The following is a 288358-nucleotide window of genomic DNA, read 5'->3' on the forward strand; positions in this document are numbered from 1 at the left end:
ACCACTGCTAGTGTTCTTTCCAATTAAAAAAAAAAAAATTAATCTTATGAAGTAATCATTCTTCTAAAGTGTAAATAATATAAAATACAAATGTGCAGGTTATAGGCCATGTTGTGAACCTTAACTGGTATATTTCTGCAGTCCTACTCTAGATGATATCTCAGTGAAAAGACAACCCTAACTCTCACACCAAAAGAACATGGAAAGAAAATTGTATCATATTCCAAGAGTATCAAACATCTCAAGTCTCATGCTGAAGGAATATGTAGAAACATTACACATTTTTGAACTGCACATTTCACAGACGAAAAAGTCAATATTCAGCTATTCACAGAGATAAATTATTTAATCCTACTCCAGTCAAGAAGATGTATTGATGTATTGTGTGTGCCTGGCCAGGTTTTGGTAGTGAGGGGTCTACAGGCATGGTTTCTGCGAGAAGCTGCCAGAAGCTTACTCTGTGTCCAACAGAGCCAATCCCAGACAATTCTAAGACAGACTCGATGCTGGCCAAGGCCAAGCACATCAGGAATTGTAGTAATGCTTCTGTGATATGTATTTAGAGAAGGTAAAAAAGCTATTGCACAGTTTTAACTGTGGCCAGAGATGAGAGGGATGAGAATATGAGAGAGGAACAGCTCTGCAGACACCCAGGTCAGTGGAGAAGGAGGGGCAGGAGATGCTTCAAGAACCAGAGCTGAGATTCCCATGCAGCTCCTGGTGCAGCCCAAGGTGAGGCAGCTGTGCCCCTGCAGCCCCTAGAGGAAACCCATACCGGAGCAGGGGGTGTCTGAGAGGAGGCTGTGAGCCCATGGGAAAACTCTGCTGGAGCAGGCTCCTGGCAGGGACCTGCAGACCCAGAGAGAGAAGCCCATGCTGGAGCAGGTTTCCTGGCAGGACCTGTGATCCCGTGGGGGACCCACACTGGAGCAGCCTGTCCTTGAAGGACTGCACCCCATGAAAGAGGGACCCATGTTGCAGCAATTTGTGGAGAGCTGCTACCTATGGGATGGACTCATGTTAAAGTTCATGGACAATTATCTCCCATGGGAGGGACCCATGCTGGAGCAGGGGGAACAACTCCTCTCCCTGAGCAGTGGCAGGAGCAATGTGTGATGAACTGACTATAACCCCCGTTCCTTGTCTCCCTGAGCTGCTGTGGGGGAGGAGGTAGAGCTGGGAAGGATGGAGGGGTGGGGGAGGTGTTTTTAAGGTTTATTTTGTTTCTCATTACCCTGCTCTGATTTTGTTAATAATAAATTCAATTAATATCCTGAAGATGAGTCTGTTTTGCCCATGACAGTATAAATCCCTATTCAAGACAATATTAACATAAAATTCAGAAAACATGAACTAGATGGTACTTTTACAGAGATTAAATACTTGCTGGGCAGCTGCAGGCAAATATTTCTACAAAAAAAGAGCAGAGAAGGTAGGTGTATTATGTCTATTCTCTTAGGAAAAACTGAGCACATCTCATTTTCCTTACTAATAATTGCCAAAGAAGGCATTGGCTTTTATGAAAGACCAATATAGTTTATCAGTAGTAGAAAACTCAGTTCTGTGATTTGCTTACTTAGATCGAGAAAATTATATTTCATATCTGCTCCACCAGGAAGAGCAGACCAGATTGTGAGGGACACTACTGTATCACCCTTTCTCTGACACGACTTGTTTTTTCCTGGCTTTGGGAAGTGTTTTGATATCCAGTTTCCTATATGAATTCCAGCAGCCAGTATTCTCAGTTTAGGATACTTACAAAGTTTAGAAGCAGGGCTAAAGAAAGTCCTATGAGAATGATTAATTTGAGTCAGTTTTAGGAGAAAAGGACAACAATAAAGATACCCCTGTTGTTTACGTGGAAAATGAGTGGGAATATAAAGTGGCACATACATTTTTCTACCTCCCAAACACTACCCAGAACCCACTCTCTCACTGGTATTTCTGGTACAAAACATTGCCCACACACTCACTTTTCTGCAGATCTTATTCTATAAAATTATGGTTTTACCTTTCACTGATTAACCTCCCTCTCTCCTGGACTCTTCTACTGACAGATGGTGTTCGCTGGGATTTTTAGTGATGAATCCACAGTAAGGGGCTGAAGAAATAAGTCCCCAGCATAGTGCTTGAGACAGATTTCCTCAGGAAATGTGTGCACTGTCAGTGTTGCTGAAGAAGTGCTTCCCTCTCTCTGCCCATGCAACCAATGACATAATCCAGAAAATATTTGCTTTTACTGTGCTAGTTTTATAAGCTGAAGAACACTTTGTATATTGTAAAAGACTTACTCTCTGTGCTTTCAGTTCTTTTTAGTGTCAATTACATGTGTTTTATGCCACTGTCCTCATCTTCTTTTGGAGCTGTGTGTTGGTTTTCCATTGGTTATGAATTGAGAACTACTGCCCTGCACCATAAGGAGGATAATGGGAAAGAGGTTCTTGAAACAGAAGGAAGAACCCAAATCCCACATCCTACTTAGGATAAATCACTACCATCTGTTCCTACATCTTCGACACAAGGTTTTTTCTTTCCTGTTCAGAAAGAAGTTTCTACCCTTACAGTTACAGAGTCTTAGCACTATTTCCTCTTAGGCATGGCACACTGTATGCATTTCTGCACTTTTTGAGACTGATCTCTCTCAGGACTGCTGTGTAAAAGACAGGCTCTGACTTAAGTTTAGCATGCCCATCCATATTTAATGGGACTGTTGAGGAAGGGGTATAGTGCATTCATCTCAAATTGCATTGATGAGAATCCAAATCTGATTATATTGAGGTGAGCAGAGAGTTTGACAAGCGTTTGAAAGATCAGGCTGTTACATTTTTGCTACTGCAACACTGATGTTAGATCTCAAAAGTATCACTCTGTAAGTCCATCAGGGAGTTCACACATTTCGTTTCATTTTTTCTACCAGCTGACCTCTTTTACACAGGAGAAGAATCATTTGAACAAAAGCATGTGTTTGGTGACTTCTCTGGTAACACAGCAAACCCAGATGGTAGAAAAGCCAGGTCTTCTGATGCTGGGCCAGGGCCCCAGTAGCATGGCCACTTTTCACGTGGAACTCCTGTAAGTGTATATAAGAAGAGACAGAGGCAATACTATCTAGCCAGTACTAGGAAAAGAGAGGTTTCCAGTCCTTAGAGATTGGCCAGGAAATAGGTGATTACTTTCTGGTAAATGTTCTCCACAAAATCATAGAATGGTTTGGGTTAGAGTGAATCTGTAAACACCATCTAGTTCAAACCCCTGCAATCAGCCTGGACATCCTCCACTAGATCAGGTTGCTCAGAGACCCATTCAGCCTTGAATGTTTCCAGGGATGGGGCATCCACTGCCTCCCTGGGCAACCTGTTCCAGTGTTTCAATGTCCTCATTGGAAAAAATAATTTCTTCCTTATATCTAGCCTGAATCAATCCTCCTTTATTTTAAAACCATTACTCCTTGTCGTATCACAGCAGGCCCAGGTAAAAAGCTTTTTCCTGTCTTCCTTTTAAGTCTTATACAGGTACTGGAAACCTGCAGTAAGATCTCCCTAGACCCTTCTCTTTTCCAGACAGAACAGTCCCAGCTCTCTTGGCCTGTCCTCATAGGAGAGGTCTTCCAGCCCCCTGATACTTTTTGTGGCAACAACAGAGTATAGTTCCAAGACAGCATTTATGCAAATGCTTAAAATGTGAGCACAGAACTAAGTGTTTCTTGAGCAAGAATACATGTTCTACTGTAAGTGACCCTTTGAAGCTGCTAGAGCTGAATTTAAAAAAATTAGTTCAGTTTGAACCTCCATGAGACAAGTAAAAAGCATCTGGGCAAGCTGGAGAAGGTGAAGGACCTCATGGCTCAGGTGTAACTGAAGATAGCTCAGTTCAGAGGGGATTTGCAGGAATGGCCAAATTTTAAGGCATGCTGCCTGGTGCACCCTGCAGAAAGCAAACTCTGCTGACCAAAAAACACGTTGGAAAGCCATTTCATTCCAGCAATTTGGTCTAGTATGGAGACGAAACAATCCTGTAAGCAAAATTACTTCCTCAGTTAATTAGCCCTTAGGTGGTTGGTCCAACATCCTGATCTAAAGAAATAAAATCAAAATTAGAGATGAGCTCAAACCACAAGAGAGAAAATAAATTTCACTCACTGCTGAAAGGGCTCTGTGAAACAAAAACCTCAAGCCCAACATTCCTCTTCAAAATACCTACCTACTATAGCCTGATTTTCATCAAGTGATCACATTATGTTGATTAATCACTGCAGGAAATGAGTACCTCAATTCAGGTTTTATGCAGACCAGCAAGAGGGTGCAAGGAAGTCTGCATTGTATATTGCTACTATACCTTTCAAGTTTTTATGACCCTCAAGAGAAATGAAGCATTCATAATGTGGGGAGAAAATAAAAATCATAGAGAGCACCATAAATCTAAGGGACTAACTTGTGGAAATCACATCCTTAAACTGCCATAGCTGTGATTAACTGGCAATGGCTTTTACAGTTAGAAAAGTTTTTGGATATAGTTATTTTCCCAGAGAAAGTTTCTGGTGGGGAGGAAAAAAAAAAAAGAGGGAAAAAAAAAGACCAAGTACAAGTATTTAATCAAATCCTTGTTTTGGGGCTAGATAGAATTGTTTTGGGTGGGATAGAGTATGTTGCACCACATGCCTTGCACCTCAAGAAGCTTGGTTCTGAATCTGTTCTGATCACAGAGAAGTAACTTTCCAGTAGATATTTGCTCACTTTTTTTTATAAAACCACCCACAGGATTCAGTAGTCTCTGTTTAGCAGAGCACTGAAATAAATCGTTGTTCCTAACTGAGCTCTACTTGCTCATCTTTCTCAGCAAGTCTAGACAATCTCTGTGTACATAAAACAATGGTGCCCACTTTCTTGTATTTAAAGACCTACTTAGCAATCAAAATATCAGAATTAAAGAGGATATATGCAAGTGTATATAAGTATCTAGTCAGAGAAAATTTAAGTTAATTGTCGTGGATGCTGAAGTGTATGTAGAGGCCTGAATGCTGTGGAATCACTTGTACTTACTCATGATGTAGGAATAATTCTACAAATCAAAATAATAGTATCCTTCATCCATTTTGCATCTGCTTTCGCCACAGGAAACTGTACGAAGTGAAAAGCAAGAACAACAGTGCCCTAAGAAATGTAATCTTCCACCAAGGAATACCTTTGTCACTTCAGAGCAAGGATCTTGATCAAGATAAACAAACAGACCAAATCTGACCAGGATGGCTGTGCCTATACAAGCAAAGCGAACAGGCCCAGGAACATTGCCGGGCATGAAAGACAACTGTTCAGCTCACAAAACTGCTAGAGCGACCACTTGTACAATTTTTACCCTACATGAACCCACACACAATTTCCAATCAGCAGGGACCATGAACCACGTCTTTATTGTACCTTTGTTTCTTTCTTTGCATTCATGCATAGTAGAGTTGGCAGGAATATATATGAATAGAGATTCACAGACCAGATAATGTAAAGGAACAGTTTACACAAGGTAACATAATTTACAGACAACAGAATTTGATCAGAATAGTCAGAATTTTTAGCTTTATCCAATGGGTCAATGATACCCTAAAAGCCAAAATCAAAATCAGTCCTCATTGGGACCAATTCATAAATTGTTGCACTACACCAAAGCATCTGCTGCCCAGGCCACTGAGACACAATTTACAAAGACAAAAGTAAAAATTTTCATAATAAATCTCATGCACACATACCATCAAGTCTTTCAATCCCCTTAAGAAAAGATTTGTTCAAGTAAAAAAACTCAAGACTTGAGGTTTACAAACATAAAAAATCTCCATGGAAAGGAAGCAAATGCCTATGGTAGCTTATTGATGAAAAAAACATTTCAAACCAATCTACGGAAATTGTACAAACAGATTAATTTAGGAGATCAATAACACTCTTCAAAGTAATTAAGAATCCAGTAAACTTTCCTCATAACAACACAGGAAAAGAAGAATCTGTGAAGGAAAGACCAGCAATTCAATCTGAACCCTGTTTAAAGACAGAGCCAGAACTACAGGTAGGGAGTATTTTGAACTTACACTGCCAAATTCGCTTAGATGAAAGAAAATTATGACAGGAAATTGTGTTTATAAAACTCTTTAGCTTTTAACAGCATCCTTTTTGGCATACCTATTTGGCCACACATTTTTGTTCTCATGTACAAGTTAATAGTTTGTACACATGCTTTTCATATTGGGACTATAATTTCAATACTTTTTTTACTATTCATGGCTTCACACTGTTGCATTTTAACTGAAATATACTCAGTATTGTATTTTAATGCTCATATCTGATGCTCTTCTAAAGGCTAGCTCTGTGAGCAGTAAGAGTGATAGGAAAGAGATTTGCAATGGATCAGAAATTCAGGTCACATTAGCACAGATATACAGAAAATGAAGTCATTGAACAACATAACAAACAGCAAAATTATCATCTTCCCAACAAGTCCTTAATTTTTTTGTAACTTTTTGGTGGTGGAAGAGACCACTGGAAACTTAAAAAAAAAAATATCTTGATAAAAAGGATAAATCAACACTCAGAGAGACAGAAGTGGCACCTCTCAGGTTTATCAAGTTGTTTAGCAACCTCCCAAAGACCTTTGTAATCACGGCATAAAATGGACCAAATGTTATTGGTACTGTTGAGAGATGCACCTCAAAAAAAGATGCTAAGTTCTTCAAAGCATAAAGTATCTGAAGGAATATGAAGTGAGATGGGTGCTAAAAGATCTTGAGATTTTTGATATTCGTGTCCTACTGATTAGCATGGCAAGCGTGAAACCAAAGTTTGCGTAAGATAATTAAAAGACAGAGTGGAATAATACAATTTCACACACATGGAATATCACATGAAGCACAACATGCCAGCTACGTGATAACACACACAGAGGAGGCGTGACTGAATTCTCCATAGGCAAAAATTTAAAACCCTCTTATGCCATTGACGAAAAGTCAGTAAGTCAGATCTACCAAAACCTATCACATTAGAGCAGTCTGTAATACATTGCATTTGTCAGAAGTATTATAAACAGTGATATCATGATCCTTAGTTTTGAGTCAAAAGTTCTGTTTCAACTTATGTTCCTATAAATATATGCAAAATTTTAAATATATACTTACATATTTTCATCTATATGCACTCAAATTGCACTTATACCTATTTCAATCAGTTTAGCCTCTGACTCCTCTCATCTTTGAACTTCTTCATACTGAATTAACCTTGGTAGATGGTTCTGAACAGAAATACACCCGAACTCCAAGCTGTTTGACTAGGAGAGATGGAAGGACCAGGAGAGATGAAGGTTTTTTTTAAACAGTCAGCAAAATTTTTTGTTTAGCAGCTCACATGGGGAGAACAGTCTGATCATACTTGAAAACCAGCAAGGAAAGTATCACCCACCTATTCCCTTTCTGGAATATTTTACCTGTACAGACTCCATTGGAATACGTATATGAAATAGAAGACCAGCTCCAAGGAACTGTCAGCTGAGACGTTCCTCATTCTGCCTGAGATCTGTAGGAAAGTTGCTAACTACTGCTGTAAGTAAACTGCTACATGCAAGTACAGTGGAACACTGCCCCAGACGTGCTACTAGACTGAACTACCAGCTACAGGACAGCAGGTTGAAGAAAACTACTTTTTTTTTTTCCTTCTCATTTCTCCCAAACAATGGAAAGCTTTCTAAGTTACAAATTAGAATTGCTTTGCTGATGATAAGCTCTGGCTTTTGTTGAGCAAACCATAAGCCAGGAGTTCCTGTATTTTTTTCCAGACACGATCCCTGGAGACTTGTGCTGCTCTTGCTTCTGCAGTCACTGTTCCTGCTGCTAGTGTAATTCCCACAGCTTCAGCATCTTGCAAAATGCCAGTTTTCTGGAACTGGCTGGAATCCAATAGCTGACGCCTTGCACATGGGTTTGCTACAAACAGTGCTGATGCTAAAAGGGTCTTATGCCCTGTTCAGAGGTTTCAGTTTCTGTGTGTTGAATTACACTTCTCTCCCTTAACTGTGAATGGAAAATATTTGCAACATTTAAGAAAATCAATCTGAGGGACCTACAATATTTTCTAATAAAAATGCCAATTTAATTTTTTTTCCAAATCCTGTTCCTGTTTCACCTGTTTTGACACTAGGCTTTTGCAAGGCACTGAGCCCTTTGTTTCATTCCCTACGTTTTCTTCTCTTAAAGTGTTTGCACTGTGCTGAGAGCTGGGGCATAGCAAAGTTGTGGCTCTCAGCTACTACTGGCTTCATTCGATGCAGCTCTATTTAAGTTGCTCCACAACATTTCAGGAGGACAAATCCCTCTTAGAGGGGACCAAGTCTGTGACCCCTGTGCAAAATTATTTGCTCCAATCTGCATTGCACACTAATTCCAAAAAAGCTGGTCAAATGTGCAAACATGACTTAATGAAAACAGTATGTACTTTTTGCCATGGTGGTATTTTCTTAGAAGATTTTCTGCTCTTCCTCCTGTTAAAAATGCGGTGTGTGCATTTGAAAGTAGCTCTTGTCCATTGCAGTAATTTTTTTACTGCTGTCAATTACTGTCTGGATTACTAATCTCTTGGGTCCCACATGGCACTGTTCAACAGGTGAATACAATATACCAAAGACATTCTCAACAGAAAACTTAATATTAGTGCACATTGAGTGAACTTGGGATGTAGCCACTTGGAAATGAAGTAAATTAAGCCAAAGCAAATACAAATTCTGTCCCTCCTGCTCTCTTTGGGTACCAATTCTACAGAGGTCTGGGATTTCCCCACTGATTCAGCTCTTCTTTTGTGAGTTTGGAAGTCAATGCTTCCAAATTTAAGATCCCCAAAATTTGGAATATCTCTCCCATTAGAGAATTCAAGCCCCAGCCTGTACACTTAAATTGAAGGCAAATTATCAATCATTTAGAGTAGCAGTAACGTATCTTTTTGTCTCTCTGATAGTCATATTTGTGTAATACACTTCACAGCAGTCAAAATAATATTAAGTACCACTTTGACTCTTTCAACCCAAAATCTGCAATCACAAATCAATAAATTTAACAAATAAAAGGTAAAACTTTGAAAAGTTGCAAGCTACATTCACCCATATAATTAAAATGACCTCACAGGCAGTGAAAAAAACAGTACACTCACTGAATTAATAACCAGTCCCACAAATGTCTGCATATTTTATGAGTTGCAGATGTGTATTTATACTTTAAACACAGCCGCATTAAAGTATGACATGGTTTGTCATATATTTGCTGTGTTTTCATGACAAAAACAGCTATACAGAAAAACAGAGGACTTCTTTAAAAGCAATTATAAAAAGCATCTTGAGACATCCTTACACATTTTATGATACTGTACATGCAAAATAATGCTTTTATGATAGTTGGGTAACCCAGTCAGATAAACACAGCAAGAAAAGCTGTTTTTATTGTTCATCTAAGTGTTTTTAAAAAGATAACTGCAAAAAAATTTTACTTCAAGAACATGTGTAAAAGCATGGCATAACTTTTAGATGTCATTGAGATTAGCAAAATTCAAGGAACTGCTTCAGAAGCAGTTTAATTCTTAGATGGCTGTATTAACAGAGTTCTCAAAATAGTGCCCAAATGCCCAGTGCTTGTTGAACAAATTCTGATTTATTGAAGGTAAACATTTACATTGGCTACAATGCTATAGCTGTTACAAAGCTGAATAAAAGAGGCTTAAATAGCAATAGAAAGCAAGTGCAGTAAAAAGTGAATAGAGAAAATATTTGGCCTTAGTGATCTTCTGGCAGTATTTACATTATCTCCATTTTGTTAAATATTTGAGTAACTCTAAGGCACCATAGGCTAAATAGCAGGCTGCAGTATGATTTTGTGCACAGAATTTAATAAATTTATTTGGAGAAAAAAAGGCTGAGGAGTTAAAAGAAACATTGGCATATTTTATGTTTACATAAAGGAGTGGCTGTTTGTTAAAATTCAAAGACACAATATATACTGGGTAAGTTCAAAAATTATTTTTAGAACATGAAATTAAATGTCTATGTATAAGGACTATTTTTACTGACTTTTTGATAAATGTTTAATGCAGTCTTTTCAACAGGTTTTCAACACAGTAGATATGTTCATCTAAAAACTATTTTTTTTTCCCTTTACAAAAGCCTTATGCCTATTACATATACAAAAACCCAATGCAAAGTGTAATGGGTAGTAATTTACATCATAGCTGTTCTGTGGCAGACTGAAACTTAGCAGGAGCATGCAATCAAAATGCTATGGAACAGCAGTTCAAGCTGTCTTATTCCCTCGGCTCTTGTCAGTGGCTGCTGCTGCAGCCAGTGAGCAGGAGTACAACACTGACATGCCAGGACAGACAGAGGAGGTCAGTGCTTTCAGACCAGTTTCCAAACACAGATCGGGAAATTCAAACTCCTGGCGACATCCTTGTGCAGTTCACACAACACGGTGCACACAGAATGACGCTCTGCTTGGAGCAAATTTTCCCATTTTTATTTATCCCCTTTTATTTATCCCCTTTTATTTATCCCCTTCTGAAGCACATGTCCCTCCGCTCCTGAGTGGAATTTATTTAAGGAATAAATTCTTCTGACTGGATTCAAGATCCTTCCTGAACAACTTCCAATGCTTCACAGAATCATAATCAGCAGCAGAATCTGCTGCTCTATGAACAGCAGAGCTTGCTCAGTTTAGTCAACAGGCTCATCCCTCACCTCGAGGTGGTGTTCATAATGAAGAAATTGCACAGACACATTAACACCTCAATTTTGCAAATAAAACACCACAGGATGCTGTGTGCCACAGGAGAGAAGAGAATGGGTGACCAGGGCCATTCCAGCTGCAGCAGCGCTGCCAGCAGAGGTGCACGTGGTGAGTCATGGCTCATATTCTTTGTATCTCACTTTCATTCCCCAAAGCCAAGAGAAAAATCTATCTAAATCAATATAATTCTTAATTAACTAGATATTACTTTTGCATTTGCTTAGGGTTTAGGGTTTTTTTAATGTTTCCTTTCAAACCATGAATCTCTTAATTCAGTTGTCCCTTTTCAGCTTTTTTTTTTTACTACTTTGTATTCATCCTTGTTGGAATTATGCTAATTGTTTCCACAGTCGTAAGTGATTTATAAGCAAAGTATAACTGATCTTTGCACAAAGTCCTCATTTCAAGTGACTTCATATTTGTATTAACAAATGTATAATCTTAGCATAATTCATCAGACACATTTTTAGTACCAACAGCTATTATGTTAAAATCATTCAGCATCATTAAGAGTTTTTCAAGGGCTGTAGAGGAAAAATTTAAGCCTATAAAATTCCAGTGTCATTGACTAGTTCCTGTAAAACATTAACCAAAATATTACACAACCTGGCCACTTTATGGTAAGTAATAGCAAGCCAAAGATTCAGGTTATCAAAACAGTGGACCACTGTTGAAGAAAACAGGGCCATATTGATTCATATCATAGAAAAAGGTACCTCAAATTGCTTCATTTAGCCCTTGAATGCTAAATACTTGCCTGAATCTCAATAAAGATTTAAAAGCGTCGTTCTGAATTCCTTTCTCAATGTTTAAGATACTCAGCAGAAATATGGAAATTCATAATTAGGGTGCAACATTAAAGGACTAACCTAATTTTTCTGTCACAACTTTTCACCATGAGGAGGGCCTGCATTTTGTTGTAGGGTGTAGCAAGAAGTTAGAAAGTTATTTACCAAGAACGCCCTTGGTTGCTGCATACTGGGTATGGCAAAAGCAATGACTTCATGGAAATTTCTACCAAGAGAGATGGCAGAGCCCAGGGCTCTTCTTCCTTTGATTAAAAGCCATCTGTGGAAAGCCTGCATCTTTACAGCAGGAGTTAACAATGATTGCTCTATCGCCCATATGCGTGCATGGTAACAGGAAGGGAAATGCAAGGGCTTTGGGCAAAACACAGGGTCTTGCCCAAATCACCCCGGTTTTTATTTTTCATCCCCTGGAATCCATGTCAATGTACGTCATTTGGAAGCACTTGGCAACATGCAACTTCCACCTTTGCATAAAACCCCGCAGGACAAATCCTTCAAAGAAAATCTCATCCTCAGGCTTTTTCATTCCAGTTCTTGGTGATAAAAGTCTTTGTTTCAGCTTTTAAGTTTGCTATATAAGGATTATTTATTTTTGAGTAACAGATGCCAAATGAACATCCCTCCTTCCCCTCACCTTTTAAAAATAATGAGAATACTTCGTTAAATATTCTGAAGATTCACATTCACCTGCAAATAACACAAAGCCATAGAAATTTCTCATTAATATACTGGCTAAAGAAAGTGACCGAGTTTCTGGTCAGACAATTTTGTTCTAGTTCAGCTGCTGTTTATGCGTGACACTGGGCTTGTGTCTTTGCACTGTACCCTAGAGAATGACACATTTCAGGTGGCCCAGTTGCCCTGGGCATGGTGCTGCCCCACAATGCCACGGGCTGTGTATCCCCATGCTGCAGCTTGGTTCTGGCCAGTCCCTTTTCCTGCCATGCACCACGTGGGACCTGAGCTGCTAATGCCATGTGGCCCCCTCTGAACTACCTTTCTTCCTGAAACGTTTTGCCCTCTTTCACTGGTTCATAACCCTCGTACTTGTCACATTCTACCTTTTACTTTTGACCACTATCCTTCTCCCCCATTAAATCAGTCATCCCAGCACTCCCTGAGACAGGCACCTTGTAATAGCAAGGCCTCCATACAACTTGGAGCCCTGCATTCCCCCACACTGTCCCTCACTGTGGCTCATCCATTTAAAAAAAACCTCTGAGCAGTCTTAAAATTCGGCAGTTATGTATTTTTTCCTTCCCTTTCCTGGGACTGTACTTATGATGGCACCATGCATGACCAGTATCAAACCCCACAATGCAAACACAGGTCGACTCATCAGCTACATTTCAGATTCCTTCCTTCAAAAGTTTAATTTGCGCCCCTGCTGTAGCTTGAAGGGACGGGGAAGATGACTGTTTACTTGGCTTCTCCAGCTCACTCATGTCATCTCTCTTTTCTCCTAGCTTTTCGGAAGAGGCATCCCAGAGTGGTGGACTATCAGCCCAGAAAGTAATCATAGAACATCTTTGTGGACTTGCTTCTCAGTTTCCTTTTGTTAGGCAAAACACAGTGAGTCAGACACATATGGCAGGACCATTATATGGAGATAGTCATGCCAGGGTCTCAGCTCCACTTCTGAATTATGTTGACTTTTTGCAGTCACACAACCTAAGGCAGTCCTTACATAGACAGACAACACAAAATACAACAAATTCAGAGTAGTGATTCTCAATTTAGAGGTCCACCAAATGAAGGTGCAAGTCAACAGAACAACAGAACTAATAGCAAGATGGGGATAATCAAACAGAATTGGCTTTACAAGTCTGGATATGAACCCAGAAAAACTAAAGTCTCCAGCAAATAAGTCTAGAATGCTAAAATACATCCCCAGATATATGCTCCTAGGCCAAATACGACTATTTTATTTGTAGGGCACTTCAGTTGCAGCAAGTAATATAGGAGTGTAGCTTGAACTAGAAAGAAGGAATCACCCATTACAGCGTATCTGCTTCAGTTCTGTTTGAAAGAAACAAACACACCTGTGCTCTGTTGTGCTATTATTTGGTGCTTTAGTATCTTTATTATGAAAGTAACATAAGAGAGGCTTCAATCTATTTTTGCTTTCTGAGGTGGCTTGTAGTAGTTGCACAGATGGGTAAGTTGAACTGCTCTCCATATTCAAGGGTGTGATTGATGCTTCAGGACAGCTACCATGAGGGCTGCCAAGGGCATTCATCAGGGCACAGGGTATTCTTTATGCCTTGGAGACTGGACCCTTCTCTATCTGTGTTGCCGTCCTACTCACTTGGAAAAAACAGTTGTAAATTTAAAAGACAGAGATATTTAAATTGATTTCTTATCGCTTAGAAATTAATTAATAAAACTATTTCACCAAGACAAAATCAGAATTTTGCATTTGTATATATTTTCTGATGCATCAACAACCAACTCAGCCATGTAAAAGCCTTAACTCAGCACATACTTTAAAATGTGAATGAATTTAATCACAGAGCAGTTTCACTGAAGTTAAGATGCAAACATTAAAAAACTTTGTTGATTTAATGAAATTGTAAAATCTAATATATAAAAACCAAAATTCTAAAAAGGAAATTAACAGCTTCAGGATTGCCAGGGTGTTTCCTAGGCTTGTACAATTAAAAAATGCAACTGAGCTCCTTAATGGGTAAGACAGTGTTTCCAGAGAAGATAAAGAAAGCTGAACATATACCATCACATTCATTTTGCTTTTTTTCAACCAGTAAATAAAAAATGCATTGTCATTTTCACCTTTGAGTCTAAATGCTAGCTGCATTTGTGTAAAATAAAAAGAATCAAAGATAGCTGCAGGTAACCAATCTCTTCAATTTTACATGTTCCAGACAGTATTTTATTGTGTTTTAATACGAGAATATTTTACTTATTGCAAAGTATCCTGCATAACACAGGTGCTCCGCTATAAAATCTTCTCTCTTACTTGTAATTCAGTCATTCTAAATTTAAAATACCAGTATACAGTACTAAAACTTCCAATTGAAGTTTAGTATAAAAATATCAGCACAAAAGTCCTTTTTAATGTCTGTTTATTGTGAGCAACCCAAATGCCTGTTTAATTATTAACTGTTTTAGTATAATAATAGACTTTGCACCCCTACAGTTGCTAATTGATACCATCTCAGGTATTTTGATGAGATACGAAATACTAAGTAAGAAAACAGTAAGTATTCAAATGGTTAATTTGCTAGTATAATAATAAATTAGTTTTTTGCATCTTCTTCAGTTCAAAATCCAGCTTTGAGACTGAGGAAGGCTTCACATCAATTAAATAAGAGTGGTCCTTTTAACCAGTAGCAGTTTGATTGCCAATGACTCGAAGAATCTCTTTATGAATGTTTGGTTCCTGTGTATTTATACTTGTATCACCCACTTGACCATCTTCATAACTAAAAAAAAAGGGTACAGAAAATAAAATCATATTAGTGTTTTACTAATCTACATAAAAACATCAAAAACTCTCATTCTCTAAGTGCTTATTCCATATGTTAACACAGTTCTATTGAAGTGCTCTGCTGTGCTTCATCTTTATATGCAGATCCTGAACTCTGGAGAGTGGGAGGTGGTAAGGCTGAAACCCTGAGGCTGAATAAGCCACTAGGACCCCAAGGGGACAAGCGTTAGGTGAAAGGGGGAAATGCTCACAGCACAGACAGGAAGCCTTTAATGAATTCCTCAGCTTAAATACACACAGCCAAACAGAAATTATGTTTCACAATACATGGATAGACTTAATATAACATGAAGTAATGCCACTGAATAGGAAAAATCATTAACTCTCTGTTCATTTATACTAGAACAAGACATCTACTAAACCTTTGTCACTAGCTTATCCATACATTTCTAGCACAAGTAAGCACAGTGAGAGATAAAAATGAAGCAAGTCTTAACAGAATTAGGAAGAAATGTATTTTATCTACTTTAATACAACTACTGGAGGGAACATGAGAAAAAGGTCTAGTATGAAGCTGAATGTTAAGAGAAGCTTTGTACTCACACAAAGAAAAATCTTGTACACACGTGATCCGTGTTGGGAACTACCCATATCTCCCCATGTTTGTGCAGATCAGGTGAGGTTATCACTATCAGAGAAAGAATAAATTTCACAGTGATGAAAACACACCTGGAAAACACTGCTCTAAAAGATTTTGGGTTTTATACATTTTAAATAGGCTTTTGGGAATGTGCAGCTTTCCCCTACATGTCTCTGGTGCGATGCAGATTTTGAGTTGGCTGCTAGTACAAACAGGAAGATAAACTTGATTCTTGTTTCCAAAATATACTTTTCCGAAAACACAGATGCTTGATGTATGGGAGCAAGTCGTTAAATGGAATGAAAACTTAAAAAATGCATTTATTAAAAACTGAATTTAAAAAGCCATAAGGCTGTTAAGGAGGATCTGAGACATCTAATCAGCATTTGGAACAGATATTTGTGTTTGATGATGGCTGACCCAAAACCAAGACAAAGTGTTTAAGACAAAGACTGAAACTGCTATATGGCGAATTTGGGATGTGCAATACTACCAAATATTTAAAACAAGTAACCATAGCAATTATGACTCAAGAGGTTCAAAAAGCTTGCTGAAACTTGCTCCATGTATTTGATGATAGGCTGTTCACCAGCAGAATGAGAACACAGGAAAGAAAGCTTTTTATTGCTACCTAGAAGCTATACTATCAATCTGCACTTGAAGCTATCTAAATGCATTTAAAGAGCATCCTTCTGTGTAAGTTGTCCAGCTGTGGGACGAGCAGGTTCGTGGTGTGGTGGGTGAAGAACTGGCTGAGGGACTGAGCCCAAGGGTTGTAGTGAATGGGGCTACATCTGGTTGGTCACACCAGTGGGGCTCCTCAGGGCTCCATTCCAGGCCCAGTTCTGTTCTGTGGATTTATCCACCATCTGGATGCAGCAGGTGAATACACAGTTACCAAGCGTGCTGATGCCAAACTCGGAGGTGTTGTTGAATCTCTGGAGGGACAAGAGGCCTTGCAGATTGGACTGAACAATCATTAATGGGATGAAATTTGACAAGTCCAAATGCTGGATTCTGCACCTGGGATGGAGTAACAGCAGGCACAGGCATGAAGTGGCAGAGGAGTGGCTGGACAGCTGCAGAGGGGGATGTGGGGCTGGCTGGTGCTGGGCTCAGTGTGGGTCAGCAGTGCCCGGGCAGCCCTGAGGGCAAACCCCCTCCCAGAGCACCGAGCACGGCACAGCTGGCACAGAGAGGGGATGGTCCTGCTGGGCTCAGCCCTGGGGCAGCCTCAGCGTGGGCCCTGCTGGGCTCTGCAGGTGGAGAAGGATGGGAAGGTCCTTCAGCACATCCTGAGGAGGGAAACAAAGCTGGTGGGAAGGCTGGAAAACGTCCTCGAGAGTGGTGGTGGGATCTGGGCTTGTCTAGTTTGGAGAAAAATAGTGAGGGGTGACCTTGCTGCTCTCTGCAGCTTCCTGAGGAGGGGAAGGGCACAGGGAGGTGCTGAGCACCTCTCCCTGGTATGCAGTTACAGGATGTGAGGGAATGATTCAAAGCTGTGCTGGAGGATGTTTAGACTGGACATTACGAAACATTTCTTTACTGAGAGGGTAGTGTGCTGGGTTAGACTGGGGTAGAGTTTACTTTCCTCCAAGTAGCTGGTATGGGTCAGTTTTTGGATTTGTGCTGAACAGTGTTGATAATACAGAGATGTTTTTGTTATTGCTGAGCAGGGCTCACACAGAGCCAAGGCCTTTTCTGATTCTTGTACTGCCACACTCCAAGGAAGTTGGGGATTCATGGGAGGTTGGGAGGAGACACAGGTGGGACAGGTGACCCCAACTGATCAAAGGGACATTCCAGACCATGTGACATCATGCTCAGCACATAAAGTGGGGGAAAGAAGGAGGAAAGGGGATACATTTGGAGTGATGGTGTTTTGCCTTCCCAAGTAACCTCTACACGTGATGGGGCCCTGCTCTCCCGGAGATAGCTGAACACCTGCCTGCCCATGGGAAGCAGTGAATTAATTTCTTTGTTTGTTTTTGCTTTGCCTATTGAACTGTCTTTATTTCAACCCATGAGCTTTCTGGCTTTTACCCTTTCGATTCTCTCTCCAGTCCTGCTGGGGGGGAGTGAGGGAGTGGCTGCGTGGGGCTTGGCTGCTGGCTGGGGTTGAACCATAACAAGTGGTCAAACCCTGGAATATTTAAAATTCACCCATATAAAACTGGTAATCCATTAGTAAGTACAAAGAAAGCAACAACATGTATGAAAAAGTCCTTGTGAAAGACATAATTTACATTTAAAAATTCAGGCATTAAAGGCCAAGTAATTGATTTTGTTCCTTATGGAAGTTTTAGAACTAAATTTCTATTTTTCTGTACAGTTCAAATTGCATTTTCATGTTGACTGACAGATCCTTAACCATGTACAGCTGAAAGCTTCTATTTTGAAATAACACATTTTCCACCTTCTGTCTTAATTTTCACTCTTTAAAACAAACAAATGCTCCAAATGAAGGGCAAATTGAGTTTAATATAATTTCCAAGACTAGTTCCTAACTACCAGTGCAATTCTTATTCAAATGTCACAATTTGTTCTCAAAACCTGCTGAGGTTTCACTAGTTATTAAAAGAACAGCCAATTCTTTCAAGAATGACTGTACTCAAGCATTAAACTTCCCAAAATTTCTGAAGGAAACAAAAAGAACATACTGGTTGCCAGATGATCAGTATGTTTGTCTGAACAGTAAAAGATTATTTGGAAATTCTATATGAAAGGTGTTTTTTTCTGACCTTTATGTGTTTAAAGCATTTTGCAAGAGCTTGAAAGAAGTCAGTGCTTCAAATAAAGGACATGACCTGGGTTTTCCTGATGGCTTAGGAATATGATCACATTTGAAACACAGATCAGATGAACAGTCACTATGTGTATATGACATTCCATGAAAATTCAGCATGTGCTACAGGTTTTGTTCAAAGAGGGGAAATGTTCTTACTGAAGTAAAAAGGTCAGCTGTTGAGCAGGTACTCCTACACCTGCCAGTAGTTTCTTGCCTAAACAACCAACTAAAGGTCTCACTGATTTGCACCCTGTAATTTGCGCACCCTGTGGCCATGACTAAAACAGTTCCACAAGGGCTTTCAGCTTACCTTCACATAAGGCTATGCATTTTAAGTTACGGCTTTGCAAGAATTGTGACTGCTGTCCTTTCTTCTGTGACTGAGATGTAAAAATGTGAGAAAACAGAATTAGTGCAGTAAAACAAACTGAGTGAAAAAGCAACAAAGGCAATAGCTGCTACTTTCAGTGGCTTATTAATGAACGAAGATAGAGGCAGTCTGTCTCTTATTTCTAAATGTAACAGAATTTATAAAAAAAACCCATTTATATTATTATTATAGGAGGGATTTGAACTCCTTCAAAAAATAGTATCTAAAATTCCTAATTATTACAGAACCAAAAATGTGATCAGAAATATCAGTGTTATCAATAAAAAAACTGGTATCAGAAAAAAAAAAAGAAAAGAAAGGTGAATTTAGTCACCAATTCCTTGGTCACTATCCTGATATTTTATTGGCCTTCCTACTTCTGAGAACTTCTGCTGGGATACGCCAATCTATCTTCAAAGCCAGATTATTCTGTAATTTTCTATGTGTTAATCATGGAGACAGATGCTAAGATTTCTTTCTTGAAATTTAGCCCTATGCATAGATGCTGTGTGCTTGCTTTAGATATAGCAGAATTTTAATGGTTCATGAATATCATGAAAAATAAAAAATAACTTGCTGTCAATTAAATGCTGCTCATTTCCCAGGAATAACCACTGTCAATTTATTTTGCATCATTTTTCTAGAAGTCTAAAACTCAGAAGGCAAGGGCTCGCTAAAGGTCATAACGCAACCTGTATTTCATTTTCATTCTCTTCCTAAATTCTTCTACTTGGAAAAGAACAGCACAAGATCTGCAATATGCCCCATAAATTTTTACTAAAGTAGTTGGGCTGTATTTAATATTTGCAGTCTCTGAAGTTGTTGATTTCATTCAGTGCAATAAAACTGGTAACTTGCACAAAGGGAATAATATTACCTTTTTTTCAGCTACTAAGTTCCCACTAATAAAATCCACAAATCTTCCAGAGATGGTTGATGTACCATACCTGTGACGTATTACTGCCCTTACTGCCTGAAGCTGGTTCATCTTTAGCTGACACCTTCTGCTGCTTCTTGTTCATCCCTAGGAATATTAAAATAATGTAAGATACCCTGGCCTATAAATATCATAAAAAGCAGAGTTAAGTACGAGAACGGAAGAGGCAGCACAGTGGGAATCACAGTCCTTTGCATGGCACTCAAAAAGCTAGTTAACTCTGTCACAGAGTATCACAATATAAAATCCTGTAAATTACAGGTACCTCTGCACATATTGCAAAGACGTTAGCAAAGTCAAGTTAGCATTAAGTAGCTGCAAAAGCAGATAAACCTGAGCTTAAATGCCACTGCATTCAGATCAGGAATGTTCTTATGTAGTGGCTTAACTGGGTTGTAGGTCAGCATGTCCTGAGTCTACTTGACCCTACTCACACTGAAGTAGAAGTCTGATTTACTGTGGGTGGGATAGCAAAAATCACAAGAGAAAGAACTTTGGATATTCATCTTAGGGACTTTATGGAATTTTATTAAAAGTCTAATTAATTTTTATGAGTAGGCAATTTAAGTTTTAAAATATACCTTGGTTTGATCCCTTTATCTACATGAAAAATATTAAATTATTTGTCAGTCACATTTGATCCAGTTTCCAGCTGAGAAATTGAAACATCTACGTTTGTGCCCTAGATCTCATTCATATCCCTCATGTTGGTTTATATAAAATTCCTGTGTTGTATGATACGATGGGCTTCCTTGCATTTCCAGCATCCTGTATTTCATAGAATCATGAAATGGTTTGGGTTGGAAGGGACCTTAAAGATCATCTCGTTCGAATCCCACTGCCATGGCTAAAGACACCTTCTGCTAGACCTGGTTGCTCTAAGCCCCATCTAACCTGACCTTGAACACTTCCATTTCTTGGCACTTTGCAAATACAGACTGAATTACGGGGAAGTCTAACTCTTTGAAGGAACAGGATGTGTAGGACTCTTCCATGGTTTTTAATGGCATCAAGGATTACCCATTTCAGTGGAACGTAAGTCTCCTTTCTGGAGGAGACAGGATGGAAGGGGCCAAGACAGGCAGAGAGAGGAGCAGTAACACATTGAAGTTGACAAAGCAATACTGTCCAAAAAGACAGCCAATTTGTTACATAATGATACTTCAAACAGCACTTTTAGTGAGTCCTAAGGAGCTTTCATACTCATGTAATCTCTGAAAAGCTAAAAGTGCATCTAGAGATAATTATGTTGAAGTTCCGCAAATAGTAGCTCAAAAGGCTGAGCTCCTAAACCATGACCTAGAAACACTGAGTACCAGAAAGCGTAACTAAAACTCTCAGCATCATCTACATGCACACAAACACAAATTAAACTATATACCTGCACTTTCATATGTGAGGAAGTAGTAAATACCACATACCTAAAGGAGAAAGTCACCATATTTTAAAATCCCTTTAATTTCTCAATATACACATTTATGTGTCTCATTTTTATTATGGTTCTGCTTATGATTTAATTCCTATATGGAAAACTCTGCACAACTCACTTTAGGATTCACTAGTGGGAGAAATTATGTTCTTTCTTGTCCTCAGGCTAAAATAAACACACTGAACTGCACTTTCTATGTAATCCTGACATGGTGATATTTGGGAATACTCTTAAATATACAGGGTTGAACATGTCTGTTGATGAATACTTGTTTTTTCAGATCAGGTCATAAAAGACCATGAATTCATAGGTGAAGTTAAATGGACTTAGGCAGGTATTGACAAAAATCACAATGTTGGATTTCAGCTGAATCATCAAGACCTGCTCTACTACACATAGCATTCACTATTAGCTAACATTTACTTCAAAAAAGAAGTATAAGAATTCTAAGCACCTTCAACAATATGGACAGTATGTAAAAAGGGAGTTTTTCTCTTTTTTGAATAAATTAAATCACGGTTGACAAAAATAAAACTGAATACAGTGTTTTAAACAGTAAGAAAAGCAGTAGAGTGAGATACACCCCTGTATTTCTCCAACTTTAGAGTGATTTATAAGTATCACCTGAGTAACCAAATGATATGCTTGACAATGGACTAAGGTAGATTCCACTTCCAAACATTGCACCATGGAGCTGAAAAAGAGCAGAGTGATTATTTAGCATTAATTTGGTTACCTGGAAAAAATGATAATAATTACAGGAACAGAAATACAGGAACAGAACCTGCCCACTGTACTAATTTATTGCCAGGTAATTAACAGTATTCAAAGAAGTCTTTTAAAAAATCATGCCCACATTTTAGTTATAAAACTAAAATATATGCATATATGTCCTGGAAACTATGTCTAGATTCCCAAACAGAATTTTACTTAAGGTTTATATATAAAATTGTGATTTCCGTTTTTAACTCTAATATTCCTATGGAGGATGCCTACAAAGAGTGCTTCTGTATGTGACCAAATACACCCTGGGATCCTCTTTCAAGGTACATGGACTCAGCTCTGGGGAGAGCTGTCAAAACCACAGTGTTAAAACACTCTGCATTAGAGCTCCCCAGTCACTCTGTAGTGCCTACTTTGCTCTGCAATAGTGGTCTCCTGATGGTTCAGTCTGAGAAGTTTGCAATAAATCCCTTGTGGCCAGCGCACTCATGCTTCCATTCCCAAAGAAACCAGAGGAGCAGAGAAAAGTGCTGCAAACCCCGTTCCTGTAAATCTAGTATGTTTCTGGATCCTTTGACACGGAGACACTTCAGGCCGCTCTAACTTGCACTTCCGACCACTTTTAAGCAGCACCGAGCAAAGCCTCCTGGAGGTGCTGCTCTGCAATGTAGAACTGAGACACTGATTCCAGCAAAGGGATTTTCTAGACGTTTTAGCAGACATATTACTTCATCTTATTTGCATCAGAAAAGTACTTTTTACAGGAAACAAGGTGGTATTTGAAATCATCCATTTTTCCACCTATATGGCTACCATATGAAACCCCTTGAAAACTTGCCAAAGCTAGTATGTAATCAAGCATGTACAGGGTAAGCTAAAGTCTGTTTTGTTTATTTACCTGCAGCCTCGTATTGGAAGCAACAACTAAGCCGTTCCTCAGGATGGAATGCCAATTTTCAATGTGTGAACCACTGAACAAAATAAAAAAGAAAGCGGTAAAATTCACAGTGTAAAATGCAAAATGACACCAGAAATCCTTTAAAACAGTAGACTCACAGCTTCACAGCTGCAAACCTCAAATGCCAGAACCAAAAAATAGCATGGCATTTCAATAACCTTTGGTTATTATGAATATATGTACTCACTGAAATGCAAAGGTACTCCCGTAGAGATTTTTAGCAGCTCGGAAATTGGATTCTTTGGCTGGTGGACTGCTGAGAAGAAGGAACTGGTGGGGAGTGTGCATAAACTTCAGTTGCTGGAAAATGTAAGAGTGCACATGTGAAGAGAAGTTGATTAATATGAAAGTATTGTATTTCCCTGATGGAAATCCTTAAGGATATCATGCTTTTCCACACAATACATGACTGCGTCTAAATATTACATGAACTAAGTTGAAACTGGTCTCACTTCCACAGTTTCCAGCTGAAATCAAAAAGTAAAATGTTTTTCAGTTTACGAAACATATGGAAATTTTTGAAAACAGACTTCACTTTATGAATGGCTCTAATAATTAAACTGAACAATTTCATCATGGTATTCTGATCAGAGCTGGCTTTGAATTAAGGTTATTTGTAAGGCTGCAGATTACTACACCCTTAATCAGGATTACTTATAAGTGAATCTCCTCGTACATCGTGTTTGTGTGCACTGCTTTCTGTACAATTTTGTATCTAATATTCTATACGGTAACAAAACAAAATGTGATGTACTTCTCACCTAATCTCAGATGACTACAAGGTAGACACCTGTATTTGAGCTACTCACATCAAATAGGCTTTTTATGAACATTATTCCCTTGACCTATTTTAGATATTCACATGATTCTAAAAATTGTGACCTGAAACTTTCTTGACTATTGGAGTCCACACAATCAGTTTGAATGCAGACACCTACGTTTTGCTAGTAAACTCCCACCTAAAATGCTAATATAAGCCATAAAACATCAGAAAATAATAGAGAACCCACAGACACTTACCCTATTCACCGGTAGCTTCACAATATGTGATCTATTACTAGAAATAACCCTAAAACAAGAAACAGACGTATTAGACACGGTAACCAAACTGAACTTCTTAAAAATGTGTTATGAATGTCTACCACAAAGCACCCCGCTGCAGGCCTTTAAACGTATCAGATGGAAGTAGGCACAACCTTAATTAGAAAATGAGATCAGAGGACCCAGATAAGGTCCAGAAACAGTCCAGAACAGCTGCAGTTGAAAATATCAACATTAATTATTAGGGTGACCTTACACCAAATTACACTGGTCAAGTGATTATTCATTACAAATGGTACTTTAATAATTATTATCTCAAATCTTTATACCATTGTAGAAGAGGATGTGCAAGAGGGTCTTGTTTATCCATCTGCTTCTTTATTTCCAAGTAGGGTGCCTAGAAAAGAGTAATTATGTTATTTATAGGTTGAATTTTTATCTTACATTGCCCATGATTTCACCTATTAAAATTAATTCATGGGACTCATTAGTAGGTTTAAATCACAGTTTTACTGATATACGACATAGTAGAGTTATAAATGTCTTTTGACAAAAAGAATTAATATAGCAACAATTTTCCCTGGAGTAAAATAATAAGCATATAATTAGCATCAAAATGACTATATTATAGCAAACATTGGTGATCTCAGGGAGAACAGAAGAAGACAACCATTTTTGTTTGGCTCTTGATTAAGAAATTGGACTGGAACTTCACAAAATTAAGTGTCAACAAAGAAACCCAAAATAATCCACTTTGGTATTTTTAACAGTTTCAAGGTATAAATACCATGTCATATTATAATTTCTTTGAAAACCTGTCCTGATTCCAATCACAGTGTGAAGCACCCCTTTAAAAAACTTACTAGTCCAAGAATTATTTTAACATTTAAAAAACCCAAAATAGTAATTACTTTTTATTTTTAAAAGACATGATAAGAAATCACAGAAACACCCAATTTTTTCAATTTTTATAAGATGTTATACAAATTAACAAAAAAATGTGAATTTTAGTTTTCAATTTATTTTATTCCTCTCCATACATTCTTCATTCAAGAATCCCAAAGTATTTTGTGAATACACACAGAACAAGAACTGAAAACTGTTGAGAGGATACATTTATATTGCACTTGGAAAAGCAAGATATATGGAACAGACTTAAACAACCAATTATAACCAGGTGTTTTTTTTGGGAAAGGAGTGTAACAATAACCAGAAATATGACCATCAGATATGCCGTGACAAATAATATGAGATTAAATCCAAGAGACCCAACCTTCCAAGTCCCCATCTATACTTAGTTGATTGAGAGTTTTGCTATAATAGAAATAAATATCATGTCATTCTGAATATCATTCAGAACACAGACACAAAATCAATTTCTTCTGCTCTGGAAGTAAAGGTCTTTGGCTTTGGTATTTCCAGAAATACAGCAGTTGGTGATTACCTCATTACAATGTCCCATTCTGCTGTTATTATCTCTTATTTAAACTTCAAAATACCTGAGTTCTACTTCATGACTTTTATTTAACTGCCATTATGGCTACTCTAGGTTTGTTATTTTGAATAAACATTTTAATATTATTAGAGTTATATAGGAAAGAGATGATACTATTGACTATTGACTTCCCAACCTGTCACAGGCAGGCAATATAAACAGCTTTCAAGTTGTAGAAACAGTGATTAAATTAGGTAAGTACTTTTAAATTCACCTGTGTCATCTCTCTGATGGAAGTGATACTGTCCAATGCTTTCATGACTCGGTCATAGTTCTTCTTCTGATGTAACACAAAACACACAAATAAGTTCAAAGAATGTTAGTCTTTGGCTCCACAAAAAACTGTATTCTTTGAGTGTGTATAAAACCAAAGCTACAAGGAATGTTGGGCAAATCAATTCTTTCAAACATTTCCAACCATCAGCTTTCTTCCACCTTGTACACCAACTCTCATTCATTGTCCAGGAAAATTCCTTGAAAAAATCCTGTTATGATCTTTTTTCTTTGACTTTCACTGGGATCTCCAAAACACTCCAAAAATCAGCTCATTTTTAAACAAACATTTGTAACTAAACACAGTTATTTGGACAACATGCTCTTGAGATAAAAAATGCAGTGCCCCAAATAGATTTTAAATGAAATGAGTATAAACAGATGTGTTTCCTTTGCTAACAGCTCTATAAAACTTCATAGGTGCTTCAGTGGTCCCTCTGCCTGACCCTGATCTTTGCTGACCTACTGCTTGGGAACCACTACCAGACAGGTCCACCTGTCCTGAGTGAACAGGCTTAACAGTCTGTGCTTCATCCACTCCACATGACGTGTCACCCCCCAGAGCTCCGCTTTTCCCCATCTTTAGGTCTTGCCAACACACTACGGAACACCTCAGCCTCTCCTAAGAAAGAACTCCTGGCTAGCTGGTCTTTGTTCAGAAAGAGTGAAATGCATCCCAGTGCAAGACATGCCAAGTTCTCATCTATGCCATGGGGAAATGGCTTAAAGGAGATGGAATATTCACAGCTTGAGGGCTTTCCTGAGAGGCAGCATTGGGAGCCCAAGGAGCAGGCAATGCAAGCACAGTTCTTTACTTCAAAATTGATGCTTGTACAAAACTCAACTGTCAACATCTGGTAAAATTACATATAAGGAAATGACTGCTTGCAGTGAGTAAATGAGATGACGGCAATGACACTTCTGAGAATGAAAAGATGGACTGGAAATCCCCTGGCTAACATGACCTGTATCTCTCAAAGTCCAGCTTTCCTTTTGCGTCCAACGTGCGCAATGAGTGAAAGACACTTAGAATATAAAATTTTGCATCTAGAATTTGTCCCTTAGAAAAGTTTCTTGGCTTTAACATAACCTACAGTTTTGCCATGGTTTAGGGATGGTATTCTCCAATTTAGTGTTCCCATTGAAACCAAGCACTGCTCACTCTCCACTTCCCCTTCCCCCTCCTCCTTCCCCTTTCCCCCTGCTGGGACAGAGAAGAGAATTGGGGGGCACAAAGGTAAAGATCAAGGGTTGAGGTAAGAACAATCAGCTGGAAACAGCAATGAGATAAGAAAACCAGCAACAAATAATATCCAACTGCTCCCTCTGCCAAGCAAAAGGGGAACCCTTTTCCCTGGAAGAGACTCCCTTCCCCCTGCTCCCAGCACTGATGTGAGGTATAGAATAATCTCCTGGTCTTAGCCATGCCCAATTCTGGCTACCGTAAAAATTAACCCTGTCCAGGCCAGAACCAGGACAAGTTTATATTCAAGTACCTTTTCAGCGACGATTAATAAAAGCCACAAAGTTTTGAAAACAGTCATGCTTCTGTTATATTCTAGAGCTGCATCTCGTAATAAAGGAGACTCCTCCATAAGAAGTCTTTGCTTTGGAACCTCATGTATGACTAAAACCAAGCAATGACATAATTAAAGGCAACTACTTACTCTGGGGTTAAAGGCCAGCATCTGAGGATCATTAGGATCAACTACAGAAGGATATGGCTCAAAAATGACAACTTTCCTAGGTGACTCTAATGCAGACCGACACATGGATACTAACAGATCAACCACCTGGTGATAAAGAAAGACATATTCAAAAAGTTTATTCAAAATATATACTTTTATATTGTATAATTATATTATACATATTTTTATGTTACACATATAATTATATATATTATATTCCAGTCTGCTTTTTTTTACACATTATAGATACATCATATTTCATTGTTACCTATACTGCCCAAACTGTATTATCCACAGGAGATAGTTTAGGACTAAATTTTTTCCACTGACCTCAACAAGGTTTGGGTTCAGCCATGACATATTATTCCAGGCGCATATAACTAGGACCAGTATCTAGTACTAAAAGTATTATAGTATCAAATTCATTGAAGTTCTGCTTTTTCTTGTGCATGTGTTAATTCCTTTAAAATTTATTCACTAAGGAAATGAGGTTGTGCTGGTTCTGTGTATCTCTGTATAGAGATGCCAGTAAAAATGTTGCTCAAAACCAAAGAATGGTCTGTCAAATTTGTACCACTTTCTGCTCTTCTCGTGAAGACTGTAATCACAGAAACACCTGAAAACATTGCTTCTGCTAAGGCCAGAATACTGCAATGATTTAACAGTCATTTGCACAGCTCACACCAGGGGATCTTCTTTTTCCCATCCTGTTGTACAAAATTACAGCACTTCTTTGAATATCTATGATTTTCATGATTTTTGCACAGGATTGTGCATGTAATGTGCACACAGATACATATTCATGTGTGTGCACATAAGCACATACACCACTTAGACACAGATTCCCATGTAATTGTTTCAAAATACGTAATTCAGAAGTTAAAAATAGAATACAGCAATAACAAACATGAGAGAATGCAGCTTTCTGGCAGCTGTGAAATATAAATCCAGCTCATAATGAAATTCAAAATTGCTACATTAAAAAGTAGCTGCAGATTAACTCATTTCCCCCTGTTTTTTCTGTGCTTCTGAAAACATTCCTGTGTGAAAATAGACTTTTCCATGAAAGAAAGAAAAAGCTGAGACAAGCTGTAGCTAGTAGATATCCCTGGTTCCTCCCACGACTCCACATGGATCAGATCTCATCTCACAGCTCACACTCTTCTAGAAGATTTTGTACATCTGCCACTGTATCTGATCATTTGGATGGAAAAAAATTATGGTCCTTTAGAGAAGCAGAATGAAAATAAGAACAATGATGAAAGGGAAAAAGAACTGCGCTGTGGTGAGTCATACAGTTGCCGTTTTCCTCCTCTGTTCCTTCATCATGAATGGACAATTTTCTCCATCAGTTTTAATATATTCTGTTAGTTCTAGTTACTAAATATCTCACATATATTGCAAAATGAAATTACTTAAATAATGATCGCTTCCCCATTGGTTCCCTAGTTACTTTCCAGTTTATACTATCTGTATGCATGATGAATGTTTCAAAATAGGGCATATGGACTAGCATTTACAAAGGAGACCAGCAACCAGATCAGGCAGCAGACCTACCCCTGTGTAAATGTATTACTGTGAAATTGAGCATTCACCCTGCTTCTGAGAAGCTCTTCTTAGTCTACAGTCACAAAACACTACTAGGGAAGAGCTGTTTGAGTCCCCAGATCTCTTAATGCAGAGACTCAAAGCTGTCTTGCTTTATGATTTGCATGATGGAATACTGCCTTAAAACTGGCACAATTCTACTCAGAACACAATCCCCAAGCCCTCCTTTAAACAAACGGTTGACTCCCAGATTGTTTCCAACTCTGCTTTTTTTTCACATCTGACTTCCTCTGATTTCACTGTTTTGAGTTGATGCAATGCAAAACAACTTAAACTGCACGGTGAATCTAATAGAAACCTTATAATACAGCCTTGCATACACATTTCTTGGGGGAAGTGCTGTGGATCTAGCAGATGTCCTTGAAACTGAGTGTGAACTCCTCCTCCTTAATTGGAGGTACAGAAGTAAGGATTAAAACAGTTTCATTAGGACAAGACAACATGTGGTGATGACAATTCCTCTTATGACATCAGTCCCTCAGACAGTGCCTCTCACTCTCAAGAGACTTTTCAAGTAGTGTGAACTATCAAGAAATCAGACATCTAATTTTCAGGCATTTTGACTACATGACTAATTCAAGGCAACTTGAGTTCAGGCTGGAAACTTTTAGAAAGTACCACCACTTATTATTAAGGAGAAGCCATCAGATTATTTGGAGTAGCAAAGTAGGGTTGTACACCTTAGGAAACTAGCTGAAATCACAGAAGGAAAAAACAGGATGTGATTTCTGATGACGGGAACCTGTATTTAGGCTTCTTCACTAGACAAAATGATTTGGAGGAGGATTAATCAGACAAAATGTGAATGCCTACCTTTTACTAGTCAGCCTAAGCTTGCTAGGCTGTTGGAGAAATAACTACTGTGCTGACAGTCTATGCTGTGATTCACACTGTCCTAAACTAACGACAAAAAGAGCTCAGATGGATCAAACTCTAGAACCGATGAACTGTTTCTGCAAACAGGAATGAGAGGCTAAGCCAGATCCAATAGAGTGAGCTGGTTGCAATGCTATCACTAAAGTGAAACTTAGCAGAATTTAGCCACCTAAATAACAAACTATAATAAATATTTTCCCCAATGGGACAATAGACAAAACCCCTCATCTCTTTTAAGCACTCTTAAGGTTGTAATCACTTCAGAACTCTACAGCAAAGCTCTGTAAATGTAGAAGTACCCCACAGATCTAAAGCAAGTTCTGCATATGCCTGCAACAATGATACCTACATAAAACACTGAGTGAGAGCTAACCAGGGCCACCTCTCCTCTACTTAAGTTAGCTCTACTTTAAAAAGCTTATACCTAATTCTTTCCTAATTTTAGGAAAGTGATCTTCCAGCTGTTCAAGGAGTTATTCAATAGGAGCCCCTGTGAAACTGCTTTCAGGGACGAGGGAACAGATCAGAGCTGGCAGATCTTTAAGGATGCCTTCCGCAGAGTGCAAGAGCTCTCAATCCCCATGTGTAGGAAATCAGGAAAGGAAGACAAGATGTTGGCATGGATGACTTCAGACCACCTGGTAAGACTAAGAGGGAAGAAGGAAATGCACAGGCCATGGATGCAGGGATAGATATTCTGGGAAGAATATAGGGATATTGCCCACTTGTGTCAGGATGGGGTGAGGGAGGCCAAGGTCCAACTGGAGAGGAACTTGACAAGAGATAAAAAGAATAATAAAAAGGCTTCTGAAGGTATGTGAGCCAGAAAGGGAAGGTCAAGGAAAGTGCACCCCTCTCTGAACACGACTGGCAAAATGGCAATGGCAGACAATGAGAAGGCCGAGGAACTTGACAGCTCTTTGCCTGTCTTCACTGGCAGTCTCTCCTTCACACACCTTCATCCTTGAGCGGATGAAGCTCAAGGCAGAAAGTAGGGGAAGCAAAGTGCTTCCCACTGTCAGCAAAGAATAGATTTGAGAGCCCCTGAGGAATGTGAACATAGAGAGGTCTATGGGACCTGATAAGATGCATCCCAGAATCCTGATGGAACTGGACAACAGAGTTGCCAAGCTACTCTCCATGCTAACTCAAAAGGCATGGCAGTCAGGTGAAGTCACAAATTACTGGAAAAAGGGAGACATTGCATATTAAAAAGGGGTAGAAAGGAGGGCCCTGGAAACTACCAACCTGTCAGCCTCACCTCTGTGCCCGGGAAGGGCATGCAACTGACCCCCCAGAAGCTGTGCTAAGGCACATGAAGAACTAGGAGGCAATTTGGGACAGCCAGCACAGCTTCACTGAGGGCAAGTCCTGCCTGACCAACCCAGTGGCCTTCTGTGATGGAGTGACCATACTGGTGGACAAGGGAAGGGCTACAGATGTCATTTATATTCTGTAAGGTCTTTAAAACAGCCCCCTCCAACATCCTTCTCTCTAAATCGGAGAGATACAAATTAGATGGATGGACAGTTCTGTGGATAAGGAATTGGTTGGACGGTTGCATCCAGATGGTAGAGGTCAATGTCTCAGTGTCCTGATGGACACTGGTGATGACTGGCGTTCCTCAGGGGGCAATATTGGGACCAGCACTATTTAATGACATAGAGAGTGAGATCAAGTGCTCTCTCAGCAAATCTGCAGATTACACAAGCTGAGTGGTGCAACTGATGTGCCCGAAGGATGGGATGCCATCCAGAGGGAGCTGTACAAGCTGGAGAAGTGGGCCCATGGGAATCTTGTGAAGTTCAACAAAGCCAAGTGCAAGGTGCTGCACCTGGGTCATGGTAACCACTGATACCAGCACAGGCTGGGCATGAACAGACTGAGAGCAGCTCTGCCAGAGGGACTTGGGGGTGCTGTGGGTGAGAGGCTGGACATGCCCCAGCCATGGCACTCACAGCCCAGAGAGCCAAATGTGTCCTGGGCTGTATCCAGAGCAATGCGGCCGGAAGGGGAGGGAGGGGATTCTGCCCCTCTGCCCTCATGAGAGCACCCCTGAGCACTGTGTCCAGCTCTGGGATCCCCAGCGTAAGGAAGACCTACACCTGCTGAAGCAAGTCCAGAGGAGGACCACAAAAATCATCAGAAGGCTGGAATGCCTTCCTGATGAAGACTGGCTGAGACAGCTGGGGTTCTTCAGCCTGTGGATGAGAAGGCTTTTGAGAGACCTTATTGCAGCCTTTGAGTACCTAAAGAGGGATGATAAGATGGGGAAAATCTTTCTAGCAGGACCTGCAGTGATAGGACCAGGGGTAAAGGTTTTAAACTAAAGGAGGGAGATACAGGCTAGATATAAAGAAGAAGATTTTTACAGTGAAGGTGGTGAAACACCAGCACATGGTAGATGCCCCATCCCTGGAAACATTCAAGGTCAAGTCAGACAGGGCTCTGAGCAACTTGATCTAGTTGAAGTTGTCCTGGCTCTTGGCAGGGTGTAGGACTACACAGGTCCCTTCCAACTCAAACTATTCTGTGATTCCACGATTCTAAATGTACATACAACATGTAAGTGCCTGAATTAAAAAAATAAAATTCTCACAGGACTCCAGGCTGAGGAAGAGGTAGGGCTTCATCTGCACACCTCTTTCCATTTCTTATAAGCCTAAACTGTCATCCCAATGTTTGGTATCAAGATGTAGCAAATACAGCCCTCCAATGGTCTTGAGATGTCAGATGAAGAGCTGCTGATCTGATTCCACAGTCACATACTCAGGTCAGGAAGCTGGTGTACACTGTTGCAACTTTCTTCCTTTGAGGATATGCTCGTGGTTGTATTCAGGCATCTACCTGAATAGTTTACTTCCAGTGGCCAGACTCACTAGTGCTAGTTAAAGTTAAAAAACCTGAAGGTTTGCTCTTCTAAAAAACCCATGTTGCTTACTGTGTAGAAGCACAATAACCAGAAAATTGGAGACAAGAGCACTTTTCCTTAAGATGTGCAAACTTTTAACATAAGATCTTAAGGGGACCTTAAACATAAGATCCTTTAACTTTCGTTTTTAATGAAACATTAGGTTAGTGATTTGGAAGCACAACTTAAAACATTTCAAGAAAACACTGATAGGGCTATAACTACATCAATAACTGAATTTAGAGTCAGGAAGCACACTTACATTAAATTCCTGATCCTTGAGAAGAAGAAAGAACCAACCCTATGTAGCAATATCAGTAAGGACTTTCCCACTGCTATTTGATGAACGAAACAACAGATGCTCAGTGGATCCCTGCATCCCAAGACCATGAACAGGAAGTAACTTACTAATTGCATGAGCATCGTAATGGCTCATTAGGTGAAAATAAATGTGAATTATCTCCAAATTACAATGGCTGCCTTTATTAACAACCCAGGTGACCTAATTGAATACAACAGGACATGAAAACACAGTTACTCTAATTACATGGAAGCAAAACAATGGAAACACCTCATTAGTACTGTTTGAATACACCACGCATAAACCAGTGCATTTACAGCTATAACAGAGGACAAATAAATAATACTTACCAAACACTACTCATATGGTAATACAAGTCAAAACACATACTGGAAGAGACTGAGAAGACTGAGTAAACTACAGAAAACCAACACGTATTAAACATTAGATAATCCTACCTGTGCCCCAGTTGCAATTTCATCTGCAGCTTCGTTCATCACTCCTAATGTTTGAAAAGCAAATACACAGAGCTCCCGTTCACAAACAGTGGGCTATACAAAGAAAGAAAGTTAATTTTGTTTTTTTTCTACTTTTGAGTTCTTGCTTTCAGCATGTCATACCTACAACAAAACCCCCACACAATTAATGCTAATTCTTCATATTTTAACTGCAACTTTAATTTTAAATAATTAATACGTATCAATTATTGAGGAAGATACATTAGAGAAACATATTAATAACCCGATGATCAAGAGTGAAGAACTCTAAAACTCCTAAGTACTCAGACAGGCCAAATTTAAAAGAAATCCCAGCACAGTCACAAAACCAAAATTACAGGCACAGTACCCAAACATTTTTAAGACTATCTATCAGAAAACTTCCTACATAATTAAACTTAATGGAGAACAAATCCAGAAGCTAATGGAAGCAGGTTTAGTCTTCATAGCTTCTTACGCTGTTCAGAACACACACAAAACTCTGATCTGAAAGACAAATTTCTTGAAGAGGCTATTTTTAATTTTTGACAATTTAACAAATTATTGATAAACTCTAAGAAAATGCATTATATTTTTACAGCATAAACACTGTATTTTGAAGGGTACTTATTTTAAGAAATAAAGGTACTTCCATTCTTTTTTCAGGTATTAAACAAATAAAAGCCCCTTGTTTTTGAACCAGGTTTTGCCTATTAAAAAAAAATAATTCACAATGTCATCACAAATAAAAAAGCTTTATCTAAACTACATATTGAGTGAGAACTGAACATTTTGCCTTCATAAAGCAAACAAAGCAGAAACAAAAAGGAACACAGCTTGACATAAAGAAAATAGGAATGTCTTCACGGGCTTCCAAACTGTTTACAACCCTCACAGCAACTCCATCTTATTTACTGAACGATAATTAGAGGACCAACTTTTTAAAGGCTCAAGTAATATCACACAATGAATTGTTATAAGCGTTCAAAATGAACACACAGTTGAAAGAAATACAAATTAAAACCTTCCTTAAAACTACCCAATAAACACAACCTTTTATGACAATGTTGAAAACAATCAAAAATACTTCCTGGATACTATTTATGTGAATGTATAGTATTAAATTCTAGCTCACTGAAACTTAAACTTATCTTTGCGATACTGAACTTTTGTAACTAGAAGTTCTGAGTCTAGCGATTACAACAATTACTAAAGCATTTGTTGTAGTAGGCTTTGAAGTTCAAGCCACTGCCTCTACAAAGCACTTGCAGAAATGAAAAAAAATTAAGTACACAAAAAATCCCCTAAGATTTAGCTGAATTCTGTTTCAGGCAAGAGCTTTGCCAGTAATAAGCTGTACTTGTAGTCACTTGTTTTGCAACACTTAAAACATTAATTTGCTGGGTTTCAAAGACTCAAGACCTGAATAAACATCTGAAATCTTCTGGATACAATCTCACTCCATTTGCTTTACAAAAGCTATCATCTTTCAAGTCTAATAATGTCACCCATTTGATTTAGTTTATCCGCCATGTTACCTTGCATTAGGCAGCAGATTAAGCCAAACATGATCAAACTCTCTGTGCCATGGCAAGCTGGACAAGAGGTATCTATTATTGTCATTATTCTTGGGTTTTCCACATTTAGAAGATGGTTAAATAATTTTTTCAGTTGGGGAAGCATGTCAGCACTACCACTTTAACTATAATAATCAACAGCATACACAGACTTCCTTTATTTCAGAGCAAGGAATAACTCTGGAATAGCAGAGCAATCTAAATCTGTCATGAAGAAAACTTTTAAGAAAACACTTATTTTTGATATTTACAGTCCAAGCAAAGTAAGTTATCCTGAGACTTAACGATGGCAAAGGGAACACAGGATTTGTCACCTTTACTCTTTTTCCTGCCCCTCTGTTATGATCCCAGAAGTGTCTGAGCATCTGGAAGAGCGAAGTCAGGAAAACAGCCATTGCACTTATGCTTGACATTTGAAAGGCCCTTTTTTTTTTGTCTCAGGCCGATACTAGAGAACTCTAGATAATGAGGAAAAGCAAGACAGCAGAATTTCAGCCCTGAAGTGGAACAGAAACTTCTGTTAGGGTCAATACAATTCTTCTCATTTTATGTATTTGATGAACCTTTCTGTCCCCTATATACTTTGCCAATACAGTACAATGGGGAAACTAATCCCAACCCTTCAGCTAGAGGGACATTTCAAGAGTCTGTCTTCATATATCTAGCCTGGATGCCTTTTAACCCACACTACAGTCATTCAAAAAGCACTTCTGAATACTGTTTCTGAAATTTGTCTCAATTTAACAAAATCAGATGTTTTTAACTTAAATTTCCCACATGTGTTAGCAGTGTTAGTGTTATTTAGCGTATTCCAAGAGATGTTGGTATGGCCATTTCTGTGTCCTCTACTCCAGTCACTAGTTAAGCTCAACAATTTAAACTGTATAAATCCCTACAAAATGAAAATATTAGCTTGGAATTAGGAAGCAAATGTTTGAGGGGGGTCTTGTTTGTCACACACTGTGACTTACCTATTCAGCTTTACATTTCCTTATTTTTGTTTTGCCTGCAATTCTGCCTGCTAGAACCAATGAAAGCATATGAAAACTAAGTTAATAAATCAGTTCTAGAAGGCAAGAAAACCACAAGCTTTGCCGGGAAACTGGGATTCAAGGCTGCTCTTAGTCTGCTGTTAATGTTTTGCATGTTGACAGTGTGTTTCCCTTTATGGTGTCCACTTTTCTCTTGCTATAGGATGTGAGCCCTTGGGACAGGAACAGTATTGTTCTGACTTCAGATCATAAATATGAGAAATGCCCCTAGCCACACTAGACAAACAAGAACACCGCCACTAACACATTTATACTACAAATTATATTCCCATGTCATCTTTGGATACTCTTACTTTGGTTCATGTATATGTAATATTCAACAAGCTGAACTTTCTAAGAATTTTTGTGTCTGAACATGAAATATAGATATGTTCTTACTGATGTGGAATTCACATCCACAAATGTACAGATTAACCACCTTTTCTTACATTACTATTTTCCATTGTTTTCGAAGGGAAAATAGATGACAAAATAGGGTTTAGACACTTAAACATGTATTTCTGAATATGAATTTCATCCTAGGTGCACACAGTGTCACAGATTACAACCACCACCTTGAGGACACAAGCGCTGACAGGCTGGGGGACTTTGTTGTTCACTTCCTGAAGAAGGCAACTGTAATTCCTCTCACCAACACCAACTGCCAGGGTCTCACACAGACTTTATTTTTTCCTCTTGAAAATAGAAAATTAACATAAAGCCATTAGTTTTCACCGAACTATTAGCTAAGTGAAGATCACTGGTGCTGAAATACTATTAGGAGGATCATTATTCCAGTGGGGAAAATCCAGAAAAAAGTAAGACATGGGCAGTTAACCTGAGACTCCAAATGCTTGGTGACAGAACGTAATGACAGAACCAGAAAGCATCTTCTGAATGTCTGAAGTTTTCAGACTTTTCCTTTAGCCACCCCCATTCTTTGCATGATCAGTAGCTCCCACCCAACTGCTGCTGTGGTGAAAAAAGCACAGAGTTCCCATGTGTTACAACGCAAATGTCACTTCTTTCTGCAGTGACTGAGACGGGCAGACACACAAACCACCTACACACTATGATATATCCTGGTTCCTGGACTAATACACTACCTAAAATATTTTGTAGACATTCTTTCTATTTGAAAAAGCTGAAACTTTCACAGTCTGTATCAATCTAGCAACTTTTTAATGTGGGCTGCAGCTGTGCTCAGAGCTTTCCTGTATCCTGAGGGATATCACACAGACACCAATGAGGCTAACATTTATCTGACAGGAGATGCTTCAGGGAAGGCTCATTGCCTCACGCACAGCAAATGTAATAAATGGTGAAGGTGAAACCATTAGTGACTATTCCACTTTTCCTAACGAAAGCAACAGACACGGAAACAAAATGGAACTTCAAATCTCTGTTCCATTTCCTACTTTCCACCATGCCAACTCTTAGTTTTACTGTAAGGTAAACTCTCTGAATGGTCTCTCATATTCATGTGTTACATGGAACACACTGCTCAAAGTCATGGGAGGTACCACAGCTGCAATCTGATACAACCTGAAGAAAGATGAGAGTAGACAGTGGCTGAGTAAGAAGTGTCACTTGTTCTGTTTGGTTTTGTTTTGCCTGGTTCAAATTTGATTTTCTGTGTTTCTTGGGGATTTTTTCTGCATCTTACACACTTTTAAAAATATATATTTTTACTTCACAGATATAGAAATAAATGCTGAACAAACAAACATTATAGAATGCTAGATGGGCAAGGTGCACTTTGGTAAGTTGTTGGCAACAGGAAAAGCTATACTGCAGTCATTTTACTCTGTCAGTAAAACATAAATTGTTTGAAATCTGTTCTATTAAAATACGGGTTGTAGCTGGAAAAGCTTTTTTCATAAAAAGAGATAAAACCAGCCTATATTGTGGAGTAAGGATTAGAAAGACCACAGTGTTATTCCACAAAAATCTTGGAATTACACAAGCATCTTGGCTTAACTCCAGTCTGACTAAACATATTTGTAAACCTAACACTTTCCTCCACAGTTCAGTGATGTTTTTTCTGTTCAAGAAATTTCCCAGGACTAAGCAGCACACTCATTTCTGAGACATCAATGCTTCTGTGTTTTCAGTGGTGTCTCAAGACTTGCATTCAAAGCACAGAGAAATCCAAGACCTCTTCAAGTCAAAAAGAACCCACTGAGGGCACGATTTCATTCATAGTAAATAAAACATAACTGGGCACTTTGGGATGAAAAACATTTAAAAAAATGTAGTCTTACTAATGGAAGAAATGTATCAGAATTACAAGACTGTGCTTATTTTTACAGCTAAATAACATTAAAAATTACAAATATTGCTTTACAGTATTTTACTGTTCATATTTTATGGGAAGAATATTAAACAGCAGAAATGTCTGCACCAGAGTACAAACTTCAAAGAAACTAGCTGTAATATTTAATTTTGTTGATTTTTCACTAATTCCTCCATTGTTCTATGGAGGGCTCAGTCTGAGGTTTCAACACAAGATGGCACTCTAAAGAGTGTTTCTTCTTTACTGGGAAAAAAATACTGATACACAGATGGTCTTTTAATTACCTTATTGAATATATTCTGAGATTTTTTTTTGTCCCATATAATTGTCTCACAGGTCTTTAAAACCCATTCAATCATGCTGTTCTATCAGCGGCTTTAGTATTTGCAAATGAGGAATTTGGGAAAGTACAGAACAGCAAGAAAGACATTAGCTTTACCAATTACACTACGTAAAAATTGAGTAAGATCGAAGAATTACAGAAAGGCTGAGGTTGGCAGGGTTCTCCAGAGGTCATCTAGTCTAACATCCTTGCTCAAGCACGGTCACCTGGAGTTAGCTGCCCTGAACAGACAGCTTTTGAATTTCTCCACAGATGTGGACTCCACAACCCCTCTGGGAAACTTATTTCCATGCTCAGTCATTTTCAAAAAGGTGAAAAAGGTAAAATGTGTTTCTTGTTTTTCCACTGAAACCTCCTGTGTTTCAGGTTGTATCCTCTGCCTCCTGTCATGTCACCGAACATCACCATAAAGGGCCTGGCCTCATCCTTTTTGCACCCTTCCTTCAAGCGTTTATAGACCTCAGTAAGATCCCACCTGTGCCTTCTTTTTTACAGGCTCTCAGCCTTTCCTCCTATATGATGTGCTCTAGCCCCTTTAATCATCTTAGTGACCCTTCAGTGGACTTTCTCCAGCAGCTCCATCCCTTTCTTCTGCTGAGGAGCCCAGAAAGGACACAGCGTGCCCTCACCAGGGCTGCGTGCAGGCAAGATCAGTCTCTCCACACACACACAGAGAATTCTATTGCTTAAAGTAGCCCAGGATACCATGAACCTTCCACACCACAAGCGCATATTGCTGGCTCATGTTCAAGCTGGTGCCCTTTTCTGCCCAAGCCAAGCTGCTTTCCAGCTGGATGGCCCCCAGCATAAACTGGTGCCTGGGTTTGTTCCTGCCCAGCTGCAGGACTTTACGTTTCTCATAGTTGAACTGCAGGAGGTACCTGGCAGCCCACTGCTCCAGCCTGTCAAGGTCGCTCTGAACAGCACAATCACTCTGGAGTACCACACACTTCTCCCATTTTTTTCATCATCTGCAAACTCTCTGAGAATACACCCTGAACCATCATCTAGGTGATTAATGAAGTCACTAAACAGGACCGGACGCACTACTGACCCCTGGGGTACACCGTAAGTTGCCAACCTCCGAGTAGATTTTACCCCACTGAACATCACACTCTGGGCCCAGACATCCAGCCAGTTTTCAGACTACCCGCCCCATCTCCTAAATCAGCCCACGCATCAACAGATTGTCTAAAAGGATCTCACAGCACACACTGCCAAAAGCCTTACTGAAGTCCAGGCAGACAATATCCACTGCTCTTCCCTCATCTACCAGACCAGTCTCTTCCTCACAGAAGTTTAATCAAGTCAGTCAAGTATGAATTCCCATTGGTAACTATTCATGATGATTTTCTTGTCCTTAATGTGCCTGGATATAGTTTTGAGGCTTAGCTGCTTCATCACCTTCCTACAGATCGAGGTGAGGGTGACCAGCACGGATTTATCTGGATCCTCTCCTTCTTGCCCTTCTTTAAGAGAGAACTGACATTTTCTTTCCTGCAGTCTTCAAATATGATATCACATTTTTATTACACTTCTTTTAATCAAATCCTTAAATATAATAACCACTTTTTTTAATGACTCATGATCTCATCACATAAAATGTTTGTAATAAAAGTACATGCTGAATTCCTAAAACAACTTATTTCTCTGCTATTACACCAGCAAAACTGTTGCATTATTAAAATGCAACTTAGTCCTTCCATAGAATATTCTAGTAATAATAAAAGGAAGAATTTTATACAACATTAAAAAAAGTTAATAGCCTTCTAACATTGAACCAAATAATGTTTAGGTTTCTATATTACATTCTTAGATCTGCTTTGGAAAATACATTTTTTAGCTAGATGAACCAAACCAGATGGTTCAAAAGGACCTTTAGAGGTCAGTCAGTACTTTTATTCTGTCATACAGTAGTAACTTTATCTAAACTTAATCCAAAATTTTAGATAAAGCTGAAGTAAGTTTTTCCTAAACCTTTATCAAACATCGTAACAGGTTGCTTAGAGAGGCTGTGCAGTCTCCGTCCTTGGAGATCTTCAAAACCCAGTGAAATGCAGTGAATGAAACAAATTCCAGTTTCAGGTATTTTTCACTTGAAACACATGCCCCATGTGAAAATATTTCTGTTCTTCAGAATGGGTTTTGTGGAAGTCATTCAACTTTCCTAATTTAATTTCTAATATTTAATCTAATATTGTAGACTGACAGAAATCAGGATGATCTATGTAACTATTTCAACAACAGAGATGTGAATGATATACCAAGTGATTGAAAATGTTAGGGGGAAAAAAAAAGCATTTCAGAATATGTTACTGAAACAGTCCAAGTCTAGCCATTAATTACAAACAAATAACAGCCAATTCTCACTCATCTAAACAACTTCTCTGTTGAAAACGAATTCAAGACAGTAAAACAAAGGCTAATAATTCCAATGACCAGATCCTCACTTTGTTCAGTAGATTTACCAAGTCTGCCTTCTGTGTGTCTCCTCCACAAAACCTGTGTTTGACCTCTCAACAACCCTTTTTCAAAACAGAGCAAGGAGCTACTTCAGAAGCTGGCAGAGATCCTGAGAGATGTGTAGCACAGGTTGCCTTGAAGGAGGATGCACTGTGATTCTTTATATGAGTTAAGGGAGCTGTTGGGATGTGCAGGCTGCAGTCCCAGCAGTTGATAATGATTTCAAAGCCTTTTTTTAATCTTTCTGTGAAAAGTGAAATATGCAGGATTCCGATAATCATTAGAAATGACTGCATGAAACAGTATTGGTCCATGTTATGTAAGAGGTTAAATAAATACTTTTATTCTTAGGATCCATGTATTAATTGCATTTTTCCTCTGCTTTGCAGAACAACTGCAAATCATTCCTCACAGTGATTTCAAGCAATTTTCTGATTTTTGTGGTACTCTATGTAAGTGTGTATCTCTAAATATCCAATTCGGCTTTTATAACTTCTGGTGCACTGCAAATAATCCTTAGACCTCACTGTGCTTTTGAAATAAATACAGAAGAACCATGCTATGATGAGAAGTTTCACTCATCCCCATCTTATCTAGGAAAGGTGTGAATACTCACAGGAAAACATTGCCTACTTTACTACTATGTTTTTTTCTAAAGGGGATGGAATGAAGCAATGGACTCTGGGTCCTTATAAAGAAGAGTGTTACAACTCCATGATACGTTATAGTAGTTTACCAAGACTCCTTCCATTCCAGCGAATCCTTGTTCTTCTCCTTCACAGCAATATAGATGCAGTTCAAATGTGAGGGCATTAGGTTTGGGCATGTTCTAAGGTCACCCACCCCATCTACCTAATGCGTTTTGTTTTCTACACCCACAAACTTCTAGTAAATACACAGGTTTTTTTTATTTTTATTTAACACAAACTGTGTTAAATACACAGTTCCTCTGTGTATTTAACTCTGGTCTTCTGTATTTCAGGGAATTTTGGAGCTCAAAAGACAAATGGCTATTCTCAAAGAATATTCACTTTGCTGTGTTAAGAAATTCCTAAGAGAAATCTGAGAATTTCTTACTTATTTATCTTCAGTAAGCCAATAAAGCAGCCCCTTTATTTATGCTCAATAAGGGACCAAGATGGCCTAACAACACCCAGAGATTTCAATGTACAAAAGGATCCCTGAACCAGCAGGGAACATTAGCATGATTAAATAATTACTGAAGCTCTGGAGTAAGGCAGATGTCCACTGTAAAAGCATGAAGTCAAACATATGCAATTGTGTCATGCAGCTGTTCTGCAACAGAACCTTCCATACAATGATACATCTGCTATGTGGATCTAGTGCTTAAATTAAGCCATACAAAATGAGATATCTTGTTGTCATCAAGTGGTTGTTATCTTATGGGAGAGAAAATGTCAAGATTTTTAAAAAGTAACTTAAATTGAAATAGATATTAGAGCCAGACTATTCCCACAGAAAAAATTTATTTAGGAAAATGAAACACAATACTGAGAAGAAAGCTTTCTGAGAGAGATTAAGACACTTTATAAAAGACAAAAATTATAAAAGATAAAATTATAGCCTGCAGAAAGAAAAAACTTTATCTCTCAGTTTCACATGGTTTCTTCAGCTGTTGTGAGCATGAGACATCTGAATTGAGCAAGTCAGTAATAACCAGCACAAAAAACTATGTACAGCATTAAGAGTTTGTAAGTAGGTATAGCACTTCACAGCATTAAAAGACTGTAATTGTTGTGTGATGGCAATTTTGAGGTTTTTAAACTGCATTTATGACAATTAATAAACGACACTATAGTTCAAGAAGGGCACCAGGCTAACATACAGGAGGATTAGAAAATCAAAGTTTTCTGTGGCTTGTTTATAACTGCATGAAACTCCATAAAATATCAGAAAATCAAGCCTACATAAATATTAAAGTATCTTTTCAAGCAATAATTTTATTATGCTTTTATAAATTCATAGGCCTTCTTTGCTGTTGGAAAAAAAGGTCAAAAATGTAGAAGGGAAAGTCACCACAAAGGAGACATGAGCCTGTGTGCATCTGTGTGGAGGAACAAAACTTTAAAGGGAGAAGCTGATGAATGGCCCAGAGCTATTTAGTCTGCGGCACCTCTGGTAGCACAGCCTGCTACAGAGAGAGCCTTTGGATGCAGGCATCTGTAGAAAAAGAGATCTGGACACTCTTGCTAAGCATACCATAGCAAGGCACCTACCGTTACAAAACACAGTGAAGTTACTGTGCTGTCAAAACAGAGAACTCTTTACAAAGGTCACGGATCCTCAGTAAGGCTACTCTGCATGTAGCCTTGTCTTAAATGAAAGCCTGCTGTATTCTTGTAATAAAAGTACTCTGTTTCTGAGATCTGCTCTTGCAGCAGTACTAAACGTAAAATGCTCTTTCTCTTCACGTACATTATATAACTAAACATGTATGCATGTATGTGTGTGTGCAGCTGAAGCATGTCAATAAAGCTCACAAACTGACTACTTTAAGCTTCCCCTGGCCACTCTCAGGAGAGTGAAGCATAGATTTCCTTAACACACTCTACAGCAAGCTAATGCTCAATTCAAACTGAGATCCTTCCTCACCTTCTACAGAACTGCAAACTCATTAATGGCTCTATATTGCTTATTGAGTCATTCAAGCATACACACAGCATGCTAGATTTCTTCCTGGTATCTAATTTTTCCTAGGTTACATAATGACACTCTTTCATTTTTCCCAAGCTTGTCAGGTTATGCTCCTTCAAAGGCACTGATGAATATATGTTCAGGGGCAAATATGGTTGCAGCTTCTTCCGTTGTGAAGTGCTGACAAACTCTTAAACAGACAGCTACAAAATGACCCTTCTTGAAATTGAAGACACAAAAGAGTAATTCTCGGACGTTTTAATCTTTATGGTGGAAAAAAAGAATTAAGACTTCTCTTATTTAGAGCAGATAACTTTCCATTCAGTTTTTTTTTTTAGTAGAATAAATCCTACCATTTGCTTTGACCTATGGATAATAGATAAACTCCAGTAAGCTAAATAATTATGTTTTTCAAACTTTACTCACTCTCCAAACACTACTGACTTTGATTTATCTCATTCTGTCACAGGTAATATACACAGCAGTGCATTCAAAGACAAATAATAAGGAACTCATGCCTTTTTTACAGGTTCTAATAAGTATTGGCTACTGAAAAGTATGTCAGAAAACCTTACTTTTAAAAGATAGATATGAGCTTGAAGAAGCAAAAATAACACCTGATTGGATATCCAAAAGTACAGGGGTTTAACCGTGACTTTAAACAGCGTTAACTGGATATATGTATGCTTTTTCAAATCCTCCTAGCAGCCTATTTGCACACCCTGCCTGCAGTCAGAATACCTGACCCTGGTGCCAGTCAGTGTCATGGGAAACCACACTGGAGTGATTTCTGCTACCAGGTAGAGCAATAATCCTCCTGAATATAGTTCCATGAAACTATCATAGATGAGGTCTGCTTCAGCTTACGTGCAGTTGCTTCCCACACTGTGCAGAAATTGTCAGGTGTCAGACCATTTGCACACTGGAGTTAAATTTTCCACAGCTTTAATCTTTTAAGGTTATTCATGCTTCCACTGGATGAAGGGCAGGTGAAACAAGAGGATTCTAAACTGCAAGACCAGCCCTAAAGCTAAGAATTGTATTCTGTTTCACAAAGCTGCACTGATCCAGCAGCTCCAGGCAGAATGTGTCTCTCATGACCCATCTTACTCTTTTCCACGGTACACATTCACCAACTGCATGAGAGAGGCTACAATGATCAGCAGGCAAAATTCTGTTCCCAGTCATATGGGAATGAAAGGAAGAGCTGCCTAACTGGCCAGACTTTGTGCATACTGAGCCACAACAGTGCCCCTAGACTAGGCCACTGCTAGATCAGGCACTTCACAGAGCATCTCATTCTACTGCCTTTTTTATCACATTTGAGGGTGGCTCATTTCAGCAGCCTGTGAGCAAAACAAGGTCAGAAAAACTTCACAGAGTGGTGGCATTAACACCAGTGTATGTAAATACCATAGTCATGGCTTGATAAAAGCTCAGGGATGAAGTGTCCTAAGCTTTCAGAAGAACACCAGTGCACTGGGAAAGCACCCCAATGCACTTCTCTGTGTTACCTGGCTGTGACTACTGCAGCACAAGAGTGTTCAGGGAAATACATGCCCACTTTATATTTCTGTGGTATGATACAAATCTGTTTTCTCTCTCCCTTGCTTCTAAGACCTTTTTTTTTTCAAATTTATAGCAAAATCTAATTCATATGCTTTACAATTTTGCATCTCAGAAGAATATTAGAATGAAACACATTTGAAATAATTCAACAGTTCTCCAACAGGTTTGTAAGGTCCACAGCTATTTAATGCACTATAAAATGTGTTGTTTACCAGCAGACCACTTACCCTCAGCATAGGGCCATTCTGGAACACATGAGGTTCATCACAAACTACACAGTATTCATTCAGCACTGGTATCCGCTGCTCAGCAAATTCAATAGTCTGAGAACAACGAAAATAAGAATAACAACATCTGCTTAAAAATAATTAACAGTCAGCTCATGCTCCACAGTGTTTCATAAATGAGTAAGATATGACATCCTACCTGCACAAGGAAGCCACGGTCTCGCACCGGAATGCATTTTGCACCATAATTTTGCTGCAAGGGAGAAGTTGAGACAACTTCAGTGTTGGCAGACTAATTATAAGGAAACAGTAAAGCATTTATAAATTTTTGCATGTAAATATGTCAACCAAACAATTTGCAGCTAAAAAGATCTCTCATTTGCATGAACCAGACATTAAAAATAATCAAATCTTTTGCTGTTTACTGGGTGTGGGGTAGGTTTTAAGTATTTCTTTTTAGTTCTTAAATCTGATGAAGTATCTCACCATCCCAAAAACTTCAGTCTCAAATGGAAACACCAGTGCCTCCACTCCATCCTAATAAACTATTGGTAACTTCCATTATGCTTTCACTGCGTATTGTCTATCCAAATATGGGCTATATGTTAAGGCTTGAAAGACTACTGTAATTCTCAGCAACGCTGAAAACCTTTTTATTTTGTATGTACTAAGGTCTCACTTCTGCAAACACTGCACTAACAGATCTTTATACTCAGATACTACTCAAATTCTTTTTTTTTCAGCACACAACAATATAAATTAGAAGTAACTTCTATTACAAGAGTCAGTAAGGTTCAGACTTCCCTCCAGATTGACATCTATTTCAATCAAACCTTGTTTTGAATAAGAGATCAGCTCCGTTTACAATGTTTTGGGGGGTTTTTTTATAGGGTTATTTCCTTTCATTTCTCTACTGTTTAATTGCTTAACTGCTTTTCCATTTTTCTTCTGGGCAACAATACTATTTGTATTCATATATGAGAGTAATATTTTAGCTGAGAATTGAAGAGAACTCAGTATCTTGATTCATCACTTCTACATTCCACTGATTTCAAATTGCAGCTAGGCACCCAGGTAACCCATATATCTGGTGCCTGCATATAAAATGTGAAATAAGACCGCTGATGCCCTTCCACTAATATGAGTCAAACTGCATCTTACCATGTATGTAATGATCTTCCCTCAAAGTAAGTGTATTCAAGCAATAAATTATGGGTAGCTTTACAGGCTGCCAAGCAGGGCTTGCCTTTCTTCCCTATCAGCTGATAACATCAGTGATGAAACTTAGTCAGCTCTTCATTATCTTACAAAAACCAAAGGGACTTTTCCTATTAACGTCAGAAGAGAGAAGTCTTGCTGTGTTAATACATCCTCTGCTGAATCAGAAAAAAGTGCAACTCTAAACTGCAACAAGTGAAAGTCTGATAGCTCATGTTAAATTAATTTTGCTGTGCACTTCACATAAATCAACCACACACCATATATAAAAATGACCTTATGATAGTTATTCCTGCTTTTAGATCTGATGAGGATAGCTTAAAGCTCACTAAACTAAATTACCATGAAACATAGTGCACTCAATGTAATTTCATTATTTAGAATGCACTATTTTAAACATATGTATGGCATCTAAAGGAAGAATCAGCTTCCAAGGTACCACCAGGCAAAGGGAGTGGAGAGAACTATTTTCTAAACACTTCTCCCCAGATCAAACACAGAAAACAGGCTGGTGCCATGAAAGACTGCAAACAAACCCACTCTTCCTTCTAAAGTAAAAAAGCCATCTTTTAAGAGGCATAGGCAGCAGAATTGATTTTGAGAGCTCTTTCTTAAATGTAAGAGTATGTGCTACCCTTTGTTTTCCCAATCGATCATGTCTCTGGGGAAACTAAGAGGGCCAATGTGGGCCCAATTCTTTGCATGGCCCCTGATGTCCTGCACGTCTGAAGGTTTAACCCTCCACAAATCACAAATGTGCAAGAGGTGAGTGGAACCGTGACTGCATTACTTCCCGTGTGATGATAATGATGATGATGATGACAATGATGACGGCAGATGCAAACACCAGAAGAAGGGGTGACATGGCACTCAAACCATCTAATGGACAGTTGCTTCCCCCACGAAGCAAAGGGGGAAATGAGAAAAGTCCTGCGCAATCAAGCTAATTTTGCAGCACAGAAGTGCACACTCTGCCTTTTTCCTGCAGGAAGTATGCAGGGAAGGAAATGGGTGACTGAACTTTTCCCATGGCCAGCAGCTGTGCATTGAGCTCCACTCAACACAACACATAAAATCTCTGTCCTGACCACAGCAAATTCTGATTTTATAACTTAAGTGTATGTGCATGCACAGCTGTTTGAATCCTCCTTAAAAAGCTGACTCCATTGCTCTTGTCTTCCAATATGTCCAATATAGTCACTAACATATATCCTAGGTACTAATGACTTCGCATAAAAAGCATAACGCACATCTGGAAAAGAATAGGAGGAGAATGAGTAAAATACAAAAAAATACTACGCACAGCAGCTTGTGAAGGTGTTGATGAAGATGGTGTTAAGATACCAATAAGCCCTGAGGTAAGAGAGAGCCTCCTGCTCTCTGCCATGGTGGACTCCTTGAAAGGCTCCATTTTGGATGATTTAGGGGCATTGGAGTAAGTCTTGCTGAGCAACTTATGATTCTTCAATCCATCCAATTCTTCCATTCTAAGGTTACTGGAGTAGGATCTGCTTAAAAGTTTGTGGGGCTTCAAGGTGCTGTTGTGCTCACATCGAGGATCCCCAGAGCACGACCTATTTAACACCTTATGGGGCTTTAAAGTGATGCACTCCTCCTGCTTGGCAGCTGCAGAGCAAGCACGACTCAGCAGTTTGTGCGATCTAATAGCCATTGTCTGTTCAGCCCTCGGGTCACTCGACAACGAGCGGCCAAAGGTTCTGTGAGATTTTGTGGCACACACATCCTCCGCCTTCACTGTGCTAGAACAAGTCCTTCTCAATAGTTTGTGAGTCTTGGAGATGCCATCCTGTTCTGACTTCAGTTTCGATTTATTTTTACCACAGCCAGGTGGAGGATAACTTGGCGACCTTAGAATAAAGAAGAGGGCAGAGTTGGAGAATAATCAAAATCCTGGGCAAATCAAGTATGATCACACAGATGTAACACTTTTTAAGTGTCACTTGTCTTTATGTTTTTCACTAGTGATAAATGCAGCCCAAACTTTTAAAATATCAACAGCTGTATGTAAGACATATTCCAATACCAAAACAAACAACTTACTCCTATTTACACACAAACTCATCAATCAAAAAGACAGTTAACTACTTAAGTAGAAGTTAGAGCTGTGACCTTACAGCTTTTTGTAAAGATCTCTGTCTCAAAACAAACCAATTGCTGAGGAAATTATCTTTGAAATAAAATCCACATCTTATAACTTATTTTCCTTATCAAAATCTATCTTTTCTCTGGATCATGGCATGATCCCATGAAAGTTATTGTCTTTTGGACAAGGCATAACAAATTCTATGTTCAGATCCAATGGAAGATACCATGAGCAGTGAAACTTGGAGACATTAAATCAAATTTAATTCAGATAAAAAGGACATTATTTTAAAAGCATCATAATAACCTGGGCACCTCGTGAAAGACAAGTTTATACACGTCTTTCTGGTTTTAGACAAATTCTAGCTCTGTAACACCAGAAATGAGAATGTGAGAGACCTAAATTACAAATGCAGGAAGTAAAGAACAAAAGGTTTTTATGAAACAACATTCACACAGTCCCATTTCTGTAAGGTTCACATTTGCCTGCCCTTGCAAGGTAAGAACATGTAACAGGTATGCTGAATCATTTTATAAGCAACACCAATCTTTAGAGTACTTTTTTTTTTCTTGTGTTTGCATCAAATAGAGAAGTAAAAACCCAAGGAGAGAGGCTGGCAGGTTTCCCCACCCTGTTAGCAAGCGTTGACAGTGGAGGACGCACGTGGAGGCTGCTGATTCACTGTAGCAGCTGGCTCACCATCACCCTCCTGCAGACAGGAGGTAGGAATGATGTCCTGGGGACAGAGAGGGTCCCTGCATTTGGACTGAGCCATCTCTGGACTTTGGCTGCCAAATCAAGAGGAAAATGGGCTGGTTTTTTATGTCCTTTCTGAATAAAACCAAACCCTAACCTACAGCCTGTGCTTGGCAGCAGCGTATGGCATGGTAGGGAACGGATAAGCCTTCTACTTAAAACATCATTTCTCCTCCTCTGCCTTTGAATAGACAGACAATCTTTAGTCATCTTTGACATTCCCCCCTTTTGCAATGTGAGTGATTGCTGTATTCTATCTCTTTTTCACACCCTGAATTTAGAATGGCAAAATTCCTCGAGAAGAAAGAATATTCAAAGCAGCATTCAATTGAAATTCAGTAACTGAATTGAAGGGGTGATCTGTCAACCCTCCATAAGAAGGAAAACACACTAGAGTAAATAGTCACAATCCTGAAAGAGGTAAAATCAGAGCCTGATTCTACGTATACTTACGAGTATGAGCAACTGGCAGAAATCATATTAAATGCAACTGAACTATTCATAAGCTTTTTCTTATGCTTTTTAATGCCCTTTTTCTTTGAAATTCTGTGCCTGCATTTCAGAAGTGGAAAACATTAATGTAGTAAAATACTGGAGAGGGGAGGGTGCTCAGCATCTTTAAAAATCAGTCTTTCATTAATGACCATTCCAGTTTTAAAAAACTAAATATACAAACTGCTGTAGAAAGAAGAGCCGGACAAATACAGGTTTTTGAAATACACATAACATATACTATACATACGTATTACTTGTATATATGTTATTTCTATTTTTATTCTTGCTATTCAAGTAAAGATAAAATAAAGATACAAACACAAGTTAAAATAAAACTAACTCTTTCCAGTTCTAGATCTAACATGGCTCTTTCAGAGAGCACAGCACTGAAATGATCTAGCTTCTAATAATCTTAGAAGCTGCAGCAGTACCTAGTTCACTCCTGATATCATGCAATGCAGGACTGGAAACCCATGAGGTAAGATATAAATAGAGCACTTCTCTGTGGAGAGAAGTCAAGATTTCACCTTGTGAAGATTTTGAACAGTTTATGGTGATAACAGCACATTTTCCTTGCTATTACCTGCGCAATGTAGAAAAGATGTGCAGAGGGGATTTCACCTTTTTGTCAGACACCTTCTTATTGTGCGTACAATTAGATTTCTCTTTACTGTTCTTCCACTGTTGTGTAACAAATGTCTGCATGATTCTGCAAATTAAGAAAGAAAAAAAAGGTTTTCTTATCCCAGAGAGGACATACTCATTTTAATAGTACGGTCTCAGTGGTTACCATGTAGGTGTGAGGCAATGTTCTCACTCTACAGCTGAAGTTTTCTGTCACGTATGTGGACTGATGATTGGGTGCCTCAGCTCCTCAAAAACCCTTTTTTTCCCACACAGAACTAATTTAACAAGGGACTCTCAAAGAGAACACAGTCTGTGTAAAGAACCACTGCAGCTGCAAAACTTATCTCCTCTCATGAAGATCTAGAGAGAAACCGAGTCAAAGGCATCAAATCCAGCTACAGGGGTCTGCCTCTCACATGACCACAGGCTACTGCCTCTGTATGGCCAAGCAGAACCTTATTCTCTGGCTCTAATCTGGTAGTGGGGGTCTTAATAGTGATAAAAGTCAAATCTGAATTTGGTATGAAAAAGATGAATAACCCACTGCCACAGCCATGAGGGACCATCAGGTTCATGGGTATTCTGACTCCTGCTCAGTTGTGAACTGCGCAGCTGTGATCTTGAAAATGTCATATAAGAACCTTTACTAATTACCTGATGCAAAAATCACAGACAGTGTAAATAGCAAAACATTTTAAGCTACTGTTCATTTCAGGGGAGCATTTCCTTTTTTTTTTTTCAAAGTTATATACCATAGAGATTTCAATAACTTGCTTCATTTGTAAGATTATGAAAATGTTGCACTGAATTTCTTAAAACACTAAACAGCATTTTTTTTTCCCTCAGGGGTTTCTTAATGTTGTAATACTGAGATACTAAAGCCTATATACTTAAAATTCTATAACATGTACAAAAGCATATGCAAAAAGATGACTCAGCAAAATTGTATTAAAATTAATTGCACTATGACCACAGGAAACTGCCAATTTTTTTGACTGTTCTTCCATCTTGTCCTCAAAACCTGGATGGCCTAATTACTGTGATGTATTCTAGAGGCAGTCATGAAAACATAGCCCCCTCAGGGTATGCATGAAGCTCAAAAAGACTCCTCTTTCAGAGGCTTCACCATCTAAGCAGAAATATGAAATTGAACACTCCTAGATATGGTCTTTAAAACTTTAACAGCTTTCTTCCTAAAAGGCAGCAAAGTGACAGAAAACCCTGGCAAGTAACACAAATCATGTTCTCATCCACAGCTGTCAAACTCAAACTTGAAAAGGCAAATATTGACTTTTATTTAAAGAAAAACAACTTCAAGATACTTTGATCCAACAACCAACCTGACAACATGAATTTTATTCTGCTTGACATGGTCCAGAAACTAAAAAGAGTGTAATATTTGCCTAAAATCAGGGGGTTGTACTTTTTTAGACTTACTTTTTCAGCTGATGTCCCAGCCCAAATCTTTCCTTAGTAGAGATCTGAAATACATCCACAGTTGGCACTAGGGAAAAAGGATATTTTGTTGATATATGAACTTACAGCAGTAATGACAAACTTGTGACCATATAAGTCTTATTTAAGGACCTTGTTCTACGTGGAGCTTGAGTACAGACAATTAAATTGAAGCAATGGCAAAAGTGGACATGTCATCTAAGCATATTAAGAAATGAATGGAACTTTCTGGAGTATCAGCCAATATAATTTACAATTTTATGTACATTATGTACATATAATTTACATTTTTATGTACAAAAATGTGTATTTTTTTACATATATACTACGCAAGTAGCAAGCAGCATCAGGTTAAATGTATCTGGACTTTTAATCTGGCAATTCATCTCACCTAATCACTTTTTTTCCAAGTAGTCTATACACAGTAAAGTTCCTGTGGCTATGAAGAAAGCCCAGACTGAAACCAAATTCATTAATATCTGGGTTTTGTTTCTGAGGATGTTTTAATACAAGATCCAAAACTATCATCTAAGTGCCTGATATGTGAATTCCAGTGGCCAAGGATTACCCTGAAATTTCCTCAAGGCCTGTCCTAACACTAGTATACCCATATTCATCTGTCAGAAATTGAAAATCTACAGGGTATAGGATGGAAATTAGCTAGTGGCATTACTAAAATCCTTTAATAACATTTGATAGGTAGAAGTGGCAGATAGAATCCGGTACTTGTTGAGAGGCTCAGGTCCTCAAGGCACAACAACAGCCAATGCATATTACAAGCACGAACAGACTGCATACTTTGTATTGCATAAGGTGATAATGACTAAAGTAAAATAAAAAAGGAATGAAAACAAAAAAATCTGGAGTTTGCTCAAATTTTATTAGAAATGGTAAATCAGTATTTTGATGTTATTCTAACCGCTCAGAAAGTCAGATTTTATTCAGAATAGAGAAGTTTGTACTTCAATTTTGCTTTAATAGATTAAATTTGATAATAAAATACAGTATATCTAACTTGGCCATGTCACTTAACTTAGTTCAAAGCTCTGTAGTTACCCCTTCTCCAATATTATTATTCAAATAACATCAAACATGAATTCGTCTTTTAAATACAAACTGATGATTTTTTTCAAGAGGGATGAATGATTTCATTAAGTATAGCAATATCTTTGGATTGTCAAATTTCAGACACACTGCAGGGGGCTGATGGGACGGGGAATACTTTAAATAACTATCATCATATGTACACCATCAATCTCATAATCTGACATCTAGACCAGAATTTTTGTCTAGACTCTACATTCAGAGGAGACACGCCAATACCTCCAGTGGCTGATTCATTCTCTCTAAGACAGGTTTCTAGGGCACTAGGGACAAACTGCCCACACAGGCAGTAGTGAGACAAGCTATTAACCAGAAGAACTGTCTAAAATCAGTATATTACACAGCTACAGGGTGGTACTCATATCCCCTGATGTGCTTTGGAGTGTACTGTGTTTCTGTTTCTCAGTCAATAGAACGCAGTATAGGAGAAAAAGATACAGCGTAAAATTCTGGCCCAGTGGTCTCAAGAAAACATATCTGAGGCAGGAGAGGAATTAACAGAATTAATGCAAAAGATGGTGGATCTCGCTGTGCTTTGTTAGTGAGTAAAGAGACATGGCTGCAACAGCAGCTGAGCTCATAAAACCAACGTCAGCAAAGCTCCTGGCTGTGGCCCTGATCCTGCCTTTCTCAGAACTCAGGCACTCCCACAAGCAGTCAGCTGCAGCACTGGGAACTATGTTTCCCACCTTAACCTTGTCAGCGGTGCAGAATACATATTCTTGTTACTTCTCATTTCTCACTGCACACTACTCTTCACACTTCACCTTCTCTTATTTGCTGCACTCTTTTATTTTTTAAATTACATTTTGATAGAAATGTTCTGAATACTAACGCTGCTTCCTGCTATGGCAAATACGTATTTTAAGATCTGAATATTTACAAAAATGAGTCAAGTAATAAACCACAGACAAAAAGACCGAAGTCAAGGGGAAAAAAAGATCAGTATAATGGAATGCTTATTTGAATGAACAGAATATAGCTTACAGTTAGAATCGTCAGACAACATATCCTATAGAAATAGCTCATTGGGACAGATGACTGGAAATATCTATTCATTTTCCAGAGGCAGAATTCTCCCACAGATAAAAGCCTGAACTGACAGCCTGTACTGCAGGTCTCCAAGGCTGGGCAACTTATTATCCAAACTGAGTCTGACTTGCACTGTAAAAATATATCTGATTGGCTCTCGCATACGAATGCTTCCAAATCTTCAAAATCAGTTGATTCTTCATGAGGTTGACCATTTTTCTCTTATGAGGAAACTTTACTCACTTAAAAACTCTTCCAAATCTAAAGATTTCCAGAATTCACATACTCCTGGAGAAACCAGAAACTGAATGGGTAATTACCATGGCCTGATTCTTCAAAGCTGCATGAAAAAGGGCATATTAATGTGCTGCACAGGTCTGTGTATGTCTTCATTATCACTCGTATCTCATCTGTGCAGATGATGTTTGATTTCCAAAATGACGAAATCACATATTAGAAACTCTAGATCTTTACTCCCTAACCCTGGTTCCCAGGTGAAGCAGTTGCATTTCAAAGGACATCACACAAACAAGTTCCAAAAATCAACCTATGGAAGTTTAAATAAGATGTCTGCGTCACCAGGAAGAGCCTAGCCATGCATATACATGTAAGCTTAATTTCAAATCAATAGGACTCCTCTCAGCAGTAGAACTGAGCACATGCAGGGTCAAAGATTTGGTAGTGAATGAGTATCCCATGGCTCAGTCTGGACACCACACAAGGCACACGAAGAATACACAGTTGACCAACCTGGACCATTTAGGTACTGTGTGAGTGAACAGTGCAGTCGCACTATTATTGGCTCTGTGCGAATTACATCCCAAGCCACAGCAATCTCCTCCTAGTTTAAGACAAAAAAAAAAAACAATAGACATCATTAGCTACCATGAGGAACTGCTGATTTTCATCAGTCTGCTTTGGGGTTGCTATAAACACCATCCATCCATCTACCCAGTTGTTTAGTATCTACCCCAACATTACACTTAGCTCAAATTAGTGCACATCAGTGCCCCTGAAGAGCAGTGTCAGACTGCTTCCAGGTCTTGAGTGAGCTCATTTAAACCAAGCAGAGGTTTATACACAACACTGCATGTATAGTACAGGCAGACATATTCCCATCCACCAACAGGTACTGCTTCAAAGCTGAGAAGCAAAGGAACAAAAAAGACAGAATAGAAACTAGCCCCATAACTAAGGGCAAAGGAAACTTTTGCTCCTTAAAACTGGTCTAAATAATTCAAGCTATGATGAGATTTTCTTAAAATTTTGGTCAGGCTCAGTGACTGTCTTACGTGCTGTGCTGCCCTGAAAAGAAGACGTATCTGTGCAGAAGCTAATGATGTCCTTAAAAGTTCTCATTTTTGTTCTTTATATCAAGGTCGGGAGGTTACTGCGCAGATGAGGTGAGGAAGTGTGAAGCTAATGACAGCACAACAGCTACAGAAACCATGCTGCCAGTCAGCAAACAGCACCACTGTCCCGTGTCTCCTCTGCCAGTCAAGCCTCTCTCTAATCAGTGTACAGGAGCACTGCAGCCAAAGTCGTCATCCCTTCAGGGCTGTGAAGTGCTTTCACCTGACTCATGTCTAGGGTAACATTTAAAAATAAAAGAAGGTATTTCATTTATGTTTATTAAAACATTTACTATTCACAAAACATGTTTGGAAGGAAAAACACATGAGGCAAATAGAAGCCTAACACAGCATTTTTAAGAATGTGATCATAAAAGGAAAGGAAACCTTTCCACTCTGTATCAATCAATAATGTGACACCCACTTGTGAAGATCAAGTCTCCAAAAAAGGAATGTATCAGTGGTTGTCTAGAGAGTCTGATGTGTAGCAAAATTAAATGGGTATTAATGTTCATTATGTAATTCTGTGATTAGATTACTTACATCAAGAAAGCTAACATCAATATGTAGATCAATATCTACATCATCAATGGCTCCATATTCCCTGAAAGGAAAGAATTATAGTACATTAGAGCTCTTTAAGATACTACTCAATCCACGAGTACTTAGAACATGGAAGATTTTATAAAGGATAATCTTATCTGTATAATCAGAATAGTTACAAAATACACATTTACATAGATTGGATCAATATTCCCAGTGGGTGACCGACTGTCTGCTGCACTTAGAAGTTTTTTTCAGAGGATCTTGCTTAAGCAGGCTAAATCTTTTCTACTAATTCCCCCAAATCTCTCCATTGCTGCTATGCATTTCTGTCTCGTGTATTGTACATTTAAACAAAGAAAAATTAATAGTCACATGCTGCTCCCATTTATGACACAAGAAAACCCTTGTTAATTCTCAAAAGTATTTCAGGTTAACAGCCAGCAACATAAAAATAGGCTTCAGGTAAACCATTGAAGACAAATACAACATAGCCTAGAGGATGGCATGTTATACCTTGGGGATTGCTTCATACATTCAAGCATTGGTTTGTTAAAAATAAAGACTGCCCTGTAATGTGCTCTAGGCAACAGTTATCTTTTTTATCTGTTGCATGTAATATTGCAAGATTTGGATTTAACAGGTATTTCATTACCATCTGAAATCTTACATTTAAACTGGGACTTTTCTGCCTCTTATTTTCTGACTCACTCTGACTGCCCTCCCCCAACGTACTTGAAGACTTATGAAAAAACAGAGCTAGAAAATACATACACAGCTAAACAAAAAACTGTTTTCATTTAAATTACCTAAGTGGGCCATACTGTAAAAGTACTATCTCTCAATTTTTCACAGATTAGCTTCCAGTCACTAGGGTGTTTTTAACTTTAAACTGCATTTTTATGCTTGTTCTCAGAGTGACTTCCATGCTTTTCTATTAAACTTGACGAAGTGCACAGAAGCAATTGTGCATCAGTCGATAAGGCAATTCTGAAATACTAAAATGTAACTGTCTCCTACCAAAGTGACCTCTCAGCTGAGGTAGGGCTTAGTTTGCACTGGAAATTGCTTGAGCTCTTGAGAAGTTTGGCCAAGGGAACCCCTTCCACCAAAACTCAGTAACCCAACTGCTCTCTCTGGTCAGGGCAAACCCAAGTTCTCCCTCTATACAAGTCTGTCCACACATGGCACACACAGGGCAGATGAATGGCAGGACAGGGCTGTACCACAGGAGACTTCCCAGCCACCTTTAGAGCTGCTCCAAGTGTCACCTCACCTAGAGCTGTACAGGCACTCGCTGACCCCTACAGCTCACTGAAAACCTGGCTTTGAAACAGGCAAGCTCTCCACACTGAATGGCTTAGTCACTACCCTACACAACAGTGGCATCAGGTTTTTTTGTTCACTTTCCGGAAGATCCAAACCTTGTTACGCTATCTTAAGTAATTTTTATGAATGCAGGCTGGTGTTACTCACATAACTGAGATTCAAAAGGTTGTAAACAAGAAAAATTTTATAAATTAAACAGAGAAATGCTTAAACTAATGGAATAGAAAAATAAGTGTAAGAAAGAATAAGATAAAAATTAGTTTTAACTGTGATATTTCCATACTTGCAGAAATCCCTTTGCCCCTGCCCCACTACAATCCTAGAAGATGAATTTTAGACATATGATGCTAACTCTAGTTTTAACTTCCCAAGCTGAGAGTGAGGAGGAAATAATGTTTTATTCCAACACCTGCAGCTTATGATCTGCTGTCTACAATGGCTTCATCAACACATTTTGGTTTTGAAGCTCCCAGAGGTCCTCTGTCCATAAATGAATATGCAATGTAAAGAGATACAGAAGAGTTTGGATCAGTTGGATGAATCACTTTCTCAGGGCTTTTGTGGCCAGATATTTAAGGGCAGTGGTGAAAAGCATGCAGGTACAGGAACTTCACTTTTACAAGTAAAACTGACTCTATGACAGCAAGAGGTTACTGAAAGGAGGGTCAGCTCTCTAGGAAATATGCCTCTTAGCGGATCTCCTTGTCAGACAAACTTCTCTCTCCTTAGAGAAGTGGAGCCGCACAAGAGGGATGAAAATGAATGCTTAAAGCTGTGGGGTATATTTCCAAGAATTTTTAAATATTTTCAGCTGCAATAGAGTGGATGAAACATTTAAGTTTTACACGTGCCAAAAGCAGCCACAGGTGCCAGTTTCTACTGTAGTGAGCTCAAGGGGATCACAGTGTTTCCAGTGAAACAGCTGATTCAATAAATTACATGCATTTAAGTTTTCGAAAGGTTACACATAATGTTTCCATTTTAGGAGCTTAAAGGAACCTCAATTTCATAGTTATCAGTTTGGCAACTGAAGACTTATCTCATTCATTTCCTAAACCTACATACAACTATCCAGATTTCAATTCCCCAGGTTCTTGCAGTGCTATAAATTTCCATTTAATTTGAGAAAGTATAAGTACACCATAGCTGTAGGCATGCTCTCTCTGCTTCTTACCTGGTTTGTATGACAACTTTGATATTTTCCTTGCAATACATCTGACAGGTCTGTTACATCTTACCTACCTGTTATTTTTATGAATTTATTAAGATTACATAGATGGAAAATGAAGTTATAAAATATTTGAGGAATATTAAAGTATATATACTACACAGACATGCACTATTGGCAGTATCATGCATGTTGATATATGCCCAACAGAATTTGTGTGTAATTATTCTTAGCAATTCACATCTGACCAAGGTTCCACTACTTCCATGTGTAGGACACTTTAGATTCCCACAATTAGAAAATTTCCCTAATCTCTAATCAAACCCTAGCTTCTTACATCTCTCTCATGATGACAATACAGAATATTTGATCACTCCTATCTACAAACAGCTTTTTTGAAGAAGAAAAACTGTTATTGTGTCTTCTCCCTCTCTTTTTCTCCTAGACTAGACAAATCCAATTCCTTCAGTCATTCCCTAGGGAAGATATTTATTAAATCTCTTATCATTCCTCTTGTTCACCTCCAGGGCAAAATACAGAATATGACACAAAAGGAGTTTAACAAGGGTTTAGAGAAATGTTGAACTGTAGTTTACAACAAAACACAACTGCCTGACTACAACTGCAGAAGACAATGATGTTTTAGAACAGGGCTGTTCTCAGTACAGCTACTTGTACCCATGCTGAACAACAAAGTAACCCCAAAACCTCAGCACTGATGCTGGCTTGCAGTGCTCTCTCCTTTTGTCACACAACATGCAGAAATCACCAGGAACGAGTTGTGCTTTGGCAGTCAGGGAAGATGCATATGGAACTCGAACTCCAAAACATTAAAGGTTCCACAATACAGAAAGGCCAGTGTCATACCTGAGAGATACTGCATTAGGTCCATAGATCTCTCTCACTGCTGTTAAATCAGCCTCCAGCTGTGGGTGCTTGTGAAGTTCTCCATCATAGCTAACCTGTCAGGGAAAGAAGAATATCTTGGGAGCTCTGTATTTCACTTCTGGCACTTGATTTAGACTCTTGAAAGTTCTCCCTGTGAAGTATGTTGCATTCAGATTCCTTAATGCCACACTCAGAAAGGACAGAAGATTTTCAAAGCAGGCACCTCTGCCTTGAAGGGTTTTGAGGGTTCTCTTCCTGTTTGTGGGAAGAGAAGCTGCAAAGGACTCATTCATCTGTCCTATTTTGTCCCAGGGTTTGTTTCTGGGATACTTGTGTATTTTAAGAATGTTAAGCAGGATAAGAACCAGATCTCCCCAGTCTTGTCAACCACTACAGGATAAAGGTTTGCTCACTCTTGGTTGTCACACTTTCATATATATACTAGACACAGAATGGCTTGCGCACAAAAGCAACATGAAACTATTCTCTATACCCAGCACCCCAGCATCTAAATTACATTTTCAGCTTACTCACTGGCTGCATTCTACACACCAGTGCCATAACAGGAGACTAAAAAAAATAATTAAAAGAACACTTTCCCATGTTCAGTATTTTACCAGAAAAGGTATAAAGCAGCATCTACCTAGACACCAACCCCTTTTCTTTTTCAAACTCTACATGAAAAGTGGAAAAAGTTATTTTTGTGCTTACACTAAAAAGCAAAACTTGTGAGCTGGTATGGTTGGATGGTATGAAATCAAAATAATTATTATCCTCCTCTCTTCTATAAGGTCCAAAATACCTCTTTGGGCATGTAACAATCTATTCATCATCTGTCTATTATTACCTTCTTCTCAAGCAAAATTATCCTGATTGTGTGAACCTAAATCTATGTCTTTACAACAATTAGAATGACAGTAATTCCACAGAAGTCAATGAACTCCCTAGATTTGGACAGATTCAGAAACGAGCGTAGGATTTGGTCTGTACCTTTGAAAATATCAAGAGCAAAGCAATAGAATGTAATTTATCCCTTTAGACCCACACATATATATCCTTATACAGGAATCCTGCAGAGAATTCTTGTTCTTGCAGAGTCACATCCAACTGCAGTACTGTTTCTTCCATTTGTACACCCAAATCTGTAGGAAACCAGTGCTGTGACACTTTCAGCTCTGATACTTAGAGATGCGCTTTTCAATTTAATTAAATTTCAATAGTATTAAAATAATAATCAGATAATCACCTTTTGACATTTGAAAATTATAAGAGAGTTAATTTGATTAGACTTAGAATTCTTTAAGTATAAGGGACAGAATTCATCAGCATGGCATAGGCATGTATTTTTCAGAGATACCAAAGATATTCATGACCAGAAGGTCATAAAACAAGTAGCCTTCCTTTGTTTGGGCAGGCATGTCAGAACAATTTTCCAAGTAGAAGAGCATGGGAAGAAAATCGTTATTGTAATCTTTTTTCACTTTAGGTAGGGGGAAATCAATCCTTTTTACATGCTCATTACTCAAAGATGAATTCTTTAAAGATGCGTAAATAATTGCTGTCCTGCTTCCAAAGAGAGCACAGCAATCATTTCACAAATTGTAGCTGTGGTGCACTTGCCACCTTTGTTGGTCCTAAACCAGATTTTTAAATCAGTCTTATGTTTCAATAATAGTAAAATATAAAAGGAACATTATGCAGAACACTACACTGCTCAACATAATGCTTTTTCTAATTTTCTCATGGTAAGAGGCAATGAACTCAAAAAGGAAACAAAGCAGTGCTCTGGCAGATTTTAAGACCACAGTATGGTACTTCCCACCCACCCCTGAATTAGTGCCACAGACATATTGATGTATGCAGAGGAGGCTGTCAGAGTTTTGTATTTCTGCATTTTCAAGTATGTCCTGTAGCTGAAGCACAAGAGACATGCAGAGAGAGAGCCAAACGCAGTAGCATTTCTGTTTTCATCCCCTGTTCTTATTTGCAAATGTAGAAGATAGAGATTCAAAGCAAGAACTAACAGAGTTGCAGAAGAAGTGAATATAAAAGCTAAAAAATCTGATAACTTTGCTGTGACTCAAAGGTCTGTGTTTAGAAAGTCTCCATTTTTAATCTGAGACCTTATTCAGATTATTTGACAAAAGGTTGCTTTTTAAAAGGAGATTAAGTGATTTAAAACCTAAATCCCATTGAAAATCAATAGGTCTTAGGCTATTGAACCACTTAGCTACTTTAAAGTATTTATCCATTTAATCCTTAGGGAGGATTACAAGCAGGTGCCTAGGAAGTAGACACATTTAATTTACGAGGAAAAGGTTGCATCTTCTTTTCACTGCCCATCAAACACCATTTCCCATCTTCCACAATCCTTGTTTCATCATCAGTGACCCTCTTGTCTTTTCCAGCTGTAACCACTCAGAAATGCTAAGAATTATTCCTGACCTCCATCCTTCTCAACTGCATTGCACACAATTACACTGGCATCTCTTCCCTCTAATTGTTAAAGCCAGTATTTCTGCTCCCTTTCCCTGTGGGCATAGCACAAGCTTGTCTCAAGTGAAGGAGCCTGCCTTGCCGGTTCCCCACATACATGATCGAATCTTTTGTCTCCCCAATGCACTTGGTGTTCACTTAACCTCCACAAATACTCTCCTTGAAAAAGGATTCTTCTTTTCTGTCTTGCAAGGGACTTTGCCCATTACCTGATTTCCTATTTATTTTCTGAGTCCTCAGTATTATTTTTTAACTGTACGTCTTCTTTAGACTTTTGTCTTTCTGACCATGAAATTTTAGATTAAACACGACATTTTTTCCTCTTTTAAAATACACTTTCTGTGATGTCCCTTTTTTTTTTTTCCTTATTCTCCTATTTTGCTTTTTGGATATTTTATATTCAAGACATTAATAATCAACTGATATTTTATTTTTATTGCAGACATGATTTTTTTTTTTTGCCAGTTACTATTCCTTCAGTTAAATGTATTACTTTATAGAGAAGATAATGCAATATAATGTAGTTTCCATTTGAATATAAGGCACTTAAATTCTAACCAGTGTTGTCTATTACACAGTTCTCTTACCCTTGTAAACATTTTACACCTTGCAAAATGATGTACTGCTATCAGTGTTCATATCTCACAGGCAGAGTTAGTATTTATTCATTCATTTGGGCACTGCCAGGCATCCTTTACCACATGTATCCGCCCTGGTTCAAGAAATAAGCATTCCCAGCTGTTTTCTGCCTTTTCCTTCACCTTGAGGTTACTGCCCTTTCTTCAGAGTTGAAAAATGAAGCCGGTACACGCAACTCATCACTACAGGACAAGATCAGAAGCTTTTTCCTCTCAGGCAGATTAAAATAAGACATTGCTCTTTGCAGAGAATTATGTCTATGATCCTCCCCAGCATGGGGCTGTAGGAGCCGGCAGCTGAAGGGAGGCAATTCCTGCAGTCATTTCTGAAGCAAGCATGAGTCAATTCCCCATGTCAGCTATTTCAGACAATGAAAATACATTGTTTCAGTTCCAATTACAATATAACTTTTAACAGCTTTTCAGAGGCATGGGGTTGTTTTTTTGTTTGTTTGTTTGGGGGCCTTGTTGGTTTTTGGTTTTTTTACTGTCAAGCACTTCAAGATGAATTTTGTGTTCTAACCCCACCGCACTGTTGGCTCTGCATGAGAAGAAGCTCAGTGATGTCCTGCTCATCAGCATCCCACGCTCTCTGCACCGACCCACCCTGCTGGCACTGCTGCCGTGCTCCTGCAGCCTTGGCTCTGCCCCAACCCAGGGCACGGATGGCTTCAGCCTCAAGGCTGAGGCAAGGGACAACTTTCATAAACAGCAACCCTAATTCACTAAAATGTTCATCAAAAAAAACAGTTCTAATAACGTAAGCAAGGAATGATTCCTTGGGGCAATGTTTAGGCTAAAAAGTAAGAAAAATCGGAATAAAGAGACTAGCAGTGTGAAGCATATTGCAAAAAGAAAAGGCATGAAAAGATTTTATTTCCCAATACACAGGAGAATGTAAGAATTAATTCTGCTGAGGGAACAGAAGGAAAGACACAGAGCAGTACAATCATTTCAAATATGCAGCATTTTTCAAGGTGAATTTTACTCTCGAGCTCAGAAAAAGAATGGACTACTGCCTAGACCAAAATTGTTTTGTAATAACCATTTTCACCATAAAAATGCAGTGCTTTTTACTTTAAAAAATGGCAATCCTCCAGAAGGAAACAGATTTGGATCTTGCCTGACTTCCCATTTGTATCAATAATGGGATAAGCTTTACAGAGTCAGTTATCTGTTTCCTGGAAGTAAGCAACTAGCTTCTCTTTTCAAGCTTTCTGAAGGGTATTTGCTTTTTCGGTTCTTACAGTTTTGCAGATGTAAACAAAGTAATCTTATTTGGAATTTGATATAATTACAGATTTTAACATACTCAATATTTCTGCTACAAAATGCTATGAATATATACACATGCCACTCTACTCAACATTGAAAAAACGTAAGAAATTAAATATTATCATAAAAGTATAATGGAATGAACATAAGAACTCTCAAATATTACTTTCTTGGAACTTGCGCAAAAAAATGCCTGCATTACCTGTCCTCCATAATAAAATTCCTCAGAATCATTATCTCCTTCAGAGTCTTCTTCAACTGTGCTGTTGTGCCGTGACTCCTTAATGGAAAAAAAAAAGTTAACAATGATAAAAGCAACATGTTGACCTCACATGAATAGCTCTAAATGTAACTACAGGAATTATGCTTATACAAATAAGCTCATAGCATCCTTTCTTAAGAGATCTTTAAGAATAATTTTTCCAGAGGACCCATTTTAAGAATAATGAAATACCACATGAAAAAAGCACCTACTACAAGGTACATAAAAACACCTCAAATATATGCTGGAAAAATAATACTTGTGTGGCTACAAGCACAGCATGGTATTTTAAAGAACTGGATAATTCAGCAGACTATGTGGGGATACTTCACTCTGTGCTTTTGCTAAACAAAGCATAACTTTCCCACCAAGACTGGTTCTGGGCATATATCTTTTGGTGTGTCAGCAACCTACTACAACTTTATTTTACATCATTCTCATAAATAAACTCTAATAGTTTCAGGAAATAATCCAAGTCCAAGCATGGACTATCTAATATTTCCTTCTGTGAAAACCTGACACACTGCTGCTTAATTATTATTTTTAACAGAAATTCCAGCCTGGTGCCAGAAAAGTTTCAAACTTAATATCTGAGTAGCTCTGCTCTGAGACAGTGAAAAGTAAGGATTAGAAAGTCCCATGCTTACCTAAGTAAAACCTGCTCTAAATAGGCTGCTTTGTGAATAATATCATCAAGTAAACTGAACTGATCCCGGTACTGACTGCAACTCAGCATGAGATTAAATGTTATATTCTGTTTCCCACCACTGGACCTTTACTTGTAACTATGTAATTGCTTGAGAGAGTAATTCTTGTTTTCCACAACACGTGTGTTATTTCTATGCCCTATGCTGACTAGTAGCTCCTAAAGAACACCTGTTAAAACCATCATTCTTCACTTCAACCTGAACATAATCATTAACCCCTTTTTTCTTAGTCGTGTCCTACACAGATCTGTCCTAATGGAATAGCAATCAGATATATGAATCAAAAAATAAATGTTACCCCAAAACTCCACAACCATAAATGTCAATATGTATATACACTTATCACCCAATTTCTATGGTCAGACATTATAATCTCATTTTTCTACCTCTGCCTGTAAATTCCGGCTCTGTTCATTGAATGTATACATACATATAGTGCAAAAACCGTATTTCATCCAATCTCATGGCAATTTTTGACATAAAAATATTTTCTGCAAAGGCATAAAAATAATTTCTGCTTCTACTTCACTGAAAATAAATAAATTTTCGTTTTCTTTGTTTTATAATAAAATTACTTCAGAGGGAAGTCTGTTGCAAAACAGAAATCAACTGAGCAAAAATTCTACACAAAAAAATAGAAATTTAATTCTCACATTAGAATAGTGACAAACCCATCATATTCTAAGCAAACCTTGAACTGCCTAGCCAACAGAAATTGTCAGTGTTAAGACACTTTTTATAAAGGTTTTTTTTAAGTACTTTCACATTGAACTAGAAACAAAATACAAGCTCAGACTCAGTCCGACAGAAGCCAACTATATCTCAGGCTTTTAAGGAAATGGGTAAATTCTTCCCACACTTGTTTTCCTTATGTTCACAGAGCACTCAATACAATGATGAGACAGCAGAAGCAAAGTATTTTCAGCGCAGTTTTTCACATCAAATGAGGTTTCATTTACTAAAAAAACTGAACAAATAGCATCTAGGCATGCTTATCTCCCCTTTCCAGGATCAAGAAACTCAGCACCCACCCTTACCAAAGGAAGTCTTTAAGTTAAGCACCCGAAGTCCTGACAATGCTCTATTTCTTGCTTGAGACAGGAGCCTATGGGGTACCTTCTTTGAGGCTGTAACACTGTCAACCCTGTAGATTTCACATTAGTGCCACTTTTTTCTTAATATCTCAGTGAGACTGGTCAGAGACCTGTGCCGGAGGAACAGGACAAACACCACCATGCCTGGAAGACCCTCATACTCAAGACTCTGCTTATGGTGAGAAGAGTCCTGCAGAGGTCTCGAGTCTGCAGTGGGATTGCTGCAGGCTACACAAAGAAGCAGCGAGCTAAGTAATTAAGGTCTTATGTGCCAGAGCAGGTTAGAAGGTAATGGAATCATTATCTATTTCTCTAGGAGAGCAGTATATTTAGGGCCAACAGGGTCTGTAATACTGTTGAACATATAATGAAATAAACGCCAAAAACATATTTCCTAGGATAGGAGGGAAACCTCTCCCAACTAAGTGAATCACTGCTTAAACCACGTATGAAAAACAGAGAAATATGCTCACCCTTTAAAACATGTAAACATGCACAGATTGAATAAGCACACTTTGATAGGAAGTCTATGGTAAACAGTCATATTTTATTATTTGCTTTTGCTTCTTAAAATAATTTCTGTTAAAATACGCACACGAGAAATACATACCTCTCCATTTTCCCTCTGTAATTTTGACTTTATGGATAAGCAATAGTTGACATCACTGGTTTTTCTTAATTCTTAAAAAAAAAAAAAGAAAGAAGGAACATACGTAAAAAAAAGTGAGTTTTGCATATGCAGACTTGGAATTTTTAATTGCAGTAGTAAAGCAAATAACAAACAAAAAGTTACAGAAATCAAATGCATCAAAGAGTTTACAATGCAACAGCCTAAAATTAGGAAGCCCCTACTTCCCAGAAGACTTTTTTAAAGTGTGAATTGAAATTCAGCTGATCCATCTAGGACATTTGTTTTTCCCAATTTGTGATTTACAATTTAGTGTCATTCATTAATTTAGTGTAATTTATAAAAGAATGAAAAATCAAAAACCCTCAGGAAAATGAAAAGATAGGTCTTTACTCTACTGTAAAATTATGGGCTTAATTTCTTTTCAAATTACAGAAATATTTGAAAGTTAAATTTATCTCAAACTTCTGATGATAATAGCAAGATTTTGTTTGTGTGCCACTGCAACAACTTCAGTAAAATTACTCTTGATTTACATCTGTATAAATGAGATCAGAGACTGAAGATCATACTGGTCTTCCAGTGGAATTCAAAGTAATTCTATGTTATGCAAAAAAATGCCCTAAAGAATAATAATAATAATAAAAAAATTACTAAGTCAAGTGTTCCTATCTGAAGAACTGCCAGAATTAAGAGTGCTCTATGCAGTTTCTCCTGCAGCCTGAAATAATCAGAGAATCTGTCTGCTAGAATCTAAAATGTCTCTATGGAGTATGCACAGATCTTTATTAAATACAGTATAAATGTACCTGTATGTCAGACAAGCATACCCTTCCATGTATCAAGTACTTTTTGAAAATAAGGAAATTATTTAAAATGAGAGGTTTCCAAAATCATTGGGAAGAAATAAATAGTTTTTCTATAGTTGAATTTAGTGAAACAGCTGAACCATTTTGTCTGAAATTTCCTGAAATAATTCACCAGAGGCAGTGATAGGTATAGACTGTTTCATCTGCAATGGCAAAGACTTAGTGAAGTTTTAAGCAAGTGAACATGAAAACTTGTAATTGGAAAGTATTAAGCACCTCTAACTGTATTCAAGGGGAATTGCTCTAGCACAGGCTGCAAGACATTAAAAGAAAAAATTACATTTTACACACAATTGTAGTGATCCCCAAAATAAATATTTTAATTTCTTCTACTCTGAAATGTAGGACAATTTACTAGAACAAGACTGAGAAAATAGCAAACTGTAGAGCTGAACACTTTAACATATCTCCCTTTAAGCGCAGGCAACATCGTATCTTTCCTCAAAAATTATGAACTTGATAAAACTCTCCAGAAATAGGATTACCTGTAGCAATTTGGTGGAAAATTACTGGAATTGGCTCTGTTGTAACTAACACATCTTCATCGTTATCAGAACTGGAAACGTAAGTGTTATCTACAAAAGAAAAACACTTTGCATGGTTGAAGTTCCATTGTGCTTTGTCAGCCCCTTCCAATGTTTCCTACCCCACACTGTACCACAAGGAACCATTCCCCAGATTCTTAGGGAAGCTGGGCACTAACACCTTCCTGGTGTGTTCAGCTTTTTTCCCTTGAAATTGTTAACAAAAAGAAAAATGTTACAAGTATGGGAGATTCAGACCTAAACTTTATAAAGCAAAACCCTGGAGTTTGATGTCATGGTTTTTGTGAATCACACCAGGCACTGCTCTGAACCAACCCACAAGGCTCAGAGTGGCCTACCTTTTCCAAATTAATACTTGTTCTATGTTTTTTGCTATGTCTGATACCAAAACTCAAGCTAGATCTGCTATGCAGAGTGAAAGCTGCACTGAGAGCTGGGTGTTAAGAGCCAATTATGCAAAATACCTGTGCCTCATTTTGCCTAGTCACATAAAGGTTATTTGAAGTGTCTTCTAATCAGTGGATAACCTTTCTTGTGCCTGATTCAGGGAGGAAAAAAAATTCTTCTCACTTAACAAAAACATTGGTATAGATATGAATATTGTAACTCTATTTCACCAAATTTTCTTTTAAAATGTAGGGATTAGACTGAGGAGTGTGTCTGTTAGGTTTTTATGGTTTAGTTTATTTTTTTGCTTTCCAACTAAATGTTGATTAACAAAAACCAAGAAACAGCAAGTTTTTGAGTACTATCTGCAGAAGCTAATTTTGCATGTATTGCTGAACTGCCTATGAAAGTAATGATACTTTGTTTTCTAATGACCTGGGCTGAATTGAAACCTATGCTCTAGAGCAGAAAGGCTGACAATTAAGATAATCACAGATAAAGTGACAAATAAGAAACTGAAAGAAGGACTTATCTATTACAATTCTGAACACTTTGGTCCCACATCAGCAACATGCACAAACTCACATGCAATTTTAAGCATAATGCTGGTGATGCCATGATGATTTTTTGCCTTTTCCTTTATACTCCTGTTATACCTTTTTACAACTTCTGTGTTCTTAGTGCTTTTTGCCTACATTCTTGGACTCGTTTGTTCAGCTCGGAGACTAAACATTTTAGAAGCTTCACAGTTAGGGATCAGTGTGCCCCAGGCCCCAAGGTCCTCTCCAGAACACATTCTGTAAACTAAGATAGAACCAGCCAGGGGAAGGTTCCTTGGGGAGGGGGGCTCATTCGAGCCTCTCATTGGGGAATATTTATGGATATGCTAATTAGTAAAACCTACAATGTTATACCAGATCTTTTGGGGGTGGGCATTGTGGTGTGCATTTTGGTGCATTCGACCTGGACGTGCTGCATCTAAGGATCCTTAAAATAAATACCAAAGCAAAATCCCTTTTTCCCTTCTAACTGTGTTTGACTCTTGATTTTAAGAGCAGGAAAAGGCATCAGTTGCTGGCAACCACGAAGGGACACTGAAGACCTTGAAACTCGCAGTCTTGGGTTGGAACACATCTTGCTTTGCCCCTTTCTCTGCTGGCAAATTACAGAGGGGCCAGAGCAATGATCCAGGACTGTGACCAGGACCTTAGGACCCAGCACGGAAAGGCAGAAGCACGGAAAGGAAGGTGAGTTAAAAAGAGGACCGATACTGTGCTAGCACTAGGCAATGAGATCTCCAAGGGAGGTGGAAAGGTTGGGGGCAGAGAAGCCCACGAAAGGGGAAAGCTTAAACCTTTCCCCTGCAAACTGTGGAAAGGAGGGAACGACCTCCGTGGAGTCCACAAGAGCCCAGAGGCTCTTGGGTTGGTTGGTTGGTTGGGACATCGGGAGGTTGTGGGTTTGAATCCTGTTGAGACCAAATTTTCGTACACGCGCATTTACTGTTTGCTAAAACTAGTTGCTTTTTAGTATTTTAAAGTGCTGTAGTTTGTGGAGTAGCTAGATAAACTGCCTGGGAAGTCAGAATTCTGAGGCCGGATTGCAGGCTGAATTCCAGAGTTAAAAGCTTCCCTCTGGCAGTTTTCCTGTCTGTGAGCAAACATGGGTGGTGTTTTTTCAGAAGAAAACAAGAAAATCCCTCCTAACAGCCCATTAGAGTTGATAATAAACACTGGAAATGGCTGACAGGGCGGAGAACTACTCTAGCCAGTGAGAGTTAATCAGACTATCCACAAGAGTTTGGCCGACTTTAAAGTTAAGTCAGGGAAAATGGCTTCCCTTTGGCAGCCTGGAAAACGGTATCATTACTGACCTGATGGTAGAACTGAGATCATTATATAGGTTTGATGAAGTAAGATATGCAGAACTTTTCATTATGTATCTGAACAGGGAAGAAGCACATGTAGTAGAGAGAAATACCATAGAAATGACTTTAAGAAAGAGGAAGGGAGGGAAAAGCTGCAGCAAGCTAGCATGCATACAAATACAAACAGAGAGATCGATATGACAGGTCTAGATATGGTGGCACCAGCTTTGCGCGATGGGGCGGGGTCTCCCCCCCCCCCCGTTCAACCACTGGGGCAGCCCGCTGTGGGGGTCTTAGGAGCTCTCTTGGTTTTTTTTCTGTCAAAGGAGTTTTCCCCATTCGTGTTGCTACGGGAGAAAACGGCTGGGTCCTTAAGAAAAACAAAAGAGCTGGCCATGGGGTGAGGCGCATCTGGCTACTCTTTTGTTTCACCTGGGTGTGTGGGCAGTCGGTCTCCCGAATCGGACAGAGAGGGAGGCTGCTTCTTCAGCTGCTTTTCCTTCTGCTGGAGAAGACCCGGGATCCCAAAGCCGCCTTCCCCGCCCCACTCGGAGCCGGGTCGTGGCCGCCCTGCCCCACCATTCCTTGGAGCCTTCGCTGCGTTGTAGCCCTGCTCGCTCTGCCTGCCCAGACCTCCAGGGATTTCCCCGCTTGGATACATCGTGTCTGCCGCCCGGATTTGTGCTCCTCCCTGCTGTTCCAGCCTGCCGTTCCAGCCTGCTGTTCCCGAGGGTCTGGCCGGACACCGGGATCGGCTGCCCAGGGGTTTGTGAAGCTCCTTTGTCCCATCCCTTCCCGGGATCCCAGGCCGCCGGTGCCGCGTGCTCCCCGAGCTCGCTCCGGAGCGCCCCCTGCAGCCGCGGGGGAACCATCGCACCTGCCCTGCTCACCGGGAGCCGCCAGCGCCCCTGCCGGCTGCGAGCGGAACTGCACCCGAGGGGAAAGGGCCCGACAGCCGAGAAGGCCGGGACTGGGTTTGTGATTGTTTGCTGTTACTGCCAGAGTTATTGCTGTTTGTTTGACTGGTTCTACACATATAGATATATAATAGTAAAGAACTGTTATTCCTATTTCCCACATCTTTGCCTAAAAGCCCCCTTGATTTCAAAATTGCAGTAACTCGGAGGGAAGGGGGCTTGCATCGGCCATTCCAAGGGGGGCTCCTGCCTTCCTTAGCAGACACCTGTCTTTCAAACCAAGACACCTGCACAGGTAGGGGTGGGGGACAGAAGAGCGGGACAGCCAGTGGGGGTGGGGCAGGGGGTGGAGCTGCCGCCGGGCAGCCTGCACAAGTGTGGGATGCAGCAGCGGCAGCGCCATCACCTCCGCCACCACATCTGCCGCCATCCAAGCGGGGTCCGGGGAGGGAGCAAGCGGCTACCTCCAAGCCAGAGGAGCAGCGCGGCCCCCCCCCCACCCCCAGTCTCGTCAGGTGTGGAGAGTGGGCACGGAGGCAGGAGAGAGGTGGGCATGCCACCACCCCCTGACTGCCCCAGAGGCGGAAGAAGGGGCGGACTGGCCACCGTCCTCTGACTTTTCCAGAGGCAGGGACAGGGAAGAGGCAGGGACGGGGGAGGGGAAGGGGCGGGCTGGCCGCCTCTCCCCGAGTTCCCCGAACATGGAAGTGAAGGCGGAAATGGGCATGGGTGATTCCGAGTGCTTTCCCCCATGTAGCAAACTGCAGGTTTTCGAGCTAGAGACAGGAGGAGCCGGTCGCTCTCCCCCCTCTGCAGCGCAGCCGATGTTAAAGCTGGGGGCAGATGGGATGGCCCCCATCCAGGTGGCTCTTGCAGAGCTGGGATGGGAGAAACTGCTTGCAGCCCCTGACTCCCTACCCCTCCACTGCCACAAAAAGCGAGACAGTCCCTGATCAACATTCGGCTGGAACAATCTTTAATACCAATGAAGTAGTTTCAATTAGAAGTGAATGGGATGATCCCGATACAGATGGTTCTCACAGGCAGGGTGGTAGAAGGGGCAGGATAGCCCGAGAAGCTATGAAAGCAGTCAGTCCTGTCGCTGAACACACAAGGTCCAAAACAGACAAAGGGGGAGGGGGAAGAAGAACCTGCATTAGAAGCACCTCTGAGACAGGCTGTGGGAAATGAGGGAGTGATTTATATAAAGACACCATTCTCCCTCGGAGAATTCCACCTCGAAGCAGGGGAAAAACTCAATTGGGAAGTACAGGGACAACCCAGAGAGAGTAGCTATGCATGTGGAAATGGCCATAAAATCCCAAAACCCAGACTGGGGTGGTTGTTGGGTTAAAATGTGCCGTTCCTAAAGCAGTGAATTGGGCTAGGTTATATGAGATCAAACAAAATCCAGATGAGACCCCCACAGAGTTTCTGAATAGGCTTAAGGAAGCTGCACAAAAATACACTACCTTAGACCCTGACTCACCTGAGCAGCAGATCCACCTGCCCTACCTGTTTATAGGTCAATCTGCTAATGACATAAAGAAAAAGCTGCAAAAGATAAATGGGCCACCAGACGTAAGTAAACTGTTGAATGTAGCCTGGAAGAACAGAGATTCAGCAGACAAAGATAAACATAATAAACCACACCACAAGAAGAAGTATGATAAGGGGAAGTCATCAGACACATCAAAAAGGGATCCCCCTTTTCCCCTAGCTGAGGACCAGTGTGCAATTTGCAAAAAGCGAGGGCACTGGAAAAATGAGTGTCCATCACGAGCAGAAAAGAAGCCCCCAGTTCCAGAACTAACTGTCAATATGGACTGACGGGGACCGAAGATAACTACCCCAGCAGAGCCTTTGGTTGTAGCTAAGCTGGGGAATATGATGTTGAATTTCTGGTTGATACTGGGGCACGGATTCTGTGTTAAACACTTTAAAAGATAAACTGAGTCAAGACACTGTGGATCTGATCGGAGCTACATAGGTAAGTGAAACAAGGCCTTTTTTCCAACCTTTAAATTGGGAAAACACTGGGTCACTCACCCTGTATATGCCAAATTCCCCAATGCCATTATTGGGCAGGGATTTATTGGAAAAATTGGAAGCAGAAATTAAGTTTTCCAAGGAGACGGGAGTGAAAGTTATAATCCCAGAATCTAAAATTATCAAAGCAGCTGCTATTCTTGTACAGGAATGCCAAGGAAAAATTCCCAAAGTTGAAGAGGCTGTCATTCAAATAATGTGGGCCGATGATTCTCCTGGGAGATCCAAAAAAGCTGAACCTGTGAGTATCACACTCACAGCAGGGGCTACACCAGTAAGGCAAAGACAATATCCTCTGAAATTAGAAGCTCGCAAGGGATTGGTATCTGTGATTGAAAAGTTTCTCAAATTTGGGTTGTTAGTGGAATGTGAATCCAGGTACAACACATCAATCTTGCCAGTAAAGAAAGCCGATGGTAAAAGCTACAGGTTGGTACAGGATTTGAGGGAAATCAACAAGATAACAGAGGACATACACTCAATGGTAGCGAATCCTTACACACTTGACAACACTAACAAATGAATTAGGGTGGTTCACTGTTTTAGATCTCAAGGATGCCCACTTTTGCATTCCTGTGCATAAGAATAGCCAAGAACTCTTTGCTTTTGAGTAAGAGAATCCTGAAACAGGGAGAAAGACCCAGCTCATCTGGACAGTTCTACCACAAGGATTCAAAAACAGCCCGACCATATTTGGAAACCAGCTGTCAAAGGAGCTTGAGGACTGGAGGAAACAAGAACCAAGAAGAGCGGTTCTCCAGTATGTTGATGACATCTTGATAGCGGCTAAGACACGAGACGACTGCATAAAGCTCACTGTAAGTCTGTTGAACTTTTTCAGCCAAAGTGGGTATCGGGTCTCAAAAGAGAAGGCACAGGTTGCCAGGGAAACAGTGGTGTACCTGGGCCTGGAAATTTTCCATGGACATCGCCAACTCAGCAGAGAACAGAAGGAAGCCATCTGTTGACTTCCAGAGCCCCATACCGTAAGGGAGATGCAGGCCTTCCTGGGAATGGTAGGTTGGTGTCGCCTGTGGATATCAAACTACAGTATACTGGTGAGACCTTTATATGAGGTCCTTAAAGCAGCTGAAAAAGGGACAATCATGTGGACAGAGAATGCCAGGGCTGCATTTAAACAGCTGAAACATTCCTTGATGTCAGTCCCAGCTCTGGGGCTGCCAGATTTGACTAAACCTTTTGAACTCTTTACACGTGAGTGACTGAATGTTGCTCTGGGGGTACTGGCACAGCACCTTGGAGACCGGTGAAGAGCTGTGGCCTGTTTTTCAAAACAACCAGACAATGTAGCCCAGGGTTGGCCAGGATGCTTGAAAGCTGTGGCAGCAACAGTCCTTCTGATACAGGAGGCCTGTAAATTCACCCTTGGGCAGCACATTGTTGATGTACTGGAGCGAAATGTACTGGAGCAAAAGGGGGGACACTGGCTATTCCCTAGCAGAATACTCAAATACCAATCTGTGTTGTTAGAACAGGATGACATTACTCTAAAGACAACTTCTGTGGTAAACCCTGTGATGTTTTTATCATCCACGTTACTTGACAGTGTGCCTGAGCATGATTGTTTGCAGACAACAGAGGAAACTTATTCCAGCAGACCAGACCTGAAAGATGTTCCTTTGAAAGATCCAGACTGGGAACTGTACACTGATGGGAGCAGCTTCATGAAAAACGGTAGGAGGATGACCAGTTACGCTGTAACCACCTCAGATAAAATCACTGAGGCAAAAGCCTTGCCTCCAGATGTATCATCACAGAAAGCTGAACTCATTGCACTAGCAAGAGCTCTAGAACTGAGTGAGGGGAAGAAGGTGAACATATGGACTGATTCCAAATATGCCTTCAGTGTTGTGCATGCCCACGGAGCTGTTTGGAAGGAATGTGGCCTGCTGACCGCTCAAGGTAATGAGGTTAAGCCTGCTAAACAAATTCTTGCACTTTTACAGAGCCTTTGGAAGCCTACGGAAGTGGCTATCATGCATTGCAAGGGTCATCAAAAAGGGAAAACAGCCCTTGAACTGGGAAATCATTTTGCTGATGAAACAGCCAGGGGGATTGCAGAAAAAGGCATTTTTGCAGTGGTACCATAAAAAGAGATAGATTTGTCATAATTTACCCCAAAATATGATCAGAGGGATCATAAATTAATTAAGTTCCTTAAGGCTGAGATCAAAGAAGGTGGGTGGGCTGTTACCCCAGTAGGACAAGTCATAGTTCCACCCCTGATCCTTTGGGAAATAGCCCAACGAGAACATGAAAGTACCCATTGGGGAACAGAAAATCTTTTAAAACATCTGAGGGAAGTAGTGATAGGGAGAGGGATGACTGATAGTGTACAATCTGTAACAAGCAAGTGTGAAACCTGCTGTAAAAACAACCCTGACACAAGCAGGAGAGTTGTGTTAGGAGCGACAAAACCAGGAGATCTCAGGGGAGATTTCTGGCAAATAAATTTTGCTGACATGCCATGTAGAGAGGGATGCAAGTATGTACTGGTACTGGTTGACACCTTCAGTGGATGGCCTGAGGCGTTCCCCTGTCGCACCAACACAGCAAAAGAAGTAGTGAAAGCTTTGCTCAATCATATAATACCAAGATTTGGGGTTCCTTTGGGAATGTCAGCAGATAGGGGACCACATTTTGTTGCAAAGGTGGTTGGGGAAGTCAGCAGGATTTTGGGACTTACCTGGGACCTGCACACACCATACAGGCCCCAGGCAAGTGGCAAAGTTGAACGCATGAATGGGACCCTCAAAACCCAGATCTGCAAGATTTGTCAAGAGACATCCATGACAAGGGTTCAAGCCCTGCCTATAGCCTTGCTGAGAGTCCGCATACAGCCAAGGAGAAGGGACAACATAAGTCCCTATGAAATATTATATGGCAGGCCATACCAGATTCCACATAACCCAGGTGAAATTCATATGAGAGGTAAAAACGATTTGCAGAAATATTTTATGGCTCCGAGTTCCACTTTGCAGAAGCTCCAGAGATTTGTCATGTTATCCAAACCAATAGGATTGGACACACCTGCTCATCCATTCCAGCCTGGAGACCGGGTCTACATCAAGTGGTGGGACAGCGACCCCTTGCAAGCCAAGTGGAAGGGACCATTCCAAGTTTTGCTGACCACTTCTACTGCGGTCAAGGCTGCTGGCAAGGGACCGTGGATTCACTACTCCAGAGTGAAGAAAGCTTCTGCTCCCGAAACCACCAAGACAACAGAGACTGATACAAACCAGAAAGATGCAGTTTAAACTGTTTTTTACGTGTTTGCTGTTTGCCCAACTGGCAACCACAGTTCAGGGTTCACCCCATGATTTGCATAAGACTGTGGTCCAAAATGTGTCCAAAATTCTTAATAAGAGTAATTGCTGGATCTGTACTCAGTTACCATGCCTAGATAGGAGGGGTCACTGGCCACCGATTGGCATTTTAATGGAAGAGAACTGCACTGAAACGTGGGAACCAATGAATAGCACCCTTCTGCCCCCCATACCCCTGAGTGGCCCGGTAGAGCGTGCAAACTATAAGGTTCCTTGTGCAATTGTAAACGCCACAGGAAAAGCCATTCTTCCTTCATATTGTCATCAGACCCATTTCAGAGAAATAATAGACCCAAGAATTGCGGCAAAGATGAAATTGACAGGGTGGAGACTGGCTCAGCCATTTGGGATGGGGCTGTATTGGATATGTGGCACCAAGGCCTGCCAAATTATGCCCATGAACAAAGACCAGGCTTGTGCCATTGAGGCCGTGGTCCCGAATATAACAATATTTCACCATCTTGAAAAACCAAATGAGAAGAGAAAAAGATCTCTTAATGCCCTCACTGAACATCCCACACTTTTCCATAGCCTAATCAGAACCCTCGTACCCTCTTACGGAGTGGTTGAACTGGAGAGGGCAATTGTAGATAGCTGTCATTGAACATATTGAGCAGCATACAGCAGATGCAATTTCAGCCTTACAGGAGGAAACTGACAGTCTGTCCCGTGCAGTTATGCAAAACAGGATAGCTCTCAATTTCATACTTGCTGCACAAGGAGGTGTATGTGCTATTGTCAATACCACCTGTTGTTCTTACGTGGACCAAAGTGGGAGAATTAAGGAAGATGTGGATGAAATTTGGAAGGGAAGTCAAATTCTACATGAAGTAGCTTCCAGAAATAACACCTTAAAATTTGATCATATTTTTGATACCCTCACCTCATGGTTACCAAACTGGGCCTGTGTAAAATAAACATTTATAATAGCTGTAATTGTAGTTATTATCTCTGTAATAGCCTGTAGAGCAGCCAGTTGTGTAAACCGGTTCTGCAGGTAATGTAAAGAATAGACAAGGCAGAGTTCTGTTAGTCTCTAAAAGGGGGGAAATGATGCCATGAAGATTTTTTTGCCTTTTCTTTTATACTCCTGTTACACCTTTTTTACAGCTTCTGTATTCTTAGTGCTTTTTCCCTACATTCTTGTACTCGTTTGTTCAGTTTGGAGACTAAACATTTTAGAAGCTTCATAGCTAGGGATCAGTGTGCCCCAGACCCCAAGGTCCTCTCCAGAACACTGTAAACTAAGATAGAACCATCCAGGGGAAGGTTCCTTGGGGAGGGAGGGGCTCATTCAAGCCTCTGATTGGGGAATTTTTGATAGATATGCTGATTAGTAAGATCTATAATGTTATAACAGATCTTTTGGGGGTGCATTGTGGTGTGCATTTCGGTGCATTCGACCTGGATGTAGTGCACCTAAGGATCGTTAAAATAAATACCAAGGTAAAATCCCTTTTTCCCTTCTAACCGTGTTTGACTCTTGATTTTAAGACCAGGAAAAGATCAGTGCAACCTCGAAGCTTCTGAGTGCTTCCAGTGAAATGTTAAAGGTGTTAACATTAATTGGGAGGAGAGTTCAGTAATTTCATCCTTTGTATCACAGCAGTTCTCAGCTACCTTCATCAAGAGGGAGCCTGGGGCTGTGGCCATTCCTTGCACAGTGTGCCAGGCTGGACAGAGCAGCAGCTACACTACACACACAGACGGGTTTTCCTGGCTGCCACCTGGGAAACAGCCCTTCTGCCACGTTCACACACATCTGCCAAGTCTGACGCTGTCCCACACCTTCGCCTACTCCCACTCCTGCGCTGTCCCGCGAGGCAATCTGAGTGATCTGTGGCTGGCTCCACACACACATGCTGTGTGCAGGCAATGCTGCAGGAGGCCAACGCCACTGCTGCCCAAGCCCTGCACTCCTGTGGGCACAGCAACACAACTGTGGCTGCTCTGCTGCACATTGGGGACAGGGACATCTTTTACATCGTGTGAACTAAGTGGGCTTCCTTCTGCCAGCATTCATTCCTTCTCCCACTTCTATCCGTTGGCAGGAGGGGCTGTGAGCTACACCTGCAGCACAGCTTGCATCTTACCCTCTGCAAGAAGCCCTACCCTGCCTCTGTTTAAATATTTCACCTGGTTGTGAACCAGCATTTCAGTGTCCACCTTGTACATACAACACAGGCCCCTCTGTTTCCCAGTTCTGGGAGTGTATATTACTGCTATAGAGTCTAATGAGCTGAGATAATTGAGGCCATCATTTGGCTCTAAATATACCTAACACCACATACATGGAAGGGAGAGAGGAAATTCTTGTGCTACAGCTTATTGCTGTACAGAAAACCACGAAAAACAGTATGTTCTGTACAGAATAGACGTACATATATGGAAAAATGGACTCCTCAGCTACAGGCTTTATAGATTTTAATTATATTTTTATGTCCATTGTCATTCTTTCTTGGCAGCTCGATAATATGACTTTCACTGCCAAGTTGTTTTTTTTCCTTTGCTATTTGGCAGCTATTTAGGTTTTTTTTTTTCATCCATCAATCTGATGAAACTTGAAATTAAGAAAATGGCTTTGACTGCTTTCTTCAACAACCAGTTTCTAACACTCAACACCAAGGGAACACCTCTCGTCTTCACTGGAGGATCTAGTGCCTGGACCCAGCAGAGGGATGCAGCAAACTACTTGCTGCCAGACTGGTTCTCTCCATATCTGCTGCAATCTACTGAGGAGTGAGAAAGATGTGTAACCTACAAATCACTGGGATAAAATACTACAGCAGTTCTACAAGTTTCTGTCAGCCAACACAAATCATTCTGAACATAAATTCATCAGCAAAATCCTTGCTGCTCTGATGGTTCCCACAGGAGTCATGATACACTCATATTAGTGGGACTTCAGTCTACTCATTGATGTTATATTCTGTAACTGCTCCTTAGAAGGATTACCTTCCCCGGTTGTGTCAATGTTATGAGAAAATTGTTACAGCAATATTTTGCTGAAAGTGTTATTACCTGCCTCTAAACTTTTAAGTTATATTTTCACAACTTCAGCAATGGATATGTAACTTTCAGACATTACTGTCTCAACACTATTCCTGTTAAGTTCTCAGTGTGCCTTTGTGAGCACATTTTTAGCTTTCACTCATAATTGCGAAATTTTCAAACACCTTCCATTATTGAAAGCTGTCATGTCACATTACGGTTTCCATAGGTACGATTTAATGCTCAGCTACTTGTATTTTATGCTTTAAGAAGTAATTCAGCAACAGCTACACACTGTTATCAGTACCATAGTGGTGATGCTGCATACATTACAGCAATGCAGGCTGCGGCAGTATGCATACTACCCAAGGCTCTTCATTTAGTATATGTTTCGTGGTATCATTTTAGCTGAATTACATCACTGGTATAGTGACATAATCTATTCTATTTTCATATATTTATTGCATGCATTAGCAATTTACCTGATGACCAACTCTGACAGCCTTGTCCTGGATTTACAAATTTGATCCACTCTGTATTACACACTCTTAATCTACACAGGATACAAGTTTGGTATAGCTATGCACTAATGGATTTAAACCTTAATCTATAAAGATTTATCCTGCAAGAAATTTAATTTGAGAGCACGTGCTGCTCTGAACTCTTATCAGCTCGCAGCAGTACTTGAAGAATACCTTCCAGTTGAGGACATCAGCACAGAGTTTCCCAGACTTGACACCATCACACCCTGACATGTTCCTGAAACCTTCCTTAAGACACATGTCAGAGAAGGGAGCCACAGTCAGCAGTAATGTTAGGTTAGAAATTAGGACAAAAACAGGTGACAAAGAATCTGGCTCACCAAGCCAAAATGAGTGCTTCATGATCAAAGCTGCAAAATGACAAAAAGTCATTATCATTCCTAACACACTGAACATTTCTTCATCATAAAGCACACATATATCCTGCAAAAGCTTGAGATATGAATGAAATCAAGTCTTCTAAAGCCCTGAAGGGCTGGATTTTAATCAGTAAACATGTGCTGGTTTACTCTCCGCTCCAAGCTAACTACAGTGTGAAATGTTCAAATGCTATCTGCCTTTAAAATATAGGGCGTGATGGCACAGAATATTCTTCAGGTTTTAGGGACACTGAAGTCACTCAGGCTTGTACGCTATCAAGACATGCTGCAAATAACATTCACAAGGAAATTTTGAGGTCTATCAGACAGAAGAGTTTTCCAGGAAATGACATCTCATGTGCTGTGCGAGTAACTGCTGATAGTTCAGTGCTTCAGCTTACCATTTACTTAAGAGGTTCCCAGAAGTCAAATTTTGTGATATTTAATGGAAGAAACTGTTAATAACATGTGGTGAAGATCTTCTTCAGCTGTGCGTCCCTCCGTTCATTGTTAGCTCAATGCAGTAATCAGTAAATCCATTTATCACTGGTATGAATGTGCATTTTATGAATCTCAGTTTCTCACATTTCTAGATATTGAATAGGCTAATATCAGTATCATTCTCCTCTCCAGTTTTTACTGGTTCAAAAAAACAAATCTAATAAAGGTTGTTAGCACTCTTTCACAGAAACCATTGTTTTAGCACCACTGTTGATTTTTTTCTCTATCTCCTTCAAACACTAGTGTTCTGATCAGACAGAATCTGCTGCTTATCAGTGAAGAAGATCAAAGTCACACTTCTTTAGTGCTTTTAAAAGAAACAAGATGTACTTCTTTGAGAAACATTTCAGAGACACTACAGACGAAGATCAAAAAAGGACAGAGGATTTAATATCATTCACGGTACTTACACTATTAAATAATCACAGGTGCACAATGTGGTGCAGTCCAACAATGCTACCATGAACCTTTACTTGCACAGCACCTCTCATCCCTGCTTCCCTCTTCTGCTTCTGATAGCCTGTGCTGCCTGAAGTATCTGTGCAGTCTCTTTGTGAAGGAAATTGGGGAAATAACCTCCCTGAAAACTTGCTTTTGTTCTTACCTGCTTCTGTTTCCTAAGAATAACGCTCCTTGTCAAGACTGGCCACGTGGTTACGCAAATACTTTCGCCAACCCAGCTCATAGTAGGAAAGGGAGGCAGGACTGAGCAGCTGGGAACAGCTTTGCAAGCCAACACTACCCAAGACCCACACATGAGCACTTGGCTCCAACTGACCCCAAGAGGCACCAGCACAGTCTGCAGGCTTCACTTGGAGAACATGAGTAGCCTCATTAAGGTCTCAGGCAGAAGTGCTCCACTGGCCCTGTGCCAGGCTGCTAGGGCTCTTGAAAGATTGAGCTTTATATACCATGCCAAAGAGAAGCTGGGCATTTTCTCACTCCTATCGCTGTTGGCTCCAGACATGGAAAGCACCCTAAGCTACGATCTATCTAAACTTGTGAACCTGTGTTCTCACCCTGACCCAGCTGATAAATGATGCCTGAAAAGGAGAAATGACTGTGGAAATAATCTTAACTAATGAAAAATGAATAGCACAAGATGCACCTGGAAGACATCAACACCCTTTCAGATATTCTCATTTGAATATAGCAAACTGACGTGTCATGTGTCATGGACAAGAATGTTGCACTGTACCTGGGTAGTCCTCGGAGACATGCACTGAATAGGACACACTGTAAAAAAGAAAAAAAAACCCAACAAAATTAGAAACAACAACATTAACTGCTGGCACAACACTTTTTCCTGCTCCTGTGCTATTTTATGCTTATTTATAGGTTCTTGACAGTTTCCAGAACAGAAGGTAACATCTATTTTGATGGCTTTTGAAGTGCTCAGCTGAAAATAAAAACTGTCATGCCCATTTTGAAAGCTTACTTTGCTAAATTGGCACATCATGATTTCAGCGTTCTTAAAAGGAATATCAAGGCTGCATTATATTCCCTTTAGAGTAATATTTCACAGTATGTGTACTTCTGATTAAAAAAAGGTCACTCTTTGAACACCAGAACTAGAGAACCAGTAAAGTCCAGTTTTCCCTCTATCTGGTTTGACTCAAGACTCAGCAGGAGTCCTTTCTCACTGTTGTACATTTCTGTTAGTTTCAGCAAAGGCTCTGGATGTCTTGGGTTCCCTCCTTCCATCAAAACTCTGTATTTTATGTAGTATCTGTACCTTTTAGTCAAGCTGCGTTCAAATTAAAATTTGAGAGAGCCACAGCCACACCGAAGAGCAGCTTCACTATGTGCATTCCCTGAATCTGTTTCATCAGAAAACAGTCACTCAAAAGCACCATCCTGGTTCTGCAGTTCAGTTCACATCTGCTTTCCCTACCTCCCAGTGAGATCTTCACTAAACTCATTGCTGAGAGCAGGACAAATGTGCTGCTCAGGGTGTGATGGTCTGCTCAGTTATTCAACTACCCACCAAGTCCTTCTGGTATAAAGTTTAGTGCGCATCTTAATTTTGCGTTAAAAACATTCAACTCTGAAGCGCACTGAAAGGTTTCTGTTGTATAATTCATATTCTTTCCAATTCTAAATCTTATAAACTGTGGCAACTTACACATTTAAATAATACATGGTGGGGGTTCATGTCTGTAGTGAGTTAAGTCAAAGCAGGATAGTACAGTCCTCTTAAGAAATTTCGGTATGCACTGCGCTTGCTGAAAAACTGCTGACAATCAGTTCAGAGGATCTTTTCAAATGACTTGAATACCACTTCCATGTAGACAAGAAACTGAAGCCAGGTATGATTTTTAATTTTTCTCTCTCAAGGGCTTCTGTTAAATGATTTCCACTTTTACAATCCAGTGACTGTAAGAGTCAATCAACATGAAAAAGTAGGTCCTTCACACTTGCTTCTGCAAGTCAGTCTATTAACACACAGCTCCGTCACCTGTTTTCGCACATCATCTATTCTAGAGTATTTTATGTATTGTTTGATTAAGACACAAAGAGGCCTCTTTCTTCAACAGCTGCAAATGTTCTTATAAATTGAAGCAGAAGGAGTATTTATTAGAGCTGGCTACAGATTTTGCCACACAACTAGATAGCCTCACTCAAGCTGATTAAAATCCCATCACTGTGCAAATTCAACATCTAATGACTTTTATGTTTCAATTATTTTTTAGGCATTTTGAATAAGCAGCATCTGTATCCCCTCATGTTGTAGTTTTTTCCCTAAGGACAGGATTATTTAAATCTAGTTAATCTGTCTTCATTTAAAATATCACTATTTTAAATAGGGAAATATCACAAAATAAGAAAATGTTATTCTTAGTGCAGTCATGTATAGAGAACATTGCTCTGTGGTGCAGAAAAAAAAGAATACCACAAAAAAATTCCCGAGAAGTTAACTGAGTGCCTGTTCTCACCAAACCCCATCTTCTAGAAATGTTTGTAACCATGACTTCTTCCTTCTACTACTGAAAGAGGTACTTCCGTCTTACTCTTTTAGACAGGCTGCTTGCACACCTCTTTGCTGCCTCCAGAATTTCTGTGTATGGGTTTGTTCTAACATTGAGAATAAGAACAGGGGCTGAAGAGTTTCGCAGCTTTCATGAGTGCAGATACTCAAAACTCAGCTGGGTAAGGACCTCAGCAACCTAACCTAATTCTGAAGCTGGATTTGACTTCAAAGTTAACTTCTGCTTACGCAATGTGCACATGTGCAGAAACCCAACAGAACTGAGTTTTCTTTTTTCTTCATCATGTGGTTATCTCTGGCAGCAGCAGCTGTGGTGTTGCCAAATGGAAACTAGTAACCAAACAATACACTGTTTGTCTTGTGAGGTGGAATAAATTAAAAGGTTAATGAAAATGCAAGTTAGAAATAGTCTCAAATCAGACTGTTCAAACCTAGGTCTGATTCAGGGCCCAGTGAATCCAGCAATAGGGAGAATAAATGGCTTGAGGTCCCAGACGGAGGTGGCAGTGCATTGCTTCAGCTTGTCATCTTGTGTTAGTCATGTGTGGACCATGGAAGCAAAAAAGTGGAAATAAAACTACCGAACAAAACTTGGATTTGTGTCTCAGCTCGCCTCTGTGATTGTCACACATGGCCACCCTTTGGCAAATTTTTCTGCTCTCAGGATAAACTGCTTCCTACTGACTGCGCACCTGATTTGTCAGTGAACAAGATATACCAGGCAGACAAAGGTCTCTTTAAGGGCTCCTGTCCTCCAGCCACCCAAGCGTTCTCCCACTGACTTCAACAAGATTTAGAGCCAAGCCACAAACACAAGACTGTGATGACTTACAGCACCTTAAACTGCAGACTTCAGTGAAGATGCAGATGTTCAACACCTCTCAGTGTCAAATCCTCCCAAAGCCAAAGAAAGACTTTATTGAAGCAGCTTTCTCATTTAAGAACTCAGAAATGCAACTGGAATTAATTTAGGCCAGGCCCTCACATAGAAGTACAACATGATTATTCCAGTGAGGGAAGTGATTTTTCCTTCTGGCAATGCAGTTCCTCTGTACAACCTTATTGCAGTTACTAAATACAGCTTATAGCAGTATAATTTATTCCCATTCCCATAAACACATTCACCATCGCTCATTCAGTTGTATTGCTTTAGCTACAGGAACGGTTAAACTCTTGGGTGTAAACAAAGCCTCCATGATGGTGCTATTTCTGCTTTTTTCAGCTCAGACCCTCTGCAGAAGACATCCTGCAGTACATGTTTCTCAACCCTTAAGCTTAGAACAAGCTTCATACTCAAAATGGCTAGTAAAATTTTTGTTATTTAACAAACAGTAAAGTACCATATGAGAAATTAGTAGGAACTGTCTTATTTCACAGCTTACAAGCTTTTAATGTGAACTTTTTATTGCCTGAAATAATATTAACATCGACAACCTTGGCTTAGTAACAATTTTACTCACAGGGGTCTCATTGCAAGAATTTTCCAACTTGCTTTAACCATTCTATTCCTTCTAAAGAAAAATTATTCTGCAAGGGTTCATCTCCATTGGAGAACTAATTCATCAACTTGATGGGTATGCACCATGTAATGGCTATTTTTCAAATTAATCTTTCCCAACTGAATACAAAATAAGCAGATCCATCTGCATGTGACCTTACTACAATTTCTCAAAGCTAGTTAAAAAGGGGTGGAGAGTCTTAACTGGTTATACTACCAGGCAAAATGTTACCCAAAAACTGCATCTCCAGGGCAAAGAAAAATACTCATGAAAACTGAAAAAGACAGCAAAGCAAAAGTTACTGTGACGAAGCACATTCATAAAAAGGAAACCAACTAGCTTCACCTCCTTATATCCATTTGTAATACTGCTTCCCAAGCCCTGAACTATAGTTTTACCTATCAGGATACAAACCCCAGGATCGAACACACGCCACAACAGTGATGCTGTACCGGGGATGCAGCTTCCCATCAATTCAGGTTATCTCAGCTCTATGCCACCCATCGTTTCTCTCTAAGAAATAAATCCTTTAAGCTGAATTTCCAGCTGTTTTGCACAGCAGGAACAGTGTGAAGCATCTGGTGCAAGTCAAGGATTTATGTCTGTGGAATAGTTACGACAATTCAACCAGTTCTGTCCCATGGCAACAACTGACTTACTGCCTTATTAAGTGTGGAAATTGTGATCAAGTTTCTATTCCAGTTTTAGTCATCTGTATTAGAGCCAGAGCTCTATGTCCTAATGTTGTAGCTTGTGAATTTGATGAAGAAAGAAAACAAGATTTTTTGTCATGTGGAATCTGATAGTAGCCTAATGCAATCTGTAACAAAATACGTGAAAAGGGTAAATAGGACTTAATCATAATGCATCTGAAATTACAGAATTCAGAAGAGATTTTGTTTATGATATGCCAAAATCTCTGATCTAGCTCATTAATGATTTAATGCAGTAAGTTAATGGGATGCACAAAATTTTACACCTTAAGAAGAATATTAAGCCTCAGCAAAGCAAGCTACGGATAAACTTGAAGTAATAAATGTTACTATGGTATTTATTATATGCCTGGGTCAACTTTTATACAAGTTGGTGAAATGAAGAAAATACTACTGAAACTCCAATACAAAAAATAAAAGTATGCTGGTGACAAGTTTGGGCTAAAGGACCTTTTTAATAACCAACATAATATTTCTAAAAGTACATCATGATACAGACATGCTGCTTTTACTCTTTTTGAGGTGAAGCAGTAGAAAGGAATAAAGTCCAGTTGAAAAGATGAAACTGAAACTGTGTTCTTTTATCACTTTCTAGCTATCAACTCACAAAATCCCTACATCTTCAGTATCTACACATAACATGCCACAGTAGATCAACATTTCATGAATGTTCAGTAGTAATACAGTAAATACTGCCATCTTCAAATCTTTGTTTTTGTATCTTTGAAAATGCTTCTGAATTCTTCAGTGGATTTCTATCACTGTCACTTTAGTCTCCTTTTCTGCTTCAATAAGACCACCATTTGATCCTGAAACCAGACCATTCATATTGCTTTACTTCTCACCAGCCTTTTTCCTCAAACAAAACAAAATTGGATCCAAAAAAGCATTTCACCATGAACACAAGCCATTCTCAGCACTCTCTGTTCTAAGATCCAGTTTGAAACTTTATAACCTGACAATAAATCACATTACAAATACAGGGTGTAAATTATGATTTTCAGAAATCATACTGTGGGATTGCACCCAAACAAAACTATCAAATTGCATTTCTGAAATAGATGACCTTTGAACAAGTGCCTTGATAACTGGTAGGAGAGGAAGGCATTTAGGTATCAACCAGATGAAAAACTAGGTACACTATTTACACACACAAAAAAAGTATTAATTAACAGAAAAAAAAATTAATTGGCTTTTTTTTTGTAATTGATCTCATGTGAATTAGACTATGTGAAAAGAAGTACAATTCAAAACTAATATTTAAACACACTGTAAAAGGCTTCAATGTTAAGCCTTTCTTCCAATTTGTACATAGATTACATGCATGCAAATAGCAACAGAAGAGACTTAGAAGCCAGAAGCAGCAATTTTCTACGGCAGAAAGGTATCTTCTGTTTAATGGACACCACCAAAAGACAAGTCTTATAAAGTCACAGCCTGGAGACAACGATTTCATTCTATGCTGAAAACAGAACAAATAAAATAACTTTAACAGCAACTGAAAAATAAGCAAAAATTACTACTATGTTATGTATAGCTAGGACAAAGCAACTTAATAAAAACTCTCCATTTGGTGTTCAACTGCCGCAAGTAAGAGTGAATGACAGACGTTACGTTTTTCAACAAATTATGAACAAGTAAATTAGTAAAATAATTCATCACTTGGAATGTATGAGTGCTGTGCTGAGAAACCCTTCATCATATTTCAGTGGAGCTCTTAACAAAACAATAGAAGTATGGGAAAAATAATACTGCACTTCCACTTTTGAGCTTTTGAAAGATTGAGTCCCACTCAACACACATCAGCTGAGGAAGTGCTCCACTGAAGCTCATATTCAGAAACGTACACAGACCTACGGCAGCATTCTGGATCCTCTTATCTGGTAGATTTTGTAATCAACTATTGCTGGCATTCACATTTGTCTTCAGAAAAAAAATATGGAGACTTTTAGAATGTATTTCTAAATGTACATTTACAATTATGAAACACAAATTTTATTCTGTTTCTTCACTGAAAGGGTGGTCAGGCATTGGAACAGACTTCCCAGGTAAGCGATGGAATCACCATCCTTGGAATTATTCAAAAGGTGTATGGATGTGGCACTTGGGAATATGGTTTAGTGGTTAACATGGTGGTCCTGCTTGAGCTTGATTGTGGTGGCGGTTGCTACCGCCACTCAAGTGGCAGGTGAGCCACTGGGATGGAACGCAGCCTTGAGCTCCTGGTGGGCTGGCTCAGAAGTTTAAACTCTCCCCCAAGGTTCTGATGAGTCACCACAGTCTCTTGCCCGGGAAACCATCAAGTTCCTACTGGTTTATTGTTTCCCCTACCCGTTTTATGTATATGGCCTTTAATTTGTATCACCCTGTTGAATATGCATATGTTCTAGAAAGTTCTTTGTTCTTCAAGGTCCTGTTGGTCCCTCTCTCCCTGCTCCCTCCCACTTTCCCCCTGATTAGTCAGTTTGTACTCTCTCCTCCCCTTTGCCCAAACCTGATTGGTGGACTGTATCCCTATAAAACCGTTGGACCCTCTCTTGTTAATGTCTTTTGTCCCTGGAACCTCTGAGGAATAAAGTCCTTCAGAACCCATACAGAAGATCCCTCTCATCCTCTCTGCCTTCAGTTAGTGCACTGGGGATTCAGTCGCTTGTGATCCTGCTCAACATCACACTGGGGATAGTGAGCGTGTGTGCAGTGGCCTGACAGCCCTTCCTGAGATCTTTAACCATAGGTTGGAGCCCCAGAGGTTTCCAGACTTGTGGCAGACACTCAGGGAGGCGCAGCGCTGTTCCTTTCCCAGTTGCGCGACTTGTGCCACGTGATGATCTTAGAGGCCTTTTCAAACCTCAGCGATGCTATTATTCTATTACAAATCACAGAATCACAGAACGGGTCAGACTGGAGGCAACAGCAGCAGGTCATCTGGTCCAACCTCCCTGCTGAAGCAAGGTCACTCCGAAGTACAGGGCACAGGATTGTGTCCAGACAGTTCTTGAATATCTCCATTATCGGAGACTACACAGCCTCTCCAGGCAACCTTTTCCAGTGGCTGGTCACCTGTGCCAGTAAAGAAGTTCTTCCCTCATTCAGATGGAATTTCTGGTGCATCACGTACTGCCCACTGCCTCTTGTCCTATTGCTCAGCACCTGTGAGCAGAGCCCCTCCCTGCAGACACTGACAGACATTGATGAGGTTCCCTCTCAGTGGTCTCTTCTTGAGGCTGAACAGGCCCAGCTCCCTCAGCCTTACCTCGTAAGAGAGATGCTCCAGTCCCTTGATCATCTTTGTCACTTTATACTGGACCTGCTCCAGGAGTTCCATGTCCCTCTCGTACAGAGGAGCCCTGAACTGGACACAGCACTCACCAGGGCTGAGTAAAGGGGCAGGATCACCTCCCTGACCTGCTGACAATGCTCTTCCTAATGCACTGCAGGATATCATTGTCCTTCTTGGCTACAAAGACATACTGCTGGCTCATGGAAGCCAGGACCCCCATGTCCTCCTCCGCAGAGCTGCTTTCCAGCAGGTCAGTCCTGAGCCTGTGCTGATGCCTGGGGTTATTCCTTCTCCAGGTGCAGGACCCTGCATTTGTCTCTGCTGCATTTCAGAAGGTTCTCTATGCCCATCTCTCCAACCTGCTGAGGTCCTTCTGAAGGGCTGCACAACACTATGTTGTATTGGCCAGTCCTCCCAGCTTTGTGCTATCAGCAAACTCGCTGGGGAGGCACCTGCCCCTTCCTCCAAGCCACTGATGAGGTTAAACAATACTGGGTCCAGTACTGACCCATGGAGTACAACCACTAGTGCAACCCTCTGGGATCTGCTGTCAGCCAGTTCTCAATCCACCTCACTGTTCTCTCATCCAGTCCACACTTCCTGAGCTTGCCACAAGGATACTGCGAGAGACAGTGACCAAAGCCTTGCTGAAGTTGAGGGAGACAATAGAAAAAGTTCACAAAACTTAAGTGAATCCATGAATAATATTAGCCAATACAAATCAGTACATGCTGCACTCCATTCACTCAGGGCACCTTCACAATACAGTCTCAGTAATGTGACAAAACCATAAACAAAACTAAGTAAATGCTTCAGTTGCATAAAACACTAACCACAAAGTGACATGTATCTCCAAACACTGATAGACAAACGGCACTAGAATCATGACAGAAATATGGAAGAGAGTAATGATTTCATAACCTGCTCCTAGAAATAAAAAATTGTATAAGGTATTTTAAAATACAAATAATTATATGGGCTTCTGCTCTTTCACATGAGGAAGTAACTATTGAAGCACAGGACTTCCACCTTTTTTAAAGCAGTGATTTTAAAACTGATGCTATTAAACAGAATAATGATTAGTGATGAACAACCTTGTCTTCTGGGAGAAAGCATAAGAAGCCACAAATGAGACAAAAATTAAAAGGAGGCGGACCTAAGTTTTCATGTATGTATTTGCACAGCTATGGAAAAAGTGACTGTCCGTCAAGCACAGCAAGAATACTCTCACAGTATTAAAGACTAATATATTTTCTGTTACAGAATACAGAACTAGAACGAAATTCCACTGAAGTCCAAGGGAGACTTTAGTACTTGTCAAAGACTACAGGCAAGTTGCACAGAAAATAAAAGACTTCTGGCCCCCTACCACACTTCTGTTATTTTCTAGAAACAAGTACTTCATCACTTCAGTAGTGATGAATAGATACTAATTTCAGTATGTATTCCAAAGGGTGCAAATCTTTTTCAGCACTTTTTTTCCTGTTTTGTTTTTTTTTTTTTTAAATTTGCATCTTGCTACACAACTGGACTGCCAACCATTTCACATCCATACCATTTTCTAGCTTCTTTATTAAAACAATCTTCATGGATTTCTAAACAACTTTTGAAGTGCCCTTTAAAATGTCTTGAATGTAGATGTCTGCATCTTAGCAATTTTTTTTACAGATATTCAAGCCACTTTAGATCTCCTGAAACACCTTAGAGTTCAATGAGCTTCTGTATTCCCTGTGATCTGACAACTGGTGACCCATCATTAGTCACAGCTATTTTTTGCTGCTAGATACAGATGGATGGTTGGCAAGAATTGAAATTTGTGCACAAGCCTTTCACCACACATGGTAACTTCCCGTGATGCACCAGCAATTATACAGAAAAGAATAACAAGTGACTCTGAGTAATCTTTTCCTCTGGATGATGGAGAACGTGCGTGTGTGATGACATATGAAAAGTCCCAGGCATATCTACTGATGACAGACATGAACTACTCCAAAGAGAGGTGAGCAGTGTCAGTGCGTCAAAAATGGCACTGCTTTCGTTTCTTGACATAACCCGGGGGTACAGAGGCGCTGAGTCAAAACTGTTATAGTTTGCATTTGTCACTAAGAATAATTGAGCTACTGGTCCTCTCATGAAACTGACGTGCATCTGAATCAAAGAGGGAATGTTACTCATGAAGCCCTGCTTGATTTAGCATGTCATTCAAATAAAGGGGACACAGAAAACTGCAGCTCAAACATTTCCCTTCAGCAAAGCTTCCAATGAAAAAGGCACGACAACTTATAGTAAATACATCAAAGTCTACAGGATTGATCATTACTCCATCAAACATGAGGGCACTTCTAAAAGTAAAATTAGCAAATCAGGAACACGTGGGAGGGGGAAAAATTGTATGTGCTGTGTGTCACTCTGGAAGGAGCTACATCCAAATATGTCTACAAGTGCAAAACAAGGTTGTCCACAATCAGACTCTTCCATTTCACTAAGAACTACTAAAGCCTCTGGTTTGTCAAGTTGCCCTGTTTGACCAGGTCCAGCTCCCTCTTCTCAACATGGATACATTTTATACTTCTGTATTCTTCTTTCTCTCCACTGATCCAACGTGTTTGAATTCTCCCTGCATGTTTCCCATTAGCTCTTCATTCAATTTCAGTCTTCCCCAGGAAACACAGCACCAAACAAACTCAGGACAGTAACCTCTTGGCCCAGCTCAGCAGCAGCCAGAGCAGCACATAGTATCATGTGCCTTTGGGCACCTTATTTATATGATGAGGTCCATCTTCTTCCACCATGTGCTTTCTAGAAGTTGATTGTGTTTTGGGTTGAGTTTTCAGGGGGTTTTGAGGGGTTTTTTGGATGGTGTTTGTGGTTTTGTGGGGTTTTTCTGGCTGGTTTTTTTGGGGGGTGGGGTTCAGAGAAGAAAGTTTTTCCTCTCTTCAGCTTCCATCTTTTAATTTTGGAGTACTGCTGTTAGAAGAGACTGTGATGTGCTCTTTTTGAAGCCAGTTAAGAGTTATCTTAAAGCCATGAGGTTTTGACCCACATTGTTCCTATTGGAAGGCTCTTTTGAGGCTACCGTGGTTCTAATTCAAGTAACTGGATTTTCAATTGAAATTAATTGAACAGAAACACCTTGTCCAGCCCTGTACAAAGCCTTTGTGTTGCAATCTTCAAAAAGTAAAATACAAGGACACAAAAAGAAACAACCACAAACCCAAGGCAGAGACACAAGGCAAACTGCAAACTGAACAGTTACAGCTATTTAACAAGAGAGGAGCTTGTCATAGGAAATTTTACCTGATAATTTTATAATTTCAGCATCTTAACAGTTATGAAAACCAAAAATTAAGCCCATAAAAATTCCTGGAGATATTCACTGTTTAACTTCATTATATTTGTAACAAGTGGAAGGGCTGCTTTACTTTGCATGCAGTGCACAGCAAAGGAGGAAAGTCTCAGGCATTGTTCTTCGACCACTCTAGACATTAATTAATTAGTTGGCATTTTGCTTGTTTATCTAATGAGGTGTGTGACAGGCACTGCTGTGCAGGGAAAAAGTAACAAATTGAAATAGTCTTTCTCATCCATTCTTTGATATATCTCACAGAACTCAAATTTTTCCCCTTCCCCCTAAAGTCAGCCCTCAGTACTTCTTGGTACAGCTGAAATACTATATTTATGAACTAAAATTATTATTTTCTCTATTTTCCACACTTGCAACTTCCATTATCATTAGTACAAATTCAATATAACTTCTAAATATATTATTTGAATGTCAAACTATTGCTTTTAAAACTATTCTAAATTAGAAGTGCACACATTCAACACAACAAAATCCCGCAGAGCAAGATTTTCAATACAAGTCACCTGTGAAATTGCCCATAGCAGTTTATTTATGCCAATATAATCCATTCACACAATTCAGAACCACTGGCATACCTACAGCCAGTTATTTATCTATTGCTTACAGGTACACACAGTCCCATCTTCAAATCATTACGGTGAAGAAAATGGCTAGATTGTGATACAGCACTGACCCATATCCTGCACACATTTAAATCCAAGGCAACAGCTGCTGTTCCTGCACACAGCTGCAAGGACTGACTGCAAACCTGAAGGGTTGGCTCATCCTCCTGTTCCATTACACTAACATGGTCAAAACCATTCTGTTTTCTGTGGTTAGAGACACAAAATAAGGTGCTACATGGCTGGGGCAATGCCAGTGGGGTTTGCCTACTCCACCCAAAAGACCCAAGAATTACAGTGATGAAAGGTGCAACATGCAAAGCAGAGTGGGTCATTCCTCACACCTGGAGCCTCACTGGGATACCTATCTCTGCCACTACACCATGGTCATGAAGAGCATGTATTCACAAACAGCAAATAAAATGGAAAATTCAGTATGAGATGACACGAAAATATTTTTTTATTCCTTTCCTTTCAGGTATGAGAGTTTCAGTCTGAGGGCACAGATACACTTCTAGCACAACATTCAGTCCTGGTGTCCTTGGCATTAGAAAGATGTCAATAAATTGAGGGGAATAAAGCAGTCATCAAGAAACAAGCACAAATCTGGAAGAATGGCCAGTGAGCAAGAATATTTGTGTGGGTCCAGACAGCCAGGTACACAGAGTATGGTAAATCAATGATCAAGTGTGGTAGGAAATGTGATGACTGCTGCAACATGTTTTGCAGAGTGCTAACATGAAGATGGGTGTAATTTTAACATGATGGCCCAGGAGAAAATGGCAAGCCATATCCATGTGAAATTAGAGGAAAGAGTATAACTTGACTGAGTATCAGAAATGGAGAACCCCATTAAACTTTGTGTTAGTCTTCCAGGGAATGGGTAGAGGATTAACCACATAACCATTTAAAGCCAGGATGAAGAAAGAGTTTAAGTAAAATTAATGGAAAAAATTCGCATTGGCAATGTTACTAACAACTGTGTTTCCTATTGCTAATTTCCATGAGTAAAATGTTAATGAGCAAAATGTTACCTCCCTTTCTCACTAGTAGCTCAGAGAGCAAAGCTGTAGGTTGAATATGACATTGACAACTCTCAGTGTGACTCAGGGAAAAAATTCAAAGCATAACCCAGTACTATATTTCAATAGGGTGCAGAATAACAGCAGCAGGGTATTTCAGTTCAAGAGCTTTTTATACATTTGAAGTGGCAGCACTGGCGAGGATCTGAAACAGTTCTTCCACCTTGTCATGAATTTTAGCTAGTCGTGAATATCACACAGTCTGTTTCTTCTTCATGACAGAAAGCAATAGAAAGCATACTGAACTTTTTTTTTTTTTTTTTTTTGCATTTATGTATATTTAGTAGCAGCTCATCTAATAAAGAACAATTTTTAATATATGGGCTGTTCTTGAGTCAAAGAATGCTTCAAGATGCATGACTGTTCACAGAATATTAATTTTATACTATACCCAAATGAACCGTATTTGAATATTGTCTGACAGACATTCCTACAGAAAACATTAAGCAAACTATAGAACAAAAAACAACAGATAACTTTAGTACCCTACCCCAACATGTAGTTAAGATTTTAAATACCACTTTAATTTGTAAAGATAAAATTAAAAAATCCCTCTACCAGTCTTAATTAGATCCTTGTCTTCTCAATAAACTAATTACAAGTCAGATGAAGCACTGGTTTAGGAAGCCCCTGTACTCTTGCAAAGGCAGAGATAGTTCTATTCCCAGCTGTGTCTTGTTATATGCCTCCCAGCAAGAAAAAATACACACTTTTTCAAAAAGCGATCCGTAACTACAAAGCTTTACAGTCACTGATTTACCTTTCATGTGTGCTGAACCACTACATCTCCAAGAGAAATCAGCAGGAGCCATCAGCAGTTTTGAAAAAAAGGGCTTAGAGTCCAGATTTTAAAAATAATTAGTCAACAATAATTGTGCAGAAATGGCAGTTAGAAAACTAAACTGTTTATATTCCCTTGAAAATACCATCAGTACATAATTGCCATTTTAGATAATGCAATGTACTCAAAAGGTATAAAAATTTCCATTCTGTTGCAGATTTCAATGGAAATTTAGGTATCTTAAATGGGATTTGGCTACCTAAGCGCTTCTTATGAGGCCAGCATGTAAATACCTTGGCGAAAATGGTAAAATAGGACTCATGCTAAGGTACTCAAAACTGCTACATGCTTTTCAAAACACACAATGATATCCTGGTCCCATGAAATTTCATAGGCAAAACTCTCAGGAAAAAAAGTGAAGGTTTATCCTTCCATCAGCTTCTTCATGAGAAAATCTGCAATTAAAAAATGTCAGGCATGATGTACTCCCTTCATCTCTTCCTTACTCTTTGCTCTGACTGCACTGTTTAGCATGTTCACCCACCAAAATCATCACCAAAATTTGGAAAGCATCCAGAAGATGGGAAACAACCTGTAAAGCATAAGTTTTGTAATCAGGCATTTTATTATTAAGCATTTCTAGTACATTTAGAGAACCAAAGTAAACACAGCTAGAAAACTTCAGTCTTCCACTAATGTGAGATTAAGACCAGTAAGCCTTTCACTAACACAGAGCTCTTAATCTGAAGATCTCCACTGAGCCTTTTTATAAAGACAGAGCTTGGAAGACTTAAAGTAAAGAAAAATTAGATGGCTTGAAGACAACAAAACCAATTAACCTACAGAATGAAAGAAGAAAGGATCAAACACTGAAGAATAACTTGTCCTGGATGTCTCACTGATACCACATGCACTTGCAGTGACTAGAAGAACTGCTCAGCTAGCAGTGGCCCAGACTCCACAGAAAGCATCAGTGGAAACAGTAATGCAGCTGCAAGTGCTTGTCATCGTGTTTACTGAGACCATTGTACAGAGGAACCTAAATATAGAGATTAAAAAAACCTGATTCAGACATCTGCATCTTAAAATCTGCGTCAGTTTCACCAAGATACGGAATGTCATCTAAGGCATGTCAGGACGCACAAAACATACAAACACCAAACTGCAAATAGTTACAAGTAGGGAGAGCCAATAAGTATCTGCACATGTGAAGATTGTTTCCCAAATTTGAGGCCTGGGATCTCGAGGGAAGAGAGTTCACAGAGAAAAACCTTCAGGTAATACTGGCACAAGTGGATGGGTACACCACATTTTAATCTCAAAAGAATTCCCCTGGAGAACTTACAAGCAGACATGGGTCAAACTGCTCACCTGCTCACAGAACTGTTTATCACAGAGGCATTGGTGATGTGAGTCATGCGAGCACCTGATCAATAAACACCCGTCTCTCTCACAGCCCCCTCGGGTGCCAGAAGGTTACTGCGGAGGCTGTTCCTTCCAGAAAAGAAAACCAGGAACCGGTTGCAGAGTGATTATAGTTCGCTCTGTTTTGAAAGGTCACTCACTTTCCATCATCTGATAGCGTCATTAAGCCCAAAAGAAGTGGTATAACCATTTGAAATTGCTGCCTGTGGTGAAATGGAACAGTAAAGCTGTACCACTTATTTGTGCCAGCAAAACTGAAAGGAAAAATAGCAGCCTTCTTTCACAACAGGACACAAGTAAGAGAGGGCTTGAAAAATATAGCAAGATTTTACTGTTTAACAAAACACTTTTGGTGGTAAATTAAGCCACAGGAACTATTACTGCAGAAGAGGCCATGACGTATTAACCAAAACACATTTGAAAACCTTCATCCTATTTTTAAATTATGCTAGACTGTGTGTGACCTGGCTTCATGAAAATCCAGTCACCTCCTGGGGTATGCAGTGTTCTCAGCTCCAACTGCAAGAGCTGTGAGAGCACAAGGTTATTTATCACTTTTAAGGGTATGATCCTCAGTGCTCAAAGGAAAATTCAAACAAAATTTAGCCTAAATGATTCAATCAGATCAAAAAGCTTTAATTAACAACATTTAATAACAATGGTGTTCATAGTAAAAGCAAATAAATTTCAAGCTTTACAAAAAAACCCCAAAAACCCAAACCACAAGCAAAAAAAACCACCACCACACAAATCACTGACTATGTCATCCCAAGTTACTCAGATTCAAAACTCTGAGTCAAAGAGAACAGAAACAAGCCTTTCCTTCCCTCCTCCTGACTTTCGTAGCTGGTGGACCACCAAAGGACATACCTCCTGCTCTTGTTCTCAGCTGCAGCCTTTCTGGGCCTCTGCACTTGTGGAAACACCATCAAAGGTGTCGGGACAATGTCTTGGTGGGAAAGCCACAGTTTCCCTGTGGGATGGTGGAGCTGCCATCTCTGGGGGAGCTTAGGGTACACAGGGTTGTGGCATATGGGAATGTGGTCTGGTTGTAAGCCTGGAAGTGCTGTGTTGGTGGTCGGGCTTGATGATATTGGAGGTCTTTTCCAACCTGGATGATTCTGTTTTATAGGTGGGAAACAAATATTCAAGAATGACACTGAACTCTGCCAGTTCCACAGACAGTCTCTGCTAGATAACAATAGATCTCTTCTATCACAGGTACAAGATGGAAACCATCCTTCCTCACAGCACGTTATTCAATGAAGCAAAACTATTGTTATCCACAGGGTATCAGCCTTTCCTGTTGATTGTCTCCTGCCAAATAGAGGTATTTTCAATCCAAATAGGTGATTTACTACTTGTTTCCCAATAGGTAGGTTGAGTTTTTTGCCACAGATTTTCAAGCCATCAGATATACAACCAGAATGTCACATCTACTGTCTGCCTAGTTTAGCTAGGTATATACAACTATGAGTACGTTATGCAACACAAATCCAAGTGATAAAGACAACAAAGCTTTGCTCCTCTGCAAACTGCAAAACCCTGTCACTTTCATTTTACAATGAAAGTGACTGTATTTTCAATAAAATAAAGACTTTGGAACACTCCCTATACATTTTTACTGAACTTCCACTAAACATCAGGTCACAGCAGCTGATCATCCAGCTGCCACTGCTTCTCAAAGCAAGGGGATTTTACAGTCCTCACATTTGCTAATCTGTCTGCAAAGAAAACCAGATGTGTAGTAACCAGTGTGATTTTTAAAAAGCTTGGAATTTCATTGATGTTATGTCTGTATGTAGCATAAGAGACAATGGGAAGAAGAAGTAATTCCATTGGGAGTCAGAGGTATAGCTACACCTCTTATAACTGGGACAATGCAATCATACAAGACTTTATTGAACATGAGCACACTTCCACAGCCACCATCCCAAACTGACAAAAGCTTTACAACAGCAGCAAAGCCAATACAGAGCCCACAGATGTAGTAATGCTACAGAAAACTGGTAAGCAAAATTGAAAGAAAAAGATCATACAGAGCTAGCTATGTGACTTCAATTTACAGAAAAACAAATCCTCTGCTTCAGAGAATTTCTTCCATTTCTTTTGAAAACATTCTTTGCAACACATCACACAGAAATGTGAGGAAGAAAATTGCTCTTGTTTGATATACTTCACTAATGAATCCAGGCTTTAATGAGAATTACGGAAATTCAAATTCAATCTCTCAAACAATTTGTCGTCCCTCCCCTTCTGTGAATTCACCATGTCATTCTAACCTAATGAACATAAGCATAATGCATACTACATCTTTCTAATATCAAAACCACTTGCCTCAAAAAATTATAATTAGAAAGAAATTAAATTACCGGGAAATAACTACGTTTCATTTGTTTGATTTGTTTTAAAAATAAAAAGTAGATCCTGCAAGACACTACATCCACTACAGAGTAAATATAAAATGAAGCTAATTTAATTTGATGTACTATTTTTACTATATTAGATCAGAAGAGAAACAGAAATGCCTCATACTGTAAATGTGCCTAATAAAGTAGGCAAACATAGGCAACAACTACTTTCACAATGTATTTCCACTGAGCCATATTTGTTCTTATCAAAGTATTTGTGCAAGCAGAAACTACAGTCTAAACCTACATCTGAATATGAAAAAAGAAGGGTACAGCTGATTCAGGCAACTGGAGGTCTAGGTGTATAAAGTATTTAATGTAGGACTCCATTCTTCTCTTCAGGGTCATGCAATCCCTTCTGTGATCTCAGTGGATCTTATGCCCTCAGAAAAACAGAATTCTAAGGCAAAAGCTGTTTTGTCTCTCTGTTTGCACCTCTTCTTTCAAACCCACAGGCACAAACGAACTTCCTTTCCTTAAGAAAGACCTGAGAACAACATGCCAGCCCCTCTTCTGTAACAGAGGGCAGGGGAACAGATGGAGAGGAGAGGGTATGCTTTAACCCAAAAAACATGTGGGCCTGAAAAGACATGGAGAGTTACATGAACTGGGAATGCCTAGCAATTACATTTCTAAATAAAACTCTTCCTAAACCCAACGGGAGCCCTGACATCCATTTCCATAGGGAAAAACTGCTTCCATGTGGTTACAAAGCTTCACAGAGGATCAGGCAAGGGGATGTTTTAGTAAGTGAAAATCCAGCACAAGAAATGCAAGTGAGCTTTCATGCAAGTGCTATATGAGCCATTAAGAGACCTAGCCACAGAAGAAGAAAAAGGAGAAAAAAAGTTGTAATTTGCCCAAATCAGTTTGCACTCAAATCACACTTAATTTAAATAAACTGACACAAGGGTTCAAGGAGTTCAGTTCTGCCTAGGGAAAAATGAAAGTAAACATTATTAATAGACAGATAAAACATAAGGAAACAGCCTGATGAGTCAGTGCAACTCAGCAGCTGAGGGAGATCTCCACAGCTTTCACTCACCATGGACACCTATGACAAGATGTAGAGCTGAAGCTACTGGCAGCAACATGCAGCTCCCTGGGGATGGTGAAGCGCTGAACAGATGTATTGGAAATGGGGACTCTTGGCACTGCACTCGGGCTGCTGGCAAGTTGGGTGATCATCCCCAGTCACAGTGACCCCAGTCAGTGAAGGTAGCCCACCAGCCTGGTCTGACCCAGGGAGTCTGAGGGAAGCCACAGCTGAGCCAGGGAGTTACCAGCTCCATGGCTGGGAGCTGACACCCAACACGGGGGGGTCAATGGGAGATGTTTCCTGCAGAATCTTGCAGACTGCAAGGTTACTGCCAGGGCAGGGGACACTTTACGAGGCTCCTGGGAAGTGCATTTGGGAACTCCTGAAGTCTTGCAATGGGAAGGACAAAAGGTGGGCAAGGGTGGTCTGGACAGCAACAAAACAGAGGGACAGGGTAATAGCAACAAGCACGGGAAAACCAAGGGACAAGGGAATAAAAGAGGCTGGTCCTGTGTCAGCAGAACTGTTGTTTTCTTGCCCTGCACTGGGTAAGCATGGGCAGCAAGCCCCTCATGAGCAGCAAGCTGGACTAGCTGGTGAGCAGGATGGGGGGACAGGCATATAGAGATGTAGATGAGTATAGTCTGGGAATACATGCTGAACCTCACTACCAGCTGGACTCACTGGCATCGAGCTGTGTCAGCCTCACCCCGGGCAGGCTATCACAATCGATAACTACTGGCAGACACAGTCTTTGTGCTGGATTTACACAAGTAAGTGTCAACTCCTTACGTGATATCCAAAAAGGAAGAACTATATAGCCACCACAGCATTGTTATGGATACCCTAACAAACTTCCAGAGATCAGTTACCACTGTGAGTTAGCCCTGGCTGGATGCCAGGTACGTGCCAATGCCTCTCCATCACTCCCCTCCACAAGTATGCAGGGGAGAGAAAATGTAATGAAAGGCTCATGAGATTAGGACAGGGAGAGAGATCACTCACCAAATACCATCACAGGCAAAACAGACTCACATCAGGGAAATTAACTGAATTCTATTACTAATCAAAATCAGAACACGATAATTAAAATTAAGAACACCTTCCCTCCACATGTCCCTCCTTCCTGGGGTCTACCTCCTCCCCCACAGCAGCTCAGGGAGACAAGGAACGGGGGTTATGGTCAGTTCATCACACGTTGTTCCTCCCACTGCTCAGGGAGAGGAGTCCTTCCCTGCTCCAGCATGGGTCCCTCCCATGGGAGATAATTGTCCATGAACTTCTTTAACGTGAGTCTATCCCATGGACAATAGATCTCTTCCATGGGGCGCAGTCCTTTAAGGACAGGCTGCTCAAGTGTGGGTCCCACAAGTCTTACCAGGAAACCTGCCCCAGCATGAATTCCTCTCTCCACAGGTCTCCGGGTCCCTGCCTGGAGCCTTCTCCAGTCCAGGCTTCCCACGGGTTCACAGCTTCCTCTCCAGGCATCCACTTGCTTCACTGTGGGTCTTCTCACAGGCTGCAGGTGCATCTCTGAATCCCTGAGGTCCTCCCTGGGCTGCAGGGGCAGAGCTGCCTCACCACGGTCTCACCATGGGGTGCAGGGGAACCTCAGCTCTAGCACCTGGAGCACTTCCTTCCCCTCCTTCTCCACTGACCCAGCTCTCTGCAGAGTTGTTCATCTCACATCTTCTCAGTCGTCTCTTCTCTGGCTGCAATTACATCTGTGGAATAGCTTTTTTTTTTCCCTTCTTAAATATCACAAATGTGTTACGACCATTTCTGATAGGCCCAGCTTTGATCAGCAGCACATTATCTTGGAGCCAAGTGGCAGTGGCTCTGCTGGACATGGATGAAGCTTCTGCCAGCTTCTCACAGAACTCACCCCATTAGTCCACCTGCAACCAAAACCTGGCCATGCAAACCCTATACAGAACAACACAGAAAGCTCTCCAGGTGTGCAAACCTGATACCTGAAAGTAAATACTAACAAAAGTAAAAGGTAGTAAAAGGGAAAAACATTAATTCAAAAGTCACATTGGCTTGCCAGAGAAATAAGTTTTGAGTGATAAATACTAGTTTGGGGGCAAGAAATACTAGTTTGTGGTTGAAGGTTTGTTGCTTTACATTCATCTGAGCCATGAGCACCTTTGAAGAGCTTAGAGGAATAAAAGTGTGGCCTAGTGAGAACAAATGAGAGTGAGGCCTGCACTTCGCACCTGGCAACTGATTAACTTCTTTACATGGCTTTGAGCCTCAAGCTTCCTCTTCCACTTCTGCAAAATGCTTTGAAAATGAGAGATAAAAGCCCTATGTTTGTCGCACGTTATATTGAAACCTTACACTCCAAAATTAGATACAAATTAGAAGTAGACTTGGAGTAGTAGTGCTCAGATTCTCAGATGGCTAACAGCAGCATCCATAGACATCCCAGTTGATTATGTTCTCAAACCAAGAGGCCAGCTCATGATTTAGTTCATGATAACTTTTCACTTGTGACAGGAGACTTCTAAAAAACTTCTTGAAAGCTGCAATACGTCAGTCTCCACCACCACAAGTAACCAGTGTCCCTGAGGCCCAGCCGGCAAGCAGGCTCTGTCCTGGCAGACCCCGCATGCCATCGCCAGTGGGCTGGGACAGTGCTTGCAGAGGGGCCTGGGACCATCAACTTCTGCTGAGGATCTACCCCAGTTTCATCAAAGCAGAACTCGTACTCCAGCAGCTTGGCACAGCCCTCAGTTCAGCCATGTCATACAGCTGCCACAGTGGGAACAACTCCTGAGGTGATTGTGCATTCTGGGGAGTTTGTGTTGGTTCCTTCTTGCTGTGACTTCCCAGTGATTCCAAAGGAAGTAAAATCTGTGCAAGCACGATCAGACCTTTTGACTAGTAGATCAGTTGACATACAGTTTGCCCGAAGATCAACATTTCTCTAATGTCTGTTGCAAAGTAAAAATACCTCTTCTTGATGATTCATTTTCCACACTGAGAAACATCCGTGGGTGGGAGAAAAGAAATGAAGCAATTCTATTTTTTTTCCTCCTGTCACTATTGTAGCAGCTCTCAACTCAAGCATGAAATGTAATTGAAGCACTTGCAATATGTTTCCAGCAAGTGAACTGAACAGCACTGTTTTGTTACCTCTTTGTCATCATTTTTATCCAGAATCATATTATATGATTGTACTCACCCTCAGAATATGACCTTCCAAACAAAGAGGCAGAAGTGGGAGTGTTTACTGTATAACCTACACAAATGTATAGTATGTTATTTGCAAAAAAAATTTTTGCTGCTAGTGTTGTGAGTCCAGTCACGCTTTAGTTAAGTTAGGATGAGAGTCCCTGTGAATTTAATGAGAATATATTTATCCTACTGGATTAGACTAAACAGGAGCCTCTCAGAGTAAAGAGTGGCTCAGAAAACTTCTGTAATGTTGCCGGACTCTGAAACTCTACAGAATTCAGCAAGGGCTTTCTCCTGTCCTAGTCCCCCATGACATTATGCTTCGTTTCGAGTGCAGATAAAAGATTATCCCTTTTGTTCTAGATGGGGAAAGGCACGGGATACTGTCACCTCTTATCAGGACAAGTAGGTGATCCCTCTTAGGGAAGGAACAATTTTCACACACTGAGAGTCAGGCAGAAAACAGCCCACAGCTTCTGAACCAGTGTGCCCAAAACAGAAACAGCAGGAAGTGTGGGAAGCTTCATCATAAAAGGAGATTTCCTCGCCTCCTCCACCTTCCCTTGAGCAAGCTGACTCATGGTTTCTCAGCAGCACAGGCACAGTCTTTCCCAGCAATGGCAAAGCATTCATCCTGCAGTGACTGTAATGAAATTCCAGTGAGTTGTAAGGGGTGACAGAAAAATAGAGGTTTTTTGAAAGCTTGAGGTCTAGGAGAAGCTCGTTTCAATGGGGATGAGAAAACTCTCATAAAATGGTAAGAGGGACTGGGCACTGCTTGCTCTCCAGTATCCCTGTTATTATACACCTCCAGTATGCAGTATCCCTGCAGCAGAACCTGGAGAGCCGCGCTGCATTCCACACTCTGAGCATCCATTCTGCTGTCACCCCTGGGTGCCTCCCTGCCTGCCACAGACAGGAGAGAACAAGGCTACACGAGGGGCAGGCCAGCACACTTTGTTCTTTGGCACTATGGAAGGAGCTAGCATCAAAAAGAAATATTTCTGTGTGTTGAAAGAGGCAAAGTTACTCTCTCCATAGAGCAGGCTATCCAAATTCAGATTACCCCAAGAGGTCCTATGTTTTGTAGGTAAACAGAAATCAAGATCTGCCTTTTCTTAGCTTAAGAGGGAAGCTATATATGCTAATTTTCAATGAAATATGAATATACATTAATTTAAGTGCCTCTTGTTACTTTGAGACAATTTTCTCTAGTGCTTTGCTGTGTTACAAAGTCACTTCTTTATAAGGCTGGCTGTGACAACTCAGGAATTCCTTCCCATGCTCTCTCCTTACTTACTAGATAAACTTACTTATTTATTCAAGTTTAAACATTACACAGCACCAAGTCCATTCTCTGTTAGAACCACTGAATGGAGATGTCCAGTTAAACCTGTTCAGTAACAAATATTTGACCTGGTTCATAGATCTTTATCTGAGATAGTACAGTCTTTCAGACTGACTGTGATTTTACACTTACAAGGGGAAAAGATCAAAGTCTGATCACACAAAGAGAGAGGACAGGTGCTTTCAGGCAGAGACAAAAATGTTCAGAAGCAACCACAGGTATACCTAAAAGAGCAGTGCTTTCAGAGAGCACTTGTGTGAGCAGCCTTGAAGATGCAGACAGAATAATCAGTCTCCTGTGTGCAAAAACTCCTCAGCCCAGTGACTGCTGATCTGAGCACAGATCTGAAGATACCTTTTCGTACTCTTCATCGTTCAAATCACTACCAAATACACATCTACAGATTACTTCCCAGACTTCCCAACATGAGAATAACCCAGAGACTTCTTGCTATGTGCAGTCCTAGAGGTCGGTAAAAAGACTGACTAATGTGTGTGTGATATGATGAAGGAACTAAACAAAACTAAACAAAACAAAAATAAAAAAAGAAACAACAGAGGCACATGAGAGGTTTCAAACTGCAAAACAGTGCATCAGAAATACTAAGGTTTTGTGTTCACTGCATTTCCAACTCATCCATGACGTTCTTGAAACTACTCACACAGTCAAAGCACTGACAGCTGTCATATATGGAGGGTTATTTCTCCTGGCAAACCTTTTCACTTCTGAAGTCTTGACAAATGCAGGTGCTAAGCCAGGAAAATCTAGATGGTTACTATTCTAAACCGACCTTACAGAAGAAATGACCCTTCGTGTATCTCCCAGGATTAGGAATAAAGCCACAATAAATGAAACACATCCACCATGTAAATCTGTTATAAACACAGACCACACACTTTCCATATCTGTTTGAGTTTGCAGTACAGAAATAGTAACTAAACACTTACCCTCTGCTAAACAACGGACAAGAGACAACTATTTTCTGAAGATCGGTAGAACTTCAGAGAACTCAGGTTTCACTGGACCACCGTCCAACTACATCTTCATTTGGGATTCAGATTTCATATTAGTCATGAACATGAATAGTCATAACTCAACTAAAATACTTGCAGGTATATCAATCTCTCCTCAGCTGAGAACGTCCAAAACAATATATCACTGAAGAGCGTGATTTGTCTGCACAGGGTTTAAAAATTTACCATTCTTTCAGGGTATTGTATTATACTTTATTTCTTTTAATGGCAAATCAGAACAGAACCCTCAGGCTGAATATGAAAGATCCTCACATTCTTGTCTCAGAGTATTTTTTAATCCATTCATGCTCTACACCCCAACACACAAGAACTGAGAAAGGTTTATTTGTCATCCCCTCAATTTCAAACTGATCAGGATGACAATCTTGCACTTTCAGTGACAGCTTGTCACCTCCTTTGCAGAGAGAGATAAACTTTTCACCCTAGAAACCTATTTAGATATGGTGAGGTCAGAAGTCTGGCAGAAACATCTTTGCTGATGTGTATTTCACAATGATTAATAGAAGGAAAAGGAGCGGGGCGGGGGGGAAGTCATTGGAAAGAAAACCAGAAGAACCCAATGGCAAATGGCACACAGTCCTGTCAGGGTGTTGGAGATTATTTTGAAGATTGAAAGAAAAAATCCTTGTCCCTCTCCCCCAGTTAAAGCAGGATGTTTAGATGAAGTGCAGCACTTCGTCTGATGAGAAGAATTCCAGCTGAGCTCTGCCTGGGTGACCTGGGGCCTCTGGCACCCTTAGCCAGCAGACAGAAGAACACTTGTTTTTCACATTCCCTACCAATTTAATTCTCAGGACTGAGCAGCATGAAAAAATACTATTCAGATTCCATGCCATCTTGCTTCTCTATCTTGTGAAAAAAACACATAAATCGGCAATAAATTCAGGACTACTTTTAACTTAAAAATGTGTAAATTACTGTATTATATACAAGTAAAATCTGGCAGCCTTAATCTGACACTTTCTAAAATCTGTATTTCAAATACAAAATAACATTAGGAAACCATTGTTGACCATGCAAATAGAAGTCTAGAGGTTTTGTGGAAAGTGAAGATTTCCAAAGCATTTTAAACAGTTCGCATTTACAATTTTAAAGTACACATTTGCTTATTAAATTATTAAAATTACTTTTGCTAAGGATTCCTGCACTTAATATTGCATTGCTTTAAAATTACTTGAGACATTTTTTTCTTTGTTACTTTAATCTCTTACTAATATTCAGACAAACTTCATTTCATTCTAATACAGCGAGACTGTAAAATTCTCCATTCCCTCACTCCCGAGAAGTCTTTCTTCCTGATTTGCATACCAGATTCTTTCCTTCTTTCCAATTTTCTTCTGCATTTTATTTTCTCACCTTCACTTTACATCCATTTCTTTTCTCGTGATCTGCACAGAGCTCTAAAAGGGCTGTAGTTTATTATGCAAAATGGAACGGATTTTAGAACTCCCCATCATTTATTTAACCACAGAAAATCATGTCTCCACCAGAACAAAAAATTCCATGAGAAACATACCCTTCATGCAGCTGAATTTTTAGTCAAAATGGTAAATATCTTACAGCTGAAATATATTTATATGGCCTTAGTGAACCCTGGAAACTGGAGCTGAGAAACCTCATGTCCTATGTGGCCTGAACAGAGTAAGCATCCCATATTTAACACAGTGTCAGACTCTCTTGCACATAATCCATCACCCCAGGCAAAAAAAACAAACCAGCCGACCAACCAACCAACCACAGATTTCATTGCAAAGAGATAATAAAAGGAACTCTAGAGTGACAAAAGGCGCAGAAGCCTCATGGGAGGCAAAGTGCAAAATGTCTTGGGCTGAAATAAGACATTTAAACTTTGCTGCCTTGAGCTGCCAGGTAGACCAAGTGCAGAGTAGAAGTCCAGGGGTCACCAGAACAGTGATGTTTGTTTGCTTTGTCATTTCCTTGCCAACAACACAGTAAGGAAGACAAAACATAATATTAGGCCAGTTATCTCAACTGAGATGTTTGCAAACTTTTATAATTAGACAATTTATTATTAAAAATCACTTTAACTGAATTTTATTATGAAGAGCCTAAATTAATCAATTCTGCAATAACATTAACTCAGGCAAGAATGAATCTCCCCGTGTCTTGCATAAATATTTATTTCAAGACTATCTACCCAAGCAAAGCTACAACCTCATTCAATCAAGGTCTCTTTCTACATGAACACACAAATACACAGCAAAACTGGACTAAAATTTGTGGATTTAGACGTGAGTTACTGAAGGCAAACAGGAAGGGAATGGCCATACCAGGACTTGGCAAATACATAAGGCATCTGATGATGTGGCTCTTCTGACTTCAATGTAGGTTCCCCTATATACACTGGACCTTTCAATTATTTTCCATCCTGCTAGGATAGGGGACCTAGAGGTGACAGCCACAAAATTCAGCAGTCATATTCTATGACCTGGTAGGAGGCACTAAGATGATCTTTTCAAACTCCTGCAGATAATCACTGATAAAGCCTCCCTACGGTTACTAATACCATCGGAGACTAAACAGTGAAAAGAAGTGTAACAGCTTTGCATGACTATTTTTGTACAATGAACACTGCCATGCAAGTAAGACCAGTGCTCCACAAGTTTTCAGTCAATGTCATTGACTGAGAAACAAAGCAAGTTGTTTGGCAAAGCAGGATTGACCTAAGTTGTGAGGGAGGCCTAGTACTGCTCCATCCCCTCAGTTTAGTCAGTCCTTCTAAGATTTACCTCAGCACCACTTTAACAGGGGACTTTTTTGCCTCTTCATGGGAGACAAACTTCGGCTGAAAACTGCACTTGACAATTAAAATCCTCCCTGGGCTATCCTTCCAAGTACTAGAGATCTTTACACACAAGCACTAACAGGGATGAGAAGCATGAGCCTCATTAGAGAACACACAGACTTCTGTATTGAATTAATATTCTCCCGCTTTTCCCCATTTGTATTAGGACACAGAATTAACAATTCCCATTTAAGTGCTAGTGGTAACAAATAATAAAAATAATGATAGTGCAAGCAGAGGAAACTCACCACAACCTGAGGATACAGAAGGTATATCCCCTAAGACTTTCCACATAGGCTATATTGGTCAAGTAAGGAAATAAAGCACAAAACTCAAATCCCACTGTCTCTGTAATAACTGAATCATATTATTAGTGCAAAGCTATTAAGGCTATTTAATATGATCATCCCAGAGTTCCAAACAATTTTAACATTTTGCCTACTTACAGATACATTAAAATGGATCCTAGCTAAATAATTGGTTTTGTTACTTTGGAGTCCGTTCATTAGCGGAACCCCTACCTTCTCCATGCATTATTAAAATTCCTTTCTTAATGAATTTTTCTACACATGGAAATATATTACAGAAAAAACTCAAACAGAACTATATGCTGTATCAACAATGCTACATTATCTTCATTACACAGCAATGCAGAACAGAAAGAAAAACTATAGCACTGCAGCATATGATATAGCATGCCAGTCTAAATGGTGCCACTTCAATAAACAGTCTAGAAACCATGGATTTCAAAGGGAAGAGCACCTATAGATTTAATACAGGAATCTGAAAGACTTACACAAAAGGAGATTTGTAACTCCTTGCTTTCTCTGAAATGCAGAGAGATGGGAAAACAGGTTATTTTCCATGAGGAAAAGAGAACAGCTGAGAAGAGAATGCATGGAGAAAAGCAGCTTATTTTGAACATTCACTGTTCACATAATCAAACTTCACAGCATCAAATATGACACAGAAAATACAGAAAAGAATAAAACGCTAGATTAATTCAAGAAAGTTAAAGAGTTATATTAAATAATATACCTTTCAATCAATTCCACTCATTGGAGCATCTGCTATAGGCACGTAGCTGAAGTTAGACAGACTACATCTGTATCACATCAAGAAACCCTAATCTGAAGACATGCATTGAGAAATGAAGGCACGCCCTTGCAGAAAGACACACATGTGAAATGAGTCTTGGCTGAGGGCCCAGTCTGCAGCTGGTACATTGCTCTCTTTAATATGCAAAGTACAAGCTGGTAACCTGTAAATATAAATCCAAGTATAGGTTTATCAGGCACAGTGTATCAGAGGCAAGTACAAAACACACCAATGAAAAAAAAAAAGATGCCACTGCAGCTTTTATTTTTTCAGCCTTGTGAGAAAAGGAAGCACTTCTACAGCCATTTTGGAGCTGTGTCTACACTCCATGTATTAAGACTCCCCACCAATGTCAGGAAACTAATTATGTAGATTATCAAGTATTCTTACATACTTACACTTACTTTAATTTTATCCTAACATTTCCATTTTTTATATAAAAGGGCAGCCATGCCCTTAATCACCAGGATAGATTTTTCATCCAATTTTTATGAGCAGAACCCTGTGCAACATATACTTTCATTAAAGTACTGAGAAACTTCTCTCCACAGGCTCTTGCTTCCTCTACCGTATGTGAAGCTACAATATATCAAACTGTATTATAAATTAGCCATTACAATAGAACAACCAGGTCCAACAAAGAAAGACTGTTACACAATGTTAGGGAACACCAAGTTCCTGCATTTACACTATTTGCTTATACTACGAATGGATGGCTCAACAGAAGATGCAAACATTCTCTTCTAAGATGCCACGTTTACGGCTGCTACTTTTTAAACAGCTGAATTCTTTCAAACTGAGCAGAATAAATTAAATACAGCTATGAAAATGCAGTCCTTCAGTTACACAGCTCTCATTAAGAAGTCTCTTTCTTCTAATCATATACACTTGTCAAAGGTGCAGTTGACAAATATTTACTACCGATTCAAAAGGCCCGAACACAATAATCCAAAGCAAGAAACACAATAATCCAAAGAGCAAAGACGAAGATCAGAGTTTATTTTTCAGTCTGAAATAAGATGTCAAGTACCAGGCTCTTCACAGTAATTTCCAAACTGAACAATGAGGTAGAGGGATCCAACCAGGGAGGCCAAGCAAAAACAAAGCAGTGATGAGTGTAGCTTGTTTCTGACAAAATTGCAAAAGGCAAAGCAACTACTTAAGGTAAAGAAAAATGTTTTTGCAAGAACAAGTGGAGAGATGCTGGTTCACTACCTACAGTGTGGTCAGAAATCAGAAAAGCATCTAATAATTAAAAGGAAGGTGTTTAAAACCATCTCCCAATGTCATCAATTTCTCTCTGGAGATTTATACATTTACCAAGTGGACTACCACAAGAGGGCTGCCCAGAAACAGCCTGGATTCAGTGTTAGAGAATCTATTCAATCTTACATTCAAAGCTCCAGCCAGATCTCTCACCAGTATACATTATCTTCAGAAAGTCCATCTTACTTTCAGCAGTATAACAGGTAGGCAAATTCAAAGCATATCTAATAACACAAGCCTGCTCCTTTCCCAGCTCTCTCTTCATGTGGCTGCCTAGTTATCACAATTATCCGCTTTACAAATACAAATAGCTGGAAGCCATAATGTCATCACTGCTGCCCTACAGTGATTAATACTAAAGCTATGAAAATTTTCTGATAGCTAATTCTCACCCTAACAGCTATAACCAGAGCCTAGTGGGAGAACTGCTCCTGAATCATTAACTGGTCTGTGTGCAGCAAGGATGTGCCTGGTCCTGCCGCTGCAGCAAGACAGTGAGAGATTGTCTGAACGTGCTCTCTGCATAAAGACACCAGTCTGAACGAGCAGCTGTTACAGCAGGCATCACGTCTCAGGCACCAGAGGAACTAGAATCTGTATGCCTAATGAAATCCAAAACCAGACCACAGGGGAGCAAGGCAAGATGCTTATGGCTCTCTCTACCAGAAATGTGAATGGCATACACCTATGTCTGCAATGACAAATATATAAATATAATGGATGAGGCAAAGCTAGCCTAAACCAAGGGAGAATGGAATGTTCTGACAGAGGATATGAGCAAGCAAGGGCAGTGAGTTACAGTGCTACTAAAAGATCTCACAAATGACTAAATATTAGACACCCAAGAGAGCAGTTTTGTACTGTGGTTAATTTGACCTAAACACTGGGCTGCCAACAACAAGAGACTCCCCCTTCTCTCCCCTCATCATTCTTACTGTTCCCAAGAACCAGCAACCTATTTAATCTCTCCCTTGCAATGCATCTAACAACTGTGTAGCCATAATCACCAGTTCTCTAGCAAATCAATGCACTGGTGGAAGTGAAGGTATATTAATATAGACATATACCCCTCCGTACCAGGAGGCAATGAAAAAGCTGCCTTTGGCCAGCAGTCTGCAGCTAGGCTGGATTACATACAATGAGAAAACAGACTCCGGAACTTCACAGCCTCTGCACTCACATTTCCCTAAATATTGCATTCATTTCAACCTTGCATTTGCATTATCTGCCTTCAAGTTTCCAGTCTGGGAGGCAGTACATATGAGAGACCATCTTTGCTATGAAGACATTCTCCCCATCTAGCATCAGAACTGTAACAAAAAGCTTTCAGATGCATCAAGGAATGTCAGAACCCCTGAGAGAATAACTTCCATGGCCAGAAGCATGAACTGTGAAACTCTCTTTTTATAAGTCATCAAAAAGCTAAGTCCTGAAATGTCAGGTCCTAAGGTATATATCCACAGAGATTTAAAGTACCAACTGCATACGTAGTTTCAAGAAAAAAAGAAATGTAAATGTTGCTCAAGGAAAGACAAAAAAAAACAAACAACAAACCAAAACAATTATGTTTGCTAGACATATAAATGGACTACCTCACAATTCTCACAATAGCCACAGCAGGCGAGTACACAGAGTTCAGCTGAAGAAGCAGAGGTCATCTGGTGCTGAAACTGTAACTGCTCTTGCTGCCTGAACCTCAGATATTGTAATGATGATAAGGTTTGACAGTCCTGGTTTTGTATTAATAAAGCACTATCAACTAATCTCAGGATACTACTGTGAAGAAAAACCAAATTATTCCCCTGCAATACTGGTGAAATTGAGGTACTACAAGAGTTGATAGTTAAAACACTATTTTCTGGCCATCAAGCATATACTCTAGTCTTGCTTTTGTGAGAAGAAATATTTTCTGCAACAAACTGAACTTACCAGACTGATCATTTATTCTGTGACCACACAAAGATTAAGGACATGACGGCTGAGAGGTACAAAAAAAACGAGAAATAATATTTTTTAGTTTTACCAACACAGTTGAATGCCATATACTACAAAACAGGAACTCTGCTGCTTAGAACATACTAATCTTTCTGCCAAATCTCAGTTGTGAAGTCACTGTGTAAACAACTATGCATCTTCTGTGCTCATCATATTAATTCTGACAACACACTATGAGGTCTTACCCATACATGCCTTTGAAACTGATAGTTTCCTTCCTCAAAACTGCTACAAAGAGGTATCATCCTTCCCAACAAGTGTTTCAGCCTTTCTTTCACAAAGGACCTTTGTGATTCTGTGTGGAGCTTGCTGTGTGGGACGGCAGCTAGAGGAAACGAGCATTGCACAGTATTAGGAGTACCCCTTCTCCAAATTTACAGTCTCCACCCAGGCACATAAAATCCAAAGAAGGACAAGACAGCAGAGGCAACATGCAAGAGATAAAGAGAGAGGAAAAAAGAGTATCTGCATTGGGCATCTTAAGTCTGTAGTTTAACAGATCAAAAAATGCATGAAAAAACTGAAAGCATGGTAAAAATTTTACAGAAAGGAGGAGATGGCACAAGTGAAAACTGAAAATGCTGTTTGCAGTGCTGTGGGTAAATCTGTGTGCATAAAACATAAGAATTCTGTTTTGCCTTTATGAACTGCCTCTACTTTTATGTCTAACAGCTGCTTTTCACTTTCTCAACATAATGAACTGTGCTCCTTCCACTAAAAGGAGAAACAACAACTACTAATTTGTCAGGGGAAAAAAAATAGCCAACACAGTAATTAAGAGCTAGTAAGGAATGAGCATGGTTATTTCAACACAAAATGACTTTTCTGATTTCTCTGGGAGAGGTGCTAAGTCTGGAAATAAATAACTTGCAAACAGCATGAAGAGTCCAGGCTCCAATGCTGTATTTTGCGGTCTCTGGGGGACTGAGGGGAAGGACACATAGACAGAAGGGCCAAGCCAAAGACAGGCTGAGGTAGGGCTTTTCCAGCAGGCCGGCAAGCCCCAAGTTTTAGGGTCAGCCTGGACTCTGGGAAGGTGGTTTATACATCAGCAAAGAGCCTGACCCTGATTCAAGGCCACAGGATGTTCACAGCAGCAAGGAAACAAGCCAGTCAGCCCGTGTGTATAATACGGGCTGAACTAAGCAAAACTGAGACAAGAAACCCATGTTGAACCTACCCTCCTATTCCTTTACCTCTCATTTGACAGCTACTTGTTAAAGCGTAAAAATTCCCTAGAGGTGAAGGTCTGGAAACAAAAGTTAATGAGCAGCACAGAGTCTGAGTCATCCGCAGGTACTCCATGGCCCCTATGCTACCCGGTCCTGGAAGGGTAACAACAGAGTGGCCATTCTCAGGGAACACAGGAAATAAAAAAAAGTGGCAGCCTTTACAAAACCCAAAGAAAGGTGGAAGCCACAATTATATGACCCAAATGCCATCTCCTACTGAAAGCCCTGCAGCTTTCCTTGTTTGGTCCTGGAATCCAACTCCCTGTCCTGGTTTACCATTTTCTCACTGCCACCCCACCACCTTTCTTTTGGAAGAGGACTCACACCAGTCAAGAGCTGAAGCTAGTACTATATCTGACCTGCTTCTAAAAGGCCTCTTCTGAATTAAAGCACATGTCTGGGAAACTGCTTCTCTGAAAGATCCTTATCTAGCTAGGGAGGAGTGTCAGACACTGCTGGTACAAAGGTGAGACAATGGTGCATTTCAAAACCACCATGGGTGACCAGGTAGACTTCTATATGAAAGACAAAGACAAAACAATAACTTGGGAACATTTCACTTCCTTAGGGAAGATCAGCCATTCTGAGCATGTCTAAGATACACAATAATTCTTTCCTGTCCAAGTATTTCTAACACAATTTTCTATTTCTAGACAAAAAAACATTCGCAATACAAAATACCTTCTATGTAGAAAACGTGGCAGTAGAAACAGTTTTCATGAAAGGAGAAGATTTCAATATTGAGAGCTACTTTGGACAGAAGAGCCTCAGCTTCTGTAGGAAGAGAAGCCAAGTATCTAGAGATGTTTCATAAACCCACAGACATGCTAACATTCATCTATCTACAGATAGAGGCCACTTTCCCAGCAGAATTTGAGCACTTACGGTTTAATGGGAGCAAGGTTAGGAGTCTAAGATTTGGTACAGAAAAGATACACCTGGGATTCCGATGAAAGCAAAGAGCAGACTAAAAGCATGACCATTACACCCTTCCTACCCTTCAGATACAGCATTCTGCACAGCTGGAACACAGAGCTGCTGCTCTGCCTGCAAATGTGAGTACCTACAGACCTCACCGATAATGCAGTTTCAGCAGCAGATTTCTAACACTTTGGAAGGGATGCTGTTAAGAAACAGCACTGGCAGCAGCCATTTACATACATCTTATTCCTCTCACAGAAAACAGGAAATTCTTCAAAGAACAGGACCCAGGGGGTTGACATTCCCAACGCTGCCTTCAGAGAGTACACAGATGCTGTCTCTAACCTACAGCCTGTCGCTGCTCTAAGGATGCTCATCAGACACTCTTCTTTTCTTTAGGAAACATAAAAAGATAATGGGACCATATATTTTAATTCTGAAATGTCTCAGCACTGATGGATTAAATACGTGACATAAAAATGTCACTCATCTTTCTTTCAGGTGTACTATACATCTCTGGGTAGCCACTGCTACCAGAAGTCTTGAAGTAAGAAAGAAGATCTGAATTAAATCATATTCTCCCTCAGACATTTTTTCCGGTTGAACAGAAGTGATCGAACGTTTAATTTGAAGCGAATCAGTAAAGGAAAACAGCTCTCAGTCACATGAACAAATCCTCTGAAGAACAAAATGCACAACGCTGTCCTCACCTAACTTGATTCTCCCGAAGCCAGAGAAGTGCACCTGGTGTCTGATTTCACCAGAGTTTAGTTTCATGCAGATTTAATGGCTACGCCTATATGAAACATGGAAATTATAGCAATCTTAGGAACAGATACAAGTATTTGTTTAACATGCTTCAATTGCACTTTAAAACATTTTTATGATTTTATGCAAAAATAGACATGTAGCAATGGTTCCAATTTAGGATCAAAGTGATCTACAGTCTAAGATGTGGCAAAGAAAGCACAGAAGATGAAAAAAGTTTATTCTTTTTACGTTATTATAATTCCTGCAAACTTTATTGGTTTCAAAGGAAATTTTTCACAATTCACATGTTGTTAGTGAGGGCAGAAAGGGACTCGCTGAGCTGTGATTAATTACCAACTTATTTCCTTCTTCCTGTAGAGAGAAAAACTTCCAAAAAATGGCAGTGTCAGTGCAGACTAACACACATCCTATTAAGTTTATGTATTACCTATTCCTTGAATTGTGAGTTTGAAAGTATGGTACTGTACAGATTTTGGCTGGGCTCAAGTTAATTTTCCTCACAACAGCTTGTATGGTGCTGTGTTTTGGGTATGTCAGCAGAGGAGATCAGTCCAACTCTTTCACGTAGGGTTGAAGGAGATTGCAACAAGGAGATGGCAAAATATCAGAAGGGAATTCATGTTCCTTGGAAAAATATTGAAGAACTGGTTGCACAAGAAAGATGTGGACCTGTTGGAGTGGGTCCAGAGAAGGCCACAAAAATCACGACAGGGCTAGGAGCACCTCTCCTGTGAGTACAGGCTGAGGGAGTTGAGAAGTCAGCCTGGAGAAGTGAAGGATCGTAGCCTTCCCGTACCTGAAGGGGGCCTATGAGAAGGACAGAAAGTGTTTTTTTTACAGGCAGATAGGGATAGGACAAGGTGGAATGGCTTCAAACTAAAAGGTAGTAGGTTTAGATTAGGTATTAGGAAGAAATTCTTTACTGTGAGGGTGGTGAGGCACTGGAACAGGTTGCCCAGAGAGGTGGTGGATATCCCATCCCTGGAAGTGTTCAGCGCCAGGGTGGGTGCAGCTTTGAGCAACCTGGTGTAGAGGGAGGTGTCCCTGCCCATCTCAGAACAAGATGCTATTTAAGGTCCATTCCAACACAAACCATTCTATGATTCTATGGTAACCAGTGTTGGTAACACAGGGCTGTTCTAGGTATTGCTGTGCAGAGATTACACAGCATCAAGCACATTGTCTGGGGGTGGGCAAGAGTCTAGGAGGGGGCACAGCCAGCACGGTCAACCCCAGGTGACCCCAGCTGGAAGCAGCAAGTGACTGGAAGTGCTGTGTGGGGCTGAGCTGCCCCATGGGGTTCACAGGGACAGCAAAAGGAGGATGCTCCTAACAGTACACCCTATGAACTTGGATTTCATATAGCAGCACTTCAAGTATTTAAGTAAAAACTTCAGGTATTTATTATATAAAACTTCAAATACATCCAGATGTGCTTTTCTTATCTCCCTTCTCCATTTTAACTCATGCAGGTCCCAGAATGACTGTACATCTCCAGCTCAGAAGGAACTTTGAAAACCATTAAGGGTAACATCTTTTCAATGATAACCAGTCTTGTTTCAGGTGTTACTTCTGGAATACTGTGACAGCTGCTTTTAAAATACATGTAACAGGACCAGCAACAGACCCACACCCACTGAGGCTCATCACAGTCCCCATGTACTACTGCAGACCTTGTTGTGAACCTTTATCTGATCCTTCCCTGCTGTAACCTGTTATATGGGTAAATTTATGTGAATCTGGATTACAATCCTTATTTTAAATCCCATTGACAGATGTTACAAATGCTTCAACTTTATGTGTGTAAATACGGAAGTATTTAGTTTTCACACTGCAGACAAGGAAGTAAAGTATTTTAATAAGAAACCTAAGCTATATACACCTAAATGGTTTTGTATAATTAACTCAATTAGGCAAACAAATTAAAATTGAGTTAGATCTAGTGATTATATTACAGTTTGCAATCACACTCACAAGCTATAGGGACACAATTTAAATCCAATTTTGAATCTGATCATGGCCACCATTAAAAATATCCTACAATTTTATCAAACTGTAGTGTTCGTGGGGCACTTCCTCCAAGAGATTATCTTTCATTTTCTTTTTTTAAAAAGATTAAATCTAAAATGGCCCAATTATTTCTAAGAATGAGACTAATGAAGACTATCTTTTTAACCAGATGAAAAAAATATATACTTATTTGCAAGACCTGGAGGCCTCAAGCTTTACATCAAGAATTTGACTGTAAGATAAAAACTATGTTCCAGGTATCTGTCCATATGGACTTTTGTCCATAATATATACTGATAAAACCTGTCTTATCCTACACAGCAGCACTGAATATATATAAACTTACAGATTCTGATTTTTACTCTGTTTTATTACTGTGTAGTCCATTTTCTCCCTAAAGCATCAGTTTATTTTTCCCTTTACTCCAAGCCTATTTCAATTATTTCAATATGGAATGCTACATTTCCTTAGAATATAACACATTCCTGTCCTTTTTTCTCAAGAGTGTTACTTTTTTTTTCCCCCAAGACACCATCTTTCCTCACATGCTCATACTGGCGGCATTTTCTCTCTGACTCAAGCTCTCACACCTATCTGCCCATTTCCCCTTCCAAATTACATGTTTATCTCCTTGTTGCTCCCTCTGCTCTTTCTACCAATACCCAGCCATCTTCAGTTCCCTCCGTTTCTCCACTACTGTCTCCTCACTATCCCTTTTGGTGCACCTATCCGTGGCTCCCAATCAGTAAGGCAGCTCCAGCACACCCAGCTGAGTACTGGTTTTGTCTGTCTAGGCTGAGCTATGCTACCGAATCAGACTGCCAGTCTGCCTACCTGCTAAAGGCTGGACATGAGGCAATGAAAGATCATTATTCCTGAAATGTCCCAGTAAATCCAGGGACACCCCCTGATGTCACTAAACCTTTTCATCTGTAGATTTCATAATGGAAGGGGACAACAGCATTCACTGAGTCATGAGACATTTGCCAAAGCTACATTAGGACAAGACTTGCATAATCATATTGCTTTAAAATTGATATAACAGCACTTCTCATCGAGATCCACAGATGTTCATGCTGATGCAACAGTACATCACTTTTCCCATGGTGTTAGGTATCACTTTAAACATGATTTCAAATACCTGAATGCAAATATATGCATTCATCCAGTATAGAAGCTTGAGTTCATAAGCTACATTATGTCATCAATGCAATACCCAGCTGTGGAAAACAATCTCATCCAGACCTTCTCCTCCATTATCTGTAACCTTTTTAAAACATACCATCAGAGAAGGAGAACACACACGAGCAGAAACTGGTTATAAACCACGCCATACCAAGCAGCCTGAGATCGAGTTGTAGAATGAGATACATTGATTTGGAGATACAATACACAGACTTCACTGGCATGGGGGGGAAAAAACCAGCTGTTATTTCTTTTACTGATTAAATACACCAAAGTTGTGGGTTCAATCCCCATATGAGCCATCCACTTAAGAGTTGGACTGGATGATCCTTGTGGGTCCCTTTCAACTCAGAAAATTCTGTGATATGTGAAATAGATGTCAAAGGCCTGATGTCACAATTCAGTGGCACCTGAATCTCACACAGAGAGCATCCTGGAGATGTACTGTCATTTTACTCAAAACACCACAGTAAGGCAAGAATCTCACAATTGCTTTGTATTAAAAGATGGATTTAGAGAAACATTCCATTGAAAAATACAGGAACCTATGTCAACTGACATCAGTTGAGTTTCACTTCACCAAGAGAACTCTTTAGCTGACCCAGGAGACAGAAGACTGAATGCTCATTAAAAAGTCTTTGACATCTCCATTCCTAACCAGCTGTGTCCACCAAGCACCTACGTTGCTGCTCCAAAGCACTCATCCAAGCTGCCAGCATCCAAGCAGCCCTACACAATTAGTGACATCCACAAAATCCTTACAAAAGGATTTAGGAATCCTGAGACCAAAGCTTAGAAACCTCCAAAGGTAAAAAATAAGAAAAGACCTGACAATGCAGAGGGTTTTAAGAAATTTTTAGGCTCTATTTTCATGCCAGTGCAGCCTAATTGTGGGGCTGGATTGTGTAGTCTCACAGTTGAGCACCCTGACACCTCTACCCTGGGAACAGAGCAGGATCATACACTACTGAATGGAGGGGAACCACTGGCACAAACATTTAGTCATATTTTGAAACAAAAAACGCTAATGCTACATGACTCCAGACAGGAGCCAAGTACCTAAATTCCCTGGGAGTGCAAGTCCTGACACAAGCCTGGCAGCTTTTCCTACCATAAACCTCAAGATACTCCCTTCGCCAAGCCTCTCCTCAGCACCCTGACAGTCCCACCCATACCTGGGTCCTCCTACTGACCCAGGTGGGTCAGCTCCAGTGCACAGGAAACCAGAGAGAGGCCAGCACACCTTATGAAACAGGTGCTCTAAGACCTGAATAACTTCCACAGTTACTTTGTGAATTATTCAAAAGACCAACAAGTGTAAGCTTCTCTTACACAAATGTCCCACTGCCTTCTGACCACAGTACATTGGCACTTGCTTGGCATGTGCATCCACTTTCACTGCTGATGCCGTTCTGGTTTTTGCCTTTTTTCCTTACATATTCTCTGCATTCTTTACACATATATTTGTAGCTTATTGTATTAGTGGCTAGTTTTCCCAGTAATTTTCCATGGCCTTTCCCTAGGCAGAAAGACAAAACAAATTCCAGAGCTCCAAGCCCCAGGGGGTACAACACCCCTGGTTCTTCCTGGCTACCAAGGTTGAGAACTCTTCGAGATACAAAGTACAGCTAGTGCTGAGTGCGGGACTCCAGAGAAGGAGCTTGCCTTAGGGGGGAACTGCACCACCACTTGTCTTCCAAATTGGTGCTTTTATCAATTATGCTAATTTCCTAAAACCTATAAAAACTGTATTCAGCCCATGTGGGTGGGCTTTTGTGGACCTTCTCCGTAAGTGTCCCTGGAGGCCTTCATATGAAGATCCACTTTTATATTACCCTGCATATTAATCTTATCTCGAGTTTCATTTCTAGGTTGAAAAAGGCAACACTGCCAGTGGAAAGTAAAGTTCTTCTAGATTGTATTTTAACAGATCCATGTTTTTACCATGCTGTTTCCTAAGACAGCTCTGCAGGCTCATTCGCCACTTCACTAAATGGAACTGTGAAGCAGTTGGTTATGAAATAATGCAAACTGAATTTCTCAAAATGCTATTCATTACATTGACCATGTGACACGGTCAATCTTAATGAAAATTATATTAATCAAGGAATCAGAGAGTACCTTGAGCCTCTGTAAATAAACATATATTATGCTTAAAACATAAGGGGGGGTTTAGTTAGATAGATGGCCAAGCAGATACACTGGGTTAGGTTCTTGGAGTGTAAATAAAGCCAGTATCATTGCTTAACTTTATGCAGATGACTGCAGCTACAAATATTAAGACAACAAAATAATCAAAGCAATTTGAACTATAAATGGAATTATTTCAAAATTAAATTTGGCCAAAAGTTAAATATTTGTCTTAATTAGTCCAATAAACTATAACTGGAAAAAATGGAATAGTAAAGGTAAAAAATGACCATACAAAAGAAACTAAACTGGGCTTTCTCTTTAGTTAGGCTTATGTCATCTCATCAGTTTACATAGTCTAGAGGTGGAGAGGATCAGGCTAAATGAAGAAACCTTTTATATATTCTGTTTCAGTCAACATACTGATCAGAAGCAAAATGAAAATGTTTCTGCGATAATCTCCTGAAAATTATCAAGTACAACAATAAAAACCTCAGCAGTTCTGACCAATTGACTTCAAAATTGAAGCAATCTAGGCAGGAAAGTCCCAACATCACCCCAGCCCACTCAGCCTTCACCTCACCAACCAAGGATTTTTTCAGTACAGTATATTATGTAGTTAATCATGAGCATATTGCAATCATTAGACATTGAAATTACTGAAGTTTGAGAGCTGTAAAGGATTCTCACTCAGTCAGCAGCAGCTAACGTCCCAATCATTGGCATAATGTGCCACTGCAGAGCCATGGGCTGCATCCCACAAGGAACTTAAGGATACCAGGGGCAGAACAGCTCAACTGTTTTATCTATCTGCACCTCAAATGCACATCAGCCAGATGCAAAAATCATTAATTTTAGTTAAAAAATTTGAATAAAGTGTGGTACTGGTCATGCTTAGCCCTTCAAGTTAAAGTAATACAAAACCTGCCATTGTATCTCTTAAGGAAATGTTACTATAACACGTAAGACATCCGGCTTCAAACTCTTGCCAGAATTATTTACTGTCATCAAAAATAAATGACAAGCAACTCAAAGAAAATAAGAGGCAAACAGATGATGAGAAAACAGATACTTTCATTACCCTTGTTGTCTTTTAACATATATTAATTGTAGAGGAAAGTACATCTTACTCTGTCCTTGCTGTGTAACACAATCTCTTTATTAAAAGATGCCTTCCCCCACACAGGCAGACTCGCACCTTAAACTGATGTAACTCAGAGCTGAAAGCCGACCAGTGCTCTTTCTTTGCCCTACTTCCTCCTGGTTTCACTTCTGTAGTCCTTCATGCAACAGCAGCAGCAACAAAAAGGAAACAGTGAGCCTCTTTCTGGGCAAGGATCTTCCACCTTCAGTCACACATTAGCAACACTCTAAGCAATGTGGCAGAACCTCTGCCAGCCTCAGGGCCACTGTGACAACTTAATACAGAAATGAAGGGCAAAACTCATTTGCATGCATATTTAAAAAAACACACAGATTTGAACCAGAAAAAAATGAAAAGGAAAAAAAAACTTATTATGAAGAGCTCAGATGTATTCAGATCTGTAAGTCCTCTGAGAATGGATGGAATGCTAACGAGAAAGCTGACACCACTATCCAAAAATCAATGTGTGTGCACACATTGGATGTGGTCCCGAGTGGTTGCAGGTTGGTTCATACTAGATTACTGCATAAAATTAGCAATGTCAAAGAGATACTCTCTGCCTAGCAGAGTTCCTCTTCAGCAGCAAATCTTTTATGCTTAAGTTGAAGGACTCCAAGACCTCTAGGAAGCAAGGTAATAAAAAAGGTCTGTAATCCTTCTTCACCTCCTTTCTTCTCAAATTTCACTGATCCTGAATTTACAGAATTCCTTCCACTTGCCTGGCATGCTTTTTTTCTGGCAACAAAAGGTTTTTTCCCCCAGCCTCAATATTATTTCACTGACATAGTTAATTACTTATTTTACTTGTCCTGACTTCCACCAAACTGCCCTGCAGATTTTGCTATCTACCAGCCTGCCTCAAATCCACAAGTCCCACTTGCCTGGAGAGTGGAGGAGAGCAGCCTTTTGGAAGCACAGGCTCCCATGGCAGACTGTCAGGTTCCGCCCCACAGACAGCAGAGCTCACCTGGGGCAGCTCTCTGTCGTGCTCTGAAAGCTCTGAGAAAGACAATCACTGCAGGTGGATCACAGTGCACTAAGGGAGGTGTGAGAGAGCAGCCTTCAGAGAGGATGCATGCACAAGAATTTCACACTCCCACCATGTACATACATGGCTGAGCAGGGCACAGTCCATGGCCCACCCCTCCAACTGTACTTACTGTACACCCCCCTGGCAGATTTCCTGGGCACTGGTCCTGTTTACAAGTCCGTCCCTTAAAAAACCACAGACATACCCAAGGCATCCAGTTCACACTAGCAAAACTCCACTATCAGGACTCCACTAACAGGACAAGTAATTCATCTGTGACTTATACTATTACAAATCAAAGCACAATCCAACCAAGGAAAAGCTCAAGCACTACCGAGGGCAAAAAGTCACTGTCAAGTGTCCTATTACTGACCAAACACATGAAAAGAACATTGTCATGATCCCCAAAGTGAATACTGAACACCCTCAGTGTTCACTGTGAAAATTAAGAGCACCATGTACTTAATGATCCGTGCATTGATACTGATGGAAATGCCAGATTTCCTTTATTTAGGGGAACACAGTTACTGGAGAGAGGTCCACAAAGGTTGCTCATTAAAGAGTAAGAAGCCTGTAATACGTAGAATAGGAAACCGTATAAAGCAACACTGGGTTTATTTGCTTTGCCATTCTATTTTACGTTTTCTATAATGCTAAGAGCATACAACTTTTATTGGTTCAAGCTAAAATTCACTCTTGCACTTTTGCAGCATCTATAGATAAAGATCTGAATACATACCATTTCTAAACACCCGTTTAGACTTCCTCAAGTACAACAGAAATCGCAAAAACACCCCATCTTAAAAAGACTTTTAAACCTAAACCAGCAAACAACTCAGGCAGCAGCTGCAATTATTCCAGCAGTGATTTTCTGTGTTCTTTTTTTCCTACCCACACAGCAATGAGCATGTGCATCCCTTATTCTGGCGAAACTTCTGAAAAACTGAAACAAGCATTTCAGAATCTATATCTAATCTGAAAGAACTGGGAGATAGTGGTCTACAGCTGCTCCATGTTGTTAAACTTCATGGCACACTTGTGTAATGCCAACCGTTTCACGTCTGTCTGCCTCAACAATATGAACACAACAAACAGCAGTTTTTGTCAGAATAAATCAGTACACAGAGCACCTCTGGAAAACAAAAGCCTGTAAGAAAGAAGGTGGAAAATGACAAGCTGGGGAGAAATAGGAAGACAACTGCAAGGAGAGTGGTACAGACAGAACAAAATGGCAAGGCCAGAGCTGGTGTCAAACTTTCTCTAACTTCTGCAGACTGAAGTAATCATCATCACCCCAGGGGGAGCTCAGAGGTGGTATTTTCTGTGGGCAACGTCTTTCTTGTGCCAGAGGTATCCTGTGGGACCACCACCATTGCAAACAAACCAATCAGTGCTTTGCCAAGTTCAGCTTAGCACTCTGAGACCACTGCAGTGTCTTGGCCTTTGCTTATGAGTTGCACCACATGCACACCTGAGACTCAAATGCCACACTGCTGAGAACACCTGTTTGCTATGTGGGAGAACATCTCAAATCTCTATCCCTTCAGGTATCTCTGCATCATTTTGGTCCTCCCCCCACTTCAATACTAGCCATTCCTAAAAACCATACTTTATACTTCATCAGCCTTGATGAAACTTGTCCTTACCTGTCACCTAAAATGCAAACACAAATAATGTGTAATTTCACTTTGGTATGTAACCAATCATGCATATACTAAACTGTCTATTAGAAGTCAAAGAAGGTAACATTTATATTTAGCTTTGTTCTATTTCAACGTCCTTAACAAGATGAATATAATTATAGACAGGTCTGCAATGCTGTGAATTGGCATGACTTTACCAAATTCCATAGCAATTTGTCAATTTAAATTAGCTGAGAATATGGTAATAATGTTACATCATAAAAAGTACAACAGAAAAGTAACTTGGGAAAAAATAAAGAAAGGAATACGCTGTAAGCAGCCAAAAGAAGGGCAAAACGCTCATTAATACCACCAACTTATGATGATCGGCTAAGTACTTATGTCAAAAGTTCTGCAACTTATGTACACTGAGATATGCTGGAAATATGCTTTAGAAATTGCCATGCCACACAAGACAGGCCACCTTTCACGGCGCTCTTCCAGTCAAAGACTTGACTCATTGTCCTGCTGGCTGATTATGCCTTCTTAATAGGTGAAATAAGTAAAGACTGTAGCCAGCTTTTGACCCCAAATGGTGTTATATCCTCCATAAAACCAATAGCTTTTGTAATTTTTATCCTGATTCATTTTACTACAGTGCCTGTTCTCTCCATGGACAGCAAATGCCTAATCCTTAGGAGCCCACTGGGAGGCCAGCATCTTCCACACACCCATGTCTGCCTTGAAGCCAGACAGTGCTAGATATAGAAGGTATTTACCCGACATATCTCTTTGTCTGCTGTCCTTGGCAAAGGTCAGTTTTCTGCTGAACTACAGGATGAATATGTTTCTTCATGCCTTAAATAAAGGCATTCATTTTAGTGAAGTAATACTTTTTAATATGTAATCATTGATGTTTAAACATAGAAACAGCATAATAAGCAATTATTCATCATAAGAGGGGTGATCTAAAACAAGTAAATGCTTATGAGTAAGATACACATTCAGGTACAAAAAAAGCCTGGAGTCCCCCTGTACTTGCTTCCTCCCTATCTGTGATTCACAGGAAGAAAGTGTTTCTTCTAATTCACTGTATCTAGGTAAAACCAAAGAAATATTAGAATCACTCACAACTCATCTTTTAAAAATAGAATACCAAAACAAACAAGAAAAATGTAACAGCGAAAACATGGAATTGTAAATGTCCTTAGATTACACAGCAAAACAGCTTAACAAGAATTAAACTGGTGGCTGCTAACCCCATGCAATTTTACTTAATGCTTTAACCAACTCTGAAGTTTTCTGTAAAAATTCCATCAACAGCTAAATCTGGCACAGAGAACATGAAGAAAGCAGGACTGTATACCAAAACCAATGCTGCTCTTGTGTTATACGGATATTAAAATAAAATAAATGAAAGTGTGCTCATCTGTCTGCTAAAGGCAACCTTGCATCTTTGGTGACCTGATGACTGTGACTTCTTATTTTGTACTCTAGAGGTCAATGATAAACTCACTTATTCTTATGGTCTGAGTTAACAAAACTACTGTGTGTACCCAAGGAGATTCTTGTAGAGGCTACGTTCCTCCTGTTGCCACTTAAAACATACCCAATTTCACTCTTCTTGTCACCCAATGATAAAACATTATGTTTTCCAGAAGTTTTTAATACGTAAGGTCACATTTTTTTGGTCTGAAATACTGTATAACTTTTTTCGCTATGTTTCCACTGTTTGCACAAATATATATTGAAATGACCAGATTTCACACAGTTTAAATGCCAACAAAATCAGTATAATCCTTTCAGGTTTTTTCACTGAATTGTCCTTGAGAAGAAATCATCATTTCTCTTTCAACTAATGGGTTATACCTACAAAGAGATCTGGAACCATTTTCAGGCTCAGCTTAAGAATTGAATCTCACTGAGTGACGGGTAGAGGCTTTTCATATGGCCCAGCAGATCACATTCTTAAAAGAGGACTCTGTGACAACCAGGTTTTCAGATGCTAACGCTAAAAAGACAGAGGGGGAACATGAGTTTGACAACTGGCCATCTGTCTGTGCCCTCAGCAACATGAGCAACCTAGTAAGCATGCATGAAACAGAATTTTTTTCCTTGGATAGATTGCAGCTCTCCAACCATGCACAAAAATATTTAAAAATGAGAAAACTTCTGCAAAGATGGCAGAAAACAGAACTCTGGTCTTTGTAATTTCCCCCACTCAGATTAAAAACATCACTCAAACTGCTGTTCACTATGAGTAGTCAGCACAAAATCAAGTATCACTGTGCACATGCAGTGCCCCATCACATCAGCAGATGCCTTCCAGAACTGTAAATCACATCAAGAAGTTGACTATCAACAGGTAGTTTTACTACAGTGAGATGCTTCCTGGTTTTAACACCTTTATCAACTCCAGACTGACAGAAGAACATCCTAATTATTTTCATATTTTACTGTATGTGTGATTATTCTGGGGTGAGAACTCCCTATCAAAGATGACTTTTTCAGCATTAAGGAAGAAGAATAAGCAAGAACGAGTAATTACACACACAAAAAAAATATATATAATTTGCAGAAAAGCTAATGACCTGGAATACTTTGTCTAATCCACAGCCTATTTTTTCTATTAGAGAGCAATGTCTGTCACAAACACCTTACACCTTTCTGGGTAGGAACATTACAGCTTAACGGTGCAAAGTAATCCTGTCTTCTAGCCCGGCTCTTAATATGAAAAATTCTTCTCTGTAAACTTAAAATGGAACACTTATTTAAAGCAACAAGATTTGAAGATGGCAACCTGCAGGAGATGAAATGCAGAATGCTACACAATCTGGAAAGAACTTATCCTTTAATTATATACTACTTTCTACAAATGGTATATGACCATTTTTTGCACTCTGTTCTGGCAAGAAGTACATTTCGTTATCCAGGTGACATGCTGTTGCCCCTTTTATTTCTGATCAATGCCTTGAGGCTGGAAGGAAATATCTGGAGGGTTAGCTAGTTTCTTCAAGCTTCCTCTTTGCCCTTAATTGCTGGCTCCACATAGTCTCCCACTGAGCATTACAGACCTCTCCCTTGGAACAAGTAATTCAGTTCTATCCTAATTGCCAGGATATGCCACCATCTTCTGTGACAGACAGGAGAAGACAAGGCTCACACAGATGCTCTGCCTTCAAGCATGCTACAGAAAGGTGCTCGCCCCCCAACACTGAACCAAGGATGTTCTCTGCCTGCTGCCTTGCACAAGCACACACAAGACCATGACTTACTTGGATGCCCTTGCAGTAGGGGAATACAACTGCTGGTATGAAACTCACAGGAAATAATGGGTCTCCCAGGAGAACTCTGACTCGTAAAAGCAACAATTGCCCCTGTTCCTTAGGCAAGGCTCTTTCTTGCTTTTCCTCCCATAGAAGTGGGATGGATGCTATCTTGTGTGAGCACGTAGAAGGCTGTCAGAGGAAGGAGATGTTTTGTTTGGGCTCTCTTCTTTCAGTAAGATTTTCTAGCTACTGCTGCATGGGACAGTAGGTTTACCCTTATGAGTCAATTTTATGCTGTTAAAAGGAGCTCCTTTTCCTCAGATGAGACATATTCCATGAAATACGTTTAAAAATCTTCACCTTCCTGTAGTAAGGAGGGCATAAATTGCCCTCTTTTGCAGGATTTATTTAATGCCAAAGCAGAATTCTATGTTGGAGGTTTTTTAAATTTACTCACATTTTGTCCCTTTTTTAGTTTTAATTTTAAGTGAACTCTCCCAGCAAGTTGAAATTTACTTTCACTCTAGGTGTTGAAACTAGTTTGACTTGGGAGTGGTTAGACTCTGACTCAAATGAGAATTCACGTTTTACACAGTAAGTAATCCATGGAAAAAAAAAATATGCCAATAGGTATCTTCAGCTCTTCATTTATGAGCAATGAAAAATATGGGAAATTAGTAGAGACTGACAGGAAAAGGCAGAAACAGCATTAGTGCCAATATAGAGAAAAATTATCTAAATTAATTTTGGCAGGGTGAACTCTTCTTTCAAATTTATTTGTCTTACCACATTAACACTTTTAACATTGACAGCCTACACATTTATTTTGAGGTAATAGTATCTTAAAATATGTGATGAAAATGAAAGTAGAGAAAGAAGTTACTGAAATTGTTTGCTGTAAAGACATTCAAGCACTCTCCCCAGCTCTCTGTGCTGGGAAACCATGCAAAAAATAGTGCATACATCTGTATGGCAAAAACACCTGCATAAAAATTGTGATGCTTTTGAAAGTGCTAAACAACCCATGCTAATACCTAGACTGCTATGTGGTGTGGTAATTTGACACTTCTGAAAACTAGACCATTCATTTAAATGCCTGAAACCACATTTTTCTCACTGAAAGGAAGAGGTTCACAATTTGACATAGTTGTTCTTAGTCAGCTGAAAGAGAACAGCAACTTGCTTCACCAGACCCGTACAAAATCTCCACAAGACCATGCTGGAAGTACATGTTTTTTACATGACGCAGTGATGGGGACTGAGTTAATTTCAGACAGGCTTTTTAACAGCAAGACAAGAAGGAGCTGTCAGACACAAACCCAGCAAAACAAGGCAAGCTCAGTAACACCATGAGCAGAACGGTGGTGGTCATACTGCTTTTCACAACCCTCAGCATTGCACTTTATGATGCACTTTTTTACTATTGTGTTCTACGAGATCTCTTTCTAGGATGAGTAATTTGTTAAATCACACCTACTGAATTTCTTGCAGTATTTATCAAAAAAGTATCTATAGGAATGTATGGGTAGGTTTCATGTACGTACTGCACACAGACAATATTAGAAGGTAGTATAAAGTTAGAATGAGGGTATATTAACAGAAGTTCATAGAATGGAAAATGCTTGCCTTAGAGAGATTTTAAAACTGAACCTATAGTAACACCTGACCCAAAACTGCTTTTTTAAAGTACCCAAGGCTGTATTCAACATTACTTCATCTACAGAATCTTTAGTGAAAAAATGAGAATCACAATTCTTGCCATGTTATATCAAAATCAGATTCCCATCTCATACCACAGACTTCTCTTTCATGCAAACAGTGTAGTAACAGCAAAAAATGTTAAGCCACATTTGGTAGGACACTTAAAACTGAAAGATGCAGAAACTTCCAGGTATTTTGAAACAGCATTAAACAGACATCTAGGTAAAAGCTGTGTATCTAGTTTTCACCCCTCTCTTACTGTAACAGTAGATTTTAGGAATATAATTGCCTACTTAATAATCTGAACACAGCGTTACACACAGCCATCAGACAGCCATCAGCACAAGGAGATGAACTGTGCTTGCACCAGCCCTTCCTAGGTTCTGAATAAAACTGATTACATCTGAACTAAAACCATTCAGGGCAATGGATTCCAGTACAATCAACTTCTCACCTTCGGAAGTCGTACTTTCACGAACACTTTCATCTTATGTAAGCTACCAGTGGTTCCAAAAGGAACGGTCCAATCTTCCCTTCCCAACGCCTGTACAGCCAGTGAGCACACTGCCATGTCACAAACATGACAGAGGAGCCGAGTCCAATCCGAAAGACACTGGTCTTAAACTAGAAAATTTTGGAAATAAAAAAACCAAACCAAATGTGTTCCATTTTGGTATTTTCTGATGGACACAATTACATGTTTTAGCTTAAAAACTGCTTTCAGTTTTCTCTGTTTTCCTGTATTTTACATAAATTGAACATCAATATTAAGATTAAGACACAAATCATTTATCCCAAATACATTTTTCTTTACAACTTTGTGTACTGAAGACTTCAGTGTTATCAGAGTTACACCAGAATTTCAAAATTCTTCACCAAATGGAATATCTCATGTAGGCAGCTTTATAAATACACAGAAGCAGCAATAGAGCATACCACAAAAGTGGAGAAAAAGGTTATCTCTATCTATTTATTGTCAAGTGGCTCAAACACCTGGTGGACATAATGCGCTAGAACTTCAGACAGTGGTTTCATCTATAGCTATAAAGTTACAAGCAATTTAGTCACTCTTTCAGTGGCACAGTTCCTTATCTGTGAAATGCTTCACTACCACAGTGAGGTGGAAATTAACACATCATTTTACATGAGAGCTTCTGATACTACAATAACCTCCTGAATAAAACACTAAAAGCCAAATACTCAAAATCAAAACCATGTAAGAAAATAAACTGTCATTATTTTAAGCAAAAATAAACAAATACTTCAGACCAAAATTTCCTTGCTTTTTCAGAACGGCCACTGTTGCAATCGTGCTGAAGTACAGAAGGCTGAATGTAAGTCCACCGTGTGAACAGGAGATGAGCTTTGCTAGCAAAATTAATCTGTATGTCCAGGTGTTATCTAGTTTATTTATAATATGCTGCAGTATTAAATCTAATTATTAGCTCTCATGCACAACCTTACTGTCATTGTCCTTCACTGCCAATGAGAGTTAAGAACGTATTTGAATTAAGAAGTATTTCAGGACTGATATGATGTCCTTGTTTAGCCTCAGGGGGAAAAAAAAGCAGGATGAGAAAAATACTAAAACCAGAAGATATCTTTTTTCAGGACAACCAAGCACTGGTTCTATGTAAAGCATGTCAAATGACATATAAAGTGAAAACAACTTCAGGGCATCACGCATTTTCATCTGAAAGATGACAGATCAGCAGATCTGTTCAGTCTGCACAGTTTCTGGAGGAACAGTGTTTCATACAGGGGCAGAAAAAGGAAACTAGAGATTCTTTTAAAATGGAGAACGCCACACATTCACAATATCTGTTTTAGATCCTGCAGGAAGAAAAAAATCAAAGAATCTAGTAATTTTTTTATTTTCTTCTACATACAGTTAAAAGAGAGTAAATCTTGCACAGTCACAGCATCTGACTGAACACCTCTTTTTATAAGAAATCAACCTACTTATTGCTTTCTGACAATGAAATAAAAAATTATTAAATTGATAAACAATCTGCCCTCTATTCAGTGCCCACATTATGCACAAAGAATGCTTTCACTAATAAATTGCTAATTACAACCTTCCCAAAACAGGTCACATCTCTGCAGTGACAAACAGATCTAACAGTTTGGAAGTGTGAACACTATACATTAAGAAAAAACAAAGTGCAATGAAATACAGTCTAAAAGGATTGTCTGAACTACTGGTACTTTACTATGGGATTACAGGTAATCTCCACATAAGCAATAATAAACGTTCTCTGAATCAGGCCTGTCTTTTTGGATGGATCTGCAGCCTGCTTATGTACTACCTTAATATTTTGAAAGTGCAGACAGAGGCTGTTCAATCAATCCAAGCAACAAGGGAAAAATGACATTAAGTCTGAGAAGCTGGTCCCAAGAAAAAAAATCTCACACAGATAAACTTAACAGTTTGAAGAAAAAAAACACAAATAAACCTTAGGTCCTCACCTGTAATAATACTGGTACACTGACTTTCACGGACTTACCCTGATGTACTGCGAATCTAGCTCTGGGTTTATGAATTAAGATCACTGGTAAATGGACATAATGGGCACTAGAAGCAACTACAGTATGCTGACAAAAACCCAGAAAGATGTTTGACTTGCTAGTATTGTCACTTGCCAAAGAATCCTGCTTCTCAAACAGAATGCCTTCTTCCAAGGGCTTCTGCTCTTCCATGTAACCACTATGGCTAAACCATGGCCCTATTATACACTGACCTAAAAAAATATATCTAAAGGAAACAAAGTGTGAAAAATACTTAGTTCCAGGCATGGCTAATATTGAGTAGTAAAGTACTGTCATCTTCCTTACACACCACTTCCACTCTTACTCATTCAAATCTTTCCTTGGTTGGAACATCCATTCAGTGAACATCCACTCCTTTGCCCATTACTCAATGCTTGTGTTCCTGTGGATTGGAAAAACAAAAGTCATCGGGCTGAGGACCTGAAGCAACTGGACAAGGCCTGCTGGCTGAAGAGTCCATGACCATGATCTAAAAGAGGCTGTAGCATTTAGGGACAATTCCTGAGTGCAATAATCAAAAAATGGTGTTACTACTCAGGAAGTGCACAGCTGCAACAGTGTCACCAAGAAAAAATTCCTACCCAACGGCCAAAAAGAAGGTTCTAGGATGACCCATTGCTCTCCTAAACTGTTACCATGTACAAGTCACTGCTGTTGACCCTGTACTGGAGACCTGCCTGAATGCTACACACGTTGCAGTATAGCTGATGCTCTAGGAGAACCTTCTTTAAGAAGAAACCACTCACACACCTTTGATGTAAGAAGCTGAAATTTTGTTCCGAATAGCTTTCATTTTACACACTTCACATGAGAGCTTATTGCCACAAGCCTGCCACTCACTACACCACTGTATACCAAGAATACTGCAAAACAACTTCCTAAATCAAAATACAAATAACCAGGCAACACAGGGAACAGGAAACCCATATCAAAAAGGATGGTTTTTAAATGTCCTTAAACTATGAAAAGGAAAGTGAAATTTGAGAGTGGTCTAAGTAACAACCCACTTTCACCAATTTCTGTAGGCATTACAATTATTTCTCAATTGTGTTTGAATCATCAAGGTCTTGAGACTGGTTTTCAGTCATCAACTTCCTAAGCAAATGCTGACCCCTCTTAAATTCAAGGCTGAGGAATGTAAGGCCCTCTTCCGTTTCTCATTGAGCAAGTGCCAACACTCTGTTTCAACACTGATAAACCAGTTTGTTTGCCATCAGTTACGCCCTTAGGCTTCTTACTTTATTCAGCTAGGAAGACAGAAACAATAGACAGGTTTCACTTCCTGTTTTCTTGCTATGGTATTTGGTTTAGAGAACAGTTCAAAGTAACTTTCAACTTCAGTCACTTTAGTTAAATGATAAATAGTATCTCTGTTAAATAGTTTTTACTGTACTGATTCACAGGAATCTACTCCACAGGAGGTAATGTAAAGAAAAGCACACCTTTATTGACACAAAGAGAGTATGCAGGGGTTAGTACCTCCGTGTGCATATCTGACTGTGGTTCATTTTACACAGGCTTTTATACTTTTACGATTCTGGCATCCATCCTTGTTTGTTTGCTTATCTAAAAGTTACAGTTTTAAGGGCTGGGATCTTATATAACTTGTGGTTTCTTTATCTTAGGGTTACAAACATGGTAGATAGTTCCTATCTAACATATTCATCACATTTATCTAACTGGTGCTATGCTTTGGTGCTATGCAGTACAATGAACTGTACTTCATTGATTATGCTCCTCTATTTTCTATCTATTAAAACAAAACTTATGACTTTGCATTTTTCTACCCTTTCATGACAGCTAACATACCTCTCCCTTCTTATCACCTTAGCCCATCGGAGCTAGGCCCCTGCTTGCAAAAGTGATTACAGTTAAACGCAGCAGTCACACCTTTAAGGGTTTGTTAACTCATACCTGTGCTGAGGTGCTTATATCAAGTGAGGCCTGTGTTTCAGTATCAATCCTTTTGAAACTGTCTTTTAAAACCACACCAAAACAAAACATATATTAAAATACTAAAGGAAAATGTATACTATGAGCAACCTAAAATTACACTGATTCTCAACCACTGTGTGAACTATTCTACTTCACTGAAAATGACAGAAGTTGTCCTTTCCTTTAGTAGGAAGCAGTAGGGTAGTGAGGTGGGAAAACATTTTTCTGAGCAATCCTGGAGCCTGGGGACCATCTGGGAGTCTGGTCCTACAGCCAGATCCCACAGTGTGCACAGAGGGAGCATTGATGGCTGTGGGAGTGCTGCCTCCACTGACAGGTTCACTTGCAAAAAATAAAAAAGAATGCAGTACTTAAATGTGAGGTACCCTACAAAAGAAAAATAATTGACAAAAATACCAGACAAACTGAATTATTTTTAAAAAATGAACCAAAAAAACAAACACAAAACTTCTTACTATATCAAATTTAAAAATCCAGCTATAAGAGACCAACGTACCATTTACTTTTAACACTATTAAGTAAAAGGTAACTAACAATCAGGGAAAGCAAAATAATGTGTTTAAGTTTCTATCTGTATTTCCTTTTGAAAACTGACAAGCACAACAGATGCTGAAATATATTTTGAAAAGGTGTACAGGTACAATCCAATTTATAACCACAAGCTTGGATCCACTTAGAAATAATATTCAAACATTCAGTAAAACAATTTTTCAGCCTTCCAAGTTATACTGACATTTCATTTAATGTCTCAGGAATTTAATTTGGTCATGGCAGACAGCCTTGCATCTGCCATGGGACCAAATATGGCTCTCATGCACGGAAGTAAGCTGCTGATGTGAAATTTGGCCTATTTGTTATTACAATCTTAACTTTTCCCAGTTTTTTAACATGAATTAACTTTACACCATACACTGATGCCTTTGCTATGTTTTTGTCAGGTTTACATATGGCAGGAATTCCACGTCTCTACATAAACTGAGAAAAAAAACAAAGACAATGAAGCTTCACAGAGCAGGACTGAGGAACGAGCCCCTGACGACTAGAATCACCTTTCTCATCACCTCCCTCCACACCTCTTCCTCAGTTTACGTTTGCACGAAGGCCGATGATTTAATCATCCTTCTTCCAAAAGATAAGGAAACATAAAAATCTGCTACGTTATTGAACCACTGCATTTTACTGCCAGCAGGAAATTGAGTCATTACTGTAAATAAAGTACCTTTTGGAGCCTCCAATATAGGTGAAGGTAAAGGTGGAGTCTGAGTACCTGAAATCTGAAAGACAAAGAGCTCCTTTATTACAACTTGTCTTTATTTTGGCTGAAGTAGCCGAGGTTTTACGGAACAGCATTCAGCTGCCGACACGGGGGCGGTGGAGGGGGAGTCGGGGTGAACCAGAGGAAATGCAGCATCTCCCCCCAGCCCCTCGCAACAAGTGCCCGGTGCTATGGCAACGGCAGGGAATTCCATTGTCACACACGGCAACAGGCAGCCGACAGCCGGGCTCCTGCGACGGCTCATCGCGACCGGCACGGCACCGGCACGGCACCGGCACGGCACCGGCACGGCCGGGGCGCCGCGAATCCCCCGGGGAGGGCGGCGGGGGCTGTTCGCACGGACAGAGTGCCCCGTCTGCGGCTGGATGTGCTGCCGGCCTGGGGCCGGGGATCAGGGCAGGCGCCGATGGGCGGCAGAGCGCGGCCGCCCGGGCAACAGCCGCGTAGCGAAACCCCCCGAGCAGCGCTCGGCCGCGGGCTGCGCCGGGCACGGGCTCCAGCTCGCTCCCAACCCTCCCGGTCCGGCGTGTAGCCGCCGCCACGCTCCCCGGCTCGGGATGCCGCCCCCCCACCCCGCCCGCCCCTTTCCCGGCCGGCGCCCGGTCTTCTCTGCCCTCACATGCCCTCGGAAGGAGACAAGGAAGACGGGCTCTGAGAGCGGCCCCGCGGCCGGGAACGGCGGCGAAGGGCACGGGCACAGCGGGGAGCGCGGTCCGGGGCGGGCGCGGCCGCGGCGACGGGAGCCTCCGCGTCGCCAACCTGGCGACCGGGGACAAACTCACCTGCAAACAGGCAGTCCTTCTCCGCCTTGCACTTTTGGATCACAACGTCAATATCCTTCTGAATCCTCTCTTGTCTTGAACACATCCCCATGAAATAAATCCCAGGGGAAAAAAATAGCAGCCTTTATTTTCACCCCACCCCACCCCCCGCGCTGCCAGGTTTTTTTTTAAGATTCAGCCCGAAAGGACCCCGGGGCTGACGAGCAGGAGCCTCCCCAGCGGCCCGGAGGGATCCGTTCGGCCGGTTGGAGGACGTTGGAGGCAGGCGGCGGGAGCCGGTGTTGTTTGCCCAGATGCGCCCGCCCAGATGTGCCGCCGCTGTCGGTGAACGGCAATTTCCTCACAATGAATCCAGCGGAGGGTGGCGGCGGCGACACGGGATCCCCCCACCCCCCCACGCCCTCTGGGATTTTTGGGGTTGGTTGGCTGGTTTGATCTATTTTTGGAGGCGAGAGAAAAAAAAAAAAAAAAAAAAAAAAAAAAAAAAGGGCGGGGGGGCCAAGCCGACCCGGCCGCTGCCGCTCACATCCCTGCCCCTCCCGCCAGCAGCGGCGATCACCGCGCAGCAGCAGCACAGCGCGGAGAGCCGGCGGCGGCACCCGCACCCAGTCCCTGGCGGCGCGGCGGGGCCGGCGCTTGCTGCAGCGACGCCGAGCCGCAGATCCTCCCCTCGCTCCCGGCCCGGCACGTACGGCACCCACCGGCTCCCCCGGCGGAGGCGGCGCGGGGGGAGGAAGAGGCGGATGCACAGAGGCGGCGGCGGGCGCGATGGTCGCTGTCGCGCCGCCGGCGCTCGCCTCCGCCCGCCCGGGCCCCGGGCACAGCCTGCCGCCGCCTCCCGAGCGACGGAGAAATGCCAAGAGCGAGTTCCGCGGGCGGCGGGGCGGCTCCCCGGCCGCACCGGGGAGGAAGCGGGCAGCGCCGTCTTACGCAAGGCCGGCGGCGGCGGGGCGGGGGAGAAGGGCGGGTGCGGTCGGCGGGGGCGCGGGGCCCGCTCCCCTCGGTGCCCCCGGCGGGAATGCCGAGCCGTGCTGCCCTTCCCGGGAGCTCCGGGGCTGCGCTGCCGGCGCTGCGGCTCTTCCGTGGCGGCTGCGCTCCTGGCCGGCACCGCGGGCAGGGCAGTGCCCGGCCCTTCCCGGGCAGGACAGCCCGGCAGCCCACCCTTGGCCAAGTGCCGTCCCCTGCCAGCCTCCGTCTCCGACTTGTAGACGGGTTTGCGTGCCCACTGAACCAGTAAAAGGAGGATTTAGAGCCTCTCTGCGACCACCGTGATGTTAATTGCGCTCCTCTCCCCTCATTATCCAGCAAAACTGTCTCAAACCTCCTGGTTTAGGAGAGGGCTTGGCCAGTCCAGTGCCTAGCAGTGGGCGCTCATCCAGGTTACAGGCTTGGGGCTCTAGTCCAGAGCAAGTAATGACCATAATATAACGTGGAAGGAATCATCAAATCTGCAAAACCAAGTATTTTTTTCTTCCAAGTGCAAGGCTTGTAAATGAATAAAACCAGGTCTGAAAGTAGTAGAAACAGATTTGATTATAACATTGAGAGAACATTCAAAATTTAGTTTTTAGGTATTCGGCCAGCTCTAAACAGCTCCTATGGATTATTCGTTCTTGAGCTCAGTCATTCTAGTGGGTGGGGTGTTTTTTTCATTTAGGAAGTTTGTATTAATCATGTATTATTGATTTCAAATATGGAAGACAAACAGTATATTTATGAAAAATTAACTCCATAATTTTTCCTATCTGTAGGAGGGAACAGAATGGAACTTAAAATCCATCACGTGATATGACTCTCTGCCTCTTAAGAAAATAATTCATCTTGGAGGGAGACTTCCAGATGAGTTTTCAGTGTGGAAACAGTACATGATTGCTTTTCATGCTAGTCTGTCCTTGGATAAAACTTGCATACAATTAGGAATAGATTTTCTTACCATAAAAGTTTATACTTTTTCACTTCTGCTTTGACAACAGGGAGCACCTGGCTAATGCTTTTCAGCAGGAGATTTATATGAGAAAGTTGCACTAGAATCCCTGGCAGGAGGTTTAGAACTAGATGATCTTCAAGGTCCCTTCTAAGTCAAACCATTTTATGGTTCTATGATTTTACTCAGCAACACTTTTCCAAGGCATACAGAACTTGTCACTGTAGCCCGAAATGCCGTATAATATGGTAAGACACTGTCATTCTGTCAAGTGATGCAAGAAGTTAAGAAGTGATGCTTTTCTTGACATGTTTTTCTAACTATTCCAGCTAGAATATCAGCAGCCATGTTTGCTGCCTTCCCCTTAATCACAGTTAGAAGATTTAGTCAGAACTTGATTTATTCTGGTGGGGTGTTGGTCCTGAACTTCGTAGTGAAAGGTCTCTGTTATCCCTCCCAGGTGGATCAGGAAAGGGGGAGGTTATTAGCCAGTTGCAGGATACTTATGCTGACAATTCTGCTTACAGCTTATTCTAACCACAGGGTTCTTCTCAGTGTCATGTCAATTAGCACAATTCTTGACTGCCTTTTTAAGCCTTGGACTGTTTTCATAGGCTTGGTAACAGTGAATTGAAAAGTCATTCACAAAGAAAAAACACCATGTTCAAGAAAGTTAATATGGTTGGCTTCACAGCATCAACGAATTGAACAAGAAGTCTGCAAATACGATTGGTTATTTATTCTAATAATTTTTGTTTATTGTAAGTGGCTGTTAAATTTCTAGTTTCTTAGTCAATTTGGCTGTTGATTTACCTGATAACTTCAGTACAATTGTGGCAGGAATTGCTGATTTCAATGAGGAAAAGCCTGATCATAGCTTGGCGTCATTCTATTTATGAAAATACTGAAAATAAGGTGTTAGAAAGTCAAGGTAAATCCATGGAATTGATCCCTAAATTTGTAAAGATTGACAAGATGTTGGCATCCAGGTACCCTAAGTGTTATTGCAAAGGTGTCCACATGCATGCTGTAATCCCTGTGCTGGTTTTGGCTGGGGTAGAGACACAGCCATGAAGAAACTTCCTCGAGAGCTTTACAAGTAATTTCATGAACAATAGGGCAGTTGGTCTTGAAAGTAACGTTCATGGCTCAAGGGAATTCAGTATATGTCGTTCCAGTTGCTTTTCAGTCTTGAAAAGTGGTTCATGTCATTTCTAGTTTCATCCCAAGTTCAGCTCAGCTCAGTTACATTGTACTGAACTGATTACACCAACTAAGTAAAAAAGAAACATAAATAACATTTATGTTTGTGCTCCTGAAAACCTAAAAATATTTACAAAGGTGTAAATGAGGTGAAAAGAAGTTAAATTAATGGAGGTACATGATTAGAAAATACATGTGAGAAGACTGGCCCAAAATATGAGGGAGGAAAATGAAAGAGAAACAACACAGTGAATGTGTTTCAGTAATGTGTGAACAGTGACTGAGAGGAAATGCATAGGTCAGACAATTTCTACTCTTAAATGGGTTCTGCCTCTTTTAGACTAAGCAGATTTCTTTCATTTTATGCCAGAAATAACCCCCCTTACCACCTGTTAGTAAAGCTGATAGAAGTATTTCAGTAAGCATCAGGACACCCTGTTCTCTCCCAAACTCTCTTCTTTATATGTTTTTTCTAAACGTGCTCATGTGACATAAAAGCACATATTAGAAGTCTTAAGAAAAACTAAAAAAAACTTGAAAGCTTGCCATTGCAGGGAATATATAGAACTTAGGGCAATGGTATATGGCATCTGTCTAATACCTCTAGTACGGGAGAGCATTCAAAAGGGCAGAGGTTAGGAAAGTAATCCAAAACCACAAAATGACCATCAACACTCCAAAAGAGCATAGAAATCATTCTCCACTTTTGTATGCTCCAAATAAAGCTCTAGTACAAACCAAACCAAACCTCTACATTTTCTCCAAGGTCCAGGACTATCTGCCAGTCACCAGAAAAGCAAAACTCAGTGATGTCTGTAGACAGTGACCTCTGGGAGGTGGAACATTTAAAGGATCAATACTGTTCCACTCTTAAGGCATAAAACACAATGCTACCCTTCCAGTAAGCTTCTTTAAAATGACACAGTAATTTCCAAAGCAAGCTGCCCATGAGCTAGCAGTGTGCCCTTGTGGCCAAGAAGGCCAATGGTATACTGGGCAGCATGAGGAAGAACTGTCAGCAGGTTGAGGGAGGTGATTCTGCCCCTCTGCTCAGCCCTCGTGAGGCCACATCTGGATGGCTGTGCCAGTTCTGGCCTCCTCAGGACGAGAGAGACACGGAGCTCTTGCAGCACGTCCAGCTCAGGGCTACAAAGTTATCAAGGGATAATTCTGAGGACAGCCTGAGGGAGTTGGACCTCTTCAGCTTCAAGAAGAGAGGACTGAGCGGCGACCTCATCGATGTCTGTCTGTGTCTGCAGGGAGGGGCCAGAGGAGGGACCAGGCTCTGCTCCGAGGTGCTGAGCAATAGGAGAGACCACAGGCAGAAACCGATGCACAGAAGTTCCACCTGAATATGAGGAAGAACTTCTTTCTGATTGCCCAGAGAGGTTGTGGAATCTTCCTCACTGGATATATTCAGGAACCATCTGGTTGCAATCCTGTGCCATGTGCTCTAGGATGGCCCTGCTTGGACAGGGAGGACCAGATGACCTATTGTGGGTCCTTCCAGCCCGACCCATTCTGTGATTCTGTGATTAACCTGAAAACATAGGCACTAGGGGTTGAGAGATGTAGGAGCACTACTTACCTGTTCATGCTAACAGAGAAGTGACACATGACATAAAAACATCTTTAGTATAATTTTCACTAGACATCCATTATTAGCAATTACATTCTAATATTTTGATGTAATAGTCAAGTAGATACTCTGAGTTTATGTAATTTTCTTTATGCCTGTATGAGTTTTAAGAGAGATACAAAGTCAGCGGTGCTCTATACCATTTCAGTTGTCCATCCAAGTAGTCAATGCCACTCTATGTATACACAATCCTTAGTGATGTTTTCCTGGTGAAGGTATAAATATATTGACTTTTTTGGGTCATCACTGCAAGTCTGTGATTACTTGGCTTAAAATACACTAACATGGTGAACTTATCACGATTTCAGACTGAATTTCATTGTAAGTAAAGCATCTTTACTGATTTTTGTAGTGAGCTAGCACTGGTCCTTTGCTTTCAAAAAAAAAAAAAGTTAAAATGGAGTTAATAACATGATTTAAAATACTGTTTAATTCTTAATAAAAACGTCAAATATTTTTGATTTTAAAAAGTAATGTCTTCAATAACAATATGAAACAATCGCTTAAAATATCAGCTGTCCAATCCTCAGTAAATTTTTAAGAATTATTTTAAGCTGTCTTGTAGCCTAGGGAGTGTAAAAACTCTCACATTACTTTTTTTTTATTTTAATAATAATAGAGAGGGGAAAAGCATTGAAGTGATGGGTGACCAAGCCTTATTTTTCTCAATTCAGTGTTGAAATTTCCAAATCAACTGTATTTTTTTTAATTTAAAAAGTATATGTATTGAACAGCAGCAATAGTCACCTCAAAGAAAACATAAGCATGTACAGGTGCTAAACACAGATGTAGTGTGGATTGCTATGAATTGCTATGACAATGGTCTTTAACTTTCCATTAAAGACTGAGTGCTCGTCCTTCCAGATGGCACTGAGGCCCACAGTAGCTAAACCTAAGGCTGCTGGCATGATAAATGCTCCTAGCAATGTTCACTAAAGCATGCAATTAGAGTCCCAAATGACACCACAGTTCATTGTAACTCAGCATTTTACTTCCTAATGATGGTTTTAACTTGTTCTTGTTTTTCCTCCTTCACTAGTATCAGCTAAGTTTGCAGTCTTTGCTTGTTTGCTTCACTTCTGTATATTTTTCCTTTCCTTACTAACTCTTACACCATTAGGATATTTTTTTTTCCTAGTGCATCTCATTATTCCCTCTTTTCAACTCTGAACTTCTGTGTATCCCATCCATTCAGTACCCTTCTTGCACATCACTCTTGGTGTCTCACCTCATAAGCAGCTCAAGTTAGAAGGGCTAAAATTGAGCTTTCTTTACAGAAACTGGAGTTTTAAAAGAAAGGCAACCAGGAATATTTCTAAACCTTATATACTCAACTTTCTGATGTCAGTCACAAACAAGTCCAAAGGGGAACCCTAAAGTACCTGGCAGCTCCTGAACTGAGTTGCCTCTTTCCAGTATCCTTGCAATTTCCCCAAGTTGTGGGCATTCCTGGCTGCACAATGGCAATGCCTCTAAGGCAAGTAATGTAGCCTCAGTACTTTGCAGCCGGGTAGGTAACATATTTCTCTAAAATTTGGGAGCTGTGAGTGTATAATAGATTGACATTAAGTTGAATTTACTGTGCATCTTATCAGTTACAGCCTAAGGCCAAGCAGTGATCAGCACTGAAGGTCCACCCTCCTGCCTGAGCATAACAAAGCCTTCCCCTCACCTGTCTCCTGGGGTGCAGATAAGCACCTCAGCCCAGGGGGAGAGGTGGAATTTCAGCTCCCTTCCTTACTTGGCCATAGGCAATGCTCCCTTTACAACTATTCTAAATAACCTTCCCAAGAGCTTTACTGCTCCCAGTCACTTCACAGGGAACTTGGATGGCTTTGCTATGCTCACAGAATGCCTGCATTTGTGGCCCTGAGACATGTAAACACTGTTCCCAGTTCACACTTGGTCCAGAAGTTTAGTGAATGGCTCAAGGGTACACAATTCCTGAAATCTGTACTACTACTGGTGTATGGTAAATTCCTCAATTTCTGATCAAATACATGGTTTGAAAGCCTTCAACAAAACTACTCTGTTCCCTTTATCCAGATTGCAATTTCTTAATAGCAAATAGTCATGCCAGAAAGTACTCCAACTATAAAATACTTACCTTGCTAAATATAATCCATTTAGTCCATTTGCTGCTATAGTAAATACGATTCACCAAGTCATTATCTGTTACCAGGTACCGATGCTTTCCTGCTGAGCAACCTCCATTGCAGCCAACCTGTGCCTGATCTTAACTAAGAATCTGTAACCCCAAATCACAAGGAATTGTTAAGTAATTCCTGTTTAGCTGGAATTGATAGAGTGGGAAGCATTCAGCATGATTGCATGATGCAAGATTAACCCTTAGAAGCTGGGGGCTAATTCCATCGGTAGACCATGTCTTATTTATACTGCAGGCTGTGGGGTACTGATCTCTGACCAAACTTTAAATGAGAGGCTGAAGAAGAGGGAAGATTAGGCCATGCAGTGTTTCATGCTGCTGCAGCTGTACTCTTTCCTGTACCCAAGCAAAGTCATGCAGTGTTTGCTCAACTACTGCTGCACAACCGTGCTTAACTTCACAGGCATAATTAGATTTGGGTCCCTGCATTTGTCCCCTTCAGAAGATTGGAACAGGGAGTTAATGCAATGTTCAGTCAGTCTTCTTAAACCAAGGCACTCTTTAATCTTAAGGAACTAAACATAAAAGAAAGTGACATTTATAATAATTAATGAGGGTATGCAACTGTCTCATCTAACTCTTACCAAAAGCATCCCAAGCTTGTATACAACAGCCAAACTTTCAGACTCCATAAAGGTGTCTTCCTTGGTCACTTTCCCACAGTCTCCCATCCAGTGCCTCAACAGCTAAGGGTTTTATCTTTTTAACTGTTTACAGGCCATCTTTTATGCTTGTTTCTCATCTGGTAGAACAGTTGTGTCATGTGGCAGGAGCTTTTTTCCCTTTATAAATAATATCTCAGACATTGTATTTAACATTAGAGTCATGGAAGGGAGTGCATTGTGTGAGGTTTTGCTTATTCCTGTAGCTGTCAGGAAACACAGCCAAACACATAAAGTATTCATCGCATTGACCATGTCTTTTAGCAGTTATCCAGACAATTTGTTTGCAAGCCATGTTCATGATTGTCACAAGACAACCCATTTCTGGATTTCCCTGTTACCTTAACTCTGAAGTACAGTGTGAGCCAACAGCGCCGAGAAAGCTGAAGTCACTGTTAAGCTAAATAACACCATAACCTAAACTAGTAAAAATGGTCAGTCTCTGTTATATCCCAAACAGACGGGAACAATTAAAAAAATCTTAGGCAAAAAGTATGTGGAGTTATAAATCAAAACCACTGAAAATCTGGAGAAAGAAATCCATTCCCTTCCATATATTTCTGCACTTTGTATGAAATCATGCTTACTACATATCAAGTAGATGTCTTTCTTTTTAAAACCATGTACTAACTTCAGATGGTTTTTCAGTAGATGGCCAGCTTCAGATGTCCAGTGGTAAGACTGCTGGCTCTCTACAAGATAGCAAATGGGGGAAAGAGAAGACCTGGCAATGAAAAGAAAATCTGGGAGCTCTCCAGCACACGTATATCAAATGTAAAAGAAAGTGTGCAATATTTAAAACAAAAAATCTGTCCCAAGCAAATGTACAATGTGGCAGGAGAAAGAGAAGAAGGGGAGGAAAAAAACAAAATTAATAAAAATTTAAGAAATAACTGGAAGAAAATGAGTGAGATGGCTTTTCCTTGGAAGAGAAGAAATATTTAGGTCTTTCTGTTTTTTGAAGGACATAATGTCAGTATTTTTGCTTCTCATTAAAAAAAATAATGTCCATGGGTATTAACAATTAATGAAGACCTTGCTTTTGCAAAGCACATCTAAGCTTTCAGCATGAGTAGTTCCACTGATGCAAGCAAGACAAGTTATGACTTAAAATTAAATTATTAATTACATTTTTAACACAAGTCTTATTTGTGCCATATCCACACTTTGTTTTTCTAAAAAAACCAGCATATTAAAAAAGGTGGCATTTTCTGTAAATCTAGTGATGCTTTGCCTATTCCAGTAATACTAGATATAGATCTATCTATCTACCCAATTAAATTAATACTAAAAGCAAGCCTCCATAAATACAACATATTCATGAACAGGATTCCAAAACAATTCACTGTGTTTATTGTAAAGATTCATCAATATCTTTGGAAAGGAAGTTGGGGTATGAAGGACTTGGGGGTGCTGGTGGTTGAGAGGCTGGACATGACCCAGCCGTGAGCACTCATAGCCCAGAGAGCCAAACGTGTCCTGGGCTGCATCCAGAGCAGTGTGGGCAGCAGGGGAGGGAGGGGATTCTGCCCCTCTGCTCGGCTCTGGTGAGACCCCACCTGCAGTGCTGCATCCATCTCTGGGGTTCCCAGCACAAGAACACATTGACCTGTTGGAGCCAGTCCAGAGGAGGGACACAAAGATTGTTGAAAAGATGGAGCTCCTCTCCAATGAGGAAGAGCTGAGAGAGTTGGGAACATTCAGCCTGAAGACAAGAAGGTAGCTTAATTGTGTCCTTCCAGTACCTGAAGGGAGCAAGAAAGATGGAGAGAGACTACTTACAAGGCATGTAGAGACAGGACAAAGAGTAGGTTTATGTTAGCTGTTAGGAAGAAATTCTTTCCTGTGAGGGTGGTGAGGCACTGGAACAGGTTGCCAAGAGAAGCTGTGGATGCCCCATCCTTGGAAGTGTTCAAGGCCAGGTTGCATGGGGCTCTGAGCAACCTGGTATAGTGAAAGATGTCCCATGGCAGGGAGTTTGGAACTAGATGAACTTTAAGGTGTCTTCCAACCCAAACCATTCTGTGATTCTGTGATTCTATGGTATGACCATTAATGAAGCAAATCCTATAGCAATGTATGGGTTCAGCAGTCACACTACCTTCTCCATTACTTCCCTGATACACAAAACATGTAGTAAGACTGACATTATATCCTAAAAGATATACTCTTGTAGGGAGTTTCTCTACTCAGATCAGAGGGGTGTCATATTATTTCAATACTACAAAAGTATTCAGGAAAAACATGCAAAAAAGGTCTCTGGATTAAGTGTGTTTTGCAGATCTTCTATGTGACCTTTAAGTTTTCCTTTTCTTTCTCAATTCTGCTTTGATTCTTTCTCTGAAATGAGATCTAGGCTGCCAGCAGTGAAGTAACCCATTTTACAAATCCTGTTGTAGCTCCATCTGTTTTGATTGAACTTTGTCTTTACTTTGTCCCATCTAACACCCATAACCACTAATTAAATAAGTTATAAAAAGTAGATGAACTGTCTTGTGACTGATAAGGTTTTTTTTAAGAAGCCTACAGTGTGTTTATACTAAAGCTTGTGTAGAATGAAATCAATTTCTTGTAACATTCACAACATAAAGTGTATACTTGTCTAAACAGACTAACTCAATTATATTATCCTTGCTATATGGGAGTAGTATAGAAAAGCAACCACAGTTGTTACTAGGTCATAATTAATGATTTCTAGGTGTAAACTTAAGTTGTTTTATATTTTTATGTAGCATTTTATGTTTGATGTTTTCTTTTTCTTTCGAATCTTGAAAACAGATATATTTGTAAATATTTCAAGAGTGAAAATAATCAGTTGATAATGTGTCAGCATATTTTCTTTATAGATTTGCATCCCCCTGAATTAATTACTAATATGCTAATCATTGTCTTTATTTTAGTTTTACATATACACTGTATGAGGTCTGGTGTGCAAAACAGTGACAAAATGTTACATAAGGAGATTTACCTTAGTTTTCTTGTCTTTGTGATTTTTTTATGCCACTATGGACATTTCTATACTATCAGCTCTTTTGGTTTGTTTCCTTATTAAATTAGTTTTTCATCTTCATAATTATTTGAATTCTGTAAACTACACAGATGTAGCTCTTGGCACAGTATTTCATACTGATGAGAGAATGCTGAAAGAGAATTACAGACGGATAGACTTCTAAAATACTCAGCTCTGATTTATGCATTTCATTAAACCAGTCACAAGAGCAGAGCTGAGTAAATAGTAGGAAAAATCTTCATGGAGACATTTACAAATCCCTCCCTTTACTATAACCAAGTATAATCCCTTATACTTGCTTATCTTAGAAAATATTCAGCAGGATTGTTGTATTGGATGATATCAATAGGCAGACATGATAATTCTGGTACCAGTATTAGCATTTACATTGAGCCAGAATTTTTTTCTTTTTCTGTTTACAAGGTCCAGAAAGACACAGTATTATGTAGCATGCCACAAAACATACCATAAATAAATGATTAAAAATATTAGAGTGAACTATTTTCAAGTAATATAGTACTCAACAGATGTCCACAGAAAGGTGTTTAAATAATGAAGAAGTGATACATATGTTCACCAAAATGGCAGGACAGTGGTTTTTGGTATTCTGAGGTCCTTTCATCTGAGACTTTTGCTGTTGAATCAACAAAAAATGAAAATCATATTTAGTTTTTATCAAGCTAAACTTATTTTTCTCAACTCTTCTTGAAATAGAACATAGAGAAGTTCTGGTCCATTGTCCTGGTTTGAAAGACAGGTGTCTGCTAAGGAAAGGCAGGGGCCCCCCTTGGAATGGCAGATGCAACCCCCCTTCCCTCCGAGTTATTATAATTTTGAAATCAAGAGGCTTTTAGGCAAAGATGTGGGAAATAGGAATAACAGTTCTTTACTATTATATATCTATATGTGTAGAACCAGTCAAACAAACAGCAATAACTCTGGCAGTAACAGCAAACAATCACAAACCCAGTGCCAGCCTTCTCGGCTGTCGGGCCCTTTCCCCTCGGGTGCAGTTCCGCTCGCAGCCGGCAGGGGCGCTGGCGGCTCCCGGTGAGCAGGGCAGGTGCGATGGTTCCCCCGTGGCTGCAGGGGGCGCTCCGGAGCGAGCTCGGGGAGCACGCGGCACTGGTGCCCTGGGATCCCGGGAAGGGATGGGACAAAGGAGCTTCACAAACCCCTGGGCAGCCGATCCCGGTGTCCGGCCAGACCCTCGGGAACAGCAGGCTGGAGCGGCAGGCTGGAACGGCAGGGAGGAGCACAAATCCGGGCGGCAGACACGATGTATCCAAGCGGGGAACCCCCCGGAGGTCTGGGCAGGCAGAGCGAGCAGGGCTACAGCGCAGCAAAGGCTCCAAGGAATGGTGGGGCAGGGCGGCCACGGCCCGGCTCCGAGTGGGGCGGGGAAGGCGGCTTTGGGATCCCGGGGCTTCTCCAGCAGAAGGAAAAGCAGCTGAAGAAGCAGCCTCCCTCTCTGTCCGATTCGGGAGACCGACTGCCCACACACCCAGGTGAAACAAAAGAGTAGCCAGATGCGCCCCACCCCATGGCCAGCTCTTTTGTTTTTCTTAAGGACCCAGCCATTTGTCCCCCTAGCAACACGAATGGAGAAAATTCCTTTAACAGAAAAAAAAAAAAAAACAAACCCAGGAGAGCTCCTAAAGCCCCAACATCCATTTAACAAAAAACTGATCTTTTAAGCCTGAAACAGAAAGTTTTGCTTTGGGACACTTATTTGAGGAAAAATAAGAGCTCATAAAACTGCACTATGAAGAAACATCCTTTTATTCAGGCTTACAAGGCCTGAGGAGACCTCATGTCAATGCATCACATTTATGGAATGCCTCTTGACATGTATAGAAATATTTTATAGAAGGTGAAATAACTTCAACAAAGGCCCCTCACTCAAGAAAACTCCATCAGCTCCTAGCTAGAATACTTGGCAGAAGCCAGGTTTGGTTTTCTTTCTGCCTTGACTGGAACAGAGAAGCCGTGAACCTTCAGCTCCACTTGAGAGCTGTTTGAAATTCCTTGGGAGGATCCCAGGCCCTTGCTCAATGTTTTGGTTTAGACAAAGAGAATCAACTTTACAAGCGCAGAGCAAGAGCACTCATCTGAGAGCTGGGTATTTATGGCACTCTGTTCAGGAGCATAACATCTGTCACCTGCAGAGGAAGGAACTCAGTTCAACTTTCCCATATCTGGAGTTAATACACAAGCCACATTATTCAATGAAGGAGAATATTATCTTCTGCTGGGAAAAAAATAACCTATTCATGCATTTAACCAGAATAAAAAAGTCAAAATCTCCCTTAGAAGGCATTGCTGTTACTTGATAAAAAGAGCAATTGTTCATATACCACTCTGATACTCTCCTAGGAAGGAATAAGTAAGAAGAATGTCCAAGGAAAATGAGGCATAATTTGAGCACCTTTGGAGTTTGGAAAGCCTTAATTTTCAGAAACTTGTCAATTGACATAGTCATTGGTGTTTTAAGGCCATGTTCCTTCAACTAGAACATTGAGAGAGTCAAAATATGATCAATAACAATCACTGTAAAATACAAGATTTTTAAGCATGCACTCAAGCAGGAGAACAAACGCAAAAAAAAGAATGAAGAGATAAAAGAAAAAAAAAATCCCTACTAAACTTTGAATGTGAATTTCTATGTGAATCTCTACAACAGCCACTACAACATACTATAGAAGGCAGTTTCTTCCTTCCCCTCCCCACTTCCTCCCCTAAAATGATGATGAAATTTCACAGGTTCAGTTCAAGCTTCCGCAGTCAACTTATCTTCTGCCTTTGTGCGTTTTAAGCCCCTTTACCAGGGCATCAACTTGATCACAAGTTCAGAAACCAGGCTTCTTTAGTAGCATATGCACCATTTGAGCTTGTGCGAACAGTGAGCTGATGCAGGGAATGAAACAAAAAATCAGGTATAAATAAAAAGCAATTTTCAACAAGATCACCTCTTGAAATGGCTTTTTGCAAAACTGTACACTGACTCAAGAGAGGGGACAGGACCAGAGCAAAGCGCACTGGTCAGTCGTAGCTACCCTGAGAAGTTTCCCAAGTCCAAACGTCATTGTATATAAACTGATTAGAGCCAAGCAGTCTATTCACCCCTTGCACAGGCAAGAACATAAACACCATGATCTAAAACATAAACCTTTTACTGAAGTACAGAATATGGCACTTCACATCAGGAGTCCTAAAAAACGCCGGCTGAGCTGTACTGCTGAACCATTTGATGTGATGACCAAGTAACTCATCACAAAGTGGGGTTTTAGAAAGCAGAAGGCCACGTAACATGGTGCAATTGTATCAGTTACTTCCTTAACACACAGGTGATCAGAATAGCTGGAATCTGGAGATGAGTAGGCTGCTAAGTGGGAAAGGACACAAACTACCCAGGAAGGAATGGTCCTCATAATGTAAACATCAGTCTCCATTTTTCAGATAGTCCAAGAACAGATCTGTGTGTTCCAGTTTGTGAGGGCACAGAGCCTCAAGTCAAGCCTCCTTGCAGCCTGCAATAACAAACGTCACTGTCTCACCTAAAGAGGCACCAGCAGTTTTGATTATGTGAGCTTCCTACTGGATGTTCCAGAGAAGCAAACTTTGTTAAGAGCATCCCTCACTTCTGTCCTCCTACTTACAGAGGAGTGACAATACTATCAAATAAATTGTTCTAAACACCATTTGTGAAGAATATATTTCAGAAGAAATATTGCAGGAAAAAAGAGTCACAGTTACTTGCCATACAAGCATTTGATCACAAGTTCAGAAACTAGGCTTCTTTAGTAGCATATGCCCCATTAAATTCTTCACATTTTAAAATTATGTATTTTTGTATCGCCATATTACATTTTAAGAAAGTAATATAGCATTCCTAATGCTTCAGGAATAAATGAGTGGGGAGACCGGTATACTTGTATTCATTCTTTGGCTGCTGCGGCACTCAGCTACAGACTTTAGTCAATTTATCTACATTATCCTGAAGTATTTTTAAAGACAGTGTATTGGCATCAAGCTTCACACTGTGAGTGCAAAGAATAAAGCTTTTTATGTGCCTGTTTGCAGCTTTCTCTAATTATTGCCTGTGTTTACTTTCTCATTTACATCCAGAAATAACTAGCAGGAAAGTTTATGCTTCAGAACTTTATACCACTACTAAAATGTAAAAAGAATTTGATAAGATTTGCTAAATCCCACCTTGATATCTAACATCTGAGTAAGAAGGTCTTTAATTGTATGCAATCAGAACTATTCAATTATATATCTGAGGCTGTTTATATTCATTATTTTTGAAAGCTAAAAATTGCTTTTTGGCTGTACATATTCTTTCAGTTCTAGAACTTCTCATCAGGTTGATTGGTACAATTTTATTTTTCTTGGAGTCTTCTGAGAAATGGGGGGACTGGAGGGCTTTGGGAAATAAGTGTGTGGGGTTCAACACAACTGGTGAACAAGAAAGGAAATGTAGTAGGTACATAAGCCAAGTGGACAGCAGAAGTGGACAGTTTAGTTTTAATTTAAAAGTTGCCTCACATTTTATTATTTTTCCCTCAGCAACTGTGCTTTTATAGCAGAATCTTGAGTTCTGGATCATTTCTTCCAAGAAACGCCCACTTCATCTCTTCAATGGTATGCTGATCACTGCTATAGGTAATACCACATGACAAAAATTGTTGCAACACTCAGAGTTGGGGGTAGGTAACTGTAGACAATAAGGCTCCTGTAGACTCCCTAAGGTACTCTCTCTATAGCTGGAGGCAAGCTGCCTGTCCTATTAAATTGCATGCCTATGTTCTGAAACCCATTCCCCCCTTTCTGACTAGTTGCAAATGTCATGAGAGCTTCCTTCACTGCTGTGGGCTGGAGGTGTCCCCAGACTACCTGTTTGTTTCTGCCTGCCACACCTTCAGTTTCGTACATTCTTCACTGCTGCTGCTGTCTGCCAGGCTGCAAGGAGTCATACAGAAGACTTTAACTCCATCTTGCAGAGATTTCCTTCAACACAAGGAATAGGGATGGAGGAAGGGGAACAAAAAGCAATGACAGATTTCCTTTGAAAGGCATGAAGTTCATACAGCTGAAATATACAGTAAAACAAGGTCATAACCAATGTGACTGCAGTATGTCCAGGCTAGTAGAAAATACACTGAATTAATTGTTGCAGAAAGAACCTACGAATACCCTGTATGGCTACAGTCAAAGACTATGCTTTGAGATTAAGGAAGCAAAGCCTCCTACAGACACTGGAGGACCAGATGGACTCTGACTCTCTTCTACTGGTGTCATTGTTTAACCTTAATATTCTAGTTCAATAGCATTTCCCTGGTAAGAGTATATTATCTTTCAAAAAACACTATTATTACATATCTCAATTAAGGGAAGCACCTGTGGTTATTCCCCTCTTCCCCCCATATAGGTTCTTGATCATGCACATATCTTCCAAATACTACTTTACTTTCTCATATGCATGAGAGATTTCCTCTTTCTGAATTAGATCATTACCACTCATTATTATTTTCTGTTTTGAGGAAAAGAAGAAACACTCCTGGGTATTTGAAAAAACATAAACATGTCCACTTGTAGTTTCAGCAAAACCAAGTAGGAGGGTTTGTGTAAAACTACTATTTTGTGGTTAATGAGCAGCCATCTGTATACACAGACTGTACTCTACTGGGTTGTAATAAGAGTTCCACTAATATTGATGAAGGGCAGCATAATCGGATATGAACTCTTTGTCCCCTTGCACATGCAAGACTTATGGCTGGCAACTCTTTCTGTATTTTATATAAGGTTCATGGTATATGTTGCATACAATTTAGTAATGCAATCTTGAAGAATGAAATAAAAAGTATTAGGTTTTAAATATATATCATGGGAAAGAATTATAATGCAAGAATATGTTGACAGAAAACAATGGGAAAGACCATTGAACAAGACAGTTCAGAGACTAGTAAGAACATTAAAAAAATAAAAACAAGCAAGGGAGATCTTGCACTGAAGACACTAATTTTGCCTCTGTAGTTTTATTAATATTCTCTGACACCTGTTTAGAAGTTCTCAGATCTAATACCATTTTGTTCATCCCTAAAAATACAGCCGATTATGGTAAGTAATAAGTTTACCACCATTGTTTACTCTGTCGCAGTAGCACACATTTTATTTTTTCTCCAAAGTGAACTATAAGCAGTTTTCTCTGTTCTCCAATGACCATGATGTATCTGTGAAATCCGATTTAATCCTGCTATTTGCAGTTCCCAAAGGAAGTGACTGGGGATGAGTCCCTTCAATGCTTCTTTTAATCTTGATGTTTTGGTCCTTGAAATTATTTACAGTTTCTGGCTTATATGAAAGTTTTAAACATGGCCATCAGAAAGGACTAGACATCTTCAAAAGCATCAGCCAGCTAAGCTCCTTACATTAGCCTACTTGTTGACCTCTCCAAGTCTTCCCAGCTTGGAATGATTCTATTTATGGGCATGTTATTTACTGGCACTTTCTTAAATTGTGTGAAAATCCTTCCTCCTGGAAATGTCTGGTTGATTTTCATCATAGTTCAAGAAATGTACTTGGTTATGGCACAATTAACTTTGTGTGCAAGCTTCATTATATTCTGCAAAACCAAAATGCCATCTGCTTCAGTTTATAATACTTCTGCCACTATCCTTTCTTCTGTCTTTTACCAAGGAGCCTCAGGAAGAAAAAGTAATTTTTGAAAGGAGCACTGCAACTAGAAGAGACATTTTAAGAAATCACTGCCAAACCTTAAAGAGGCATAAACGGATGACGAATTGCATGCATAAAAATATAGGCAAAATGCTGACTATTGTACAACATGAGCAGTTCTTACTGAGCCTTAAATGTAGTGGGGGAGCAAAAGTGTATACAGAGGTGTATTTTTACTTCAAGAATCACTGAAACAGTAAAATCAAAGATAAAATTATTTTACTTTGATTATATGTTGTTAGCCAGATTTCAATGCTCTATGTCAGAAAAAAACCCCATAATTAAAGGGATAAAAGCTACCATATTTCTCCTTGGACCTTTTCTTTATTTTAGCCAAAATGAAAAACTAAAATCCTTGACTGTTATCAAAACCAGACTTTCTTGAATGAGAATAAAAGAGGATGTTTAAAGACTGAACTATGCAAAAGTGCTTCAGTTTTGAGGAGATTCACAGTGACAATAATAAAAGAGTTTGCCTGTATTGAGGCAATGGAAGATTACTTTTTTCTGAATACTGTGTGACTCCTTAAGAGAAAATGTAAACCTCAGGAGGTATGTAACCATCAAACAACCCTGGCCAGATCCAGGGAAGAGAGTAGGTGTTCAGAGACGAATTATCTGCTCAGCCTGAAAACAGCATTTAGCTGGCACCTTACCTTACAGTCAGTCAAATGCCACCAAGTGCCACGGGCTGTGCGTTTGATAGGCATCACTCAAAAGGGCTCTGTGCATCACATATTCGTTTTGATGGGATTGAGGTGATTGCACTATAATCCTCCTGCACGTTGCCTCTGTGTTTCCAGGGTGGGGTTTTTAGCACTGCAAAGAACCAGCTCTCTTCCGGAGGGCACCCAGTCTCCTAACACTAGCTCCATGCAGGACAGCTGGAGGACAGCCCTGCAGCAAGTCCCAGGAGCCCGAGTTAAGGATCAGCAGGTAGGACACTACTGTGAGGCACAGACACTTCTCCAAGTTCTCCTCACCTGGGGAATATCCTGAGCCCCCATCTCACCTTGCAGGTGAGGCCTCCCCACTGCGCCAAGCCCCCTGTTCAACAGCTGAGATTGAGGGGCTGGCAGGAACATGAAAGGGGTTTAACGTCACAAGGCCCTTTTCCTGGTCTGTGTTTCAAGGTCTGTTATTAATTAAACTGCCATTAGATGAAATGCTGTAATGACTGGAGTACTCAAAGGTGCTTGAGTTACCCAGAGTGCCTTGAACACCTTGGGGTATAGGCTCGGCACCTGCCCCTGCTAATGGGGCTCCTTCTGCTTCCTATCAAAGGGCTGAAAAATGTTTCCACCACTGGAAAAACATGAGTTGATACCTACTTATAACACTTTCACTCTAAAAGTAAAACTTGAAATATGAAATGAAATAAAAAATTCAATTGCTGATTCTGTTTCAAGAACAGTTACTGAACAAAGTACATAAATGGAATTTACAGTATTTCCAGTCACTCCCCAGTGAGTCCTCTGACCATGTGGCCACAGATTAATGCCCTTTTTCAGTCTGCCTCTTTTACCCAATTAATCTTTAATTATGCTGTAACAAATGTGAAAGCTACTTCAGAGGGGGTGGAGAGACAGGGATGGGGCTGGAGCCTGACCTGGTGCAAGAACCAGTACCATTTCTGTGCCATCCAACTTGGGGATTTTATTCCACTTTGGACATTGAGAGGATGTCATTTCAGAGTTTCTCACTCATCAACCAACTCAGGTCAGGGTCATTCCCTAGGACACATCTTTGTATCTACTCTACATCTCTGTATCTACTCTACATCTCTTTATCTACTCTAATTATAAATATACGCTAAGTATAAAGTGCAATTTAGTTGTGATGTTGGTATCAATTACTCTTACCTTGAGCGTGCGATATCTGGTTATGTATTTTAAGTACCATATGAGAGAGACAAAGGCAGGTTTGTTTTACCTTCTTCCTTAAGAAAACCAATATATTCTGTCTGTACAAGCATAGCTACCAAAACAATGAAAAAATTTCACAAAGCCAAATAGGTACAAAAATAAAAGCATTGTTGAACCTAAGACAGAAAGTACTATTAAAAGAACAAAGCTCTGAAGAGTCTCATGACAAAACATGAGGGATAGGGAAGAATAAAGACAATCCCTTATTGAGAGGGGGAATGTGAGACCTGAAAATATACAGATTATGAGAGATTAAAAGCATAAAAACATATGCGAACTGTTGACTGTATTACTGAATCCAGCATAATGATAGATGAGCAGATGTTTATGTGTGGGAGTACATAAAATCCTTGCTTCTGCAAAATAAATAATTGAGACAAAATCTAGAACAACAATTGGATTGTAAACAGCGAGAGAATGTAGTCGAAGAAAAACAGGAAAAAAGGACATGAGTCTTACGCTAAGGAACAACTTTCTCTACCTTTCCCACTATATCCTTTTTGTTAGATGCTATATACAACATGACGCATCTAGCACTTCAAGATGCTGTGCCCAGCAAACTTTAAACATCTGACCCAGACTTTTGCATTTTTTTCCTCCTTAAAAGAAATGAAAGCTCTCAAAAGCTCCTGTACTGCATTTTTTCACAATGTATTTATCACCACCACTAGAACTCTGGAATTATCACCTACAATTAGGTAACTAAGGCTTTGCTTTACTAATTACCAGATTACAGGAATGTCCTCAGTAGCATTTAGGTAGATATGCTAGGATTAACTGTAGCGTTCAAGTGTTTGAAATAAAGCACTTTAATCTTTACAAGAAAGAATTAAGGCATTGTTTCTAAGGCCATCTCATTTTGAATAGATAGCAACAAAAAGAACTCTTTGCCACATTCAGTATTCAGCATCTTCTCAGATTTCTAAGTGTTTTAAATTCACCTGTCACCATCTAACCTACTATTTTAATAGGCACGAGAGATGAATAATGGTTTCAAAAGTTGAGTTGATGTAACCATGATCAGAAATAAAAGCAAAAAATCACACAGACCATGTTGAAACATTCACACTTCTCTATTTAGTCATACTACTGTTGTTCATCGTCTTGCATCTTGCTATCAAGCGGAAATATTCATAGCCCAGAAAACCAACTTGGGCTGCATCAAAAGCAGTGGGGCCAGTACGTTGAGAGGGGATTCTGCCCCTCTGCTCTGCCCTTGCATGTGCCCACCTGGAGCACTGCATCCACTCTGGGGTCTGCAGCACTGGAAGGATGTAGATCTGTTTCTTGGGGTGACTTTATGATGTGTATCCCCTATTGCTGCTCTATGCCCAGAAAATCAATCCTGTGCCTTTCTGTGCCTTTGAACGGAGCCTGAGAGGGGGGAGAGGAAAAAATCAAGTGAACTTTTCAAAGCAGTTGTTCAAGGACACAGATACACACTCCTCTGTGTCCTACTACAGTGAGAAGAGCAGAGGAAGCACCCTGCTTGCTTTCCAACCAGCTTTTGGCTCCTTTTCTTTGGAGGGAGACAGAGAGTTGAACTTTGTTTTCCTGGGACTTCACTTTTTCCCTTCTTCTCTTCTGGACTGCTTCAATATCAGAACACATTGGGAGAATTTTCCACCGAGGCCCTGGAGGTGGGCCCACACTGACCCAGCTCTGAGGAGGAGGAGAGAGACCACACCTACAGAAGGACTCTGAAATCTTCCCAGGTTTTTCTCCACAGCGAGAGGTTTTCTTATTCAGCATTATTATCCTTTTCCTGTGTGTTTGTTAAATAAATAGGGTTTTTATCTCTTTCACTTTCCTCAGAGGAATTTTTTTTTTCCCCCAAACCTGGTGGGGGAGGGATGGTTGTAACCTGCCTTCTATCAGAGGATATTTTCCTCCAAATTTGTCAAAACTGGCACAACCTGCTAGAGTGAGAGTAGAGGAGGGCCACCAAGGTTATCAGTGGGCTGACAGACCAGTTGGGGTTGTTCAGCCTGGAGAAGGAAAGCTTCTGGGGGTACCTTATTGTGGTCTTTGAGTACCTGAAGGGGGCTTCAAAGAGAGCTGTGAGGGACTTTTGACAAGGGTGTGCAGTGACAGAACAAGGGGGAATGGCTTCAAACTGAAATAGAGCAGGTTCAGATCGGATATTGGGAAGAATTTTTTTTACTGTGAGGGTGAGGAGGCCCTGGAACAGGTTGGCCAGAGAAGTTGTGGACTCCCTATCTCTGGAAGTGTTCAAGGGCAGGTTGGATGGGGCTTTAGTCTAGAGCAAGGTGTCTCTGCCCATGGCAGGTTTGGAACTAGGTGATCTGTAAGGTCCCTTCCAACCCAAACCATTCTGAGATTCAATATTGTGAGTAAAATTCAGTTACTAGGAACACTGATGTTATAACTATGACTTCTACTAAATGTATGATTTACCTCAACCAGTGGTAAATCCTCCACTCAAAACAGCAAATCTTAAAAAAACCCCAAACATACAGTATCTTCCATCCAGGACCACAAATAACTTTTTACATTTGAAACTACACAGTTCTTCAGGTGTCTAGAGAGAATGAGGACCTCCCCTTTTGTCATACAGGTCAGCAGTAAAAATGAGCTTGTTGAAGCAATGAGTGAACGCTGTTGCCTTCATGAAAGTATTCAGTACTTTATACAGTGCATTCTGATTTTGTTGCATTCTGAGCTTTTTATGCCAAAACTTTATTGCACTATAGGGACTGCAAGCACATTGCAGTCTACAGGGATAATTCTAGCACTTTTACAAACAACTGGAATACTTACTTTTAGACATGTCCCACCTAAAAGAAGAAATAGTAAGCTCAGAAAATATAAAGCTAGCATGGGCTGCTGATCTGTTTTTGAAGGAAGATAGCTTTAAAATGAAAGAATGAAGTGAGTAAATGTGTGAGTGTTGCATGTAATAACAAAACACACTAGGATTCTAAACCTGGTTGAAAACTACACACAAAAAAGTATATTATTTATTGTAATGCCATCAGATTCTCATCTGTTTAAAATAGTACCATACATTGTAGTCCCAGGAATTTCTCTGCAGTTTCAAAGACAAACACAAACAAGCGAACTACAGTTTAAAAGTGTCTTCCCAGTGCTTACTAAGCATGGACCAACCATCTCTGAGTGCCTTGGATTCTAACCTGATGGTATATGGTGTCCAAACACAGCCTGGCTGTAGGGATGTTTGCAACCAGGCACTGTGCTGTTGTTTGGAGCTGGAATTCAGGAGATACACAATTTACAATGAGTATCAGGAAGAGATCAAGTTATCCCAATAGGGCTGACTCCTTTCCAATAAGGATTTGTGTCATAAATAGAGGAAACAAGATGGTGTGCCAGTTTTGGACATCAAAAGGAATTGAAACATCAGAAGAAATTTCTTCATGGAGAGGATTGTTAAACTTGGAATGGACTGCTCAGGGAGGTGGTGGAGTGATCATCCCTGGAGGTGTTCAACAAATGACTGGAATTGTCACTTAGTGCCATAGCTTAGTTGACAGTGTGGTGAACAGTCAAGGATTGGACTCGATGGTATCAGAGGTCTTTTCCAACCTAAAGGATTCTGTTATTCTATGAATAGGATATTCTGCTAGCTCATTAGACAGAGCTGAGGTTCAGAAATGCACTTGCCTAGCCAGAAAGCATAACTCTGCCCTACATTAAGTGCAGCACAAAGTGGAAAAAAAAAGTCAAAACAAATCAAATTTAGTTTTCCAATTTACTATTTTCTAATGATAAACATTTTTAACAAGATTTACAAGATGAGAACTCAGAGAAGGGCAGATTCAGTATGATTTTAAGATATATGTTATTCTTGGTTGTCTTTAAAAGAGAAAGCTTTTTCTTTGTATGTATCAGTGATTTCTGTTATACATAAATTTAACCCGCCACTGATTCACTGCAGATATGTGCACTTCTTGGTAGCTTAACAGAGCTTACTGAATTGAAAAACAGGGACTGATTTAAAAATATGTTTACTGGAAGACAGACTGTGATTAAAAGTCAATTTATCTTCCAGCTAAGTAGAGATCACCTTCCTTCCCAAAATAAAATAACTACCACCACCCATCTACTCTCTACTGTCGCTGAGTCCTGCATGCTTGCATGTCAGTATATCCCTATCGGCAGTGCAGTTACCTAGGGATAATGAGGCAGAACCTGTAAAAAGGAGGTTTTCTTTCCTGAAGAATTGTGCCCCAGGGCAATTACTGGTATCTGTGAAAGAAAACTGATGACTTGTAATTATCATTCAAAAAGTTAATCTTGCATTGGAGAAAGGATTTTTGTTTCAATTTAAGCCTTATCTGCATGCTCATTGTTAGCTGGGTTTTATATAAACATGACTAGTTTAGATATGTCTACACTGTTTTCCAGATACAGACCCAAACCCGCACTCAAGTCGAAGTTCATCCATGCCAGAAGTACATGGACCTTGGGCAAGATTCAGCCATTGCGAATAGGACAGCAAATCACAGATCACTGTTCAGTATGACCCCAAGCACATTCCTGCCTGCTCTCTAATCAGTGCCTACTGACAGTGAAACTGCTACCTCAAACTGTGAAAAACAATGCATGTTTCCAACAAGGCAGATTTTTGTGCCTGTAATTCACATTCTAAATGTATTCTAGAGACAGCATTTCCCCTCTACGTCTATGAAGGAAGAAGAGTGATTAAAAAAACCCCACAGTATAAACTTAGCATTAGGGATTGTATTCATATTTCCTATCTCATCTTTTGCAGTAAGAACTAGTACTGCTGACTGCACTTGTTCATTCAGATAATACTCACATGCACACACATGCAAAATGGCAAAAGCTATTGCAGATAGGTAACACCAAGAGAAAAAGACGCAAATGTGCAGTTTAGAAACATTCTCTGCCTTGTGTTGGAAGAGGGAAAATGCAGCAAACACTGCACAACAGCCTTATCTGAATAAGAGACATAAAAGTGCTACTTGATAGCCCTGCTGTTCTCAGTAGAAATCTTCTGCAGAAATGCTTGCTCAGTTCCCAGAGAAACTCAGTCCTTTTGTGAGTGTCCTGGGTTGCAGTGTATTCTATTACCATCCCCATCAGCTGTTGAAATCAGGTGGGGCAGTGTTTCCTTGCCTCCTCCCCCCAGACTATCTTTCTGTTAATTGCCCATCATTGTCCTGCCGCCTGACTCAGAGATAACTCCCTCCGGACTATCTTCTGTTAATGAGCCTAATCAACACTTGGCCTCATGACTCATTACCCCATTGTGAGATGCTCCACCCAGAGGGAGGAACCAAGCATCCCATCGTGGATATAAGCTGAGGCTGAACACCAGAGACACCGGCTTCCCACTGGATTTCCAGAGGACAGGAGCTACACAGCCACCATTGGACTTCCTGAGGAAGAGCAGACTCTTTTACTACAGGATCACTGCTTCAGAGGACTGCTACCACCACCCTGCCTAACAGGGTGTCAGGTTGTACCTTGACTCTGTCAGTTTGACAGTGTTTTCTTTTACCTTTTTTTTTTCCCCTTTTCTTTAATTTCCATTAAATTGTTATTCTGACTTGGTGCCTCCCACTGGTTTGTTTTCAAACTGGTACAGTGAGAGATCTCCCTTTTGTACTTTGCTTCCTTTTTTAAAAGCCTAGAATTTTAATTTTTTTGAACTACAGAGGATTTCTGTTTAGGACTAAATGCGGACAGTTCTACTGCAAATCAGATAAGCTGCATACGTGGCAGACAAAGAATTGGGAAGTGTGATGCTTCTGGCTTCAGTTGACTTCAGGTTGCCATTACAAGATCATGTCTCTTTTGAAAGTCTTCTGTTCTGAAAATCTCCAAGTGTAGATTTTTTGAGTGTTCACAATGTTGCATAGTATGTGTTTTAGGAAAATGTAGATAGTAAAAATGTCCTCTTTTCTTCTGGTATCAACTTAGCAGCACCAAAAAGTACATGAAAAGAGATTCAATTAAAAAAAACAAACAAAAAAAAGAAGTGAAATAAGGTAGCTGAAAGGTCATGTCATGGTTTAACCCCAGCTGGCAACTCAGCTCCACAGCCACTTGCTCACTCCTCCCCTCCACAGCAGAATGGGGGAGTGAATCAGAGGAATACAAGTGAGAAAACTCATGGTTCAAGATAAAAGCAGTTTAATAGGGAGAGCAAAAGCCACACATACAAGCAGAGCAAAACACGGATTCATTCACCACTTCCCATTGGCAGGCAGATGTTCAGCCATCCCTAGGATGCCTGGTGGGATGGGGTGAGGTGCAAAAAAGGCCTTGATACTGAATAAGCACTGCTTAGCAATAACTAAAACATCTGTGTATTACCAGTACTGTTTTCATCAAGTCTGAAACACAGCCCCATACCAGCTACTGTGAAAAAATTTAAATTTACTCCAGTCAAAACCGGCACATTCATCACTCAGTCTGACAATGAGATAAAATTGTTTTACGAACCACATTATATTCCTTGTTACAATCTGATATAGAGATGCCCTTTCCTTGCAAGGTTCTCTGTTTCTCCAGTAGTACACCTGTGCTGCTTCTACCTAAGACATCACAGAACATGCTTGGAGGGTCTGTTAAATAGTGCAAAGGTCTTCATGGGTAATGCATGGGCAATTTTTTTCCCTACTAGGAAGGAAATACATGATTTCAGAGTTTCAGTAGGCAGAGCAACTTCTGCAGTACACAACAGCTGGAAAAATTACTGTACTGTCATGAGAACTGCCTAAGAACTGTTTTCTCTTTCACTGTTGAAGGATGAGGCTGCAGAGGAGCTATAGAAATAGTGATGAATTATACTGCACTGATAAAACTGATATGTACTAGACGATGCAGGCAGCTTGTCCATGCCCTTATAGAAGGTTCACAGAATGGGTTGGGTTGGAAGAGAACTTTAAAACGACATCTAGTCCAACCTCCCTTATCAAGATTAAATGAAACAGCAACTAAGAAAAGTGTGTGAAAAGAGTATCAATTTATTTTCCAATCACTCTAGTCACAGATTTCTGGCAGTGCCTTCTGCAATCCAGATTTATTCTCTTATTTTCCTACTACTAAATTCAATTAACTTGCTGCATGGAGTTCAGGGTCTCAGTGTGAAGTAAAAACTATTTAATTATTACTTTTAAAAATGTAATTAACACCTGCACTGCCCCTGGCTTGATGCATTATACTACTGAAGCACCACCATCCTCAAGAGTTTATAACTGAGAGAAGAAAAAGACTCAACGTAATTTAGAATTAATAAGCTTTGTCTTTACAACTTTATGAGAAGCTTGAAATAATTTTATGAAACTCTCAAGCATGTTTAAAAGAAGTGTGTATCAATACGAAACTATAACTGAAATTTTATTTCCAGTTTGAAAATCCCAGGACAGTTCGAATGTAGAACTGATCACACCACTTTTACAGTAAAGCTGGACAGTATTTTTTGTAAACTTAGAAAAGACACCTCTGTAAGAAGCTTTTAATTAACAAAAAAAGTAGTTTTTATAGTTGATACACTAGCTGCAAATCAAGAAGATCTGCAACCATGAAGCCCCTACAGCTATACAAAGAATCAAATCCTTTGCAGAGGTCCTAGAGGATAATAAAACTTGAACAGCAGTTTTTCAGTCTCTTATGGCAGCTGTTGAAGGGTCAGTATCTCTGACCGAGGAAGCTGTGACCGGTCCGGAGAGATGGTCCCAAGAGAGATCGTCTTCCCGAAGCCCGGTGTCTTCCCTCAGCTGCTGGCAGGAGGGCCCGTGCAGAAGCTGTCAGCTCTTCAGTGATTGTCTGCTCTTGATTTCAGCTCAGCTCTGCAGGGCAGCCTCCAGGCCAGACCAGAGAGAGACGAGAGGCTCATGTAGCTGTTCCGCACGAGGGAGCTTTATTAGTTCAGCGAAGGGGACCCGGGGACGGGCAGCTCTCTGTCCTCGCAGGGGCAGGGGGCTAGCTTTTATAGGGATACAGGGGGTGGGTGCCAGAGGGTAAGGGCCAATGGGTTACAGAGGATCTGCGTAGGGTCCCCCAGAGGATTCTGGGTTTGTCTTCTTCTTGCCATAACTGAAGAGTGGCTGCCTTTCCAGGGGAGTCCTGGTGGGAGATTGAGCACTCTCCTTATCTCAGCAGACATCCCTCCAGGGCAGGGGCTGGGCATACCCCACAGTCTCCCATATTTACAATCTCATTTCCACCAATGTATTAAAGTGCTCAAACACATGTTTTGGTCAAAATGACTGTGTTCACAGAGCCGTCTGCTGCCTCAGATGCTCACCTGCAATCTGCACTGTGTGCCAGAGACTGCAACTCACATTCTTCCCAAGCCAAGTCCAAACATGCTGTCTGTACAAAGGGCATGGTTTGCTCTCTCCTGAAAGAAAGAAGAGCAATAAAGGTCAGCAGGGAATGCCTCTGACTTTTTCAGTGCACCCTAAGTAGCCTTTTCTATCTACTCAGCTTTATCCTTGCAATCAAAAAGAACCTGGCACGGGGCAGAAAAAACTAGAAAATAATAGTCAAATGTAACCCTTTCCCTGGGTTATCTCAGGTGAACCACTCTGTGTTTCATTGGACTTAAAACCACCCATGAGGCTGATGTAAGGATAAACACATTAAATGTTGTCAAGCATGGGAATAGGGTCCACGTGGAGAGATCACATTTCCTTCTGACAGATTTGTTTCAAACCCTGTGAGTCAAACTGAAGAATATAAGTAAACTTAATAGTTGGAATGACCTCATATCCTCAACGTAGACTGTTTAACATTTTTATCTGAAACATAATTTTCCAGTAAATAACAATGCAGCCCTTAGCACTATGTTTTCTAAAGCCCTACAGCTGTCAGATACAATTTACTGTTCTTCTTATATGAGTTATTTAAAAACCAAATAAAATTATTTTTTTCTGATAAGAAACTGTCTTAGAAGTACTAACTCTAATTTGTGGTTAAATCAATCAAAATCCAATAATTACTAGATCTTGAAAGGCTACGATACAGTTAACTATTGTTTCCAGTAACTCTCACAACCAAAAGAAGGCAAAACACACTACAGAGGAAGCTGGAACAACGAAAAATGAAGAGATGCCTTTTTTTTTCCTGGCATTTCTGAGGTTTACAAAATGTGAAGTAAAATTCATAGATCAGCCAGGATAAATTGGTATCAGTTATTGCTGGAGAAATATTACATTAGCTGTAGATTTTTCACTACTGATACACTGTGCACATTCTTCTCTTCATTAGTAATTTTTAAATTAATTTTTATATTGAAAGGTAAAACTCAATTAGAATAAGTTATCTTTGTATAATCCTCCCACAGCTTACTGAGAACAGAAGTATTTGGAAATATATTAACAATTGCTGAATTATACCTAAAGTTAAAAACTACTTATGATTATTATTTTTCACTTTGAAATTCACATTCTATACACCAATATATTTTAGGCTACTTTCACTGCTAAATATATATATATATGTATGTGTTTTGTCTCTGGAAATATTATCCAAGTTGTAATATAACCCTGATAAGTCCTTTGTGAAACGCCTTGCAGAACAGATCTGCTGTTAAAAAGTCACACTCAGAAGTTCATCTTTGAACTCCTCTAGTGTGACATAATCTCAGCTGAAAAAGCCATTTTAACTCTATTATTACCAGTGTCAAATAAAATTTATGTACTTACAGGACTGAAAAGATACATGAGATGACTCATAGCTCAGGAGCTCCTCTCATTGATCCCACTGGACACTTCTAATGAAGGGGTTTACAGCTCTGGATGAAAATGATTCCCATGCAGAAGTAAAGAGTGAGTATCACTTTAGGCACCAGAAGAACAATAGGATTATGACGCATATTCAGCCAGAAAAAGTAAACACGGGAAAAATAAGTATTCCATAAATTCTTGGCATGCAAACCCTGAGTCCTGATAATCACTCTTATGGCAGCAGGCAAGTAATTTGCTCAATATTGAGGCTCGGATGGCTTTCCTTCCTTTGTCTGAACTCTGTCTGCTGCCTGACATTTTTCCACTTCTCCAAACAAAATATCTGGAGACTGGAAAATGGCCCTTCCCTCTGCAAAGAACTAGAAATATTTGCAGTTAGTTTTGTGTTAAAATAGTGCTTTCCTTCACACACAATTATCCAAGACCACCTCTCTCTGAACCAACATACGTTTTTTTAATTAAAGTACTAAGCTATTCAGTTCTAAGTATGCATCATTTCAGCGAGTATTTAAATAGTTCTGTATCTGCTACATAATGTTGAACTTGGGTGAATTAAAAACTAGCTGAATTATCACTCTTGAAACTGAATCTTCTCTTTAAGAAGAGTATGGTACAATAAGCATGGATATATTCCTGTAGTGTGGAAATTCCAGGGTACATATGCTTGCGCTGTCTTGGATGGTGTTGTTCTACCAACATGTGTATGGATTATTAAAATTTAGGAGAGTGAATATGCACATTCATTCAGATTCTCTATTGTTAGGTATGTCCCATGCACACAGACTGAGTTCTCTGCCTCTCTGCTAATGAGGACAGGGACATATCTTACTTCCCTTCTGCAAAGTTTTAATGTGATCAAATGGCAGCATTGTTCCTTCCACTTCAGTTCTTTGTTTTTGGCTATGATGGCTCTGTAGTCAGTAAAAGTGCTGAAGATTGTATTATGGCTTTTGCAACCTTTTTCATCTTTCTTATTTCTGCTCCCTCACTGGGAGTAGAAGTCCTGTCATTAGAGGAAAAAAAAACCCCAAAACGTAGCTTTCATTTAAGAGACAAAAGAATTAAATGGCAAAAGACTAATAAAAACTGTTTAAAGTCTCATGATTTTGAAATTACAAATAACACTTTCAGTTACGTAACTTTGTCCACTTTTTTTCCACTGCAGTCCTCTTTTCTCCTTCTAAATTAATACATAAAGACAAAAAAAAAAATGTTCAAAGTAAAAGGATGCTGTCAGAGTTTCTAAAGTTCACTGAAGTTTGCTCATAAATAAATGGAGTTGGTGTTTAACTTGATTACTTCCCTCCACCAGGGAAGGCTTATGCCACTTAACTTGTTACTTATTTTATGCTGCCTTATCTTCAGGTTTTATCTTCAGAATTACAAACATATTTCCAAACTGGGGGGGGGGGGGGGAAACATTTAAAAAAATTTTTTTTTAAAACCAAAAAAAAAACCCCAAAAAAAAAAAACACCCCCCCCCCCCCCCCCCCCGGAAAACCATAAAATACCTAATTTGGATGAGAAAAAGTCTACAGTCTGCCACCATACCCACAAGAGACAGGAAGTTTTCACACGTTGATTATCCCAGGGCAGGTGCCCCAAATAGCTCAAATGTAATTACATAAGTAAGGCCTGGTTCTTCAGACAACTTAGTGCTCCTGCTTATTGGTGATAATTGAGCAAGTACTGCAGCAGAATGGAGGATACCTTCATACATAATTTATATTATATACAAAATTCTCATGATTTTTTATGGTTGCCACAAAAGAGAGGCTGTTTTCAAAAGTCTGAAAGGTTGGAAGATAGAGAATTTGTGAAAAAGAAAGACTTATCAAAGGTGCTCTTGGTGCTGTTATTAAAGCAGTAGGTGAGACTCACATGTGTGCCTTCAGTAGAACTACAATTAGAACAGTTGTTCTCAATCTGCATTCAGATTTTGAGTAATTGTTCTCAAAGTGTATTCACATCAGAGGCTGCCTTACTTTTACAGGTATATTACTGTAATGAAGGATACTGCCTCCCTTGACATCCGGTCCTGTTTGAGACATTTATAATACCTTCTGCAAATTTTGAAGCACATCTTGCAAAGCAAACCCTGTGACGAGGTGGCATGCATTTGTATCACAGTGAACTTTACTTCTACATTAAACTAACAGATTGTAGACATTTCTTTACTTGTCCATACATAAGGCTGCAATTTAAATTGTGTTTTCAACAAAATACTGGGGTTTTCTCATTATATTTTCCATTTTAAAAATTAATTTTTGTTCAGATATCAGAAATCAGGGGACTGGTGGGCAGAAAGAATTCTTTGCCAAAAATCTTGCTTGAATTTTTGGATGCCAGTTCCTTATGATGTTGTGTTTGCCATATGAACAAAGCCTTTACTACATAATCTGCAACCCTGCACAGTAACAACTGACAATCTTATATGATCAGTATTGACAATTTCAGTAATTGGTACTGGCAGCAACCTAAGATTTTCAAAAAATGTGATCCTAAAGCACTATAGCCCCAATTTTTGTTACATACATAGCTCTGATCTTAGAATACAACATTAAACATTTGATAAATGGCAGAATTCTCAATAGAGATTATGTGCTTAACCTTGCAAATTGCCTTTGAGGAGGTAGCAGGAGATACTGGATTTATAGCTACTCAGCAGGATGCAGACAGCATAGAGCAGGCAATTGCAGAATATGAAGATTGCATAATCTGGCCTGTAATTTTAAATCCAGACAAAACTTCTGTTTAGTCAAATCCTTAAAAGAGAGCAACCGAAAGATAAATGTTTGGACAAAACAGTAAAATGCTGTTTTGTAGTCTTGTACTAGCACTCAGTATACTACTTTGGCTCCTAGAAACCTGTAAATTTTGCATTGTTCTTTAAAAATTTTATTATAACCTGACTGTTACCACAGAATGGGGAACTCATTCCCCAGTGCAGGTGTTGCATAACATCTCTTTCAGCACATCCTCTTGATAGTGGTCCACAGACTAGTAACACATTACCTCCTGGCCTTGCGAAATTATATCCTGGAAAGCTTGCAAGACTTATTTCTAAAGTAATTCTACATTGTGTCTTCTATTTACCACTGTTTATTTTCATGCTTTTACAATTAAAATTTCATACCCATAAAAAAAGTCAAGTCCAGCTAGAGTCTAATAAGGTCTTGATGATTCAGTTTCAAATATTGAAAGCTGCTAAGCACCATCTCTGAAATAAACTTCCACCTCAAGTGGTTTTCAGTCCATTTTGATTGTTTCCTTCTTTTTCACTGTTCTTCTCACATACACATTAGTTACCTTTTCACAGTCTAAGTGGATTTTATAAAAAGCAAACCTCCAGTCAAGAAAACTGCTGGATCACATATGCCCTTTGGTTATTTTACTGTTTTAGTCATTAACAGAAATAAATGAATGCCAAAGACTGGGCTTTGAGAACACAGGATTTGGTTGTTAGTGAAAAGGAGCTGTAAGAGTTCAAATTACAATCCACGTTTGTATTCAGCCAATAATCTACATATATCAGTTTTCAGAGTTTCATTTACTTTCCTTTTGCCATGAAAAATTTCAGCAAAGATCTTCCTGAATCAGCCGAATAAACCAGCAATTTCCCTGTATCAGAGGTTTTATTAAATATAAGGTTTTTTATAAGCCAGAGTACGGTTCAACACATGAATTCTTGTTCCAAAACAATTGTAATATTTGCCAAGTAATTACCATGTGATAATAAGTCAACATTTCTCTATGGAAGTGAGAGAAGAGGAAAATATGCTGGATATGAATAAGTGTAGTAGATTAGACTTGGTATGTAAAATTTAAATACTTTTCCTGAAATTTCTAATTACTCACCAGACAATTTTCCAAATGCAAGCTAATATAATAATTAATTTTTTTAAATATCCCAAATATTCTGTTTTATCATTGTTATCACTAACCTTATAATTTCTGAAACCTCTCATTCTTACACTTTCAATGATCTACCAAATGCAGCTGGAGTTCTTACGGAGTAATCTAATCTAGCATATTATAATGGTAAGGCAAACTCTGAGCATGAAAACCCTTAAAGGGCTGTTTGGTTCGCTTGACCAGTTCCTCTAAATTCTGCTTCTATTTTGCGTTCCTTCTGCCATTCCTCCTCCTGCCTTTGCCTTTCTCTTTACTGTTCCATTGTACTGGAATTGTTCCATTCTCATACTGTTCCATTTGTGGCTTCTGTATCTCATACCATGAGTATAGGAAAAACAGTTCCTTCAACAGCAGTCTAGTAACTATTTTCTTTCAGTTCAGCATTAAGTAAATGTGGGATGTACTATTAGCAGATGACAAGGCCTGAAGAAGAGCTGAGATGGAATCCTGCATAGGCATTCATCATGTCTTCTGACTGCTCACCAAAGTTAACTTGGTTGAAAATACAGAAGCCAGTCCTATACAGGACTAAACACCAAGTCACTCAAAACCAATTGTCTCCATTAGAACCTCTGCAGTTTCCAGTGTGCAGGAGCTGACAAAGCTACAGCTAGGTCCTAGGTGGGACTGCCCTAACAGATCCATTTGTGCCAGCTGCCAGTGTTTAGTCATACATTTCTACTAACCAATCCATGTGGATTCCAGGTGGATAAAATACGTTTTACCAAAAGGTGCTGCACACCCAGCCACTAAATAAAGTGAATATAAAGTTTTCTTTTCACCCATTCCAGGGACTGGAGCTATATACCAGTCCTTTCATATCTTTAGGCTGTTCATACTCCTCTCTCCTCTACCTCTCCTTCTCCTCCTCCCCTTCTCTCTCCTCTCCTTTCCCTTACCCACCACCAAGATAAGTCTCTTCAGGCCTAACTGGTTCAGATAAAACAGCTTTCAAGTGTCAGCCAATTTTTTTCCTATTAAAAGCTGAAGATCATCTACCATTCCTAAACAGCTTTATCTGAATTGGATTCTCTCTCTGAATCCCATCACTGTGCAGTTTTAGCAGGCTGGCAGATTAACAAACATGGGGGTTCAATCTCTCCTTATAGCCATTGCATTTTGAGTATTCCTGGAACACACAGCAAATGTGAAAGAGTCCTGTTCCCAGTCTTTTGCCATTAGTTGTACTTACTGGGAGTTTGAAAATTTTATTCTGAACGACACTGTACTGGTATTGGAAAATATGAATGGAAGCACGAACATGTGTAGCGCTGAAAAATCAACACGGGCATTTACTCTGCATAAACTCCAACAGCTCTGTCAGCATGGAGAGCTAAGATGGTGTAAAGTCTTATTTTTTGCATCATTGATACAAACTTTTTACGCAACTCAACCTCTGCATTAGCTGAAGCTGACAAGAAGGAAAGAAGCAGTAAGTACCCCATCAGTTATTCTTTCAGAGAATGCCACCGTGGCAGATTCCATTTTGCACTATCAGAATTCAGTTATTTACCAAGCAGCAAACAGAAATATATATAATGCACATATACACATATGAGTGGGTTTACTAGGTAAGTACACGTAAATATAGAAAAAAAATAATAAAAGAGTGTAAACAATTTCACTTAGCTATTATCAAAAACCTGAGAAGCTTTTGCTAGAAATGGTGCTCCCTGGGCACTGCTGTACAAGCCGGGAGATGTAGAAAAAGAGATGCAAAAGAGCCACAGCTCCCATACAGTATAACCCAGCTGCCCTGGAGCCAGTGACCCTCAAAGCTGGGCTCTCCAGAAGATCACCAGCTAAAGGGTAGGGACAGACAGACTAGCTCTGCCCCAGGCAATCTTCTCCGGGCAAGCCCTGCCAGAGCCGTTTGCCGCCGAGAGCTGCTCCTGCACAGGTGGTCCTGCAGCCACTGCCCCTTTGGGCCAAAAATAACTCGCGACCCCGTGGCCCTACCTGCGCCGTCAACCTCCCGCTGCCCCGGGGGTCTCGCAGGTGGCTCAGCCGCCAGGGCCTCGGTCCAATTAGCCACCGGTGCGCGCCCCCGCCCTTCCTCCGCCACTTAAAGCGCGGCGGGCCCGCTGCTGAGTAGATCTTCCCGCGGAGGGGGACGGTCGTGGCACGAGCGCTTTCTCGGCGGTTTTTTTGGGGCCTCTTGTTTTTTCTCGCGGTGAATTTGGGGCAGCTTTGCTTTTGGCCTCCATCGTTGCTGGAGTAGCCGGCCCTTCCGCAGAGCCGCTCCGGCCCGCTGGAAGCTTCCTCAGGCGGTGCAGCCCGCGGGGTGTGGATCCGGGCCGAGCCAGGGGAGCGCGGCGGGGGCACCATGCCTGCTGCCTTCTCCGGCTGGCGCCTGGGGCGCTTGCTGCCTCTGCTGCTCTGCATCAGCCTCTTGGAAGGGAGCCCTGCAGGTAAATGTAAGCTCTCCCCGAGCCGGGCGCCCTCCGTGTCGGGTGGACCGGAGCACCGCCTGGGAGCAAAGGTCCTCCTTGCTCCGCAGCATCCCCCCGGCTCTCGGGGGGACGCAGCGCTGCCCCAGCACGGCGGCTGCATTTCGGCCTTGCCTGTGGGAACAGCTGAGGCGTTTCTTTTTCTCAGCGGCCCCGACCCTCCCTGGCGCCCGTGCCTCCCTCAGCGTTCGGGGTTCTCGTGGGACAGCGGGGATCCGCTCCCGATGTCCCCCGGCGCCGGGGTGGGGGGCGGCAGCAGATGGGCTGAGCCGCATCGGCGGTCAGCCGTCCCGTAGCCTTACCAGCTTCTCCTTCACTTACCAGAGGGTTTATTAGCTCACAGGTGTAGGACTAGGAAGGTGAGGTGTTGTGTCTTAGTGCTGTCTTATCCTTACTGAGAAAAGCGTTTAAATGCTGAAAAAAACCCCACCCAACCCCCTTCCCCCCCCCCGATGAATAGATTACATTATTAAGATACCAGTGTGGCTGGTAGGTTGTGGGGGATGCTCCTTGGGATTTTGTGTTGCGTTTCTAAACGTAGCATTTAAAACCCGTGAAGAAAAGAGGAACTTGAGCCTTCTGGGCCTCGTTCCTCCTCTAGTAGCTTTCAGCAGTTCAGGAGCAGACCAGCTGCTTCTCGGGAAATACGTTCTTATTTCTAAAACTAGTGGATTTTTGTTTTGGTTTTTCTGAGGCATTGCAGAGCAGTAGAGAATGGTTATAGAAGGAATTACTGGGTTGCTGATGTTTGCTGTGAAGGGTGAGATTCTTAGAGTAGGTCGTGCCAAGGCCAAGAGTTCTTTCCTGTCTGTGTGTGCATACTCTTAGGTGAATATCCGTGCTGGGACTTGATTTCACTGTGGTTTAGCTGCATTTTCAGTGTGTGAAATACAAGTAGTTGGTTTTTTCTGTCTCAGCTGCACTCCTAGTACTAAGAGGAGCAGTACTGCTCCCTAGGTGATTGTACCTTCTGTAAAATTTCTAGTAGTTTCACATAATTTGAAAGGAAACATACTTCTCTAGTCTTGTTTGAAATGCATATTTATGTATGCACACAGAGAAAAATCTACTTTGTAGTTCTTAAGTCTTTTTAAAATACATGTGTATTTATGTACACACGCAACTTGAAGTCCTTTCTAACGGCTCACTTAACTGAGAAGTTTTTTGAGTGTAAATGGTCTGTTTTTTGTAGGAATGCGTGAGTCAGCATGTGGCTAATTGCCATAAGCTATTTATTTTTGATAGCTGTTACTGCCAAAAACCATACCTGATGGTGGCTGAAGCAATTTAAAGTTTATGTAAAGTGGTTGGTGAAATGATAGCCTTTCACGAGAAAAAAACAAAGCAAACAAGTGAATCAAACAGCTAAACTCTTATTTGTATTTTCAAAACTTGCACAAATTACCATCTTCCTAAAGTGGTGGGTATCATTTGTGGTTTTGAGCAGACATTAGAAATAAGGCACTAACTTTAGTAATTTTCATCTGTATAGAGTGAAGCTGTTGTTTTTCAGCCTTCCTCTAAATGTTTTTATAGCTGTATGAACTACATAGGGAGGCATCATACTGTGGTTTCCATGATGGTTGAAATGAAAAAACCCTTTACTCTTCCATTGGTTATTAACTAGATGGGTGTAAAGCTGAGCACAGGGACTATCTACACAGCTGCAGCAAAGAAGTTCATGTCACCTGAAGAGAGAAGAATTAAAAACTCTTTTCTAGTGAAGTCCAGAAACTGTGTTTTGGAGATGTGAGGGTTCTTCAACCAAAAGAAATGCTTGCAGTAAAAGTAAGCAGAGGGAGCACTTGCTACACTAGGATTGAGTTGCAGAAAGGTGGGTTACATGGTCTGCAGCTGGTGAGGCAGATGCCCCAAAAGCCCTATTAGATTTTTGTTTTGAGATGGTATCTTAAAGAAATACATATTTTGTTATCTTAGTCATGTAATTGTTTAGCTAATTGTTTTGGAAAAATCTAAACTCCTGCTTTTATTTTGTATTGAGTTACGGGTAATTTCTAACTAGGTGTCACAATGTTGTTCAGAGCTTGTTGCTTGCTTTGTTTACCTTTGTGGTTGTCTAATTTAGTTGCAGCAAGTGCTCACAGATTGATTTAGGAAAAGCAATTCCACCACGTCTCATCTCTCAGCTTCTGCTCCTGAAGAAATCAAGGAGCTATGAGTATAGAACACACTTGATTCCTTACGGACTTTGCTTCCAGGTTGGGTTTTTCTGGTTTCACTTGAGGGAATGGCTTTTATCAGGGCATTTGGAAGGCCTTAATGTTGATCCTCTGATGTCTTTGGCCTTAATGTTGATCCTCTGATGTCTTTGGCCTTAATGTTGATCCTCTGATGTCTTTGGGGCATTGGGAGGTTCTGGTGGCTGGTTTTGGGTGCTGCTGAATGCTTGTGAACTTAAAAGTGTATGGTTGATATTAAATTAAATAGTAAAATAAAGATGTTAAACCAAACTGTATTTCAGCCTTTTCTTAGCTGCCTTTCTAACTGAAAGAGAGAAAATAGATTTTTAAGCCTGAAATTGCTCTGCTAATAGTAAGCATGATATATCTATACTTTATTCCCCCAAAATATTGGCTGCCTTTTGAAGCAGAGGTAAGGTAAAAAATGAAATTGACATCATACTCTTGCTTATTCCTTCACACATGGAAATTAAGGAAATGAGAACTCAACAAGCTACCACACTATTGATTAAGTCTGATGCAAAACAATTATAGGCTAAGGCATGCAGCCATGACTCAATAGCTAGAGAAGTACTCCATGTGACTTGCTTACATCATTGCGTGGCTCGGTGACACTAATGATGCAGTGCTGGCTCATCTTGATCTCCAGTGCTATTCAGCAAGTATACATGAGAGGAAGAGAGTGGTGCAATGTTAGCTGTGTTTTATGTAGTTTGACGTGGACGGATAAAGATTAAAGATCTGGAAGCAGTGGTGACAAAAATAACTGTACCTGACTTTTTTCACTTGATACATGAATCAAGGAAGAAAGCCAAGATGATAACCCTGTTAGTATGCAAACCACATTGCAGGTTATCTGCCTTCATTGCAGAGAGATAACAGAGCTGCTTTACAGCTTGGCAGTGGCACCTTCTAAATTTATCATCTTGGGTGATTTTAATTAATGTGCAGGTGATCCATGACATGCTTAGAATGCCTCAAGATGCTGCAGTTATAAAAATTCATGGACCTTTCTTCAGTTTTACTATGAATATCAGAAAAATAATAGCTCACCTTGCTCAGTACCTCTGTCAGGCAAAGAATAAGATTCAGTCTTCTTGCTGTCTGGCTCATAAGCCAGCACATCCTCAGAGCAGATTTTTTAAATTCCTTTCTTAGGTGAAGGGCTGGAAGGGAACAGCTGGCTGTGGGATCAGTGGACTGATAGGAAAAAGTATGGAAAAATAAAAAGGCTGCTGTTAAGAACTACTAATGCTTATTTTTTTTCTTTTAATCGTATCTTTTGGCTACCTTGTTTCACTCTTGATCCAAACTGGTTGAAGTTTGATGGGCAGATTGAGACAGCAGATGGTGCAAGCTGTGATGGAGTAACTGTGTGCCTGAGGTGCCAATGAGAGAATCTATAGGTTGTGTATGCCTTTAGGTGCTGAAATGGGATAGGAGTGTTAGTAGTGTTCATTTTTAGGAAATGGCAGAGTGCTGACTTCACCTCCTGCTGAAGGCATGTGGTTCTCAAGTCTGAATGCACATAAAAATACGATGTAGATTTTCACTGTTCACTTAAGAGGTAGGCTAGATCCTTGTGGGTCCCTTCCAATTCAGAATATTCTGTGGTCTGTGTTTGTTGCTGTCTTGGATGTCCAGAAGAGTTTATGATGCTAATTTCTCCCCAGTGCAAGACTAATTACAAATGCAAAATACATGTCCTTTTACCCTCGTGTGACTAATGGCTGAATAACTTTCCCAGAGTGCTATGGCAGTGGAACATGTCCTGGAATACCTTTGTCAGTGAAGATAGTTAGTACAAAATAAACACTAGTTCTGTCACCCAAATGTGGAAATAAAGGAATGAGGAGACATTTCCATTCTTCTAAAACGTCTAGGTATCTTGAGTTCTTAAAAGAGTGACAGAACTACTAAGCAGGTCCTCTCTGCCTCTTCCTTTGCTCTTTCTTTTTCCAGTCAGGAACATAAAGGAAATTAGCATCTCAGCTGGTTCTTGTAAAAGCTGTATTACAGGAGGAGGATCACATTTGCAGTGGTATTATGGAAAATGGAAATAATTGTTAGCATTAGATGTTGAAGTTAATGTTTGATACAGATGTCTTTTTTTTTTTTTTGCTTACCAAGGTGCTAATGGAAGCAAAGGTGGCTTGTTCATTGTTTTTTCATCACACTAGACTTGTAAAGTTGTCATGAAGTTATTCTATTGGAAAATCTGATAATCTGTGTTAAAAATAATTGACCAGTGTCAGTAGCATAAGTGGTGTTTTAAGCCCATGAACAAGGCAGGATGTGAGTACAGTTTATAAAGTTGCTGGAACATTCTGAAGAATGGCTTTGCCTGGCTGTAAGCTAACTGCAAGAAAAGAACTCTGTGCAGAAATTAGAATAAATATTTCCTCTATTCTTTAATCTTTGCTTGCCTAAAGTGAGCTGAAGAACTAATGAAAAACAGTTCTTGTGCGTCTTCTAATGTGTATGCTCAGAACGTGAAGTAAAATGGAGAAGAGCTGAGGTGAGGATGTTCTGCTGGAATTATTTTCATGAACTAGCTTTTTGTAACTCAGAGTTTCCTTAAACTTTTTCTGTTTGGTTGGCTTTTTTTTTTTAGGTCCAGCTATGACAACACAAGATTCCAGTCAGACTCAGGTGAATTCTGTGACTAAGGGGAAAGCTGGACTTAATGAATCATCTGGTAATTGTTTTATTTCAGTATACCTCAAAGTATAGTCCTTTTTCCTGTTGATATTTGTTTATCATATAGAGTTTACATTTTCACACTTAAGTCTCTTGAAATCAGACTGTGACTTTGTGGAAGAAACAGAAGTAGATACAGCATCTAGACCTTTTGAAGCCACTGCAAGAGCTTGAGTGTTTTAAGTATCTTCAGGACTGGAAAAAGCTGTGCAACTGCAAGTTTCATGATCTGTTGTGCTTAGGCATATATGCCATACGAGCAGGCAATGACCATGGAAGTCAGGCAGCACCCAAACAAGTGCCACTGCAGGGAGATTGCTCTAGTCTTTAGATGTGATAATTTTTAATAGGAGAGCTCTGTATGCCTGTGTGTTAGTGAAAGGTATAGTAATGCCCTTGCATCACTGTGCCTGCTAGCTTCATCTTTTGTAATTGTGGCTGTGTCAAAACTGCCTGTTGTTCCTGTGCCTTAACTGTAGTTTTAATGGGAAGCCAAGAATAAGTTCCAGGCAGGACAAGAAACAAGAAATGATTGTTGATTCTGTTTTTCCTTTCTACACAAAGATCAGAAAATCAGAATTTCAGCACTGTCCCAAAGCTCATGTTGATTAGTGCAAGAAGATAGGAGCTAAGTTATATTTATATGTGACCTCAACAAAGTTCTGGCAAGTTGCTTCACCCACAAGTTGGGTGGGGTTTTTTTGAGATAATGGTATTTATCATCTTCAGAGCTTTTTAGCACACTGTGAGAACTAGGAGTGCAACAGCTAATAGGTTCAATAACTCCCTACATACATAAACACATGGGGACATGTGTGAAACATAGAAAATGTTTAATATATGACCTCACCTGAATATTTTCAATTGATACGTGAATTGAGGAAGAAAGTCAGTATGAAAATCCTGTTTGTGGGCAAGACACTTCAAAGGTTGTGTTGTTTTTTGTGGCTGGATCTACCATATGAACTAGCACTGCTGCTCTCTGAATTATCATTCTGAGGGATTTCAGGATATTTTGGGATATGGGTCATGCACATACTAGACTGACATGAACTCAGGTGATCTGTCACAGCCCTGGTGTGCTGTCTGTTTGCACATACAGGCAGGCTAAGATCTGCCAGAATTTTTCAGCCTTGACATATTATTTCCTGGGTAAACACTTGGACTAGTTTACTTCTCCATGGGGTGGAGATCAAGGCTTGTTGTGTTCTTGTCTAGAGCAACAGGATTATTGTCTACTGCTAGAGACAGCTTTGATTTCTCTGCTTAAAAAGCCATTTTGTACTACCAGTTGAGACAGCAATGTACTGTAAACAACACCAAATGAAATAGCCTGAAGCTCTGTTCTTCCATACCAACCACCTAAATATACAGGACTATTTTTACTTAAACTGGTCGAAGCTTGAGGGAAAGTTTGAAAATGGAGATGGAGCAAGCCAGGCAGAAGGTTGATTTCCTGTGGCACAGAATTCGTTGTGCTGTGAGCTTGATAGGATGTTTTCTGGAACTGGCCAACAACTTGAAAGGCCTGTGGTACCTCTGCTTGTGCCTTTAGATGCAAACCACTAGCAGGGATCTCTTTCAGTGCAGCCCGATCCTGTCAGCTGTAGCTCAGAGGCATGTGTTTAACAGCTTTACCTGAGCGTTCAGTATTTTACGCAAAGGAAGAGAAGGAATAATTCTGATGAGATGTCGGCTTTCAGAGGTGCTGTTTCTACTGTGCAGTGATCAATTTGGCCACCCAATGCATCTCTGAGTGGGAAGGCTAAAGCTGTAGCCCAGTTCCTCTATCTTCTCAGTTGTGGTTGGGAATCATGAAGAGGAGAGGTAATCAAGCCCCTTTCTTTCTACAAAAACCAGAATAATTTTCTTTTATAAAGCTATGTGACTAGGTAGAATCAGTCCCTAATTACTGTTCATATATTTCTGCAATGCATTATGAAATATTTGACAATAAAATTACTTTCCAAAAATGTAAAAGCACATGTGGCTTAAAACATTTCATGTATCTATCAGATTGTTGGTGGTGAAATCTATTTCTTTCATTTCATCACTTAATTAAAAGAAGGTTATTGTAGCTGGGCTACATCTGTTAGAGCTGCAGCTTATTAATTTGCTTTATTTCTCTGTTCTTGAAATGCATGAGAACAAGTGATGGGAACAAACTGTGCTGAGAGTTGCTGTATCAAGCTTTGTAGAGCTTTATAAAAGATCTCATACTCTCTGAGGAATATGTAACCCACAGCCCTACCAAAAAGGAATTTTGGTGACCATACAACTTGTAAATACAAGTTCTCCTTACAAAAGGAGAATAATATTTTTAGGTTGGGCATATGATGTTTAATATTGTTATCCTTTCTTTGTAGAAGGGCATTTCCTGCTGTGTATCAGGACTTCTGAGAAGTAGTGAGGGTCTTGGACCACTTTGTAGTGGACCACAAGGTGTTCTTGCCTCTGCATTTGTTAAAGCAGCACCTAGATGAGATAGTCTGCCTCTGACTTCCTGTCTGTAGTAGCTTTGGGAATGGCAACAGTCTGTTGTTCTGGGGTTTTTTGTTGGTTGTTTTTTTTTTGTTTTGTTTTGGTTTTTTTTTGTTTTTGGTTGGTTGGTTTTTTTTAAAATTTTCTAAAGCTTATTACTTTTTCAAGAACTATTTAAACATTGATGTAGTCCTGTATGTAAGCTATATGTGACTTTTTGAGTCAGGGTGTAAAATAGCTATGACATTTTTAGACTACTGATGTTTACAAATGCAACATTACAATAAAGCTAGAAACTATTATCTAACATAGCATAACTGCTGTAACAGCAACCCTACAACACTGCTGCTTTAAGATTATGGCTGCTAACACAGGTCTATAAAAGGATCTCCACAGGAGTCAGCATTTGGCAAGGTCCATTTTCTCCCTCTAAGATTGTTATAATTAATAATTGCAGTACCATATTGACACTACTGTGTGATTATTTATATAGGATAACATAACTTTGTTTCCCCCCAAACCTTGTTAGGTCCAGATGTTGCCACAGAAGAGCTCAAGCCAGCAGGCAAGGAGATCTCGTATGATGTCTTGGAGTATGAGATAGTCCTACCTGGTGAGGGTGTTATTTTTTGTCTTACAATTATTTTACATTGAATGTGCGTACACACAAACTTTCGTATAAGAGTTGCAGAAGTATCTAGAATGGCAAGTTCTTGGTAAAGTGAAGATGTTTACAGTGGGCATGTGATGAGCTCAGTAAAAGGTATGTACATTTATGCTATTATTAACTTTTGTGTTCTAATAATAACTATTTTTCAGTGGAGAATTAGATTTCTACTTCTGTTAAAACTACAAGTAAAACCAATTCATACCTCTCTCTTCCTCCAAATCAATTGAAGTGATAGTTTTTTTGCACCAGTGAATCCACTTGGAGAGACCATGTAAGCTAGGGTACTTGCTGATCAGCAGGTATTGGCTTGGCAACGTTGCGGGCGTTAAAACATGAAGAACAGGAAAAATAAACCTGTTCTTAAAGTACATGTGATGTTCCCAGTTGCTAAATAATATTCTAGAATTAATTTCTTGGATAGCTGGAGAAACTAATCTAACTGAAGTATCTCTGGAAGATTTTCAAAGTACTGGCATGATATTCTAAGGATGTAATTTTGCAGCATTTATGCTGCATTTTCTTCTAGCAGTTGAAGACTTAAGGTACTATCTGAGTCCTGTTCTGGTATGTGCACTCAGTACAGGGATGCCCTAGACATCAGTCTTGCTCTTGGTTAATCCGACATTATCAGGTTTTATGTGCCATTCATTCAGAGTATGGATTTAATTTTAAAATAAGTTCAGAAGGGACAGATATTATTTTCAGCTGGGGTAATTAGTCTGACTGTAAAACTTTTACTGCTGTGAAACCAATTCCATTTGTAAAATTACTTTGATCATAAAGAACCTCAATAAGCTGAGTTATGCTTGGCTCATTTATTGCGTCTAGTTGCTCTAATTAAATGAGTTTCAGTAACTGACTGCAGTGGAAGACTGAGGTGTTGCATTTCTAAGGTTATCTCCAGTTCAATAGATGTTAAGTCTTTTGGCTGGGACTTGCAGTCCTGGACATGTTGTTATTCAGGTTGTAAATGTCTCTGCCAGACCCAGTAAAGTTCACCTACTCTGTATCTGGGGCTATCACTTCAGTGAGACTTCACTGCTGCTTGGGTATGACTTGCATTACTGAGTCAGTGAGCTGTACCTTTAAAGTTCATTTTCTCTTGGAAAGAATGTGAGCTGTGCAATACAACTACACTTTTGTGACAGCCAAATACTACAGGATAGGTCTGGGATTGAAGTGAGCCATGGATGAATTTTCTTGGAGTATTTAGATGGCTAACCACACTTCTAAAGCCCAGTTATGAAATAAAATGTCAGTGCTGACAGGTCCAATGTCTAAGGTGTTTTCTTATAAAAGAGTGCCTTTTTGGATCAGAGAAGATACTTGCTGTTGATATCTACTTTTTGGAAATGCTTATTTTATGCTCATGAAAAGCAAAAAACTGACAGTTTTTTCTACTGTATTGGAATTGTAATTCTTCTGACTGGCCAGGAAGGCAAAGGCAGCCCTAAAAGGGTTTGAAGATGATTTGATGTCAACTTGAGTAACTGCAGCATGAAAGGCCTGATCCAGCAGTGTTAAGGTTGTGCATTTTACCAACAGCTTCCCTTGCAGTAGGATATAGCTATGGTCTCACAGTATCCTAAAAATCTGCAGCTGACTAAAATCCAGATGGTTATAGATATTTGTCTTAACTCTTCTTGACATTATTAATATAACTTTGTATATACATAGTAAGTACTTAGTGTTTTTCATTTGGATTAAATAATGTAAAAACTTAATCTGTCTCGTAAGTCTACCTTGCTTTCAGTGAAATGAGTATCTATGCTTTTATATTAGAGCCCTCTAGGAAGTTTACCTACAAAAGTGTCTTATATTTGGAGTGTGGGGTGTGTTATTTTTGTAAAGGATAATGTATTTTAACTCAATTATGATTTAAGAAATTACTCTGAAACTCTGATTTTTCAGGGGTTATTTTGCCCTGGAGAGTGTAAATAGCCCCTGTTATCCCCCTGTAATTCTGTATATGTAAACAAACAATCTTGGAGGTTTTTTCACCCAGAATGAGGAAATATGTTTTTTCATTAAATGTTTTTAACTTATTATAGGTGTGTCTGGTACTGCACTGCAAAAAATTGTCTCTGTGGGCAGTCCGACTAAAGTTGAACTTACATGCAAATTAGAGGAGCATTCTGATTTGAAAAATCCTCAGGTGACTTGGAAGAGGAGAAATGAAACAATCAGTCACACCAGTAAAACTCAGAACAGCTGGACCATCCAGTAAGTAGCATTCTTTACACTGTGATTTTCAGTTTATAATGAGTTGTCCTGTTATATACACTGCCCAATACTAGTAATGTGTATACTAGAAAAGGGCCAAATGCAAAGGTTAATCAACATACTGAAGCTTCAGGAAAGGAGAAAGGTTGCAGGTACATCAAGGCTGGAGGAGGAGCTCCTGTTTTTCCTCTAGTGCTCGAAAAACAAAGGTTTTTTTTAAAAAGAACATAGAATAAGGAAACAGTTCCTTGAAGTCCAGTAATTCTGTTCAGTAAGTGAAATAATAATCAGTCTGAGATTAAAATATTTTAACAATTTTTCTTTCCACTCCCTCATTTTCCACATGATCTTTTCCACCTCTTTGATGTTTTGCAGAAGTCTTGAAGGCATCAGTGGTCATTTTCTTTCTTTCCTAGTTAACAAAAAGACGAAGTGAGATTTACAGTAAAGATATTTTGAAGGTTTTCTTAAGTCTTTCAAACCTCTACAGAAACTCAAAAAATGTTGCAGAAGCCTTTCTACAGTTCATACAATTTATTGTTGTTCTTCAGAATTAGGCCATTTACGCATTTTAACTGATCGGTCTCCAATTTATTTCTGTATAGCTTTAACAGCAGTAATACTTAAATAAAATTTCTGTTATAGAAAATATGATGAGAACATAACTGATACTCCATATACACAGCTGTGTAAATCTTTTTTAAAGTGCCAGTAAAATGTATAGTTTTCCAGTGGAGAAGATGCTGGACTTCATTGATGGATGCTCTTTAAAACTATTTTTTATGTTGAAGAGATTACTTAAATGGTTTGTTCTTCCTAAAGCCCTACATAGGATATGCTTCCTAGTTCACATGGTGAACCCATGTTTAATTTAGTAACCTGTAGGTAATGGTGCTTAAAGGTGGCCTTCTGTCAGCATGAACGGTGAAAATGGTGTTTATGTTCCAAGGTGTGCTTGTGCTCTTCTGTTTTCTTAAAAATGTTATGCCATTTCTTCATTGCGCTAAACCCGAATCCTAGTGTTTTCAGTGATGTTATGTTCTCTGCTCCATTACTAAGCCTTACTGTTTTCTTTAGAATGCTAGTTAGCACTCACTTGTGGTACAAAAAGAAAATATACATGAAAAACTAAATTGGTGATTCTTTTTTAAGATTGACAGTATCAGAAAGCAGTCACCTGGGAAGTTACAGCTGTGTTCTGAAAGGTGAAGTAGAAGTCAATGCTACATTTCATTTGCAAGGTAATTTAATTAATTTGTATTTATTTTAAGTTTTTGTTTCAGCTGACCACTGCAAAGCTGTATTAGTGTTCTTTTTGGGTAGTATGGAAGTTGCAACCTAATTTTATAAGTAGTGGCTAATATAGTCAGGCTAAGTGAGAATAACTAAGTGTTTAAAGTAATTTTTGTAGCATGGATGGAAGAATTTTGAACCAAAAACTAAAAGCCTTTTTAAAAAAAATTCTAATAACCAAAAGAGCATACAAGTTTACTTCTTTACCCTTATTGACTAACTGATTTTCCCTTCCCTCTCCATCTCTATGGCAGAAGTGAATATTCTTCCCTTCCTGGGGCATAGAGAATAAAAGACGGTGTCACAGATAAATTTCTTCAAAAAGTAGAGCCAGTAATTTGAAAGTTTGGTATGAGGTTTGGTGTTAAAAGTGAAGTAATGATCGGTAAAATGGAGGCAGGATTTTAAGAATTTCATTTGTGTTTCTGGAACACTACATTATGGCTTTAGTGTGTCTTTTATTCTGTAACACTGTAAGAATAGTGCTTAGATGAACAATTAGTTTGCTTCATTGGGTAGTATGAGTGCCCTTTCTTCTGTTTTGTGTTCTCTTCTCCAATAATATTACCCTGGAAAGCAGTCGGTGAAATCCAGTTGCATAGGAGATGTGTGGAAATTAAACTAATACAAGCTGCTGATCTGATGAATAACTCTAATGGGAATTGCTCCCTTCTTTATTCCCACCATCCAACCATCTTTGCAAGAGCAAGGCAAGCATTTCATGTGTGAAGGCTGATGCATGAAAGATTCTCCCTGAATACAGGCTCTGAGAAACCCTAACTCTTCAAAACATTGCCCTAACCTCAGCTGAACTAACCAGTGGGGCTCCCTAATTCAGCAGCTGCAAGCTGCCTTTGTTCAGTGCGATATCTGGTAATAGGACTTGAGGAAACTTGCGTAGGTTCAAATATCAAATGTTGATACCTGCTTCCAGATCTTCAGCCAGGAAAGACTAGCTTGCAGTACTGAATAAATGCAAAGCTGTAGTTTATTCAGGCCTTTTAATCTCTAAAAAATAATTATGTATTTTTCTTGTCAGCATGTGTGTAAGGTTCAGTTGAATAGCTAACTGTGTAGATGGAAAAAATTCTGAGGTTTTTTTTTTTGTAAGTACACAATAATATTACAGTAAGGGCAGTAATGACTCAATAGGAAAGTCATCTTTTCCAGAACAGTGCATAGGACTCACTGATTTATTGTAAGATGGGAGAATTGCTTCTTGGTGGTTGAATGCTGCCACTTCTGATGCCATAAAAAGTACTGGCTTGATGCTTTTTAAGATTAATGCAAGAGTAAAGGAAATGGGAAAGAGAAATCCTTGAATCTTCCAGTCAATAATGCAGGGAGAACGATTCTCAAACTGAAAGATGAGTAATGTGTTGGTATAGATTCAGTGGGTAAAGTCATCACTGCTGTAACTAACTGCAATAGCTTTTCCACTAAGCAGTTTGGGATTATTGGATGTGTTACCTCTCCTCTCCTTGCCCCCTGGTTCCTGGCTTGACATAACCCCTCAGATTTTGAGTTTTATTTTTACTCAGGTTTGCAGAAAACTTACTGGAAGTTCAAGTTAATAAACACGGAACATGAACAGAGGATGTTCATGGGTGTTATAAAATGTTGTGAAATACTACTAGCTTCTAAGAGGGTAGAATAGATTAGTTTCTTTGCCCTTTGTTCAGGGATCCTTAAGCAGCTGTTGAGGTATGTGCACCATGAAATTGCTCTGGTTTTTAAAGCAGTGTGGACAACTGACTGGTGTACATGCTGGTGCTGATATCTGTCTCTTCAAAAGTTGGCTTTGTGCAGCGGAAGTATTTTGCAACCAAATTCAGTGCGATCTACTTGCAGCAATACCTGTGACAATCTTTGCATGCATTCAAGGTTTAACAATTGTTATAGAGCCAGACTGAAGAACTTGTAATGGATATTCGTATCCTTAATTGTGGCTAATGTGGTCACATGTATTGCTGGCATGCCTATAGCTAAGCTTTGCTACTAATCAGTGTGGCTAAATCTCTGCCACATAAGCTTGTTGTGGTGGGTGTATTGGGTTTTTTATCCCAACCTGCTTGTATTTCCTCTTCTCTAAATTGCGAGGGAGATGGCAGCAGTAATTACTGAGGCCATCCCTTTTAATGATATCAGAGAAGGTACTCTGCCACTACTCTTTAAAAAGATAGTGTTTAATGATTAAAACGTACACATGGAGTGAGAGAACTTCACTAGTAGAGTGTGTTGATTTATGGTGCAGCAAATTCTGAGTGAGAGTAAAAGTGTTCTTATTAACAAATTGGTTTTATATATATTTCTGGACAGGAAACTTAAGTTTGAATAAACATGAGAAGTGGATATCTTTGAGGGAAAAATAATTTGTGCTCAGCCAGTCCAGAAGAGTAGAGGACAAGAACAATCTTAACCTGTGTCAAATTGTTCATCATAACTGCTAAAAGCAAATACTTGGCCTGTTTAGTCTAGTGTGATCAATAAAATCTGAAGTATGTACTAGATCTGTACTTACAAAGTACAGCAATGAAACTTGAAGTAAAATTTGAAATGAATGGATCTGAGGAAAACATACTGGTAAACATCCTAATAAAGAGGGAAAGGAGGGGGAAAGGGAAATACATGCTTCAGTATAGTGCATTTGCTAAGCTCTAACAGTATCTGTGGGATAGTCTCAATACATTCAATAGCCTTTCTGGGCACATGCTTTTGGAAGCTTGTGGGGCACCTGCAATTGCAATGGCTAGGGCAAGTAGCTCTTAAGTTAAACTGATGTTTTGTTTCTTCTCGGCTGTATTCTGTCCTCAGGAAGATTGGACCAAAAGTCCTTTTTATTAGCATGCACCCAAAAGTCATTGCTTCAGCTCAGAAAATGTTTGTAACTACAAATCTCCATTAATCTGCAATTTTTTCATAGTTACAGAAAAGTTCTCTGTATGTACAACTTGTCAGATAACATTATGAAGTCACATCGTGGCTGGAATAGACTTCTAACAGTTTCTGTAAATTGAGCGAAACTGCAGAAAAACTACATGTTTGTTTCTAATGTACTAGAACTGAAGCATGTAGCTTGCAGCTGCCAAGGAAAGGAAAGAGGAAATGGGTAAGGGTAGAAATCAATCTGATTTTTTTTCGCTTGATGTTTGGTATTAATTGGCAACTTTCAAGATCACACAGCAACTGAAAACAGGATTCCTCTAGTCTTCTGCATAGATTATGTCTCTGAAATGACTCCTCATTTACAACATGTTATGAAGGATAGAATCGTGAGGGTTTTAAGTGGAAAAAGTGAATGGAGTACTATAAATGAATATCTAAATATATTCTTTTGTAACACTAATCAAAACCTGTATCTCTCATTCAATGCATTTTTTTTCCTTGTTCTTAGTACCAAAGATTGAAGGAAAAGAAAAGAATCTCATCACTTATGAAAGAGATCTAGCTGTAATGATTTGTAAAACTGAGTATGCTCCCATGGCTTGGACCTGGTATATGACCAATGGAACTGAGTTGGTAAGGTCTCCATCTGTTGGCCAAACAAAATAGGGTGACAAAAAATAGGTACAGATACTTTGTGAAGTATGACTCTTTACTGCAAGCTCTACGAATTGCATTTCCATTAACTTTAATGGAAATCTTTGTATGGAAATGGAAAAAAAATTGTATTATTTACAGGTATTTATTGTTACAGGGATGTAGTTTTTGTTCTGGTTTGTATGATGTTTTTTTCAAAAAAGCCCTGCCATACTCCTGCATAAACAAATCAGCTGGGTTTTGAGAGACTTGTTTTTACTGTATTTATACTGGTTATACTCTTCAAATCTTGCCACTGGATACAAAAATAATCTTACAGTGAGATGTGCTTTCACCTGTAAAATGTTGTATGACCCTTTACTTTCTCCAGGTACAAGTCATTCTATTTCCTAGCCTTATGACCTATCTAGGAAGCATAGCTTCCTAAAACACTTCGGTTTAGCCTGCTTCTGTCAACTGATGAGGGGAGGTAAATAGATTTGTCTCCTTTATACTGCTGGAGATTAGCAGTGACTTGTAAGAGTATCAGCATATTTCCCAGTGAAGCAGAGTACTCTCTTCCACTTCTCGCAAGTACATGTGTTGTGCTATGGTGAAACCTGTGCCTTAGGTCTGGCAGCTGAGGATGCCTTTGTCATTGGACAGTCAGGAGAGCCAAAGGTGCTTTTTATCTGGTCTTAAATAAACTGAAACAGTTCAGACAATTTGCCCACTGAAAGTTTGTATTTTCCTCCAGTGAGTCTAGAGGGAACCAGGGTGTCCAGCTAAAATAGATCCTTCCCTTTAAGGTGGGCTAATTGTGCTTCACGAATGCCTTTTGTTGCTAACTCATTGGTCATATCTATACAGAGCTGTATGTTGATGATGCTCTTGGATTAAACACCTTCTCATTACATTAATAAGACTTGCAATGTGTTTTTTTCAGGTTGCCATTAATCCATCTTCTGATACAAACAAGTTTCAAATTAAGATACAATCTGCCAATGTAAACCGTCTGGAGATACTCAAGCTCACCAAGGAAGATAGTGGTATATATTGGTGTGAAGCTGCTTTTAGATTAGGGAGCAGTAAAAAGAGGTTTGAAGTTAAAGTTCTGTCCATCATGGCACCTCTCAAACCCTTTATAGCAGTTGTGGTTGAAGTTGTTATTCTTGTAACTACTATTGCCCTCTACGAGGTGTATTCGAAAAGGAGAGGAGAAGGTAAGTTTTGGTGTGGGTTTTTTGTTTGGTTGGTCAGTTTGGGTTTTTTAATTAATTTCTAGCTTTCTGTTGAAATTAGAACCAAAGGTAGAAAGGTATGACCCATAGTGCGTCATATATGAAGATGTGTCATTTTCACATCTGTATTTCTGGTAAAATTCTTTCTTCTAAAACACTGCAATACAAAGAGCTTTCATTAAGCAATACCTACCCATAACAGGTTTGATGTAGTCCTGTTTGTTTTATTTTTTCTTACAATACAAAAGGGAATTTAGAGGCTATAATTTTTGGAGGAATGCTTAGGAATGGAAGCAGTTCTTGGTAGCCTTGATGGAAGAAGTTTCTTTAACCAAATTTAGTAAGAAGGAAAAATGCATGTGTCTAGTACATACATAAATGCATGTTACCCATATTTCAAAATACAGAAATGTATAAATCTATATATAATACAATTTGTATTAAAATCAGATTAATAAAACTTTATAAAAATAAACCTTTTCACCAGTTTGGAGGTAATTCCCTTGAATAGATGAACAAGGTAATTTGAAATATGAATTTAAGAAAACTAATAAAATTTAAAAATATTTTGTTCTGATTAAACAATGAGCAAGTGTACTAAACAAGACATTTTCTATTGTTTATTAAATGGATACTTATGCTTAATACTTCTTTTGTTCTGCAGAAGGTGAAAGAGAATTTGACCAAATTGAGCAACTGTAAGCAAAAAACTTCTATACTGTAGTTCAGTATTTGTTCTTACATGTATTGGTGTTGTACAAAATTATACCTTGTTGTTGATCCCATTGGAAAGGGAGATGATGGTGAACATGAAAGAACAGTTTATTCTTAAGACTTCCTAATTCCAAAGTGAACAGAACACTACTTTCTACCTGGCACTTAGTTTTGAGATTAAGATTTTTTGTGTATGTGCTTTTTGTTTGTTTTGTGTTGGTTTTGGGGTTTGTTTGGGGGGTTTTTTTGGTTTGGGTTTGTTTGGGGGGTTTTTTGTGAGAGCACCATGTGTCCTCATTATAAGCTCATTCTAGAAGAGTATAACTGCAAGAAAATAATTTCCCGGTGAAAGCATAACAGAAGTGGGTCTGATTTTTTTTCCAAAGTATATTTGTCCATATTAAAAATCCAGTTCTCTCCCTTGCATGTGGTCAAAGCCCTAACTCTTGTAGCTAAGCCTGTAGTTGGCTGGGGTGTTGAGAGCTGGCATTGTTGGCTGTTTCAGGGGATAATTCCAGCCTCTCAGGAGATTTCACACTGTGCTGGTAGCTTGGGCTTCCTGGGCTGCACTGCTGGAACCAAAGGAGCAAATGCAGGCACTTCTGTTGCTACTGTGCTGTTTGAGTGTCTGTGCTCCAATGCTGGCTCCCCTGTCCTTAGGGCCATGTATTTCTTTAGGCTTGTTTGCTAAAATACGCTATGCTTCTCTCTGATTGTCCTCTGAAGCCTAATTCCCTTATCTAGCCTGTTTACCTCTTAAAACAAGAGGAAAGTTGCCCAGCAGTTCCTCATTTTAGATGTGTCCAGTCTACTCTAGTTTTTGTCCCCTTGATCCCTTCTCTCCTCCTGTGTTTGTCTCCCTTTTTCTTCTGAGTAGTGCTTTCCCTCCTTGAATTTTTTTTTTTTTGCTTCAGTGACCTTCTTTGTTTCCCTGTGTTGTATTCACCTTCTCATTCCTTTTTTCACTGCTAGCTGAAAATACATTTTCTTGCTTTTCCACTTACCTGAAGAGATTAAAGCTCTAATTCAATTATAGCATAAAGTGGGAGTATGTCTTGGGAATATAGTATGCTATTATACTGCTGACTGTTTGGGGATATGTCTTGGGTTGAAAATTGAGTAATTGTCTTTATTGCACAGCCCTACTTCTCGTAAACATGCTGAAAATACCAGGATGGTAACACAGAATAGTGCACTAAAGTAATGTTTTTATACTTGTGGGATGTGGTTCTGTACAGCTCCTTCATCTTTATTGTGGGATTCTTAGATAAACACATAAGAGGAAAATTTATTTAACTATGTACTTCCTGGATTCAAGAACTGAAAGTTATTTCAACTACTGGCTGTTTAGAAGATGGATTTGTGTACTGGAGAGTAGCTCCAAAGGAACATGTCTGGTCTATTATGTCAAGGGATGACTAATACAGCTGTATTTGGTTGATGAGGCTGTGATTAAAGGTCACATCCAGCTGTGTATTTAGGTGGGAGTGTAGTGAATCACAAACTTTTTTTTTTTAGCAAGAGAACTTTTAATTCAAGTCTTTATTGTGATCCACAGCATAACAGCTAGTTGCAGTTATTCCAGAAGGAGACTGGAAATAATTGTGCTATCTTACACTTACAAGTTGAGTAGTGGAATGTAACCTCTTTTTCTTATAGTAAATCAGAAGACGACATTGCTGGGGAACAAAAGTAGTTCTAGGCAAAGAAGAAGTTAATCTGGTTCCTTGAAAGGTAAGTAAGAGATGAAAGACAGACCAGAGTTAACTTTTCTCTTGAGCAGCCTAATGCTGGACAAAGAAGTCCACTGTACCATCCCAATCTTATTTTTTATGGGGGAGCACCATAGTAATTAAGTAATTGTTTAGGTAAAGTAAGATGCAGTCGAACAAGAAATCAAGTCCAATTTGTTTTAATTCAATTCTGTTGTGATTGTCATTGTGATTTACTAGTTCTGTTAACCCATGCAGTCTTTAAAATGAGACACAGATTAACCTGCTTGACTCCTGATCATGTAAGAATCCAGTGAATGCCAGGGTAGGTGCTGAGATGCATAAGAAGTGCTGCTGTGTTCAAATTCCCACTCTCTCCAGCTATATTTGAGTGTCAAGTGAGTTTATGGAGGAAGGATCCTCTGTAATAGTAAGTGGGGAATATGACAGTACTGGAGAGGTGAAGCAAGGGATTAGAGGAGTCTGGGACAGAAGACTGGGCTTAGTAGATGGTGATTGAAAGGACTAGTTGTAGAATAAGGAAGCAGAGGGTGTGTAGCCCCATGAAAGCTGTATAGTGAACTTCCTGATTCTCTACCCTCTTCACAGTCTGATTATAGACTGTTTCTACTGACACCATCCAGAAATGCTTGTCAGATGATGGTCTGTCAGTTGACACTACACATACTTGTTTCTCTTCTGCATCTGGCACCTCAACTTCTGGTCTGTGGATGAGAGGTGTGAATGACTTCACATTCATGTCACTGCTGGTTCATCCTCACTACAAGCCATCTACCCAAGTAAAGACTGTTGCCATACCCTTTCTTTTAAAGAACAGAAGGAGATGTGTCAGGTAGAGTTCACATAAAGAGAGTAACAACTCAGAAAATGATCCAGAACAAATACTTTGCAAGACTATATTGTCTCTGTTTCTCATAGGTTTAACCCCAGCTGGCAACTCAGCACCATGCAGCCACTTGAGTTTGCTCTCTGGTGGGATGGGGAAGAGAATCAGATGAGTAAAAATGGGTGAGCTCAGGGACTGAGATACGGACAGCTTAACAGAAGAAAGCGAAAGCTGAACACAGAAGCAAAAGAAAGGATTCATTCACTATTTCTCATGGGCAGGCAGGTGTTCAGCTATCTTCAGGAAAGAAGGGCTTCATCATGCTCGAACATGCATAATAGCTGCTTGGGTTCATCAGAAAAACAAATGCTATGACTGAATGTGTGTTCCCTCCCTATTTCTCCTTCTTCGGTCAGCTTTACAATGCTGAGCATGATGCCCTGTGGGATGGAGTATCCCTGTGATTAGCTGGGGCAGGTGCTCTGGCTGTACAAACTCCTTGCATTCCCCCAGCCTCCTTGCTGGTGAGGAGAGGACAAGGCCTTGTGACTGTGTAAGCACTGATGAGCAATACCTAAAACATTCCTGTGCTACCAACACTGCTTCCAACACAAATCCAAACCTAGCCCTGTACCAGCTGCTGTGAAAAAAAATTAACTTTATTCCAGTCAAAACCAGCACACAAGGATTTATCTTGTGTTAGATCTGAGGTTCCATTCTTAAAAAGTTCTTTCGACTCATAGCACTCAGTCAGTAAATAAGGATTCTTCTCTGAGAATCATCTGCTTTGTCTTCATGTACAGTGTCAAAAAGTTTTAATGTCTTAACATGGTAAATGCCAGTTGTTGTCTATAACTCCCTGAAAATAGGTTGTAGCAAGGTGGGGATTGGTCTCTTCTTCCAAGTAACAAGTGACGGAACAGGAGGAAATGGCCTCAAGTTGTATCGGGAGAGGTTTAGATTGGATATTAGGAAAACTTCTTCACTGGTGGGGTCATCAGGCATTGGAACAGGCTGCCCAGGGAAGTGGTGGAATCATCAGCCCTGGGCATGCTCAGAAGGTGTGTGGATGTGGCACTTAGGGTTATGATTTACTGGTGAATGTGGTGGTGTTGAGTTAATGGTTGGACTTGATGGTGTTAGGAGGCCTTTTCTAACCTAAATAATTCTATGATTTGATTTGCAAATTGAACCATTCAAAAAAAATTATGTATTGATTAAAATGAAGTTTATTTTCAAACAAACACAGGAAAATACTAAGCAGCAAGATAACAGAATTCATATTATAATGAAATGTGTTTGTTCTTTTTTATTGCAGGAGATTTAAGCCAATGGAAGTGGAAATTATCACAAAGCTACAGAAGATGTATGCAGCTATGCATGTTAAACATTCACTGTTTTGAAGTAAAGTCCTCTACATTTGAGAATTAAGATGCTTTTAAAATAACTCTGAAGCTACTCATTTTATACAGATGATATGATATACTGCATTTAGACCTTTATCTGTCACGTTGTTGTTTTACTAGTAGTAGATGTTTTTTTAAATGATTAGCCTTACTGTTGGCTTATGATTGGTCTGTTTGATTTTTATCTCCTAAACTGTAACTAGTGTTGTATTCACTGAATAAGTGGTTAATATAGAGTGGGCGTATTATCTGAGTGTTGCAAAAGTGGACATGTAAGATCAAAAAAGTATTTCCACCAAAGAAAATGCCTTTTACCAGCTGATGAAACAAATGCAATGCAGCTGTTTTTACCAAAGAAATGGTCAAAGGGGAATCTTTATCCGGACTGAAATGAAATATTAAGAGTTGCAATTTACTCTGAATAGTAAAATGTCTTCATTCTAACTTTTCTTAGCTTTATTCTGAGTTCTACTGTACTATAGTCCTTAGTAGGCTAAACACTTAAATACCGTACAGCTCAGATATTTCAGAGTAGATGAAAGAAGTAATGGGGGTACAGTACCTTCTCAGACTATAAATGCAATAATTCCTTACGCTTGAACAAATTACTGCACTCTCTGGGGCTGGCAAAACCAGTTTGGTTATTATAATTTATACAGAATGCTGAATTTTTGGGAATATACCTATATATGCTTCTGATCATACATACTGTCTAGTTGGTACTTCTTTCAGCAAACTTGTTTCTTAAACTCCTTGCAAAGCACAGAAAGGGTCTTGAGCAGCAAAATTTTTCAGGATAATAGGATAAAACAATATGAATAGCACTACTTCTCTTACACAAAAATTGTAACACTGCTGTTACTGACTTAAGGTACTGCTTTAGAAGAGAGAGTTGCCATAATACCATTTAATTACATTATGCATTCAGCAACTGAAAAATGTTCAGCTAATAAGAAAACAGTTGGTTGCATCCCTTGCCTGTGTTTGAAATAATTAAAACTTTAATTTTGAGAGGAAGAAGTAAAAACTTCAGAAAAATGTCTTTTCATAAAAATGTAAGGAAAAAGGCAGTGTTTGCAGACTCCATAGGAAGTGAAAGGGAAAAAAAAAAACCATCTAAACAGAATTTCTTTGTGTTGGTCATTTTTCTTTGACTGTCAAGGAATGTAGAAAACACCAAAGAGATAAAACAGATTTAATTCCCTTTCTTTATTTTTTCTATTTTAGTGTTTCTTACTGAGTTTGAAAAATACCAGAAATCCTAGCATGGGCTGTTTTGTTGGTGATGGGAGACAAAATCCAGTCTGATCGGTGCTTTTTTGTTTTTCATAATTGATTTTCCAGTTTGAAGAACTACAAGTTAAGGTCCAAATAAGACACAATGAGAAGTGTGACTGTAAGGAGTGAATATGGATAAAGATTCCCCTTGCTTAGATACTGTGTTTATTGTATTTTGCCTTGGAGTTTCTATGCACTATTAAAACCAGAATGCATCTACAGTTTTTTATATTAATTTCTCATTGATATGAGTGTTTTTATTGTTGCAGGTAAATGTTGGCAGTTTCAAAAGCTTTACTTCTGTATATTGTTTGGCACATTTTAGAGTTTGTAGTAGTTTTGTTTCTTGTAGGCAGTTAAATAGTAAAAAAAGATAGTGTTACTTAGACATATAAGAATTACATTCTGTTTAAAGCAGCATTAATATATTTTGCAGTGACAATGAGGTTAGATACTGTCTGGAAAAAAGCCCACCACGTAATCAGAAATGGTAACATTTTTCTACCTTCACGTAGCATTCCTTCCCAATCGCGCAGTTGGGCTATAAAGTTTTGGCTAACATAGGCAAGTCGTACAAATAGTCTTTTGCAGCATTAGCAGGGAAAACCTGGATTGAGCATGGATTTTAGAAGCAATGCATCTTAGATCTGTCAGAACTCTATTAGCTTGGTTAGATTGGCTGCTGAAACTGTAGCTTTACCTTGACCTGCCTGTAGCATGTTCTGCTTGCTTTGTCTCAGGGGTTTGGTGTTTATTTTTATGTTGGTAAGTAGTTTTTCATCATTGGAAGTGGTTTTATTCTATGCATGTTCTCTGAGGTTCAAACCCTTTTGGGCTACCCTACAGAGGGGAATAACAAGCAATATTAAATGGTAAATCTTAAGTAATTGGCATAATTAATGGTCAACTTCAAAGGCATAAACCTTACTTTTTTTGGTCCAAGTACTGCAAGGAGCTCTGGAAATCTTGAAATTTATCTTTTGAGAAGTATGTGTTGTGTATGTTCAAAACATTCCCATTGCAGTTGCTTTATGATCTTAGCATTGAATGGAACGAAAACTTCATAACTTTAAAAAAACCCCAAAACCCTAGGCAGTGATTGTGTTGTTTTGGGTTTTTTTTTACTTCATTCAAGCCAGTATATACCAAATAAGATCCAAAACAATTCTGAAATTTCTTTCAAACAGCAGTTGGAGCTAAGTATAAGGTTCCACAAAATTACTTTTAATAACAAAACATTAATCTGTAACAACTGACTTACATGGGTAGACTGAGTCTTAACAACTTCAACTGCTTGGCAAATCCTGTCTTCCAAGATTAAAACTTTCTTGCAAGAGGGGATATTTTACTGGGTTTTAGACCAGCAAAAGCCTTACCAGTTTCTTAGAGGAAAAGGTTGAAATCTGCAAAAGAATCCTGAAGGGCTGTTTCCTAATGCTTCAAGCTGCTTCACTGCCAGTTCTTCCTGCCCTTAGGTCCAAAGTAGACACAAGCAGCTGTGAGACCAAATTCCTACTGAAGATGGACAAATTTTAGAAGAGCTTCCAAACTGGGGGTTCAAATAGAACTGTATTAAAACTTCTTTAGTATGGAGTATGCATTACCCTGCCGTTGTTCAATAAAATTGATTAGCTGTAGGTCCTTCTATGCATGTAATCCCGGGGAAGAGAGGGAAGACTCTTCAGGACTGATGTTGCTACTAGAATCATCATCCAAGTGCCTCTAACTCTTTTTTCAGCCAGAGAAAGTGAGGTTTACATTCTGCCTTTAAATTGTGGCTCAGAACTTTTGAGTGGTGACTGCTGAGCAATGAAAATTGGAAAGAAACTGATTGTTTGGTACCTTAAGTGTAGGGGAGGTTTTTGAGACAAGTGGTCCCCTAAGCGTTGAGCTACCCCAGCGCATGTTGTCTAACCACAGTAAGATGTGTGATGATTCAGTTTTAGCTGGAAGCTTCCCCAAAATAGGAAGGTGCAGATAATGAGGAAGCAACCAGTTGAGAACGGTGTAGGGACATGGGAAGGAGCTGCATATTTGTATTTTGTAGGGGTCCTGAGGGACAGACAGCAGAAGCTGAGATGACTTGCAATTAGGCATGTACAGGGAAGACTGAGTGCAAATCTGTAGGAGAAAACATGTTTTCAGTTGGACCACTCAGTGTGTAGGAAGTCCTGTACAGCAGCTGAACACAATCTGCTATTGCTGAACCCTTGGGCAGACTAAAGCACAAAGCGAAATGAGATGTCTCATAAGAGAGCTAGAAGTTACATGCTTAGAAAGTACTTCTCTGCTAGTTTAACAGTTTTAGTCTTGTTACTTTATTATGCTAGAAAGTGCATATATAATTCTTTTTGAAAAAATAAACCAAGTTCCAAACTTCACAGCTTCTAACGGAAAGTCTTGTCAAAATTTACTGTTGGCAATTGAGTTCATTTTTGTAGTTGTATAATGTTTGTTCTGTCATGTCCAGAATTACTTCTTACAGAAACTTCATCTTCTTTGTTTTTTCATTCAGCTTTATATTTAACCAAAGAGATTTTGATGGTTTTTTTGTTATTTCTGGTAATATTGCTATCAACTGACTTGCTGAATTATTTTCAGATTGCCATTAAAAGTTGACAGTGCCTTGAAGGAAGAAATTTGTTTACTGTTGTTAATTTTGTTTTTCTCTTTTGCAGTATGTTTGTTAAAAGTTTTCCTCTGAAACTTGACAGCAAAATCTGTCTTTCTAGTGAAAGACTACTAAGCCTAATGCTTTTTTCATGCTTGCCTTATTTTACATTCTGATTCTATATTCTGTGCTCACTCAACTGTTTCCGTGTATTGCTTAAGCAAATGGAAATACCCTCTGTTTGTTTGTTTGTATATCAGATAATGAGGATAGTAGTTATAAGTAGTGTGAATTGATATGTGTACTTAGAAATAATTTCAATAAATTTAACCATAAAGTGATTGTTCTTATGTCTGGTGTCTTAGAGAAACAAACTCCTTTTTTTAAAATTTTTTTTCCCATACTCTCAGATCTCTAGACCCAGACTACTCACTTGCTTGATTACTCAACTATATTTAGTTAGATCTCTAACCTTCTAGATGAGAATTCCCAAAGATAAAGTAAAATCTGAGTAATTCCTTTTTAAATGCACATAACTGCATTCAGTGTAGAGTCATCCTTTGTAACCTGGACATGTAAGTTAGAAATTTGCATCCAGTGTTTCACTGTTAATGGGAGGTGGTGCTAAAGCTTACCAGTAGAAAATAGCAGCTGGAATAGAATCTGGATTAAGCAGGGTAAATATCAGCCTGCATCAGCCTTAATTTTTTTTATAAGGCGCAAGATACCAAAACACATTTACATGGTGTTTGTCTTCCCATGAAGACAAATCTCTGCAGTTGCCTTAGCAATTGAAGTATGCACTGGGTTTTTTTTCCTTGCAATTATCAGTTGAAGGAACACCTAGGGGTATCTTATTAGGTTGCCACCTCCTATGGCCATGAAGGCATAATAGGACATTTTGTTAGTATGCATACTGTTTCTGCTGTGTTAAGTAACATACCTTGCTAATTGCTTTCTTTGCCAGAAGAGCTTAAATTAGATAAATTAAACTGCACAGCAGCAAGTGTATATTTGGTCTCTCCTTTGGCAGTTCTGAATTTTTGTGAGCTTGTTTCCCCCTAGCAGAGGACAGTTACCTGGCAGGCAGACCTTTGGAAGAGGATACAGTACCATTACCTGTATTTCTGCTGCTTGGAGTTTATTGTACAGAAGGATGAGTCTGGACAAATATAGGAAAGACTAAAGCTAACTGCTACCAATAAATGGTCCCATCCTAAGCAGATGTAGGATGTGCAGCCAAGACCACTTGGTGGAGAAGTTGCTGCCATAGAGTAAAAGTGAATCCATGTGTTTGTAATACCAAGTACTCTTCTATTGTGTTTTTAAAAAATCTGCCCTTTAAAAGGCAGTATGTAGAAAATAGAGAATAATAGCAGAGGGAGACAAAGTTTGGAGTAGTTCCAAAAGAGAGGAATAAGAGGACTTATATCCTTTGCTGTTCAGTGTCACAAGTCTTCTGAATGCATGAATACTTCCAAGAACCATAAAGGAAAACATGTTAGAGCAGTATTGTTTAAAAACCCAAACAACTTGACAGCTCAAGTACATACCATGGATTGGAAAGAAAACATCTCCACAGTGCAAGTAAAATAGCAATAGCCTTTGCATATTGCATAACAACTGTTGTTTACTTGCTTTAATTCTGTTTCTGTGGATAAAGAGCGAGTAATCATGTCTGATATTTTAAATACATTAGCCTCTACATTACTTACAGCTCCCTCTAAGACTGTCAGACAAATAAGGTCATGGAGTACCTTTTGAAACTTGGGAATTAGGGTCTTTCTTTTAGCGATGTGTTTCTCTTGGTGAGCTTAGCCCAGTTTGCCACATAGCTCAGCCATTGCATGCAGTTGTTGTGTCAGGAACAACCTTGGAAGGTTCAGGCGCAGGGGTTCTGCTCAGAGTTCACACAGATCTCTGCGACCTCTAACTTCTATGACACAGAAATGAAGGAAAGAAGTGGTAAGAAAGAAATCCAAATCCCAGGAAATAAAACCACCAATTCAGAAAAGTCAAGTGTGGAATCAACACTTCAAAATACTGAAGGACAACCATTAAACCACAGACAAAAAGCAGAGAGTAGATTTATTTCATTACCTTTTTAACAAGGCCGGGCAGCAGAGACACGCAGGGACAGAGGCTCCATCAGGCTCAGCTTATCCTAGTGGACAGTGGAGGCCTCACTGCTTTCTGCCATATAACAACAGCATTTGTACATGTCTATGGATGTCTTCTCTCTCCATGTGATGTCTGTTTCTCAGAGGATGAGCAGCAGCAGTAGGCGTAGGAAATGGGAGTTTTTCCACACTGGCCATTTCAGCATTCTCAGCAGCAAGGTCACTTTGAGCAAAACTGTTTCTTCTTCCTCACCAAGTCTTCTGGTTTTAACCCTTTTAACATGCATTGAGTGTATGTAAAAGTTCTTACTGGGCTTTTTCTGTCCGCGTACATATAGACACTACCTAGAAAACACAACTCAAAAGCACAGCCTGCTTTTGGAGAAGTAAATAAAAGTGTTTCTGTCAGATCAGTTAACTTGGGAAAATGAGCTGCCTGATCAGTTTGCTACATCAGGCTAGACAGAAGGATCTGCACTTATCTGTATGCTCTGAAGTGTCATCATGAGGAAATACAACACTTAAAAGCAGTTCAGGTGATTGTAACTTCTGCCATGCCTCAGTTTTTGACAGTGCAGACATATAAACTAATAAATATTCTGAATATTGTTTCCTGTAACCCTTTGGACTTCCCTACCTTTGGAAAAGTTTTACATTGCTTCTGGCTTTCTGGCATTGCTAGTAAGAAAAATGTGCAAAGAAGGGAAGAGCAGGTTTTGTCCTAACTCACATTTTGGAAAGAATTGTATCAGCTGCTTATTTCAGCTTGTAATGATAACAGAGCACATCAGATCTAGGATCCTAAGGATGACATGCTCACTTTGTTCAACAGGAGCATAGTTGTCATAAAGTTACCTGTGAGCTACTTTAGGGCGCTGTTACCTTAACTGCATGCAAAGGAAAAGGTCCTGGTAAATGGTGGAATTAAGGGAAGAATTGTGGCTTATAGAGAAGGGAAAATTTGCTCCCAAGTGCTGTGCAGTAGTCACTCCTGTGCAAAATTTAATGCCAAAGACTTGACAGTTTTCTACTGGATAAAACATACACCAAATTTTAACAACAGGACAAATATTTTTTCTGCCACATCTTACATATACAGTAACAATATGCATTAGCTGACAGTTACAAGAGTACCCAAAGAAAAGCTATCTTTGCACAACATAATGGCCTGTTCTAAGATCACGGTCATAATATGTACGTTGAGTGACAGAAAACCAAACAAAACAACTGTGTGAATCATTTGACTCTTCCTTTGAATTTAGAGAGTTTTTATGTATGCTTTTGCAAGGTCACAGATACCCTTTACAAAAGCTTTATGATGTGCCTTTGATGTTGTCCTCCTGGTAACCTCTTCCAAAAAAAGATGGGTAAGTTCAAATACTCTGTGATGCTCTTCCATCACAGCATGGACAAACCACACTACAAATGAGCCATTTGTCTGGCCATTGTTTCAGCAGCTAGGTGGGGCAAGCAAGCGAGCATAACCTGCAGGAAAAGAGAGGAAAATTAATGTCACCCTTTAGAACATCATAAGTGAGCAAAGAGGCAGAAGTTACAGGATTTCAAAAAGGAGAGCCAGTGATAACAGGCATGGGCAAAGATGTGTGCTGAAGAAATGGAAGGTGTTTGATAGATTTCAAGAGTGATGAACAGCAAAAGCTAACACCGGGGGTGAATTCAAGCACCCTTCAGAGCAGTTCTTTTAGAAAAACATCTTCCTGTTACCAAAGAAGCACAGAAGCGCAAGAAAGGTAAGACATCTGGAAAAACCTTTCCTTCACGTCACAGCCTGCCTTCTTCATTATTAATTAAAGTTTGGAAAGCATCTGGAAAGAAATCTTTCAGGTGATAGGTCTTCATGCTTAGATTCGTTGGTACATCAGTAAAAAGTAAAATCAGCAGACATGAGTATAGATGGTACACTGAGGAAGAGTCAGTATAGGAGTTATTTGAAGGAAAACAAGCTCATGGAAAGAGTGAAATGGTGTATTGGACTCCAGAAAATTTTTACAAGGCCCCATACTAGCAGTGTCTGAAAAGACTAGGGGGAAAAGCAACAGACCTATTATAGAATAACAGTTGGTTTAACAAGAAACAGAAGAATATGAATAATGTGCAGGGATCAACGCCAAGATCCACGATGTTCAGCATAGTAATGAAAGCAAGAAGGGTGCTCAGTGTGCTGATAAGACCACTGATAGTTAACTATGAACCTGAAAATGAGTTCTCAGAGTTGTAGAAGAAAAACATTTTAAGCAAGATTAAGCGGCAGATAACAGAAGTTGAAAGAAGCAAAACAGCAGCTAGTTTATGTGCTAGCTATTGTAACATTGTTAGGTTGTAGTTTTCCCACGAGATGTCATTAAACTGGGAACTAACTGGTGCAGCATATTGTGAATATCAAAGCTTAAACAAGCTTAAAAACTAACTATGTAAATTCACAAATGAAAAGTACTGATTAGAGCCTTTGTCTCAAGGACGGTCTAATCCAAGGATGGGTCAAATCATGGCAGATATCCCTGAAGCATATCACTGTGTGCCTGCCATGGTCTCATACTCTTTCTTATACTGGTGGTATGCCAGGGGCAGCAGAAAAATGCTGAATTTTTGGTCGTTCCCTTACTGTAGGGTTAATGCTGCAATAATTATAGAAAAACTGCATAATACAGATTTTTTTTTCATTATTGTGTTTGTCACCACTTAGAACTAGAAGACTCTTTAGATCAAGAAAAGCTAACATACAGTTTGCCCATTTTTTAATTTTTCCCAGTGAAAAATACCATCTGAAAACCATGTATTTAGCTTAATAAGGTACCAATGGCTTTGCTGATGTAAGTATGATTCTTCACCCATATCACTTTGTATTTTGGGGTTTTTCATATGAGGTGAAGTAATAAATATTTTAGAAGAGACAATTAAAAAGCTATTGATTTTCTTTTCCTCAATTGTTTTTGTTATGTTAGAAGAGCTGTATTAGGGGTACATGCTCCAAAAGTCTATGTTTTTCCTGTTGTTGGGTAGCTGGCTGTGGGGGTGGTTTGACCCTGGCCAAAAGCCAAAAACCCACGCAGCTGCTCTCTCCCTCTGCTTCCCTGTGAGACATGGAGGAAATGGAAGGCAGGTAAAACCACTCTGGCATCAAGACAGTGACACTTTAATAGGGGAAGCAAAGGCTGTGCATGCAAGCAGAGCAAAAACAGGAATGCATTCGCTGCATGCCATTGGTGGGCAGACATCCAAATGCTTTCTGAGAACCAGGGCCTCAGCATGTGTGACAGCTGCTTGAGAAGGCAAGTGTCATGTCCTCTGTCATATCTCATATCCTTTCTCTGAGCCTTTATTGTAGAGAAGGATGCTCTATGGAATGGAATATTCCTTTGGTTAGAGAGAAGAATATTCCTTTTGGTTAGTTAGAGAGTTGTCATGGCTAGGTGGCCTTCTAATGTCCTGCCCACCCCAAGTTTACTCTCTGGGGAGTCAGGGTAGGAAAGAGAACCCCTTGACACTGTGCAAGTTTTGTTCAGCTGTGGCCCAAACACTGCTGTATTATCAACACTGCTTTAGCCACAATTTTAAAGCAAGCGCTGTATGGCCTGCAGTGAAGGATGTTGACTCATCCCAGCCAGACCCAATATTTTACAAGGCTGAGTCTCCTTTCCAACACTGTCCCGGAAACAAGCCACAAAATCTCTTTTTTTCCTATACAGCTGTCATAAACTTACCAAGCTCCTTGCCCACTGAGTTAATTGACAGTAAATTTCTAGCAGGAGTCAAAAAGCCGGAGGCTGAAGTGATGAGAACAATCATTTAAGCAATACTATTCCTCCCCCTTCTGCTGAAAACACTGAATGTAAAATGTATCATTCTTTAAAGCATATGCCATTCAATAGTTGGCAATAGGTAAGGCAAATATACTTCTGGGATTTTACAGTTTTTCAAATAATCAATATTTGCCACTGGTGATTTTCAAGACTGGGGCTGTTTCTGGAAGTAAAGACTTCTCATGCAAGATGAAGCAGCAATATAGTCAGATTTAAGACTGTTACTTGCTTTTTCATCTCTCTTCCACAAATCTTAGCAAAAGATGAAATCTAATCTTCTACTTTAAGATCCAGCTGGGAGATTGATCCTAGGTCCATCATATAGTGTAAAAATTCGTAATTACCTCTCTGTTAATCAGTCTGCACAAAAAAGAGCTAAATCATTATGTATATGTGTGGGAGGAAATCAAGCAACCTAAACTTCTCATAATTTTGTACTTCACAAATAGGCATTCAGGATTATAATTTCCTTTAATAAATCTATTCATAAAAGCAACTTACCTCATGTTGCACAGTGCTTTGAAGATGTACCTTGTAAGTAGGTATATATTTATACCCTATCTGCTTAGAGTTAGATCAGAGTAAAAGCATCTAAGGCACTGGTGCAACCTGTTTGGTCATTGCTTACTAGGACTTGGACATCAAAAAACAGATTCAGGCTTGGATCTGGTGGTGTAGCTCTGTTGACTCATTTGTCAATCTGACGATTTCACTGACCAATGTAGCCTACACTTAATTTATCCTGAAAAAAAGGTTTTATGTTGTTTTTATGTTGTTTTTATGGAGAAATGGAAGATCTATTTCTGCAATAGTAAAACAGTCACAAAAATTCCTTGCCCCTGTTCACCATGAACCTGAGTAACAGCTGACTCTCAGCCTCTGAAAAGGAAATTCCTCTAGCACAATGCTGAAAGCTACAAAAGGGTAGATGGTAAACTCCCTGCCCCAAAATGCAGGGAGCAAGTGAGGCAGGTTGGAAGTTATTTTACCAGGGGGAAGCCAGTCAAGAAATATGAAATGACGCTTGATGTGAATTTGTCAGGAAATTATGTATTTAAACTACTGGGCAATTAAACAAAAAGCACCAATGAAAGAAATCCTACATCCTGTTTATCAAAACTTGATAACTGAAGTAAAAATACTGCTTCCTTGTCAGTGCTGTAGCACTAATGATGATGAAGAAATAGATGATAGCACATGCTGTCACTCAATTTCTTACTGAAATCGTCCAGTATCACTCAATTATGAAGAGTTATTCATTATCATCACTGAATGGAAGGAACACAGAAACACAGTTAAAAGACAAAAATGCAGCCTAGGATGAGACATGGTGCTGTGGTTTTACTGAAAGACAGCAGACAGAGATTGTTGCTGAAAAGAATATAGGAGAAGAGATTTCTGGAAGCAGACAATATTTACATAGCATTTGGAAAAAATCCTGTAAGTGGAAATGAGATTTCCATACAGAGGTTTGGTGAATAATTGGAGATCCCCAAGGGGAAAGATCTATAATGTACACCCAGCTAAAATTAAGGGCAGTGGCGAAGCACCAACATTGAACTAGAAGCATGATCATGGTCTGTTATTTGGTTATCAGTATACTACTAACATTGACTGATTGCTTTACTTTTTCTTTTGGGGATATTTTTAACCACTGACATGCCCAACCACTCAGCTTAGGAGAAATAAGGTTCTAGTCTATTTCATTTTCCCGCTTTCTGTTATTACATCAAGTCAAAGCAATTTCACTGAGTTATTAAGTTCCAGGTCATGTTTAGAAGAATAGTATTTTTCCATTACAGCAGTTCATAAGCTCTCACTTGGTGTAAAGGTACAGAACTGACACAGCTGAGTCAACCAACCAAAACCCCATTTTACTTTATTACCTGCTCTCACCACCAATTCTGTTCATCAATGCCCGTGCTGATAGGCAACATTTCAATCAAGGATAGACTTTTTAAAGACTTCTAGCAAATTCAGTACATAGAAAGAATAATATAAAGTTTGTACTAACTATATAATCCTGGAATGCTTCAGACACTCAGCAGCCTTACCTATCCATCCATTTTCAAACTGTGAAAGAAACTGGGTGCTGGTCTTTGGCACCTGTGTCACAATCTGTGGAACCCCACTTTTCTTGAGAAGCTCAGTGTGTGTCACATGGAGCATTTCTGTACCCTCCACATAGCATTAGGACAAGGTAATGATGTTACAATTACCACACATCTCTCAGATCTTTACCGTCTCCAGGTCCTTAGGTAATGAATATTCATTTGCTTTTAAATGAATATTCATAAAGGATTAAAAAGTGGTTGGCATTGATTTATTTCAGCCCAATTCGAAAGCATCAGTGGCCAATACCAGCAGTACAGTATTATGATTGCTATCATCAGGCGGTTCAATGGTATTCGGTAGAAGGCAATTAGCTATCAATATTTCAAGAGCAAACAGAGACTGCAGGAGAGACAATAATCGGTCTCTTGCAACGCCTGCACCATCCGAGCTACAGGAGGGTTTGGGCGCTGTGCAAATCTTCGTTTTGGCCGGAAGGTGTCACTTTGTCACCACTGTTTGCAGGATTGGGATGAGATGCTGTCGGTCTGCAGGGCCCCGCAGTGCTCAGAGCCCCGCAACCCGAGAGCCACACTGGGATGTCCTGAGCACCGGGATGTCCTGAGCACCGGGATACCCTGAGCACTGGGATGCTCTGAGCACTGGGATGCTCTGAACACGGGGATGCCCTGAGCACGGGGATACCCTGAGCACCGAGATGCCCTGAGCACTGGGATGCCCTGAGCACGGGGATGTCCTGAGCACTGGGATGTCCGGAGCACTGGGATGTCCTGAGCACCGGGATGCCCTGAGCACGGGGATGTCCTGAGCACTGGGATGTCCTGAACACAGGGATGCTCTGAGCACTGTGATACCCTGAGCACCGGGATGCCCTCAGCACTGTGATGCCCTGAGCACCGGGATGCCCTGAGCACAGGCATGTCCTGAGCACTGGGATGCTCTGAGCACTGGGATGCCCTGAGCACACTGATGCCCTGAGCATTGTGGCTGCAGCCACCAACCTGAGGCACACAGCTGGGCATCCTGATACAAAGACAAAATGGCACTCACACTGCAAGTGTGCCCATCATTCTCATTTCTGATGCTTTTAAGGGATGTTACTGTTTGCTATCTGAGAATTAGGTAATATTCCTAAATTTCTGCACCCATTTTATCAGTTTTCTTTCTGCCAGCATTTGGTAACACGTACATCGCAAGAGATAGCACTGCTTTCTGTTCAAAGAATTAAGTTACTTAAGTTTTTGAACTGTTTTGTTTTGTTTAAAACTACAGAGGCAGTGCTGCTTCTGACAACTAACAGGTGATAGGGAAGTGTGAGACCAAAGGCAGCAATGTTACTGAGAAGTGAGTGGGAGGGTAGGGAAGAAAACAGCAGCAGTGGATTCTCAGACCTGATATTTTCTTTCCTAACACTGGGCACTTCACTCAGCCTCCCAGCTTAGACATCTATCTATCTATCTATCTATCTATCTATCTATCTATCTATCTATCCATCTATCCATCTATCTATCTATCCTATTCCATTTGGATTTCATGAAGATACAGAGAGAGATGCGTCCAGCAGCAACACCCAGTTAAGGTAGCCATAAAGCTGCCCTCCGTCTGTGGAGCAGCCCGAGCTAAAGGACTCCCCCTAGCTCGGCATCATGGTAAAATGCTGGAAGATAGCACCAGGATGAATCTGGACCATCTCTTCTTCACTGTCTTTTTTCAACAAGAAACGACAAGGATGCAATGCTTGAAACATCAATTTATATCAGTTGTAAAAGGTGTAGATCTCTTTTTCTGGCAAGGCTCTACTTGTTTCCACAACTGTTTTCCAGCACCACAGATTTTATTCTAGAGAATCTCTCTGTGAGTAGCAGATCTGTGCAAACATCCTTGCAAATGTTCTGGGGAGTAGCAGTTTTTAGATAATCACCTTCTGCACAGCCTTCACATGCTCTCCCTGTCAGATCCTATTAGAATCACTGTGATTAACACTACTGTGTTATTCCAACATTATAACTCGCTGTTGTCAACCATAATAGTTCATAACGTGCTGTTCCAGTACAAAAGACATGACCTTCCAGAATGGAGTTAATGAAGCATTAGGCAAGCACAATAATTCTATAAAAGCAGAAATATGTAACATATAATATATGCTGAAAAATCTCTGCTTGATATGCTTTCACTTATTATGATACATGACAACAAAATGGCTCCCTATATTTCAATTTAGGAACAACAACGAAGTTCACTGAGTATGTTTGATCCTTTCCAATGTGATCAAAAGAGCGGCAAATTCTTTCTCTAACTCATACCTATATTAAAAAGATATCAGGGAGCTCTTGTAATTCACTATTTATCTTAAATAATGCTTTATGGAAATCTTAAAAAGCAAGGAAAAACAAAAGGAAAGCACTGCTCTTACACAGCATATTAAATACCAGATTCCCATTACTTTTTCAGAGAGAATGAGGATATCTATTTTATAAGGTACAATAAGTCAAATCAAAAATTCCCACCAGCATACTCAAATGTATTCAGAGCCCAGAGCATCCCACTAGGAAGGCGGTAAACTGAGAAAGCTGGAAGTTCCTGAGGAGCTCTCAGGAGTGTCTTCCTTTCTGAGAAAGATAGCAGCTCCAAGGGGCTGCCAAAACGTGGCCGCTTTGCAGCTGTCTGAGTTCACTGGAAAATGGGCTGTCACTGTGTGTACAGTGCCTGGCTTAATTCACTGACAACTGGGCAACATCGTTATCCCAGTGTATCTCATGTGAGCTATGCATATTTTCTAGTTCATTGGCTAAGAATGTGGTATTTGAAATATCGTTATGTCCATCCATATTCTGTGAACAGGATCTATTTTCTACTGCATTGACTAAGCATGTGTTATTATTTGAAATAAATCTTGATTATTTTAGCTTTATTCAGGCTTTTTTTTTAGTCTGCAACATCCCTAGCTCTAAAATATTTATGGATTTTTTTTTAAGTTTGCTTTATGTGCTTTCTTCTCAGTCCCTTGAGGGACACACAATTCCTTTCCTATCTGAAGATCTTTAACACCAAGTCTCAATTTCTGGAAAAAATGAAGACACAATGTGGTGCTTTTTTTTGAATATAACTTTTGATTTGGTTTGGGATTAGTATCTTGGCTAAAGGTCAAAATATAGTCTCTTCTGGCAAAGAACTGAAAGTCTCTGCCAGAGTGTTTTCCTCTCTTCTCTCCTATTACGAACTCTCTTGTTGAGCAATCTCAATGGAACAAAAAAACAAAAAACAAAAAACAAAAAACAAAACAAAAAAAAAAAAAAAAAAAAAGTGGTTGTTTTAATAATTTAGATAATTTAGATATCTATCATTTTAGATACAGAAAATATTTTTTTTCAGCTAATATCGATGAACAGTGGAAAATTAAGAAAGCAAGTTGAAATGCATATGAAATACTTATTTTTGAAAAAAGAAATGCACATTATAAAGTGAATATTGTGGGATCATACTCTATTCTTAGATATGAAATGTATTCATGTTTTGTTTCCATTAATTCCACTAAAACCCATGTTTGCTCTGCCAGGTCTTATCTAGCTAAATACATTGTTCATAGAATAAGCTCTCCTACCTCCTGTTGGTCTCAAATATAATCAGATATTACTGCCTTTTATCATATGTCTACATGAGGATTTTGTTTTTCACTGATGATTAGGCCAGGCGGAGGTTAATGAGGAACAGTGTGCACAGAATGTGACCTTGCAAAGCTGTTTTATCCCCCAGCAGCTCACAGAAAACAGTCCTTTCTAGTTTGCAGTGAGTCATTAATTTCAGCTGACAGACCTGAAGGCAGCACAGACATTAGTGTGCAGCCTGCAAGCCACCTCTCTCTGCTGACCTAACCAATGAAATCACTCCAATTTCTACTGTCTTCTCCAATTCACCAGCAGTTCATAAAAACTCCTGCTCATCCCCAGAGACCCCTTTTCAAAATGACCTGACTCTTACAGCAGTATCAAATCTTGCAGCAGTATGTTTGTAACAGACTCCCAGCTGTCCTGCATAATATGCAAGAGCAGTAATTAATATTTTATTTGATGCATCAGCAATTAAAGTGGGAAATATCAAACTGGTTATCATTTATTGAAGGGAAGCTGAAATTATTCACAGGCTTGAGGTTTAGGGTTGGGGGGGTTTTTTGGTACTGTTTTTTCTCCATCAAGAAACAGAAATTGAACAATGAATAAAGGACTTTCACCATCATTTTTTCATTTGCACCACTCTCACTTACAAGTCCTGATGTCTCCTATTCTCTTCCTTAGTGTCCTACCAGGTATCATACTATCTGTACAAAAGCTTTAATAAAATTTCAGCATTAATATGCATGAGACTCACTTCAGGTAACACTGACAGCTGCAAGGACTAGTATATATTGATTACACCACAGGATTGATAACTTTCTCAATCAAATGAATCTGAAAAGGATGAGCTGTGACAGGAAGTTGAAATATCAGAACAAGGACATTATTTTCTGACTGCAGAATCAAAGAAGCAAGATCAGCTGACAGATCATCAAAAAGGGTTCAGATAAAATATTTTAAACTGTCCAGATCAAGTTGTCTGTGTTTTCGCTGTTTGTACTTTCATTTCACCATTATCTTTTCTAGTCCATGAAAAATGGAGTTTTGTCTCCATGCGAAACATTGTATTATTTCAGTGTAGATAGGGCAGTAAGAACAGATATGTCTTACTACAGGTCAGGAAGAAGAATTAGACTGTGGATAGTGTCAGTTCCCAAAGGCAGAGGGTCTTTTTTCCTCATTTGCTTCTGCCCAAATTAAACAGATTAACTCAATTCAAATGGATGTCTGAGTTCATCTCATTGACAGCTCTTGCAGTTTTTAAAAATCTCCTCAAAATTTATCTTAATATCGTACTTTTTAATCTCTATTTTTGTGCATGCCTTGTAGTGTGCAAAATAGTACAACAGTAAATATATTTCACTTATTAAACAATAAACATAAAGAAGGGGGGTGTGCTGAAAATCCTTTTAATGATGGAGTGTGTGATCAAAAATTTTGAAGACTGCTGCATTAGGAATCAGCTGATGAAAATCAAGGTAATGAGAGTGCAATCCATGGGGAGGGGTTGGCACCCCTCTAACAGTAGCTGGTAAATCAGTCCTCAATTGTGATAGTCACCCACCACTTCCTCTTCTCATTAGTGAGGTTAGCAGAATAAAAAAAGAAAAAGAGAGAAGTCATATCTGTGGCCTCGACTTTTGAAATTAGAGACATTTCAGAGGCAATAACCTCTAACAGAATAGCTTGACAGGTGTGTGAAAAACAGTCTTAAATTGTTCTAGCATAAATGCCTAGAGCAGGTGAGCCAAAGATTTTAATAGTATTTATGCAAACAGGCTTTCAAATGCACCTTTATTTCTAAAATAATGATGTTTGTTTCATTTCAAGCTTTCAGGTGTCAGATCACATGTACCTTTGTGGACATTATCATTCTCTTCTCTCTGGCCTGGATCTACGATACCTAAAGTGCCTATAATTACAGGATCAGATATCTAATTTAAAATGGACAATGAAACAATGCTTACCAATGTTATCCTCCTGAGTTATATCTCAGGAATCACCATACAAACTGCATGTTTTGAGAAGACATAATAACATAAAAAACTACTTGATGGCTTCACAGTATTTTATGAATGTAATTTTCTACCTGAACAATACAGCTGGAATTGAAAATATTAGGCAAATAATTCTGTAGAAAGCTAAAGCTGAAAAAAAGACTAATACCTACATAAATATCTAGCAAAACCTAAGAAATAATACAATTAGGTGGGTAGAAAGAAAAGAGATTTTTCTGTATGTTGAGAAACCAGCGTCTGTATTTGGATTTGTATACATTCTAATTCCTACGAGAATTACAGATAGGTTATAATGTATTCATCAACTTCAAAATCTTGGAAAAAATAATACTAGTGGCAAGCTGTATTTGCCAGATGAGACACTCTACTATGGAAAATTCTCATTATAAGAAAAAAGCAATATTTTCTGCAGTAATTCCAAAGGGCAGTTTTGTTTCAAAGACATTACTGTCAGCATCCATGCTTCACAGGCAAGTGACCTGGCAGAGAGAGGAGCACATGTTGCTAAAGGGATTTTTCAGTTAAGAGACCTCAAATTAACTGTACTGGCAGCTCCTGCATCAGCTAGAGGAATATGCCCACTTTAGGGGTCAACAGTCCAAAAAATTCTGCAACCTTTAGAAGACAATCATCATCCAAGATGTCCCTGATAAAAAGACTATGATGCTAATCTCAGTTTTTATGTTTTCTTCATTTTTGCAACAGCTTACAGGAAGTAAAGACAGAGAAACTAAAATGACAAACCCAACCCATGAGAGTGCAGATCCCAAGGATTGATAAATTGGTGGTCCATCTGAAGCATTATACACTCTCGAATACCTGGCTGCAGTGGATGCCTAAGGAGGAAAATTAGAACAGAATGAGCATACACTAGTTTATTCAAATGCATTTGTAACCTTCAAAAACATGCAGGTCTAGGGCTTACTGACTGAATGCAATGTCGCTGTACTAATAACTTGCAGAGGATTTTCTTCCCATTGTTTTGATCATAAACTTCTTGAACACATGCAAATTTTCTCTCTCCACAGCAGCTCATGGCCGTGAAGTTCCATATTTTAACCAAACATTAGGCAAAAGACCTCTGCCTCTGGTTTGTTTTCAGCCTTTCCACAATAGCTTCATCCAATGCTTTCTAGCACATACAATGGAAAATAAAGTGTACTCATTCTTGCACAATTCACCCTCTCATGATTTCACACACCCACCATATGCTCTCCATAGGCTGGAGAGTTTTAGGCTACTTAGCTGTTCCTGGTATACCCATTCTGGATTTCTACCAGTAAAAAAATATTTTGAGTAGAAGTATGTACACTTACACTTCAATCCAGAAGTGGCTGGTAGTAGGATTTGCTGGGGACCTATATGTGAAAGTTGAATTACAAGTGGCACAAAGAAGGCAAATACAGAACAACTATTTGTAGTCTCTTCCAGGGTCACTTTAGGAAATTGCAGTTGAACTTTGAAACTTCTTGATGCAGGATACTTCAGATGTTAAAAGCTTATGCAGGATCTGTAAGAGCTGAACAAATATTTGTCCAAGAAAAGTACATCAAGATGCTATATGTGAAACAGACAGACATGTAGTTATGAACATTGGGAGTATACCCTGAAAAATTGCTACACAGTCTTCATTCCCTTTGTCCTTCACTCTCCTCGGTATTTGCCAGGATTTATTACTTTGTCAAAGGATGAAGAAGTTGCTAAGACAGAAAGATATACTTGTGTATCTTTTGTGGTTATTTGTCTGTCTGGTTCTCTCAGTTACTTTAGAGAAATAAATACCTTTTGATAACCCATGTTTCAGGGTTATGGGCTCTTTGGGCCTTCAAATAATTTTGAACAACTCATATGAGTATTAACTTTCACTGATTTTCTCCTGTTTTCCTTAACTAAAGTATGCTAAACCAAGACAGGCATGCAGCAAAAGTACTGCTAAACTTATCAAGGGCAATAAACGTCAAGGCCTAAGGCATCATAATTTTCTTGCTGATTTTTGAGAATGGTAGGCAAAAACATCAATAAAGCTGAAATGATAATAAAGCAGATGAGTTGAAAAATATGTTCTATCTACCATACACATCGTGTCTTACCAAGATTATCTCAATAGGAGTGAGATCTTTCCTCCCTAGAAGGGTTTATGTCAGAGCTTTCTTTTCACATGTCTCTACTAAGTCATCGGGTGACCAGATAGTTCTTACAGATTGAAAGGTAGTAGAGAAAGTATATAATAAGGATTGTAAAAATAATGCTTTAGTCCTCATTTCAATTTTTTTTCAAATTTTGTTTTAAATAATTTCAGTATGAAGGTTAGACTTATACACTTTGAGGGGCAGACAATATTTTGATGCTCTTTGCAAAAACAACAAACAGGTAAATCTTCAATTTGTCTCTCCTTACAGTTCTGCAACTAGGACAGTAAATTGTCTAGACATTAATATTTTTTCTATCTTTCTTTTAGAATTACTGTGTGACTCAAGCTCAAAAGAAGAAGCAAACTACTTCAAATAGAAGACCTGTTTAAAAGGTGATGATTTTTAGAAATAGAGTCATATCTTTTGTCTTGATTTTGAGGAACAGATAGAGTGTACTACAAACATGTCTGGTAGTTCTGCAGAACTAAGTATTTCAATAAGACTCTCCTATTATGTTCTCTTTCACTGGGATGTATAAGATGATGAGGTAAGAAATCTGAGAGGAAGATTATGGATGATCAAATGTCCTTGCAAAGACACTTATAATCCTACCACGAAAAAAATGCAAAGAGAAGGCCACTTCAGAAAGAATTTTAGCTAAATGACAAATAAATTATTTCATAACAAGTAAAGAATTCTCCTCCCATGGTTTCTCACTGGTAAGAAATAGATAAATAATTTAGGTGAGAACAAAGACTTTATTTATTTATTCAGAGAAAAAAAAATTAAAACATACAATGCAATTTATATTGAAAGGGTCTGTCTGATAGGAGACAATATAATTACAATATAATTACTTTTCAATAAATCCCATTAGTTGACTGAAATAAAATGACCATGGTTTACACTGAACAGATTAATGGTGAAATGTAAACAGGTTGAAGCTTCTGCTAATAGCAGCAACGCTGAAATAGACTGTGAGGGCTGACAGTTTTCACTGGAAAGATAGCATAACTAGAAATATTTCTGAAATAAAGAAAAACTGTGTGAACTTTAGAAACAGAGTAACATAAATGTCGTTAAGCGTGAAGAAACACAGGGACTAAAAGATGTAAGAAAGAGGAGGAAACGTCAGGTCATGTGACAACAAAGGTGTAGAAAAGCCAAAGATCAACTCTGAATAATCCAGGTTAGATTAATTCAAGAGAAATAAGGAAGTATGGCTTTTGCAAAAAAAAAAAAACAAACCCTCACATATTCTCATGAATATTCTGAAATACCTTAAATACTAACAGAGCTTTGGTCACAAATTCACAAGTTTCTAGATTGTACTCTTCTTCATCTCACAATCATATTTTCTAAGGATACAGATATTTTTAAATTCTTTTGAATTAAAAGAAAAGATCTTCTAAAACTATGCTAGAAGTGTTACATATTGCAACAAGCAATTGGTACTGGAGGCATATTCAGTAAGAGAAGCATTTTTTGCAGACATAATTGTGTTAAACAATAAAATTATCAAGTTAAGATCATGTATTTCATAAGTGCACAAATTGTTTTATAAGCACATTTATCTGTTTCATCCCTAACTTCCTTTTTGTAGCTGGTTAAGCTATTTATTTACAACAAATAACAAAATTATATATATTTAAATCTATCTACGTTGTTCTACATCACTGGAATAAGATTTTACTGATCTATTTGACCATGTTGCTGAGGACAAGGTTGTCTCCATCAAAATATGAATAGGTTATGTAATTTTGACTTCAAGATTGCTTAACATCTCAAATCAATTGCCAAAGCAGAAAATGATTTTTAACTTTTGCATGTACAAGTTATGGAAACTTCACATGTGAGTGCACACACACAAACACAGACACAAATCACCAGCTGATCTCTAATTCAGTCAGCAAAACTATGCTAATTTACTAATGGAAATGTTAAAGACACATGCCAAATAAAAAAATTCATTCTTTCTGTACAGAGGGCAAAAACCTCAAGCATGCACTATGTACTGGGCATTTTCCAGGCTTCCTGATGGAAAAGTAGCAAGGATTAAATGGTTCAGTCTAATTTCTTAAATACTGTGATAATGTTTACTCCCATTGAATGCTTAGAAGTACAATATCCTGAAGTTACGTGCTATACAAACAGACATGTGAAGGAAAAACAAGGGGTGGGTGACTGCTTTACTTGTCCAATGCAGTTTCTTCTGTACAATATAGAGCAGAGCGAAGAGAAATTTGTGAGAAATCACAAATCTTTTTGCAAGCATGTTAGCATATTTCGCATGTCTGTAATGAATCATGTAAAGAGCTGCCACTGATCTTGAGTATCATTCCACAATTTAATTCCCTCTATGCCACAGATCTCACACAATGTAGAAGCGACCAAAGTGGAGAGCCTGCTGGGGAGTGGGCATGAGTGAAGGCCAGTTGGCAAGCTTTTCATCCATGGCAGTGGTGGTCACTGTCTCCTGAGAGGTCATCCAGAGATGGTTCATCTCTGGAATCTGTGATTCCCCGCCGTCATCCAGATGGCTAGCACCTACGGGTCTTTGACAAACCACATTCCAAATGACTGCTCCTGAGCATAACCAGCACATGTCTCTCTGCACTATCTCATGCAGTGCTGGGATCCTTAGAAGCAAGCCTGTTTGGGACTGCTATTCCTCTAGTAAAGCAAGGTTGCTAGATACAAACAGTTCAGGTTTTACTCTTTTTTACAGCGTGACAGCTCGTGGCTACCTGCTAAAGACTAGGTGCTCTTTTGTTCAGTGCAACTTCCCCACATTTAAATTATGGTAAATGAACTATTGTATGCAAGTTTTGTATCTGCACCCAGACATACACCACTCTTTGGATTATGTTTACTAAAACAACTCCTAGGAACACTTTGGAAGGTGAGGGAATAACCATTCCTTGCACATGAAGAGCAAAAAGCTGATCAGGACTAGTATTGTGGTTTAAAGCCAGCTGGAAATTAGGCTCCAAGCTACCTCTTCCCTTCTCACCACCCCTTCTGATGAGAAAGGGACAAAAAGGCAGAGATTATGGGTTGAGATAGCAATTTCCTAGAACAGCAACGAGATGAGGAACACAAAGAGTAACAGGAACAATACTAGTAACAACAGTGTATAAAATAGGGTGATTACATGCAAAAAATGGCTACAGAAGTCCAACCCACCCATAGTTACCATGGCCAGTGACATGTGTCTTCCTGAGACAAGGGGAGAAAATGACAGATGTTACCACAGCCAAAGTCTTTTTCCCTGAAATCCAAGGCAATGAAAAACAAGGATGGACAAACCTCCAGGCTGGATCACCCACACCACACCATCCCACCACTATGTTCACTGCTTTGCTCCCCTGGAAAAAAGGAAAAAAATGTCCTTGGTTCTGTGTCATGTTCATTTTTTCTTCCACCCGAAGTCATGCCCTCTATTGTTGTACTGAATAACAGCCCAGACATGCCCTTACTGCTCCAGGCTCCATGCCCCTCACGGCAATTGCAAGAAAATTAACTCTGTCCTATCCGAAACTAGGACAACTCGTCAGCATGGATTCACAAAAAAGTCTTGCTTGCCCAGCCTGATAACCTGTGATGAAATGTCTGACTTGGTAGAAATGGGGACACCAGCGGCTATTCCCCATTTGACTACCTCAAATTCATCAGTGTTTCTAACACTGTCTCCCATAAAACCCTCACAGAGAAGTTGCTGAGATATGGGCTAGGTGAGCAGAGAGCAGGGTGGGTTGAATGCATAGGCCCAGACAATTGTGACCAGTGGCATGAAATTTAGTTGGAGGCCAGTAACTAGAAATATACCTCAGGAGACCACGCTGGCTCTGATGCCAATCAATATCTTCATCAATGACCTGGATAAAGGAGCATAGGGTACCCTCAGCAAGGTTGCTGATGACACAAAACTGGGAGAAGCAGCTGGTACAACAGAAGATTGTGGTGCCACCCAGAGGGACCTTCACAGGCTGGAGAAATGGGCTGACGGCAACATCAATAAATACAGCAAAACGCAGTGCAAAGTCCTACAGCCAAGAGGAAACAACTCCAGGCACTCCTATATGATAGGGACCTAACAGCTGGAAAATGACTTTGCAGGAAAGGACACGGGAATCCTGGTGGGCAACAAGCAATTCAAAAAACAAAATATTCAAGCAATGTTTGAAAGTTTGCATGAGAGCAAGAAAAGGCACTTTAGCTTACTGAGTTGTAGGAGAACACACAGGAGAAGATGAAAGGGAAAGAGTCTTGAGGTATTGAAGGACAGCTCCCATTAAAATCTAACTTTTATGAGCTTTCCAAAGAGCACAGGATCCCACCAAGAGCCTCCTTGCTTCAATCACACAGTAGTACTTCCCCACTCAGTGACCAGTGTGTCTCACAGGAAATGTGTGAAGTGTCGTGGTCAGAGAATTAAGTCAACAGATATACTGATGAAGGAACATTACCCCTCTACCCTCTAGAGAAAACCTTCTTTTCTGTGTTTCTGTGGATGTTTTTATGTTTGTTTGTTCTTTTGGTTTGTTTGGGGTTTTTTGTGTTATGATTCTTCAAGAGATGGAAACCATGCTTCCTTCATTGCTGTTTATATGTTTTACCCTGTCTCTCCTCTGAGAATAACCCCCAATTTTGTTCTCCTAGTAAGTAAGCTAAGTAAGATCTGATTTGATTTGTCCAAAACCATTAGCCATATGCAAATTATTTCTTAAAAGTTTTCCTGTTCCAAATTAAAACAGAAAGTAAATATTTCCTAAGAAAAATCAGCTTATGTATTTGGTCAGTGCCCGAAACCTGATCTTATTTATTTCTAGTCTTTGTGGTGATACCTTACATCCTAAAACAAAGTGAAAGTCTTTGGACACCTATGATAAAAGCATAGAATCTGATTTCTTGGGCAGAAAAAGAAAGGTATTTTGGTAAACGATATTGCTGCCTCCTAATCAAATGAATCCCCATTTGGACACCTGGGGGCAGTAAGTCTTCACTCTCCATCTTCCTAACTTAGGCTTCTTACTTTCTCAAAGCAAGACAAATTAAAAAATCTCAAAAAAGAAACTGATAAATTTCCAATAGCCATTTTACAAACAGGATACAGAGTTCACAGCAATCCCAGACACAGCTATGGGTTGGAAGGAAGGTGGTTGAGAGCAGCCCTGCAGAGAAAGATTTGACAGTGATAGTTGAAAAACTCAACATGAGCTGGCAATGTGCGCTCGCAGCCCAGAAAGCCTGGGCTGCATCAAAAGGAGTGTGGCTAGCAGGTCAAAGGAGGTGACTGTTTTAGTTTAAAACCATTACTCTTTGTCCTATTTAAACAGGCCCTTACAAAAAATGTGTCCTCATCTTTCTTATCAGCCCCCTTCAAGTATTGAAAGGCTGCAGTGAGGTCTCCCTGGAGCCTTCTCTTTTCCAGGGTGCCCAACTTTCTCAGCCTTTCCTCAGAGGAGATTCCTCTGATGATTTCTGTGGCCTCCTGTGGACCCACTCTAAAGGTCCACATCCTTCTTGTGTTGGAGGGCCAAGAGCTGGATGCATGAATCCAGGTGACGCCTCATGAGAGCAGAGGAGAGGGGCAGAATTACCTCCCTTAACCTTTTGGCCACGTTCTTTTGATGCAGCCCAGAACAGAAAATGATAAATGAAACCTAGGGAAAAAAAAAAAAGAAGAAAGACTAAAGACAATTCATCATTGGAGATAGCTGAAACATGTCAGAACAAGGCCCTTAGTAAGATACATAGTAAGATGAGGAAGTACATCTTGCTGTAAGCAAGGTTTGGACTAGATGGATGTGAATGATCCCTCAGTTACCTGATCATTATAATGTGAACATGCTATCACAGTACAGATACACATAAAAATGTTAAGATCTGAAGCTTATTCTGGTCAAAGCATTATTAAATGACATTGTTGAGAAGATTGCCAGGTCTTTAAATAACTCCTCAAACACTTCAACAATATTCAACTTTTTCTGTGTAAGGCACTGACCACTGTCAGTCTGGGTAACAGTTCTGCAAATGTTGCCAGAACTGGAGACAGTGAGTGGCAGAGGAGACACTGTGAATTGAACTGCCAGCAGAAAGGGCCAGCAGTATCCAACACTATAGGAACAGGAGCACAGCGTGCAGGAGGGAAATGATGATCCCCCCGCAGTTCCACACAACTTAGACCACATGTAGATATTGTGTCCTCTGATCTGGCATCTCCAGTTCAGGAAAGACAGTGCCAGGATTGAGGGAGCCCAGCAGACACCCACCAGGATGCTGGGGGAACTAGACCACCTGCTCTGCAAGGAGAGCCTAAGGATTGGGGCCAGTTCTGCCTGGAGACAAAGGGCTTTGTAGGAACTTCAGAGCAGCTGTCTCCTACCTATAACCTTCCATGTTGGGAAGGCAAGGACAAGCTCTCAACATGAGAAACAATGGACAAATGTTGAAAGAAGACAGCTTCAGACTGGACATAAAGGAAAATATTTTTTCCCATGGGGACAGCCCAGAGAGGTGCAGGCTGCCCAGAGGCTGTGCAGTCTGCCATCTTGGAGATTTTCAACACCAGGTTTGAAAAATCCCTGAGCCACACGGTGTGGCCCCCTCAGTGATGCTGCTTTGGGCAGACAGTTGCACTGGGGACCTCCTGGTGTCATTTCCAGCTTGAAATTTCCTATGAGCCTATGATAACTCCTCTCTTCTCTCCTATCTGGATTGGCCCATCCCATTCCTCTCACCTTTGGGCCTTCCCCGAGACATTTTTACGGATCAGTTGTCACTCATTTTCACAACATCCCTCCATAACATTTGTGCAACTCCAAACAGTCTTGCCTCACATCCTGCAAAGTCCCCCCCAGATCTGGACGCAGTGACCCCTGTCAGCCTACAACAGCCCTGGACAGAATTTTTGTGGCTGACCCATCTTAGCTCTGAAGAAAAGGATGTCCAGATCCTGGTGGACACCAAGTTGAACATAAACCAGCAATGTGCTCTTGCCTCAAACAAGGCCAGCAGTATTCTGGAATGCATTAGGAGGGTTTTTGCCAGCAGACTGAAGGAGATGATATTTCCCCTCTCCTCAGCATTGATGAGGACACCACTGAAGCACCATGTCCAGTTTTGGGATATCCAGCACAAGAGAGAAATGTACATTTTAGAGAAGAAGGGCCACTAAGATGGTAAAGGGAATGGAAAATCTCCCATATTGGAAAAGGCTGAGAGAGCTCAGACTGCTCAGCCTAGAGAAGTTTTGGGAGAATTTCATGGAACTGAAGGGAGGGTGCAAGACAACAGAGCCAGAATTTTTCCTCTGGTGTGTACTAAGACGTAGTGGGCACAAACTGAAGCACAGGAGGTTTCTCCTGAACAGAATGAAATCTTTTTTCCCATGTGAGCATGAATAAGCATTGAAACAGGTTGCTCAGGAAGTCTGTGGTGTCTTCGTCCTTGAAAGTCCTCAAAAGCTGTCCAAACACGCTGTCTCAGAAGATTCTGAGATGAACTTCTGTTAAGCCAAGGCACTGTTGTGAGCACTCCTAAACCAGAAAGACCTTGGAATTAGTGCCAACAGAGGCACCCCAGCCCCTCTGTTGTATGCATAATACAACATCCTATCTCTGCAGGATAGCCAGGAGGAATCAAGAATCAAGGCCTCAGGGAGGACAAGTGAGAACAAGATGACATCATAAATCCATCAAACAAGTGAGAAGCAGAGGAGAATGGCATCACAAATTCCCCAGACAAGGAGATAACAACAACAAATGGTTGAGAAGGCCAAAGAGGAAGTTTGCTTGAACTTTTGTGCTAACCTTTAGTCATTAGCTCAGTAAAATACATGCCCATAGGCTGTAGTGGCCTCTTACTCACAGTTGGTCTCTCACTGTTTGAGGTGTACAAAAGTGAGTAGCTGTCAGGCTCAGGGTGTGCTGGCCCTGTGGGTTCCTCACAGGTTGATAAGAGACTGGGGCATTTCCCTTGTAAGGAAAGGCCAAGTGAATTGGGTCTGCTCAGGCTCTAGGAGAGACTGCTGAGAGGGTACCTCATCAATGCCTGTAAGTATCTGAAAAGATCATGTCACAAGGATGGAGCCAGGCTCTGCTCAGTGGTGCCAAGCAATGGGACAAGGGGCAACAGGCAGAAGCCAGAACACAGGACATCTCACCTGAACATGACAAAGAACTTCTTTACTGCGTGGATGAGCACACACTGGAACAGATTGCCCAGAGCAGTAATGGAGTCTCCCTCATTGGAGCTATTCAAAAGCTGCCTGGATCCAATCGTGATTACATGCTCTAGGGGATTGTGCTTGAGCAAGGAGGCTAGACTAGATGACTTCCAGCCTTTATCCATTCTGTGCAGCCAAGCTCCAGAGCCCAGGAGTTGGACTGTATGCTGGAATCAAGACTGTCATGGAAGCATAACAGCTTTGTGGAACAGATGGGAGCTGTGAAGAACACAGCTTTAAGGAGCAGCACCTGAAAACTTGTGTTCAAGGGGAGGCCTGAATAACCAATTTCAAAGGTGTATTCAATGGCAAATTCAGAGGAAGCAGCTGTGGTAACCATGTCCTCACCAGAACTTGCATGCAGCTGCACAGGTACTGAGTTACCCTAAACATAAATACTAGCAGCAGTTTCAGAAAAATCAATCCACAAACTATACAAATACATCTTCCTTACATCACCATGGGATGTAAGCTGTCCAGCCCTTCTCTTCTCAACTGTTTTGTGTTTCTGTGATTCCTTATTTGAGGAAACATAGACCTCCTCTGACTTTATTCAGAGACGTCTCTCAGAGCCAGACATGCTCTCCCACTCTGGGCCCACAGTTGCTCCATCTTTAATATTTTGCTCACAGCTTTAGTTAGGGCTATGACTACTTGAGGTACTGTTAGACAGCAAAGATCAGTTAATACCTGAGTCTGTCACAGAGTCCCATTTTTGCGCTGGAGTAATGAAATTCTTACACATAGTGACAGTGTAATGACTGCTGAATGTGTCATCTGATTGATTCTCAGATTTCAGAGAAGGTTTTGGACACTGGAAAATCAGGGCAATGAGGGACAGAGAACTGTTTCTGACACCTGGTTTATAGAGATGATAGCTGATGGATGGCATTCATTAATGGTGTTCAGCATTACAGTACTCCTACTTAACTTCCTTCTGACTTCCTTCCACATTCACCTGCAAGATAAATAGTAAGGAAGAGAGAAGTCTGTGGAGCTATGCATCTAAAACCCACATTATGGGGAATAATGGGATAGGGGAAGGTGAAGATCACAGCCAGGGCAGAAATCAGGAGACAGAGATGAGGTGGAAAGGCAGCACAGAGCTGAAGGAGCTCCTGATGAGAGTAATGAATCTCAGCAACACAAGATTCCCAGGTCTGGGACCCCTAGCTGGGGTTTATAGACTGACTCAGAAGATGCGTTTGAAGTGTCCATCACAATACTCGGTTTTTCAATCATTAAAACAATATGGTATGGGAACTGCATCCAGATATTACATGTGAATTCATTATCTATTTTTGTTTCAGTTTACACATATCCCCTGGGAGATGCAGGAATATGTGCATTCTTGATACAATTGATTTGTATGGATTTAAATGAAAAAGCCTCCGTTTCTCTGGGGAATAATGTATATACACGATGTGACATATTTTTCACCACTAAAGAAACTAACACTCAATCTGGCAGTAGGTTTTCATTGCAGTTTATTCCGATGTGTGGAAGTGAATCAGCAAAAGGCATTGTGGGTGCTTTAAAAACAAAGACCGCTTCTTCCACGCATTAATTATAATCGAGCAGATGGTTCCGAAGAGGCTGTTACGACCTTTGGACTGGAAGCTCGGCATTTTTAATTCGCTCTGCCCGCCGTGCGCTCCCGTCCCCGCGCTCTCCCGCCGGCGGCACCTGCGGCCGGACCGCCCTGCCCGGGCTGCGGCCACGGCGGCTCGAGGTTGCTCGGGGGACTGCCGAGGAGCACCAGCATCCCGCGGGGCTGCCGGCCAACACCAACACCGCTCCCCGCGCCCTCCGCGCCTCTCCGCAGCCTTGAACTCGCCCTGCGAGCGGCGTGAAAGCGCCGGGCAGTGCCTGCCTGCGGGACGGGACCCTCCGGGGCCCGCAGCGTGCTCGGTAAGAGCGTTGTGGCGGGATACACACTCGGTCACCGTCAGCTGCGGGCACCGGCTCTCTGCACACTTCCCAGGATATGGCCTGCCGTGGGTGTTCGAACGGACCCTCCCCACGGGGTCTGATCATCCTGCCCAGCCCTGCCTCGGTGGGATGTAATCTCCTCTGGTGAGGGGCATCATCCACACGTATTCGGTTTCAGATTCTTGAGAGGCCCTGGGAATATTTTTCCTGTATTTTAGGTAGATCCCTAGGGGAATAAGGGATGGTGCATGTGGTGGCTTGCTGAACACATCCCTGGCTGTTACCAACAGCCGCTGTCTCAATCACAGCCCCCTCTTCCACCAAGGAGTGTAATTTCTTTATATTTTGTAAGTCATTGGATGGATATGCTAAGTTAGAGACCCTCTCCTCCTCATCAAAGAGGAATGAGTACTCTCCAACTGTTCCCTTAGTATTTTTTCCCTGTCCAATGATTCCACCAAGGTGGCCTCAGCAGCAAGCCAGTGGGAAAGGCTGTGTGTCTCATTTCCTAGTAATTACTGTAAAACTTTAGCCCTGTCTGGTGACTACTGAATTGTTCCACTTTCTTCCTGTTCAGCCTGCTCACGTGCCTGTTCTGCTGGATGGTGACTAAGGCAGTCCCCAATACCACAGAGACTGATGCTTTTCCATTTCCCCATCTCAGTCTGCACTCAGTAGATAAAATGGTAATCCAGGCACTGCCTGTGAATCATGCCAGTTATTATGGGCCAGAGTTATGACAGGGGGAGAAGGCCAGGCATTGTAAACCTATAATCTCTCCAGGAGAGGAGTGCAAACCCTGTGACTCTAGGGAACCTCCTAGCAAAACCTGCAAGTACCTGGGATATGGGTCTCCTCATAGAAGGGGTCATGCTAAGGACCCTGGTGCCCTCAATTGTTTTTAGAAGAAAAAATCGTACTCTGTCCATGATGCCAAGCCAAAATGTTGGGTCTGGAGAGGGCAATCCTGGGCCACATTCTCTGAGAGAGCTGACCTTCAGGATACCTTTGGGTGAAATTAGAGCAGAACCATGCCAAAGGATCACTTAGAAAGTTTTATTTATGGCAGCAATGATTTCAACTTTTAAACCTTATGATATATTGAACAGCATCTGGCAGCAATTATTTACGTTTTTGAACAGCCTGCAGCAGCAGAGGTTTAAACTTTTCTGAACAGCATGTGGCAATGGCGATTTTGGAAGAGCCTGTAGCAGCAGCAATTCAAACTTTGAACTTTATGTGAACAGCCTGAACAGCCCATGGCAGCAGTGATTTAAACTTAAGGAGAGGAAGAAGGAAAGATAGGAAAACAGAGATGAAGACCCTGGTCACCACCCAGCGTTCCAGTATCATCTCTGACGTGGTTCCTCTGGATGATAGGTGCATGGATGGTGGGTGCACACACACCCCCTCTCAGCTCCATTATTTATAGAACAGTCCTCGCACATGCACATTTTGTTATTCTGGAACATTTCAAAAGGGGGTTGGGGAGTCTCTTGTTTTCAATTCCCTTCCCCTGGTCAGAGACACAAGTGCAATCCTGATTCAAACTTGTTTTTTGAGATAGTTACCCAAGATAAGGAATTTGGTCCCAGAAAAGTGCTGTCCTGCCTCTGCAAGTCCATCTTGTCTAACTGCACTTTCCCTCACTGGCATAGTAATATTCCTGTTCTCCTCTGATGAGTGTCTGACACGACAATAACCCTTTCAGGTTTTAACTCTCTTGCACAAGGTAAGGTGATGAGGGCCATGTGACAATGGCTGAAGTCATGGGAAGCAGGGACTTTTTCCCCTTGGGGCCATTGTGATCTTCAAAGGGCAGCAGTGGAGACACAGCCCCAGAGACCTGTGGGATGTCACCACTGAACGCCGGTGACTGCTCATGACCTCACAGCTCTTTAGCAGCCCCTGCCACTATCCTGGCACATTGTGCTCAGGCCTCCTTTGGGCACACCCACAGTGTGCACACCTGAGCAAGACCCTGTCTTTGGGCTTGAGTCTTGGCTTTGGGGAGATCAGCAGCTTTGGGTGTTGATCTAAGTCCACCCCTTCCTGCTGTGGGTCCCACACAGCAGGTGTCCCAGGGCCACAAGCCCTACTGAAGGCAGACACCAAGTTCCTCTGCCTTCACGGAGGGTCCCATTCGCCCAAGTTGTGGAAGCTGGGGAAAGGGGCTGGGGGAGTGGTATTGTTTTTCAGTGTGTCTAGGGGAGCCAAGGGGCCAGATGAGGGGAGCAGCCCTTGGTGTTGTCTGCCCTACAGGACTGCTGCTGCTGTGGCTGCTTGTCAGCCCTCAAGAAGGAAGGAGCCTTTGGGAGAACTGAAACTCCCCTGTCCCACCTCTTGCTTCAGTTCTTCCTACTTTCCCCTTCAGCATCTTGTAAGCTTAGTATATGGCACATCTGTCCTTGCAAGACATGGTGTCAGCTGCTGAGGAAGCTCTGGAGGAGTGTGCTCTGCCATGATGGCCAGCCTGAGCCAGCTGGAGCAGTCTGAGGCATCAGAAGATGACCCATGCCCCATATGCCTGGGAGAAGTCACCAATGCAGCCTGCTTGGCCTTGTGTTTCCATCACTTCTGCTTTGGCTGCATCCAGCAATGGACCATGATGGGAGCTGCATGCCCCCTCTGCAGGCTGCCTTGCCATCGTATCCTGAAGGCGCTACCATCAGATGACAAGGAAGAAGAGGACAGAGCTTGCTTTTCCACCTGCCACCAGGGGAATGTGGCCAGGGAGAGGTCCCAGAGCAGATCCCCTCAGCAGCACTAGGTCCTGTCCAGGTATGTCATGAACAACCGCATCCCAGCTCGGGGGAGGAGGCCTAGGGGGAGCAACCAAGCACTGAGCAGAGTCAGAGCTCCAGGCCCCTCGAACACCACTGCCCAGCAGGTGTCTGTGCCCAGGATTTCCTGGCACAAAACCTACCAAGCACGGGGAAACCTGTGGTCTGCCCTGGGGGCAGAGCACATGTCCACACAGGTTTGTTGGCACTGCCCCCACTGCGCATCCAAGGCCTCCTTTCAGAGAGCCCGATAAATACACTGTAGCTCTTCACAGGGTGTTTTTCATGTTCCTCAACTTAAGTGGTCAAGGAGAGCATGCATTTCTTCTTTCATCCTCCCCTTTCTAGGTAGCAGGGCCACATAATCCAAGCCCTTTGAACAGCACCTGGGCTGATGGTCCTGAAATCCTGCTTATCCAGAGGCCACAACACTGTCCAGCTGACAGCCCTCACCCCGCTGGGTTACCCTGCTGATTCCTTTGCACTCAAACAGCCCCTTTCATCCTCCACCCACACTACTCTGAGCCTTTCTGTGACACTTCTCTACAACAGCAGGCCCGATTCCTCAGACCCCGAGCGTCATCACTGGCTCCTAAAATCCATTCCAGGGGAATGAGTCCCTTTTGATTGAGCCCCTTACCTTCAGGCCACAATCATCCTGGATGCAATTCAAGCAAAGCACGTTTTTTTATCACAGGCCTAATGGGTGGAGTAGTTTGGTTTGATTAACAGCCCTCATGAGCCCGTGTTTTGCACCAGGAGGAGCCAGCACATTATGATCACAGTAAGAAATTTCTCTGAAAATGTTGTTCAAATGTCTGCCCAGTATTGCTACCACTATGAAGAAGAGAGTTGTAGCAATGGTTTTTATTCCTCTTACACAGAGCTAACATTGGCCATTCATCACAGAGTTGGCCACTTTAGGAGCCCCCTAAAGGATGGAGAGAAATGGTCTTTTTCAGATGGTAATAGAACAGAAGATGTGAAACAAGAACATTTGTAAAGTTCTGTGAGCCTGCAGCTGGTGCAGGGCCTATGGACTGTGGAGTAGAGTGCAAACAGCCAGACCTCATGGGAGGAAGTTGTCAAAGAGAAAAGAGCAGCGCTTGGAAAAAAAGAAAGCCACTGAGCTGTTTAAAACCTTGACAGAAATCAAGTATTTGCCCTGCAAGGACAGAATGGGCAGTGGGGAAGTTATTTATAATCTCTTTTGATTTCTCTTCTCATTTACTCCCTTTGAATTTTCTTTATGCCATCTCTATAACAAAAACTAATGAATTTAATTTATGATCTAATAAAGACTGTCTGCATTTCTATGCCTGTTCATTTACTTTGGGGAGGTCATTAGAAGAACACAGAGGCAGATCTAGCTCATAGCACTGTTGACTGTGGGAGATTGGATGCAATGTGCAAATATATTTAGGCCACTTTTCTCAGATGTTGCTATCTCAGCTCAAGCACCTGGTAATTTGTAGATAAACTATGGATTTTTCTGCCATCTCCAAACCCAGTCACTTCAGGATTTAAAGTTGCTTTTTGTGAGAATTTTCTGAACATTTTTATAAAGTGCAAGTCTGTCCTTTTTTTTTTATTTTCCATGAAAAAGAAAAGTGATTTTTCCATAACATTGAAAACTCCCTTGACTGAAGAATCTACAAGAATTTCTCAGATTTTCTGAGATTTAAATTTCTCCTGGAAAAGGAAATGACTAAGGCACTGGACTGAGATTCAGCAGTTCAGGGAATTGTCCACTGATTTCCAGAGAGATCTCATGACACATTCATGGGCAATTAATTCACTTTAACCTTTGGTTTCATTTGGAAATTAATGATACTTCCCAATAGTTTTGGCAGATGAGGAAGCAAAATCTATTAGTTTATTGTAAGGTAATCAGATAATATTCAAAGAACACCTTAGAAAGCACTCAAAGAAAAGATGTTGCTTCTACAACACAATTTTGAAGGTGCAAAGCAATTATATCCTGACACTGCATGTCAGACAATGTATAGACCAGTTGCCTCCTTCAGTGAGCAGGACTGTTCTTTGTAGCACCATAACATAGTGTTGCTTCATGAATAAGAACTGCCAGAAATAAAATATTTCATATTATATATACACACACAGAAAAAGGACCTGGTCTATTTCCTTTTATATTGTTAAATATCTATGATCTTATAATCCCAGGAGGGTTTTGAGAGAGAAAGCATCTAAAAATCTAAAAATCTTCCAATTTGATACATAGTAACAGCATATAGATCTACTTGTACGTCCTTCATGTTTCCAGTACTTTCATTCATAGGAGGACTCCACCCCCTCCACTTTATTGGTGCTCCAACTCTGGAAGCAGAGGTAATCTATTTTCTCAAACAAGGTGGCATATAGAACCAGATTCTCAGTGTCTGTACTGTTGTCCTGAAATCTTGTCAGGTTCGAAGGGGAAAAGACATTTAGTATAAATGCAAGGCCACATCTCAGATCAGAACCAGTTTGTTATGAAACAGGCAATAAACCGTCTCAGGAATTGGGATTAGAAAGTCTGAGGTGATCCTTGTACTGTTTCTCATAGTGACAGAAAACATACTGAGATACAGGAAAGCAAGAAGAGAATATTTTCTCTCCTGCTCTTATCTTAGAGGGTCATTAATTGTTTTTCATTACATTTCTTTGGCATGACAGTAATGTCAGAAGTCCAGGCTGGCACTTGGAGACAGATCTGCATCCATCCTTTTTTTAAAGCATCTTGTAAGTACTAAAGATGATTTAAATCTAAAAAAAAAAAAAAGTTTTTACACTCAAACCCAGATTTTATCCAAGCAGATGTTTCAAATAGAATATTCCAAGTGAAGTAAAAATGATTTTTCTTCTTGAACTCATTGTAGATTTGTAGGATGTGTTGTTTCCTTCAGTCTTTTTCTCACATAAATTATATTTTGGGGGAATAGAAGACACTCTACACTAACTCTACATAGCACCACTGTTTTGTTGGGATAGATTTGACCCTTTCTTCTTTTTTGTTGGAGGGAATGGTTTTTGTTAAATTTCGTACTTTTTGAAGGCCATTTCACAGAACTTTTTTAACAAAATCTTATCTCACTCTCTATGTACTGCAGTTGGTCTTCTTTTAATACTACACTGATAATAGGATAATTTCATCTTCTAACGCCATTAAGGTACAGAATCCCTCACTTTTCAGATCCATGTTATATTTAACAAGTTCACACATACGCATTTAAAGACCAAGGCATTTCTTCCCCTAGTAGTTTTAACAACCTGTGTCAGACATTTCCCTAAGTGCCTGAAAAACAGTCTGAGCAATCTCTACATGTATTTTCATCCAGTGCTTACAGACAAAGCTTCACTTGCATCTCCTGGAACAATCTGGAACTATGTTCAGAGAGAAAATATGAAGAAAACTCGTTAGCCTGGCTGATAGGCTAACTAAATGTTATTGTTCTAGAGCAAAAAGAGTTACGAAATTTTGAACTAAACATTAAAGAAGTATCACAGATTTCGTTCTGTGTCCTCTTAGATGGCATCAAACATTGCAGTTTGCAGCATCTGTCCAGTCTAATGTGCCAACTTCAGAACTTCAGTCTCCATCAGACTGCTGGGAAACATTCCCTAGCATTTCCCTGTGAATAATAACCCATTACATTGCAGTGCAGAATACAAAGAAGGTGGTTATCCGTTCCCATCACCAGAAGGATAGCATTGGAGTACATTAATGTGGTACACTTTTGTCAATATTGATCCACAACTGCATAAATAGATGTTGAAATGTTTGTTTTTGAAGTGACAGGCAATCTAGTAAGATCCACATTAAATCTGCTGATCACTTATCAGATGAAATAATTTAAAACACTATTGAAATTCTTAGCATGGTTATTTGTATAATCTGCTCACTCTAATTAGAAAAAAAATCCTTCCATGTTTTCTGCATTAAAAAATTTTCTGTTAATGAATGCATGGCGGATAGCAGAAGTGATGTCACAAGAATATAAGCATTCCTAAGAGGAAAAACAGTTCTAGAGAAAGCTGACAATAAGAAAGGGAAACCTTTCATCTGTAAATGTCAGGTCTAACATGGAAAAGCTCAGGGGCTGAGGAACAGATTATCTGCACATGAATAAATGTAAGTGCTAATATCGCTTTCCACAATATCTTGTCAAGACTTCTGTTCTACCCAAGATGAAAAAGATAGGTGTTAATCTGAAAAGGACTAGATAAGTAGGGTGTCAGAATCTAACAAATTAAAATCAGGAATTAGATTTTCTTCAGCTCCATAGTTTCCTGATACAGTTTCCACTCAGACACGCATTAGAAATATGTTAGATACCAATGCAGTCTTCTAGTGAAGAAAATTATATTCAAATGCAAACCTAAAGAAATCTTTTTCAATTTTTTTCTAAAGAAATCTGTTGCTTTCCAAATTCAGAGTATTAGTTACGGACTTTAATGATCTTAAAAGTCTTTTCCAACCTGAGTGATTCTATGATTTCACTTGGAAAAACATCACCTCTTTGCATGTACTTAGTGAGACTTTTTCTACTACAGCATGTGAACAGACACAGAAATTAATCTCTTAAAGCTGAAGGATTTAAATATAAAAAAAAAAAAAAAGGCAGAATAAAATATAGCATATGTGCGTATGTGTAAAAGGTTCCATATTATTGCTTGAATATCTGAACCATAACCTCATCAGAAAGGAGAAGCTGAGTACCCCATAGACAAGATTTCTGAGAAAATGCAAACTTCGTTGGAAGGACAGGTAATCACTATTTCTCATTTGCACATATATACATACACAAAGCATGTATTATCTACTCTTTGTAGTGTGTGAAGACTAAAATATAGATTAATTAATTTACATTTCTTCACTTCAAATAAGAGTAATTACATAAAACTGAGAATTGAGAAAGAAGTGTTTCACTTCTATTTTTCAATACAATTAGATACAATTAGCAGCAAGGCAAAATATAATGGAATATTATTTCAAAGCAGCATGAGTTTTTGCTCATTCATTTCCTAACATTGGGAAAAAAATTAAATCAGTTATCAGCCAGTGCTGCTGTGAAAAGTTATGTAAATCTCATAACATTATTAAGATCAGGCAGAAGGGGAAATATAAACAAAAACTGCAGAAGGACTGGATTAAAGTTTTCAGGCTGAAATACTTTGTTTGCAAACACAACACTACTATCTCCCTCAAAGCTTAAAAATGGTAAAGTAAGTCAAGATCATTTCAATGAAGTTGGAATTTCTTAGTTTGATATTAAAATTCCTGTCTCCATTTGAATTTCAGGCCCCTGTTAAAATAAGGGATTCTTCTATGTAATACCAAAAGCAATCATGTAAAAAAATTACATTTAAATTTCTCAGATGTTTTAATATGAATTTTTTAAAAACTCAGTTTTAGGAAAAATTTTAAGAAATAACAGATTTTCTGTAAAGTTAGATCCCAGTATGATGTCTTATCAACACAGCATCCAGTGTCTGGTTATTTAGTAGTTTAAGTTAGAGGTGACTTTTATTTTCACGTTTCCTGAAAATATACTTGGTTTTCTTAGCTTTCAGTTTTCCAGTGGGCATGCTACCTTCTTGTAATGAATTAAGTTATCTTAATTTGCAACTCTTGCTACTTCATTTCTTAGGAATCTCTAGAAAAATACTTTCTAAGAGAATTAGGTCAAGCAACTACAAGTGGATTATTTTCTGCCAAATTTCTCTAAAAGCAGCAATTTCAAAAGTTTCATTTTTGTTTTCTACATTGGGTCAGAGTATTGGGCCCATCAGTATTCTCTATAGCCAAGTTCAGGACAATATTTTAAATAGTTTTTGAGTAGTTCAGTAATTTCTCACATAATTAGGACAAGCTCATCATGCATTCAGGAAAAATCACATGGTACTTTTAGAAGGGTCATCAAGAGGGCTTAGTAAAGCCCCAAGCACATGCTACTGTACTGTCACAATTAGTTGCTGTCTCAATCTCTTTAAAATTGAAAGTCGATTGGCACAAACCCAGTTTCCAGAGCACTAATTTTGCTACAAAATTAATTCTGAATAATCTCTGAATATTAGAAACACATTAGTACATATTCAGGGAGAGAGAGAGAAAGAACCTGTTAAAAAAAGGTTTCTGCAAAAATAATGCAAATGTTCAGATGCATGGTCTCCTAGAGCCTCCTTAATATTATCAATATTTTTTTTTCTCTCTAACATTTTGAAGGCTGAGAATGGAGCAAAGGAGAGGCATTTCATCATTATTTTTATGATTACTTTTCTATTTACTCTTGAAGATTGTAAAATTTGAAATATTATTATGAAATCATCAAAAATCATAAGGACACCACTTATATTGAAGTGCCCTGCTAATTATATCATGCCAACTGCAAATAGATTCCCATTTTAGGTTTAATGCCAAAAAGCATTTTCTAGTGGTCTGAAAATAAATTTTGGTTGAATTACATTTGTTTTAGTGTATTCTTGTTTATCTATATTGGGTTTTTTTAATACATCCAGTTTTCATACCTACAGAAATTAATTCTATATTTCAAGATGCCAGGAAATCTGAATTAGATCAGCAACAAAATGATTCTGGCAAGAAGATTAGGACCTGTCTTTGACATAATGATTGAGCAGCCTAAAGAAAACAAGATGACCAACTGAGACCAAAATGTTCCAATAGACTGATTTCCCTCAATGACGTTGTACCTCCACCACTCCTTAAAAGAGGCAGACCTCAAAATTGATAGCAACAAACAGGTAAGTTTCAGTCTTGCAAAACTTTGTTATTCACATATACTATGTTATTTAACTGTTTAATGAAGAATAATTCGAACATTTTCATGGCCAGACTCTTCTGATACTAATTAGGGGCAGTTTGCCTCCCTTTGCTCCTCTGTCTTACAGCAAAACAGTAAGGAGGTAGGAATAGCAGTAACCATCAAGCTACAGAGATGATCTGCAGGCTTGTCAAACTGGGGCAGGAAGTCGGTTCTTAACTGTACATTAAGAGGTGTAACAAGAAAAAAAGGCTGTTTTCTACTTGTCATCAGAGAGAAACTTGCGGCGAGTTATGTCATTGAGTCAGTTCTAGATTTGCCCCTCTGCAGCATGTGGTTCTTATTGAAAGAGAACACTCAAAATTTGACTCTGCCAGAGTCAGGCAGGTGATGAACTGTGTCTTTTCTCTCATTCCACAACCATTGCAGATTCAGAAACACCCACATTTCGTCAGGTACAATCCAAAGACATGATCTTTACTTATAACAGCCTACTTAAACAGAGAGACCCTTTAAAGGGAAGCAGGAGGAAGGAAAGAACTAAAATACCAGCAAGAAATAAAGTATCAAATCATCATCCTCACTGCTGGATTAGGTGCTAATGCTTGTATTGTGGAAAAGCTGTCCTACAGAGATATAGCCACCGTTTGTTAATGTGAACTCTTTCATCTCAGTGCATACAGACACCAGAATTCAGTCTCGTCTTTCTTCATGGCTACACTTACTTCATGGCTGGCAAATTCCCAGGGCTTCGGTTTTCCTTTGGCAGCAACGACTCCCAAATATACATCAACTTTTCTAAGCACTGTTTATGTTCATCCTTTTGGCATCACATTCTAGATGAGATAAATATAATTAAAAAAAAAATCTGCAGTTACTTCATTCACCACTTTTAAGCTTAGATCCAGAGGACTTTATTTTAATCTAATTTTAAAATTTGCTTAATATTAAACTTTTATGAGGAAATTGGAATAACTTTTTTGGGGTTGGGGAAGAGTTGAATATGGTGAATTAAAAATGTACTATGAGCATGATGGAAATTCTTGATCAAAAATTGGATACTGTGAATACAGTATGAATTATCCAACATACTGTCATTTAACAAAGTATTTCAATTTTGTGTAGGATGAGTACTGGTCAATTGCTATCTGTTATAACAAACAGTATTAGTTCAGTTTAGCAATCCAAATAAGCTTGTTTAATAAATGGTTGAAGAAAACTACTATCTACACATCTAAATTCATCTGGAATAATTCTGGTGTTTAGATAGATATTCTAGTGTGTTATCACTTGGGCTTTTGGGGGGTTTTCTTTCAGTGGTTTCCATCACCCAGGAATGTTGTAGCTAGTACAGTGGGCTCTTTACTCATTGAAATTACTATTTTGTTTTTCTATGAAAAATAATTTTGTGGAAATGTGTGACCAAGACCCTGTGATAACCTTTGAACATGCTGGCCAAGTTCAGCCACAGCTCATGGAAAAAGTATTGAACTCACAAAAATTGTGTGAAAAACAGTGTTCCAGTACTCCCACAGAGGGAAAACTGTTCAATAGGTTGCTCATCAAATACCAGATAATCTATCTGGAAGGGCTTAGGCCCCAGACAGAAAAAGAAGCTTTGTTCAGACCTCACATTGTAACCTGTTAGCCTTTAATCCATAAGGAACAGGGCTTTCTTGACACCACTGTTCATCCTTTCATTTCTTTTCTATTCTGTGGACATCAAAAGGATGTTTTATTTACTGTTTTGGAAGACAGGGTAAAAGAACAGTAGATTAGTGACACCTACTTGAAGCACATCATAGTTGTGTACTTACTTATGTAGATTTACCCAAAGTAAGGATTTACCCACCTTGCTGTATCTGTCAAGCTGTTAGAAATTTCAATTTAAAGGCTCAACATTATCTCCAATAGTTTTTCATTCATTGCCTGGAACTTCTTTTCAAGATTTCCCAAGACATTATTCCCAGTGCCTTGATACTAAAGACTTTTCAAATATTAGGCATTTTTGTGTTGTTAAGTAAGGAATAGCCTCAGAAGCATTGTACAAGGCATCCATTCATGTGCAGTGTTCAAGCCTAAAAAGATTTGTCACATCTACATCTTACAGTAACTTGTTTTTTTTTTTCCCCCTGAGATTGCCTCATTTGTCTTGTAGTGATAAGAAAGTTGTAATACCAAATATTAGTACTTAAACATTATCCTATCTGGCAAAACAGACTCACATTGTGAACAAGGTGAACAAGGTTTGTTTTTCAGTTAACGAACCATTAATATTTTACAATCTTCTCAGGAAATCTCTAATGTCATGCTACTGATAACATTCAACAAGAGATCTAAAACTGCACTACTTAAAAACAGTTTCTATAATCCTTATTCTCCAGTGTGGGGATTATCCTACTTTATCTGAGAAGATAGTTGTTCCTACACACCAGTACATGGTAGGCTTTAAAAAAAGTGAAAATTCAAAACTAGATTGGTTCTACGTGACAAATCCTCCATGGAGGGCAAGTTCATAAATTCATAGAACAATTTGGGTTGGAAGAGACCTTAGAGACCCTCTAGGTCAATGCTGTGCCCCCTAATTCTCAACATTTTTTTTCTATTTTTTTTTCATTATGTTATAAAAGAGTAATTATATCAATATTAAACTCTCAAGCTTCTTTTAAATAATGTTCTGCAAACTTGCTTACAATGATTCTGTTGCTCAAAAACTTTGTCAGCTTCTTTAAGAAAATCAGGACAGACACTGGCTGAACATACTGAAATACTACAAAGGAGCATGCACAGAGTGAATGCCAAGATACTGCCTAAAAATTTGGGCAGTAGCAACCTATAGATCTTAAAAGAACAGTCTGTAAGTGACAGAAAGTTGGAAACAGAGCTGTAAATAAGAACTGTTTTTTGAATCAACTGAGCACATAAACCAAGACATTGAAAAGCTAGGAAAAGGAAAAATAAAGTGCTGAAACCAAACTCCACCCTCAGATTACCTAATGTAATCCTATACAGGTATATAGGAATGTGAAATCAAATTATTGAGGAAATAAGCTTATGGATGTTGTCACTGTGCTTGAATTTCTTTAAAAAACATAGTTTCTGTGTGCTTCACACCCTCTATTAATTTTTTGAAATACTGTTCACCTTTCAAAGATGAAATAAAAAGTAAAAACTTCAATTCTCAATAGCTACTTGAAAATTTATTTTGTTTTGTACTTTATCTAAGCTTAAAGTTCAGAAGCTAACAGATGAAAATATTAAAAATAGTCCTTCAGATCAGTCACAAGAGTTATGGCAAACCCAGAGACCAGGATGATTAATCTGTGTTGGTTTCTTACTGCTAATGTCTGCTAAGGCAGCTATAAATATAGCTAATACTTTTTTGCATTTGCAATTTTTTGGGTTTTGGTTTGTTTGGGGTTTTTTTTCCCAGCAATACCATGTACAAGCAAAGACAACCTATATAAACATGAAGAAGAGATGGAATTGATCCATAAGATATCTCCACATTTATGATGGGAAGAGGACAATAAAGGACATTTAAAATCCTCATCCTACCAAACATATCATCGCATTGCTGTTGACAACAGTATCAGTGACCTGAGAGGCCTCAGGAACAGAGAACTGAAAGGGTATCCTGTGGCTAAGTGCACTCCTTTATGCCAGGAGGTACAAGGCAAACAACAGGTAATATCAGATGTCCAGGATCACTTCTGTTTACTTTAAATATGAGCCCTAACAACCTCAGCTTGGTTTCAAGTTAACTTCAAACGGGCCCCCAAACTGCTGGCCTGTATATTCAGCAATTGCAAAGCTGAAACTACTCACCACAATAAATATTGATACTGTTATTCACGCCAGCAGTACAGAATTTTCACTATTCATTATAGCATGAATCCAAAATAAAGATACCTAACACAAGCTCATGAACATAAGCAAGTATAATGAAAGACAAGAATACAGGGCTCATTAATAAGGGTCTCATTCTCCTCTAATTCACATATCATTTTTACAAGGGTCTGGTTTCATTAGAAGTACAACTATTAAAAACCTTTATTCTTCTTTTTTCCTTGAAAATATCAAACCAGAATGAACAAAACAAATGGAGATGCAATCTGAGTGACCCACTCTAGCAGCTCCTACCCTGAGCAGGGAAATTGGACTTGCTGACCTCCAGACATCTCTTCCAGCATCAGCTATTCTGTGCAACATTGCAAACAAATATATTTGATAACATACAATTGTTCACAGTTGAAAAAACTAAGCTTCCTACCTTTAAGAATATCAATTAAATAATAAACATTTAGAAATTTAGAAGACAGTTGAAACTCATTTGAACTGTTGAAAGCTTCCAGCTATATCAGGCGAAGTGGCTACTCAAAGACAGAAGAGTTTAAAAGTTCCAAACTCCTTTTCCATCTGTAGTTCCAGTTAAAAATTTCAGACCAAGTGATCTTCTTAGCACATCCTACTGTCTCACAAAGATCAGCAGAAAATTGTGGTTTTCCCATTTGTATCAAGTATTGTAACTGTAAGGGCTTGGAAATAAGGTTTTATATCATACTTTTTGCTCCTGGCATGGCACTAAGAAGGACTTTTAGTCTTGTGCCTTTTAGGACGAAAATGTCTCTTTGCATACATAAAAGTGAAAGCATTGAAAGCTTTTATTGCTAAAATTAGGGTGACATTTATTAGTTCAAGACCAAAGACCATTATTTAGGCTGAGCAAAGTAGAACTTCTTTCTTTATAAGCATCAGTCCTTTCTCCCCCAAAAAGCAATAGTGCCTCTTGTTTAGGCCACATATTTCTTTACAAGAAGAAGGTCAAAGCCTACATCACATACTTAAATCCTTCAGGACCTAGAAGTAGGGGTTTTCCCACAGTATATGTAGATGCTCAGGGAATCTTTAGAATCTTCAGAGTCCACACAATTTTGCCAACTGCTCTCTCCAACTCAGACAGAATTTGTGTAGTCTGGAAGGAACAGAAAATTGCAAGTTTTCCTACATCCATTTTGTAATAAAAATCAACGATATTTTGTGATCTGAGACTTAGTGATATCCAGGACTGCCCTGAAGACAATTATGTACATGTAGTTTGATCCAACAGGCTCAGTAGGATGCTAACAGCTCTTTTTTTTCTGAATTCAGTGTATTTGTGTAGTCGGAAAATCATCTCAGCCCCAAAAACTCCCTCTTGATTTTCTTTTTTTTTTTTTTAAAGAACAGTGAGTTAATGATGGATTTATTTGAAAGGCAGAACTTGAAAAGGCTACATCCAGCCTTAGGCTTTTTCTTATGTATCCCAGAAGCTTCCAAAGAATATAGGTGATTCTTTCATGCAAATTTTAGTAGTCAGTGAATAAAGCTGAAAATAAGTGCAACAATGTTGATGTAAATACTCATTAGTATGAATACTCATTATTGATAACGAATACTCATTAGTATGAGCACAATCCTAGCAAATACCAGAACTGAAGTGGTCATGGCTGATATGCTTCCACTGCCTGGTCAAAGTTGTTGGTTATCTTCAGCAGACCAGACCAGCTTTCAGGAAGACCTGTGAGACCAACACATCACACATGCTGTAATAACAGATTGCAGCTCTGGATTTAATTTGCATGTTAGTTTACAGTGATTGTGTGAAGACAGGGGCTAGCTGCTTATGGGACATACAAGTAGACAATTACATTTATTTCATGTGAAACTGTCCAGTATGAATGTGTAATTTCAGTATTAAGAAATTACACACATGATTGTCTTTGCATTTTTTCCTGATGTGTTTCAATTTGAAGTCTGTTACAGATAGTTGCTGGCAGACAGAGAGGAAAAAAGCAGGAATTGTAACGAAGTGTAAAAAAGGTTGATTCTTCATATTTCAAGTGTTCCGCTTCCAGATGCTTATGTAGTTTTACCAAATTCTTCTTGCCAATACGTTCCATAAACTTGAAGTGTCATCATAATTGCAGCTACAGAGAGCTGATGGAAGAAATTTGTGTTCCTGGTCATCAGCCGTACCTGATTCTCAATGGCTGTCTTCCTACACTCACCTCAGAGACTCCTGGCAAAGCAGTACTGATGTTTTGCCTCTGATCCACATAGCTGTATCTCGTAATTGCATGAGATAACCTCAAAGACTCAGTTTTCTTGGGTACTTGACAGAACATGGTTTTTAAAGGTATCACTGTGCATTCTTGGTAGCCATCCATAAATGCTGTAGGCTGACAATGTTATCAGGGTTTTTATGGTGGACTAGTTGGGTTTAGTTCAGAAAGAACCTGAGAAAATGACCAAAACATGCCTACTCAAAATCAAAGAGCAAGAATTACATCAGTCCTTCACTTAAGCTAAAGAATTGGTTTTGGTCCAGTGGGGCAGAGACAACACACGTGCTGGCACATATTCCTTCAGCAGCAGTGCTGCAGGCAGCTTCGGCTGCCAGATCTCTGCTGAGACACGTGAACTTCAGAAACAGCTCAATTATGTTAATGCTACCAACACTTCAGGTTAGAGAATCCCTGCAGTGGCTCTCTTGTATCTGCTTCTCTGAAAGCTTTGTTCTTATGATTTAAGGAACAATGCTCTGATCTCAAGAAGGCTGTCAGAGCTGTTCTCCCCAGCTACAGAAGTGAGATAGGAAGAAAACAAACATTTGAATTTGTTTGGAGTTAATTGGCTAGGAGAGCTGATGCACAAATTGCTGTAGCACAAAACCAGTGAACACCAGCACACATTATGAGATAACCTAGACAAGGCAAGACTATTGTGTTTCAGGTGTGAATGGGTGCACTGAAATGAAGGCTAGGGAATGATCTCACCTTTCATGTACACTTTGCCTTAGATACAAGGGGTTTGCAGCAAGACAGGCAGTTGAAACTCATCCACTGAATCTGAGAACAAGAGGAAAGCAGGTCTGACAATCTCTCTCAGAATTTCAATATTCTTTAGGAATACAGCATATTCCTAAAGACAATCACACTTTAATCTTCATGTAAAATTCCTTACCTGCTATGCCATGAGGGTCTGATGAAATATTTTTTTTGAAGTTCTGCACGTGTGTACTGCAGAATATTTACAGATCCTTATCCTACAGATAAGGCTTTTTTAGTGACATAAAGACTAATTATCACTCAGCAGTCTGCAAGCTTTATAGGAATACACAGTTCTCAATGTTTTCAGAAGTATTTACAGAACATAAAGGTAAAATATATTTAATTCTTGCTTGTACCTGTTTGCATTTTTTGTACGAAAGAACAGCTTAAGGCTTCATAATCATGCTGCTCTGGCAAATTCTAAGCCTTTCATATTAGCCATTTAGCTCAAGTGAATTACAGCATTAAGCTGTAATTAATTACATTAAGCTGTAAATAATTACATTAATATGTAATTCACATATTAAGCCAGTCTGAAACTGGTACAACTGGAAGCTCCAGGCAAGATTGGTGGGGTCTCAGTCCTAGCAAGAACTTCACATATTTAATGAGGCTTCACTTCTTAATGTGGTATGAGCACTGCTCCGGGGTTGGGAATACCAAACAACCTGCAGATTGCAAGTCAGTACCTTGCAAAGTAACATTCTGTGTATCTACTGCATCTCCAACTCGCTTTTCTGAGAAGTCTTAAAATGGTTTGTCTTGGAAGGGACCTGTAAAGGTCCTCTAGTCCAATATTCCTGCAGCAAGAAAGGACATCTTCAACTAGACCAGGCTGCACACATCTTCAGTTAGCCTGACCTTGAATGTTGCCAATAATGGGACATCCACCAACCCTCTGGGTATTGATTACTGTGTACTGGTTACAGTAATCTTTGGTTTTTCCAGCAATCTAGAGAGCTCTGGTAATGTAGTGCTGAATAAATCTGTCTGAGCTCAAAACACCCTGTGGCAAAAGGTCTCATTTCATTCCCACGTTATTTAGCAAGAACATCAGAGGGGGTAGGCTCTGCAGGTCTCTAAGAGAACAGCTCCTCTTTGTCCTCTGCATTCTCAGACACAGCAAGAACATTCTGGTCTAAAAGAAGCATTTATAAAAACTGGCTGTTCCCATCACTGCATTGTGGTACTTTTGTTTGTCTACTTGGGAGTGTGAGTAGGTCTTTACCCATGACACTGAAGAGAAACAGAGCAGTAGAGAACTGGTGCTCACGGTCCCATTCTGATGTCTGAAGAGGTGGAGAGGAAGGATTGTGCTCACTTTTCTCAAGTGGAGTATCTAGGCTGGGCTATATAAATCAACTACACTTGACCTGCACATAAAAGCTTTTTTGCACAGACATGAGGATTGTGTTGCTTTTGTTCTTAGGTTGAACAACTGAGATTTTAACGTTTAAGTATTGCTCTATGAACTAGATCTATGAATAACACCACCTTAAAAGCTGTACCCATCTACTCAGAACCAGACTGAATATTTTTTCCTGTATCTTACAAGTCAGGAGACAACAGCATAAATATGGTGGAGTTTTAGATTCTCTCATCATAGGTAATGTCCTGGAAATAAATGCTACACTTTTTTCCTGATTAACTGTGCAGCATTACTTTTCTTTTTGTTTTTATGACAAGCAACAGACATGCACTGTTGACACATTTTCATTGTAAGTGAATAGTTTGTTGCATTGAGGAAGAAAAAATATGTTGGGGAAAAGAAAGGGTGATGTCATATTAAATCACAGTTATAAGAGAATACTGTTCCACAATAGTCTATGAAAAGTAACATTGATGTAGACAACAAATGCTAGAAATCTTTTCTGAGATGCAGATGACATGCAAAAGGAAAGAAAAATGAGTGTGAACTATTCTTGCCAGAAAGTAGCGGCACATAAAAGATCCTAGCAAGACAGAAGTTCTGAGCCTGTCAAGTTCTGTTTTAGTGAAACAGGAGACAGATCTTCTGTTCTTTTATTCCCCTCTTTTGAACAGCAGAGAAATATCCTGATAATAATTACTGCTCAAAAATCTAGGTGGTGAGGCTCAATAGTTGAAATTTTCTGTGATTTAGTTCAAAAACTTTGAAGCTGGTGCAGCAATTATTATATAACTCACAGGAATTTAAGTTTATATTATGTTTTTATATAGAACTATATCACTAATGCACATATTAAAAAACACTATTTCAGATATCTATCAGAGCTTTCAGGGATTAAAAATGAACATGATGGTTTGATTTAACATACAATTCAACAGCACTCACAACTGTAATGGACTGTTTGACAACCTAAGAGGAGAATTAGTTGCACATGTAAGTATCAATAAAATTAAAAGCAGAATAGTTAAGTATTGAAGGAATTCCATATGAAAAGAATAAAGAAAATATTTAACATGGGGAAATACTGAAGGATTTTCCTACTTAATGCATGCCTTCTACTTTGTGCCTTATACAGCCTTTGAACATTAAAACATTGGTTTTATTCGCAATGATAATTCCCATTTACATAGAAATTACAGTGTTGCAGAGTGCTATGGCTTTCTTTCTGAAGAATATGTAATAAAGCATAAAGCAAAGAGAGATCATACTGCTGGGGAAACGATAGTGAAAAGTAAATTTTACAGTGCTCATGCTGACTGCATTCTCTGTGAAAAAGGACACTGCTATCCATGATGACTCTATCTTCCATACACAAAAAACCATAAGAGCCGAAGGATAATATACCATGGGTTCAAAAGTAGTGAAATAAAGATAAAAGTAAGAGACATGCATTCCATTTTAAATGAGAAAAGTATTATTCCATCTCTACTGTAAGCAAGTGTCAGGAGAATAAAAATCAAGATTCCTGGAGCCTGTTTTACAACACCAGAAGTATCACTGATGCTCACAAAAGTAACAGGAAGATTTTTCAGTATGAAGTAGAAAGAACATAGAAAGATAGTCAGTCCTGACTTGTCATCCATATAGAGACAAATGCAATTAAAGCTGACAAAACACCCCACATAAACACATACAGTGCTAACCACCAAGAAAAATAAAGAAATCATATCTTCTTTTTTTTTTCCTTAAATGAATGACAAATTCTTTCAGACTCCATATACCAAACAGCATACTTCTCCAGTAGCTCCCAATGTATGAATTGTGTGGAGAGGCTACACTCAAGACAAAAAAGGCATGAATTTAATGACAATTCTAGAGCTGTTGGCTTTATTCATTGGGATAAATTACAGAACAAATATGCTCAAAAAATCTGAAAGGTAGATGACTACATCAGACAGATAATGACAGTTTACTAAGAAAGTGAATTACTTGGGTAACTGTTCTAGTTCTTAGACTTGTCAACAATCCCCTTAAGAGCAAGAAAATCATTCTTATATCTAAAAACTGAATAATAATTACATTTCTTCCTGAGCTTGTGTCTCAGAGTTAGAAAAAAAATTTTTTGCACTGGTTATCATATGAAAAAGCTTTATTGTACTTTAAAAGATCTGCAAATTAGAGTGAATATTAAATACAGGTCTGAAGCAGAGAAAAGTAGAGATACAGAAAGGACAAATTCAGTCTTTTTTCACTTTGCTCGTAAGATCTTGATTAAAACATCTATCCTTAGTTACCATAATTAGGAATTTTTTATGCCTTTGACTGAAAAGTATAAAACTAACAAAAGACGAGTGAAAAAAAATTTTGCGTATTTCCTAACTTATATTTTCATCTGTATTCATGAAGTCTTAAGAATTAGACATAGAAGAGACCAATTAATCCAGCCATTCCCCCTTCCAACAGTTCTGATTAATTCCATACATTTTCAGGTCCTGAAAATACAGCATTTACATACAGATGAAAAAATATATCTTAATAACCCAGGATCTTTTTCCTGTGCAATCTGAGCCTCACTGTTCAGATGAACACAGCTCTTTGTCCCAGCAGAAGACTTCTAAGGGAATAAACACTTAAGATAAGATGACTGCGTGTTACCGGATCATGTAGTGTACTTAAACCATGTATTATTATGCATTTCAGCGCATCATAGGAGAAGGACACATGGTCATTAAGATCAATCAGCACACCTTCTGAAGCCTAGGATGGCAATGGAAATGTTAAATACTACTTTAGACATGAGGCACGATGTCCCAGTGGACAGGATAAGAGAAGTTTGAGTAGACTTTCTTCCTAGTCAGTCAGGTAAAGATCAGTGAGAATCCACCATTAGTTCAGCACAAAGTCGCTCTGTCATTAGTGAAGGGGTCAAACTACCATTTAGTTGTAACTGCAATCTGACAATTTTTAGCTATTAATGAGTAGTAAGTTTAAGATGATTTTGTCATTCAGAAGATATCACACAGCCTGGCCATTTGTCATAATGTGGCTTTTAGTGTGGAGTTATGATCTGCCTCTTGAACTTTAATACAAGCCCCAGTTACACATTGCGGTCTTCCCCCCACTCCCCAAAAAAATGCTGCCCAAAGGCCAGACTACATGAGACAAGATGGAGTCTAAAGTCTTACTGCACTTCTACCTGTATTAAAAACTGAGTCTTTCACATAATTTTAAACAATATTTTATTTTTAGATATGGCTTTGTATGAAAAATTTGAATGAGACGCTCAGACTCTGACTATTACTTCTCTGTTCTCTCAAGCTGTTTTCATTTGGTGACAAGACAACCACCATAAACCCATATGCTTGTTCTGAGGAACAAGTTCAGCAACATACATACAGAACAGACACTGTGTGGTGCAGGATACACTCTAGGTTGTTCTGGACCATTATCCAGATGAAGGGCTTGGCAACAGGGCAGTTCCAGTAACAGCAATGCGAGTATTAAAGAGAACTCAAGCTTCCACATCAACTTCATTATGATAAAAGTACTGATAAAGGTATGACAAAAGAATACTTCCATGGCATTTATCTACCTGAATATTCTTTGTATTCCATAGTTTTTACATCTTTGAGCAACCATGACTTAGTGCTATGTGAAATTTCTTGTATTAAGATTCAAGCTGTTTTTGTATCTATACATACTTTCCTCCTGCAGAGATTTAACTGTAAGCCTACCATGAATTTAGTATGTTTTGATGAGCTGGGGCTTTTTTATAGTAATAGAATGGAATTACACATAAATGGATTAGTTTTTGAGTCAGTCTGATGCATAAGGATGATATATTACAAATAAAAATATGAGGTGTTATGATCTATTAGCAATTTTTGCCAAGGAATTACTGAAACCTGAAGCAGTTCTGACAAGTGTGCACTATTTAAAGTCACAGACGAAGAAGCAAGCACTTAAACATGTCAAGTATGCAGTTATCTACTAGCAATCACTTTATTTCCAGATGCACATAAAAATTGTTCAAGATTTAAAATATTGTCTTCATAAAATGTGTTTTTACAAGCTGTGATTTAATTAAGGCATTCTAAATTTATTAGATCATTTTCTAAAACCACATAGTCTTCTATTATTCATTTATATGGAGGAGAAGCAAGGACCCCATGGAAATTAGGAAGGGAAGTTGTTGATGATTGGAAGCTTTGTTGAAAAAGATTAATTCCAGAACATTAACATATATATCCCCCTTAAAAACTCATCTTCATTTACCTCTTTCATGCTGAATCACATACTGCACAATTCTGTAGGGAAGTGGTTGAGTCACCACTCCTGGTGGTATTTAAATGTAAATATGGCATGGAAATATGGCATTAGGAACCTGGTAAAGTGCTGGGCTTGGTGGTCTTAGATTAAGGGTTTGTGTTGACGATCTTAAAAGTCTTTTCCAACCTAAATAATTCAGTGAATCTATGATAAACTACCTGAAGGAATAGTTGACTAATTTAATGCATTAGAGAAAGGTCTGAGAGTTGGCAGGATCAAAGCTTGCTCTCCAGCGCAGTTTGTTTCTTTATGCATGATGTGCAATTGTGTGCCTAAGAGGCACTGAGAATTTAAACATACTGCACACCTTCATCCCAGAAATCTGATTTATTATGCACCATGCAAGAGCACAGAAAGGCAAGTAATAATAAAGCAAACATTAGCCAAAATGTGAAGCTGGACAACCCCAGGGGTTGCCAGCTGTTCACATCCCACAGAATCTTCATGGAACCACAAACATAATTATCTCCATCCCTGTGTTTATTTTGTGCAACAACATGTACTACCAAACATAGCAATGTATATTCTCATCATTTATGATAGTACTTCAGTGACTCACAATGCTGTTTCCTCATATAAGAGGATATAAAATATTTCTTAGAAGTTCCTTTGAAATTTTCAAGGTTCTTCATGAAGTTGGTCTGAACCAATGCAAAACTTTGCAATGATGGTGATAATCATTAGCAACATTAGTTGTTCCAGAACTTTTTCAGCCTAAAGAACTGCTTGTGATATAGCAAGAGACACTTTATAGCAAAAATCAAATCAAAACATTATAACATAAAATTGAAAAAATTGAAAAAGAATCGCTAATCTCAGAGCCACGTGTAAGATGAATCTCTTCTTTCTGAATTTGCTATTTTTACAAGAGTAGGATACAGAACTGATGGACACAATGGGGAAAACAAAGGAAGAAAAAGGAGATCAAAATGACAGTCCTCAAAAATCCTTTGGAGAGAAAACTAAGGTATTTATTTTATTTGTCTGTAGTTGGAGAAATTACCACCCTGCCATTATCTTTTTCTATGTGCTTACTGGTTTCCTAATTTGGGAGTTGTTCAGTTATTACAGGAGATGCAGTTCAAATCAAAACTGAGCTGGCACAATTCACACATCTCTACTCCAGCCTATCTGTAGCAGATGGGGGAATCAGCTATTTTGGGCAGCCATACAGTATTAATGTTTTTGCATTTTCTTTTTTTTTCTTAAAGTTACAAAGCAGTGATACAGAATGTTTTATTCATGATACATTGAAGAGGTGAATAAAGCTTAACTTCAGAGGTTGAAATGCTCACTGTTTGAACAAAATGTCTGTATGACACTCCTGTATTTTGACTGTGAAGTAACTTATCTCCTGGGGATTTCCCTAACATCATCAAGCATGATCAATGACTCTCATCTTTCTTTTGATACAGGAAAATTAATTCAGTGTGTGTATACTGTGGAGAAACAGAAGGTAAGCATTCCCAGTAACCATCTAAAAAAGCCTGTCACGTAAGCTTGAATGTAGATGTCTTTTACAGAGTACTTTATCTTGTTTTTAACAGGGATTCAGGAGAATTTTGTGAAAAATATGCAGATGAAAAACTGGATTCCCAAGAGACAAGCCAGAGTCAAAAATAATTGTATCCAAACTGTAACTAATCAACAAATGATTCAGTGAAATACATTCTTTATTTCCATTCACCATCATCTGTTATTGGCCAGATACTTTGTTCACAGCCACAAAGCTCGAGCAAGCACATGAGCACCAAATTAAGGGACAAAAGTGAATGCTGTGAATGCTGCAAGGAAGAGGTATGACTGCTTTCCACAAAAGCATGTGTATTTTCTCTTCAATGGCAAGCAGAATTTAACATTTGCCAGAAACAGGAGAATGAGGTATTGGTTTCTCAGAAAAAATTCCAAGACGAGAAAAGTTGCATGGCTTAGGCATGAAATGCCCTTTCATTGCAGAGAGCAGGCTGTGCCACATGACCAAGTATTTTCCACTTGTGTAGGCCATCTACACGTTCTAGTTGAAATCCTATGTATTTCCATGCAGGGAAAATCAAATGGGAACAACACTTAGCTACGAAAAATGGTGATGCTGTTTCCGTATTTCCCTTAAAGGCACCTCCAGCATGTTAAAGTGTGACTGTACTCCCACATATAAGTCCATTTGGACACATGTAGGAAAAAGGTCTTGACTAGAGTATGGCAACGGACAGCAGGATGCTTAGTGGTGAACTTAGAAAGAGAGTTAGGGTTTCTTGTCAGTTTAATACAATTTCACAACATCCTTTTAAGGGGTCGATTAAAATTATTTATACTAGTTAAACAAAAGTATGCAAAAAAACTCCAAAAACTCACAGACTTGTTAAGCTACATGGAAAAAGGGGGAGGGAGAGATGTGATTCACACTTCTGTGCTCAAAAACCTTTAATTCTACTGTGTAAACAAGTATGGCTGTCTTAATATTAGCATATATGAAGTTGATTTACAGACATTACTTACAAAAGCAGAAAAATTACATGGTTAAATGCTGACAGTTTTCAACTACTTTGAGTCAGTGACCTGCAGCTCTACCTACAGCTATTAACACTTTATATATTTCCTAACAGCAGTGACTGTGTATCATGCTGTTGTGGCGGTATGAGAAATCCGACAAGTCCAGATGATTACATTTCATACCAGAATTAAAGATCTTTTGACATTTCTGTCATTTAATGGAGACACCAACTAAGTATCAGAAAACTGATACTATTTAAAACGCGACACTTTCTGCAAGAAGTCAAGAACTTGAAAGGTACTTTTTGAACCTGCCCCTATTAGGCTCAATAATTTAAATCCTATCTACCACAGCCAGCATTGCATTTATGAGCAGTTTAAAATGCATACAAATCAGTACTGACGAGTTGAACCCAGCATTTATTAGCTATCATATGAACTATATCCTTTATGAACTATAATTAAAGGATAATTTATTTTTTAAAAAATTATTTTTTCTTAGAGTGCATGCAGGCTAACAGACAATTTATATGGTCTAATATAGATGCAACAGTAAATGCCACCTATATGTGCAATATCTGTAATTCAGTCAGGAAATGTTTCTATACTGATAAGAATTAAATATTTTACAACACAGTTTTTTGCCTGATGCTTATTTTACCTGAATCTGTCCTGTCTTTTTAGGACAGTATTTCATAACAATCTACAGAACAAGAAATGAGTGTCTAAGATCCTAGTTTAAAAATCTCTTCAAAGATTTGTATTCTTTGAGAGGAATCAACTTTCTGAACGAGACTATTATTTAGATGGTGCCTTTAATAAGACACTACAATCAAGGTCAACATTGAAGTTGTCTTTTCATTTAGTTTAATAAATAAAAAGTACTGCTTCCATAACCATTACTTTCTACCATAATTTTCCAGTGTGGAAACTGTGGAAACTAGAATATTCAATCTGACTGCATACCCATAAAAGTATTCAGAATATCAGTTATATTCCATCAATTTTCCAACGAGTTCAGTGTTTTATGGCTGATATTCAAGCCTCATGTTCTTTTTTTCATTCACTAACATTTTGTACAGCAATGCAAGGTCATACTGAAGGTCCATCTAGCTCAATATTTCATGTCTGACAGCAGGAAACACTTATGAAAAAATAAAAAAGAGAACAAGCACAGAGTGATACTGCCCAAAATACATTCCATGTGAGATTCAATCTTTTAGTTGTAGACTACCTTCAGGAAAGAAGATCTAGTCTTATTTAGATATAAAAGGCAAGTTTTATTAGGCTCATATACACATTATTATTTTAAAAGCTGAAAAACAAAACCATATGGGAATAATTTCAGTTCTGTGGAAGAAAGCTGGGGATAGTCCACGGATGCAGCTGTATCACAGCTTTGAACTTAGCCTGGGGCTGGCAGGGAAGTCACCTGCTACTTCTGCCTTCAGGGCAGCAGCCATAGAAAACATGGTTAATTGGGGCTGCTGCTGACACTAACAACTCGTGGGATGTCCTAACAAAGTGATTATAAAAAAATCATGTGTCTACTTCCCTCTGAAGCCAGCCTGGAGCATGAGTAAGGTGACTGTATCACAATGGGCAGCAAAACGGTAACAGCTCCAGCAACTATGTGAGAAAACTGTCAACCAGACTTGCTGCAAACTGCTCCCACTGTGCTAATGGGAGAAGTAACTTGTCCTCTTGACAGTCACTACTCCCAGGAAAACAAGTAGAGCAACAAAATGTGAGCCAAGAACCCTCATCCTCTCCTCACCTCCATATTCCACCCCAGTTCCTTAGGAATGGTAAGAGCAGGGAAGAGGGTTTGTTCTTATCTCTGCTGCTAAGAAGCCTAGAAAAAATTTGCATATCTAGTGTTTAGCATTTGCAGTAAGAGAGGTGGGGGAGAATGATTCCTGTCTGGATCCAGTTAGTAGTTACATGGCAGAATTAGAAGCTGTTTGTCAGCAAGTTGCAGCTGTTGTCAGAGAGGTTTTACACAAAAGGCAAGGGGCATCAATAGAACCAGAGACTACTGAAGGAAACTCATCCTTGAGTATTCCCATGGGTACTTCCAAGACTTCCAGCAGCAGAATTAGGGCCCTTCTTTTAGGAAAGCCATAGACAGTTTCAGTTCATTACAATCTAATCTGTTGAGATAGCATTTGGCATTTAACTCATTCTAACACAGCAGGAAATCTAGGTAATTCTAATGGTCAGAGCAACTTTGTTCAGAACTAAGTTGGTCTCCTTTATATTTCTTCTCAATATATGTCCATCTGTTTGGTAGAACTCTGTAAGTATAGTAAAGAGAGAGGAGAAATTAAAAAAAAACACAAACAATTTGGGTTTTCACTTAATATGAGAGTGATATTTGATGCACATTTTCTATTTTCACACCTTATTTTATGAAAGCCAAAGAACTGAAAAAGCGAATAATTTAGTTTGAATTCCTGAATTGGTCCACAGACTAGTGTGGCATTTGCAACTGGGCATTTAGGTAAATCATCCCTAAAGAAGGACAGCAAGCTTTAATACATCACAGCATTTTCTGAAGCATGTCATCCAAAGAGTCAGTAATCCGCAATTCTTCTCTCTAGGAATCAAGAGACAATACCTAAAAATAGACAATAACTTAAAACCTTTGGGATGATAGCCATAGGGCAAGGAAGAGGAATACTTCAGTTTGCTTTTCTTACAGGGACCTGCAATCCAACTTGAAAAGGTCTCAGCTTTTTGGTCTTGCCCCAGATACAGCTAATGGAGTGATTATTAGGCATACCTAATAATGCTATTAACACCCAGTAGAGCAGATCAATTAATACTCACAGACATAGTAGGCATTAAAAAGCCTTAAGATAATTCAAAACAGAACAGGAGAAGTAATTTGGGCATTAGGAGGAAGAAATCATAATCAGGAACCCATGTAATGAATTTTTACATTTGTCAACAAACTGAAACAGAAGGATCAGTCCCTCAGAGCAGATGAGGCAAGGTAAGTGAGTAAAAACATATGCAGTTTTAAATGTCATTATGCCCAGAAATGAAACAGCTCAAGAAAGTGTTCACAAAACATTTAATACATAGAACACTCTTGGTGAGAGCACTCTGGCTATTTGACAAGGCTGTATGTCAAAGCAGGTTAAATGTAACCAGTGGAGGCAGCCTGAGGAGAAATACAAGGATTTCCTTGAGAGGCACTGCTATTGGAAAGAATGCTAAACCAAAACCAGGGAGCAAATAGTATCCTGTTGGGATACCTGAAGAATCCAGCCTAATACTTGAGAAACACAGGTAGAGCTCTACCTGGGAAAATAAGAGTTGTCATGCACCTCGATCAAACGGAACTATTTCTCCAGGTGTAAAATTGCAACCAGAGAAAAATCCAGGGTTAGATTAATGTACCCTGCCACAATATTGGCTACACTTGGTTGTCTTTGCTAGCAGTACCCAGTTCCCACTGGCTGGAACAGGTTGTACCTACCCTGTTGACTCACACTTTCAAACACAAAAGCCATATACCTTTGAGAGAGCACAGATTTAGACTCAATTCCTAATCCATACACATCACAGTGTCACAGGTGTGTTTGCTCTAATGGTTAGACACACACCCCCTTCCCAAACATCAAACTGATAGCTATTTGCATGGAAAAATACGAACGGAAAAAAGCAGGTTAAATTTTTCAACAACTGTTCAAATGGTGAGGATAACAATAGTGAACAGAGAATAAATTTGGAAACATCAAATGAGGTGATGAATTTATTAAATTGAGGACTACATGGCTGACATATGGGTATAGCACTTCACAATTAAGGCATCTCATGTTGCTAGCCAGACCATTTTCAGCATTTTTTAAGGTGATGTACCTAAAAGACTCTGCAAGTAATCTGCAGTACAAAGAAGCCCTCTTAAAAGTGTCTGATTTCTTGATTATGACTTTTTTTTACCTGTTCAACTGTAACAGCTCACTGTACCACAGCAATAATCCAGCAAACATTTTGCAGGTGACAGGCTCAAAGTCATGAGGCCTTTTAGCAAAGAATTTTTATCTGAAAATACATTAAAGCAAGTTCCAGGGTTATTAATACCCCAAGAGTCTGAAATTGTGTTGTCAATAAAACAGTAATGCAACCTTGGTACCAGGGGACAAACTCAGTGATGGAAATGTAAATTCACTGTAACTCACATTCAAGCCTCAGTCTGCTGAGTCAAGTAGTGGTGCTAAATTTTACATTAAAACTGTTCTGATTGGAAGTATCTGCTTATTTCACAGTTGGCAATTTATCACTATCCACGTGAACTGAATGTGAATCAATGTCACACGGGGAAGGGGATCTAACCATCTCACCTTATTTTTTAATTGGATTGCTATACAGAAATCTTAACTTGTCCCTTGGTATGGGAGAAAGTACATAAATGCACTAAAATAAAATAAATGCAAAATTCATACCTATTCTACCCAAACAAAGCTATAGCTCAGGGAATTAAAAAGAAGGAGATAAATAATCAAGGCAAGCACTAACATAGCCATTTATAGTCCACTTGAGGACTTGGTGATAAAGAGAATTAAGTCAAGGAACAGAAGCTACAAGAAGTGGTGTATTAAAAGACACAAACAAAAACAAATCAAACAAAAAAAACCCAGAAGTAAAAACAAAACTACCACCAACCCCTCCAGAATTTCCCCTGAAGCAACTTATGCCTGCTGCCTCTTGTCCTGTTCTCTTGCAAGGAGAGAACCTCCATCTTCTCTGTCACCACCTTGTAGGTACTGTAAGACTACAATGTTCCACATCAGTGACTCCCCACTACTCTCTCCAGCTGTATCTCTACAGCTGGAGGGGACCAAAGCTGGACACAGTTTTCTCTGTGGGTTTCCAGCAAGTGCCAGGTGGAAGGGGACCATCCCATCCCTCCATCTCCTGGCTGTGCCCCTGGTACTGAAACACTGGATGGGGATGGCCCTTGCTGCTGCCAGCTTGAGGGCGGCTCTTGTGCATCTTGCTGTCCCCCAGGGCCCCAGGGCCACACAGCCCTTGCTGAGGCAGGCAGCGCCCAACTAGATTGCTGCTCAGGATTATTCCATCCCAAGTATATATATCTTTACATTTATCTTTGCTAAGCCTTATGCAAGTCCCAAGTTTAAACTCTGTGGCCTTTTTCTCAATATAAGATTAAATTAATGCATGCTAGAGATGTCCAAGCTGGTGACCTGGTTCAGAGAAATAAAGGTTGACATTACAGTAAAAGTGCTTGCCTCAAGTATCACAGAATTCTGTCTTTTCCCTGCTCTTCATGACAGGTCAGCCAAATCACAGCAGGTTATGTACAACAGTTGCATGCCTCAGGCTGAGCACCTCTGAGGTGCAGCTTATTGAAACCTAGCATGTGATAACAGAAACCATTGCCCTTTGAAGGCATCCAGCATACACGTATGGTAGAGCTCAAACTTTCATCCACAATGGGAAGCTAAACAGGATTTTCCCTGAGAACAAAGGAGACTGGAGCTTAACAAAAACAAGACTTCGGCTTTTTCTCTCCTTAATATTGTAAGAATAGAACAAGAAATCTGCTCTACACACAATCCAAATGTGAACCAGAACTACAGTTAAATCTTCTGTGTTCACTGCTCCCTTGCAGATCAACTTTCCACATGAGTGATGAAATAAAACTAAAGCATCACTGCAGGGAATAGCTGCACTTTTCTGCCCATTTCCTTCATGCCACTCCCCCTCTCAACCATGTTTGAGATTGATTTCCTCAATTAGAAAAGCTACTGACCTTGTCAGGGTAAAAGTATTTTTACCAATTTTCACATTTTACATTTGAAGTTGTTTTCACAGACTGTAGATATGTGGTGGAATTAGTTGTGGAAGGACATAATGGATGCTGAAGCTGCAAAGAGAAGTCTATAAAGTACACAGACACTAAACCTCTTGAAATACTTTTATTTCAGTGCTGGGAGACAAAGAAATAAAAAACCTCCTTGTTCTTTCATTCTGCTCTAGCAATTCTTATCTGTCCACTTTCAGAGATAAGGTTCTGAGCTGAATGATTGCTTCTCCTGGTTTATTAGTGGCCTCCCCTATGTTTTTACGGTTTCATTTTGTTGATACAAAATTGAAACAGACAAACTGCAGCTTACAAAGGTCTACGTACATACTTTCTGTAGTTGTCTCCAAAGGGCTAAGGCCGGATAGGGATTTCCTTCCGTAGTCAAGCAGGGTCCAAACCCACAAATGGAGGCCACATCAAGACAAATTCTCTATGTTTGTTCACTAAATGTAATGAGGTGTTCAAATACAGGTTGAATTCAAATGTGTTTATCAGGTTTTTAGTTTAGGACTTAGAAACAACATAAATAGTTCTTCTAATATCATGCACTTTTGTTCAACTTACTTAAGAAATGGCTTGGAGTAAAAACATGTCAATATCATTACCGTTAAGACCATCTCTTTCACTCTGACATGCTCACCCATGCAATTTATACAGAATACCAGAACTCTACAGCCTTAGGTCTTCAGCAGATTGCTAATTTCCGAATCAGGTCCTACAAAAATTGTGACAGTTAACTGATTATGTTAACTCTTTCAAGATGAGTTCTTTACTCTGAACTGAAATGAGGCATTTGCATAAGTTATCTAGGTACTTGCTGAGTGTAGGACAGAGTCCTAGCACTTTTGTCTCTCAAACTTGTAACAATTTGTTTTATGAATGTACTAATAGAGAAATTGAGGCAATAACCCAAGAGCTTCATATTTTATTTTCCTTTTATGATAGATGGGGCCCCATAGGGAGATCATTTTTTTTCAATGTGATATAAGATTAACAAAGACTTCTCGCATTCAAGAAAAAAAAAAAAAAGAATAGCATTGATTTGAAATTGTGCCTAGTGCAGATGGTGATCACGCTGACATAATTACTTCAGAGTTATGGAACAAATCACAATCTTATGATGTAATGCATGATCAAAATGAAATTGATATTCAGAGGCTGGATTTCACTGACAGTTGTGGCTCCCAGAACGCTTGTTAAAATTCAAACATTATCTTAAAGATTTCCTGTTTTGAGACTTGTTTTGAGACTTGTTTTGAACAAAGTAAAATCTCAAAAATATAAAGCAGTCGCAAATTCTTTTCATGGCAGAATATCAAATCTAGCATAAACTTCAAGTGAACCTTGCAAAGTAGTTCAAATTCTAGCGAACAAACTGACACATGAAAGCATGTAGTTACTAAGTTTAAAAAGTTAAATTTATCATATTATACTTCAAGGTTAATTTATCATACTTTGGAAATAAAAAAAGTCCAGGAGACTATACAAAGCAGATGCAGACAGTTCTGTGCTTTTTTTTAGAAGGTGTATTATCCTGTTCTAGATTTTAAAACCAGCAACATAGTTGATTCCATCATTCAGTTAAAAGCCAAGAAGCTACAGAATTTTCCTTCAAATGATTGGATCACAGAAACATTTAGGTTGGAAAATACCTTTGGGATCATCAAATCAAAATGTAAACTTAAAACTGCCAAGTCTACCACTAAACCATGTCCTCAAGCACCACTTCTACAAATCTTTTAAATAGTCACAAGATGGTGACTCCACTACTTCCCTGGGCAGCTTGTTTCAGTGCTTGACAACCCTATCCATGAAGAAAGTGTTCCCGGCATCCAATATAAACCTCTCCTGGCACAGCTTGAGGCCACTTCCTTTGAGAAGAGACTGACCACAACCTCAGTACAACCTCCTTTCAGGTATTTGTAGAAAGCAATATGGTCTCTCCTGAGCCTCCTTTTCTCCAGGCTAAACACCCTCAGCTGCTCCTCACAGGCCTTATGCTCCAGACCCTTTCCCAGCTCTGCTGCCCTTCCCTGGATTTGCTCCAGCACTTCAGTGTCTTTCCTGGAGTGAGGGGCCCAGAACTGGACACAGCACTCGAGGTGTGGCCTCACCAGTGCCCAGTACAGGAGGACAATCCCTGCCCTGGTCCTGCTGGCCACACTATTGCTGATCCAGGCCAGGATGCCATTGGCCTTCTTGGCCACCTGGGCACACCCTGGCTCATGTTCAGCTGCTGTCACCTGTTGCAGTGGGGATACTGTAACATGATGTATCAAACAAGGAGTCCCGTGGAAAAGAAATATATATGGACTGATTCTTGATAGATGTTTCAGAGATGTTTATTTCTCCAGCCGCATGGCCGGGGCTCTGCCGAGGAACTGCTCAATCACGGGACCCGAGGGTCCTTGCCCGCGCAGGGGAACACAAAACATCCAATGGGGAACGAGGCTGACCAGGGGCAGGGAAACCTCGTGTCTCGCCTCAGGGCCCCTCTCCAGGGCTACATGGCGAGGGGGAGGGACCCCGACAGTCACCAGCACCCCCAGGTCCTTTCCGGCCCCTCTGTCCCAGCCTGTGCCGCTGCCTGGGGTTGTTGTGACCCAAGGGCAGGGCCCAGCACTTGGCCTTGTTGAACCTCACACCATTGGCCTCAACCCATGGATCCAGCCTGTCCAGATCCCTCTGCAGAGCCTTCCTGCCCTCCAGCAGATCAACACTCTCACCCAGCTTGGTGTTATCTGCAAACTAACTGGGAGTGCACTTGATCCAAACGATTGATTAAGATATTTAACATGACTGGCCCCAGTACTAAGCCCTGGGGAGCTCCACTCATGACCAGCTACCAGCTGGTTGTAACTCCATTCCCCACAACTCCCTGTGCCCAGCCATCCAGACAGTTTTTACCAAGTAAAGAGCACACCTGTCCAAGCCATGAGCAGCCAGTTTTGTCTGGATGAATGCTGTGGGAGACAGTGCCAAAAGCTTTGCTGAAGTCCAGGTAGACAACACCCACAGCCTTTCCCTCACACACTTAAGCTGGTCACCCTGTCGTAAAGGGAGATCAGGTTGGTCAGGCAGGACCTGCCCTTCTGTAGTGGTTTGGTCCAAAATACTCATTACTGTTTATCTGCTGTGAGATAAGAATTAGGAGAAATGCAAAACAGGCACCAAACTTGAAAGAATATAAAGAAGTTTATTAACAGACCTAAAAGAGGAAAAAAAATTATACCACCTTCAGAACTCTCCTCCTCCCCCCACCTTCCTCCCTTCTCCCACTGACAATGTGAAAAGACAACCCTTAAGATGTTCAGTCTGTTTACCACTTCCATAATAACCTTGTTCAGTCCATTTAGAAAGAGAAGTCTCTTCTTGCTCATGCTATGAAAACATTATCACAACGAGACAGCCGCCCACTTCCAAATATTGTTCAGTCCATTTAGGAAGAGGAGTCTCTCTGCCTGCGTGTGAGTCCTTTCCCCCGACTTGCAGCTTTTCCCGCAACTGCTTTCGAGGGTCCACTCTTGAAGTTTTTTGGGGTACAATTTTAAGGTTGAGCCGTTCAGAAATAAAAACAGAGGCCCTTCTCCTTCCCTGGGAGCAAAGGGTCTTCATCATCTTCATCTTTAGGACTATCTCTGGGAGCATCTCTAGGAACTGAGGTTTTCTCCTTTCCCATTTGGAGCAAAAGTCCTCATCTGGTTCATCTCTACGGACTGAGGTTTTCTCCTTTCCCGTTTGGAGCAAAAGTCCTCATCTGGTCCATCTCTCCCTGTCCAAACTTCTCCTGAAATTACAGCTGCGTCAGCATCTGCCTATCTCAGCGCAGGTGCTTTTGCTTACGAGTTGAACACTCCACCCCCCATATCTTCATGAAATTACAACGGGATACTCTGATATATCATAGCTTCACAACAGACTTTCAGCTTTAAGCATTTCCTCTCTCTCTTCCCTCAGGTTTTCAGCTCTTCACAGCAGTAAAAGGGTTACTCTCACCTCGGCCTTGCAGCTTTACAGCTGGAATGTTGAATTTTTCTTATCGCAGTGGAGAGGGGGGAGAGCCGAGCCGCTCCGGCTGCCCACGGCAAGGCAGTGGGGGGGGTTCCATGGCTGGAACAGGTCCATCGGCTCCAGGATGGCCGTGGCCCGGCCTGGCCTGGCCCAAGCAGGGCCTGGCCGGGCCCGCTGGCCCCCACTCGGGCCCCGCAGCCACCTGTGCCAGCGCCGGAAACGAGAGAGAGCTTGGAGGGGGAGTTTGCCTATTCTTAAATGTGGATCACAGAGGTGATCACAACTTTAAGTGGCTTAGAGAATTGTCCATATCCAAACTGGCCAGCTGATAGGTTCTTTCAGTTCCCAGAGGAAACTGTAAGCAGCCCTTAGCAAGGTCGTCCCTTCTGGGACTATGCTTGCTAACCCATGACACCTTCATAAACCCACCTGGCTGCATCTGATCCCCCGGTTGTCCTGTACACACCATGTGATGGCACTCAAGGTGGTCTGCTACATAACCATCAATTCTCATCCATTCAGCTTCTCCAGTAACACTATAGAAATGGGGTAACAGTGGAACAATTTCCTCTGCTATAATTTCCCTTTCTTTTTCCCTCACCTCAGCTCATTATAGTTCCCCAGGAACCAAATTTCTCCCTGCAAATAAGTAAGTACTATTTCATCAGTACAAAACAGCTATTTTAAAAACGATGATTGTTCAGCTAAAAAAGGTTCTACTTAATTCATATAAATTATATATGTAAATTTAAGCCTAAATAAAAAGCATGTTCCAATGCTACATATATATTTTCTTTCTAAATAGGATAATCAGTGTCAGATATATGGGATAATAATAAAGTTTTATAGGTAATATACTTATTTAACATTTCATTCTAATCCTCATTATATAAGGGTTACGGTAATTACAGGAATTCTTATTATCTCTCCTTCTTCCATCCTTATTTTCTTATTTGCTTTCCTAGCACACAACTACGTTTTAGGCAAGTAATTTCATGGACCTATGCACAGATCCTTTTTCCTGAAAGGTACAGTTAATTTAGAACATCCCCCCAAGGTATGTTTGCAGTTACAATTATCCCTTTTATTGTGCATTTGCTTGCACTGACAAAAGACAGTCTCTTCTGTCATTCTACCTCCCAGGTGCCTAACTTTGTTATGCTCCTCCAGTCCTTCATAGCCATCTCTCTCCAGTAGTCACAAGTGATTTCATATCATCTAATCACATGAGATAAATGTTATCAAAAACATTCTGAGGAAGGGGAGAGAAACAGATTTTTTTCTCTTTTTTTTTTTTAATGGAGAATTGGTTAGTATGAAGAGATACATACTTTTTTCCTATGACAGTTTTGCATTGTAATGTAATACTACAGATAGCTGAATAGGTCTTTACAATCCTATTTTGGGTATTTTTCCCTAGTTCAAATATTAGAGCTTCCTATTCATTTGAGGTTTAACAGCAATGAAGTTTCCAGGCACCTCGGCTTTGTTCACTGCCATCACCATCAACCCATGGTTCTGAGCACCACAGGGTGTCAGGGATGAGCCAGCTACATTCCCCTATATATAGAAAAAGTATTAAGTAAAAAAGATAATCAACTGCTTGTTTACTGTGATAGTTACCCATTTATTAATGGAGCCTGTCACTTCAGAAACATAGGGCAGAGTCACAAACAGTGAACACCAACAAGAGAGATAACAGGCTGCACAAGGCTGCTGAAGATGGCTTTGTTAGCAGTGACAGCTACAAGAGCAACCCTGTGTCATTACTGCTGTTTAATAGTTTGGTCTTTACAGCAAAAGAAACAGGGACTGGTGTTACATTCCTGCAATGAGTAGCTTGTCACATACACATTAACTTCTCAGAAGTAATTATGGACTTTGCTAAGCTGTGGGTATGCCTGCCCACAAAATAAGGGTGATGGTTTGCTCAGATCATCATGAACTGGTACAGAAAACTGGATCAGTTTATTTTTAAGAAAACAAACCAAAACCAACAAGAACCACAACAAACCCCAACATTCTAAATAAATTCAAACAGACAAGGTGATTAACAGAATGGTCTCAAAAATGCAGGGAAATTCCTATACCTAGGAAAATGTTTAGACATGTAATCACAATTATCTTTGCTCTAATGCAAAGGAAACAACAGGCATTCATCCCATGATCATATTGGAAAGTAGGGAATTACAACAAAAATTCATAGCTGTCCAAAATGGTCACAAGCCTTAATGTACAAAATACGTTAGAAGCCTCCTGAATTTTTTAGGTGACTCTAATTTTTGTTGATATGGAGCCCCTGATGACCATCTATTTAGTCTTTATTCTTCATCTAATGTACTTTTGAGGATAATTGTATGGATGAGGTGCAATAAAAGGTGACTTCATATCAAAATCTTTACTCCTTCCACTTTTACTCCTAATACACAATTATGTTGTCCAGCAAGCTCTGAGATTGTCTGATGTCTTCAGCTTCCTTTTAAGTTTTGAACATTTTGTGGTGTCTCATGTTTATCAGTTGTTAACAAGCAGCAGACAGTGGGCAGAACTTTCAGGTTTCATTTCAGGTGTCATTCTGCAGGTGAATCAGAATAAGTTTTTAGGCAAACTGCCTTCCTGACTAGCTAAAAATCCATAGCTTATTTTGTCATTAGGAGTGTCTTCTTGTTCTAAAGACCTAGGACAATTTATGTGTTTTTTTCTGGGTTTTTTCCTTCTGCTTACCATGTTCACACATATTTGGTGCTTTACTTGACATAGAAGAACATGGACTACATCCAGTGTTAAAGATCTTTCTCTTCAGGCAAACAGATGTTCTTATGCAAAAACTTCATCATTTTATTGGAAACTGTTACAAAGCAAATAAAAAAGTTTAGCAACACTGTAAATTACAGTGTCTTAGACTGTAATATCACAAATATTGGTTGAATTATTCGGTCATGGAAAAGGAGGGTTAGTACAGATACTGGAAAAGATCAAAGCATTTTTAGCCCATAAATCATAGCTTACTTAATAATTTCCTTGCAATGATTATGAAGATCTGAAAGGAAAGACAATAAAAAGTTCCTAACTTGTACAGTAACTAATTTACACAATTATTTTTTTTTTTAAAGATTAATCTATTCATCAGAGTGACTTCTCTTTTATTGTATTTCCAGCACAGCTCTCTGCAGTAGAAGAGAGAAGACGTATGGCTTAAATTTCTGGCAGCTAAAGTTACAAGAGAGAACAAGACTTTCTATCATTTATCAGTGCAGGAAAGCATAGACAGAGAGCATGGAAGTGCACTATAAATCTACAGGTTCTTACCCAATATGCTGCATGCTGTATAGGCAATTAAATGTAAAAAACAGACTTCAAAGTTTTCAATCTTTTTACCCTGAAGTATGATGTTTTATCACAAAGAGTTGTTTCATCACAAAGAGTTGTTGCTGGAAAGCATGAGGGAGAGAAGAGCCAACTTGGAAAGACACCCTCCTTGTCAACTGCTTGTCAACAGTGTGGATCTCTTGAGTGAAGATTGGTGTTTGTCTTGGCCTCAGAGACCACAAAGTGATCAAGTTTAAAATCTCTGTTTACAGGAGAAAATGTGCCAGCAAAACTCAACTCTGGACTTGAGGAGAACTGACTTCTCAATTCAGGCTGCTCAGGAATCTAGTAAGTAAGGTCCCTGGGAAAATGTTTTTGCAGGTGCTGGAGTCCATCAGTGCTGGTCACTTTCTAAAGATCACTTTCTAAGGGCACAGGAGCAGAAAATTCCCAAATGCCAGAAGTCAAGAAGGCAAGGCAGAAGGTCAGAACAGGAATCTTCTCTTGGAAATAAGGCCAAAAAAAGATGTATGTCCAGTGGAAGCAAGGTCAGGTGACATGAGAAGAACACGGAGGTGCTGCTTGTCATTGTAGGGAGAAAATTTGTGGCCAAAGCTAAACTGGAGTTTAAGCTGGCCAGAAATGTGGACGACAATAAAAAATGTTTTTTAAAGTATATTAATGGCAATAGTCAGTGTAAAAATAACATCAGCCCATTAGAGGATGAGGATGGTCACCTCACAGAGACATGGACAAGGCAGAGGTGTTTAACACATTCTTTGCCTCTGTCTTCAACACTGATGACTGAATAAGGAGGTCCCAGTGCCCTGAGCTGGAGGACCATGACTGTGCAAAAATAATCAACTCTCATCAACCCTGAAACTGTGCAGTATCAACTGCTGCAGCTGGATCCCTAAAAATCTATGGGCCCTGATGGGATTCATCCAAGAATCCTCCAAGAACTGGCTGATGTCATTGCAAAACCTCTCCTGATTTTTGAGCGGTCTTGGAAATCCTGAGCAATCTGACTGCTGACTGAAAGCTGGTGAATGTTGTCCCAATTTTCAGGAAGGGCAAGAAAGAGGACTGTGGAAACTACAGGCTGGTCAGTCTCACATCAATGCCTGGTAAATGTGGAGAAGATTATTGTGGGGGGGATTGAAAAACACCTGAAAGACAAAGCAGTCCTTGGTCATAGCCAGTACAGCTTCACGAGAGGAAAGTTCTGATTATCAAATCTGATTTTCTTTTAAGACAAGGTAACACACTCAGCTGATCAAGGGGATCCAGTTGATGTAATCTTTTGGGGTTTCACTAAAGTGCTCATTGCTGTCTCTCACTGTATCCTTCTGGACAATATGTCCAACTCACAGCTGAACAAACACATCCTGTGACAGATGAGAAGCTGGCTCATGGGTCAGGCACAAAGTGAATAGGGTGACATCAGACTGGGGACCTGTCACTGGTGGGGTTCCACAGGGCTCCCTCTTAGGCCCTGTGCCCTTCAGCTTCTTTATAAATGACTTGGATGTAGGCCTGGAAGGGATACTGAGCAAATTCACAGACAATACAAAACTGGAAAGACCTGCTGACTCCCTCAAGGGCAGGGAGGCCCTGCAGAGAGACCTCGACAAAAGTAAAGGGCCAGGCAATCACCAACCATATGAAGTTCAACAAAGGAAAGTGCCAGATTCTGCACCTGGCATGGAGCAGCCCTGGATGTATGGACAGATCGGGGAATGAGAGGCTGGAGAGCAGTGCCATGGAAAGGGCCCTGGGGGTCCTGGTCAGTGGCAAGTTGAACAGGAGGCAGCAGTGCCCTGGCAGGCAGGAGGGCCAAGCGTGTCCTGGGGGGCATCAGGCACAGCATCGCCAGCCGGGCAAGGGAGGGGATTGTCCCCTCTGCTCTGCACTGGGGCAGCCACATGTCCTTACCAGCTATTCCAAATTTGAGATGTGCTATGAACAGTGACTCCAATTATGATTCTGATGGTGACTAGAGTGGGGAAAGTAGAAAACAGCCTTTGAAATTTCAAATGTGAGTATCCAAGTAATTAGATTTTTAAATTAAACAAAAGAAGACTAGTGCTTTCTGTAGACAGTATGTTCTATGGACTGAAGTTTTGCTGGCCAAACAACACTACAGGGTGAGGTATTTCAGGAATCTAGAAGGTAATTTATCAATGATTATATGATGACTATCATCAAGTAACAGTAGCATTAATTGCTGGAGAAGAAAAATCTAAAATGTCCAATCAACATAAGAAACGGGAACATGTTCTCAAATAGAGAAGACACCGCTATACAATTGTTGTAATATAAATGAGTAATATACAGATTCTAAAGCTTCACTCAGGCCAGCAAACCCTAACTCTTTTAGTTATTTAAGTGACTTCTTCAGGATCTTATTTTCCCCTCAAGAAAAGCTGCATGACAACTGTAACATAAACAACTCTAACATACACAGCTTACAGAAGCATAAAATGAAAACAAGGCCAGACAAAGTCTGTGGAAGTAACAGAATAGTAATATTTTCTGACATAATTTCTGGTTTTATGCTTATAAAGTCCAGGAAGTTAAATCCTAAAAAAAAAGCCTAATCTATTTAAAATTTCATCTAAAAGAGGACTTCATAACACAGAGCTTCTCAGAGGATTACGTATGCTTGTCAGAGAGCATCCTGAACTATGCTGGAAGGAATCTAGGACAAACTGATTGCACTGTTAAGGCGCTTCCTTATGGTTGAACTTAGAAGAGCTGGGACCTTTTGTTTGTGTTACTGCAAGCTGCACCTAAAGGATCATATTGAAGCACACTACATATATTTTGTATTTCTATATTAAGATAGGAATTTAAATTTATTTTATTTAGGAAAAAAGTTGACATTTGATCCAGAGGACTATTAATCAAATCAGATGGTGTCTTAGCAAGCTATTCAAGTGGGATGCTTATGCTGTCTTTCAATTTAAACTACAGAATAGATTAAAACAAATTAATTACATCCTCAGAAAGTATTTTCTTTTTGCTAGTAGAAGATTTGTACATCAATATAAATAGCTCATAAAGAAGCTTAGAGTTAATTCAATCATATAAAAAGAACTGTCTCATAAAACCAATCTATTTTCTAACTGAAACAATATCCACTTACAGCCTAATTTTCAGAGACACCAATTAACCTAGTGCACCCCAGAAAACCTTGTGCTTATTTTCTCTTTCCTTCAGGAATGTCATCTTTTCCAGGACCAACCTTTGGGTTTCCTCTAGAGAGTGATTTGATACCACATATCTGACAGTGCAAAACTGCTGAGGTGGAAGCAACACAAATAAACGGAAATGAAAAAGGATTTAAGGAAAAACAGCTGACATAGTTTGCATGATCAAGATGTTACGGGACAACTTAAGTTGCAGAGACAATATGTAACCTATGCTTGCATTTCTTGTGACATGGTGTCCATTACACCTTTCAAAATTACAATGTTAAAAATCAGTAAAGATGGCATAACCGTCAAGACTTTATCATCGATTTAATTTTCTTAAAAAAAAAAAAAAAACAAAACCACAAAACCAGGATTTTTACATTTTTAATATGAAATGAAAAGTTTGAAAATTATTATTTTACACTGGTCACATGTATTAATTTGATATATAATAATATATATAGTATATATTATACAATATATTATATATTAGTTACATAATAATATATTATAATGTATAAGCAATCTACCTTGTGCACTTATATTATCTTTTTTGGCTGGAGAAGTGTATTCGAATAAGTATATTACACAAAAAAAAAAGCTTTTTCTCTTTTACTATCTTTGTAAAACTAAATTTGTCGAAGTGAAAAGACCATAATCAGAATCACTGTCTGAAATATACACAAGTTTACCTGTGGGCTTTACCCAGCAACAGTCAGATTGCCATTGTAATTTTCAAAAGTGTAGATCAACTTTACAGAACAGGAGAAAAGTATAAAGAGTGATCAGGGACCAACGCAGATCCTGTATCAAAGATTGTTCCCTTCTTTGGATGAATTATCCCAGGCTATTCAAAGCTTACATAAGCCTCTTTTAGAATGTTTTTATGTATCTAAAGACAGGAAGCAATCAGTTCATGGTCACAGGAGGACAAAAAGTAATAAAGGATTTTAGTTAAAAATATTCAGACTAGATAACAGAAATGCTTCTTTTAAGACAGACTTCAGGCACAGACTGCCTTTAGAGGTTGAGGAATATCCATAATTTCTTAAATACCACAGATACTTCACAGGTATTGAGAGAGAATTATAAATTAGTGCTGGTATTGGGTATGGGAGTATTAGACGCTTTTCTAGGACCCCTTTTAGTCAATGATTGAAAATTAGGTTTATTTTATATTCTGATGGTTTATATTCTGATGCATATTATGTTTAAAGTCTGGATTAAATTTTAGGGACTAATGAGTAAAATTTTGAGACCACTTTGTTTAACATATTTGTCCCCTGTTAATGACTGATTATGCAATTAGCAGAATAAATAATGTCATAAACAACAATAAATACATACTAATGCAGTGCAATGAGTTATGCTAGTCAGATATGAGACTAAATGCACTTTAAAAGTTTATAGGCCAATTTGCAAGAAATTCTGCTTTGAACTGGATTGTGAAAGATGCATTATCACCAAAGCAAAGGGATAGCCCTCAACCAATAGCACAAATCCCAGAGCTCACTATATCATTTAACAACACATTTTATTCCAAAGAAGTAGAGCCACATTTTCTGGTCACTTTTTGGTGCACAGAGTAAGCTTAAGATGCAAAGTTAACTTGCCAAAGACCTTCTGAAGAAATTTGAAAGGTCAGACAAAACCTGTTAGAAAAAAAATATCCATCTTTAAAGTTAGATACATTTTATCATTCAGTGTCAATTGAAAAATCTCCTTCTGGGAAGGCTGCTTTCTATAATAGATGAAGTTCTTAATGTGACAGACATTGAGAGCCATGATTGATTATGTGCCATTTTAATATATTGCAATATATTGGTGTCAATGATTGAATAAATCAGATTGCTAATCCAAGACACAACATGCAAATTTCCTTTGTAAGGACACCACTGCTAACAACAACTGAGAAGGCTCTGTCCAGTGTCTACCATTTTGGATTTATGGTAGGTAATGCAAAAAATGTTATGTCTTCCCTCTCCAGTAACAAAAGAAGCCACTTCACTGTTGCACAAGCCCTTCTTTACTGTGGATTCTTCTGGAAACTGCATTTTGATTAATATTCCATATTTCTTTTCTACATTCCTTTTTCCTTAAAAGCTTGTAATGCAGTAATTTGCTGTAGCTCCTCTAATTTAGTGGAAACACTGATATAATTATTTTAATCCCTTCCAACACTCCCTGTCTTGAACGCCTGTTCATCCAGCTTTTTAAGTTTCTTTTTTGTGTTTTAAGCTAGGTCATGCAAGAAGCACAGAGAACATGAATCACCAAATCAAGGTCTTATAACAAAGGATACACTGATTAAAAGAGCTGTCCAATTGCTACTTATTCTGCAGACCTCAGTGAAGCCACAACATCTATTAGCAGGCAGACCCACAGACTGTATTCCAGGGCAAATCTGCCTCTGGAGTAAGAGGGAAAACCCTGGCTGCAATACTGAGTCACACTACAGGAGGTTTGCCATCTTCTGGAAGCACAGACCAGGGTCTTGAGAGAGCAGTCTGGGTTAGGCTGCCCATCCCAGAGCACTTACTCTCACCACCTTCTTGCTTAGGAGTGGAAAGGGGTCTGTGTAACAACTGAAGATGTTTGTGCCAGCTGAACCCTTAAAAAAGTATGACCACACAGCTGCTCTAAGTCATTGAGTTCTTCTGCTTCTGATAGTTTTGTGTCGATTTATATCTGCTAAAACTCTCCAAAATCATTTGAATCACAGAGTTGCATAGCTGTAAAGAGAAGACTGAGTAGGCAGTGATGATTTTGCTTATGGTTATTGTTTTGTCACATGAAACTGCAAAAGGATTTCATGAATGAGTCATGGTGAATTATGTTTAAATTATAGATTGTGACTCACTGATTTTCACATTGTTTTATCCTTCCAGCGTTCTTCTATAAGAATCTAAGAGATGAGAAAGAGCCTGCTCTGTCAGGCCTGGAAAGTAAGAAAAGGCCTATTCATCTACACCCAACTCATCAGAAGGGCTAAGAATAAGGAGCAGATCACCCTAACCAAGGAAAGAAATTAGCAAATTTTTTTTGCATCTTTGATGTGTCACAGCTTGGGGGAGCTACATGCTGGAAAATCTACACAAAGCCTTCTTGAGTAAGTGACAGAACAATCCTATATATGGCATCCCAATGTCAGAGGATGTATTTTTCTTGCTTGGTCTTGACTGGTTTCATCACTAGAATAAACCAAGCTAAATCAATCATCTCTCTGAAGAAAGAAACAGAATTTTGTTTTAATAAAATAAACATGTCCTAGCCACAGCATTTAACCCTTTATAAATTCCTGGCCCATTTTTTCTCTCTCCGAAGTAAATAGTCTTCAATAGTACCCTTTACTTTGGACAACACAACTCATGCCAGTACTACCCAGTGTCCCAGTAACCCCATGTTAGCTTGTAGCACTAACGACACTGACAACATGCAGAAACTCACCTGCTGTAGAAAGGTGATAAATGTAGCTCATATGGCAGCGTGTGTTTCTATGTGACATATTGCTAACTGAAAGATCAATTTTATGGGATAAAAAAAATATACATAGAAAACTATCTATATACCTATTCATGTATAAACAGTATTTTTATCTATATAGATAGGTAAATATAAACAGAAAATATATAGATATATTGATACATAAATATAGGGGTATCCATGTATAAAGTAGATATCAGTAGATATGTAGTAGTAATACACACAAATGAATATAATGAATATCTATTTTTCTACATAGATATCTATATAAATATATCTAGACATATCTATTTATATAGATATATCTATACATTACTCTATATAAAATGTTTAAATATCTAGACCTAAACATTTGTAGAGAATATGTATCTATATCTATAAAATACACAGGTATACTATAGATTTAGGAAAATAGATGTATATCTGAGATACATCATACTGATTTCAGAAAAAAAGGCTTCAATATGAACTGTGACATGTCAAAACATATGTGTTTTGTGAAAACTCAATAACGAAAAACACATCGTACTTCGGGTTTTAATAGAATATTTCATCTCAGTGGGAAGCTTGTCCCTAATATTTAACAAAACATTAAGACTTTTAATTTGAAAATACAGCATGTTCCAAATTACTAGACAATATATTGTGTTTCTCTTCCAAGATTTGTTTTTGCTGAGCATTCTGAAATCAACAGAATCATCTTGGGTTTATGCTAGTGTTTTTGATGTATATTCATCTAGTGACAGTTACTACACATTGCTGAAAAATAAAAATCTAAGATATTCAGTAAGCCAGATGAATGTTTCAACACTAGATTTCAGATACAGACCAATCCAATCACCACTAAAATGCTTAAGGGATACAATATTTCAGTTCAGTACTAGAAAATGGGTAGAACTTCTCAGTGTTGTAAGTAATCTGTTGCATCAGACTGGAATCTGAGCCTGCTGCTCACTTTGAACTTACAGAGCTACTAAAAGGCTTAGTTTTAAAGGACATCTGTAATTTTATTACTTATTTTCCTCAAATTCAATTTTCACTAGTTTAAAAGGTTAAAGGCTAGGAGGCCACTATGGTATGAGGTACTTACTGATTGAAGTTCACAAGCTGCAGAAAAAGTAGCTCTGTCAAAAAACAACTAGCAGGAGGAGAACTTCAAGAAAGTTACATAAAAACCCAGTGCTCAGGAAGCCAGGTGGCTTTCCATAGGTGACCATGAAGCTGTTTTACATGAAGTATCAGTCTCTGTTCTCTCTTGTGTTTACCGAGCTCAAAATCCATCACACGGCTTGGGATCTGAAAGGGGTGACCAGGCTCCAGGAACCAGGATGAAGAAACAGCTTACTGAGGAGCATGCACACAAAAGAAGGCAGCCATGGTCAGTCTCCTGGGAGGATAAGAGGTTTGGCTTACAGGGAGTACCCTGACTGCACAGGGCTGAAAACTAAGTTTTGCAGGATAACAAGTAAGCTTCCTGCCAGTTATGCCTCTGCAAGCAGAGCTTCCCTTTCAAGCTTTTCCAAGATTAAATCAGTAAACAAGTAGTAAGAAACTCTTCTCTGTCCTTTTCAGTCCTGGAGGGTTCCTCCTACCCTTTTGCCTCTGAAGCCTGGCTGTTTGCTCCCTGCAGTCTCTGCACTGCAGTTATCTGCCAAGCTCCCTTACTACACGAGTAAGCTCAGCTGCTCACCAGACAGGAACAGTGTCTCCTATGCCCATTTTTTCAGGAAGACTTCAATTTATACTCTATGACTCAACATCCATAAACATCACTTAAATAATAACAATAAAGTACTGTTCTTCTCAAAGAACCCAACCAAACAGATGAGCTTTACAATATTAACTGCCTGACTGCGCCTATCCTATCCATGAAGAAGACTGTAAGCAGTGAATGGGCAGAGGGATGAAGGTGTTGGGCAAATAGGCAATGCTTTTGTCAAAACCTAAATTTATATGGACCTAAGTCCTTAAATAGCTTTCACTTAAGCCAACTAAATCAAATTACCAACTTCTTGAGTGTTTCAAGACTTGAGGACTTTCTGAAAGGGTTCTTGCAATCCAGGAATTCAACAGGCATAAGGTAGCATTTCACTACCTACAACCTGAAATCCTGTCAGAGATGCTCTGCCAGGATTATCTGCTCATTGCAAAATAGCATTAAAAAAAATCAATACAAAAGATAAAGCAAATCCTGTTGCGATAACAAATAAAAGGCATACCAAAATCTTAGAACCATATGAGGCTTATAAGCAGAGGAAATAGTTGCATAATATTTTCAGAAGCACCTCCAGTCCGTTTAAGGCCCCCTGTTGTGGGCTAGAGCCTTAGCCTGAACAAAAATAGAACACACTTTTTTCAAAAGAATGCTGTAATTTAAGCTGTATCTATATCCAAGCATCCTGGATCAATTCCCATACTTTCAGAGACTCTGCTGCAATCTTCAGCAGCTATGGTTCAGAAAGATTTAAGACTTTAATGTATTCAATAATCCTGCTCTAGAATTTGTCATTCTGAGGCTAAGTATTCTATAGAAATTGATGAATACATAACTAAAAATACGAAGTATTTCACATTACTCCTCAGCAAGGGACATAATTTTCCCTGGACACTCTAAGACTTGTACTGTATTTAATATATTGAATTTCTCTGAAGTATCAGTTAAATTACCTCATTTTATGATAAAAGAAGTGAGTGGCTATCATCCCTAATCAGAACAGAATAAATAAGGGCACAGAAAACAAAAGAAACTTAGAAGAGAAATATTTAAGTTCTCCAGCTTCATAATAAAAAATTCCAGATAATAAAATGTCTGAAATGGAGCATTATGTTTCATTTCAGACAGATTCATCAAGAAAAGTAAAAAAAAAAAAACAAGAAAAAAGAGGAAAAAAAAAGGGAAAAGAAACAAGAGAGAAAAATTTATTTCTTGTTCTGCATATGCATATAGAGGGTTAGCAAGATAAGAGAACAAGACCTTCCTCAGAAGGAAAAATTGTCTCAAGATGCATGATAGGATTGTGAAAAAACAGATGGAATTGTAAATGTCACTTAGAGTCAGGTGTCCTAATTATGCCCATTTGTATGGTTTGTACTTGAAATTTGTGAATAAAGTCACATCATTATGCCCATGCTTCAAATTCCATATATTAAGACAGCCTTTCCAGCATCAAATTATTTCCACAGAAAACATTTTTCTACCAGAAAGCATGTATGAAGTTTTAATAGGACACAGTTTATGTGCTTTAGGCTGCCAGCCAAAGATTTGTGCTATTATCATGTACCACCTTGATACTTGGTCACTTAAAAACAAATGAAAAACCCCAACAACAAACCCGCAAATGAAACAGCCTCACCGAATAAGAAAGAACTGTACTGTAAATATTTTCCACAGCTTTTAAGGTGCAATCCTTCCAACTCTCCCTCTCATAAAATGAAAGAGGAAGCAGAAGTGGAAATTTTTAGAGAATGGCTTCAAGAGTAAACAATGTCTTCCATACAAAGAGAGAACAGGGATTTTCATTTTGCAAGAGGATATCAAGAAGGACAATGATAAAACTCCATATAATCATGAAGAACTAGAAAGCACCAAACTGATTAGCTAGGAGACCAAGACACCCCAAAAGATTGCCTTGCACAGAGATTTTATGTCATGAAATCAGTTAATGCAGTGTGGTTAGTACAAGAGACTCAATCCTAGTTCATTGTATTTGCTTGAAAATGTTTGAATTTGTGTTTGGATAATCTACACAGCTGTTTTAATTTCACTCAAGAGAACAACTTGACTTTTTGCAAAACTGCATCATAACACAAATAGCAGCATTGTAGGAAACTATGTCAAAACCTTCCTGTTTCATTCTTTGGGACTTTTATTTGGAATTGAGATACACATATAATAGTTTGTGGAAATTTTTTTTTAATAGAATGTTTGCCTTCATAAGAAAAATTCTGTGAATCTAGATATCTTTAAATTCTTCTCTGTCAAATTGTTAAATTGACAAGGGAGAGTTTGCAACTATTCTAAGACAACTATTTGACATTAGGAAGAATAAGATTTATGGATTAATAAGATGAAAATTTCTTGGTTTTTTTCTTATATTTGAATAGCCTTTGAAATATATCTGGAAAACACTAGTCCATTTTATCACATTCAACACACCTCAAATACAGCAAAATCATAGGCAATAGATCAAATTAAATAATTTCTCAAGCCATACAACTCCTAGGAACAATTTGTTCCTGCTGACAAATGAAAAATTACCATTAGACCAATATCAAGCCTCTTTATGTGAGATAGGACAAGTTAAAAACTGAGATTACCAGAATTCAGAACAAAAACCATTATATTTTTCTCAAATCAGTTAAAAGGTGAGAATAATGCTTCTATAATAGCTACATAGAGCAACACCTATTTGAAAACAAGAACTTAAAGCTGATCGGCTGGCCTGCAAATGTTCCACCTATCCACCTATTCTTCTAACCGTGTAAAGATTCTCATAACTGGAACACTATGTGACAAGTAGTCTGAATTGATTATGGACTGGATGTCAAAAGTATTTAAAATGTTTGTAGCCTGAATATTATAAAAATATAGAGAGAAACATAACATTTAATGTTCATAGAATGAGAGGAGACTATGTTAGTCTATTATTCATTTCATTTACTTCCTTGGGACCAAAATATTTCTTTTCAATAGCCTCAAAGCATAATACATGAGCAAACAGAAGCATCATGGATGTAATGAGCTTTTTTCTTGAGATCTTGGTTATCAATAAATTTTGTCAAAATTAAAGTTAGGTTGACTACTTTACAGCTAAATACGGTTTTCTGTACATATGCAAAATCCTTGCAGTGGTATTAGTTCTTGTGATAAGTATTTTCATAGAGCATATTAAGTAAATGAGAAGTGAGAGATATTAAGAAACATTAAATGCTGATGGCAGTGTAAAGAGTCTAAAGAGATTTTCTCAGCAACTGTTTTTCTCGGGTCTTATCTGTGACCTCTTGCAGTGCAGAGGCTGAAAGAGGACTGAACACGCTGTTTAGGGAATTAACAAACAAAACCTGACTTTCAGAGGTCTTAAACCCAAGACCAGATTTGCAAACATCTATTCATAAAGGCAAAAAAGCTTCAGTGGAGTTTCACAACATTCAGCAAATGCAAACGTGAAGCAAGAATTACTAAGATTTACTCTGACAAGCGACAGAATATGGCCTCAAATCAACTTTGTAGGACAACTCCAGGAAACTGCAGTGGTCTTCTCTGAATCCACTGCAAAATCAAGTATGACAGGAAACAACTTAGAAGGAAGCTTAAAAAGCAATTACATGATCTGATTTGACTGTGAAAAATGCAGAGAAGTTCAATTCAGATACTTCTGCTATTTTTGTGGCTACAAATATTTTCTGCTACTACAGCAATCAATACAAGAATGAGAAACACCAACAAGGTGAACCTGAGGAAAAAAATGTTAGGTTGAAAAAGTGGCTTCACATAGTTACTAATTTACATCTGGGTTTTCCAAATTTAAAATATGATTCAGATGGACTGTACAGGGAAGTACAGTGTTATCTGTAGCCAATGTCACATATATCAAAACACATATGAGCTAATGTTAGTATGCTGACAAATGTGAATTTCAGACATCACTTTCAGTGCATTCTCTAGTTGCAAATGGTATTTAAATTATGGGAGCCCAATTTCAATATATTACTTTCTTCCATAAAGTCTGTGTGTACTGAGATTTGTTAGACTGCTCTGGGGAAAAATCTGTGGAAAGTATTTTGAAGAAAAAGCAGTTGCTCATACTGAGTGAAAATAATTTCACTGAGAACTTCTAGCAAGTGTTTTGAGCCAGGGATTTAAAGTTTTCTAGTCTGAAACATTAGGTAACATTCTTTGAATGTATATGAAGCAGGAAATGTCAAAATTATGAAAAACATAAAGGTGAACATTAATTTGAAGATGAGTTAAGAATTTAAAAATTCAAACTCCTGATTTTGATTCCAAGAGTTGTGGCTAGCAGGTCTCTAGAAAACTGAGGTCAATACTTCTAGTCAAGAGTAGAGTATGAGTAGTGCATTTTTACAGCCTCAGGAATCACAATATAATAGATTTGTCAACCATTCCTTGTAAGTTTCATGTTAGGGAGAGTCTGAGCCTATTATTTTTACAGGAGGGCTAAATCATTAATCTCTTCCTACAATCTAGCTTTCAGCATTTGACTGTATGGAATCACGCAACTAAGAGACTATGTCATTAGCAAAATTCTCCAGATGAGAAGAGATTGATTAATTCTGGACCTGCTTACATCCAAAGCCCCACATATCTTATGATCTTTTGCACTTACACAGTCATGATATGTAACTTATAATGCTAGGAACCAACACACATTGAAAATCTTTGGTACTCAAGTACTGTAGAAAAGTCAGAACCTCTAAAATTTACTGAAATAAAATATTGTGGGATAAAATCTGTTTTTACTGCTTGTCATAGGTTAGCAAGCATAGTCCCAGAAGGGACGTCCTTGCTAAGGGCTGCTTACAGTTTCCTCTGGGAACTGATAGAACCTATCAGCTGGCCAGTTTGAATATGGACAATTCTCTAAGCCACTTAAAGTTGTGATCACCTCTGTGATCCACATTTAAGAATAGGCAAACTCCCCCCCAAGCTCTCTCTCGTTTCCGGCGCTGGGACAGGTGGCTGCGGGGCCCGTGTGGGGGCCAGCGGGCCTGGCCAGGCCCTGCTCGGGCCAGGCTGGGCCGGGCCACGGCCATCCTGGAGCCGATGGACCTGTTCCAGCCATGGAACCCCCCCCCACTGCCTTGCCGTGGGCAGCTGGAGCGGCTCGGCTCTCCCCCCTCTCCACTGCGATAAGAAAAATTCAACATTCCAGCTGTAAAGCTGCAAGGCCGAGGTGAGAGTAACCCTTTTATTGCTGTGAAGAGCTGAAAACCTGAGGGAAGAGAGAGAGGAGATGCTTAAAGCTGAAAGTCTGTTGTGAAGCTATGATATATCAGAGTATCCCGTTGTAATTTCATGAAGATATGGGGGGTGGAGTGTTCAACTCGTAAGCAAAAGCACCTGCGCTGAGATAGGCAGATGCTGACGCAGCTGTAATTTCAGGAGAAGTTTGGACAGGGAGAGATGAACCAGATGAGGACTTTTGCTCCAAACGGGAAAGGAGAAAACCTCAGTCCGTAGAGATGAACCAGATGAGGACTTTTGCCCCAAATGGGAAAGGAGAAAACCTCAGTTCCTAGAGATGCTCCCAGAGATAGTCCTAAAGATGAAGATGATGAAGACCCTTTGCTCCCAGGGAAGGAGAAGGGCCTCTGTTTTTGTTTCTGAACGGCTCAACCTTAAAATTGTACCCCAAAAAACTTCAAGAGTGGACCCTCGAAAGCAGTTGCGGGAAAAGCTGCAAGTCGGGGGAAGGGACTCACACGCAGGCAGAGAGACTCCTCTTCCTAAATGGACTGAACAATATTTGGAAGTGGGCGGCTGTCTCGTTGTGATAATGTTTTCATAGCATGAGCAAGAAGAGACTTCTCTTTCTAAATGGACTGAACAAGGTTATTATGGAAGTGGTAAACAGACTGACCATCTTAAGGGTTGTCTTTGAACATTGTCAGTGGGAGAAGGGAGGAAGGTGGGGGGAGGAGGAGAGTTCTGAAGGTGGTATTTTTTTTTTTTTTTTTTCTTCTTTTAGGTCTGTTAATAAACTTCTTTATATTCTTTCAAGTTTGGTGCCTGTTTTGCATTTCTCCTAATTCTTATCTCACAGCAGATAAACAGTAATGAGTATTTTGGACCAAACCACTACACTGCTACAAGCTAATATTGATCCATTATGCATCTAAGAGTTTCATAATCATACTAACTACTCTACATTTCATTTATGTAGCTTTAATACTTAAGTTTCCGTTTCATACAACACATACTTAATGAAATTTGTGGAGAAAGTTTGGTCTAGATGAAAGCATGATTATCCTGCATCATGACAAAGGAAGTCTTTCTGACATGTAGGACATGAAGGATCTCAAACACCAGTCAAAAAATCTATTATGAGAAAGAATCCAAGCTACTAGAAGATGCTATGTTTTTATCTTATTAATTACTGACAGCCATAATTTAAATTATTTGTTTTTAAAGCATTTCTTCTCAGAATGGAAATTACACACTTCATTCTGCATAGTATAAATTTTGGTTTGGAAGGTTTATTTCAAATTATTTTGTTCAAGATTAGTGAACAAAATTTTATAGGTGTCAAATTAAATTGATTTCACAGCTCTCTTTTGTCCTGTCAGGCACATATTCCTCATGACTCAGGCTGAATCTGTAAAGCTGATCCAACTGCTTTAACTTCTAAGAATCTTATCACATGAAAATGGACTTTCCCTTTTTCAGAAAAAGCAAGTTTCCCCAACTCACAACTTTCTTCCTCTCAGATGGCACGGCAGAAAGCCTGCACTTTACTGAACAAATACCTGCAAGAATCAGGGGACTTGTTGACCACAGGAAACTAATATGTAATTCCCTTTTGAGAATCTTTCAACCTTAAATTAACACAGATTACAGACTGCTGACTGTTTCTAGTCTACAGCTAATCTCAGGGATCTGCTAGAGACACAGACTCAGTTAACTGGGAAAATATCCATCCCGAAACATGCTGTATTGAACTTTCAGTATAAAACCCCTTAGTTATTTTTAACAAAACTGGAATAGGCAAAGATTACACATTCTTGGGTCTTGCTCTAGAACCATCAATCTGGAATGCAGTGGGGTATGGCATTTTAAGACTATTCTCTGATTTTAAGAGAAAACTAACAAATTTCCAATGCCATAGTGACATCTGGCAACTCCAGTGAATACAGGCAAATGGACCTGGATATTTAAAGCTTATGCATTTCTTTCTATCTGTCACTGACACCTTTTGGAGCACACTCACGGATGGTTTCAGTACCAACTCTAATGAACCGTTTCTTTGCACTTCAGCCACTTCTGCATCCTGATCACATCCATCATGCCTCATGCGCCAGGTCATAGCCCAGACGGGCCTGCTGCCTACAAAGGCAGAAAGTGTCAGAAGCTGGTACCCCATCAGCAAGTTTGAGATGTTTTCAGACAGAGGAGGATATCCAGCCTTCACAGAAAAGGAATTACAGCTAGGAACAGTTGCTGCTGAAGGAAAACACAGCTTTTACTGTCTTTCCTTCTCCCCATCTTTGTGTTCTGTATCAGATGTGACAAGTAATAAACCCCATCTTGTTAAACAGAATAAAGAACCTGAAGAGTTAGTTTTCCAGCAGGATTTCTCATCATTGTAAAATCCATATAAAGCAGGCTATTAATCTATCTAATTTGTAACAATATTTTAAAAGTCTGCAATTCACTGCTTTTGAAGAAGAGACTTCAAAGGCCAGACAAATTTAATACATCCAAATACCTACGGTGCTGGATTTGAACAGACACTTAAGAGCACTAAGTTTTTAAAGTGATCAAATGTGAGATGCCTTTTCCTTTCCTAGTCAACTATGGCAGACACTTGCAATAGTCCAGAGGGAATTTGCAAGATATTCTTACCCATCTTCACTGTCCATTTTTACCTTCCTGTTCCTTTAGCCTAGTCATTTGTTGCTGCTTCATCTTCACCACCTTTACAGTACAGGACTCCAACTGTGTTAGTAGCACCAGCAATGAGGGTCCCAGCGTGATTCAGAACTCCTTGTCCTTTTAGGGACAAGTTACAAATACTTAGAGCACTTCTATTCAAAAATCAAAGAACAGAATAAAGTTATAACAGTATCGTAATGACATCTGCTCCTGTTTATTAAAATAACTCTCCAACCAAGATCTATCACATAAAGCTAAGCTCATTTTTGCTACAGCAGTCATGCTCTTAAGCTCACCCTTTGATCCCTCTTTTGCAATTCATTTTTCTTTCTCGCAGACTAAGACGTTTGACTACGTTTCCCCATCCACTGCATCCTGGGATTTGCACAGGAATTAGCCTGTTTTATTCTTCTCAGCTAATTAATGAAGTGCTTGATTTGACTTGATTTCTCTCTTGTTAAAATTTTATCAGGAAAAAAACTGTAGAATACGTCTTATTTGGATGACAGATGCGGTACTAACCACTACTGATTTACAGTAGAAAATTTTCTTCTGGATAATTTAAGATTAAACTATTAAACTAAATAACAGCACCATCACCACCAACCACCACCCAAAAACCCCAACCAAACCCCCAAGCAAAAAAAAACCCCCAACCAACATGGAAGAACATATATGCAAGCCAACCCAATGCTTTTGGGTTATGTAGACTTGCTGCCTAGACAGACTAATTTGTTCATGAGCAATACCTACGATTAAAAGTTCTTGAATTGTTTTGCATCAAACTAAATTTTTCTAGCACACAAAATCTGCTAGAGTAATTGGAAACTATGCAGGTGACACACTAAAACAACACTGAGTTTTGAGATAACAAGATACTGCTCCAGTTTGAACAGCAGTAGTATTTCAGCTGTATTTTATCGGTATCTAGACTGCTATGGCCAGGAGCCTAGAGGATTTTCCAAGTTTACATGTTCTAGAAAATGAACAGTGTCTTCTCATAGAGACATGAAGGTTTTCAATACATTAACTCAATCACTTAGTACTAGCTTGATTTCCCCCACCTCATCCAAATCTCCAAGTTAACATTTCTTACCATACCTAACCAAACAGGGTCTTCACCTCATTAAAAACCAAACCACCTAATGTTCCTCTCAGAGGGACTCAGGAAGGTCCCATTCCACTAAGGCTATTTTCCAGCCCCAAGTTACAGTTCATCCTCTCACAGGCATTTATTCATCCTGAGTGCAAGAAGATAATCCACTACATTTCTGTCCTGTTTTGCTTTCCATCTGTATTTATGCAATGTGTGGTGTAGGCAGTAAAAGTGTCAGTTCTTTCCAGAAGCATCAGATTCACTCTTAGTGCACACTATCAGTGTCCTTTCTGAGTCTGAAGCTGTTAGGATTTTGAACTTAAATGCTTGTTGTCAGAGAAGGAAATAAGCCAGCAGTGTTGCCTTAATTGTAGTTTTCACATATTTGGAAAGATCCTAACAATGTGGCCTCATGTGCAGCCAGATAGCTCATTGCTTTGAGGGCACTTTTTCATCCCATGCTGCACTTACAAATTTTATTAATCAAAATACTTGGCTCTTGAAAAACAGCACAATGAACAAAATGAACAAAATATAAACATTTTCAGTGGACAATTTTGCTCTGATTTTCTGCTGTGCTTTCTTATAAATGTAAGGTTTAGGCAACTGGTACATCCTTTTCAAGTTTTCTCTTGTTTAAACATTGCCTGAATGAGAGACTTCTTGGATCTTAGGAGACCCAATTTAAACTATGCACAGATTTCATACTGTGATTCTAAGACAAATCATTGTCATGAAAGGAAGCTGTAATCATAGCTGATCATTACTTTCCTTATTGTAGCTGCAGAAGTAACAGGACCACAGGGCTTTTAGAAAAACATAGCGTCTTATATTTTACTTTTAAGATTTGCAGCAGAGTACAAACATAAATTCTAATTAAAATTTAAACAATTCCATTGGGGGGGCTTCAAATACATGGAAGTCTGGCTCTACTAGCACTTTGTTGAAATATGTGCCAAAGGTAATGCACAAAAAAAATTCGAACCAAAACCTGATAAAATTAATAATAAGGCTTTAGAGTTCAGCAAGTTATAACTATTCATTCCATTCAAGCAAAACCCATAAGAGATACCTCTTTCAGAAAAATCAAGTAAAGATCTTAGAGCTGGATGTATGTTCAAATGGCTTAATGCCATAATGCTTTGTGGTTCTGTAGTCAGCAAATAGCAATGACCATTTTTTTAAAATGCTGATTTCTATGCTGTTAATATATACTTAACTCACTGAGGTCATTGATCTGCCTTTCAAGGGCTGAGTATTTTTATGCTTCATGAACAGCATTTATTTCATACTTTCCCTGAGGTGACTCTTTTCCATACATTCGGTGAATTGCAGATGCAGCTCTATCCCACACCACTTTATAAGTATCTTTTCACTACAATTAGTATCAGCTGCCATGAATTTCACACCAATTCACCAGAGCACACTAAAAATAGAATCCTCAGCATGCAGCAATCTGAAATGTTGAGTTGCCTTCATGTCTCTAAATTGCTTTAAATAGCATTCAGAGCAGTCACTTTCGTTTAACTTTGGCCTCAATTTTACACTTTAATCCCCTTTGCTCAGGAACATGCCATTATCTACAGTACACTCTGAGAATACTCCTTATCTTATGTTAGCTTGCATAATACATGATTGCTATGAATAAAATAAATACAATACCCACCCATAAAGAAAGCCAAAATTTAAGAAATAACATTTCTCTATTTTTAGCTGTACTTATATAACTCTAATTAGTTTTAATTCCATGAAACAAAGGAATCTCTATATGGTGTTGCAGATATCCCTTCGAACAAAAATTTCATCAAAGTAGTTCCTTTTAAAAAAATGGTGCGTCTTTCCACATTTACCATTTCTATTTTTTCTTTCTGCAATTCTCTTTGAATGTGAAATTATATATAACTTTAGGATTTTAGGTTATTGTAAATCATACAGGTTCCCGAAACCATTTTATAGATATTTGCAAAGATGTCAGAGACAATGTTTTTCTTGATAATGCCAGATGAGCTAAAAAGGGATGATGGGCACCAACTGTTGCTTGGAAGGCTCAGTCTGGATATCAGAAAAACAATTTTTTCACTTGGGTGGTAGCCTAGAAGAAAAGCCTACTTCAAGATTTCTGTGATTTCTGTCCCTTGGAGATTCTCAAATCTCCCATGGGCAAGGCTTTGAGCAACCTGATCCAGTTCTGAAGATAGTTTTGCTTGGATAAGTAAGGTCCGATATCCATGGCATTTTCAACCAAATTTTATATTATTTTTGGGATCCCTATATAAACAAAAATGCTTTATCTTCGATTTTCTTTAGAAAGTGTCAAACAGGCACATGATCTGGTTAATACCTCTAACAAATTCTTTTAGTTTAAATTGCAAGTGCTTCTCAGTATATGGACTAGAAGGTTGAAAAACCTGTGAAGAATATATTACCCATCATTATTGTTACAATGTAAAAGAAATTGCGATTTGCAATTCAAAGGTGAAGAGTATGAAGGCCGTGCCTTGAGGTCTGCAACCAAGGCAGACAACCTGTTGGGAGGTACAGGGTCTGTTTTTTATACACATTATCTCTCTTGGCTAGTATGACTGACTTTTTCTCTTGAAATCCAGGTCACCAGAAGGTGCATTGACTAGGTAAGCTGGGGAAAAAGGGAAATCTCTCTGCCAATTATACTTTGGACCATGAGCAGCATTGATCTGCATAGCAGCAAAAGAAGAATTTCTCTTGCTTTCTATAAGATGTGAACGGACTTCCTTGAAACTACTTTAAAAAGCCTGTTGTCATAGTGTGAGAGGGAGAGATATGCAAAAGCTCTGCCAACTTTTGGTACTCAGTTTGATGCTGTTGCTCATTTGAAAACAGCATCAAAAAGAAGTTGCAGTCAAAAATGTGTTTTGCCAAAAGCCACGCAACATTCAGTTACTTTAAACCACTGAATCCAGAAACAAATTTAGCAAAATTATTACTTCCTTCTCTTGCCTGCAGAGTTGTTGATGCTCCTTTAGTAACACGTCTGGTGATGCTCATCCAGGATTCTCCTTCAAACACAGTTCATATGCTAAAAAAGTGAAAAGGAGATTTTTATTATGATTTTTTTCCATGGCATTTAACTAATCTGAGGAGCTTTCAAACTCCTTCATTACAGCAAGAATGTTCACTTTGGAAACAAAGGAAGGTTTCACCGATTTTTTCCCTTGCTGTTTCTCAAAGCTGAGCACTGCATACATCACATGAATAAAACATTCTCTCACTCATTTCTTATGTACTGTTTAGAAGTTATCTAATACAGGAATCCAATAGGTTGATTTTATTTATACAGTATTTCTATAGCAGCTGATTTAAAGAACTTACTGTTGCCGAGGAGCCACTCCTTATCTACTGTTCCTCTCTTTAAAACTTTTCTACGAAAAAAATATGATGAGAACATTAAACTCTTCTTAGAATTTCAATTCTTCTTTTCATGGATTTATGAGTTTACAGTCTAGGCAGAGTTTGTACTCTATACTGGTCAGCAGCTTGATGTAGTCCTAAATATAATTTTGAAGCACTCCAGCATTTTGGAGAAAGGAAAACCATCAGAGGCTATGCTATTCTGTTCCACAGTAGCTGTGGGACTCCACCACAGGTTTTTCTGTAGATTGTGTTAACTAAGAATAGGATTATGTGATAACTAGATCTCATGATTTTAACTTAAGTGGTTTTTTACTCATGTGGTAACAGGTTTACATTATAATTTATCTTCTTAGTAGAGGTCAACCATTACAGTTTCACAGCAGAGAAAAAGTTGTTAAACTGTATTGGGGTACTTCCAACTGTCTCACTTATCTCACTCACATTTCAACAAGGTCTGCAAGCCTCAGAAAAAGTCTTCAGGAATAGGTGGATTTGGAAGGAAGCCTTGATGTGCATTCTGAGTAATCACCACGCAAAACAGACTACCACTCATTACCTCCTTGATATAAAAATCCAGAAAGGTAAGACTGTGAACAAGCAGAGAGAGATGTTGAAAACCAAAGTATTTATCCATTGGAAAGGACATTTAGCTGTAAATTTGAAGTGGGGACTTTGTCTCCCCTTACTTTTGCTGTCTACACAGTACAGATGTAAGTGGCTACCTAGATCCTCTCCCTCTATAGTCACTGGAAAACGTACATCTAGAGAGAAATTCTACCTGCTTTGGAATGTGAACCATAACAGATCACTAAGAGAGCCTAGACAAATCAGAGATCCACTTCAGGGTCAATATAAGTAAAGAAAAATTCCAGGAAGTGAAAATGAAAAAGAAAATGAGGAGGACTTGAGATGATGATAAAGATCAGAGTTATGCTTTGCAGGTGCTCTCTTAAGAAGGCAAGCTGCAGCAGCGATTTCACAGGCACATTGATTTGTTAAGCTATATAGACAGCTGGCAAGTATAACGCCATGAATAATCATGAATACAATAATTTGCAAGTGCAACATGAGATCCATGGAAAGAATTAGTTTTTCAAGGTCAGACCTCTTAAGACAGACTTCTACAACCTGCTGTAAACAGAAGCGAACCAGCCTCGAGGCAGTCAAGGAAGGGCGGTTAACGTGATGCCAAGCTAGAGAAAATAGCTCAGCAGAAGGCGTATGTTGAAAGGCAAAACGAGCCAAGTAGAAGCTGAATTAAGGACATTTTAACCAGCCTTACTGATCTACATCCCAACTACAGCAAAGCATAAAACTCCGGGGGAAAAATATCCAACTCCACATGTGAAAAAAACCAACCAATCAGAGTAGAAGGGTTGGTTCAAGGTATCTTGAATGTCAGACCTGGACGAGGAGTATTTCAGCATCTGCTTTTACTTTTCTAGAAAGATGTAAAGAGAATTCTAGATGCATCAAAATAGACTTCCCATTTTTATTTATCCTTTTAGCAATATATAGTTACCTTGTACATGTGATAATTAAAGGACTTTTCCTTTTGGAATCTTCAGAATCTCTTCATTAACTTTTGTTTTGTGTTTTTTATAGTGAGGTGTTAAGTACAAAATTACTTTGCTAACAAAGCAGAAAAGATACTTTCCTACCCATCATACAGGCATCTCAAGGAATTAAGTACACAAAAGAATCTGTCCATTTTGTTATTAATGAGGAACACCTGCAGCAAGAAAACAAACAAAAAGGTACTAAATTAATTCTAAAGTTCACACTCGTTTTGTTGTTGTTGTTGTTTTAAGATATTGGGATATTATATTGGAGTCATTAATAAATTCTTGGGACTTGGTATAATTTTCTAAATTCACAGAAAAATGAAGATTTTCTTACAAGTCAGTTAAGAAGTAGGAGTCTAATTCAGCTGCCTTGAAATAAAATTCAAAGATTTACTAGTAAGAAATTGAATTGCACTCCCAAGAATTAGTATAGAAACATAATAACATTACTTTGGAAAGTGTCTAGCAGCTGCTTTCAATATCCTTGGGTTTGCCAGAATTTTTAATGATATTGCAAACAGCTGCGCTTCTAGTACACCGCATGCTTGTCATCTGTCTATCAAATGGTTTCATTTCATCATAAACAGGGAACAGTTTGCTTTCAAAAATAGGACATCCAGCAGTCAGTAAGAAAGGATTCATGAAACTTCTCTGTAAAGTAGGATTCATTATCTCTGGCTCCTTTGTTTGTAAATTTCTTTCCTGTAGTAACTGTGTTTTGTGTTTACATCTGGAATTACCTATTCTCCATTGCAATTTGCAACTGCAGATCATTGAGACCAAGCATTATATACAAGGCAGGGCTTTGGGCTGGTGTGTGAGGAAATCATCTCTCTCTAATCATGACTGACAGGCAGTTACTTTCTAAGGTATCATCAGAGGACAGTGCTGATTTAAGGGAAGGGCTCTGGGCTTCACTGCCCCATCAATCGATATCCAATTTTCCATGATTTTACCATTTTCCTTGCCATTACTCTTTTAAGGGGTGGAATTCTAACAGTCTCCCTGTTAGCAGCATGGCAAGATGATCCATCCAGTAAATAAGCATATCACCAGGGACATAGCTTCTAAAAAGTCATGTGTGTGCCATGGCAATGGCAAGCTAGGGTATGACACAGTGATAGGTTTATGAGACAGATGAATCCACTCAAAATAAATTTTTGAATAATTAAAGGCTTACAAAAGAAAGTCATTTTATGAAAAGTTCATGAAGAAATCAGCTCAGTGTGCAGCAGAAGTGAAAAAGCAAACAAAATGTTATGACTAATCAAGGAAGGAATAAAAAATAGAACAGAGAACATCATTACGGTAAGATATAAATCTGTATAGCACCTGGAAACAGTGCCTGTGGGTTGGTTCTTCTGTCTGAAGAATATTACAATAGAACAGTAAAACTAAGGCAGAGAGGCAAAAAGGATTATCAAAGGCAAGAAACATCTTCCATAAAAGGATTGACTGAACAAAATAGGTCTCCATGACCTATACTAACAAGAAGAAGGAAAGATGACATGAAAGGTCTACAAAATCATCACTGGCAAAAGAGGAGGACAAAAAAGATGATTAGGGGAGTGAGCATCTCTCTTAAATGGAAATGCTGCAGAGTTCAGCCTGTTCAGCCTTGAGAAGAGATAACTGAGAGGGGACCTCATCAATGTCTATATATAGGTAGTGCTGAGCAATAGGTCAAGAGACAACAGGCAGAAAGTGATGCACAGGAAGATCCACCTGGACATGAGGAAGAACTTCTTTATTGTTCAGTGACTGAGCACTGGAACAGGTTGCCTAGAGAGGCTGTGAAGTCTCCCACACTGGAGATATCCAAGCATCATCTGAACACAGTCCTGTGCCCTGTGCTCTGGGATGGCCCTGATTGAACAGGGAGGTTGGACCAGATGACCCCACTGTGGTCCTTTCCAACCTGACCTGTTCTGTGATTCTGTGAATTATGAACTTGACTCAGTGAGGGCACTACATGGACATCCCACCTGGCCACCATCATCACAGTGCTTGACTGGAGACTCTGAACAAGAATCCCAGTGAGTGCTCACCTAAATGTAGAAATCCAACACACCAGAAAGGAAAACAAAATAAAATACAAAAGAAGGGTAGTACTGGGGGCATGATCTGATTGTAGGCTGTATTTTGAGGCATGGTATAAACGGTTTACATATTCTGCCAATTTCTGCCTCAGCAGAAAATAATCCCATCAGTCTTAACACCTTTCATCTTTATTATCATGATTTCCTTCAGGGAAAGGTTGCCTCCAACTATAATTTAATGCATTTCTTAAGAGGTGTCTGCTATTTTATACTATTCACTTTTACCTTTTGGAATTTCAATATATATCAGTTTCAAACAAAATTGTTACAACTATTTAAAAATATCATCTTAAATGTGATGGGAAGACATTGATTTGCAACTTAAAAATTAAACACAACATACTACTTCAGGTAATTCATGTGCTTTAACCAGTATTATGACTTGTGTTTTCATGTTTTTTCATTTAAATTGTTCTGCCAGTCAGCTTGGTAAGTACACTGAAATAGAGGTGAGGGTCTAATAAATATAAAATAAATATTTGTACGTCATTACCAATGTAAGAACAGGATGATAACAACCAATCACTTACACCTGCTTCCTCCACTCAAAAAAAAAAAAAAAATCAGGTAGAAAAGATTTGTATTTTAAATTCACTTATTTTAACTAGTTTCATTAGGCAGGAATGTCTGGGACAATTACACCAGGGTATGAGGAATTTCTAGCCTTCTGTATCAAGGTACATTAGAAATGGGGAGATCTACTTGGGAAAATAGAAATGGCTTGAAAGTTATAAAAGTGCTGAAGATACAAATACCTTTCTCTACTTTCACGAAGTATAAGAACTTAAAACTTACAAAGATGTTATAATATTAGTAATTCAATTGAGTGGCAAAATATAGCACTAATAGTAAATGAATCAATCCTCTATTTAAATGCATGAATCCCAGCTGCATGTCTATACTCTGATTTAGAACTGCAGATCTAGAAATCAATATAAAGACATTTAAACTAAACTCCCAGAATCTAGAAGACAAAAGTAAGTCTTAATTTTTATCAAATATCCCTATTTGACCTCTAAGTTATATTTGCGACTTTGAATTTTTTGGTATTTCACTGATTTACACTTATCCTCATGAGGTCTTCATAAGGACCATGCTCAACAACTTCATTCTTATAGCACAGTGAAATGCTGGAAATAAAGACAGAACTTGTTTGTGTTTTCAGAGGATAATGTACTCCCACAGACTGGCCCATGGCTACAGAAGAGAGGACCATGGGAACTACTGACTGCCACAAACCTCTCAATTTCCTTTTCCAACTGCAAAAATGTGCTCCAACAATCTGGCTTCCTATCAGATGGACTGACATATAGATCAATCAGATTGATATCTCTATTTGTGCACATCAATAGTACATAAAAATACAGAAGACAGTTTCCAACTGCATGAGCTTCCCTCTCGGGGAAAAAATGAAAGGATATGCATGTAAGAGATGGTAATCAATTTGCTTAATGCATTACTTGAAGGCACTCAAGCTTAAGTGATAAGAATAGCAAGAGTGCATGAAGTCTGTATTAGCAAAGTAGGATATCAAAGCAAAAAATTCATAGAGATATTACTGTCACACTAACACCTTCTCATAAAGAATATTAATTTATCTGAAATTGTCATTCTGTGCTCATGCAGTAAAAAAGTCTGTCTGTTGGTTTGTTCTTCCATAAGTTAATTTGGGATTTTGTGCATTATTTCACTAATAGCAGTTGCTTGATTCAGTGAAGTTTTGGATAACTGCTATACAAACAATTAAACATTCCCTTCAGCTCTAAAGTTCAATGCTCTAGCCCTTAATTTGCTTATTATTTTAGTCTACCATAATAGTTTCTGTGACTTGGATATGTTTTTATCCTCAAATTGTGAAATGTTGACTTGTCAGATGCTATTCCTGCATGTGTTTCAAGATCTTCTTCACTGTTAATTAATGATCTTTTAATAATAATAATGTCATGAACAATATGTTCCAAGCACAGAAGGCAGACAAGATTTTCCCTCTGGAGATTTGGATAAGCAAGTTCACAAACTATAAAAATCTGGGTGGTAGAAAGTGAGGAGGTATTATAACATAAATACTCAGTTCATGATGTTATGTTACATTTGAAGAATAATCATTCACTTAAAAAAAAAAGAGGCTGGCATTTACATATCTCACATACAGCTTCTGATATAAAGTGGCAGAAGGTGAGCGTACCTAAAGATTCACTCTCCAGTGTTTTCAAGACTGCAGCCTGGGCCTGAAAAAAATCAGTGAATACTATGTTTTTATCTCATTTACGTAATTTTGTACTTTTAAAGTTTATTCTTTTGAGTATCAGGCAGAGACCCACCATGAAATTATTTAGTGCAAGCACTGTAAATGCGATAGTCAGCACAAGCAGAAATAACTTATTTTTTATTAGTTGTTATGTTACTTCTATTAACTTACTGGTTTTGAGCTTGAAAAACTAAATTCAGTTATCTTGCTGTAGTAAAGGTACCAAACTGAAGCTGTCTGTGAGAGTTTTAAATTATATCTTTTAACCTGAAATGCATTTGTAGTTTTCTGGACAAAAAAAAATTTAGACAAACATCCCCCCCCCCCAAAACACTATAAAAGAAAAAAAAAATAAAATAGAACATAGGGGGGGGGGGGGGGGGCAGGCACCAAAACAAACCCAAGCTGGGCCCAAAGAGAACTTAGCTAACCATAGCTAAATAGCCCCAAATGTTAACTCAAAGCCACATTGAAAGTTGTCAGGTAATCACTTTCTCATGCCAAAGGTGGAAATTAAAGGGACTTTGAGAAGGAAGCATGGTACTGGAAGTAGTGCACAATAGAAGTAATTTATTGCTGTATCTCAAAGAACTGTTTCAACTAAGCTAAATCCTGTGTGTTTAGTATTCATAAAGTTGACAGCAAAAGCAAAGTGGAATTTTGTTTATCCACAGTAACAATTGATACATTATTCCCGTGTTAAAATAATCAGCTATGTGAGACAGACTTGTTTACGCAACATTACATGTTAATAGTAGGAATTTAATTGATGCTAGGAAAATGAACCTCTAGCAATTGCATTTCAAGACAATTGAACATCTAAGTTTCAATAGCATAATGAAAATGTTATTATGGCCACGTTTGGATCTTTATGATCTAAAATAAGTTTATATTGAACATGGACATTTCTGTTTCTTTGTAAATCACTAAAACATTTTCCTTCTGCA

The 288358-nt window shown here is 39.5% G+C and overlaps 2 protein-coding genes and 2 long non-coding RNA genes across 7 annotated transcripts; 2 read left to right on the forward strand and 2 right to left on the reverse strand.

The window, feature by feature from the left end:
* Window positions 1–5388: 5388 nt before the first annotated feature.
* PARP8 (poly(ADP-ribose) polymerase family member 8) lies at window positions 5389–137155 on the reverse strand. Of its 2 annotated transcripts, XM_042028378.1 has the most exons (27): window positions 136761–137155; window positions 135922–135976; window positions 82465–82502; window positions 68247–68336; window positions 66875–66945; window positions 64404–64481; window positions 59772–59866; window positions 56408–56468; window positions 55263–55353; window positions 52359–52425; window positions 50878–51003; window positions 50253–50351; window positions 48243–48807; window positions 45921–45974; window positions 45722–45817; window positions 33543–33635; window positions 27368–27493; window positions 25642–25707; window positions 24262–24329; window positions 23912–23960; window positions 23079–23191; window positions 22832–22904; window positions 21835–21904; window positions 19792–19868; window positions 18785–18854; window positions 15650–15734; window positions 5389–15041 (listed from the first exon to the last, which is right to left on the reverse strand). In XM_042028378.1, exons 1-27 carry the CDS (start codon window positions 136849–136851, stop codon window positions 14939–14941), a joined length of 2670 nt encoding a protein of 889 aa, XP_041884312.1. In that variant the 5' UTR covers window positions 136852–137155; the 3' UTR covers window positions 5389–14938. The 2 variants fall into 2 exon arrangements, with proteins under 2 accessions (XP_041884312.1, XP_041884313.1); XM_042028379.1 differs by lacking the exon at window positions 50253–50351 and having other exon boundaries at window positions 136761–137152.
* A 25505-nt stretch (window positions 137156–162660) lies between these two features.
* LOC121664815 lies at window positions 162661–172510 on the reverse strand. The gene is made up of 3 exons (XR_006016142.1): window positions 172425–172510; window positions 165697–165785; window positions 162661–164390 (listed from the first exon to the last, which is right to left on the reverse strand). It is a non-coding gene; the product is annotated as an uncharacterized LOC121664815 (long non-coding RNA).
* Window positions 171631–194208, forward strand: EMB (embigin). 3 transcript variants are annotated; one of them, XM_042028380.1, is made up of 10 exons: window positions 171631–172064; window positions 176919–177002; window positions 180015–180098; window positions 182207–182378; window positions 183531–183619; window positions 187066–187190; window positions 188137–188413; window positions 189096–189129; window positions 190805–190879; window positions 193023–194208. In XM_042028380.1, the coding sequence occupies exons 1-9, from the start codon at window positions 171980–171982 to the stop codon at window positions 190839–190841; spliced, it is 987 nt and encodes a 328-aa protein (XP_041884314.1). In that variant the 5' UTR covers window positions 171631–171979; the 3' UTR covers window positions 190842–190879; window positions 193023–194208. The 3 variants fall into 3 exon arrangements, with proteins under 3 accessions (XP_041884314.1, XP_041884316.1, XP_041884315.1); XM_042028381.1 differs by lacking the exon at window positions 171631–172064 and adding an exon at window positions 173811–173937; XM_042028382.1 differs by lacking the exon at window positions 176919–177002.
* Window positions 194209–245884: 51676 nt separating this feature from the next.
* Window positions 245885–248140, forward strand: LOC121665047. The gene is made up of 3 exons (XR_006016206.1): window positions 245885–246038; window positions 246487–246527; window positions 246619–248140. It is a non-coding gene; the product is annotated as an uncharacterized LOC121665047 (long non-coding RNA).
* Window positions 248141–288358: the final 40218 nt, after the last annotated feature.

Source organism: Corvus kubaryi, unplaced genomic scaffold, assembly GCF_017639235.1.
Source record: "Corvus kubaryi isolate FWS band 111438036 unplaced genomic scaffold, C.kubaryi_AGA036_p1.0 37308, whole genome shotgun sequence".
In the NCBI taxonomy this organism is placed as follows: domain Eukaryota; kingdom Metazoa; phylum Chordata; class Aves; order Passeriformes; family Corvidae; genus Corvus; species Corvus kubaryi.

Coding starts and splice junctions, on each gene's coding strand:
- PARP8 (XM_042028378.1), bottom strand. CDS start 136,851: ATGGGGATGTGTTCAAGACAAGAGAGGATTCAGAAGGATATTGACGTT. Junction 50,352..50,877: donor ATCTTTTCTACATTGCGCAG/GTAATAGCAAGG, acceptor TCTGAAATGCAG/GCACAGAATTTCAAAGAAAA. Junction 25,708..27,367: donor TGCTGGCCTTTAACCCCAGA/GTAAGTAGTTGC, acceptor GTGTTACATCAG/AAGAAGAACTATGACCGAGT.
- EMB (XM_042028380.1), top strand. CDS start 171,980: ATGCCTGCTGCCTTCTCCGGCTGGCGCCTGGGGCGCTTGCTGCCTCTG. Junction 177,003..180,014: donor TGGACTTAATGAATCATCTG/GTAATTGTTTTA, acceptor AAACCTTGTTAG/GTCCAGATGTTGCCACAGAA. Junction 189,130..190,804: donor TTTGACCAAATTGAGCAACT/GTAAGCAAAAAA, acceptor TTTTTCTTATAG/TAAATCAGAAGACGACATTG.